Source organism: Xenopus tropicalis, chromosome 1, assembly GCF_000004195.4.
Source record: "Xenopus tropicalis strain Nigerian chromosome 1, UCB_Xtro_10.0, whole genome shotgun sequence".
In the NCBI taxonomy this organism is placed as follows: domain Eukaryota; kingdom Metazoa; phylum Chordata; class Amphibia; order Anura; family Pipidae; genus Xenopus; species Xenopus tropicalis.
This window is the reverse complement of record NC_030677.2, coordinates 162,416,009-162,689,054: the sequence shown is the minus strand read 5'-3', so window position 1 is coordinate 162,689,054 and position 273,046 is coordinate 162,416,009. Positions and strand designations below refer to the sequence as shown.

Genomic DNA, 273,046 nt, shown 5'->3' with positions numbered 1-273,046 from the left:
ATAATTAAAGAGATAATGTGAGGTACTGCAGGTTGTAGGGAAAATGTTCAATTCTTTTTTGCTTACTTTGTATCTGCCTTTGGAGTTGTTGTTTTCTGGCAAAACAATAAATACAAGTTGTAAGCAGCAGTTGTATCTTGCTTTTTGGTAGGGTGTACACACTCAAGATGAGAACCCTTGTCTTACAAGTGAGCAGGATCTAGTTTAGTGAGGTCTTTAATATAGCTAACTGAATGGCAAAGGTTAAAGGAGATGTCAACCTTAATTTTAATTTCACTTATAATGGATAGGCCGCCTTACCCCCACTTAAACCACATAAGTGCCGCTCCCTTAATCTCCTCCTACAGCCTGCACCACCGCATTCTTTTCTGCTGCGTTTTGTGTGTCACCCGGCGGCCATTTTGCTGGTGACGTCATTAAGAGCGCGCGTCTGACCTCTTCAAGGATTTTTTTTTTCAAGCTTCTGCTTTTTTAAACAAAGCTGTACAGACAGCTTTTTTCCTTAAAATGAAACTGTTAGGGCTTTTTTTGCTTAAGTATTTCAGCAAACACTGTTTAAGCTTGCAAGACTCACTTATAAAATACCTGCAGATCAGATTCAGCGGTGAAAAGGTTAAACTATCCTGCCTGCAATCAGAAGAACGTGTTCCAAGAGAGGGAGCAGAGAGCTCTTTTTTACAAAGGCAGAGTTAGTATAGCACATGGGTCGGCAACCCGCGGCTCGTTTTGGCCTTAGGTGCGGCTCCGGTCAGGCTACAAGACTGGTGACTATCATCCTCCGCGGCGAGCAGCCCTGAAAAGCCACTGAAAGACTAGTGACTAGTCTTTCAGTGGCTTTTCAGGCGCTGCTCGCCGCGGAGGATGATGTGTGTGCTGCCGCTTGCCGGCAGCCTATCAGCCTTAAAACTGCTTGGAACTGGGCATGTGCACCACGCCAGGCAGACAAGGAGATTCTGAAGGGAGGGGGGAGAGGGAGTTACCCAGCTCTGCAGTGAGAGAAACTCCAAGGGTGTAAAGGGCAGTTCTTCCTTGCATCTTAAGGGCTCCTTAGTAATTGAAAGAACTCTTGCTAAGGCAGAGCGAGCAAACACATTCATAACACATAATAATGTGTTTCATAACACATTAATAAGTGACATCTGAACCTCTAATGTGAAAAAGAAAATAACAGTACCCCTTTAAAGGCTTTTTATACTGCTGATAACTGGCATATTGAAGAAACATATGGTATTATTCTGTAATATAACTATAAAAAAGGTAAGTGTGAAAAAACGACGTAAAGTGACTTCATAGAGTACAAAGCTATTTCAAGTTGGTAGAACAGGTTCAGCCCTTCTTGACATTGATTTTACACATATATGGATTCTAGGTAATTTACAAGGGGTGGAAGATTGCATATTATATTGCATATTATATTTTTCCCATATATCAGAGTGCTTTTCTTTGGTCTCAGTATCAGTATTAGAGGCGGAAACTCCCTTCATGCAGAAAGTCAGTATAATATTACTGTGTAGCATGAATTAAATGCAGTAAAATTCTCCTTTACTTAAAATTGTGCAGGTATGGGATTTCCTATCTGGAAATCTGTTATGCTGAAAGATTTGAATTATGGGAAGGACATTGCCTATAGTGTCAATTTTAAAGGAGATATATCCTATAAAAATTAAGAATGTACCAGAGAATTATACTCCTCTAGATATAGAAGGAATGTGCTCAAAAAAAAGTTGTATTTCAGACTGATTTATTGAGAAATTCCACCAAAACCCCACTAGTCCCGCCCATCAGTTCCACTTCCTGCTGGCTGAATTCTCTGGATGAGCTGGGGAGCCGGCGGCCCTCCATACACTGCACTTATAAGATAGGAACCAATCAGCAGCTAGGCTGACCTGATAGGGAACTGAAGCCTGTCTTTGCTTGTGTGAGTGCAGGGCTGTGATTGGCTCTCCCCCTCCTACTGTGCTTCTGGCAGGGACCGTTAGGACACGCCCATTCTCCATTTCAAACTTGGACAGAGAAGTGATAGGATCTATAGGGAGCTCCAATAAAGGGGCCATTTTTACAGATAGGATTAATTTTTAGCACAGAGTGAAACCAGCACCGTATATTATTCATAATTGCCTACAAAATTAGGGTTTTCCCTAATCCTTTAATCCCTTTTTCCTATATGTTCCCTTTAAGCCTAAAATGTAAAAATTATTTTATTTTTCTCTGTATTAATAAAACAGAACCTTGTTCTTAATCCTAATTAAGATGCACAAATCCATATTGGTGGCAAAACACTCTTATTGGGTTTATTTAATTTGTAAACAGAATTAAGGTATGGTGATCCAAATTACAGAAAGGTCCCTTAACCAGAAAACCCCAGGTACCAAGCATTCTGGATGGCAGGTCCATTACTTCTATTGACATGTTTTCTGCCATAGCACAAATTACAAATGAAGGAATAATACCCAAATATTGTAGCATACATGCACAAGTATATACAGGGTCGTTCTGGCCCCTAGTGCAATCCTAAGTGGACCTATAGCATTCTACCAATCCACACTTAGGTTTTTCACCTCAGAAGGGGGCGAAGAGGGGCCACATGACTAGTGCAGAAAGTGTTCCTTTCTAGAACTTCTTGCTGCCTCTGGTAGCTTCAGCTGCCTGTGGCCACTCTCTTATCTTGCCTCATGGCAGCAGGGCCCCTGCATATATATATATATATATATATATATATATATAAATATCAGTTTACAAAATTAAAATACTGCCACGCACCTATTAACCTATTAAGTCTTGTTTAGTGTCAATGGTACCAACATTCAACAGCTGTAAGTTAAATATAGTAAATACCTTAACACAGAGGGTATTGACATACTTGCCATATATTACAATTGATTGGATGTGTTAGAAAATATTTATAGTGCAGTCGTGAACACTTTGATTACTTAATTTGAGTTTGTTTTGTTCTATTGCATGAGCATGTACTATGGATAATATACTGTATTCAGTGGTGGACTTACATATGGTCAGTGGTCACTGGATTTAAGTTTTGCCCTGACCTTTGGGTTTTACACTATGAAGATTAGTGTTTCCCTCCAGCTGACATCTTGTCCTCAACCCAAAGCCAAAAATATTCATGTATACATATACATGTTTATATATGCTTTTTGTGATGCAAAAATTGAACTGCTACATGTCAAATTTGCTCTCATCCTGTATAACTGCAGACTTTTAGTAAGGAAACGTAATAAATTCCAATTGCTATTATTGACAAGCATTTATAAAGACATATTATGCAGCCCCATGCAATAACTTTTTTTAAAATATTTTCAATAGCTCTGCTTGATTTTTATATATTTTTTTACACCTAATCATGAAAGAATCGTCACATTCTAAACTGAACCTTATCTGAAATTCTGAATGATTCTCTGAAGATCTAACAGTGCCTCTGGAACCCCAAAAATATTTTGAAAACAATGAACAAATTCTTAAAATCTGAATGTCTTTTTTTCGTTAAATAGACAGCAGCTCTGAATCTATTGGATTACAAAGTAGCCAACTCTTATTTTGTTTATTAATTTTAACAAACTGGATAGCACCCTAATACACCTTTTAAATATGGTAATTAGCACTTTGTACATTGTAATAGATTATTTCTCTGATAAAGATGCATGGTTATATTTGGCATAATGAACTTTACTAATGTGCCATTTCATTTACACTTGTTTTTTCCAGTTTTTTTTTGTTGGCATAATACATTTTACAGTGATTTTAAGTATGCCCTGTTTTTAGACTGGATACTCTGTCTCTTTACCACTCATATCTCCTGCTGAACCACCTTGTGTAGCATCTCATGTTGCAGCATTCAGTGCTGCCAAACCATTATTTTGGTAGTTAGTGTATGAGCCATGCAAAAGGACAACAACACTTACCATGCTGTGCTGGCTTATCATCTGCATTGGGTATTGCTTGGCAGATATGTACTTTGCTTGGGTATTGCTTGGCTGTGATCTACTTCAGGATTATGCAACAAGAGAGCCTTTTTCCCATCAGTGGCTCATCTGCCAGAAATAAACCTTAGTAAAACAGTAGTGTATATTGTAAAATCCAAGTTTTGCCCTGAAATTATTTTGCTGAAATCCACTGTGGCAGATACAAGCCTCTAATAATCACCTCTAAAACGCAAGGTAGTCCCTCATTTAATATTCATCAGTAGGAGATTTTCATGGGTGGCTACTGATGTCTATTGGAAGTGGCTAGACAAAGCTACTAGGAGCAAATAAACACTGTTCTGCTGGTTTCATTGCCCCTTTTGTCTGGTAGGTAGCATTATAGGTACTACCCTATGTTGCATATTGTGTTTGAGTGCTTGACTGTAGCAGACAAGTGGTAATTTGCCTTAAACATAAGGTAAATAAACATATTAACCCAGCTTACTATATGCACCCCATGTCACCACTTTGCCAAGCAACATAAGCACATCTGCCTGTGAGAAATTGGAAATGGTGATCTTGGATACCTATTGATTGTTTCATTGTCAGTCAACGCATTACATCTCTGCAACAATTTCTTCCTGTGTCTGTACATGCCAATATCATGGCATAGTATTGTCTTTGGAACTCCTTTGTCCTAGCTCACCTTCTCCACACCCTGACACAATAAAGCAAATATGACATGTTGTAGAATGTTCCATCAGTACCTTATAACTTGCAATGCAATCACTGGCATCATGTGTCTTTTCTAAGAATAACTGTTTACTTTGTTATGTTTTTACACAGTATGCCAATAAAAATGTATAGGAATAAAACAAAAGTCTGTTTATGGAACTTTAAGCACATCTGGTGCAAGTGCCTGACAGTAAAAAATGCAGTAGATACAGGAAGCAATCAGTTCCCTTTAAAGGGCATCTATTTCTGGAAAACTTTTTCCCCCACCAGAAATGCAGGCAAACATTGGGAGAATCAATACCATTTTCTATAAAAAATGCTCCTAAGTAGTGCTATGGCCGACCATGTTTAGTCACACACATGCACTTAATAAGAGCTTCCCAGCTAGCTCATAATGGCATATGTGTGATGTCACATGTATGCACATAATGAGCATGTGGGGACTCTAAGCATCATTTCCATGCTTGTGTCTCAATCTGGCCACCTGCACCAGGAGTCCCCTCCCAGAACTAGGGGTAGGCAGGTGCCTAAGACACAATGAAGGGGGTCCTAGGCAAATTTCTTTTCTGCCTACCTCTAGTTGGAAGTTCTCCTAACGGAAGCTGCGATGCAATGTACATCACTTCCATTGAGCGCCACAACTGAGAGCTGTTTTGTCTTGTTCTTGTTATAGCATTAAACACAAAATAAGCCCATGGTAAAATAAGTAAAGCTGACCATACATGTTCAGATTTTAGTCTTCTTCCAACAAACATTCTGGTATTGATTGTAGGTTTAAATGCAAATCAAAAACACATATTGTCAGATACACATTGATTTTATCGTTATCCGACTGACATTTTCTAACCTGTCCAATCAACTAAGTGACTGATGGTACGAAAATTATCAGGATGATAATTTAGAGCCCGTATGATTATATCTGATGGCTCGTGGTCAAGGTTCCACAATGGCTGTTAAAGCAAGGCTAAAATAGTAAGATAATAGAGGGGGGCAAAAAAAGAAAATAAACATATATTCACCTTAGTTTTTCCTTTAGAAGAATCCATTGGAAAAAATAAGGTATAGTTGCCCTTTAAAAGTATCCAAATTATTATGCCCACCTAGATCTGCAATGAGCAGGGAAGCAGCCAGCTGAACAAAACTTCAACACATTCCTCTCTTCCAATTCCTGTCTCTGGACTGTGTTTACTTTTTCTGACAGTGCTTGTAGAACCAAGATTTCAGAGGAGCCTTTTATCTGCAACACAAAGTGGAAACCCTTTATGGATACATGCATTTCCTTCTTATAGAGGTCAGCAGCAGAAGTGCACTTTTAGCTATAATTAACACCAGCTAGAATGCAGAAACAATCCTTGTCAAGGCACACATATGATCTTTTTGTTAGAAAAATGAGGAAGGATATTACAAGCATTAAAGGAGAACTAAAGCATAATAAAGAAGTAGGCTAGAAATGCTAAATTAATTCATTGGACTTCTTTACTAGCCCTTGGCTACCGCAGCTCTTTAGCAGTGAAGATGCCTGAATGCTCCATATTTTCTTGTATGCATTGTAATGCAGTGTTTCTCAAACTGTTACTTACTTTCCTGGTGAAGTGCCAAATCTTCATCTTTTTTTCCCTAGGAATTTTTATATTAGAATGCTGAACCAACACAACATTAACACAAATGAATGCTGTAAATATATAAAAGATGGGCTTCTTATAGGCCTCTTGCATGGCTGTGCATTGGAGCCCTGAATAGGAGTTCTGTGTTTTACCAAATAAGTACAAGTTGATCTTGTGGACATTGTGGTGCAATAAACCAAGTCGAAAGAGTTCAGTTCTTTAGAAAAATATTATCCGATGGCTCTCAGATGGAAGATCTAGTATTACTTGGACCAAGACAAACAATCAGAGTTCAAAGATAGAGAGTTCTATAAACAACGCTCTCGCTTGTTCAAGCTGACAAACAGGATGCATACGACTTGCTTGAAAAATCATGAAAATTCCTAGATAAAGGGAATAGTTTTTTTTATCAAGTGTTAAAGTAAATCAGGGATCTAATCTACACAGTTTTGTTAATCTATTTTAGTATATGGGAGCTCATGTTCTCCTTAAAGGAGAAGGAAAGGCTAATAAAGAGTTAATCTCAAGCTGCAGGCATACCTTCAGTTCTCTCAATAGTGCCCTTAAGTCTCCCCATATTTCTCCCATTCAGATGATCAGAAGCCTCAGAGGAAAAAATGCTGAGCTCTGTAAACAAAATTCCCATAATGCCTCGCTCAGATCACACATTCCTAAGGGGGGTGGAGGAAGTCCTTCTTGAGAGAGGGGGGAGCACGAGAGGGGAGAGAGGAGAGAGCTGCGTGTCTCTGGCACAGGAAAACAGAGACAACAAATCTTTTGACAGAGGACTGTGTGTGCTTATGGCTGTATTTACATAGACCTTTCTGATAAAGCTTACTTAGTTTTTACCTTTCCTTCTCCTTTAAAGATCACAGCTCTTTTAAGGGAAAGGCACTCTTGATGCTCTTTTTTGCCAGTACAATTCTCCAAATGAGTAAAAGGAAGTGGCATATGGGGCACTTAGACAACAGACATCAAAATACTCCAAAATGCTCTTCCATAAGTAGGCGCTAGAATGACCTCAAGTATGTTAATAAAAGCATGTGTTGACATGAAAATGCATTGGTAAGCATTAAAATTACATTTACAATGTAGGACGCACTAACAATGCAAATTGTGCAAATAGCCACAGGCCTCTGTGCTTTATTTCGGAAATGTGATGTGTGCTAAAGCCCTAATGAAGCATGTTACATTACATTAACATTTATTTATAAAGCGCCAACATATTCCGCAGCGCTGTACAATAAGTGGGTTTCATACATTGGACATACAGAGTAACATATAAAGCAATCAATAACCAATACAAGAGGTGAAGAGGGCCCTGCCCAAAAGAGCTTACAATCTACAAGAGAGCTTACAATCTACAAGTTAATTACTATTGTAGGATCCTATTCATTGGGTCCCAGAAGAGGTAAAATATTTACTAAAGTTTGAAGACAGGAAGTTTAATGGAATTTCTACCTTAAAATCTGACAACTTCTGAATTTATCATATTGCTACTAAAGTACTCCAAATTATTGTATACTATTAAACTAAATGCTTTTTTTGTGATTGTGTATATATCTTTATTGTGTATACATCAGCATTGTCTTCCTGCTAGTAGATTACATTTTTATTGATTGACCTATAAAGCTTTAAATAGTATTTATCGTTGTATAGTAATTGTTATTAAATGTTTATTGGAAATTTGTATAGAATTACATTTTCTTTCATTATATAAAAAACTGTTTTAGGGTAAGCGGGTAAGTGCTTTTAAGTGCTTTAAGGAACACTGAACATGTAAAGCATTTTTTAAATGGCAGTCTTGTAAACTTGGTAATTTTAAGAATCTACTATTAAAGGATTCAGTCTGTCCCTGCCGTCAGGAATGTTTTGGATGTTCTGCTTCTTTCGCTGAAGGCTCAGGGCAAGTGCAGCACATTTACGTTGGTTAGTGTCATTCTTTTGTCAGTGGATTTTCCAAGCAAGTGCACAAGATTGGAATGCTAACTATGAAGCAAAATGTTTCTGAACAGCTATGTTGTTTTGCAGGGACTTGGAAACAATATCATTTTTCTGGAAGTGCAGCTCCAAATGCATGACGCTAAATGCACGGCGCTAAATGCATGACACTTGATAGGTGTAGGCAATTGATTTATCCATATCAATTGCCTACTTATGGATTTATGCCCTGTACTCATCAGTGCCTTGAAGTATTCCTGCACATAAAGCCACTTTTATGAAAGGGACTTTAAAAAAAAACATGCTCTTTGCCCCTCCTTAAAGTCACACCCGACACTGCTCAGCCCTACTTTAAGTTCTCATCTTTTGATCCTTAAGTATAGAGTTCTGTCAAGATGAACAACACAATCTGCCAATGGAATGCTCCTCAATGATGCCCAGTAAGCTTCCCCTGGTGTGAGTAACATAGTGCTCCCTAGAAGCATATTCTAGCCCAAGTAGTATTGTTTCCACCAAGCAGGGGCGCTGCAACATGCAGCTCCCCCTGGGCCCTTCCGGTGCAGAAAAAGATAAGCGCTGGGTGGGGGGGCATTGAAGGAGCCACCTCAGGGCAGTTGCTAGGTGAGAATTGTCTCTGCCACCAACAAGAGTGTGAGCTCTAGTAGCCCACACCTGAGACACATTTTTACTATGACAGGAGACCTTTAACAAAATAATTGTCCTCCGGCACACATCTGAAGCTGCACACTGATAACAAGAACCATAGATTCATTATTTAGCTCAGATCTGAAAGCAGCTCTGTAAAACTCTGAATACTGAGGAACATTTTAACACCATCCCACACACAGCTAATATGAATCTAATATCCTTAAACTTCTCTAGGGTTGTATGCAACCTGCAAGGAATTAGCAGCACCGAGGGCTTGTTAGTTAATATTTTATTCCAAACGCATTAGATGAGTCATGGTGGTTGGCATGCATGGTAAAGAAAACATGCCTGTCTGTTTTAGTGGTCTGCTCACAAAGTGTATAGTAACCTTTATCTTCATTTAATGGGGTTACTGAATGGACTACACTTCTAGAGTATCTCTGAAAAACAGGTCTGCTGACATGTTGTGAGAACTCAGTACTTCCAGTAATCAACATCAACTTAAAACTGCTGGATCCCATCCCACCTCTTTGTTAGGGCTTGTACTGATGAGCGTTTCTTCCTGCTTTCATCTACATTGCATTCTCCTGCATTCCATCTCAGGGGAGCGCAGGAAGAAACGCATCCTATTCTTCCGAATGGCCTGTACTCGCACAAGGTGCATGTAAGCTCCAAACACAGGTGGGACGCAGCATGTTGCTGCACAGGGGCAATTAACAATGAGTTGTAACTGTTCTAACATTGGGGGAGAATAATGAAGATATAGGGAGACTGGCCATACACATAAAGATCTGCTCATATGGCAAAGTCACCAAAAGAGGAAATCTTTCCCAGATACACCCATACTAAGCTGGACAATATCAGGCGTATCACAACGATGGGAATGCTTTGAGGCAGGGCCTGCATCAATGAGCTGATTCCTCGCCCCAGTAGGATTTTTAAACCTGCCTGATTGATATCTAGGTGATTTTCAGCCCAGAAGGACCATGGGGGCAGCTTTATCAGCCTGTGCATGGCCACCTTTAGACTCTTATAATGGCGTAACAATCCTTCAAAGGGCCCCACCATGAAAAAAAATTTTGGATCTCCTCCCACTGACTGCCCCACCCACGTGTACACACTCGGCAGCTGGGATAAAGAAATGTGGCACCATACAGCAGACCCCACAGCCAGTCCAGGTCGCCCTTTTTTCCTGAGCTCCCCCACCAGTCACATGGTCTGTGGTAAGATATTTACACCACTGGTTTCTTCAAGAGAGACCAACTGCTATATGATCAATATCATTTTGTCCATCTTTCCTGTGTTCCAGGGATGACACAAGACCTGTTTACTGGGCTTCAGGGTTCATATGTAACACTATTTCTTGTCCTTTTAAGCTAAAGTAGTAAATATACTTTCCTAAACAGCAAAAACTGGAAAAAACTGAGTGGTTAAAACCATTGGGGCTCATTTGCTATGCCGCACACAGGACGGTTGCAGCCTATTTTTGCACTTTGGCCAATGTGTGGGGCATTGTGCAAAAGATGGGACCTACAGTCTAGCAGCCATAAATTCCAATTTGCATATGTGGGATTATTTACCAAAGGAAGAATATTAAGTGCATTTCTCCTTATAAGAAGTCAGCCATCACCCTAGTAGTTACATATACTCTACTGATAAGGTCAAACTGCAAAGAGTCTTCCACAGCTTTCGCTATCACTCCAGCATTCAGAAAAATATATTTAAAACATGTGGTCGGCCCTTAAGTTTCCTTATATGTCCATATCTCAGATATACAGATTAATAAGAATTTCTTAAAGCAATCAACTATCTGACCATTTTCTTTTATGCCCCATATAATGATTGGTTCTTTTATTCACAGAACTGAAGGCGGTCATCGGGAGCCAATCCTAGATATCTTCTGGCACCTCCTGCACTATTGAGCTCTTTCCTCTTTATAGTTTTTTTGTTTTTCACAGCAAACTGCTCAAGCTGTCATCTTAATCTGTTTTTTTTCCCACAGTAATGTTTCTCTCAGTCAACTACAATGATGCTCTTAAAACTCTACCCACGATCTGTAAAAAATGCACCATTCTTAGTGCTACCTGCCGTTCCTTACAATTTTCTTTTTTTAACCATAAATAATTAAGTTTTCTGAAAAGTTGCTAAGCAGACACCCAGTATTCCTTTAGCAGCTTCAGCACAATGCAGTCTCTGTCCCCTGTGCACAAGCACATACACTGAAGTAGCCCAATATTTGTCCTAGTTTGGTATAAACTCTTGTTTTATTGAGCCCCCTAAACTCTGGGAGTAACATTTTTCCTTAACATATAGTGAAAGTGCTTATTAGTCAATGCCTCTATGTGCCCCTCTGTACTTCCTGGGCCCACAAACAGTTGGAAGGTTTGTATCCTCTATAGTTACACCTCTGCCCATGTCATACCTGAACATGTTCTTTAGATCTAGGGAACGCCATACCTTCCGCAGGGGTGCATGCATGTCAGAAAGAAATACGTACGTTTCTTTTACATGATATATCCATTCTTTTCCCAAAGTCCCAAAGAATTCTTTATCTTTTTTTACGCAGGTTACAAATTTACTTTCAATCATTTTGATTGTATTTAACCGATAAATATTCACTTTTGGTCTAATACATGCATTTCTATATCCTTTTTTATGCATTATAAGCTTGACAAAGTTCTGACAACCAAAGACTGCAAGTCTAGTGTTAGTCTAGTGTTATGGGTGGCAACATGATTCCCTACCATGGCTGTGGGACAACAGGTACAGCAGAAACCTCCCTGTGCTTTCCAGGGTATCCTCTTAGGCTAAGGGCATATGGTCCACTTCTCTCTGCCTGTGTTTTCAGGCAGGTGAACAGAACTGTATACCTTGTGTACCCTCAGCCTTAGTACTTGAGTTCCCTCCCACCACCTATATATATATCACCACCTATATATATATATATAGTCAGGTTAATGGAATGCTTATAACATTGACTAGTATATGAATATGTTAGGGACATTAGATTGTAAGCTCTCATGGAACAGGAATTGATTTGAATTATATATAATCTCTGTTGAAATAAAGCATATTAATAGGGCAGGATAGAGAAAGTTAGGCTAATATTGCTGCCCAACCTGTGGCCATTCGCCTGCTGTTAAGCTAATGTGACAATGCTTTCTATGCCAGTGGCAGCTAATATTCCTGTGTATGTAGGCACAAACAGGAATATCATTGTCTGGCACTGTGCACATGGGGTGGATTTGGCCAGTAAATGCTGAAATATGCATTTTCTGATTGAAATCAGGCCAGTAGAGATCCATATCCGCATGTTATACTCTGTGTGTGACATTAGCTTTAAACTCCCTTCATTACTTAACAGCTCAAGTCTATCAGGTGGTGCTGAAAGTTGTGCTTAATAGATGGGGCCCTGAAAGTTAGTTTTGCCTTTAGGCCCTGCTACACCTAAAGGTAAACTAGGGTATGGGTTAGAAAGATAGCAAATGCAATAAGTGGTTAGAGCAGGTTACACCGTAATATTTTAGGCGCTTAGCAAGTGAACAGGAGATTGAGAACGCAAGTTCACACTGTACAAAGAGCAGAAATCAGTGGTAATATGCAAGTAAACTCACTTAGGAAGGTTGGTAAATGAGCTCTACAAGAGCTAGCACACACTTAAAATAATATGTAAATGGTTACAAGACCAAAGTGAGTTCTTCCTATAGGGCCATGGCCCACTAGGAGATTAGTCACCCACAATTAAATCTTGGATAAAATGAATCACCGGTGGGAAGGCATCTGTGTCACTTTGTTTTCCATTGTTTCCTGCAGAAGCAAACTTTGCATATTATTAATATTCTTTATTTATATAGAGACAAAATATTCCACAACTACACAGTAATGATGTCCTTTTATTATAGATGCCGGAAGTATAATCATTTGTGACGTCACTGTACCATATCAAAGCTTTCTCTCACACTACTGTAACCTGCAACAGCACACTTGGTAAATTAATGTTTCTCCTTTAAGTACTGTATACCTCTCAAACCTACAATATTATTAAAAGAACTAAGACTCCTTGCTAGGAATTCATACAGTCAAATACAAATCATAGATGGGTACAAAGAATATGTTTCAAACTAAATGGGCACGGTTATGATATCTGTTGTAATATCTGTTAAAATACAGTGTACTATGTGCTGTGTGTATGGCATTGTGACTCCAAATGCCTTTCAGTCTGCTGACTCCATCTCCCAAGGAGTGCTTTTGACTTTGTAGTTTAATGATGCAGATAATTACTTGTATGTGTCAAGTAAACACTTGATTTTTACACTAGAATGCTGCAGGCAAGCTCTTTGGATAAAGGCAAGCACCATCCGCTAGTATTACAAATCATGAACAGAATAACTGAGCATTATTGTTTTTTTATGTATTCTCTCTAATATTATATGTTTTCCAAAAGAATTTTCCATGAAATCTATAAATAAAAATAGTGTTCGTAGTATGGCCAGATTGCTTCCATTGTTAGGCAGGGATATCTATATATAACCTCCTTTCTTCCCCTCGGACAGGCAGAGGTAGCAGATGTTTGTGTGTGTGTGGAAGGACTATCCCATCTTCTGGAGCTGAAACCACTTTTGTCCCCGACATTGCAGAATATTCGCCATTCCAACCCGGTGCGTCACAGCAGATCAAAATGTTTAATAATAGACATGTTGAAAGAAGCGGCGTCCTTGTGACATGAATTTACTGCTAATGAATAAATGCAGCCAATGCCATGGGCTCTTTAAACAACAATGCAGCAGCAGGAACATGTGTTCCTTATAGTTCACAGGTTGATCTAAATGTGGGAAGAGGAAGAATTGATCATCCCTAGTGATGAATGAAAGTCATCTTTTGTGCAATCCTTACAGTTGCAAGTATTACATACAGAACACAGAGTATTTGTTTTATATGTGATATAGGTTGTTTTGTAATGACATTAAATGACATTAATGATATTAACTTTATCCGGAAATATCTATCTATCCATCTATTTATCTGATCATCATGAAATAAATGAAGCAAAGATAAATGTGGTTCAAGAACAAACCAATTGTAAGGCATTATCTGCATTTTTAAATACCACTCTATTTTGGGAACAGAGGGATTGCCTGATTTGTACATCACCAGCCAATCACCAGCCAATCCCACACTGTGTATGTATAATATACTCCTTTTCTTTTTCTTAATACAATGTAATAGGTTCCGTTTTTACCTGTGTGTTATCTTCTCCTGGATACCAATTTGCCTTTCAGAAAGTTTGCTTACTTATAATAACCATTTGCACTAGCTGAGAGACTTCACCTAAACAATAGTATCAGTACTGCTGAACAAATATTGCTTTAGCAGGTTGTTTATCTGAAACTCTTATACATTTTGAACCTAGAAATGCAGTTAGGCGGCTTTGGTAAAGGTTCTCATTATCCAGGTTCATTTATTGTCAGATAGGTGCAATGTTGAAGAACATGGATGGAGTTGCTTACAGCACTATTTATAAAGCACTTATCTCTTTGCTGCTCAGTGCAGCGATGCTTAGTGATATGCACTTTCTGCCACTTGCATCTTTGAATGTGTATCTGAGACAGACTGCAGCACAGGTCTCTGGACATGCTTTGCCCCCACAGGGACTATTCTTGACACGTAACAGGCTGAACCTGTGCATGCCTGTGGGCTGCCCACAGTTATGGCCCATACACAGAGCAAGCAAATTGCCTAGTAGCATGTAATTTGCTGTGAGAGAAACTCTTACGGGGGAATGTAATATACTGTAGGTGGCTAAGGGGAAAAATGTTTGCTATAGGAATAATGATTTGCACTGCAAACAATTTTGCCTTTGCGCAAATGTAAAATACCATTTTAAAACCCTTTGCCTTTCATGCAACAGCAGGACAGAGATTGTGATTTTTTAAGCTAGCACCAGTGCACAGTATATGTAATAAAAACTCCTTCATAAAAAAGTAATTTTCTTGCTAACAATTACACCATGTTCTAGTACGTCTTAAACATACACAATGTGCAATACAATTCACAATGCAAAACCAGTCTAATGAAAAATATTACATTGATATGTGAATTGTTATACTTATTTATTGCACCCGACAGGAGCATCTGCAAAAGATTGCAAGCATGTAGAATTGTGTGCAAAAAAAAACCTTGCACTTTACCCCATGAAAGGAATACTGTTGTGATTGTTATGGTGTTTTTATTTATTTATTATTGTATCTGCAGTGCATTGTGCCTGAGTCTGAGCTTTCAGAAGGAGCCAGCGCTACACATTAGAACTGCTTTCAGGTAACCTATTGTTTCTCCTACTCCCATGAAACTGGAGGAGTCCCAAGCCGGACTTGGATTTTTTACTACTAAGTGCTATTCTGATATCTACTGGGAATTGCTATCTTGTTCTGCTGATCGGCTGCTGGGAGGGGGGTGATATCACTCCAACTTGCAACTCAGCAGTAAAGTGTGACTGAAGTTTATCAGAGCACAAGTCACATGGCTGTGGCACCCTGGGAAATGAAGAATATGGCTAGCCCCGTGTAAAATTTTAAAATGAAATATAACAAAATCTGCTTTAAAAAATGGATTTCAATGCAGGATTCTGTTGGAGAAGCTCTAATAACTGATGTGTTTTGATAAACAAAACATGTTTTCCCATGACTGTATTCCTTTAAGTTAACTAGCCCTAAAATCCTTTAACAGTATAGCATACTTCTTATAACAGTTTATTTAAGAAGGAGTGCAAAGTGCCAAAAACTGGAGCAAAATGACAATTCCCCCATCTTTTCAGGTATATCCAATATGAAAATAATGACATGGGGGGTGGGTGTCATCTTCCACAATTCTTCTTTTTACATTATTTACCTGGCCAAGTAAGAAGAGCAAAGAATGCAAGGTGCAGCCAGAACCATGTACTTACCACCTCTTCAAGACTCTATGGTGCTACTCATTGCTATGTCTTGCAATGGATTTTCGAACTGGTGCTGCTGGTCAAAGAGCACAGTTTGCACTGGTAATTAAGAATAAATAGCTTGTTTCATAAATAGACCTATCAAGGACATCTTAAACAAAATAGTGATCATATTCAAGAACTATTTTATATCAATATTTGTAACTTGTAACTGTGTAAAACATTTTGTGAGAGAGCTTGCTCCTTTTTGCTTATAAACGCAAAAATGATTTGTCATATCATTGAATAAGATAAGAAAAAACTCACAGAGTATGAAATTTCCTTTTAGTGGCATCCATTCCCAGGAAAAAGCTTGAGGGCAAGATAAAAGGATATCCTAGGATTCCCAGTAGTTTGATATTTTCTGATAAGGACAGTAAGAAAAGTATAAACAAATGGTAACATTTGGTATAAAGTTTGTAAGGCCAAAGTACCAGAAGATCTCCTGATGTGCCCTGCCCCTAGAGCGCCCCTTCTATAAACAATTCCAATTAGCCCTTTCTTATGTCTGCACTGTCTGCATCTAATTTTCATGAGAGTGGGTCCTCAATATAAGGTTCTCTGTTTATCAAGGAAGTATCTGAAACATATTCACTTGGGATGTCAGAGCTCATGGCAGTAAACTATTTTACACATTATTTTAATCATTATTATTTTTTCTTAGTGGTATTGATTGTTACTGATCCTAAAAAAATATTAATAAATGATCAATTAGCCCACAGTCTTTATTTTCTGAATTGTCCTCTTACTGGTAATAAGGGGGTCTACGGCTCTTTTCTGATTTAAGGATAACTTTATACAAATATCTCCCTGCTGAAAGAACAGATCTTTCATAATCCATTTTATTTCTTACTCAGCTTTGGCCTGATTTATAATATGACCTTAGCAGGCACTGTATGCCATACCATTATGATAGATGTATGCATTATTTGCTGAAATGGAGCTTCTGTTTCTCTTTCTGGAGTGGATCAACTTGAGCTTCCATTCTTTGTCTAAAAATGGTAAAAGAAAAGTCACAATGTCACAATGTAATTGGTAAATCAGGACATACAAAGTAGCAAATAAGCTACTTAACTCTAGTGTAATTGATATTTGTTAATGCAAATAAAGGAATGAATCATGGAGATATTGCAACATCTAAAGATTTGTGTACACCGGCTACAGCAGTGGCTGTCATACTTTTTAATTTCAAGCTTCATTTGGAAGTCTAACCGTTGTTTAGGGCCCACCTTAAAGGTCTAACTTCAGTTCATGTTATGTGCATGTTATATGCATACATACATACATATACACCATAAATCTCATCCTCACTGACTTTCAAACTGGAATTTTAGGTATATTAAATTATGACTATATCGCCCAATTTTCACCCAAACTGGCCTTCAGGCTGAGCCCCACAGTTTAGGACTACTGGGCTACAGCAATCTGTCCTCTTGGGCGATTTGCGCGAAATTGCGCCGCCGCGTCTGCCATCCCGCCGGCAACTTACATGTTCGCCGGTGGGATGGCAGGGGAAGGCAACTCGGGGAGATTAGTCGCCCACGAACAGGGAGTTTTGCCGTGGGCGACTAATCTCCCCGTGTGCCAGAGCCCTAAGGGTGACACACAGAGCTATTAGTAGCAGCTACTAAAAAAGACAATACTGATCATTTACTGATAATTGTCTCTACGTGTTTTAGCAGAGGCAATTCTCAGTATTGTCTGTGGCAGGGTATTTTCCGGAGTTTAGTAGCCTTCAAAAAGCTACTAGTAGCCCAGTGTGTCTTCAACCTAAAAAACATTCAATAGGTTTGCTACCTTTTTTAAGGAAAAAATTAACTATTGATAATATAGGCATCAAGCATCATATTTACCGACCAGACCTGTTAAATACCATGCAGGTGGCTAAACTAATAAGCAGACAGAACAGATTTCATAGAAAAACTCTGTGGCTTCAATGAAAAACCATTAATGATGGACAAAAAGGGCCATATTCAGCATAGCAGGCAAAAATATTGCACTAGCAGCAGGCAGCTTACTCAGCTGAGGTAGAAAAGCCAAATTCTCTCGAGTAGGAAAGCCAGAGTCCTACCACACATGCCTGTGGTTGTCACAGCTTGACTCCAATGTATAATTTTACTCATCTGGAGTAAGCATTTACTTTACGGCACATTGACACTATGAATGCCTAAACAGACAATAACAATGTTATACACATGGAGAGCTTCCAACAACAAAGCAGGAGATCACACACAACTCAGACCGGTAAGTCGGCTCCTAACAGCAGTTCTTTTGTTTTGTGTTGGTTGAGCCTTACTGCTGTGAAGACATCAAAATATATGTGTTCTTTTCAGGCCTGGACTGGCAATCTGTGGATTCAAGCTAATGCCAGAGGGGCTGCTGTAGGATGCCATAGACAGTTACTATTTAGTAGGCTGGTGGGGGCTGTTTGAGCCTCTGTGTCCCCAAAATGCTAGGGCCTATTTTTAATCCCAGTCCAGTCCTGGTTTTTTTGTTTGTTAGAGTTTATAAGGACAAATTAGTGATGTAAAGGGGACATATTGTGTTTAAAACAAGAATATGCCAGTGCCTTATACTCTTAAATGTAGAAGCTTAAAAAAATGGTGTTACATTCTTCAAAATTTCTCCAAAAACCCTGATAGTGAAATGAAGCCCACCTTTGCTTATATGACTGTAGGGCTGTCATTGGCTATCCCCCTCCTGTGCTTCTGGCAGGGACTAATTTGAAACAGAACAGGGGCTGTGGTAGACTATAGGGATCTTTAGAGAATTCCAATAAAAAGGCCATTTTTATTATAATGATCAATTTAGCCCAAAGTGAAACCAGCACCATATATTATTTATTACTGCCTACAAGATTGTTTTTTTCAGTTATGCTATATGTCTTCTTTAAGGCAACAGAACAACCAATCAGAAGCCATGCCAGAATAACTGTTATTTATAGTAGAGCATTTTAAAAACAGGAAATGTATTACGAGAATTTGTACAGTCTGGGAAACTAGGGAAGCCATTTAGTAATGTTCCCAGGACCAATGATCAGTGTCAGTAAACTATGTGATTATGTGCCAGTTCTGTCCAAAACTGGATCAGAGTAAACAGAAGCAAGGTAGAGAGTTGTTGTAACATTCCTGGGAGTGTAAGAACTAAGACAAATGCATAGTTGTACCAAGTCAGTACATCAACTCTGTATAAAAGGGGAAAAGGCATAGACCTAGCAGCTAAAAATAGTAGTATTCTTTGATCTGACACAGTACAGCTGGATGTTGAGTAGAGGAAGTGCCAAGTGTCTCTGTCAGGTGCAATAAAACCATTATAATGGCTCTGATAAACCTGATAAATGATCTAAACTAGAATTATGTACTGTATGACTTTCACAATGTTACATAGTTAATTCAAACTGAAAAAAAAAAAATAACTGTGAATGAAGGTCAACACTTCAGTGTAACTCCCAGCATCACTGACCCACATTAGAAAAGAACAAAAAAAGGAACATTATGGCTGCTCGCTCTCTGTCGCTCTCATTCTCCCTCTGTCTTTTCTCTGTATATATATATATATATAATGTAGTGAAGGTCTGCACAACTCAGGACTTATGAAAAATAATATACATTATTTGAGAGGCTGATGTTTCGGCCCCAACAAGGGCCTTTTTCAAGATGTAAATACAAACACAAACTGGCCTAATATATGTGCAGTGGCGGGAAAAAAAGGGGGAGTGAAACAAAGTGACATCATAATATCATATTCACCATGTTGTGCAGCATATAAATCAAAACCAGTATCTAAAGATCACACAAATAAACTGTCTACTACAAATTGACAGAGTGTCAATTCTGATATTGTTAAAAAACTCTTTAAAACCAACCTAAAATGATACAGATGTATCGAGCAGAAGTGATACAATAAACAGAATAATCACTTACAGAAGTATCTATTTATCTACAGTAAATATATATATATATATATATAGAGAGAGAGAGAGATGTAAGGTGCACACCATAAACAGTTGCTTTACCTGGGTGCCCAAGCACAACATAAACAATGCAGCAGAACAGCACTCACAGGATTTGCCGAATCAATCTTCCAAAGGTTTATTTTACTCAACTTTTCGGCCCCCACAGGGACCTTCGGCAGAAGTCACACAGTGCAACTCCTGACGAAGGTCTCTTTTGGGGACTGAAATGTTGAGCAAAATAAACCTTTGGAAGATTGATTCAGCAAATCCTGTGAGTGTTGTTTTTATGCATTGTTTACATATATAAACAATGCTTTTCCACCGGCAACAATAGAAGTCGCCATTGCTTTGGCTTTCCAAAGTTGCCTGCAGGAGAAAACTTTGCACGACTTTGGAAAGACAAAGCAATGCATCTGCCTTTCCACTGGCGACTCCTTTTGTTGCTAGTGGAAAGAAATTTCAGAGTGGTTAGTCGCCCATGGTAGCAGTGATCTATCACGGGCGACTATCTTGTTTTGTGGGTCCATAGCCTAAGATTCTCTTAAGGCAGTGCTGTCCAACTGGCGGCCCCCCTCTGTGTGGCCCCCCACCTGTCTGGCTGCTTTGATGGCTTGCTCTTGTGTAAACTCTAAATGGTATCAGTACTGTGATTAACTGCCCCCCCTGCATGGTTCTCACCTCAGATTCAGGCTGTAATCCCTCTGTATTGTTTAAATATGTAATCCCCTGTGTTGTTCACACCTTTTAATCTCTGCATTGTTCACCCCCTGCAGTGTTCACACCTCAGGCTCAGGCTGTAATCACCCACATTGTTCCCCTGTTCACACCTCAGGAGCAGTAGAAACCCCCAAATAATCCCTGCACACTACAAAAAGACCATATACTGAGGTGGTACTTCAATTAAATTTTTTTTTAATATATAGTTATTGTGCAGACCGTAGGAGCAGTGCCAGCATTGTGTCACTGTAGGCTTTCCTGTGTGTGCCATACACACAGGCAGCATAGGGCAAGCAGAGTATGGCACACACAGGCAGGGTAGGGCAGGCAGAGTATGGCACACATAGACCAAGTATGGCACAAACCAGCCAAGAATGGCACACACAGTGAATGTATGGCACACAGGCAGGGTAGGGCAGGCAGAGTATGGCAGGTTTTTGCTGTACTACAACCATTAATATGGGTATGGTGATAACATGGGTGTGGTTTCAAGTGGGTGCGGTTTCAAAAAGGGGAGTGTTCAAAACTGGCTTCCATTATCGGCCCTCCACCACGTAGGTCGGAAAAATTCCGGCCCTCGGTACAACAGAAGTTGGACAGCACTGTCTTAAGGGCATTAAGGCGGAATCTGCCATCAAAACATAACTAAGCAAATCATACCACAGCATTACCAGCTTTAAGGAAAATTTTACAGCACTTCAGATGACTTCCTGTGGGGTGGTTTTCTGTCCTTTTCTGTGTGAAATTAGATCCCATGTTATTTGTCTATAATACCTTCTTATTTATTGGAAAATAATGTATCTTCCTTTTGTAAGCACCTTCTCTCCAACAAAAAATAAAACAACTTTGTCTTCGTTCCTAACATAATTGTTCTATTCCTTGCACCAGTGTATAAGCACTTATTTGCAGTTATTCCAACTCATTAATATCCTTTATATGCTCTGGCAACCAAGACTGCACCGCAGTTAAGGTTGCCACCTTTTGTGAAAAAAAATACCAGCCTTCTTATATTTTTCTATTTCTTCTGTAATAATAACATTGGCATCAAGCATAAAAATACCAGCCAAGTGACAACCATTAATGCGGTAAGGTAAGATCTTACCAGTGAACTATAAAGAGGCAAACTGATGCTTTCATCAGAAAATGCAATTCTAAGCAACTATCCAATATATATTAATTATATATTTTCAATGGATTTAAAGTTATGTGTAAATGTAATTGAACACAGTATCTGTCTGACTGTTTCCATTTTCTGCACTACAAGCTATGACTCCTGAATCAGTGTTGCAAGCCGGCTGGTTACCAGACTCTTCTTTCAGGGGGTCATTTACTTTTCCATGGGGCACAAGTGCACTAATGGGTGCAAGAACAACACTGCTTAGTACTCATCAAACTAGCATTTCCACCCCGGGGAATGCTGCACAGGAAATGTGCTTTGCACTTCATTAAGAATCTGGAATGAGGGCTTAACTTAAACTATTAAAAATGTATCATTAATGTATACTGGAGAGTTGGTTACAATTATATTTTCCTTTATTTATGCCAAAAAAGATGAAGACGGGGAATTGCTGTAGACAACTCTGAAGGCCTACAGCATTACTATAATATGGTTGCTGAATGCTTTTCTAGTGCAGTAAGTTCTTCACATTAACCAGAGCATTTCTAGCCATATATTATATAGCCATGTATTGGTCAAGGCTCTTGCTTGCTCCTTACAGCTATAAGTGATCTATTCTATGCCTTTGGAATAGACATGCAAGTGCAACCTGTGCCCCCATTCACTCCATTCACTGCCCAGTGCAAACCTTTGTATTGCCAGAGTCAGGGCAAAGTTGTGCACCAAATAGCAGCGACTACATTTATTCTGGAATAACAGGAAATTCCAGTAAAAATTGCCTTTCGCTCTAGTTTTTGTGCTCTGTCCATTACAGTAAATAAGGCCTGGTCTGATTTTTTGCATATTAGTACCTCAAATACCAGGGAAACAGTCCCATCTTACAGACAAACACCATCACATTGCATGTTGTATCCTAACTAGAGATGGAAACATGTTTGTGGATAGTTTATTAACACAAGTACAGTAATCTGGGCCACTTTTCAATCAATTGATTTTAGTCACTGAGTTTAGTAAAGTTCAAATGTCCCTGTCTAGATAACATGAACAAACAGACCCAATTTGAGCATAAACCTCATTCTAATCAGCACTTTGTGCACCAACAGGCACCAACATGGAAGGGTGAGGAAAGATATAAGGTTGAGGAATGCTAATATAAAGTGCAGCTGTGCATATGACACTAAAATATTAATTTACAGTATATTTGGGGTATGACTGTGGGCCTCCAGATTTGAAGAGAGTAGAAAAAAAGACTGTGTTGTGGATAAATATGTAGCAATGTGCATGTGGAAAAAGACCACATTCTATATGCCCCAGTACTCAATATAATAATAAAGTAAAGCTGACCATACACTTGAAGATCTGCTATGCAGTCAGTCAGATTGAGAATCGCATCAGTCTGCAAATGTGGTCCTTGATCCAAAAGGAAAATTAAACCTTTCTGATCAACACCAGACAGATTTTGGGCCAGAAATTGGTTGTGTAGGCCCATCGGTGCCAAATTGGCAGCTTAAATCTGCTTTTGTATGGCCACCTTTACCCAAATGTGCTGTTCATTCCTAGAGGGGAATAACGTGCCTAGATCTAACTGACTGGTCATTGCAAATTTATGTTGCCACCTGGCTGCTATTTTACTGGCCTGGCTGATAAAAATGATTATGATGCCAATATTATTAATAGAGTTTAATCCTGCAACTGCTCATCTTTGTCATTATGTTGTCGCTGTGCTGTAATTGTAAGTGGCTTGCTTTTATATCAAGTGCATATGCATGCCCACATTTCAGGCCTTTTTGCTAATTTGCTTGGCTGAACTTTTCTTTTGCCATTTCAAGTCATGAGAGGATTTGTAAAAAAAAAAAGATTATGATTAATGCCAGAAGAGCAGATTGTGCTGCCATTTGCAGGCTCTGCTTCCTGTTGCCAATGGCCACCAGTATCCTGCTAGGGTGGAAGATTGCAACTGAGCTGTTATTTCACAGATTGTGTTAAATCTGATATCCCTGATGGAACCAAATTTAAGCAAGTCCAGTACTAAATATATATATATGTATATATACACACCTATATATTGTATATACAACCTGTAATGAAGTTAACAAAATTAATTCAAAGGTATTTTGTATGTGTATTATTTGTAAATGTATTATTATTCTTATTATTATTATTTTTGTTATTATTAATAGCTTTAAATATGGGCGCATTTATGCAGCTCTGTGCTTTTAAGCTTGCTTATTATTATTTACATCTTTAAATATGGGTACATATATGCAGCTCACTATCTGTCTATAATACCCTATAATGTACTTGTACAGAGTAATCATGTCCCCTTTCAAGTGTCTTTTCTCCAGAGAAAACAACCCCAGCAGTCTAACCTCATAGTTTAAATCTTTCATTCCTTTTACTAGTTGCACATAGTAGTTGCACATCTCTACACTCTCTCTCCAGCTCATTAATATCCTACTTTAAGGACTTGATCTTAAAACTGCACTGCATACTCTGCCTTACCAGAGACCTATAAAGAGGCAAAATTATGTTTTCATCCCTTTTGTTTTTTTATGCAACAGGACACTTTATTTGCTTTAGTAGCACTACATAGAGTTCCAGAGCCTGTTATCGACAAAAAAGATTTACACACATTTAGGGGCCGATTCATTAAAACACGAGTCAGAATCCTGAATGGGAAAAATTCGGATTGGATACGATAATTTCTGAAGATCGCAAATATAACGAAAATGCTTACGAAAAAATTGTCACAATAAAATTAGTCACGATAATATCGTATTAGCGATCCGAAAGTCACAACATTTTTGTACCGAACGATTGTAAACAGCGGCAGAACTTTTCCGAATTTTTCGCTCAAGCATACGAAAAAGTCGCACAAGCAAGAAAAATCAGTGAAAAAATGCTCGGGGCATTCAAATGAACGCTCCGAGCGTTCGTGTCTCCCCCTTAGTGTATAACTCTCATTTATGTTATTTCTTACAAAATGCATAATACTGCACTTATCAACATTGAATTTAGTCAAATCGCTCTGCATAGTGGCAGTACAATTTAGTATCACCAGCAAAGACTGTCACAGCACTTTCAATGCTCCAGGTCAATAATAAACAAGTTAAAAAACAAAAGGACTAAGGACTGACCCCTGTGGTACCCAGTAATTAGAAAATGTTCAATTTACCACAACTCTTTGTAGTCTATCCTTCAGCCAGTTCTCTATCCAAGTACTATAATATGTGTTATTATTATTATTATTATTATTATTATTATTATTATTATTATTATTATTATTATTATTATTATTATTAATAATAATAATAATAATAATAATAATAATAATGTAAAACAGCACTGGGGCCCTTATCAGTCTCTATGCATAATTTACTCACACATTGAGGAGCCCAAAAAATATTTGTTTTGATGAGGAGCATGGGGACTTTAAGTTATGTTACTGCTGATTTTTTTTTTTTTTTTTTTTTTTTACAGCTCAACTCCCCCCAGCAGTCTACTTTACTTTTGGCCCTGCCATCACTAAGGAGAGTCCTACTCATAATGCCCACAGTACTGCACCAAGCCTGCCTCACACTCCATAAATAAATCAAACCAAAGCTGAGGGGTCCTGCGCAATATCTCAAATACAGTTTCCCAATCAATTCAAACACTTTGCTCAGACCAATGGCCCACTGGCCTGTACTTTTTTGTTGGTATTTGTCATTTGGCCTTGTCCGTACATTGTGTATTAAGAGGGAAAGCTGGAATTAGACATTATTATGAATGCATTGAGTTTTATAGCAGCAGCTTGTACATTTTTATAGACATAAGATTTGTTTTATTAGTTCTTGCAAGCAGGAATATTTTTTACTGAATTATAGCAATAAAAGGCTTTCCCCTCAGTTCCCAGGACAAAATGGAGATTGAACAGAACAGGTAGAATAGGGTGGTCTGACTGGCCCCTCTTACTCCTGGTTATTTAATAAGCAGGGTTATATTATATATTATATATATTGCAGGTCACTCATGACTTCTCTTTGTGGGCCCCTTATACAGGATGCATGCCAGGCCCCAACTGCTCCTCTATAGTTACGCTGCTGGGCTTCATAACTATCCTGATGAATACAAATTAAATGTATTCTTTATTATTATTAATAGAGACAGCATGATTCCATGTTTATTAAATAAATACCATTTCATCCCTGTTATCTACATATATATATATATATTTTTTTTAGAACTTACTACACTGTTTGCTTTCTCTCACAGTGTCAGCACTGGAGCTCTATTTGGATGTTTGTATTTAAAGGTCTTGTGGGAGATCTGTTCAGCTGAGGGATTTGTGGGCTTACTAGATACTACTGTCTGTGATTTAGGTTTTGCTGCAGTTGAAAATACTCTATGTTTAACATTTGTGTGCCTGCTAAGAGCAACTCTATACAACATTTGACAATTGCAACAATATATCGACTCCGCCTCTATGGTAAATACAAAGAGCCAAATCTCAGAATGCTGTACACAATTCAGAGACAACCAGTTCCTGAGGATTTGGTCAGACGAATCTGTTATTCTGTGACTGTACAGCCAAGAACGGCAGCAAATACTTGTTCCTGACCAAAGTTGAATATTTCATCATCACAGGTATGCTGTATAGAACAACTGCTCAAATATTCCTAAAGTTTCCTATTCAAAAACCTTTTCTGAAGGCTTTTTGTTTAAAGAAGATTATTTAGATTATTTATCTATTTGTTTCATCTTTTATTTTTAAAATGACCTATTCCATAATACTTTATTCATGCTACATTAACATTAGACAGCCCTTACTATTCATTTTGAGTCTTCTTATGTCTATTGGGGGCATTACAGCTTATAAAGTCATATCACTTCTATAGGAGATCACCCCTGTTATCGACAGTGTGTCCCTCACAATATATTTATTTCTCAAACTATAAATATTAATCACATTTAAAGGGAAACTAAGCCCAAAAGTATAAGGTTGCATAATAAAATAATTTAAATTATAAATAACTTTTTGAATTATATTAATTACAATTTTCTATTGTTTTTAAGGTTATTATTACATGTACCTTCAGTTTAAATAAGTATTTGTCTGTAACTTTCAGCACTCCTGGTTATAACTCTATAAAACATGGCGGAAGTCAAATGCCAAAACTTAATTTCTTTTGATGCCTTGCATGCTGCATCACAGATCTGTTAATCAGCTGGTTTTAGCTATATTGTTTCAGTACTCAACACTACAAGCATGGAACCAAAGGGTTGATCACTATGATCCATAGTCAGTTTTACATTTATGAAGGTTTTTATTTTCCCACTTTTGATGATAAATAGCTAGCCTGCTGGGCAATTCCTTGACTTCCACTATATTCACAAAGAGAAGATTTTACTAAAGTTGACCTTGATTGAAGGATAAAGATGTCTGTTTGAGCAGTATTCTTAACAAGTCATAATTAAATACTCTTAGCACCAACACTGTGTCTATGCCAGTGAAACCGACAGACTTTTGTGGGCGTTCAAGGCAGGAGGTTGAGAAATGGTTTCGGTATATATAGCAAACCCAGGGTGGCACTCTGCTTCAGCTCTGAACTCGGGTGCAAGGTAAATGATTTAAATATCCAAAAAAGACCAGCAACACCGAGTTATATTCCAAAAACAGTCAATTGTGTATTAAAAACGAATGAACAGCCAACGTTATGTTTCGGTCCCCATCGGGACCTTCCTCAAGGCCTTGAGAAAGGTCCCGATGGGGACCGAAACGTAACGTTGGCTGTTCATGCATTTTTAATACACAATTGACTGTTTTTGGAATATAACTCGGTGTTGCTGGTCTTTTTTGATATATATATATATATATATATATAATAGAAAGAGTGCCGCACACATAGGGACTTGATACAAAAGAAAAAGTGGTTTTATTGAAAAAATAAAAATTTTTCAATAAAACCACTTTTTCTTTTGTATCAAGTCCCTATGTGTGCAGCACTCTTTCTATTATATTTTTGTTTTTGACCTGCACCAAGGGCATTTGGACTTGTATAGGGTGTGCTCCTCCCTGTATACTATATATATATATATATCTCGAGCCAAGGGTGGCACACCGCTTCAATCCTTGTCCTGGGTGCACGGTAAAAGAGTTTAAATATTGAAAAAAAGACCAGCAACACTGGATCTATTGCAAACAATTAATTATATATTAAAAAATGCATGCACAGCCAACGTTACGTTTCGGTCCCTATCGGGACCTTTCTCAAAGAAGTCTGTAGAACCTTTGAACAAAGTGGCGGCCATATGTATGCCTTGTATTGCTGCATCTCACCCTTGGCACGTCAGTTAGGAAGATCTGGTTTTGAGGGTTCTGCTCTTGAGAGCCATAGTAGATAAACTTGTCATTCCTGAATGGTTTCCAGTTTATGAACATGAAGGCACAAAAATGCTTTCAAGATGTCTCCATTATGTTACAAAGCCTGGATATGTGGAAAGGTCATTTATACCTGTGCCTAGCCCAGCAGACATTTGGAAAAAAAAAACAGGCAGAATACCTCCTACAAAAATATATAATACAACAAAGCCCTTGTTTAAACAAGCAGTTCTCCATTTTGTCACTGTTAAATTTTTTTTCCTGTAATAATGAAACAGTGCATGCAGATGGAACCTACATTCTAATCTCAAGGGATTGATAACCTTGTGTCCTCTAGAAAGTATATATATAGTACATATATAATTAGCTTCCCGAGAGTTTGTTACTGTCTATGCACACAGTGACTTTGCATAGTTATATAATCATAACCCATCTTAATTGCCATTTCTACAGTGCAAACAATCATCATTTATAAACTGTTTGGACAGAGTGTGGGTAGAGGGACAAACGCCAGCTCTGTAAATGCCAGCCTTTTGTTCTAATGGCAGTTGAGGTTTGCCTATGTAAACATACTATTAATCAGCTGTATATTGGATGATTGCTTGAGAGTAATGTATAGTGTATTTTATTCAGAAGGTCTAAAAACTCTGACAGGTTACACTAATTACTATTTTCCTTAGCCTTAGTTATGAACCTGTTTACACAAAACAAGATTAAAGTCTATTAACACATACTGTATTCCTCTACCTTTATGAGATGTTGTTTCAGTTAAAGCACTTGTTCCACCCTGATTTATTTGTTAGTAATAACTTATATTTTCAATTGAGTTGACAGAATGCAGGATTACGTTGAATGCTTGAGTTTCTCTGCTTTGAGCAGCATCCAGTCTCCTATGGCAACAAGAAGCTTCATGTGATGCTGATGGAAATTCAAGTACCTGACAACAAGATCAACTAGTCCAGTGCTGTCCAACTTCTGTGGTACAGAGGGATGGAATTTTTCTGGCCTACACGACAGAGGGTCGATAATGAAAGCCAGTTTTGACCACTCTCATTTTTAAACCGCACCCACTTTAAACCACGCTTTGAAGACTATCCCACATTAATGGTGGTAGCACAGCAAAACTCAAATGGTTGGTGCTCACTGCAGGGATATCAGCCTTCATTGATATGTAAAAAAAGTTTATTATGTTGTATTAAGATTATGGCAGACACAGGCAGCATAGAACAGACAGGGTATGACACATACTGGCAGCATAGGGCAGGCAGAGTATGGCACACACACAGGCAGCAGTTGATGCTCAGCAGCATGTCAGGGACCGCTGGAGATGTAGGTCAAGTTATAGTATTTTTGTGTGTGTGTTATTAAACATACATAGTCTAATTTTTAAAGCAAGTTATTATGGGCATATGTGTCTGTTTCCTACTGATAAAGTCTAAAATAGTTGAGTTCTGTGGTTGAGCTTTACACTTCCCTTTGCATCTCACTGCTAACTGATACAGGCATTTTATTTATTAGAAATCCCTCTGAGAGATGTATATTTACTGCAACAGAACAGCATGTAGAACTTTATTATCCCTGCTATGCTCCAGTGGTTCTTAAACAAGCAATAACAAGAATGTGTTACAAATTCAACATCAATACAATAATCAATATTAGTGAATACCCACATGACATAGAAAATACTGCACAACAGTGTAAAAATTGCAATATCAAATGCACCGGCATGTGTTTTACACACAATGTAGTGTTTTTTCGCAATAATTCCTGCATTATTTTGTCCAGTTGGCATCATTTTTGGAAGTGAGTATAACTACACGGAAGTGCAAGGAGCGTGTGTTGACACACTGCTTCTATCACAGGAAACCACCGATCTTGCAAGTAGGTTCTTCTTCCCCTTTATTCACTGGATTAAGCTAAATAGAGCCCACTTTGGTAGGGACATCTGTTTTTTGCTGTATCAAATGCACTGGCACTTTGTAATCAAGTCCTGCTTCCCATTTTACTAGCATTCCCCAAGATTCTCTTGCACATAGCTAAATTTGTGCATGCATTGCCTTTGATTTACCTATTATTTATGGAATATGGACTCTTAAAGGGACAGTAACACCAAAAAATGAAAGTATATAAAAGTAACTAAAATATAATGTGCTGCTGCCCTGCACTGGTAAAAGTTGTGTGTTTACTTCAGAAAGTCTACTATAATTTATATAAATAAGCTGCTATGTAGCCATGGAGGCAGCCATTCAAAGGAGAAAAGGCACAGGCACATAGCAGATAACAGATAAAACACTATTGTATTCTACAGAACTTATCTGTTATCTGCTATGTAACTTGTGCCTTTTCTCCTTTTTTCCAGCTTGAATGGCTGCCCCCGTGGTTACACAGCAGCTTATTATATAAATTATAGTAGTGTTACTGTAGCAAACACACCAGTTTTACCAGTGCAGGGCAACAGTGCATTATATTTTTATTACTTTAAAGCTCTTTAATTTTTTGGTGTTACTGTTCCTTTAACATTACCAGTATAACAATTTATGCAGGGGCTCCTGCCTGCCCCCCCCCCCAATCGTTGCGCCCTAGGCCCTGAATTTATGAAACAAACATATAGATGCGCCACATTAAAATGTTTTGAAAGCAAACAGGTTCCCTCCCATGTTTTCTGTTTGTCCCCAACCACACATACACCCCCCCCCTCCCCCACATGGCCACTGAGATTCCTAGCACCTGCATTCATCTGCACACTGCTGCAGTTCTAGCCCAGGGTTAAAATATGCACTCATCCACTTAATATCTGCAATATCATAAATATAACAAGCAGGATCGCCTAGCGTTTTATCATTTGCATATACATTCTTTGTCAACATCATTAAATTACTTTTCTGCAGCCACTTGGCCTCAACAAACATGGTGTCATTAATCAGCTCTTTAGCTGCTGGCTCTGTCTGAACTTGTTTATATCCAAGTGCAGTTATTTCTGGGTGATGACTATTATATCTCTATACAAAGACACTGCTCAGCCACACCAGCATTTTTCATAGCTCATTTTGGACTGGAAAGACCAATTTTATATAAAAAAATAAATAAATAGAAACATTTTATTTTTTTTGCATGATGTGGTTGGGGGATTTAATGCTATTTTAAAAGACAGATCTTACTATAAAAAGAATTTGTCTAAATGAATTGGCACAAAGAGTCTTTTAACATTTTTTAATCTTAGGCTGGGTGTTGCTTGGTGTTTGACCATGGGGCTCCAGGGCTGAGAAGGCAAATGTTACCTGCCTCTCCCTCTCTCCTGCTGCAATAATGGTGCCTTTTCACCTTTTTACCTTGTTCCATTACAATCAGATCATCTCATTCTGTCCGTCAGCATAGAGCAGCCACAGATTTAATCAGGGCAGGAGGGCTTGGGGGAGCAATTGGAATCTGCTGTGCTCCTGGTTTCCAAACCCCAGCCTACAGTTCATTGGTAGCAGTTTCTACACTGTGTGAGGCCCCCATAGCCTAAGGGTAGACCTGGGTGCAAGTAAGATAACATCTCCTGGCCAGTTTTACCCTTGGTGGGACTAATCATTGTAGTGTAATGTTTCTGATCAGCATAGGCAAAGCCAAACAGTGCTTTAACATTCAGAACTTGCAATGTGCGTTCACAGTGCCAGACCATAATAAGTAATAACATATTTATAAGCTTTTTGATAGAATGTTATTCTTGAAAAACAAAATTTTAGATCCAGTAGGTGTGATATTCTGTGCTCTTTTTACAAAAATATAGCTCTCTTTGAATTTACAAGCCAAAAATGGGTGTGTGAGGCCTCGGGGCAGTAGTCTGGTTTGCAAAGTACTTAAGATGTGTAAATGATTTTTACTCTCACCCTCAGGCAGTTTTGTTAAGCTTCTTTGCACTTAGCTGCTGTGATGCATAGAAAGCCTTTAATTTGTGGCTCATATGCTTTTGATACAAATAAACTGGGTAATGCTATGCAGTCTAATGGTCACACAGGGGGGATACTAGGCTAAAATTTATGAGACTGTATTGTATGGAAAGGTGCCTTGTTTTGTGTGTGACAACATCATAAAAGCATCCTAAAAATGTGCTTATCCTAACCTGTTATGTACTGGTATATTATTTAGGGTGAAGACACACAGAGCTACTAGTAGCAGCTACTTGTAGTGGCTACTAAAATAGACAATGCTGATCATTTACTGATAACTGTCCCTACGTGTGTTTTAGCAGAAGCAATTCTCAGTATTGTCTATAGCAGGGTATTTTCTGGAATTTAGTAGCCGTGAAAAAGTAGCTGCTACTAGTAGCTCAGTTTGTCTTCACCCTTTTAAAGCATACTCTGTACTGTATATTGACTAAAATGTTCTGAAACCCTGCTATTGTTATCATCTTAGTTAGCTAAGCAGGGTCGAACTGGGGCCTGCAGGGGCCCGCACCCCCCAAGGTGCCTCCTCCGGCTCATCCCCCGCCGCGCACCTTTAAACCCCCCCTTCCTGCAGGGGCCCCTGTCCCACGTCCTCCCCTGAACGCGTATGTGAAAGGCATCAGGGAAGGACATCGGAGGCCAGAGGAAGGGCCGGAATAGGGTCGGGTTTGTGCCGCTGGAGCCCACCAGGGCCTGGGCCCACTGGGCATTTTCCCAGTATCCCAGTCCGACCCTGTAGCTAAGAAAAGTATCACCTTTACATCACTTATGTTTCATTTTAAAAATGATTTCCTGTAATAATTCACTAAACACAGACCATTGCACCTCCTATTTTAGTTTTTTTTTTAGAGAACCAGACATTTTTTGAAAACTGTCTTTAAAAAGGTCAATTTGCTGGAGTGTCAGGGAACCTTTTTAACCAGGACAGTTTCTATAAAACCACCCTCTTTAATTAGACTGTCAGCTCACAATACAATAAAGGGCCTACGCACTAACATAGGTGATATACTGCAAGTGCAATTGTCAATACCAATACCAACAATCAGCAATTAACTATGTACTGTTTACTACAACTAATTAAATGAAAGCAACAAATGGATAGGTATGGGTATGCTATTGGTTAGTGCACTGGTGCAACTTAGCACTTATGTTTATAAATTTAGCATAATGGAGAAAATATAAAAAATAGAAAATATAATTTTAGCAAATTTCAAATACACAATCATTACATATTTTCTAGTGTTTAATGTTATTTGTAAATGCCTTTGCTATTGAAAGCTGTGTTTGTCGATCTATTTCTCTTTTCTGGTTTTGACTCTTCCAGGTCTGCGAATTAGCTGGATTATGCTACTTTGTTTCAGGAGTCAGTGCCAAGAGTGCTGAGAGTATAAGTGGCCAGACAGATATTGCTATTAGTAGCAGTCTCATTTACTAATGACTTCAGTACAATTGAAATTAGTTATCAATGTACAGTATATTGGAAGGCTGCTTAGATTTCTTTCAATGTACAAAACCAGTTTTGGGTGGAGATCTTCTTTAATAAATAATTACCACTGCCCAACCCATTAGCCTTGCAATTTATAGCTGCCTCTGGTCTCCATTAGTATAGCTCAGTTTTATAACTTAATTTATCAGTGGTTTAGAGTTATTGCCTTGGGCAGATCTACATTTGCATTCCCTGCTGTATTATCTCAGGGGATCTACTGACAGCAGAATGCAGAATCCTTGGAAGTTTTAATTCTCGTAAGATCAGGTCTTTGCAGCCAGACAAGAGTGGCAAAGGAATCAGATGCCTCTGGAAGAAATCTGCAGATCTGTGCTGGAAGCAGCTGAACCTAGTGGTGGTTGGGCATTTAATTCATGCTGCCTGGGTGCATTACAGCCACATAACTCATTGCTATCACTTGTCATGTGCTGATCATACAATGTTGGCCTTGTTTGCATGTTTAACTATATTATAATGATACTGTCATACAAATACATTTTTGAAGCCCATAGGATAGAAGGGAAATATAAAAATCCTTTGCATGTTCACATATTTCCCCTAGACCTCTAATGGACAGCCCTATAATAAAGCAATAATTATGCAGTCTTAACTAGAGCCTCATAGTTTGAATCCACAAATGCTCTGGGACTGCTCCCCAAACAAAAAATATCTTGTTAAAGTCATATGTAAAACCCTGCTTCATCTAAAGAAACCAATTGCATAAAAATATACTTTTTAAGTAATATGTGCGCACAAAAAAAACATTCTATCATTTACTCCCACACTCCTTCCTGTTACAGTTAGAGCTGCATTATTTCCTGTCAGGTGATCTCTGAGGGAGCACACAGCCCATCACTAAAAGGTGGCTCAAGGGAAAAGATGTAAGAGGGCAATATTTACTGATATACTGTATATATTCCAGTTTGGTAAGATTCTTTAATAGGTCACTTAATCTGATTTAAACTATCTGTTGGTTTAAGTACTGTATATACTCGAGTATAAGCCTAGTTTTTCAGCACCCGAAATGTGCTGAAAAAGTCACCCTCGGCTTATACTCAAGTCAGGTGCCATGGGTCCCTCCAGACTAGCACCCTCTCTCCTTTGTGTGCAAATTAGGCCACCCGCAACCAGACCCTCCAGACCCACCCTGGCCTGCACCCAAATTCATCTTTATCTACCATCCTCACCTGTCCCATTCTGCACTAGGCATGGCACTTTATATTCTATATAAACTATATACAGTTTTAAAGGATTGAGCTAAGGGGGTAGTACTCATAAGTTATCATTGTTGATACCATATTGTTTTTGTTGACCCTCTTCTCCACTTACAGAGCTAACTTACTGTTTTTATTTGAAATAAATATTTAAAACATATACCCCACTGATACCTCAATTAATGTAATTGTATTGGTATTTATTTTGATTATTCAAACTTAGCAGTAGCGGCTGCATTTCCCACCCTAGGCTTATAGTTACATAGGGTTGAAAAAAGACCTGTGTCCATCAAGTTCAACCCATCCAAGTAAACCCAGCACACCTAACCCACACCTACCAATCTATACACTCACATACATAAACTATAAATACAACCACTAGTACTAACTGTAGATATTAGTATCACAATAGCCTTGGATATTCTGATTGATCAAGAACTCATCCAGGCCCCTCTTAAAGGCATTAACAGAATCTGCCATTACCACATCACTAGGAAGGGCATTCCATAACCTCACTGCCCTCACCGTGAAAAACCACCTACGCTACTTCAAATGGAAGCTCCGTTCCTCTAATCTAAAGGGGTGACCTCTGGTGCGTTGATTGTTTTTATGGGAAAAAAGAACATCCCCCAACTGCCTATAATCCCCTCTAATGTACTTGTACAGAGTAATCATGTCCCCTCGCAAGCGCCTCTTTTCCAGAGAAAACAACCCCAACCTCGACAGTCTAACCTCATAGCTTAAATCTTCCATCCCCTTAACCAGTTTAGTTGCACGTCTCTGCACTCTCTCCAGCTCATTAATATCCTTCTTAAGGACTGGAGCCCAAAACTGCACTGCATACTCAAGGTGAGGCCTTACCAGGGACCTATAAAGGGGCAAAATTATGTTCTCATCCCTTGAGTCAATGCCCTTTTTTATACAAGACAGCACTTTATTTGCTTTAGTAGCCACAGAATGACACTGCCTGGAATTAGACAACTTGTTATCAACAAAAACCCCTAGATCCTTCTCCATTAAGGATGCCCCCAACACACTACCATTCAGTAGATAGTTTGCGTTTATATTATTTCTACCAAAGTGCATAACTTTGCACTTATCAACATTGAACCTCATTTTCCAGTTTGCTGCCCAGTTATCTAATTTTGTCAAATCGCTCTGCAAAGCGGCAGCATCCTGCATGGAACTTATAGTCTTGCACAATTTACTTGAGTCAATAAGTTTTTCCAGTTTTCTTAGGTAAAATTAGGTACCTTGGCTTATATTGGGATCGGCTTATACTCAAGTATATACGGTATTTAATCTATATGTATAGTTTTCCTTTCATACCAACCTTTACACATTTTACAGCTTCAAATCAAGCAAGCTTCCCAATGATGATGTATTGTCTAGCACTATCACTGAGTATAGAGCAAGAGCCATAATGTTTGTGGTGGTCACAACTTTTCCATTTGCTGTTTATTCTTGGCCACCTTCCAGTGCAGCAAAGCATAGGGCTAAACATGGGTGAGTCTATAGCTCTAGGGTCCACACAGCTTGCAGAACAAATAGCATATTCACCCCCTGTGCAGTGACTTTTTTGATAGCTGCAAAAAGAAACAGCATATCCATATCTCAGACAGAGTTGTCACAGGCAGCATATAAAAGTGAGAGAGAAGCGTAGGTTTTAGTATTCAGAGCAGCGAGCAGGCAAGTTTGTATTCTCTCCTCATGCGGCTGCACTGCCAGTAATAAAGGCTTTTCTGTGAGGGCTGCAGCACAGTTGTACTATTCTCCTTTCAGATTGAAAAATCTGTCTCTTTTTCTCCTGTACCTGCATTTAATCAGGTCATTCTTCACAGGGAATCAATCCTGCAAGTATGATAAACAAAGGATTAGGCCTGGCTAAAAATAATCACATTTCAATCCAAAAAGAATTAGGTTCTTATGAGACTGATGGCAGCTCGGGGAGGCTGATTCAATGTATCTCTCTAAAGCATTTGGCTACATTTCAACTAAACTAGAAATGACTATTAAGGTCACCCAACCAGATCTGGATTATGCACACAGCTCCCTAGACTCCTTCCTTGAGCCTTGTCCTTTTTAGGCGGCCCCAGCAGGCAAGAACACCCAAAGGCTTATTTACTTACGCAACTGCAAGTGTTGCACACAAAAATGGGCACTGTCGAAATGGAAGTTGTGCGCATATTAAGGCTACTATTTATTAAAGGTACTAGCTCCAAAAAATGTATCTTATACTTCCATATAGTTTTGCTGAGCACCAATGCATCTGGCCTGCCCTCTGAGAAAACCTGATGCTAGTTCCCACAGCAGCTTGCATCAATAGCTGCAACAGACTTGCTTCAAAAGAATTGTATGCTAATGCCATTATTAACATCTAGATGCCCTACATCCATCCATATTAAAGAGAAGGAAAGGCTAAGAAATTGAGTTAATCTCAAGCTGCAGGCATACCTTTAGTTGTCTCAATAGTGCCCTTAAGTCTCCCCATATTTCACCTGTTCAGATGATCAGAAGCCAGACCGGAGGAAAAAATGCTGAGCTGTGTAAAGAAAGTTCCCACAATGCCTGACTCCTGCACAGAGACCGAGACCAAGTGAACATGCTCAGTTAGTTAGACTATAAGTCAGCGTCCTGCTGATTGGCTCAGATCCACATTCCTAAGGTGGGGGGAGTGAGTTCTTAGTATTCCTGAGGGAGGGGGGAGCAGGAAAGGGGAGAGAGCAGAGAGCTGCGTGTCTCTGGCACATGAATTACAGACACAACAAATCTGTTGACAGAGAAGTCAGTGCAGCATTTCTGTAAGTGCTTATGGCTGTATTTACATAGACCTTTCTGATAAAGCTTACTTAGTTTTTAACTTTTTTTTCTCCTTCAACATACCAAATTTTTTGTGTCATTATTACTAAATTCCTCTCCTTTAAACAACACAGGGATTGTTTGTACCTATATTGAAATATATTTAATTTCCAATGTCAGGTGATCCACGTGGTGTCCAATAAAAAGGACAACCATTTGGTTGGGTTTGGTGTTGGGAATGCAAGTTTATTATTAAAATTAAAAATGCATAATGAAATATGGAACTGTATCGGGTGGATTTGAGCAGAGGAGGAGCGTGACATTTTTCTTTGGGGGTGCAAGTAATAATAGTTTTTCCATTGGAGAATTTATAATTATATAGAAATATATAGCTGCTGATCTGTGTGGTAGCAAAGCCTTCCTAAATCGTCATTATTTTCCATCATTGAAAGTGAGTGTCAGATGGACCAGGCCCAGCTTGGACACAGTATATTTCAAAATATCGACAACCATCCCCTGTTTTCTGGGGAGGGCTTTTTGCACAAAATAGCCTAATATCCTATATTAATTAACAATATTTATTAATATAATATATTAATATGGATGAGTGCAGAGGATTTCTTTTCCTGCCTGTATGAATTACACTGCCATTCTCTCATTGGACCCACACTTTATTATTAAAAATTGTTTGGCATGAGCACATCTTTCCCACCTCTCCCTTCAATTTCCTAGCAGAAAAGAAGCGTACGCAAAGATAGTATTAGTGTGAAGGAAGGTTGCCTCTGAGGTCAGTTCCAGTATAAATAGGTTTTGGGGTTTTATTTCTTTTGCATATATAATAGAAATGGCCTATCCTGTACCATCTAGGGCAGCAGAACTGGTATTAATTGGAATATACTATCTAACTTAGCAGGGGTATAATAATAAATACAGTTACAGTATTTTGTGTAATTTAAGGCAACAAATACAAGGAAGTCTAAAGTTTTTTTCCCAGTCTTGATCACTTAGGGCAACCATGCCTTATTCCAATATATCTCTTTGCCCTAAGGCTAACATTTTATTTTATAGTGATGGACCACCTGTCACCACCCATGTTGCGTGCTACTGACTGACACTGAATGACATCTACCTGTCACCAGTGCACATTTGAGCATTTTTGGGCTGAAATTCATCTGTCACCACTGGTGACAAATGTTGCCCTTTCAAGTCAATGGCAGCAGCATGGGTGTGACAGGAATTCATCCACCTACAGAAATATTCCAGACAAGACAATTCCTAGTGTGCCATAAGCCTTATCCTTATTACACTGCAGTTAAACCTCAGATAAACTACAGAGTTTGGACATTCCAGGTTTATATAATCTATAACTTCTAGATGGGAAAGGCAGGAATTTTGGGGTCTCTCTTATCTGAATCTGATTCTAGTTTGCAAACAAGGACCAATGAGGACACCAGTGCAAGAAAATGATCAAGGCCATCCTACCCCCTTAGTCCTTTATAAAAATAGTTTATAAATAACTTTCTCCCTATCAGCTCTAGAGGAATGCTAAAGGTTCTGGGACCTAGTACTTTTGCACTATGAATGCAGTGAATACTCTCACCCTTACTGATCCTGCTCAGTCACACACAGGAAATCATTTACAAATAACTTACTTTGTTGTGTCATTAGGGACTATGGGATATTTTTTAAAACTGGATTCCTTAGGCTCCAGTGCAGTTGCACATCTTGCACCCCTGATATTTATGGCCCCCAAACTCCATGCCTCGTATCATCAGCAAATTCATATCCCTAGTGCCTGTCCATTCATATCCCTAACCCCTGTGTGTATTATTGTGTACTGCCCATTTTACATTACCGCTTTCTTAGATCTAATGGGAAATGTATCATTCTTTGTGGCCACTGGTCCACTGAGGTCCCTTCTGTAGTCACATTGACTGCACTCTCATCTGTATTTATTCCTTTGCAGTTTGTGCTTTCCAAGTAAATAAACATAAATCATAAAATATATTTTATTAAAAAATAATCTTTATGAAACACTGTTTACTGTTGTCAGCTTTGTTATAAAAGTCAGATTTAAAGCCTCTTCAGTGCTGCATGGCATAACATTTTAAGGCAAGAAGGGGCTTGGAATTGGGCAGGAGCACTTGGTGCTGAGTTTTGTCATATCTCCAAACTAAGTGGAAGTGCTTCTCTGAGCTTTCCATAAGCACTTATCAGAGGAGAGCTGGTATCTGGGGAGCTTGCTCTACATCACACGCTCACACAGTTTTTAGGAACAGGGATGAGCCTGGAATCACAGCTGTGTATAGTAGGAGACAGCAGTTCATCTCTCTCACACTCTATATAAGGAGGTTTACACTGTAACACGTGGCTCTGTGCATTTTACACTACAAGGTCAGAGAGGTAGAGAATATACTGTCATCTAGGCAAGCATTGAGGGATGGCCTTTCTTCATGTATGTGAGCCAGAATAGTCCTTTACACTACAGGGTTTTGCTGGATCATGCTGGTTTATTATACATAGAGGAATACTTTCAGCTGCCCTTATTTTATTTTTCCATTGTGGAGAACAGGAAGGGACTCTGACCCTGAGAATGTGACAAGCTCAAAGGCCATGTCATGATGTTTTTGGGAACCACTTGATTCACAGAGATATTTGCCCTTTAAGACAGAAATGAATTGTGGTCCCCCAGCTGGTGTGCACCACCCCTTCCATCCATTGGCTAAATATGGACGCTGGTAAATGTAGTTAACAACAGCTAGATGCTGTAAATGTAACTTGTTCCACGTGCTTTCAAAAATTTCCACACCACCCCCAGCTTTGAGATCACCAGTCATGTGCAGCACCTATGGTGGCCCAGTAAATAGCACTATAGAGGGGAAAAAGGTGCAAGGGTAATGGAAGAGCAGATAGAACAAGTAGCGTTCTTCATTCTTTAGCATAATAGATCCATTGGGCTAAGTGCTTGTGCAACAACCTAGGAATATGTCACATTGTTCCAAAATGTAATTCTTTGTTGGCTGTAGATTCCCTCAAACAAATGCATGAAGAGATAACGGCATAAACAGCTATGGAGATGATTTAAGTTGATTGCATGCACTGCTCTATAGAGTCCCAAAATATACTATCTTCCCCCAAGATTTGGTAGAAACCTAAAAAAGAGCTTGCTGTGTGAAGGGCAGTAACTAGTAAGCAGATTACAGAATGTGAGAAGAGAAAATTAATGTATCTTCTACTAGTTGCTAAAAACACAGAACATGGGGAATAATATATGAAATAATGTACTAACTGTATTGTAAAATATAATGATCTTAGAAGTTACTATGGAGTTCCTTCAGTTGACTTTCAGAATACACTACACCTATAGTATATCATCACACAGTCAGAAAGTCAACTGAACCCTACGTGCTGTGTGCACCTTGAAGATACATGGTAGTAGTTATATGAAGACCAGAAAGCAAATGTGCTAATAGAAGAACAACCTAATGAATAACAATGAGAAGTAACAAGAACTAAATGGTACTAGGTATAATCAGCCGGTAACAAGTCTTAAAGCTGGCCAGAGGTCAGTGTCTAAAAAACATATCTAAAAAATCCACTTAGCAGGGCTGGGCTGATTGCAGTTTATTTTAAATGCAATCAGTGCTGTTGAGGGCTTATAGGCTTGGATGAAAAGGTGAGTTTTAAGTGACCATTTGAAAGCATGGAGGCTCTAAGAGTTTCTAATGGGATGGGGCAGAGAGTTCCAGAGGATGGGATGGATGCAGAACATGAAAAGTCCTGGATGTAGGAGTGAGAGGAAGTTATGAGCCAGGGAAGAGAAGGAGGTCATGTGCCAGCTGAAAGTTATGTCTGGGGGTGTATTTGATGATTAGGGTGGTTATATATAATGGTACTGTACTGATGAGTGCTTTGTAAGTGCAGAAATCTTGAACTGAATCCTGTATATGACAGGTGCAGGGGCCGCACTTGTGGACCAGCAGAAGTGTGTTCATTATGGATTGAAGCCTTGTTTGCTTGGCTAATTCAAGCCACCTGTGGCACAGCCAGGATGCACTGGCCTGACAGGTCCTGGCAAAAGTATGTAGCATGATTCTTATCACACATGTGCAGGGCCGCTCCTGCCATGAGGCAATGTGAGAACCTTGGATAAGGTGGCAGTGAGTAGCCAGTGACTGGGCCACCTCTGGTAACTTTAAGAGCTGAATTTCGACTCTTTCAAACAGAAATGTGGCTCCACTTAATTGCACCCACTCTGATGCTGAAGAGGTAAGTGTAAGGCTGCTGTCTCAGGTGGCATCAGAAGCGCTGTTGCACATATGTTTTAGTGAGTTTTATGGCACAAAAAACATCACATGACATCATAACTGATGGCATCACTAAGCACCATTTCTTAAAGTATATTTTACATGTTAAAAAGCAACTGCTTGCCAACTGCACAGAGCTTTATGCTAAAACATTAGCAATTGCAATACGACATTAGAGACAGCAAATCAGTTGCTGGGAATGGTGACTGGGGAGAACGTGAGCAGCCAATGTTAGGAGTTGCCGGCACATGTTGAAATTTAAGTGCTAAAATGAGGAGCCAGAAGAGTAAATCAGGAGATTACCAAACAGATTCAGAAGCAAAACAGGCTATATTTGTCAGTCACAAAGCTGACCGTTCTGCCAGACTTGTGACTCATGTGCCTTTTTAGTCCTGTTCAAATACTGCTGGAACCAAAAATGACACAACAATTTGCATGAGGCAGAAAAGTATTTGTCTATTTTTGCAGATACTGAATGTCATAGAAACAACATAATGAACATTGCTGCAGCCTGTAGGGGCTGCAAGTGGCACAGGTCAGAGAGCCCTAAGGATCAAACTACACAAGCCATAAATCTAGGCCATGGCTTATTAGTGAATTTCCCAGAAATCATTGCTAATAAATATTCATTGATGTTGTCATCTCTACTCCTCTTGGGCTGGGGATTTGCAAAGCTTAGAGCACCATTATTTAGCATGCATCTAGAGATGTGAATCCAAAGATAAACTAAGTTGACTTGAAGAGCTATTAGAGAGTATCAGCACTCACTCTGGTCTTTAGTCACCATCCATCTGGCAGGCAACCAGCCACATCAATTACTCTGCATTATTGCTGCTCTGAAACTCATCCTGAAGCTCTCTCTGGACTTCTAACTTAACCTTCTCCTTTCTGTTCCTGAACCTGCCTTTCCCTATGTTTTCTCACACTTCCTTGACATTTTAATTGTAATTTACCTCTCTTAGTCAATCAGTAGGCCACTCTTAATATATAACACATTCTCCAATTAGAGCTGAAGAGGATTTAAGTGACTGTTCATTCTACTGTGGAACTTGCTGACATGGCAAGTAACCCTATTGGCACATCAGTGATCAGATGGGCATATGTAAGAAGATTTTTAGTCATTCAGGTTGTAATATACGGTATCTAGCTGTGGTAGGTCCTAAGCAACCGTATTTAGTAGTCTTAAAAACCTTTCACCAATTATCCCAGCAGCTTTCTCGTTTTAAGTGATCAGCAGAGTTGGGCTAACACGTTAGGGCACCCCAGGAAGGCCCCATGTCTCACTTCACCTACCCACCGTGCTCAGAAACTACTCTCAGTCTGCTGCTTCTCTACCGCACCCGCCACTCTGCTCAAGATGTCCTTCTATCCGATCCCCCTCTCGCATCTCCTTGACACCTGCCACAGGGTCAAAAAGGTAGTGGAAGCAGAAGAGGTATGTGCCTAGGGTTCTAGCGCCCCCCCATCCTTGCGTCCTAGTCCTAGGTAAGTGCCTACCACCAGTTTAGGCCCTGCCGATCAGATTGGCACAGTTATTATACATCCTGGCATGTGACGTGCTTGCTTATCTAATATTTTTAGCTTAGACAAACAGATATAGCAACAAACAATTATTATGAGATATACTGCCCAAATCCAGCAACAGGAAGTCAATTAAATCCATTCCCATATGTAGCCTCCCCCCCCCCCAAAAAAACTATATTGCCTGTTTGTATTCTCTGTCCTCCTAAAGCAATGCAACAAAAACCAACAATTAACAAACATGGAGGAAAACTGCCGTCTCCTACACTGTTTTAAGAATCAGAACCAGAAAAGGGTAAATAGCAGGGTGTTTTTCCATCTCATTAGGGGCAACCTTCTTGACAGGAGATTATGACAAGTACACTAATACGCAAAGTGCCAACAAACATTTTTGTTTAGGGTATTCTTTAAACCAAGACATCTTTTCCTGTGCCACAGCTGATATAAGGCAACAAATAGTGTTGTGGCATGTTCCTTTATTTGCCTCCAGCTTATAGTGTTTACCCAAAGCCTTTCCTTGTTTATTACAAGTTCATTGGGATGGGAAACACAGAGCCATTTGTAGAGCTCTATTTTGACCCAGGAGAAGAATGAGCAACCTCCCTGGTGATTATACTTCAACCAGCCTAATATGCTTTCTGTGTGTCTGGAAGGAGGCAGGGATGACGTGGGCATGCGGCATCCTAATCACTCAACGGCATGGTTGCCTGTTGTGTTGTTTTTTGTGCAATTACAGATAACTGAGCTTTGTCAGAATCTAATGAGTACCTGTCATTACATGAGATGTATTCGAATTGGCAACAGATCCTTTCTTGGCAAACAGTTTCACTTGCATAGCAGTGTTTTTTATATAATGATCAGCTGTACTTTGTTCCATGCTTCTACTCTTTGTGCACTAGTTAATGATCAGCTATACAATGCATTATAATATGAGACAGTAATGGCAGATGGTCAGAAAATTCAGATGTAAATATAAATCACCCTGGCTTTACATTGAGCTTTATATTGAGGGTCTTTTGAGTTCTCCCTCAGATATGCAGAATTTCTTTTTCATGCAGAATGAGTGCTAAGGAAAGGCTGTATCATGCAGAGAGAAAGGAAACCCCCACTCCTGTTTAGAGGAAGGGAACAATTCTCTTTGTGACTAGGCCAATATGCAGCTATTGCTTCCTGCTGGCACTTCTATTGACAGACAAGTGAGCTGCATGTTAATCTATGACACACAGTGGTCAGATAATTTTGTTATGTTGTTGGTTTACACCAACACTGTGCAAGTAAAAATAAATATAGAGAAACCATGCAGTAGCTAAGCTGGGTATGGTAGATGTCATTGCTAGAAGGCTCTGGACCCATGGTGAGTTGCCTTATAAATACTAAAACTGCAATAAGTAGACCTTCCTGGACCCCCCTGTAGTGCTAGGTCTGTTGAGTGAGTGTGATATTATGCACTCTATCAGTGCTTAGTATTTCTATTTATCTGCTTTTGTTCCTCTTTGTCCCAGATGGATGAGCCTAGCACATAGGTACAATGGTATAACAACTAAGCACATACTGTAGGTACAACTGCATAACTAGAAATAATGGGGACCCACAATAAAATCATTTTAGGCCCCCCCAAAATTTTGAAGTGTATCATAAATATATATATATGTATACTAAGGCTAGTGCCACACAGGGCTGACTCTCGGCCTGCGTATAGGAACAGGCATGGGTGGTCCTTGCCCTCTGCCACCCCCAGGCAGTTTTCACAATGCTGCCCCTCCACTTAACCTTTCCAGCACCTAAGGGGATCCAGAGGGGGGGTGCATCACTAGTGCAGTGTGCGAAATTGCACTGTCTGCATTAAAAGAGCTGAATGTCTAGTTTAATAACCAGAAAATCCGCTCTTACCAGGAGCAGCCTTTTGCCTTAAATGTTGTGGTTTGTTAAAAAAAAAGTTAGCACCATAAGTAGCTTTTTTTTTTGTTGTGAAAAAAGAACCTAAAGTTGAGTGTGCCATTTTCTTTTTTTTGTGTGTGTGTATCATGCTACATGGCACACTGATTGGCACAAGAGAGAGGATTTACCATATCACCATCCAGCAGAAAGCTTTGCATTGTCCCCACACTAGGTAATGTGACAGGGAGTTTTATGTTTTGCTATCAGAGACACAATACTTCACCTTGGCTTCAAAGCAGAGACTTGACATGAAAGTTCAGATCTGTTCTGAACAGGTGGTAATAGCAGGAACCTTGCCAGATTTTCCCTGTCCTCATTTAGACTTCACATCCAGGCACATCGTACATTGGCCGCATATCAAACTTTCATGTCAAGTAACAGCAGACAAATGTTAAATGCATTGTATTTCCCCCTCTTCGGTGCTGGGTTACTTCTGTCTGGTACATATCCCATTAACACATTTCAAGCTTATTATTTATTTTATTTCCTGTACTGTTCCAAATCTGTGAATACTGTTTAGGGTAAATGACACAATTCATTTGGATTTCCCTGTTTAAGTTTCTTAATTATACAAGTGAAGCCCCACAGCTTCTGTCTCAGTATCTAGGGCTGCTGTCCTGGGAGTATAAGAGGCATAGGTGGAAAATAATAGAAGTTTAGCCTCCCCAAAACAAATTGCCATATATTAGCACTAGGGTTGGGATGCACCAAATCCACTATGTTAGGATCTGGCCAAACCCCGAATCCTTTTGGGTGAAATTTAAATTAGGATAAGGAAGGGTTATCCTTATCCTAAATCATGTGAATTCAGCCAAATCTGAACCCTACTAAAAAAAGACCAAATCTTGGTCAAATCCTGAACCAAATCCTGGATTTGGTGCATGCCTAATAAGCATCTAGTTAAATGCTTTCCCATGGAAAGGGAACTGTTGGTATCCTCCCATTTGCTCCCCTGGTAAGGGGCCTGATGGGGCCTTGATTCATTAGTAATTCTTCATACATGAAGTCTTGAGCCCAAAATGATCCAGCTGTGTGTCCCAGTAATGACTTATTATGTCTAAGCACCAGTCCTACATTACAGCTCCCCATCCCCTCTTTGTACCCTCTAGGTCCTGTTAGAATGGCCTACTTTTCTCTCCAGGAAAGTACAGGTATGGGAGCCATTATCCAGAATGCTTGGGACCTAGCGTTTTCCAGATAAGGGGTCATTCTGTAATTTGGATCTCCATACCTTATGTCTACTAAAAAATAATTTAAACATTAAATAAACACTATAGGATTGTTTTTTCCCCCAATATGGATTAATTATATGTTAGTTATAGGCATGCACCAAATCCAGATTCGGTTTGGGATTCACCCTTTTTCAGCAGGATTCAGCCAAGTCTATGGTCCTGGCCGAACTGAATCCAAATCCTTAAAATCATGTGACTTTTTGTCACACAAACACGGAAGTTGAAAAATTTTCACCGCGCTCTGCACTCGGTTCTTTTTAACCCTTTGGTAGCTTGCCTGTGCAAATTAGAATTCAGATTCAGTTAAGTATTCGCCTGAATCTTTCACAAAAGATTTGGGGTTCAGCCGAATCCCATAATAGTGGATTCAGTGCATCCCTACTTATCATTATAGAGAAACAGAAAATCATTTTAAAAAATCTGAATTACTTGATTAAAATGGAGTTTATGGACAATGGCCTTTCTGATTTGGAGCTTTTTCTGGATAATGGGTTTTGGATAACAAATGCATGACGCATACCAATGCATGTGCTAAATTAAAGAGAAGGAAAGGTGGAATCACTGGGGGTTCCAAAATGTTAGGCACCCCCAGTGATTAAAATCACTTACCCCATGCTGGTGCTTCTATTAGCAGAAAATTGCTCCAGCCAGGGGTACGTGCAGGCAAGTGATCCTGTTCCTTTAATCTCCCTTCACTGCAATCCCAGGGCCAGTGCATGCTCAGCAGAGGCAAAAAGTTGACTCTTTTGTTCAATTTCAGCTTTTCGCTCTACTGTGCATGAGCAGCTGGTGTGAAGCAAGAAGAAGGAAGGTGATTGCGGGCCTGCATGTACCCCAGGCCAGTATGTTTTATTGCTAACAGGAGTACCAACTCAGGTATCAGGTAAGTATCAGTCAAGTTTTTTATATGATCTGGTAGCCGGTACAGATACATATATCATTACTGGCACTAGGAAATGCGTAGATGACAGCCCCCAGAAAGTAATGGGTTTGTCGAATCAGAATTCTTAATTAAAAGTCATATACTATTTATCATTTTTCTAATATCTATTTTTTATTTATTGTTATTTTTCTAAAGTTGAATGAAAGTGCCCAGAATTCAACTGAGAACCAAAGCCTGCTGGGTGTTATAGGATTTGTAGTTTTAAAGGTTATCAGGTTCATTGCACTTAATTTTAGGTTTTCAGGTTGAATGCATCAGTTTTTTTTTTAACCAAGATAAGGGCCCCATCATTGCTACATGATTCTGGGCTCCTTCTTTTCTAATTACAGCCCTGACTGTACACAGATTGGTCTACACACATGTACAGACCATGTGTGCATTACAATACAACCACCAAACTCCTAAATTGGAAAAGCAGCTGAGTTCAGCAATGCCCCTGTTGTTTCCAAAAATAATCCTTAAACAAAGGCAGGAGAGGGGCACTGTGCTGGATGTTATCTAGACATATATAGTTTCAATCCCATTCTTCTAGAAGTGTCAGTCTAAAATGTGTCTGACATTGCCAACCCCTCCGCAAAGGGATCCCTTTAAAGGCCAAGGAGAACAGTCTGGCACAAGGAATCAGTAAATAAAAATAACAGTAATGTTTTTCTTGATGAATACAAGATGTACCTTGTGGGTGACACTTACTGAAAGTGGATTGAGTTTCGCAAGTACAGGCAGCGTAATTATTTTCTTAGTGTATTGTTCAAAGACAGGACTCCAAAGAGGGAGCAAAATCAGTACTGGATCCAGAGGGCAGATCCTGTTTTTTTTCTGTATGGTACATCATTCTTGCTGCTTCTGTAACACAGCAGATACAATTACTTACGTCAATGATAGCGTTCCTAATAACCTGCTTTTATTTCAGCTCTACACAGCAGCTGGTGGCTATTCTATCCCACTGTAGATTTTACAGAGAGAAAAAAAAACCATACAAAGACCCGTGTGTTGTGATGCTGGCACAAATGGCTTACATATATATTTTTGGAACTTGCTACACAGAATAAAGGCAATGTTATTTATTGGCACGTGTAATGTGCAAGCAGTGGAACGTATCACATTCTCCGGTTTTCCATGAGTGCTTAGTGGAATGTATAAACAATGCAATTAATTACATTTTTCTCCTCACTGCATTGCAGAACCCTGTGAAATGAAGAGAAGTTAAGCAATATGTGCTAGAGGATATACTCGGAGAGTGAGTTATTCTAATTAAAAAATCGAAATAGTCTAAATAGTGTATTTTTTGGCAGCAGGACAGGAAGTGGAGGTGATGTGGTTTGATAATTTGATATGTATTAAATACACACATATGTTATAATGCATCAGACGAATGACGTGGCATGACAAATGTAAGGCGAAATGGTAAAAGGGATATTGAAGGGACATATTACTCATGTCCCTTCAATATCACAAAGCTCAATATAACAGTTGCTCCAGTTTTTTATCTTTATTATTTTTCCTAAAAGATGACATGTGTTGAAGAAAAACTGTAAATCATAGTTTGGCAATGACAGTAAGGAGCGTGGCACGAAAAAGGGCCTCTATGGCAAGGTTAACAGATGACTTGCAAATTTAGCGACACTTGCTAAGCTAAGGCTTACTAAGCTCAAAACGCTACAGCAATTTATTTATATTTTTTAATGTAGATTTATTGATTTTCATAGGTTTTAACAAAGTCAGCATTAATGTACATCATTACAATAAAATGTACAGTTATGTATAGAATTAAATTGGGTTAAAATCGTTGTATTTTAATAGTGCCAGTGATAGCAGAAAAATGCAGACATACAAAACCTTGATATAAAATGTATAACATACTGTAGAACTGAACAGAAACATTGGGCAGAGACAGGTTAGTGTGATAATTATTATAGTCATAGGGTCAGTTTGTGCATTGGGGTTGCATTGTTTTCAGGATGTTGTCAGATTATTCAGGTCTGGGGGGGGGGAGTAGCAAGGTAATAGTAAATCCAATTATTCCAGACATCATTAAACATAGTTTTATTATGAATTACTGATAGGTATTCCATATTTTTAATTTACTTCACCTTTTTCTGTAGTTTAGCCTCAGAGGGTATTGATTGTTGTTTCTATTTGAAGCATATGAGTCTCCAGGCCCCTGAAGGGATGTGATTGAAGAGTTGTTGGGCCTCGTTCATAAATCTAAGCATTGGTTTTCCCAAAATATAGATTAGGTTAAATTCAATGTAGCAATACATTTTGCAACAGCTTCTGCACTACTTTCCAATATGGGGTAATTTTTAGAATAGGACTGTAGGATGTGGGTCAGTTGCAATTTTGTATGTATTTATTATACAGGGTATGTCCCTTAATTTTTACGTGATTTGGTAACCTTATACCTGAGATGAACACCATATATATATTTGTTTTATAAAGACTGTGCAATGAGTCCTTTAGGCTTTCTAGAATTCCCAGGCTGGTCCTGGGTGTAGTAGTGTAGGTAGAGTTGTCGTTTCCCCTGTCTAGTTTTTAACAGGACAGTTGAGTTTTAGCAGGTACTTTCAGGTTCCTTGGGGACTGTCTGAGTTTCAATGGTTTAAAAAAAAAACAAAAACAAGCAAACATGGACAGCAACAGCAACAAAGCAACAGACTGGAACTGTGTAAGCAAATAAAACTTTGTGCTGTTGTATCATTGTTGATCACTGCAAGTTTGGGAATAGTCTTTTACTCTGTGGGCTCTCTGATTATGCATTATGGGGTCACTAGGAACATTGTATACTTTCTGTGGCACAGTGGTTTCTGTAATGCATTTCTTGGCTACTGTGATATTGGGAAGAAAGGTAACTGTTGGGTTCTGGGGAAGCTAAGTGATATTGGCACTTTCTTCATATGTGGGTGCATATACATATCCTCAGTTTTGCAATATTTCTTGAGTAATTTATAATGCGCTCTCTGCACTAATGATGCACCCCCCTTAAAAAAAAAAAAAAATTAGCGCAGGGGGCAGCATCCACTAGGCCACCAAAACACCCCTAATCCACACAACATCATCTTACCCACCCCTAAAGTCATCATGCCCACCCCCGGCATCACTGCCCCACCCACAATGCCATCAGTTCCGCCCCCTTTGTTTAGGTTTAACCACCAGAAAAGGTCTATGTTGACTATTTCCCACAAGTGGAGAACAGAAATTGTGGACTAATTGCCCCTCTCTATCTGCCAGCGTTCTGTGTGTTATCAATGGGGTGCTGTAATTCAGCAGAGGGGTGCCTTGTTCACCACAGCTGTTCTCCACCTTGAGCCAAAGCTGGACAAAATGTTATTTTAAGATGGTTAAATGTACCGTTCTATGCTTGTACAGACAAACAACAACATAGAGTTTTAGGAAGAAAGTAACATATCTACTTTCTTTATAGTTTAGCCTTGCTCCGCACATTTTCATTAAATATCATGTATGAAGGGGTCTGGGAACCCTAATGTAATTTCTGTAGAAAAGTCCTTAGTAAAACATTGGCAATGCAAGAAACAGAAGCAAACAGAAATTGCTGTAGATAAAAATGCAGATTACATATGGGATACAGTCTGTAGAATAAAACATCTTTAAAAATCTTCAATATTACACTGAGCGGTTTGAAAAAGTAAATATTTCATTTCTAAAAAGGTTATAGTTACTTCTTGAACTTATAGATTTCCTGGTAATTATATGTTTATTTCCTTGCACAAAATAGCAGCACTGTTTTGCTTTATGGCAGGGATTCTACTGTAGATGTGCATTAAGAATCAGAGAACTTGTCTTACAAGAGAAAGTGCAGGTTCACTTACTGTATATCTGGAATTCTTAGTTTCATCTATTATCCTGCTGCCTGGGAATCTTTGTCTAATATAGTCAAAATAGCCGTGCCTTAGGCAGAACAAACAAACCATTTCATTTTTTAAATTGAAGACAGGTCTGGGATCTATTTTGCAGAATGCTTGGGACCTATTTTTTTTAGAAATTGGTCTTTCTGTAATTTGGATCCCCATATCTTATGTAATTATGTCATTCCTTTCTAAAGGGATATTCACCATTCTACATTATATTTTAGTATGTTAAATAACTTTTCACTTGATCTTTATTATTTATTTTTATGGTTTTTGCTTTATTAGCCATCCTATTCTGGCTCTCTCCAGCCTGAAACTGAAAATGCTGTCTGGTTGTTAAGGCCACTGACCTTAACAACAAAAACAGACTGTGGTGGTTCATTCTAATGATTATTTTTAATTGCTTATATTTCTTTCCAGGTTCTCTCATAGAGATCTTCCTGTCTGACTTCCTAACTGCTGTCTGGTTGTGAGGGTAATTTATTTAATTTCCCCAATAAGTTAATTTAGTTATAAATTACAATTTGAAGTCTGAGAATTGCAGAGCAAAAAAAATCACTAAATAGTTTTTAAAAAGCTTAAAAAATGTGAAAGCTTAAAAACTGCATGCATATTGTCTTTGTACATTGCCCCATACATGATACATATTATTGACAAGGAATATGTATAAAATGCTAAAACATTCCTGAATCTGCTGGCAACTTCTTCCCACTCCCTTTAAACTGGAATCACTCTGCCCCATGGCTCACTGTAGTGTAGCACAAAGCCCCAGTGCTTGTGGTGTGCGAAGGGTTCTGTGATTTGCATTGAATAAAACAGGAAGAGGTTGCCATTGATTTCTAAAGTTTCTATTTGCCTTTGTTTAATCTAGGAGGGGTGTTGCTATTAAAGGAACAGTAACGCCAAAAATGAAAGTGTATTAAAGTATTTAAACTATAATGTACTGTTTCCCTGCACAGGTAAAGTTGTGTATTTGCTAAAGTAACGGTACTATAGTTTATATGAATAAGCTGCTGTGTAGCCATGGGGGCAGCCATTCAACCTGCAAAAAAGGAGAAAAGGCACAGGTTACATAGCAGATAACATATAAATTCTGTAGAATATAACGGGGCTTTATCTGTTATCTGCTAAGTGCCTGTGCCTTTTCTCCTGTATAAAAATAATTACGATATTATGTACTGTTGCCCTGCACTGGTACACCTGGTGTGTTTGCCTCAGAAAGACTACTATAGTTTATATAAATAAGCTGCTGTGTAGCCATGGGGGCAGCCATTCAAAGGAGAAAAGGCACAGGCACTTAGCAGATAACAGATAAAGCCCCATTATATTCTACAGAACGTATATGTTATCTGCTATGTAACCTGTGCCTTTTCTCCTTTTTTGCAGGTTGAATGGCTGCCCCCATGGCTACACAGCAGCTTACTTATATAAACTATAGTAGTCTTTCTGAGGCAAACACACCAGGTGTACCAGTGCAGGGCAACAGTACATAATATCGTAATTATTTTTATACACTTTCATTTTTTGGTGTTACTGTTCCTTTAAGGTGCCCTGTTTCACTGCATGTTAGCCCAAACATTTAAATGTAAAGGTGTTTTACACATAATGTAGATTATGGTCATGTGGTTAATACCTGCATAAAGCCTTCCCTATGAGATTTGGCTAGGGATTTTGGAAACCCCTCTTTTTTTACAAAGCTATTGCACTATACTAGTCAATACCATTGTAGAACTCTGCAGGCCCAAAACTAAGGGTAGGCAAAAGAGGCACTTGCTTAGGGTGCCAAAGTGAGGGGGCACTATGAAAGTACCACTTGTTCGCTACCCATAGTCCTAACCTTGTTATGTGAAGTGCAGGTTGTGCAAATGTTCATGCCGGCATTTTTAGGCACCACCCACCACGCTGATCACTCCCCCCCTGTGCTTGTCACTGTCCCCTGCGCTTGTCACTCACACCTCTTCACGTGTGACTGTGCACGCACAAGCATGGCTGGGGGCAGAGGGATGTATTAAGCACTGGACCTCTGCAGTCATTACAATAGCTAACATGCCATGAAACTGTTGTAAAAGGATCAAAACTTAAGTGTCCTTATTTTGTGTTTCAGTAAGCTCAGTGCACCACTCAGACCTCCCCTGAGTTTCACATAGAGGTTGAGGTATTTTAAACAACTTCATAACATTACAAGAGCATAGTTTAGTGGAGGGGCCATTTGGAAAGACCTACCCTTCTTCATGAAAGGATACACTGAAAATATGCACAATGGGAGGACAAAAGTACATTTGCAAAGGGATAAGTGTAAATATCCTTGAAAATATTGTTAAGGTGGCCATACACGCACCAATGTTATCGTACAAAACCTAGTTTTGTACGATATTCAGTGCGTGTGCGGCCGATCGATGAGACAACAATATCGCAGGAGTGTCTAGTGCTGTTGAAGGTGCCCGAGCAAAATCTACGTTTAGGGCTGAATAGTCCGGTAGAGGTAGAATTCCTATTGTTTCTACCTCCATATCTGACAATTCAGCTCTGAACAACCGATGGTCGCAGGAAAGATTGTTATTGTAAGTTGTTCTAAAACAGCACCTTGTGATTTACATTTACTTCTTATACATATTGTGATTGTTTCTAATGGAGATTCTATTTGGCTTTGTAAATATGTGAAATGTAAACATTCTTATACTCTCATTGGTAACAGGTTGGTTCCTGCCTTGCCAACAGCCAAGCTGGGTAAACACAGACATACACATGACTATAGGTGCTTGCAGTTCAGTTTATTCATATACAAATGTGTTATAACACATTTATTTGTAACTATTTATATGAATCCTGAATTCTCTCTCAATAATAGTTTGTACATATTCATGTTTTGTAGCATTTGACAAACAGGGTCGGACTGGGCTGGCGGGACACTGGGAAAAAACTTGGTAGGACTCCAAAAGCATGTAATATTGATATATATTTGTACTTTTGTGCCAATGCATTTATAAAATGTTATCTGTGAAACCAGCAAGAGTTCTTTTTGGCAAGCAGGAAAAAAAATCAGTGCTTTATGACTTCCCAGAACAAAGGCATGGTTACATCACAAACGCACATTGTTGTTAGTTAATTGGCCTGAACTTCCATTTGCATGTACTCACCTATTCAGCGCCAGCAGGTCTCTATTACTTCTAATAGCAGTCCTGACTTTACCACCTTTAATAGATGGGGTTATCATTTGATTAGCTACATGATACATTCAGTTCAACAAGGACTAAAAAAAAAACCACAGTGACAATGAGTTTTTACTCTCCCATAAGGATAAACAAATTTAGCACCATAATTAGCCAGATCGCATTGGTGTTTCAGGTTATTCATGGGGACAGATTTCACCTCAAGGTATTTATATCAGATGTATATTATTGCATAGAGTTCTTGGCATTAGATGAAAAAAGTAGCAGAATAAACCTTTATTCCTTTTGTGTTTCTTATAGGCTACATTTGTATTTTTAAAGACTGCATTTGAAACAATAAAAAATAATCACATAAATAATTCAAAATTCCAAAACAAGTGATGGGGAGGCCCATTTATCAACATTCTTATGGTTTTAAAACACTCTAAAACCACAACTAAACTCATTACCACTAAAAACACCAAAGCCAAGTGATTTATTAAAACAGCTTTTTAAAAAAAAGTACAAATGAAAAAAACATCAAATTTCAAAATCCAAAAACCTCTAGTCCTATGACGCAAAAGAAGATCTTCCAATTGGAAACAGCACAGCTGCCTATTGACTTCCACAGCTTTTAGATGGCATATTTTTTCTTTTAGAATTTTTAGCAGTTTTTACACATTATAAATAGCTAAAAATCACATTTTCCACAAAACGTTTTAGTGCAAAAAAACATGAATCGTAAAAAAAAAAAAAATACATACGTTAGTAAATGCCTCCCATACAGTAAATACCTGAAGGGCTTCTTTAATTGTAGGTTTGGGAAGTAACTGGTGTCCAAAAATAAGGACTGTAAGGGCAAAACATTGCCTCCATGGCGCCAGTGTGACATGTCTGGCATAGTGACTCCATTTTGAAAGTGTCCTGTGGCTATACTTCCCAAGAAACCACAGCAGCAGACTTTGCAACAGAAATCAATATGGAAACAAAATGCACAGAAAGCAGCAATAACAAGAGCAGTCTGGGAGCACACTGACACTGTTTGGGATTGATATCTCTCTGCAAGTGTCAGCAATCAACACCCAATGAGGATTTATCAAATGTATGTATTTCTTCTCCAGTCATTTGCTTTTATATAAGCGGGAGATGCCATTTTGTTAGCAGTTAGTCTTAAAATTTGGCAGTGGAAAAAGTACCCCTAGCGCTCACTAACATGTACTGCTACCTTATTTCATTCTTAAAAATAAAATGTCAGGAAATGGATATATTATTATATTATATTGCCAAGGTGGGAAAGTTGGGGCTTATTTAAGAATATGTGCCTGTCTGAATGGAAGTCAAGTTTGCAACATGGAATCATCTTATTGACTAAACATGTATTTCTTTCTCTTACATTCCTGATTCCAAGATGGCAATCGGACAGGTCAGATTGCCATCTTGGAGTCAGGAAGGAATTTTTCCCTCTCTGTAGCAAATTAGAGAGACTTCAGATGGGTTGTTTTGCCTTCCTCTGGATCAACTAGTAGTTAGGCAGGTTATATATATAGGCATTATGGTTGAACTTGATGGACGTGTGTCTTTTTTCAATCTAACTTACTATGTAAGAGTTGCACCTCTTATAAATATTCTTCTTTATGTATCATTTTGCCCAAGTGGTGGGTCAACATCTAAATTAGTATTAGGTGAAAGGATGCTAAAAATGTCAATAGCACAAGATTTGTATGTATGTATGAATGTATGTATATCTTTATTTATAAAGCGCTACTTATTTACGCAGTGCTGTACAGTAGAATACATTAATACAAACAGGGGGTTAATAAGATAATAGATAACTACAAAGTTTTATAATAAAGACAAATAAATACAAGATACAGTTGCAATAAGAGTCAAAAACACAAGAAGATGGAGGTCCCTGCCCCGTAGAGCTTACAATCTATATGGGAGGGTAACTTACAGACAAATAGGCAAATATAAGTGCTGTAGGTCACAGTGGGTGACATTACAATATAAGTGCTAGTTCCCTGGTCAGGTGCTGGGTAAGTGCTCCAAAAGGCAGTCTTTAAGTTTAGTTTTAAAAAGACTGGGGGAGGATTCTCTCTAGAGGAAATCAGGGAGGGCATTCCAAATGTATGGGGCAGCAAGGCAGAAAGGTTTAAGGTGGGAAACAGCAGTAGTGGTGGAGGGCGCAACCAAACGATTGCTCTGCGAGGAACGAAGGAGTCGGCCAGGAATGTACGGAGACACAAGGGAAGAGATGTAGTGAGGAGCAGAGGAATGGAGGGCTTTTAAGGTTAAGAGAAGGAGTTTGTAAGATATTCTTTGTTTAATAGGAAGCCACGATAAGGACTTTAGCAGGGGAAGGGCTTTAACTCTCCTGGATGAGAGGAGGAGAATTCTGGCAGCAGTGTTTACTATAGACTGTAGGGCGGAAAGATGGGAGTTAGGGCAGCCTAGTTGTTGCAGTAGAAAGAAAGGGACGGATTTTGGCAATATTGCATAAGAAAAAGTGACAGGTTTTGACAGTGGTGTTAATATGTTCAAAGAAGGAGAGACAGGAGTCAAAGATCACCCCCAAACAACGCACCGAATTGACAGGGTTGATGAGGGTGCCTTCAATCGAGATGGAAGGGGGGGGGGGATAGGACCAGGCTTAAGCGGAAAGATCATTAGTTCAGTTTTTGTAAGGTTCAGTTTAAGGTGGTGTTGGTTCAGCCAGGAGGCAGTTAGAGATTTGAGTCTCAGTTTCAACTGTTAACGAGGGGGTCGAAAAGTAAATTTGGATATCATCAGCATACAGATGATATTTAAAGCCAAATGAACGGATAAGATCTCCCAAAGACAGCGTGTAAAGGGAGAACAACAATGGCCCAAGTACAGAGCCTTGGGGTACCCCCACATTAAGAGGAACTGGAGATGAGGTTTTGTTAGCAAAGGAGACAGTGAATGAACGGTTAGAGAGGTAGGAAGAGATCCAGAATGCAGCCTGACTGCGGAGACCAATCGAATGCAGAATTTGCATCAGGAGGGAGTGGTCAACCGTATCAAACGCAGCCGAAAGATCTAGGAGGATTAGTATAGAGAAGTGACCCTTGGCTTTGGCAACCTGAAGATCATTCGTAACTCTGCACAGCGCCGTCTCAGTAGAGTGTGCAGGCCGAAAGCCAGATTGCAGCGGGTCCATTAAATTATGTGCATTAAGAAAGTTAGTAATACGGGAGAAGACAATACGCTCTAAGATTTTGGAGGCAAGCGGTAGAAGCGAAACAGGGCGGTAGTTAGAGAGACAGGACGGGTCCAGCGTGGCCTTTTTAAGGATAGGCTTGACACAGGCCTGTTTGAAGGAAGAGGGGAAACTTCCAGAAGTCAGAGACGAGTTGAAGATGTGAGTAAGAGCAGCACAGTGTTTAAGCAGAGAAGAAGGCATGGGGTCAAGAGAGCAAGTGGTGAGGGGAGCCAACAATAGAAGCCGGGAGACTTCAGAGACAGTTACAGGACCAAAAGAGCTAAGACATGCAGAAGCGGGCTGAGGAAGGAGACGCTGGTTAGTATTAATAGAGGGGGGAATTTGATTGTGGATGGACTCCACTTTGTTCATGAAGAAATCAGCAAAGTCCTGGGGAGAGTGCATAAAGTGAGGTAATGGAGTCTGTGAGGGACACAGAAGGGTACTGAATAAAGAAAACAGGTGTCGCGGGTTGGGTTGATTTTCCCAGGAAATATCTATATCAGTTTCCTGCATTACCATGACAACTACAATGAGAAGGAAATAAAGGGAAACATTATGAGACTTATGCAAGGTAAAGTAAACTCTATAAGTGGGATTTAAACACCAATTACTTTTCAGTAAATTCTCAGTGAGTGCATATTTGTGCTTATTCACAGCACGGCAAGTTGCTGATTGCTCTGAGAAGCAACTGTGATTGTTTAGCCTTAGTGGAACAGCACCCTCCTGGCAAAAAAGTCTTAGAAATACTTTTTATATATATAATATATGTACAGTATATATTTCCTGTAGAAATAGTTTCAGCCCTGAGGCAATAGGGGTACATAATAAGTACAGGGCACTGTGTGGGGGTCAGTGCAGGGCTTATTGAAGCACCACTTTTTGCCCCATGAGTGAAAAGCTCCATTCCACTGCCAGTTCTGAACTAAACAAATGCCTAAAACCAAACAACTTAGAGACAGCGAACAACCTGAACCTTTCAAACCCCTTCCTGAACCTCCCACAGCTCTTAACATTCATTTGCTGTGATTATGCCCTGATTGGCTGTATAAGCATCGCACTTTGTATTCGCTGCCAAATTTGGAATGAGTTTATTTCAGTTAATCACAGTTTTTATGTGCCCTTCAAACATCACTGGCTAAACTGGCATGCAGTGTCATAGCAGCACAGCTCCTTCCCATTCCCTGGCCCTGCCCCCGGCACATATGAACTGTTCTTTTTAGGAAATACTGGAATTATCTCTGAAAAGCTGACCTTTGTATTACACAGATTATAAAGCATTGTAAGAAATACCGGACACAGTGGTTTTGTCTCCACAACATTTCTCAATTAAACGTGAGATAAGTACACCATGATCACACACCACATTTACTATTATTATTATTATTATTATTATTATTAATAATAACATATCCTTATAAAGCACAAACATATTTTGCAGCACTGTACAATAAATGGGTTTATACACTGAACATAAAGAATTACATACAAAGCAACCAATAACTGATACAAGAGGTTCTGCCCAATAGAGCTTACAATTAGTAAGGATCAGTGCATGAATACAACAGGGGCAATAACTGAACCCGTGTGCCCACACCAGTGTGATTCCCATTGACTATAATGTGTAGCAATGCAAAAAACTTTGTTTTGTTTTCTTTTTATGGAAAACATTATTTCCTGCAAAGCCGTGCATTCCCCTGCCAGGGACTCTCATGGATCAATGAAACTGTTAAACCTCTGCATGGAATTTGTGTGATGTAACACAGAAAGGTAATGAGTACAGCCTTTACACAGTCACTTGCTGGTTATAACTGTGAAATTAAACCAAAGAGCAGGAGTCAGACTAAGGGGCAAGTTTACCAAATATGGAATCAGGGAATCTAGAGCCATTGCCAGCAGTTCCAAACATTTCCTGACTTATAATCTTTTTCCTGACATATTTAGCAAAGCCTCACTGAGCTCTAACTCCCCAACGAATCAGGGAGCCCAAGGAAACTAACACATGTAGCACTAAAATGAACAAGATACAAGTTATTGGAGTCAGGGGCATAACTACAGAGGCAACAGACCCTGCAGTTGCAGGGGGCCTAAGAGTGTAGAGAGGGCCCAGTAAGACCCTAATTAATGAGTTATGGCACTAATTGGATATTTGTTTAAAAAAGGAATTCTGGGAATGAAATCCAAACTCCTAAAAAAAATCCCATTTACATGGGTTTATCCTATAGGCTAAAGCTCATTCACTGGGTTTTAAAGCAGAAGCCAGGATAATAGGTGATCAGATTCCCAACTACAGACCAGTTTTTGCCTTTCTTGAGGCTCATCAGTGTAGTGCAGGGTTTTCTGATCAGCTTAGGTAAAGTCACCGTGTGGTTTCAACCCTGCACTACACTGATGAGCCTCAAGAAAGGCAAAACTGGTCTGTAGTTGGGAATCTGATCAGCTATTATCCTGGCAGGTTACAGTGCCAGAATTGGGTCAGGAGTTGTGTAAGTGCTCCAACAGCAGGGGCAGGCCAAGCTGACCGGGTGCCCTAGGCAAACCTCGCCCCTGCACTTTACCCCTCCCCTCGCGTGTGCTTTGGCGCACATGCGCACTTCGGAGGTGGGGACAAGAGCCAATAACAAAGGAGTGTGGACTAGGGGTAGGCCTACCCCTAGTTCCGGCCCTGTCCAAGAGGGAGAGTCATTGAGTTTATTTCTGAGGAGGGGAGACTTACATATTACTTCAAATAAAATGTCACATAATTCCAACAACTGATTGAATTGGGAATGTATATATGCATAAATAGCAAGACAACAAGGTATAAGTAAGTTTTATGTTGAGACATGTACCTCTAGTAAACTTGCTGCCCCGTGTAGATTTTGACAGTTGTTCCCAAACTGTGGGCCAGGCGGCTCAGAGGGGCTCAGAGCATTTGCATGGGCTGCTCAAATGGAAGGCTTATTTGGATGATATTTGGGAATAATGTTTATTTGCTCTCCACTATATGCCTGAAACCCCAGCTTGACGGTCAGGTAGGGTGACAGTTAGGATCATTTTTTTTTACTGTCCTAGATATTCTTGGAACAGTGTGTTTGTACACTGTTTTCCTATATCTGTAACCTTGTTCCAAGCAAATGGGGGCCCTGAACCAAGAGAGGTAAATTTACCTGTGGACTTGGTAGCTCTTTGAGATCTGGTTCCCTTTGAGATCTGCCCCCTTGTGTCACTTTTTCGTATCCAGCTGGTAATGCAGGTAACAAAGTAGTAGACACAAGTGGGTAACTCAGGTTGCTAATTTAGATACTAGTTGGGTACTAGCCAGGTGTAGTAACAGTGTTGTAATATACTATCACATAGGCCATGAGGCCCAGCCATGGCTATGATTGTATTGATACATAACATAATATACAGTTTCCCTTCAGATTCGCTGTACTTATGAATGCATTGTTCATGAATCACCTTCTGACAGTTTAGAATGAAACTGCATGCAAGTTTGCATTTGTTCCAATGGATACAATGAAACACACTGTTAACTATCTCAAAGCCATGCTTCTGCATTGTGCCACTACTACTGGGTTTTAGCAGCTGCCATACTTACTGAATACAGATATCTATACGCTGCCCATTCTGAGAGTGTTTCCATGAAGAGTAATAAAATGTAGTCTCAGTTATTAAAAGAAATAACACTGGCTGCAAAAATAATTAAACTGGCTGAGAAAATGAAAAACAATACAAATAGAATATAAAGCTAATTTTCTGTCAAACAGTTGGTTTTAATAATAATAATAATAATAATAATAATAATAATAATAAAAGTCATTTGACTTTGTCTATGTAGGTTTCTAAAAAAAAACACCAGTTTGATTTCAGGGAGAGATTTGGTGTTTCAATCCTATTTTCTGCATTTGTGCCCTTTTTTGTCCTGATAGTTGGAAGACGAGAGCCTCTATCGGCGTCACTGGCGAGAAATCTGCAAGACATTTAACTCTATGGCTGAGTTCCCTGCAGACACATTTAGATCACAAAGGTAGAAATGCTTTGCCAGACCCAGTTATTCCAAGTATGAATTGGTCAGGGATTGAAGATTAAGTTTCAAGCAAATAGTTTTAGTAGATGCATGGAGGGCAAGCTCTTTGGGTTACTTCTATAATATGTGGGTTACTTCTATATACATGTGTATGCATTGTTTCTATTTTATGTGAATATGTGTGGTTGATTAGTTTATCTACGGCTGCAAGGTAAGTGGCGTGCATTCTATGTTTCCTTCCAATTCTTTGTCAAATGCCAGATCTCTAGATGTTTTGCTGTTCATTGTTAGCTCAAAAGGAAAAATGTGGGTGATGTTTGAAGCAAATGCCTGATTTAGATTAGATTAGGTTATAGTCTGTTCAGAAACTCTACAATCCAAACAAAGCAGGTAACACTTAAAGAAGATGACTGGATTCCTTGACAATTCATAAAAATGTATTTAAAGGAGAAGGAAAGTCATTTTGGCATTTTACTGCCAGTAGATTCACCACATTAGTGCCACCTAGAACAATATATTTACTCTGCAGAAAGCTTATCATACCTGAGTAAAGAGCCCTAGAAGCTCCCTCTGATAGCAGCTGCCATTTTTAACTTGGTCTTGGTAGCTTCCTCCTACAGTTATAGCATTATACCCATTCCTAAGGGAGGGGAAGAGGGAGAGAGGAGAGAACTGAGCAAACTCAAGCCCCAAACCTGAAGGAGCCCTAAAAGAGAAAAGTCAGATACAGAACATGTTTATAAAAAAGGAGACAAGAAATCCTGTGTTTCTTTTGATAGTGGACTGTGCAGCGTTTCTGTGAGTGCTTATGGCTGTATTTACATAGACCTTTCTGATAAAGCTTACTTAGTTTTTACCTTTCCTTCTCCTTTAAAGGTGCACCATCATGATTTATTACCTTGCCCTGCTACAGGTTAAAAAGGTAAAAGTGTAAAACAGTCTGCTATGAGTTATTTGCACCCACATTACCATTTAAATGGTGTGGCCCTAGCTGTTGTAGCTTGAGAAAGTTGTACATCAGGCCAAAATCTAAAAGGAATTAAGGTGACTGAACCATAAGGTAATAGTCAGTATTTAAGTCAGAATATGGCACCGTCGGAACATGTACAAAAGCGTGATGAGCCATTACTGTGCTGTTAGTCAGTATTAAATAAATGAGGGATCTACTGGGGCAATCGTTGAAGCCACAGATCTTTGCTGATGAATGGCTGTGGTGGATGTAAGTTGGCACAGAAGCTGAAGACATACGAGTAGCTCTTTTTCAAGCCTAATACTTTGTTAGGCTTTAGTTCTCCTTTAGTTCTCAGTTCTTGGGAATACTTTGTATCATGCCTCACTGAAAACCAGGAACACCAGGTGTGGCCCTTAATGGGTATCATAAATATACTTCCCAGACATAGAATGAATGAAATACTTTTCCTGCAATAAACACGAGCCATAATATTATATTTAGGCTTAAGTAGGTAAACTGTAATTGAGACTTCTAAAACTTTTGCAAGTCAAAATCCCATGTTTTTTGGAAGGCTCATTTACTGTACTTTTGGGAAAATGCAAGTACTAGTGGGGCACATAATAGCGCCCATTAGAGTGCCATTTATTTAGTATTTGTGCCTACCAATGGTGTGGTTGAAAACATGCTCTGCACCTTGTGCCAATTACACCTATGCTGCTACATACAGCAGAAAGCACAAGGTTGCTCTGTACCCCAGGTGGTAAGTACAGGGCTCCTAATGCACCCACAGGCTCTCCATAAAGCCAATATCCATATAACGCCATGATAATGGCAAAATAATTCTACTTTTTCAAATAGCTTTTAGTAGATATTATTATCTTAGGTATGGTGTTCCACATTATAGAAAGGCCAGGTTCTCCTTTAGGAGGGCAGTCCTCGGAAGTCTAAATATAAAAAAAACTGCCACCAGACCCTTTTGTCTAAATCCTGTGGTTGATCTAACAGGGAGGGCTGTGCTAATTAGCAAGGGAACATGGAAGTCCAGATGCTTGTGCAGAAGTGATGTGCAAATTGATAAAATATCGACCTGCACCTGACCCTAACCCGATGCAATCCACCCCTATTTATAGACCCCCCGCGGCGTGACCCACCTCATTTCTGACATCACAAAGGGGGTGGGGCAGGTGCACACCTATAAACAGGGGCTGCCTGAGGTGGAAGTGGAGCACAGTAAGGCTGGACCTGCAAATGCTGTGCCAATGTCGCCCCCACACACTCCAACCCCATGGGTTTCGGGGTGGTCCGCACATCACCATTTTGCAGCACCAAACTGAAATAAAGCTCTGAGAAAGACCCAATGTCAGGAAATCCTCAGGCCCCAAACACCACAGTAATAAATGCCAAACCTTTAATCAGGTTAAAATTTATTGATTGAAAAACAACATCTTGTTTAATGTTCTTAGCAGAAAAAGAATTATCTGTATTTGAACTGTCTTCTCTTGGCTTAATATAAATGATCATAGGGCTAAAACCATTACATGTTCTGTCACAGAACGGCTACATTAAATTACAGACATACATACATATGTAAAACAAGACTACATGAAAGGAGGCGGTGCTTTTATAATATGAGTAAGTCTTCCCCACCTCCTTGAATAACTTGGCCAATCGATGCCTGTTGTTGCTTCTGAAAACAAGACTTCTTACATTCCATCAATTTTTCAAAGTCGCGCCACATCTTCACTTGTTTCATATTTGGCCCATGGCTTTCTCGCACTAATTTCTGCTTTTCCCTAAGCGCCTGTTAGAAGAGAACAGTACAAGAATGTGTTATGTTGGGGTATAACACATCACATAAATTCATTTTTAAAAAATGACCTGTTTTTCTAAAATACTGTTTGATCCTAAACATTCTCGTTGTAGCTTTATACTTTGTAATAAACTTCTACTACGTATTTATTGATCCAACACTGCTCTCATGAGCTTCTAATCTTTTCCTGCAGGGGTCTCATCGGCTACTTATCTTCAGCGACACTGCTCTTAGTAAATATTCACACATTGCCATTCCCACAGATTAAGGTCCACCTAACAAGAAGGGGTGCTGCTGCAATAAGGCAGTTGAAAATTTTGCCTCAGATTATAGCACCGAGAAGTTATCCTCTCGTGGTAACTTCAAGACTTGTGCAGGCTTTTTAAGTGCAGAAAGTGCAACTGCACACACACTGAAACTGAAACTAAAAGATATGTGCAGGGGGTGGTACAAAGGCCAGAATCTCCGTGGCTTACTAGGCTCTTAAAGGAGAAGGAAAGGCTAAGTCACTTGGGGTTGCCAAAATGTTAGGCACCCCCAAGTGACTTAGATCGCTTACCTTGTACCCCGGGCTGGTGCCCCTGTACGGAGAGAACAGCACCAGCCCGGGGTAGCAGCGAGCGCTTCCTACTTCCTATTCGCTTGCGCGCACATGCGCAAGTAGAGTGAAAAGCCGAACTTAAACAAGAAAGTCGGCTTTTCACTCTACTGCGCATGCGCCAGCCCACGGATTTCGCCGGCAGAAGAAAAAGGAAGCACTCACTACAAGTACCCTGGGCTGGTGCTTTTTTCTCCTAACAGGGGCACCAGCCCAGGGTAAAAGGTAAGCGATTCAAGTCACTTGGGGGTGCCTAACATTTTGGCACCCCCAAGTGACTTAGCCTTTCCTTCTCCTTTAAATGTTCCTAATATTCAGCTACATGTCTCCTACAAGTTCTTAATCTTCCACCTTGTATTTGCCATAGGTTACCTACAGGGCTCTCACAAGACTCAAGTCCTTACCTGCGTGCAACTCATAAGGGGTATTTACTACGACTGGGGGAAGAAGTGCAAGAGCACAAGGGGCACAAGTGTTCTATTCAAGCAGCACTTCTTCCTCTGCTCTGACTGAGGTCTGCACCTTGCACTGGATAAATAAATCTGATTATGTGGTGCAGACTGCAGTGTCAGGCGTTGAAGTCCTCCCCTGTCAAGGACCCCCATTATGGCCCCATTAAGTGAATGATAAACACCGTCTGACTTCATCTGATCCAACTTTACATTACAGCCCATGGCGATCAGGTTTTGTAGGTTCCTATATGTTGCATTGTGTTGCATGGTATTGCGTACTGTTGTATGACAAGATAAGACCTGACCTACAAAATCTGATCAAAATCCCCCATGGAGTTTAGCCCTAGATGTTCCCTGCCCAAGTTCTAACCTGCATGAACTTAGTTCTATTATTTTCCTTATTGGACCATTAGTGATAGCAGTAATTGAATCATCAGACCATTGAGAGAGGCCATACAGGGTCAGTGAAATGATATACATTTTCTTTAGATATGCCTTTTGTACCTCTAATTAAAAACAATTGGAAAGTGAGAGGTCATACAATATTTATTTTTTAATGATTCCCAAATTGCCAATATTTAGCAAGAAATGACAAATTATAACCTGATGACTAAGAAGTATTTACATAAACCTTAGACTTTTATATATTTCCACAAATATAGCATTGAATTTTCTACCTGTTGTTGTCATTGCCATTCTGATACCAGGATAAGTTACAGGCATGTCACACCACGAATCCTATATAACCGTATGTGCTAGTGATTGCTCAGTAACACGTGCTTTCATTAGGCACCAAGGCCATATACATTATCACATGATCAATGTGCACTTAGCTCCATGGTTGGGACAGCAATTATAGACACGGTTATACTAAACTATCCTCTGTGTATTTTATATCTACTGATTAGTAGCTTTTATTCACAGGACTCTCTATCCCAGTCTACAGGCACTAATCTACAGTCAGCTAATGTTTTAGTATTTTATGGAACATGCAGGGAGAATCCTATTTAAATAACACTACGAGAGGTTGCCCTTCCAAGAAGATGAAAACTGGGATTGATGTGTGAAAGACAGGTGTGATTTATAATTGGGTGCTTAAAAAAGATGGTATGTATGAATAACATTTCCATGGAGAGTAACTTTCCATTATTCAGATGAAACCCAGCAGAGGAAGCTCATGTTACACCTGACGAATCACAGTAGGGCTCTCAGCTGAGCACACTGAGCGCCTCCCTACCCAGCACAATGCTGGATTCTCACAGTCTGCATGGGAGAACAGTGGGGAGGGGGCGGATAATGGAACAATCATATGGTTTTACAACTTGGGAAAAGAAAGTTGGTTTATTCAACAGAGGGCATGGGAAAAGACATTATCTAACTAGCACAGCAAGTTCTGCTCTGCTCTTGCCGCTCTGGGTTATGATAAAGGCCTACTTACTATAAATAGAAAGAGAAAATATCTCCCACATATTATGTAAAGTATTTAGCTTTTCCTCAATCCTGTTTGGGAAATGCACCCATAAAAAGAAATGAATCATAATTATCCTTCAGAAACATACTTTTTATATACATATATATTAAATAAAACATTATTGCAATGGTTTGTCCTCATTTCTCATAGTTGGCTAGTCTTACAGCAAAGGTTTGCCAGTGCTGCATGAAACAGCCGGAGCTGCTCAATAGCAACGTGTGTATATAAGGGTGTTCATAGGAGTCTCTCCTAATGCCAGGAAAATGCTCCCTGAAACCTGCAGGAATAGCTTGCCCAGTGCAGTGTCAGGCCACATATATGAATGTTTACATAGTAAATAAAATATCCACTGTCCATGTGACCTGCATTGCATTGCATTGCTCTGGGGCTGCACATACAGTAGCTGTCAGTAAGCAAAGATATTCATGTCATCTGAGAGGCACAAGTTCAACTCCTATATGTAAATGAATTAGTGAGAAAATACAACTTGATGTAAACGTACAAAAAAATGTCATGGGTATTATCTGTTATCCAAAATGCTCTGGTTTTCCAGATAAGGGGTCTTTCTGTAATTTAGATCTTCATACCTTACGTCTGCTTGAAAATAATTTAAACATTAAATAAGCCCAATAGGATTGTTTTGTCTCAAATAATTTCATTAAAGGAGACATTTCATATAACCTTCATATTCAGTTATATGATTCATCTTTCTTCAATCTATGTAATCTTGCAGAAAAAAAACGATTTGAATGCATTTTACCTGCTAAAATCGTTTTTATATCAGAGCTGCAGAGAGATCTTCACTCCTCTGAAGCTAAACTGAAATGAGAGATGGGAGTGTCTCTTCATTCTCCCACAGGAAATGGTCACAGCACTGACTGACAGGCTGAACTCTGCTGTAGCAGGGAAACCCCTCCCACCTCCCTGCCTGTGTATCTGTTACCAGTCTGCACATAGCTGTCCTGTGCTGCTGCCTGATCTTTACAAGTTGCAGGGAGTTGTTGCAGGAGAAAATGCAAAAAAACCCCAGCTTAGGTATCAAAGTACAAGTTGCAGGGAGTTGTTGCAGGGGAAAATACCAAAAAACGGCCAGTTTAGGTGTCAAAGTACAAGTTGCAGGGAGTTGTTGCAGGGGAAAATACCAAAAAACAGCCAGTTTAGGTATCAAAGTACAAGTTGCAGGGAGTTGTTGCAGGAGAAAATACCAAAAAACGGCCAGTTTAGGTGTCAAAGTACAAGTTGCAGGGAGTTGTTGCAGGGGAAAATACCAAAAAACGTCCAGTTTAGGTGTCAAAGTACAAGTTGCAGGGAGTTGTTGCAGGGGAAAATACCAAAAAACGGCCAGTTTAGGTGTCAAAGTACAAGTTGCAGGGAGTTGTTGCAGGAGAAAATACCAAAAAACGGCCAGTTTAGGTGTCAAAGTACAAGTTGCAGGGAGTTGTTGCAGGAGAAAATACAAAAAAAAAGGCCAGTTTAGGTATCAAAGTACAAGTTGCAGGGAGTTGTTGCAGGAGAAAATACCAAAAAACGGCCAGTTTAGGTGTCAAAGTACAAGTTGCAGGGAGTTGTTGCAGGGGAAAATACCAAAAAACGGCCAGTTTAGGTGTCAAAGTACAAGTTGCAGGGAGTTGTTGCAGGAGAAAATACCAAAAAACGGCCAGTTTAGGTGTCAAAGTACAAGTTGCAGGGAGTTGTTGCAGGGGAAAATACCAAAAAACGGCCAGTTTAGGTGTCAAAGTACAAGTTGCAGGGAGTTGTTGCAGGAGAAAATACCAAAAAACGGCCAGTTTAGGTGTCAAAGTACAAGTTGCAGGGAGTTGTTGCAGGGGAAAATACCAAAAAACGGCCAGTTTAGGTATCAAAGTACAAGTTGCAGGGAGTTGTTGCAGGAGAAAATACCAAAAAACGGCCAGTTTAGGTGTCAAAGTACAAGTTGCAGGGAGTTGTTGCAGGGGAAAATACCAAAAAACGGCCAGTTTAGGTATCAAAGTACAAGTTGCAGGGAGTTGTTGCAGGAGAAAATACCAAAAAAACGGCCAGTTTAGGTGTCAAAGTACAAGTTGCAGGGAGTTGTTGCAGGAGAAAATACAAAAAAACGGCCAGTTTAGGTGTCAAAGTACAAGTTGCAGGGAGTTGTTGCAGGGGAAAATACCAAAAAACGGCCAGTTTAGGTATCAAAGTACAAGTTGCTGGGAGTTGTTGCAGGAGAAAATACCAAAAAACGGCCAGTTTAGGTGTCAAAGTACAAGTTGCAGGGAGTTGTTGCAGGAGAAAATACCAAAAAACGGCCAGTTTAGGTGTCAAAGTACAAGTTGCAGGGAGTTGTTGCAGGGGAAAATACCAAAAAACGGCCAGTTTAGGTGTCAAAGTACAAGTTGCAGGGAGTTGTTGCAGGGGAAAATACAAAAAAAACGGCCAGTTTAGGTGTCAAAGTACAAGTTGCAGGGAGTTGTTGCAGGGGAAAATACCAAAAAACGGCCAGTTTAGGTGTCAAAGTACAAGTTGCAGGGAGTTGTTGCAGGGGAAAATACCAAAAAACGGCCAGTTTAGGTATCAAAGTACAAGTTGCAGGGAGTTGTTGCAGGGGAAAATACCAAAAAACGGCCAGTTTAGGTGTCAAAGTACAAGTTGCAGGGAGTTGTTGCAGGGGAAAATACAAAAAAACGGCCAGTTTAGGTGTCAAAGTACAAGTTGCAGGGAGTTGTTGCAGGGGAAAATACAAAAAAACGGCCAGTTTAGGTGTCAAAGTACAAGTTGCAGGGAGTTGTTGCAGGGGAAAATACCAAAAAACGGCCAGTTTAGGTATCAAAGTAGAAGTTGCAGGGAGTTGTTGCAGGGGAAAATACCAAAAAACAGCCAGTTTAGGTGTCAAAGTACAAGTTGCAGGGAGTTGTTGCAGGGGAAAATACAAAAAAAAAAACCCAGTTTAGGTGTCAAAGTACAAGTTGCAGGGAGTTGTTGCAGGGGAAAATACCAAAAAACGGCCAGTTTAGGTATCAAAGTACAAGTTGCAGGGAGTTGTTGCAGGAGAAAATACCAAAAAACGGCCAGTTTAGGTGTCAAAGTACAAGTTGCAGGGAGTTGTTGCAGGGGAAAATACCAAAAAACGGCCAGTTTAGGTGTCAAAGTACAAGTTGCAGGGAGTTGTTGCAGGGGAAAATACCAAAAAACGGCCAGTTTAGGTATCAAAGTACAAGTTGCAGGGAGTTGTTGCAGGAGAAAATACCAAAAAACGGCCAGTTTAGGTGTCAAAGTACAAGTTGCAGGGAGTTGTTGCAGGAGAAAATACCAAAAAACGGCCAGTTTAGGTGTCAAAGTACAAGTTGCAGGGAGTTGTTGCAGGGGAAAATACCAAAAAAAAACCCAGTTTAGGTATCAAAGTACAAGTTGCAGGGAGTTGTTGCAGGGGAAAATACCAAAAAACGGCCAGTTTAGGTGTCAAAGTACAAGTTGCAGGGAGTTGTTGCAGGGGAAAATACAAAAAAACGGCCAGTTTAGGTGTCAAAGTACAAGTTGCAGGGAGTTGTTGCAGGGGAAAATACAAAAAAACGGCCAGTTTAGGTGTCAAAGTACAAGTTGCAGGGAGTTGTTGCAGGGGAAAATACCAAAAAACGGCCAGTTTAGGTATCAAAGTAGAAGTTGCAGGGAGTTGTTGCAGGGGAAAATACCAAAAAACAGCCAGTTTAGGTGTCAAAGTACAAGTTGCAGGGAGTTGTTGCAGGGGAAAATACAAAAAAAAAAACCCAGTTTAGGTGTCAAAGTACAAGTTGCAGGGAGTTGTTGCAGGGGAAAATACCAAAAAACGGCCAGTTTAGGTATCAAAGTACAAGTTGCAGGGAGTTGTTGCAGGAGAAAATACCAAAAAACGGCCAGTTTAGGTGTCAAAGTACAAGTTGCAGGGAGTTGTTGCAGGGGAAAATACCAAAAAACGGCCAGTTTAGGTGTCAAAGTACAAGTTGCAGGGAGTTGTTGCAGGGGAAAATACCAAAAAACGGCCAGTTTAGGTATCAAAGTACAAGTTGCAGGGAGTTGTTGCAGGAGAAAATACCAAAAAACGGCCAGTTTAGGTGTCAAAGTACAAGTTGCAGGGAGTTGTTGCAGGAGAAAATACCAAAAAACGGCCAGTTTAGGTGTCAAAGTACAAGTTGCAGGGAGTTGTTGCAGGGGAAAATACCAAAAAAAAACCCAGTTTAGGTATCAAAGTACAAGTTGCAGGGAGTTGTTGCAGGGGAAAATACCAAAAAACGGCCAGTTTAGGTGTCAAAGTACAAGTTGCAGGGAGTTGTTGCAGGGGAAAATACCAAAAAACGGCCAGTTTAGGTATCAAAGTACAAGTTGCAGGGAGTTGTTGCAGGAGAAAATACCAAAAAACGGCCAGTTTAGGTGTCAAAGTACAAGTTGCAGGGAGTTGTTGCAGGAGAAAATACCAAAAAACGGCCAGTTTAGGTATCAAAGTACAAGTTGCAGGGAGTTGTTGCAGGAGAAAATACCAAAAAACGGCCAGTTTAGGTGTCAAAGTACAAGTTGCAGGGAGTTGTTGCAGGAGAAAATACCAAAAAACGGCCAGTTTAGGTATCAAAGTACAAGTTGCAGGGAGTTGTTGCAGGAGAAAATACCAAAAAACGGCCAGTTTAGGTGTCAAAGTACAAGTTGCAGGGAGTTGCATGTAAAAAAAAAACCTCATAGCTATTGCAGAACGTAATACTGATGGGCAGGGACACTGTAGGATTGGGTGCAGGGAGTTGTAACTATATATAATTGGAACCTAACATGGATGCAGGGAGTTACAAGCAAATAACACACATCATTTATCATTAGGTACAGTCTAATGAATAAACAGATCTGACTCCTTCATTGTAAATAACGTTTTTTTTGATTTGGTAAATAATTTTTTTTTTAAGAAAGAGAATCAAGGTGCCTTACATTCCAGCATGTCACAGAAGCAGCGAATCTTCCTTCAACTGAGCTGCTAGTCAGGAGAGCAGGGCCAGCCGGGAGCAGCACTGAGAAGGACCCCAGCGTGACTGACGTGGGCGGGGAAATGACGTCATCAAAGGCGCCGCCCACGTCTCACGCCCACTCCTCTCTCATTGGCTGCAGCGTCTGTATAGGAAAGAAGCCAGGGCCGGCGGCCCAAACTACAGACAGACTATTTTCCAGCCGAAAGCCCTGTGAAAGGGAGGGGCTTTAGCATATGTGCAGGGATTACACAGCCTTCTTCAACAGTAGGTATAAAATACACTTTATTTTATTCAATTTTAGAGTGTTAGCTGCAATTTAAGATAAACTGAAAAATTATGGTATATGTCTCCTTTAAAAAAAATCATTTTTACAAATTTGAATTATTTGCTTATAATGTAGTCTATAGGGGATGACCTTCCTGTAATTTGGAACTTTCTTGAATGGATTTCCTCATACCAGATTTCATACTTGTATTGCCATCTAATGTTATGGTCTACAGCCTTTAACTCTTTTACTGCCAAGCACGTATCTCATACGTGCTGGCAGTAAAAGGGCTTAAACGCCAACGACGTGTCCCATACGTCGTTGGCATTTAAGCACATGCCGCCGCTGCAGAGAGCTTCTAACAATGACAGCCCCCCTGGGCAATGTGCCAGGGGGGCTGTCATGAGGGTCCTGCGATCGATCGGGTCGCAGGACTCTCCAGGAAGCTCTGTGTGCAAAAGCTGAGCTGGCAGGCGAGAAATCCTTATGCGCTATTTTCATTTTGGGTTCAGTACATACCGCAGACTTTGGTATATCTATGCATATTGGGCATCAAACTGTTCAGTAGGCCTTAGGTGTTCCTTTTTGGGGTGACTTGCCTTTGTACGCAAGAAATTGTGTGAGATAAATGCGGCAAATTGCAACATTTTTAGGCGATTTTCTGAAATGTCATAAAAACCAATAACTTTAGGAAAGCTCTGCAGATTGGTACTTTGGTGTAGAAAGGACTCTTTACCCTTGTTGGATTTGTCAGAATGTGTACTTTCCAAAAATATATCGTTTTGTGGGGGTCACTGTATAGTTAGGGAAAGTTTTGGCACATAATACACTGACAGGGGGCTCTGTGTGCAAAAGCTGAGCTGGCAGGCGAGAAATCCTTATGCGCTATTTTCATTTTGGGTTCAGTAAATACCGCAGACTTAGGTATATCTATGCATATTGGGCATCAAACTGTTCAGTAGGCCTCTGGTGTTCCTATTTGGGGTGATTTGCCTTTGTACGCAAGAAATTGTGTGAGATAAATGCGGCAAATTGCAACATTTTTTTAAGCGATTTTCTGAAATGTCATAAAAACCAATAACTTTAGGAAAGCTCTGCAGATTGGTACTTTGGTGTAGAAAGGACTCTTTACCCTTGTTGGTTTTGTCAGAATGTGTACTTTCCAAAAATATATGGTTTTGTGGGGGTCACTGTATAGTTAGGGAAAGTTTTGGCACATAATACACTGACAGGGGGCTCTGTGTGCAAAAGCTGAGTTGGCAGGCGAGAAATCTTTATGCGCTATTTTCATTTAGGGTTCAGTACATACCGCAGACTTTGGTATATCTATGCATATTGGGCATCAAACTGTTCAGTAGACCATAGGTGTTCCTATTTGGGGTGATTTGCCTTTGTACGCAAGAAATTGTGTGAGATAAATGCGGCAAATTGCAACATTTTTAGGCGATTTTCTGAAATGTCATAAAAACCAATAACTTTAGGAAAGCTCTGCAGATTGGTACTTTGGTGTAGAAAGGACTCTTTACTTAGGTAAACCTATACATATTGGGCATCAAACTGTTCAGTGGACCCCTGGCGTTCAAATTTAGGGTGTTTTATCTTGGTACCTAATGCTATGTGGGAGATAAGATGCTGCAAATTGGAAGCTTTGAGGGGATTTTTGGAAATGTCATCAAAATTGCTAACTTTAGAAAAGCTGTGTGGCTTGGTACTTTGGAGTAGAAAGACATGGGTACCCATTTTAGATTCGGGGGAATGTGTACTTTCCAAAAATATATGACTTTCAGGGGTGAGCGTACTTTTTTGTAGCTTTATCCCACATATAATGATGTAAATGTGTTGATTTTGCAGGAGCTGAAATGACAGAAATTACAGTATATATGGGGGTATGTTCCCATTGGGGCCCCTACATGCCACATACTTAGGTAAACCTATACATATTGGGCATCAAACTGTTCAGTGGACCCCTGGCGTTCAAATTTAGGGTGTTTTATCTTGGTACCTAATGCTATGTGGGAGATAAGATGCTGCAAAGTGGAAGCTTTGAGGGGATTTTTGGAAATGTCATCAAAATTGCTAACTTTAGAAAAGCTGTGTGGCTTGGTACTTTGGAGTAGAAAGACATGGGTACCCATTTTAGATTCGGGGGAATGTGTACTTTCCAAAAATATATGACTTTCAGGGGTGAGCGTACTTTTTTGTAGCTTTATCCCACATATAATGATGTAAATGTGTTGATTTTGCAGGAGCTGAAATGACAGAAATGACAGTATATATGGGGGTATGTTCACATTGGGGCCCCTACATGCCACATACTTAGGTAAACCTATACATATTGGGCATCAAACTGTTCAGTGGACCCCTGGTGTTCAAATTTAGGGTGTTTTATCTTGGTACCTAATGCTATGTGGGAGATAAGATGCTGCAAAGTGGAAGCTTTGAGGGGATTTTTGGAAATGTCATCAAAATTGCTAACTTTAGAAAAGCTGTGTGGCTTGGTACTTTGGAGTAGAAAGACATGGGTACCTATTTTAGATTCGGGGGAATGTTTACTTTCCAAAAATATATGACTTTCTGGGGTGAGCGTACTTTTTTGTAGCATTATCCCACATATAATGATGTAAATGTGTTGATTTTGCAGGAGCTGAAATGACAGAAATGACAGTATATATGGGGGTATGTTCACATTGGGGCCCCTACATGCCACATACTTAGGTAAACCTATACATATTGGGCATCAAACTGTTCAGTGGACCCCTGGCGTTCAAATTTAGGGTGTTTTATCTTGGTACCTAATGCTATGTGGGAGATAAGATGCTGCAAAGTGGAAGCTTTGAGGGGATTTTTGGAAATGTCATCAAAATTGCTAACTTTAGAAAAGCTGTGTGGCTTGGTACTTTGGAGTAGAAAGACATGGGTACCCATTTTAGATTCGGGGGAATGTTTACTTTCCAAAAATATATGACTTTCTGGGGTGAGCGTACTTTTTTGTAGCTTTATCCCACATATAATGATGTAAATGTGTTGATTTTGCAGGAGCTGAAATGACAGAAATGACAGTATATATGGGGGTATGTTCACATTGGGGCCCCTACATGCCACATACTTAGGTAAACCTATACATATTGGGCATCAAACTGTTCAGTGGACCCCTGGCGTTCAAATTTAGGGTGTTTTATCTTGGTACCTAATGCTATGTGGGAGATAAGATGCTGCAAAGTGGAAGCTTTGAGGGGATTTTTGGAAATGTCATCAAAATTGCTAACTTTAGAAAAGCTGTGTGGCTTGGTACTTTGGAGTAGAAAGACATGGGTACCCATTTTAGATTCGGGGGAATGTTTACTTTCCAAAAATATATGACTTTCTGGGGTGAGCGTACTTTTTTGTAGCATTATCCCACATATAATGATGTAAATGTGTTGATTTTGCAGGAGCTGAAATGACAGAAATGACAGTATATATGGGGGTATGTTCACATTGGGGCCCCTACATGCCACATACTTAGGTAAACCTATACATATTGGGCATCAAACTGTTCAGTGGACCCCTGGCGTTCAAATTTAGGGTGTTTTATCTTGGTACCTAATGCTATGTGGGAGATAAGATGCTGCAAAGTGGAAGCTTTGAGGGGATTTTTGGAAATGTCATCAAAATTGCTAACTTTAGAAAAGCTGTGTGGCTTGGTACTTTGGAGTAGAAAGACATGGGTACCCATTTTAGATTCGGGGGAATGTTTACTTTCCAAAAATATATGACTTTCTGGGGTGAGCGTACTTTTTTGTAGCTTTATCCCACATATAATGATGTAAATGTGTTGATTTTGCAGGAGCTGAAATGACAGAAATGACAGTATATATGGGGGTATGTTCACATTGGGGCCCCTACATGCCACATACTTAGGTAAACCTATACATATTGGGCATCAAACTGTTCAGTGGACCCCAGGAATTCATATTTAGGGTGTTTTATTTGGTTACTTTATGACCTGTAGGAGATAAGATACTATAGACTGGAAGCTTTGAAGCGATTTTTTTAAAAAATCACAAATTTTGATAAAAACCAATAACTTTAGGAAAGCATTGCAACTTGATAGTTTGGAGTAGACAGACAGTCTGTTAGTGGAATTTTTGACCTTGAAATCCAAAGTATGCAGCTTTCTGGAGCAGTGCTTTGGAAATTTGGTAGTGTACTGCTGGGAGTTTTTGACCTATACAAGTGAGAAATCTCCATAAAACTATATATATTTGGTATTGGCACGTTCAGGAGACATGGGACTTTCCAAATCAGTTGTATATTCGTGCATAAAATAATTTTTGTTTCTAGTATGTGTGATTATATTATGGAAAATTTGATTTTTTTTTGCATTTTTAGACATTTAGAAACCTATATCTTGTTACAGAATTGGAATTACACAAAAATTCTACCATATTTTGAAAGCTTAGGTTGTTCTGAAAAAAACGATATATTGTTTTCCTGGGTAAACTAAAAGTCCCCCCGAGGAAAGGCCCCTAAAGTGAAACAGTGCAAAATGTTCAAAAACTGTCTGGCAATACAAGTTCCGCTTTTACCAAAATGGCTGGCAGTAAAAGGGTTAAAAGCCATTACATGTATTGTTCTCTGGCATAAGCACATGTTCTAACCCAGGAAATGTTCCTGTTTCTCCAGCTGCTGATAAGGTACAACTCCCATCACCCTACTATAATAAATATGGCATGGATAAAAGTTTGCAAAAGCAGTAGCTTAAAGGAACATTTTACCTCAGCAAAACATATTGTTTTCAAATAATATACCACAAATAATGAGTTGGCTTTAATTGATTTCTATTTTTAATAATGTACATATTTGAAAAAGAATTTCATTTTTCATTCTCTTCCCTGTTTCTCTGTAGCAGTTCAACTACGCTGATTACTAACTCTTACAGTTACAATGTGATATATTAGATATTAGCATTTCCCAGCAGAAGCAGTTTCCACCCCTACAGAACATTATTCAGGATGGGCTGGCCTGATATCTGTTGAACCCACGGGGTTGGGTGGCTTTGGGCTACAGACAACACATTTTGCTCATAAGGCAGGATTTGATCCTTACCGCTCCCATTGATTTCTACATGACCTAGACAGTTTTAAGATAGAGTAGTTTTGTATTAATGTTTTTTGTGGTTTATACGTTTAATGAATCATGAAAAATGTGTTTTTTCAATGACCAAAATTTGAATTTTAGTGCAAAAACAAACAAAAATTTGAAAAAATTGTGAAAAAAAAAATAAAAATCTGATTCTTAGTAAATATCCCCCTTAGTGTAACCCCTGTCAGTGAATTTAGATATTTCACTTATAGTTTTTTTTCTCTCCTTGGGTTTCCTATTTGAACCAGCTTGTCCTCACTTTCTGGTCAGTCAGCTGACTCCCACTCTTGCCACTTTATCAAAGGTCATGACTAAGTAATTGCAACACCTGTTCTGGTTTTTCAGCCTGAGTCCCTGATATTCTACACATCTGCCCTGTTTCAGTCAATGATCAAAAATCAATGGTCCACACAATACTGTATTCAATAGTACACACTGGTTACCCATGAATGAAGTATGTTTAGTCCACATTCAGGGAACTCACATATCCAGCATCCTTTACAAAGGATATGAAAACGGTAGCTTACTGTTCTCACCAGATTACCTGGCAAACAAATGTATAATTTTTCTCCCCTAAATCCTCTTTTAGCAAATCATTTCCATTATTCAAGAAAAAACATTAATTTTGTCTACAAATTTTCCAGTGATGATATAGCTAAGGCTATGCACAAGAACTTTCTTACCTTTCCAAGATTTTCTTGCTCTAAGATATTTCTTGAATACTGTTCCCTATAAGATACAGAAAAGGAATGCTGTAGTAAAGTTACTCAGAGTTGTGCAATACATTATTTCCCTAAAAGGGGTTGTTCACAGTGTCAAACTGGGGTGCCAAGGGCCCACCAGAAAACCTTAGACCTTTAGCCCACTCTTCCCTTCTCTGTTTGCTCACTTTCTTTAATCACTCTTTTTACATACTAATATCTATTACCTTTCCCCCATTTCTTCTGTTTCTTCTCATATAGAATTGAGTAATGGCCATGGTATAGGCATACAAAGCAGATGGTTGGGTGAGCAAGAGGGCCCCTTCACTCCTGGGCCCACTGGGAATTTTCCTTGTATCCTGGTGGGCCAGTCCGACACTGGTTCTTCATCTTTGTGCAACATTCACAAATCTAACAGTTCACATTAATAGAACAATTTTTGCCCTATAGTTAAAAAAATGTGCTGCTAAAGAGATATGCACCTCAGAATCATCCCTCTGCTGATTCTTTATTTCTACACAGACCCTGTGCTGGGGGGGGTCAGTGACCCCTATAAACCATGCAGCTGCTTTTTTAATTCCTTACATGATGTCACATATAGTATTGGCAGCAAACTTAACTCCTATTGGCTGTGTCTCCTGTCAGTCTGACACTGCTTCCTGTGCCTGTGACAGAGTGCTGCAAATCTAACATAACATTAATATCTGTGATATGCCAAGTCTGTTTGCCTATGTCATTATCCAATGACCTTTTAATTTATGCAACTGGTAAGTACACAAGCAACCAATAAATTGGTACAGTAGGAAAAAAGTAAGGGCAAAGCCTGAATGTAATGATGTAAGCATATAGGAAGTGTCTCAGGTTCAAAACAGGCCACTTATCAGAGAGGCAGGAGAAGGACTGATTTAACAGGTATAAAAAGTAGCCTTTTCAGTGGCCTTTTTCTTTTTAAGGAAAATTGATTTTCTGACACACTGACAGCATTGTTGGTGGTTTAATAAGATTTAGACATTGAAGGTGAACAAACCCTTTAATATGGTAAACAATAGGCGAAACACCCATTTGTTAGCATACATAACACTACAAGCTAATATGACAAATTTATACCAGGCTTCCTATTAGTGTGTGATTTTGTAGATATTAAAGCTAATCATTGGGACTACGTGACCATGAAAACATCTGCAGTTCTGCAGAATGGTGGAATGAGGGAAGGATCATGGCTCCCATCCTCTGTTTTATTCTATGGCCGAACAAGGAACCTTAAAGAGGTATGCCACCGATTTTCCTTTTACCTTTTCACACTTTTTTTGTAATTATATATTTGGAAAGTTGTGTAGAATTACATTTTCCTTCATTATAGAAAAAGATTTGATGAAAATCCCCTTTAAGCACTAGTAAGAGTGACAACACCTCACTGATGAGAAAACAAAAAGTCAGAACACTGGACCCCACAGCAAAATAAATTAAGGCACCTCACCATAAACTTTGGGAACAAGATAGTTTAATTAAGATATACATTAAAGTGCTGGTCAGCCAGTCCCCACTGGGTCCCTTATACCTCCTGCACCCCCATATGCGCAGGATTCTGCTTCCTCTATAGTTACAACCCTGAGAGTGAGACTGAGAGTAATTTTAGTGGAAGGTTTAGTGCCAGAGAGTATGATACTGCTGTTTCAGTAGCTCAAACAATTAACCCTGTATGGAAGTTTGGAGCAGCACAGAGGTGTTACTTGACAAATGCATATACACAGCTCGCTGATTACTTGCCTTTAGATACCAGAATCGAAAATTAGATAAGAGAGCACAAAGCTAGGACAGGCTAGGACAATGCGCTATGGTGTTATTTAGATTTCTTTTACTACTATTTATAATTCTGACCTCGGAAAGAATGCTTCATAGATTCTAAAATGTACTAAATTTAGATAACAAAATACACAGTTCACATTTTGTCAGTACCAACATGAGAGATGCCTTTTTATCATGGAAAATGTGAAGTCACTGAAGAGATTATATCAACTTTGAAACAAAATGTTCTCATGTCACTTATTTTTTGCCAAACAATAGATATATGAAACAGATTGTTTTTATTTATAAAAGTTAACTTTTGGTGTTATAGAATGTCCTATTCTTAAAAATGTTACCATTGTGTATTTATAAGTTTTAGATTTTTTCCCCTCCCCCCCTCCCCTTCTGTCTTTTCTAGTTTTCAAATGGAGATCACTGTCCCTGGCAGCCAAAAAATCTATTGCTCTGTAAGGCTACAATTCTATTGTTACTTTTAATAACTTATCTTTCTTTTCATCCTCCAGTCTCTTATTCAAGCCACTGACTGGTTGCTAGGTTTAATTAGACCCTAGCAATCAGATAGCTGTAGAAATTCCAAACTAAATAAAAAAAACTAAACATGATAAATGAAAAATGAATGCAAATAACCCTAGGGTGCCAGTGCCCACATTATTATCCTTTATTCATGTAGCGCCAACATATTTCGCAATGCTTTCCAGAGACTATACATCATTTACATGACCAGAGGTAAATAGTTAAGATAACCACATGGGGTTTTACCTTGACGTGGTATGGCGGCTTGACAATTTTATGATAATAACTGTTTTTGAAAATACAAGCACTTGCATAGATTCTCAAATACTTATGAAACAGGGGGCCGGGAAGGTGCATTGATCAACCCCCTCCCTTTTGTATGCTTGTAGCTAATTTGGCCAGATCAGTCGTGCTTCCATTGTACTTGTCTATTTTACTTAGCTTGAGGTTATTTGGCAGGAAGAACGGCCAAACTTGTATTTGTTTGTAGCTCTTCCACTTCCAACCCTATTAATGGTGGTCTTATGCCTCTGGGCAGTCTCTCTCCTTAAATGCCACAAGCATTAAGTCTGTGAAACCAATGCTTTGGTCTTGGCAGTCTCTCTACTTAGCAAATATTGGTGGAGGATAAGCCTAGACTGGAATCTAACCCTGGGTACCTGATAGCTTTTCTGCGATCCTGTGGGTCAGGAGAAACATAAGCTTTCATTTCATCTGCTGCTCGTTGTATCTGTACTTCAACACTCTAAGGAGGAAAGGGAAAGAATATGAGAGCATATAATAAATAAAAGGTCTCAAGTTAAGACAAAGAGAGCCACACAAGCCTTACCTTCTTCATCAAGTTGATGAGATGATACTGACTCTCTAATTGGCTGCACTCTTCCCTAAGTCCTCGAACTTCCTTTATTATGGAGGGGAAAAAAACTTGAAATTTGTATCAAATATATGATGTTTCACTATTGTAGAAAGGTAAACATGTTAAATTTAAAAATACCCAAGTCTACTTTAATGTTTACTGTGAGTATCAAAATAGTAATTAATCAGTTTTTCCATTTCTCAAATTCAATCTTCAAAAGCTATTTACAAAGTGAAAATGCACTTTGCTAGCACCCCTGGGTGAATATTGACCAGTTTAAATGTAAGTGAATACTGCAGGGATGAAAGAATAACTACTGTTCTACTTCCCAAGATTAAAAGTCGCCCTTCTGATTTATCTGACTTTATAACGTATGTTCTGTTATAAAAGCATTCTCGTAAAATCGAAAACAAAAAACTACCACAGTGCACCTAAATAATAACAACTCAGTCAATGCCAGCATCAATATATTCAGCATCTAAACTGATAAACCAAATTCTTCTCAAGACACTGTAGATGATTGATGAAAATGGATTACATCTGAAATTCTCATCCCTACAGACTAAACAGAGCTACTCTAATTCATGTTCCTCATCTTTTTCTATTCTTATCTACTTCATATACAAACAGATCCCCCTTAACCCTATGGCTACTAAAACCCTTGTGTATATATATTCATCCTATCTATCTTGGCCATACCATCCCTCTATTGGCTGACCTTTATTTTTCCTAAGCATGAACAAACTCCTTTTACATCCTAATGCATTCCATGTCTGTTAAGCAGAAAACAGTTTGAACATGTTGATTAATTCCCCCCAGTATTGTAATCTATTGCACCCATTATCTATCTTTCCATTCACTGGGTTGACTGTAAGCAACTTGGCAAAAGGACATCTTGCTCCCTCTCTCTTGATTCCTAGCATTAAATTAATGTTTTTGCAATGTGTTAGCTCTTGCTTATATGAATTAACACAGAGCATTGTCTTTTGCTTTACAGTTCACATAAAGAAAATAAATGAAGGATAATGTCTACCAGTAAAGTATATTTTCCTATTCATCACAAAATAAGAGGCTGTACTATCACTTCAGAATTTTTGAAAATGATAAGGCTAACTTGAATGCTAAGAATTTGCCCCAGTGAAAAATGATTCATTTTGCCTAGTTTATACCTGCTCTGATTTTGATCGGTTACTCTCTAGGCCGGCAGCACAGCTGTCATATTGAGCTTTCTTGTCATCGTGTTCTTGAGTCAGTTCCTAATGAAAAACAAGCAGAGGTTTGTTTCAAACAGAAGGCTGGTTAAAAGAAATACAAATTTTTGCATTCTGCAGCTTTACTCCTTTAACCTAGACTGAAAATTTTGCTCTGAGAGGAGGTTTTGACCTGTGTACAGGCAGTGATTTTTACAAAATATTAATCCCCATTTGATTAAAGCATTTAACTGATTTTGTAATAAACAAGCCTATAGCATATTTGTATAACATATTTTTGCTCAAAATAGACTGCTCCAACTCCAAGTATATGATTCTAAAAGAGGAAGATTCAAAAGTACTCAACCAATGAGACTCGACCTATCAGATCCTTAGCCATACGTCACTGAACATAAATGATTCATTTATTCATGGTTTTCATGCTTTGTTTTGTTTTTGCTTGATTTTGACTACAAATGGTATTTTTAACACGGGTCAAACTTTTCTCGCAATAATAATTTTTTTTTAAAATAGTTCAAGATTTTTTAGTGCTTTTTCCCCACCTGTGAGATTGTTTTCAAATCAAATACCCTATTTGTCCTATTTGCGTAAGCATTTTTTAATATAGTTTTATTTACAAGAATTTTTTTTACAGCAGAATTGTTGAAAGTATAAAATATGGCCCCAGTAGAGCCAAGTAAAAAAAAAAATCTGGACTTCTGAACTGTTTTCACATGAGAAAAAACTGTCACCTATAATAGTAAAAGTCCAAAAATAAAAAAGAAGGTTTTACTACATCTTGTCTACTTTCACTCAAGGCCACAGCCATCAAATTCAATTTAATAAAAAAAAAACTGAAAATAAAATGGCTGCAATCACATTTCTGCGGCTACTACACTGCGGCTGTGCAAAAGCATCTCCCCTACATCAGAATCGTGTAGAGCAGGGCTGTCCAACTGGCGTCCCTCCTCTGTGTGGCCCCCCACCTGTCTGGCTGCTTTGATGGCTTACCTTTGAGTAAGCTTTAAATGGTATCAGTACTGAGATTAACTGGCTCCCTGCATGGTTCTCACCTCAGATTCAGGCTGTAATCCACCTGTATTGTTTAAAAATGTAATCCCCTGTACTATTCACACCTTTTAGTTTCTGCATTGTTTACCCCCTGCAGTGTTCACACCTCAGACTCAGGCTGTAATCAACCACATTGTTCACCTGTTCACACCTCAGACATTGTAGGTACTGCCTGGTCTATGCTGCCTGTCTGCCAGCGAGCACGTTACATGTCACATCTTCAGATGAATAGAGTCGGCAGGACGGCCAGCGAAAGCGTTACATGTCACATCTTCAGATGAATAGAGTCGGCAGGACTAGCAGGCTGCAGGGTACTTTTACCCCCCCCGTGGACGGACGTATGTCTGTGTCGCACGCGCATGCACTCACCTCCAGCCACGGGGGCGGGGGGGTTGGGTGCGAGCGCCTTATATCTTCAGATCAAGATCGGCAGGACGGACATAAGTGGAGGGAGGTATACTCGAGTATAAGCCGAGGGTTACTTTTTGAGCACATTTTTAGTGCTGAAAAAATCGGCTTGTACTCGAGTATATACGGTATGCTGTTCAGTTCTGGTCTCCAGTGCTAAAACGGGACATGATTGAGTTATTGAGGGTCCAGAGAAGGGCAACTAAGTTGGTAAAGGGTATGGAAAGTCTCAGTTATGAAGAAAGACTGGCCAAGTTGGGTCTGTTTACACTGGAGAAAAGGCGCTTAAGCGGTGACATGATAACTATGTATAAATATATAAGGGGATCATATAAAAACTAGAAGTTAGACAGGTTATATATAGGCATTATGGTTGAACGTGATGGACGTACGTCAACCTAACTTACTATGTAATTATAAAATTAGAATTGTTTGCTTATAATGCAGTCTATGGGAGATGGTCTTTCCGTAATTCGGAACTTTCTGGATAATGGATCCCATACCTGTATACATTCTGAGAACAAACATGTAACTATATACTTATTAGAGGGTATTTACAGTCTTTTCACAGACCTGGCATCTCTGACGTAATGGTCTCAACTCTTTAATAACTGGAGCCAGTCCTGACTTTTTCTCTGCTATCCTGGAATTCAATTTCTTTACCTGTCAGAAAACAAATAAATAGGAAACTTAAAGCAGTTATTACTGAAACAAGGTCTCCTCGATCTATGCTTGTCTTGCTGTAGTCAGATCATTTTTACTGTGTCTTCGTCTGCTGACTATATAGCTGAAGGGTTCTCAGTTGTAAATTGTAATTTTTGTATTATACCATTGTATATGTCCAATTTTATATTAACTGCAGAAAGTCTAATCATTTACCTATTGCTTTATATTCGCCTAGCATCTATAAAAGATTTACTGAGGCTGCTTGCAGTTTTGGTTTTCAGACCATCAGCTCAAGTCACATGCCACGTTACCATTATATTACTATATTTTCTTTACAATGACCAAGTGAGGTGTATAGTCCAGCAGGGGGCTAGTTGCAGCCTGAAATGCTTGGAAATGGAATAATAATAATAATGAAGGGGTTGTTGAGCTTTAAATTAACTTTGTAGACAGAGATATTCTGAGACAATTTGCAAATGATTTTCATTTTTTACTATTTGCAGTAATTTAATTATTTAGATTTTTGTTCAGCAGCTCTCCAGTTTGGAACTTCAGCAGGCTTTTTGGTTGCTAGGGTCCAATTTAAACTAGCAACCAGGCAATCATTTGAAAGAGAGACAAGAATATCAATAAAGGAGGGCCTAAATAAAAAAAGTAAGTAATAAAGAGTAACAACAACAATAAAATTGTAGCCTCACAGAGGAAAAGAGTTTTAGCTGCTGGGATCAGTGACCCCTATTTGAAAGCTGGAAAGAATGAGAAGAGGAAGGCAAATAATTCAAAAACTAATAAATGAAAACCAATTGGAAAGTCTCTAAGAATAGGCCATTCTATAACATACTAAAAGTTAACCTGAAAGTGAACCACCCCTTTAACACAACTGGTAAATACAGAGATGCCACGTTTCTAAAAACATGTTAGTTTCCTGTAATGTTATCTCTTTGTGTGTATGAAGCATAACATTCGATTCTATGGTGCAGTTATTAGCCATAAAACACATGTGTAAGTAGGAAATATAACACATATATTCATGTATTGCAAAATCACCATATCAGAAATGTCATCCAGAGTCCTTCCTTTCATTTCATCCACTTCACTCTTCAACGCTGACACCCTCTCCAATTCCTCCTGCGTGTCACTGTACCCAAGAATACCTTTTTTCTGTTCAATTGCTTGCTGCAAGAAACAAAATACATTCAGAAATCCAGTTTTTGTTAAGTAAATTACATTGAATTTGATTTTTTTCCACCTAAAAGAGAAATGAAACAAATCCCTAATTTCCAAAGAGATGAAATGGATGGAAGGACAGATCATAGTATTCAATCTAACAGTGTAGTTTGGTGTTAAAGGTTTGCTAGATTTGGGTAGTAAAACTAATTTAAAATGGTAAACACAAAAGCTGTAAGTTATTAAACTGTAGAATTTCTGCTTATTTTGTTTGGCTTTACCAAGCAATAACTTCTGACTAATAGTGATGGCCAGGTGTGGATTTGCGAGATTTTTTTTTGCCATCTAAGAATGACCCGCACAACATTTTTGCCATTTCACAAATTTTTCACCATTTTGCGAATCTTTTGAAATATTTGCGAATTATTCAGCGACGAGGGACAAATCCGCTCATCACTTCTGACTGTCTTGCAAACTTCATTTGGAGCAACATCATTAAGAATTGTCACCTTAAAGGAACAGTAACATCAAAAAATTAAAGTGTTTTAAAGTAATTAAAATATAATGTGCTGTTGCTCTGCAAAAAAATTGTGTTTTTGCTACAGAAAAGCTACTGTATATATAAGCTGCTGTTTAGCCATGGGGGCAGCCATTTAAGCTGGAAAAAAGGAGAAAAGGCACAGGTTACATAGCAGATAACTAGTAGATAAGCCCCATATAATGGGGGTTTATCTGTTATTTGCTAAGTAACCTGTGCCTTTTCCCCTTTGAATGGCTGCCCCCATGGCTACACCAGCTTACTTATATAAACTATAGTAGTCTTTCTAAGGCAAACACACCAGTTGTAGCAATACAGGGCAACAGTACATTATATTGTAATTACTTTTATACACTTTCATTTTTTGGTGTTACTGTTCCTTTAATAATAAACCATCTTTTTCTATACAAAAATAAAAAAACTGCAGTCTCAAGAAAATAGCCACAGCCCTTTTCAAAGTTTCTAATCTCAAGAAATATTAAAGGATGTTCCATTTATGGGATTTCTAAACCTAGCACAGTTACTATTCATATTTGCCTGCAGCTCAGACTGGTTGGCAGCTACTGCTGCTCTGTCTTATAGCCAAGAGTTACATTGCAGGTATTCAAATATATATTGCACTGCAGAATTAAAAGTGGGAGTTCCTCTGGGAGTCTGATATGGGATCAGTTATCTGAAAACCTGTTATCCAGACAGTTCTGAATTAAGAGAAGGCCATCTCCCATTTCCTTTTTCTCTGTAATAATGAAATAGTACCTTCTACTTGATTCCAACTAAGATATTAATCCTTACTGGAGGCAGAACACTTCTACTGGGGTTATTTAATGTTTAAATTCTTTTTTAATAGACTTACAGTATGGAGATCCAAATTACAGAAAGACCCCTTATCCAGGAAACCCCAGGTCCTGAGCATTCTGGATAATTGGTCCTATACCTGTAGTTGGAACCCTGTGCATGCTTTTCTAAAGTCACCCAACTGAAGTGCTTTGTTAACCTCACTTTATTTTATTTTTATATTTTGAGGATCAGGATATAGAAAAATAATTTGGTAACAGCTGTAAACTATGCACCAAATAACCGAAAAATAACCTAAATACATAGTGTAGAGGGGCATAAAATTGCAGGTTGTTTTACAGCACTTAATATGATTGGGAATTTCATGTAGTACAGTGCGGTATTCTAAGAGGTGTTTGGCTTCTTTTCAACTTTTGAGTGCCGTACTTTGTCTTATCCGCTCCAAAAGCTACTGCACAACCAATTTCTATGTAAAACACTTTGGCTTTTTATCACACTGCAAAGAGCCCATTTCACTATTAATCCCATCTCTCTAAAATAACACAATTTCATGGCTACAATAAAGCCAAGTGGTGCCTTGCTGCCATAGAAAGAAGTAACATGAAAACTCCATCTGTATTTTCCTCACTGACTTAATGTAATGAACATAATATGTAATCCCAAAGACTAACTACCATTACTAGTAAGTGAAAGTTCTTCAGCATTTTAATTATATATATGTATATATATATATATATATATATATAATAAAGCCTGACATTTCATTTTTCCTTTTTTATGGATCTGCTTTCATGTACAGAAATTCAGTAGCTTCCCCAGAGAGACACATCTGCACTCCATTCCTTGAGAGTAAACAGATGATTATTTAAGGCACAGAGTTTGTCATTACCAGCTGTTGCTGTATATTCTCATGTCGTTGTTTCAAGATCTCCTCTGTCCTCTGCAAGACGCCATTCTCAGCACTAAGTTCTGCCAGCTCCTGTCGTTTTTTCTTATAGACTGAGCTTTTGAATCTCAATTTGCTGACATAATGTTTAAACTGAAAGAACAGGAAAAAAACAGCTTTAAGTGGGACATGCTAATTTCTACTCAGTGCAAACCAAGCCGACATTTATTATGGTTGTTTTGAAACGGTACTTACATTCGGTAACAATATTCTATGCCAACATAAACAAGACAGATCATTTTCTGTACCTAGCATGACCAAGAATTTCATATATTCTTAATATTCTTAATATAGTAGCCAACTGCATACCCATATTTAGACAGGTCTAGATGTAAGCTATGTAGGCCTTTACATACTTATTTTTGGAAGTCTTTTTTAGGATGAGCAAATATTCCAGTAACTCATACAACAAAATGCACTGGAACAAAACAGGTCAGAATGTCTTTATACGGTTGTATTGTGCAGCTTGGTGACCCAATAGCACTGCTAATCGGTAACCCATTGGATGTTGTAGTGCTCCCTAAGTTCCTAAAGTAAGCATTTGAGGTCCATCCAGGAAAAGGTACAAGCAGGTTCCTGTAAACATGTATTTACTGATGGGTGCATTTATGTGCCACGTGCCGAAATACAAAAAGTAGATTAGCAAATTAAGTAAATGTGTTGCACCTCCTAAAATATGAGTTGTTCCCTGGGTATATTTCTGCCGGTAGAAAACTCCCTGTCACCAATCCTGCTGTGTTGAATCTTTGTCACAGAATTATATTACATATAAGGGATCCCTTATCTAGAACCCCATTAGCCAGAAAGTTTTAATTTATGTGAAAGTTATGTCCCATAGTGCCCATTTGAAACAAAAACTTCTAATTTTTAAAAATGATTTCCTTTTCTCTGTAATAATAACACAGTACCTTATACTTGATAGTAACAAAGCTGCATGAATCCATATTTGGGGCCATTACCATCCTATTGGGTTTATTTAATGTTAAAATGATTTTGAGCAGACTAAGTATGTTGATCAAAATTATGGAAAGACCCCTGATCTGGAAAACCAACAGGTCCCACACATTCTGAATAATAGATCCACTACCTGTTTAAGTTACATATGTCATATAAAGAATACTACAGTTCCCAGGCTTTCTCTGCTATATGTTGGTAAGCAATTTCTTGTGTGTGATGCAAGTGATTGCTTATTGGTTCTGGTTCCATTCAGACCCCTGTTTCCCGTTTCTGTGTTTGTTCTTCTCACTCTCTCATGTTCCTGCACTGAGGTGAATAATAGTTTCCTATGTGTATTTCTTATAAATTAAACTTATCAGCATAAAAGGATTGTGTAAAACTACACCCTTCTATGCCAGAATCTGATACCAAGAAACTTTGGTAAGTCATCTTACCCTTGAACCTTAGAAAGTTATAGTTTGGATGGAAACCTAAATTGGTATTTTCAGTACAAAATGCACGTCACTGCTGTCTGACTGAACTGCCATTCGCATCAGTGGCTGCCTAGGGAGCATATGCTTCCATTAGCCAAAGATGTACATTTCTGGATGAAACATCACAGCAGTAATATAAACAGCTGTCAGGATTTATGCTCTAAGCAATAATTTCATGGCTTAAGAGTAATGACACAGGATATCTTTGTAGAATTTACATGAAAATATTTTGTTACATGATATTTGTCTAAAAGTCTTAAATACTGCAAGCATGGAAAAGTTCAATTTATATTAAATAAAACAGGAAAAACTATTCATATCCTCAGTGGTTCTGCCACACACACTAAAATAACAATGAAATGTTACAAATGTTTTGCTGATTAAACTGAGGGGAAAAAAGTGTTTCCTTATGTCCCAATGATCACAAGTTGCATACACGTTGCAGTTTCTTACTGCATTTGTATGAAAATGGCATCACAACATAGGGCACCTGTAATGACATTAGAATGTGATTCACTGAATGCAAATCAATTAACTATGTTGCCACAACCTGCAAAGTGAACCTGGAAGCAACACATTGTCAAGGCATGTTCTGATTCCCTTGTGTTTGTACATCCTATACTTTGCAGTTTATGTGCAATTGCAGGTAATTTATCAGAGAAGGCTGAACTGGGGTTGGTAAAGGACCTTGTAAAAGTGCAAGCACCTTGTTAATAGCACGTAAAGGTGCTGATTCTTGTGTCTGTTTGCGTGTGGTTTCGTATACGAGCCCTAATGTATGGTTACAATATGGATATATGTATGTAAATAAAGTCCTGCAGAGTAAATAGAAATATAAAAAATAAAAAGGAACAATAAAATTGTAGTTTTACAAAGGAATAGTTTCTAATAAATGAAAAAGTTACTAAGAATAGGCCATTCCATAACATACTAAAAGTTAACCTGAAGGTGAACTATCCCTTTATTCAAATAAATATTCCCTTTCACCTTGTAATAAACGGTAACTTGTACTTGATCCTAGCTGTTGCTTGAACTGCATGAATCCATATAGGTGGCAAAACAATCCTGTCTGGTGTTTTTCAATGTTTAAATATTATTAAGTAATAATTATAATAATACTATTGCCTAGGTCATACTACAAGTTAATTTCTACTTGAAATACCCCCACAGTAACAGTTGTTTACAATGAATAGTTCCAGGTCCCTTTTTTCAGTAAGGATATATGATAACAATAAAAAGCTAATATAAAGAAAGAAAACGTTAAAATCAGGGTAATTGCGCGTGATCAATAACTGCCACTTTCTCCCTGCCACCTACTACTAGTGGCATAAATTGTGCAAGTAGCAGAAATAAAAACGTCATGTGTCGTAGCTCTAAAATTGAGAAAGGATATTTAATGTTGGTGAGGTTTGTAGACATGTAACACAAAATTCCACAGTGTCCTAGTATGGAGTAACTGGTATGCACCAGCATGATAATAATGACATTTTGCAGCATGAAAATATCGGAAGTAACTTAGACTCTTGTGATGCAGATCTTGCAACACACACATTGCTTTGTAAACAGTCCATTAAGACTCTTTATACAATTTGTGGCATGTGGGTGCTGTGGTTCAGAAAAGTTTTTACTTTTTTCAGTCACAATGAATTAGTAACATAAAGCTTGCACTCTGGTGCAGTTGCACCCCCCTGCCGTCTCCCCTAGTATTTACTTCACTGCATTTAATGTTTGTAGCTCTACTGTAGCAGAACAGCTCAGACACTTCCAAACCCCACCTGGATCCTTCCAAACTGGCACATATTTTACTGGGGGGGGGGGGGGTTCTACTACTGACAAAAGACCCCAGAGTGTGTTGCTAGAGTTAAAGTTCCATCACATTTGGAATGCCCTTTCAAAAGCTAGTAGTCATATTAATACCAAAATATATTTTACAACCCCACACCTAACCAGAAATGAAGGAGGAATGTCAATGACATGACTCTGAAAAAATGCACAAAACTTATTTAGAAGACTCTGGGCTTATTTCATTTTCACTGCTAAGTGCCACCACCACCAAACAAAACAAAAATCAGTATTTGACCCCTGTGCAATTAAATTGTGGGTTCACATGGTGGGTTCTGTGAAACATTTCTGTGTGTGACCTTTTTGAGGGGCTGATCATGATCATCTGTACAAGTATCCTTCAAAAACACTGTACTTGGTACAGGTATGGCATCCATTAACGGGAAACCAGTTATCCAGAAAGTTCAGAATTACAGGAAGGTCATCTCCCATAGACTCTATTTAAATCAAATAACTAAAACATTTTAAAACTTATTTCCTTTTTCTCTGTAATAATAAAACAGTACATTGTACTTGATCTCAACTAAGATATTTTGAATCCTTATTGGTAGCAAAATAATTCTTTTGGGTTTAATTCATGTTTAAATTATTTTTTAGTATATTTAAAATATGGAGATCCAAACTACAGAAAGATCCCTTATCTGGAAAACCCAAGGTCCCAAGCATTCTGTATAATAGATCATAGGATCTATTATCCAGAACTGGTACTGGTACCTGTACTGGTATTTATTTTAAATTCTGCTTGTAAATGCAGCCTTCATTCTAGGCATGTAGAGGGTTGTTAGGTTTCCATAGGCTGATGATATTGATAACATGGATCCTTCAACCTAAAAGGAGCTTCTGCTTGTCCCACGCCTGCAATGAAATCTAAATACTGCAGTGTGCAGGAGGTTTGGGAAGGTAAAGGTGTCATATATGACATTGGAATATAACCACTTTCACATATCTATTTATCTGTCTGCAAATGTTACAGATGTCCTTTTGCAAAAGCAACTTAGTTGAAGTTAGCCTTTAGTTAGAAAAACACATTTCTCTAGTGGGTAAATATATGTCAAAGGAAATAAATCACTTGCAACCAAATTTATGATCAAATGTAAGAAAACATGAGTTATTAAATCATTATTTTCTGCTACTTGTGACTATAACTAACAGCAAACATTGCATAAGTAATTTAAAACCTTGAACTAACTGGAATAACTCTATGTACTATTAAAAGTGCCCTGGGCAGCGTGCCTAAAATTAAATCTAACCTCTTCATCTAACATCCTCTACCATGCTGAAGCCAACTGGTTTTTTTTGTTTTTGTTTTTTTTTAAAGCTTGTTATACTCCAGAACTATTTTGGAAGTCAACTGCCATAAACATTTTTGAGGAAAGGACAAATGTTAAAAATGTCTGAATGTGCTCTATGCAGGCTAGCCTTTCCTTGGCAGCAGTATGAACTTGACACTGAAAGATAAATGTCAGAATAATGGCTGATCATCAGCATCTAATTTAATAAAATGGGTTGAAGGACTACAGCAGCACTGTTAGCTAATGGTATAAATGCAAGTGGGTACGAGCCAATGTTCATGCCTGCATTCATCCACAGAGACTGAATGTCCTGTGTGCTTGTGTTAATACTCTCAAATAAAATGTGTTAATGCTATGCAATTTAATAAACTTCCCACAAGTTATGTGATTAATGGGTGGGGTCAAAACGAGGGGTAGGCAGAATAGGCATTTGCCTAGGACTCAACAGTGTGGGGGGCCCTAGTCACATACCTCCCCCTTGGGCCCTGTGCACTATCCCCAAGCTGCTCGCTCCCCACCACCCACTTGTCACTCCCCACTGCATTTTTTGTTATTGGTAGCTTTCATACTACTCAGCAGCTTATTAAAGTATATTTACCAGGTAAGCCCCTTCCAAAAATACATATAGTTTTAATACATTTTCATATTTGCATGTTTGTTCTTTTGCCCAAGATTTGTGATTTGTTTGCGCTAAAACTCAATTTTTCGTTGTAAAAAAATTACATTTTTGCTATTTATTATGCGGCAAAACCGTAAAAACCAGAAATGTACAAATAAGCCATCTAAAATCTGTTGAGGTCATGTAGAAGTCAATGTGAGTTGTCCTAGGCAGATTGTTTCAATCTGTATTTATGTTGATAAATCTGCCTCCACAATGTTCATGGATTTTTTAATTGTCATTATTTATTCACAGTATACAGTACCAGCAAATTACACACAAGCAGAGGTATTTAAAAGAAAACTATACCCCCAAACAATGTAATTCTCTATAAAATATATTGCATAAACAAGCTCATATGTAAAAACCTTTTCATATAAATATACATTTTTAATACAGATAGTATGTGCTATTGGGTACTCCTAAATAGAAAATTGCCACTTAAGGGCCACCTCCTAGAATCATAGGATTCACAGAGCACACAAACAAGCCAAGGCACACATACATGCTAGGTCCCATCAGCCAATTAATGGACAGAGTTCTGCCTTTTACTCCCACACTACTTCCTGTTACAGTTACAGCTGCATTATTTCCTGTCAGGTGATCTCTGAGGGAGCACACAGACCAGCACAAAATAATGGATCAAGGGAAAGGATGTAAATGGGCAATATTTACTGATTGATATATATATTTCAGTTTGGCAAGATTCTTTAATAGGTCACTTAACATTATTTAAACCAGTGTTTTTCAACCTTTTTTGGGCAAAGGCACACTTGTTTCATGAAAAAAATCACGAGGCACACCACCATTAGAAAATGTTAAAAAATTTAACTCTGTGCCCAGCAGCAGTGCCCCCCTAGTACATTGGTGCCCAGCAGCAGTGCCCCCCTAGTACATTGGTGCCAAGAGCAGTGCCCCCCTAGTACATTGGTGCCCAGCAGCAGTGCCCCCCTAGTACATTGGTGCCAAGAGTAGTGCCCCCCTAGTACATTGGTGCCCTGCCTACGGCACACCAGGAACAGTGGTTGAAAAACGCTGATTTAAACTATTTCATTCTGTATAGTTTTCCTTTAATAAATGAGGATTACATAGCATTAAGCATTTTGTATATTAAAGATCCAGTAACACCAAAGAGAGAAAACATGTTGCAAACATTTATAGATTATTTATGTCTATTATTTATGTCTGTTTTTTCATGGAAGCAACAGTAAAAGTCAAGTTAAACTACAATCATTGTTGTTAATAAAGTTTCAATATAAAAAAATGGCACAGCAGATAGGATCCCTAAGGTGGCCATACCTTGTTTATGCAATATATTTTTACCTACCTTGTTTGACCTACATTGTTTGGGGGTATAGTTTTCCTTTAGGGCAGTGGCACACGTGGAGATTAGTCGCTACAATTTCCCGAAGTCACCTGATGTTTCCTTGAGAAGCAACTTCATGCGACTTCAGGAAATCGTAGCGTCGCGTATGCCAATCCCACTGGCGATTTACATTCTTGCTGGTGGGATGTCATTGCGGGGAGATTAGTCGCCCACAGTAACAAAGATTTGTCGAGGGGGGAGTAATTTCCCCGTGTGCCACTGCCATTTTTGATCAATAGATTGAGGTATCATATGAATGGCTTACTGCACAAAGGTCAGGTTTGCGGAAGTTTATCAGTGGTGCCTACCCTAGTTAGCAATATCTGTAACAACGGATCAGGCTAAGTAACTGGGCCAGTTTCCATTTCTTTTAATCTACTTTTTGTGCCTTCAGAAATACTGGTATCCGCTTATTTAACCCCACTCTTGATGTCAGCCACGTTTCTAAGGCAAGGAAAAATCCCCATGTGTCCTTGGGAATATAAATTTAGAGAGATGGGACTGTTCCTTTTCTACTGTCATTATATGCTGCACTTACTAGGAGATAAATCTATTGTTCTTGGAGACTGTGCACTTACTGACAGAGATCGGTAGTGTATTCCTGGAAACAATTTAGAGAATCTGTGAACAGCCACACTTTGAAATGAGAGCTGCAACACATTGCATGGGTTCAAGCCATTATATTTCAGGTCAGTTGCTATACTTTTCTCATCCAATACATTTCATCACTGTGAAAGACTATCCTACCTAAAAAATCTCAACTGTTATTGATTGCGGTGGCAAAGGTAAGCATTTATATTAAATTGCCTATCATTTCTTTTTTGAATTATGACATAAAAATGTTCCTGTTTAAAACATAAATTATTGTTTATTGTACATTTGTGCTAAAAATAAATCAACACATCACAGTATGATTTATATATATGATCTCTATGAAGTTTGCGCTGTGTTGCAATTTGGAAAGTGTGAAGAGGAGCAAAGAAATAATGTGACAGGATACAGGGGCTTGGGATTACAGAAATATGCTTTAGAAAGATGCCTACAATTTCACTAGCATTCCCTTACACCGTACGTTCTCACGCACACAACTGTACATATCTATAGACTTTTAAGGAAGTGCATATAGGACTGTGTCAGGGACCTGTATATTAAGATGCCTTTTAGTTTTGAGCCCTTTCCTAATTTTATACCCTTCCTCCTACAGCCTGCTTTCCTGCCTGGTTGCTTCTAGCACATAACTGTTCCAAATAAACCCATTATGTAGGGCCAGAGAAATGCCATATTAAACAGAAGCAATCTAAAATGAGGCCATAGTCAAATCATAAAAAGCAGCATGTAAGTCATGAGTCAGGGTAAATGGTTAAACCATGAGTTTGCACATAAACACATACAGAAAAGCCATGAAGCCATATTATAAAATGGCAACATATTATCAGCAGTGATGACCTCCATACAAATGTAATGCCCCAGAACAATGCAGGAAAGCAAAAGATATGAAGGCAAAAGGTGTGAGTGTTGCAACATGCCCTCACTGACTGCACCCAATAAAGAATGACATTTGACCCTTTCAGGAATAGGGGCCACATTCTGACTACTTGAACAGTGTGTTTGTGTTTAGCTGTCAAGTCTGCTTTGTGTTAGCATGACAATACTGTATATTAACATCAGTACTGCAATTTTTGGACCTTTAACTGTTTAAACCACAGCAAATAAGTGTCCCCCACAAATCTCACCCTAACTTTAAAAGGCTAACTAATTTCAATATGGATTCAATCAACATAGGTATAAACCCTACATTTGAACCTGATATTTAAATATATATATTATATATATATGTATATAATGTTTCCATGATAATGAAATTAATTCCAGATCCATACAAATTACACTTAAATAAGTTCCTTTTTACCTCATCTCCTCTTAGTACTTCAGATCCATCAATATCTCGAGCCTGACTGGATTTTTGTGCTATTTCTCTCTCTAAGTTGGCAATCTCTTCTTTTGCCTCCTGTAATTCCTCAGCTTTGGTTTCTTTCTTTCGTGCTATAATAGCAGCCTATGAAAACAAAAACACAACATATATACTGACAATTAAAAAATGATTTTAGAGAAGTGCTGCATAATATAAAAAACATTGCTGATATTCAAATAAGCATTTAAGTCTGTACATACCTGCTATGCAAATACCTCCCAACATTTGGAAAATGCAAATAGGGACAAAAACTAATGCTGCAGCAACATTTTTTTGACTGCGCCCATTGCGATCACAGTCCCACAAAATTTGGCAGGTTATTTAAAGTTGGTAGTTGAAGGAACTCCAAGCACACCGGACAGCGGAGTTTTCTAAAAAAACGGTCTTTATTATTCCATTTGAAATCAAGGTGCCTTTTTTCGTTTATTTAAAGCTAAACACATTTCTGGGGATTTTGAGGACTTGTTTTATGTGTTATTATGGTTTTGCTAAAAAAGCTGAAATTGCCCTTAAAGCTGCAAGCCTCAGTTCACCCAAGAGACCTGTGTAGCTTATTAGTTACAATTGTATCTCAGTGCAGGGGGGCTTGTTAACTTTCTGCCAAAAGCCCAAGTATGAAGTAAGTATCCTAGTTAATCAAGGATGCTCACTTTTGTGCTAAACTAGTGTTTTGCCTTCACACATGTGGTAAACTATTCATTTAGACTACTGCTTCTGATATAAAACATACAGAAATAGTCAGTCTCTTTACAAATAAACCACATTTTAATGCAGCATTAAACACTACAGTACTCTATAGCAACATCCTCTAATACTGTTATTATTTTGCCATTTTAACCTTCAATATACAATTGTTTCTATGCCATCATTATAAACAGTCTCTGTATATTATATATATATTTTTCCCCCCTAAAACTTTTAGTGCCTGATTGTTATTTAATGGACAAATAATATCCCAACTGCCAACCTGAGCACAAAATTTCTAGCTCCCCTAGAAGCTATTGACGGGACAGAAACTCATCTAAAAAATCAGTTGTCCTTAAGTTTACAAAAAGAGAATACAAAAATAGAAAATCCAGGAGGCCTGTACTGGCAATCTGTGGATCCAGGCAAATGCCACTGGGGCTGCTGTAAGATGCCATAGACAGTTACTATTTATTGGGCTATTGGTGGGCTGTTTGGGCCTCTGTGTACTGGAAATGCCACAGCCTATTCTGAATCCCAGTTTAGACACCCTCAATTGAAATCCAGCCCTGCATAAACCTTTTAAAATGACAGTCTGTTCATTTAGTTTGCTGAGCCTAGAGGTGTATTACCTTGTATTCAATACAGTAAATAAAATAAATGCTTCACAAGTTGGTAAATGTTAAAGGAACAGTAACACCAAAAAATGAAAGTGTATAAAAGTAACTAAAATATAATGTGCTGCTGCCCTGCACTGGTAAAAGTTGTGTGTTTACTTCAGAACGTCTACTATAATTTATATAAATAAGCTGCTATGTAGCCATGGAGGCAGCCATTCAAAGAAGAAAAGGCACAGGCACATAGCAGATAACAGATAAAACACTATTGTATTCTACAGAGCTTATCTGTTATCTGCTATGTAACCTGTGCCTTTTCTCCTTTTTTCCAGCTTGAATGGCTGCCCCCGTGGCTACACAGCAGCTTATTATATAAATTATAGTAGTGTTACTGTAGCAAACACACCAGTTTTACCAGTGCAGGGCAACAGTGCATTATATTTTTATTACTTTAAAGCTCTTTCATTTTTTGGTGTTACTGTTCCTTTAATAAAAATCTTTTCATTACCTGTTGCCGAAAAAGAGACAGTTTGTCATCCATTGGATCATTTCTCATTCGATTTTCAATCAGCTGATTAATCTGCAAATTTACTTCATGGATCTTAAAAATGAAAAGAAATCATACAATATTTCTTTTTATCATTCGGTACATGCTCAGAAAGTTCTTTTCAGTACAAGCTAGACTTTCAGATATTTTGTATTTAAAAATGCAAGGCCTACTACCTAGGAAAAATTATTGCTTTACAGGGAAACAATATATTTGTATGTATAATATGTTATTGCACTTTAAATATAGTCAGAACATTGTCCAGGGGGAACACCCAGCACACTGCTAGGAAAAAACAGCTCTAGTACAGTGTAGGTTTCTGCCACAGGAAAAAAGCAGGAATATTGCACTTAAAGGGTAAAATGTGTTACCAAGACATTTTAATTAGAACTGTAGTTACATTCAAAACCAAGTAATTCAAATACAGGTATGGGACCTGTTATACAGAATGCTCGGGACCTGGGGTTTTCCGGATAAGGGATCTTTCCGTTATTTGGATCTTCACAACTTAAGTCTGCTAAAAATCATTTAAATATTGAATAAACCCAATAGGCTTGTTTTGTCCCCAGTAGGGATTAATTATATTTTAACTGGGATCAAGTACAAGGTACTGTTTTATTATTACAGAGAAAAGGGAAATCAATTTTAAAAATTAGGATTATTTGCTTATAATGGAGTCTATGGTAGATGACCTTTCCGTAATTTGTAACTTTCTGAATAACGGATCCCAAACCTGTAGTATGTTTTGTTGCCCTGTACTTGTAAAAATTGTGTGTTTGCTTCAGAAGCACTAGTTTATATAAAAAACTGCTGTGTAGCCCCAAAGGGAGCCATTCAAGTTGAAATAGGGCTAAATGGCAAAACAGCAGATAAGTTCTGTAGAATACAATGGGTTTATTTCTACACAGGAATTTGAATTCATTGAATTCTACTGAGCGTATATGCGTATACTGATATCAATTACAGTAGCACTTCTGAAGAAAACACACCAGCTTTACCAGTGCAGGACAACTGTATGCTTTAAAAGACTTTAATTGTTTGGTGTTATTGTACTTTTAAACCACATAGGGAAGGGGTAAGATTGAGAGGTGTAGAAAAGGAAAATTTTAAAAAGTAAATCAGTGCTTACTATGGGGACAAAAATAGTTAGAGAAACAGAAAAGGTCTGGAGAAAAAAAAGGAGAAATGATCAGATAGGGAATACAGAAGGGCAGAGAAGATAAAGAAAAACAAGATGTGAGAAGAAAAGACAAATGTGTGAGACAAAAAACAAGAAGGTGAGAAGAAAAGTCATTTGAAAGGTGGAAAGGGAATTTCCAGGGATAACATGATTAAAATAAAAGGTAAATTGCAAGAGAAGTAAGAAAACAGATAAGAAGAAGAGTAAGCGTAAGGGGGTGAGGGAGAGAAATTTATTTGCACAACTAAATGTACAATGCAGTTATGGCTCCACTTTTCATTGCCAATAGGCAGACAAACCAGTCAAGAATCTATGTATCGTTGTATATATTTGTACATCCCCTCTTTACATCTGGAACAACCTAATAAAGAAATATCTGCTTGTCCAAGGTGTCTCCTAAAACAAACTACTACCTCTCAGTACATAACAGGAAAATTACATATACCTTTTCTTCAAGCTCAGTTAGATCAGCTTGACTCATTGCTGGCTCTGAGACAACTTTCTGCTGGAAATGCAAAGTCTGCCGTTTGCTCTCTAGTTCTTTCGGAAGCTTTTCAGAAACCATATATGAATGAAATTTCATTTCCTCTTCCAGTCTTTTCATAAGACCTTGACAGAATATAAAACCCAAATATTATTTTTATCAAACAATCTATAAAAACAATTAAGAAGGCAACATTTATAAAGGAGACATATAGCATAAGTGAACCTCCCCTGAATCATGTAGGCAATAATTAAAAATAAATGGTGCATATTTTACTCTGGGCTAAAAATAATTATTATTTTATATTAATAATTATTAATAATGGGCCATTATTAAAATGGCCCATTTATTGGTGCGCCCTATGGATTTGATATGGTCTCTGTGTTTACAGTGAGGGGGGGGGGGCTTGTTCTAACGTTCCCTGTCAGAAACACAGTAGTAAGGTGATAGCAAATCACAGCCCTGCATTCACACAAGCAAAGAAAGGCTTTGGTTTGCTATTAGGTAAGCTGATTGGTTCCTATCCTACAGTGCATTGTGCTGAATGCCACGAGCTTCCCTGCACAGCCTGGGCAGGCAGCAGGAAGTAGAACAGTGGATACTGACCAAATGTATACACATTAGTTTAAAAAAAAAAATGTGCTTTTACCAACCTTCAGGTTTTGCATCTGCAGCAGCATTGCGCATATTCTTCAGCTGAAGTTGTGCTCTTTGCAGCCTCTGTTCTGCATGAAACAGCTTCAAAACAAAGCCAAATGTATGGAAAGCAGAATAGCATTCACAATTATAGAAAAACATTAAAAAAATTATCTCATGATGTATCCCATGAGAACTGCACTGAAATTTATGTGGTAATTAGAAACTTAGGGAAGCTTATTATTAGGCTACATTATTATTATTTTTATCCTGTTAAAAATCTAAAATGTAAAATTATGGTTTGTATACAGTATGGTCTGTACACAATATGTACACAAAAGTTTCTGTCCATATGTTCAAATACTTACCTTACGTTTGTAATCTTTATTACCAAATCTGTTAAAGCATGCAAGTTAAAGCAACCAGTCTAAAACTATATAAGTGGGTCAGGGTGGTATATACCTGATTCTTCTGTTCTTGTTTCTGCTGTGCCAAGGATTCTTCCCTTTCCTTTTCAACACGCAGCTGTCTTGCTATTTCAAGCATCCGCTGATGATTCTGCACTGTCTCTACCTACACAAATCATGAAGTTGGATTATTAAATAAATGTGGTAGTAGTATCATGTTTTACACAGGCACTTAGCACCTCTTTTTCGCGTATATTACTTCAAGGAGATGACAGTAGGGACACAAGGACACAAGACGTTTAAAAGCTTTGGACTGCAGCCTAAGGAGATTCCCTTTCCTGCAGTTGGATATTTAGTATCATTCTTGAATAATAACATGCTGGTTCTTAATCCTTGTTTGCATTCCTGCAGCCAAGGCGCTTGACACTGAAAAGATACAGTGACAGCTTTCTCCTTACCCTTTTTTTAAGACGTTCCACTCTCTTAATGAGCTGATCTTTCTCTTCTTCCATTGCACTGATATCCTAAAACAAAGATATTAATGATAGATTTTTCTTAATTTTTAACTATGAAGCTTTTTAGGATGTGTGTCTACTTTGTATTTACACATAATGTATTTAAACATTTATACATTTATGTATGTTTCCCTTATTTCAGCGACAGCACATGTGTATAACAGCAATACCAGACAGTGCATGTGTATAACAGCAATACCTAGTCAGAAATCTTTTCCTGGAGAAACTCCAGCCTTATTTTTTGTTTTCAGTGTGATGACTGACATGGACTTCCTTACTCTTTCAAACTGCACTGAGAACATATAAACTAACCCCACCTACTATACAAAGGACTGAAAACAAAATCTATTAACTATGTCAGTACAGAAACTTCAATGGCCAGCCTTAAAGGAGAACTAAAGTTCAACAAACTTTTTGTCTAAACAAGTTACACCTTGAGTTTTGGGCATCTGTATCAGGTCAAGGTGACTACAGCCATTTAGCAGCGACGATCTGTAAATTTGAAGATGCCACCCACAGATCATTATTGCATATGACAGTATGCAATAACTGCTGTCAGTCAGGAGATCCCACTATTTAGCTGCCAGGCCAACGACTAGATAATAGTAAAGGCCTAGTAGAAAATTTTGGAAGTTGACTGCATAAACATGCAAGTGTGGTCCTCACAGTATTTTTATTTAGGCTGCATGTTAAAAACTCACTTGGGCAGACCAGATAGAGTTTAAAAATAGGCCCAATGTCAGAAACAAAAAACCTAGTTTATATTCTGCTTGGCTAGAGGCTTGGAATAAGGCATCAGTGTATCATTATAAAACCTGTATATCAAGAAAAATCTTAAATAAATGTATGTTTCAGCTTTTAATTACAGAAATGTCTGGAATAACATTACCCGTCTGATCTCTGCAGTGGAAAATCCAGAAGATTTAAGTTGTTCACACTCTTTATGGATCATTTTAAAGTTCTCCATTAATTCTTCATACTAAAAAAAGAATGTAGATGGAAAGGTTATAAGGAAAGAACAAAGATATTAATAATAATAAATTTAAACTATTAGAAATTCTGGTACCTTAAAGAGAACTATGGGATATTATTTTTATTTTGACTGAACCAGTGCCCTGACATGTCATTTAACCTCTTTTGACTTTATACAATATAAGACACTGCATTGTAGAGGGACAGCCAGATACAGACAATAAAGAATCTCTGCAATAAGTAAAGCTCACAGTGATTTACTGACTGTGGTGTGGGTATGTTGGCCCAGTTATCCAGACCTGCATATATATATATATACTATGGATAACAGTTCTTGGATAAGGCATGTTTGAATGTTTAATCTGCCACAAGCCCTCTTTACTTTCTGCTATTCTAATCATTCAAGTTGTCTGGCAGAATAACAGGAACAGTAGAAAGGCGGCAATAACTTGTATGCAGAATCTGCCTTAGTATAGCTGTCTTAATGCTCAGCTAACCATTTATAATTATATGGAGTATATCCTTTTAGCAAAACTCTTTAAAGTAGAACAGGGATTTCCTCATTTTAGGCATTGATCTAAAAGCATTTTGGTACAGTTGATCCAACCTGTAGGGCAGGGATCCCCAACCTTTTATACCCGTGAGCCACATTCAAATTGAAACAGTGTTGGGGAGCAACACAAGCATGGAAAAAGCTCCTGGGGAAGCAAATAAGAGCTATAATTGGCTATTTGGTAGTCCCTATGTAGACAGGCAGCCCATAGAAAGCTCTGGTTGGCTTTACACTGGGGTTTTATGCGACCAACACTTGACTCCAAGCCAGAAATGAAAAAATGAGCCCCTACTTTAAGGCCACTGGGAGCAACATCTAAGGGGTTGGTGAGCAACATGTTGCTCCTGAGCCACTGGTTGGGGATCACTGCTGTAGGGGGACAAGGGGGCAAGGGTCAAAGTGCACCAATGTAGTGGAAGTACCAAGACAAAGACTAACAGAGATCCAAACTATGTAAAAGGAATTCTGGAAAGGAAGCCCAGGATCACTTCTAAAATTTCTATTTACATGGAATAGCCTAGAGCAGTGATCCCCATGTTGCTCCCCACCCCCTTTGATGTAGCTCCCACCGGCCTTAAAGTAGGTGCCCATTTTTACATTTCTGGCATGGAGGCAAGTTTTGGAAGCACAGAGACACAGTTTTACTCCAAGCAGAGCCTCCTGCAGGCTAGCAGTCCCCATGGGGCTACCCAATAGCCAATCACAGCCCTTATTTGGCAGCTTGTGTAGCTCACCAACACTTTTTACATCTGAGTGTGGCTCACGAGTAAAAAAGGTTGGGGATCCCTGCCCTAGAGTCTGAGCCTCACCCACTGAATGCAGGTTAGTTTCACCCTTATTGGGGCTTATCAGTGCAATGCAGGCAATGCTGCTGTTTGGATGCTCTCTTACATGCCAGCTCTCACCTTGCAATGATCATTTGTCAGTTATCCGACCCAGCCTTGTGCTTCTGTACTGGAGGATCTAGCCCAAAAGTCAAAGTCATAAGCTTAAGAGCTTGCTGAAATTCCCAGTATTTTTTTGGGGGGGGGGGGGGGGGGAAACCAAAATTGATCATTCTGTGCAAGATTTTGGAAGCCTCCCATAGGAATCAATGGCACTCTGCAGCTCCAACCTGGCCCAAGGAAAGTCACAATACCGAAGCTTTAATGAATTAAGAAACTTTAGTACTCGGCGCGACAATACGATTTCATCGCACAAATTTTGTTGCAAAAACAAAGTACGAAAAAGTTGCCCAAATGTATGAAAAAGTCGCAGAAAATACGCACAGTACGACCAAATACAATTTTTTTGTATTTCGTACATGTTGTACTTTGACAAATGTGCCCCTAAGTGTACTAAAAAATAATTTAAATATTGAATAAACCCAAGAGGATTGTTTTGCCTGCAATAAGGGTTAATTATATCTTTGTTGGGATCAAGTACATGGTACTTTTTTTTATTATTACAGAGAAATACGGAATATTATTTAAAATTTTAAAGTATTTCTTTAAAATAGAGGCTATGGGAGATGGCCTTCCCGTAATTCTGAACTTTCTGGATACAATTTGTTAGTGCGAAGACTTTCGTACAACTACAGAGCAGATCCTGTACCATTAGCTCCTATTTCATAATCTATAGAAATAATTTATTAAGCAAGTTCGGTTTTCAATATTGCCTTAATGCAGCCATAACTAATGGTTACAAATTTAGTGGTAAGCACAACTTTTTCTTGTTTGATATATATAGATATATATATAAAAATTATCTACTCAAGCAGGCACTCACGTAGATAAAGTCAAGGGATGCCTGGGTGCAGTATTGAAAATCAGGAAAACATGCTCAGGAATAAATACCGCACTCGCAGGACTTATTTCCAATAAGTCCTGTGAATGCGGCATTTATTCCTGAGCATATATACAGTATATATATATTTGATATAACCTTGAATGAAAAAGGAAAACATTCTGCTCTGTACAGTCTGTTACATTTGGAGTGTGTGACTGATGAAATTTGTTATAAACACAAGTAAGTACAAGACCAGGTAGCGAGTGTAGGCGTAAATAGGTGGGCGAGCAAAAGAATTTCTTACAAATTTCAGTCTGGTTTGATTTTGCTGCTGTAAAAATCTGTCCTTGGTGTTCCTATAGCAATGAGACACAGAATAAATACTTCTTGTTCCATTGGGCTATCAAAGCACACACACTCTGCATGCCGGTACAGCAGATGTATAGTATAAACACAGGCATTCTATAATACATACCTAAAACAGGGAAGTATCTAGAACATTACAGCACATGATGTACAGTTCCTCAACAATGATTTGTTCAGAAACCAATGCCAGAATAAAATCTTTCCATAATATTAGATTTACTCAAAATTAAGATGAACGGTATGCTAATAAACCAGATAGGATGTTGGCCAATCTGCTAAAAGCTCATAACAAACGCAACAGTATATACAAAATTAGACAGCCAGACGGCAGCATCTCTACTAACCCTAATATAATAGCCTCAACATTCATGACATACTATCAACGACTCTACAAAACAACTAACAGAATACAGACATCAGATATTAATTCATTTCTTAAAAAATATGCCCCTGCTCCACTAACACCAGAAATGAAACAATTGATAGAAGGAGATATCACATATGAAGAGATACAGCAGACAATAAAAAAATTAAAATTAAACAAAGCCCCCGGCCCAGACGGCTTTTCATCCCTCTACTATAAAAAAATTCAAGAACAATTAACCCAGCACCTGCATAGACTCTACCAACATATTATTACAGGTCACCCCCTACCACCAGAGATGAATGAAGCTAGAATAACGGTAATCCCAAAGCCAAACAAGGATCCCCTTACCCCCAAAAACTACAGACCAATCTCACTCCTCAATACAGACATAAAAATGTTAGCAACCATTTTAGCCCTCCGCCTAAACAAAGTCCTAACAACTATAATACATAAGGATCAAATAGGATTTATCCCATCCAGACAGGCACCTGACAACATACGGAAAATTTTAAACTTAATCATACAAGCAAACAAAACAAATACCCCTCTTTGCTTACTCGCTCTAGATATCGAAAAAGCGTTTGACACGCTAGACTGGCAATACTTATTCACCCTTCTAGAAACTATAGGCCTAGGTTCCATCTTTATTAAAACATTGCAAACGTACTATTGTACCCCCAGAGCCCAGCTCAACCTCCCAACCACCAGCCCACTGGGGTATATAGAAATTCATAGAGGAACCAGGCAGGGGTGCCCCTTATCCCCAGCCCTTTTTGCATTAGCAATGGAACCACTGGCCAGAGCAATTCGGGAGAATGGAGATATTCAAGGCCTAAAGGTGAAAGACAAAGAATATAAAGTATCTCTATTCGCCGATGACCTCTTGCTGCATGTAACGAAACCCCTAACCTCATTACCCAACCTGGTAAAAATATTAGCAGACTTCGCGAAAGTCTCTGGATTGACAGTCAACCCAGATAAATCTGAAATGCTGCCCTGTAATATATCTAAACATATGGTGAAACTTATAGAAGCCAACTTTGGGTTCAAAATACAAACTGATTCCATGCAATATCTGGGAGTCAAACTTACTCCAAACTTAACAACATTATACAAAGCAAACTTCCCCCCCCTGATAAAACTCCTAACGCAGGACTTACTAGCTTGGGACAAACATAACATCTCCTGGATTGGGAGAATACACTGTGCCAAAATGGTCGTACTACCTAAGCTGCTTTATTTATTCAGAACGTTGCCAATAAGAATAGCCACCCAGGATATACACAACCTCCAAAGCAGAATAAATAACTTCATCTGGAACAACAAACACCCAAGGATATCAAAGCAGACAATGTATCTACACAAAACAAATGGTGGCCTATCATCCCCCAACTTACTGAAATATTATTGGGCAGCCAGAATGGCACAGATTACACCTGCCCACGCAAGCCATAACAAACCCCTATGGGTAGAAATCGAAGATGACCTCATTTACCCTTACTCCCTACAACAGGTACTATGGCTCCGGAAGATACCCTACAATTGTCTGCAACACATTTCGCCGCTCACAAAGGAAATGCTACAACTATGGCAGACCCTGCGACACAGACATCACCTCATCTCCAAGCCATCCCCATTAACGCCACTGATAAATAACCAAGACTTCCCGCCTGGATTATCAAAACGAACATTCGTATGGTGGACCAACTCAGGAGTAACCAACCTACACTCCCTTACTGCGCACAACAAACCATTAACAACGCCACAAATACTGGACAAATTCCAACCTCCCCCACAGGAAAAATACAGAGCCTCACAGTTAGCACACTTTATACAACAACAGGCTAAACTGGGAGACCTTAATATTATAAGTTCCACAGGACTGGAAACAATTTGCCGACAAGCCCCACTACAACCAGGAACCCTCAGCCTGATATATAAACTGATCAACCAACCACCACTAAACAATAAAAAACTCAACAATATGCTAAAATGGGAAAGGGACCTCAACACCACCCTCACAACAAAGCAATGGGCCCAGTGTAGCGAAACGGCTAACAAAGGAAGCACTTGTGTAACAGTGAGGGAAACCTCCATCAAAATCCTCCATAGAACGTACCTAGTCCCGTACAGATTGAACAAACTCTACCCAACCTGTAACCCGCAATGCTACAGAGGATGCCCGGAATTAGGAACCATGCTACATATATGGTGGAACTGCGACATTGTCTCGAAATTCTGGGACTCAGTAATCCATATGTTGTCAAGAATATTCCACACACAGTTCCCCAAAGACCCACTAACCCTGCTACTGGGAAAAAAGCCACCGCGATTCACAAATTCAGGACACAGGCTGAGCCAACACATACTAATGGCTGCCAGACTGATCATTGCTAGCAACTGGAAGAAAGCAAGACTCCCGTTAAACTCCCTGAAAACAAAAATAATCTGCATAGCCACCAATGAAAAACTTTCATATATGTTACAGAATGACATGGAAGCCTATGACAAAATTTGGATGCCCTGGCTACTGCATGAAAATGACCCTCAGCTGTTTATGGCTCTCAGAGCCTAACCATAGAGTCATATTGCTAACCATAGTATAGCAAGAGATACCCCATATTACGCCAAATCAGGCGGTCCCAGCCGCTATAATATTGTCCGTTACTGTAAATAGTTATGATTTTATACTCTTATACTTACTCCTCCTTTTCATTTCTCTCCCTCCCCATCTTTTTTATTATTCTCCCTTTTCTTTCTCTCATTCACTCTCCGTCCCATTCCATATGCTCATTGCTTTACAATACTGTAGTAATGCAGAAAATTGTAATGAATAACCTGCCAATAATGTAACGCAACATGGATAATAAAACTAAAAAAAAAAAATTAAGATGAACAAGGTACCAGGGCCAGATGGAATACATCTTTAGCTACTTAAAGGGGTTGTTCACCTTTAAATTAACTTTTAGTATGATGTAGACATTGATAATCTAAGACAGTTTGCAATTGGTCTTCATTTTTTTATTGTTATGGTTTTTTCAGTTATTTAGCTTTTTGTTCAGAAGCTCTCTAGTTCAATATTTCAACAGCTATCTAATTGCTAGGGTCTCATTTACCCTAGCAATCAGGCAGTGGCATGACCAAAGTATGGGAAGATGAATAAGAGAGGGCCTATGTAGAAAGGTAAGCAATAAAAAAAAAAAAAGTAACAATACAATTGTAGCCTTACAGAGCAATACTTTTTGGCTTCCAAGTGACCCCCATTTAAAAGCTAGAAAGAGACAGAGGAGAAAAGCAAATAATTCAAAAACTACAAAAAATAAATAATGCAAACTAATTGCAAAGTTGATAGGAATAGGGCATGCTATAACATACTAAGGGGCTGATTTACTAACCCACGAATCCGACCCGAATTGGAAAAGTTCCGACTTGAAAACGAACATTTTGCGACTTGTTCGTATGTTTTTACGAATTTTTCGTTACCAATACGATTTTTGCGTAAAAACGCGAGTTTTTCGTATCCATTACGAAAGTTGCGTAAAAAGTTGCGCATTTTGCGTAGCGTTAAAACTTACGCGAAAAGTTGCGCATTTTTCGCGTAAGTTTTAACGCTACGCAAAATGCGCAACTTTTTACGCAACTTTCGTAATGGATAGGAAAACTCGCGTTTTTACGCAAAAATCGTATTGGTAACGAAAAATTCGTAAAGAATCCGAAAAAATCGCAAAACATACGAAAAAATCGCAAAGTACCGATCATTACGAAAAAAACGCAATCGGACTCCATTCGACCCGTTCGTGGGTAAGTAAATCAGCCCCTAAAAGTTGCCTTAAATGTGTGCCACCCCTTTAAGAGAGCTTAGTTCAGTTTAGTTAACTGTAGAGGTCAAGTTATTTGAGTGTTTGTTAAGGGATCACATTAAAAGTTATGTTCTAATCTAGAGAATTAAATTATGAGCAGTAATCAGCAAGGCTTTATTAAGGATAGGTCATGTCAGACAAATCTGATTGCTTTTCATGATGAAGTTAGTAAGAAGTTGGACAGGGAGTTTACAGTATATTTGATCTATCTGGATCACATATTTCCATTTTGCCAAAGCATTTTTATACAATACCCCACAAACGACTGAAGATAAGGCCTGTTGGTCTTAATAAAGATGTTTGTACATGGCTAAGAAACTGGCTACAGAATCATGTACAGAGGTGGTTGTTAATGGTACATTCTCTACTGTGACATGCAGACTGCCTGTACACATAATTTTGGGGGAATTAGCAATGGTAGGCAGGCATGCAGAGGATCTGGAGCATAAGAGACAGGGACACAACACGTGACATGATGTTTCTTTCTCAAAAACATAGCTTTATTTGGGGTAAACTCCTCCCAACAAAAACATAAAAGTCAGTTCATAAACAGTGCATCAAACATGGTTATGATTTGTTCCTGCTTCAGGGTTCTCACCTTCCAGGGTAACTCTCACACACTGGAACCTTTTTCCCGGGGCTTCTCACCATCCCCAATGGCTTTCACACATCCACGGTGACTCTCACACTCGTGAACACTCTGGGCTACTCACTCAGCCCTGCTGTCTCTCCCCTCCTGGGATACCAGCTCACCAGCTTCTGGCACACTTAGGCTTCTCACCAAGCCTTAACGTTCCGGCACTTAAACAAGTGGTCGCGGCTCCCTCTGCTCCTTGCAGTGGCAGGCAGCACCCCCAGCCCCTCTGGGAGTTCCTCACACAGTTAGGCAACCTTCCTGCCCTGTGCCCTGCTCTGAGACCTTTCTCTGTGACTCCTGGCAATTCTCTGGGTGACTCCTCACTTGGTTACCGCTCCCTCTGCTCCTTGCAGTGGCAGGTGGCACCCTAATCTCCTCTGGGAGTTGCTAACACAGGCAGGCAGCCTTCCTGCCCAGTGCCCTGCTCTGAGAGTGAACCCCTCTGAGACCCCTACCTCAATCACCTAACTCTGTGTAATCCACAGCCCTTTAATTTGCTGTTCACCTGCAGCTACTTACAGCTGGCCAAATCAACATACTAAACTGGAGTATGGAATGGAGGACCTATCCAATTAACCCTCCATTTACTCCTGGACTCACCTATCCGGCTTTTCCTAATTCATTTGCATGAAAACAGCATTAGCTGCTGCAAAACCAGGCATTTTCCCTGGTGCTACATGTATCTCACCTTTAACAATGGTGGAAAATACACCAAACAATGATCTTTTCCATTGCACCTCTCACACTACATTGAGTAGGGTTCTTAAGGGTGTCCTGCAGGGCTCTGTATTGGGCGCACTTTTATTTAACTTGTATTGTATGTAATGTATCAGTGTTTCAGATGACACAAAACTCTGCAGCCCAATTAAGTCCATCCAGGATGTGGCATCCTTGCAGCTGGATCTTGACAAACTGGCAATATGGGCAGCTAAGTAGCAGATGAAATTCAGCATTGATAAATGTAACATCATGCACATGGGATGTAAAAATATTCAGCCATTTATGCCCTTAAAGGAAAAATCAAACACTAAATTTTTTTAAGTAAAAAAGCTATTCTACCCTGCACCAATAACTGCCCTATCCTGCAAACCACTTAGTATTTTAAATGCTTTAATAGAAAAAACCTGCTAAAACTTGGCTTCCTGTCAATTGAACTACGGTGATTCGGCGAAGGAAGGAGCAGCATCCACTATGTGACGATCGATTGATCGAGCCTAGCCTGACTCCTTCCTATACAGGAAGTCGCGCTGATGCTCATCACATTGGTTAGAAGCAGTAATTTCTGTGCGTCCCTTAATGGTGCAGTAATGCGGCGCGGCCGTCCCCGGGGGGGGGGGGTGCGCGCGCAACGAGCGCATTGCATCTGCGAATCCATATACCGTATATACACGAGTATAAGCCGAGGGTTACTTTTTCAGCACATTTTTTGTGCTGAAAAACTCAGCTTATACTTGAGTATATACTTGGGGTAGACGGTACTTAAAGAAAATTGTGGTTTGTGAGCTTTTGGCAACACATCATGGACTTTGCAGTGGGATTTTTTCAAGTATGTGTTGGCCCTAGAGTGATGCAGCCTCCAGTTTTTAGGGAAACAGTAGTTTTCTGAAAGTAATGGTTACGGGCGTAAAATCGTGCGCTAATATAGCAAGCGGCAAAATATATCACGCGAATCAGAAATAACGCAAGAAAACCGCTCATTGCGAGTTAAATAACGCAATGAACATCACGTCCTAATTATGACAAATATCCTTTTAGTGAATCGAGCATTAAGTCGCAAAAAATAATGCACGCTATAAATAGCGCTCGTTTTATCGACCTTTAGTGAATCGGCCCCTATGTTCCTATGTTATGTAGGTTGAAGGAAAAGGAAAATCTTTGTATCAGTTTAACTTTATCGATATGAGCTTTGTGCAAGCAATACACACTGCTGAAAGTGTCGGCACTATACGTAATATAGTATAGTAATAAAGAAGTACATTCATAAACAACAATTAATATTGGAAACAATTTAAGAGCTGTAAATATTTACTCATTTTTAGAGCTTTTTTCAGCACAAGGTGAGTGCATTTCACCATGTGGTACTGCATAAACATTTTACCAGCTAGGCTTATAACTGATGCATCCTCATGTTATATGGCAGTCAGTTGTAGAACTGTTATTAAGGGGTAGATTTATCAAAATGTGAGATTACAGCTCAACATAGAACTCACCCACGTTCTGTTCATTCCCATAGGATTTTTAGTTCACTGTTTCATAAATATGCTTCTATAAATCCCATAAGAATTAACAGAACGTAACTTTATCTGTGGTAAAAAAAAGCATTACAGCACCCTGCTATAGAGTAGTATGCGGTGCATGTTCCCAATAGGTTCCGACTCTCCTTTCCAAAATATATTTTAAAAATGGACAGCACACACGTTTAAAGTGCAAAAATATATTATGTGAAAAGTTGCTTTTATGTGTACAGTGTGTACAAGACTATAATGTTACTTTTTCATATAATATACTTTTTCATATAATATATTTTTGCACTTTAAATGTATGTGCTGTCCATTTTTTAAATATATTATATATATAAATACATTTTTTTCATGTCTTGAAAAAGGTCTCCTAGTGGGACTGAAACAATGACAATAAACCTTTGACTTTTTTTTATTATCACTAGCAATGAAGTGAGCTGACTCTATGGTCAAGCCCTGCAATTAATGCTGCCCTTCATTTGGTTTAGTTGCCTCTATTTATTTTCTTCCAATTTAAAAAAAAAAATCTCTTTCCTCCACATTTACTATGATGAATCTTAAAGGGCACCTATCACCCCTATATTGTTTACCCCACCAGAGGTGCAGGTTAATAGAACCCCCACTCCAGATAGGGGAAACTGCCACTGCCAGCGCTGGGCTACCCGCACCAGGAGGGAGCCCCTGGTGCGGGTAGCCATGTTGGGGTATATGCATGTGTATAATGAGCGGGTAATTTACATCCAGGCGCATGTGCATAGTAAGCAACCTCCTAGTGCAGGTAGCCCATCGCTGGCAGGGGAGTTTTGTTTTTTTTTAAAGAAAAACTACTGTTTTCCCCGACCGGAGTGCACCTCTGATGGAGGAAACAATATATGGGTGATAGGTGGCCTTTAAAGGGGAACCACTGTCAAAACAAGAATTAAAGGTTTGGTTCCCAGTGCTAAACTAAGAAAATTAAATATGATCCTGTCACAAAAATCATTTTGTTTTAGCAATTTTCTGGCCATAAAGTTCAAATTGTTCTCAGTTTGTAACAATGAATTGTTTAGCCAAAGGTGACACATACTTTAGGAGCACTGCCCAACTATATGCCAAATGTGTGCACCTAGATGTTCTCACTCTCGCTGGTGCTCATTACACTAAAGCAGGGGTAATTTTTTTTACCCAAGAGCCACATTCAAGAGTGAAAAAAAGAGTTGGGAAGCAACACTGGGGGCACCAAATAAAGCTGTAATTGGCTATTTGATATCTTAGATATGGACTGGCAGTGTATATAGGAGGCTCGGTTTGGCAGTTACACCTAGTTGTTATGCAAACAAAACTTGCCTCCAAGCTAGTAATTCAAAAATAAGCACCTGCTTTGAAGCCACTGAGAGCAACATCCTAGGGGTCAGTGAGCAACATGTTGCTTGTGGGATCAATGCACTAGAGAAATATGGCACAACTAAAAACCAGGGCACACAGAGAAATTGTGCTTACAAATGGAGGAAGAAGGGTATGAACTCATAACTGTGTAACTGTGAAAGGAGGGTGCATGGAAGGAACTGCTAAATATATATTAGTAAAAATATCACACTCAGTGGTCTGTGCATCATAACAAAAGGATTTTTAATTCAAAAAATTTTAATTAGAAATCCAAAGTTTTAGTCACATAAATTTACATTGCTCGCGACTTGTGACTGCTGATTTGTTCACAATGTTAACTAGCACCCAGGCAAGTGACCTAGGTGTGCTACCCACTTTTTTATATAAAGCACAAGAGCCATGAATAGCAGTGATAACTGGTGCTTAGTGATGTAATGTCTGTCATGACTTACTGAAACCTGTTGTAAAATAAGTGGTGCCATTTATATGGTCATGGAACTCCTAGGTGACTTATAATATCCTTACATTTTACAATATGAAGGTTGCTCACTGGGTAGCACTACTGTCTTGTAGCACTGGTCCTGAGCTTGATTTCAGTGTGGACAGATAGTCTCTGTAAAATACTGTGGAAATTAAATCAAACCACTGAAAATCCCCCAAAAAATCTGTAAATGTCCGTATACATGGGAAACCTCCAGACAAACAAAAAAACAAGTTTGCCTATTTAAATACATTGCTACAGTGACAATTAATGTCATGTTTCAAATAAATTAACATCCCTGCACATGCAAAGATGGGCAAAAAAAAAACAGTTCTCAAAAAGAAGTGTCAGATCCAGAGCTATGGGGGATATAACTAGCCTGGTAGCTGGACTTGAATGCTTGCCCATTACTTATCTACATCCTCTATAAACGAATAGGGCCAAAGTGAAAATACGCTATGTTTAGAAATGACATCAGGCCATGCTCTAAGCTTTTAGTTATGATAATGACAATCTGTCAATATCTGTCAAAATGACAGATTGACAGGAGAAGTTAAAGAAAAGTCAGTAAGCAGTACTATAAGTACTATATACAAAAATTGCAATCACACATCATTATCACAAGGGAAACTATACGATAAGGGGTACGTTTATAGAAGTAAGTAAATGCTGACAAATCTCTTTAATTATACATACATTAAATATTCAACTACTCCTTAACAATAATCCTACAATATTCCATGTCTCCATGTGTCAAGAAGATCATACCTGCTTATTAGTCTCAGATACTATATCATCCTGAAGAAACTCTTCTGGAACTTCCAGCCTGACCAAGAATCGTGACAAGTAAGCCCTCTTCTTCAGGTCATTTGTTCGCTGGAGTAGCCAGTACAGCACTGGGTGAATTATGGGTTTGCTTCCAACAACTAATCCTTGCCGAAAAACACTCCTTGAAAAAGAAACAAAGACAAAAAAATTGAACACATAAAAATAACTATAGTTAAAGACTGTTTATGAAAATAATGGCAATACTTTATACACATTATGTTTGCAGTACATAACATATATCCTGCCAACTAATCTATTCTGTTTTTATAATTAAGGTTTCCATTCCACAGACAGTCATAAATAATGTCTGACACTATAACCAATTAAGTTCTTCCACTGCCATAAAAGATCAGTGCATTTTTTCCAAACATTTAAATTTGAAGCAATGCTAGTAAAACAGATCTCTCTCCAAAATAAGGAATATTTTATCTATGGGAGATGCTTAGTTCAAATGGCACTCAAGATATATATTAATGTAAAACAGGTTTATCGATTGTACTCTATAGTCCCATGTTTCAAGAGATTTGGGCAGTAGCAATGTTTTCATAAGGTTGAGGCAGAACAAATAATGGGATCTGTAGCATCTACTAAAATACCTAGTGTGAAGATATGGGCTATAATATTAAAGGTTCACCTTCAGGTTAACTTTTAGTAATTTATAGAATGGCTTATTCTTAGCAACTTTACAACTGGCTTTTATTTTTTATAGTTTTTGAATGATATGTCTTCCTTTTCTGACACTGCCCAGCTTTCTACTGACCACAGTAGCCAAAAAAATATTGCTCTGTAAAGCTACAGTTTTATTGTTATTGTTAATTTGTATTACTTATCTTTCTAATTAGGCTTCTCTATTTATATTCCTGTCTCTCTTTCAAGCAACTGCCTGGTTGCTAGGTTAAAGTGGGCACTTTAAAGTTACAAAATGCTTGCACCAGCAAGGTGGCAGCCCGAAAAATGGGGACTGTAACCAAGAACAATTACGAAGCAAGATGTTATAGCTACCACTCAACCCCCTGAAGATGAGGTAAGTCGGCCACTTTGCCAGCCAGCATTTAGGTCATATTAATGAGCAGGAGTGTAATTGGCACTTACATATCTCCTATGTTTCCTGGAGGTTTATACTTTAGGATTCCAAGAACACTCAACATCCGTTTAGCAGTCTGATCTGGCATTTCCTCTCTTATGTCAACGGAGTGCTATAACAGAAGAATGCATTTAACAACACAGTTAAAACTTCTCAGTTCTTTTCACTGCCAGACCTGTCACCCTAAGAAATAATTCCAAATATTTTTTTGTGCTATTTATAATTCTCTCTTGCTCATGTACCAATTAAATACATCTTTTAATTTTTTATATATATATATATATATATATATATATATATATATATATATATTTGAAACTCTGCCAGTACACAATGAAGATTATTTATCATATTTATATCATTTTTATGTTTTTTTTTCATCCAAGCCCCACTTGTGCATTTATTTATTAGAAGACTCAAATGCTAAAAACTTGAGCATGTGAAAACATGAAAGAACAACTCATACACAGTAAAATTACATTCCCCATAACATACCAATCTGACAAATTTCAAATTAAGGTGGCCATACATGTTAAGATTTTAGTCTTCTTCCTACAAATGTTCAGATATGGGTTGTATGTTTAAATGCAATGATCTAGAACTAACATTCACACTGAAAATGTAGGATAAAGCCCTTAAAATACAAATTGGAATGATGTTCTGAACATGAAATAGTTGGCAGACACCAATCGTATGAAAGTGACTTTGATTGTAGGTCCCCCAAAGATATGGACCGATACACAACAGATGCGCAGATTTTTTCCAATATCTAACCAAAATTTTTTAACCTGGCCGATTAACTAAACGACCTATTATAGCCATACCCTAGTATACCCATGGCATGAAAATTAGTAGGATGATAATTCGGAGCCCACACACGGTCCAAAACCATACATATAACTAGATTATTTAATACTCTTAATGTTGTAAATGTAATTAAAACCATGCATTTTAATGGATGTTACAAGAAAAAAAAGGGAAGGACAAAAAAAACGAAAGGACACACAGGATTAATTAACAAAAAAAAAAAAAATGTATTTTACCTTTGGATCAATTTCTGCAAGAACATCATTCAAAACCTGTAATAACTGCATAGGTTCCAGAGAATCAAATGTTATTAAGTTGTAGTTTTTCTTAAAAGGTTCCTTGTTTAGCTTTTCAACAATGAATTTTAGTTGATCACTCATCTTCAATGTAATGTCAGACCTAAGAGAAAATTATTCATGCAATGAATCAGTTGTAAATGAACCACAAAAATCTAAGCAGAGTTGGACTGGCCCACCCTGAGAAATCCTGAATTTTTTTTACAAAAGGTGGCAATTCTAGGTGGGCCCTTGGGGTCGGGATCTCTGGTGGGCCGTGGACCTCAGTTCAACACTGAATCCAAAAAATGAAATGACACTATACAACACAGGCCTGAGATGTAAACTGTGGGTGTGGGTATTAATGAGCCAGTTCAGGATTTTTATAAAGCTGAATTCCTCTTCACTGGGCATAATACATTAAACAAAATCTCAAAATTGTCTGGCTCAGTAAATGATTATCCCACTCATGACAATGGGTTATGTCACATCTCTATGTAGCTGTTCTATAAGCAACAAGAGTAATAAGGAGAGGTAACTTTAGCGTTGCTGGGACACTGCATTGCTGACTTTATGCAGCAGTATTTTATTTGCAGCATTATGGGTGTCTAATGTTGAACATCTTTACCATATGACACATGTATATTGACCAAGCCTGGCATTCTGGAAATCGTAAAATACGTTCAGCCATTTTGATAACTGGCACTTGGCATTTTGGTGAACCCCGTGAAATCTGTAAGGAATGATCATATAACAATATAAAACGGTTACCCGGCAAAACAGTGTTACCTGACAACAGCAAAAGGTAATCTGGAACAAACTCGCGTGAGACAGTTGCCAAGACAACACTTCCGTTAGCTTCTGACGCCACTTCCTGGGATTAGCCTATCAATTAGACACATACCCTCTGCTTTCATTGCTGGTTGACGCCGGCTTTGAATTCTTGTGTTGTAGTGCCACCCGGAGGTAGACGTGTAGCATAGCAGCTAGGGACGGAAAATCCAGAGGATATTTAGTTAAATCTGTATTAAAATTACTTCACGTAATCACTCAGTACAGTTTCTTGAACAGACCAGAGTATTAAAAGGAGGGGCTTGTGTGGGGGGTCGGTGCTATTTACAATTTATCTTATAAGTATCTGCCAGATGCTTTTACATTCCTTATCTGATCCCCTATATTCCTCTATGAGGGGGGCTGCCATATTTATGCGTCAGAAGTCCCTTAGCATTACAGCTACTGTATAACTGACAGCAGGGCCGGAACTAGGGGTAGGCAGAAGAGGCAGCTGCCTAGGGCGCAAACACTGGGGGGCGCCAGGCAGGAACCTCTCCTGCCTACCCCTAGCTCCTTTTTCATTGCCCCCACCGCTTGTCAATACGCGGTGGGGGCAATGAACTATCGCGTAGCCACCGCCCCCCCCTTCCCCCGGAACTGCGCATGCGCGCTGAAACGCGAGGGTGCAGAGGCGAGGTGGCCGACCCGGTTGCCTAGGGCGCCCGGTCGGCTTGGCCCGCCCCTGAGTGACAGGTTGGGAAGGGACAGTCAGGTTGGCAAAACAGTCAGATTTAGGTACTTCAAGTAACAATTACTAACAAAACCAGTCCTATCAGCAATAAATGATCAACATGACCTATAGGGAACTTTTTATGTGGATTAATATTTTGAAGAGTGTTTTTTTAGTGTCAGTATCACTGTAAATTAAAAAAATGAGTTATTGTAAAATTATATAGTATGGAAAAAACAGTGTAAAATAAATGTTAAATTTATAAATCTGTGTATTTTCTTGGTATCCCATTCAAGTCATTTTGGGGGCATAGTTAACATATAGTGTAAAATTAATTATGCCAGAAGAAGTGTGTAAAATAAAAGTAGTATAACATAAGTGGCACTAGTATAAAACAGGATAGGTTTGTGACATCACATCAGGGCTTTGACATGTCAGGTGGTGATTGGCCAACGGCCACATTATTCAAGGAGAGTCCTGCAGGGCCAGATTAGTGAATAGGGCTCCACAAGGCCACGCCCTTTTGCTCTGCCCCCCCCCCCCCCCCCCCGCGCGTGCCTGCGCACCACTTAACTGCCATACAGAGCAGTGGGGAGAGGATGTACGGTCCCCATTGCTCTGTATGAGCAAACTTACAGCGCGGCTCTTTGTGGCCTCAAAAATCCGGGCCTGGAGCCCTGACTGGATTTCCTAATTAGTTTGGGCAGTTTTGACCCAGACAGGTGGCAACCTTAAGTTTGAGACCACTAAGTAGACTCTAGCACATTTTGTGGTATGTATTATCTTATAAATATATGTATTATTTTTTGTAATTTTGCAATTAAAATTGACTGCTGTTAAAACTTTTGTATACTATATAAAGGACTATATTTTTTAATACTACCACTGTGCTTGTGTTTCTTGTGTGCAAACCCTCATCCAATTTAAAATTACTGTTTTTGGTGCCCTGTATGGGGGTACTGCTTTTGGGTTTCTTGCACCAAACATCTATATTATTGTTTTTTTGTATGCAAAGTGAGTGCCCTGCATTTATGTATATATACTCCATGTCAGACCCATACACAGGCAGATTTAAGCTGCTGATTCAGCCGCTTCAGAGTCAGAAGCTTATCTGTAACTCCAATAAGTTTCCTACAGAAAACAGGGTAGAGATATTACACATGAAATTGACACTTTATTTAGTCTTTCGTGTACAAAGGAGGTACACTTAGCACTTAATTTATCCAACAAGGTGTTTTGGGGTTATGGCACCATATATTATTTTTTTAAATCAGAGACAGACAGCCTAGAAGGGGAAGCCAGAAAGAAACAAGTGAAATGAGTGTATGACAGCAGGGGATTTGTGATTACTGTGGAGGGCCAGAGGGAATTTGTGAGTACAAATGGGCAGGGGTGTAACTGGAGGGACAGGCTATTGAGGCACCAGGTCAAGAAGCATTGCCTTGGGAAGTAGTACTACTTGGCCTGACTGGCCAAATAATTCCACATTATTCATAAGAATAAACCACATTTTTCAGGGTTCTGTCCTCTCATCTGGAAGCAGGTGAGTGATTATCCCAGCCTACCCAGCCTACAACTGCCAACAATTAGATATCAGCATTTATTAGGGTATGACCAAATGCAACAAAGCACATAACACGTTTCTAAGGGCAGTGAGCTTCAAGCTACCATCAGCTTACCTCAAAATCATAGGTCTGACTGTCTGACTAATAAGATAGCACAGCACCTTGTGACAAAAGAGACAAAATACACAGCTACTGTGGTGTACTGAAGGGGACCGGGGGCCTACCCCCCAGCAGTAATCGCAGCTGACCGACAATGTAAAATAAACTCATGAGTCACCCGAGGTCCCCCTCTGCAGAAGAGCAGACCCAGGCCCACCTGCAGCTGCGGGGTCCACATCCTCTGTAGTTATGCCACTGCATAGCTAGAGATTTTCAAGTATGCTGAGGCTAGTGAAATGGTCCCTTTGCTTTCTAACCTGATTGGGTGTTTTTTGGCAATGCTGGGTACAGTCCCATCTTTCCATCTGACCAATGATATTGCAGTGTTACATAGTACTGGGAACTACTCAGCAGTGCTTTTCTTAATCTATTTTGAAAGTCTAAAGGTGGCCATACACGTAGCAACTTCGATCTTTCGTAAAAAAAAGAAAGATCGTCCCCACCCTCCTCTGACGTTCAGGGCTGAATTGTCAGATATGGAGGAAGAAACAATAGAAATTCTACCTCCTTCTGCCAATTCAGCCCTGAACGTAGATTTTGCTTGGGCGCCATCAAAATCTTTTAACCCACCCGATGAGTCGTCCGATATCCACAGCCTTTTGCAATATCGGTCGCCTCGTCACGCCGCCATACATGCACCAAATATCATGTGAAACGAGGTTTCGTACAATATCATCGGTGCTTGTATGGCTAGCTTTACATTTTGTTTCCCAGGCAATTCTGGGTACTTCAGTAAGTAATAATAATAACAATTACTGATTAGCATGCTGGTTAGGATGGGTAACCACAGTCCCATTTAACGCAATTAAATATTCTCCAACTTTTAAGGAGGGCATACATGGGCAGATAAAGCTGCCAACCAAGTCCCTCCAGAATTGGCAGCACCTTATTGGCCTGTGTGTAGAGCCCTCCTATCCACCTGCACCAAAGTAGACTCTGATTGCAGTGTGCCTTGGGCAACTTGACTGAAGGGCCTGCTTCCTCTGTTGTTGCATATAAATCCCTGCTCCCCTCTGGCTCTCAGGTAGGTTAGGGGGAAGGTCAGCCTTTACCTAGGCCCCCATTATATGATAATTGCAAGACTTTGCATTCTCTCTCATTTTTATGTGTATTTCGGCTACATGTGCCTGCACCCGAGCGTATTTCATTCATTCGGGATCAGGCACAAGGTAGGCGAAAACTACAGTAACGGGGCATATTTTTGGCAAGCGATTTTCCGTTTGCCGAAAATATAAGCCCTATGCCATGTCTGATATCAGCCTAAAGGTGGCCATACACGCTAAGATCCGCTTGCTTGGAAAGGTTGCCAAGTGAGCGGATCTTCTCCCGATATCCCCACCTACGGGTGGGCGATATTGGGCTAATTTGGTTGTTTGGCCCTGGGGCCAAACAATTGAATTAGAATGACACGTATAGGCATCTGTTGGTTCGTGATCAGGCAGGTTTAAAAATTAGTTGGATCGGGGACCGCATTGGTTAGTTTATGCAGTCCCCGATCTGACTAATTTTTGAACCAGCCTGATCGCGATATGGCCAATTTCAGGCCAGATGTTGGTCAGGCAGGCCCGTTGTTAGTGCCCATAAATGGGCCGCTAAGCTGCCGAATTGGTTTAAGGAACCGATATCGGCAGCTAGAATTGGCCCGTGTATGGGGACCTTAAGGTAATCACCACATTTTATAGTGTATGCTTAGCTTCTGTTATAGAACATCCAGCTGTCACCTCAGCAGAGACTGTACAATTCAGCCTTGTTAGCCATCCCAGACGCAATCAGGAATGCTTTGCAAGTTTATACAGGGGGTGTATGTAATATAAATTTTAATGAGTCCATAGTTTGCAAACATAGTAAAAACCTGGATTGGAAAAAAGTATAATAAAAAATATTTATTTGTATTTACCAGGATAAAGTTTCCTGTACTATTTGTGTTTTCTAATAAACAAGAGCCAAATAAAAATGATTAGTAAAAAAAGAAAGAAAAATCATTCTACCCGGCACAGATTTGCCTTTAGACAATGCAGCCACACCCGTCACTTTTTGCAGCACAGCAATGATTCCTTCTCCTGGGCAGGTGATTTGGAGGCAACAATAGAAAGAGGAAATATACAAATTCTGATATATATATATATATATATATATATATATATATATATATACAGGTATCGGACCCCTTATCCGGAAACCCATTATCCAGAAAGCTCCGAATTACGGAAAGCCCGTCTCCCATAGACTCCATTTTAATCAAATAATTCAGAACTGATTTCCTTTTTCTCTGTAGAAACAAAACAGAACCTTGTAATTGATTCCAAGTAAGATATAATTACCCCTTATTAGATGCAAAAAATCCTATTGGGTTTAATTAATGTTTTATTGATTTTTTAGTAGACTTAAGGTATTGAGATCCAAATTACGGAGAGACCCCTTATCTGGAATACCCTTGGTCCCGAGCATTCTGGATAAAGGGTCCTATACCTGTATATATATATATATATATATATATATTTTTTTTTTTTTTTTTTTTTTTTTAAAGGCTGTTAAGAAGAGGCAACTAGAAGAAGTGAATGAATGGGAAAAGAATAAAAAGGAATGTTATAGGGTGGGCTGCTTAAATGAGGTTTTCTGGTGGGCAGCTCTTCAGGTTGTTGCCATCACAATAATAAAACAAGTGAAAAGCTGCAGATATGACATTCTTACGATACTGACACAGTAAACAAAGAAAAAATTGAGTCAGAATTCCCTGCTAGATGGATTTTCTCATTTGCATCTGAAAAACTGTTGTCCCACCAGTATGATCTGCTATAAAAGAGTGGCATCAGAAGTTCTGGGCTGAATTCCTCCCCCTTCACAATTCTGTTTTTATTATATATACTGAGTTAGTTTCACTTGAGAAGTACAGATTGTGCATTAGAAGGAGGGAAGCTTTGTTGCACTCTCCTCTTTATCCTGTGCCCACAGCTCCACAGAAATGGCACCAACCTTTGCAGACTGCTTTGATTACTCTACAAAAAAAGAGGTTCGCATACAAAGTGTTCCCCTTGGGGTCCTGAAATGCTGCATTACCTTTGGTGTGATTGTGTTTGTGTGGTGAGTACAGATATGTTTCTTTTTAAAACAGAACTGCTTTGTATTATAGCACAAAAGTCATTTATAGGTGACTAAAGCCTTATGGGGAAAAACAGAAGGTTTCCCACCCACAGCGACATTGTGACCTCCATCTTACTATGGTATTGCTGTGTGTTGCATTTGCACAACTCAAAAGCACTGACAATGTGCAGTAGTATAACATATGTAGCACCATGTATATGGGGGTACAGACAGAGCCAAGAGCCCCCCCATTCAAGTAGATACACCACCTATCTTCTACCATGTGGCCGTGCCATTCAGATGGGAAAGCACTCTCAGTTCCCAGCAGGAATTTGGTGTAGGTCAGGGGCCCACTTATTTTTTTCCCCGTGTCCCTCTGGGCCACTCCAGCCAAGTCCAGGAACCGGCACACTGAAGGTTAAGGACACACGTGACCTCCCAGTACGCATAACACCTCAAATGGGTGAATTGAATGGGTGATTATGACTCCATTTAATCATGGAAAAAGTTGAATGCATATGTAAGTTACATTGTTCTATTCATGTTCAATGAAACTCATCATCTTTTATTTGTCAAAGCTTTGCAATCGAATTTTAATAAATCTGTTGCTTAAAGCGTGCTATTACAGGAGCTAGATTCGCCTTTCTACAAGCCCTCATTCAGGGGTCTGAATACCTGACATGCTCTTGAGCAACATCCACCCCATCCTAACTCCAACTTGAGATCATCTCCCGGTCACACTCATGGTGGGTGCCTTGGGCACCTTTTACCCAGCACTGGGAGATCAGCACAACTCAAGTAGGTCAATTATCCACAAAACACATATTATACTAAATTAATAATATCATACAAACAAATATGCAGAATGTCTGCACATACAAATATTTTACAAAGCCACATAAGAGACTTGGGATTTTATTTAGACTGCCCTGTGCTAGTAGATCTTTAGCGTGTGTAATATGGTCAGAAAGGTTTGTAGGCATTGCTGTTGTCAGCAACACTGAATAAATAACAACATTGCTGACTATTCCCCTGGCAAGGACATGACCATGGCAGTTTTATATATAATATATATATATATATATATATATATATATATATATATATATATATATATAATTATATATCGAATCAAACCCAGGGTGGCACTCTGCTGCAGTTTTTGCCTCGGGTGCAAGGTAAATTATTCAAATATCCAAAAAAGACCAACAACACTGAGTTTATTTTAAAAAAATCAATTGTATATTAAAAACGGATGAACAGCCAACGTTACGTTTTGGTTATTGATTTTTTTTGAAGTCCCTGTGTGTGGCATTTTGTCCGTTTATTACAAAATTTTAGCCAGAACCTGAGGCAGTTGATTGTTTGTAGGGTGTGCTCCTCCTGTTCTCTTATTGTTCAAGCTGGGTGCCTGTGAATGGGAGATATTCAGAAATGCCCACACAATACTGTGTAAAAACAAAGCTCAATAGACCACTTTCACTCTTACAATAAAATAAGGGGGAAACATTTTACAGTTTAGTTAGTTTTCCATAACAGAAGTGTTCCAACCTTTTACAGAACTTATAATGAACAGAATAAAAATATTATAGAAATGCTGACTATGCACTCTTTACACAGAATCATGGTTAATACTATTGCAAAAAATAATTTTGGAATGTATTGTTTACAATGTTTGTCATTTAAAAATAAAGAAATGAAGGTATTGAAATATTATACATATATTATAATATATACTTTGCCATTTGTATGCCAGAAGTTTCTGTTGGGAAAATCATCAGCGCTGCTACTCTAGTGCTTGAGTGTCAGTGTTATAGATTTCATGTGGCACATAAGGTGTTAAACACTGAGCATGTGAGTGACACTAACACTTTTAACAAAATCCAAAATGGGGAGCTTCTGTGATAACTTTGAAGGCCTCGATCATTACTGTTACAGATATGCTGAACTTATAAACTAGTATATTCAGTGTTTAAAATACTGCATTTCTAGCTATATTCGTTTTTAGAGTTTAGGTCTCCTTTAACCTCAGACTGACCCTTTAAAAAATGGGGAATTTGTGGGTTGATGGTTCAGACTGTTACTGCAGAGGCCCACAGTTCCACCCACAGAATCATGTGAGGCTGCTCAGAAACCTGGGCAAGTCTCCACACCACAAGCTCCAATCGGTTTTGCTGACACATCAAATCCTTGTCTATATGTACAGCATAACCCAGCCCCTGACATCATCAAAATCTCATAGTCCTGCCCCCAAACATTATTGCCCCACCTGCCTGATGTTATTGCCCTGTCCCACGTGATATCACTAGTTTGTTTCAAACAATTAGAAAGGTGGCAATCCTATTTCCATATACGAAGCCTAATTGCCCTAATGTTGGATTAGTAGCTACATAACTTTGAGGCCAGCTAGAATGTAAATCGCAGATGGGATGTCATACACATCGCCAAAATCACCGAAGTTTACTCTCAATGCAACTTTAGTGATTTTGGCAAATCGCGGCGTATGCCATCCCACCAGAGATTTACATTCTAGCCGGTGGGATGGCATTTCGGGGAGATTAGTCCCCCGCGACAAGGGAGATTTGTTGCACGGCAACTAATCTCCCCGTCTGTCATGGCCCTAAATGATAGGTTAACAATAATTTTTGGTTTATCAATCATTTTCTTTGTTTTCCTTTTTTCACAGTTTCAGTCTCATCACACAGAAGAGCTACCAGAAAAAGGATTCTGTAATCAGTTCAGTTCACACAAAAGTGAAAGGCTTTGCAAATGCTTATTCCAGGATCTGGGACACGGCAGAATATACAGTCCCATCCCCTGTAAGTCAAAATATGCTACACAGTTCAAACACAGTTTCTCATTAGGATGCTTTATAAACCAGTGAGATATCCTGTTCAGATTAGAAGAAATTACAGAAATAAAACAGGGACTTCAGCAACATCGGCTATATAGGTATTGATCCTAAAATCCTGGAGTCCATTATCCAGAAAATGCCAGACTACAGTGTGCACTAGATTGTCCATTTCAATTTGACTGTGGTGCTGGCCTGCTAGGGGACCCACACTGTGCAAGGGTGATTCAAACCTTCAGCCCAGTTAGGGTATAATCAGTGACGTAACTACAGTGTTGGGCCCCCAACAAAAACATCTTTGGAGGAGCCCAGTGCGCATAGCAGCCCCTACATTTATAAAAATTAGAGAAAGCAAACATCCAGGCCCCCCTGGCCTCACCCCCACCCCCTACTGTAGCAGGATCTGCTTCCTCTAAATTGGTTATAATTTTAGCATACATGCTTTTCGTATTGTTTCTGCAATTTCAAAAGGCATGCCAGCCCAAAAAATAACATTTGCCTAGTAAAAGAAAACATAACTTGAAGCAGCTTTGCAATATACATTCATTAAAAAATTCTAATGGTTTTTAAGTTACTTGTATATATAACTGCTACTAAAAACAGTGTCAGTTCTTTTCTATTCTCTCCTTTGGTGACTTTTAAAACAATGTAACACAAGGCAGCAAGGCGATATAAATGGTTAATAAATTTATGTTGGAAAGTTGCTTAAAAATTATATATTCTTTCATAAGGTAGAAACATTTTTTTAGGTTCCTCTAAATAGGAGCCGAAAAAACACCTACCTTGCAGTGCCGGGCCTTGGTTGCTGGGCGCCTTAGGAAACCCTGTTGGCCACCTCACCCACTGCACAATCCACTGCCTCCCTCCCATCACACTCCCCCCCCCCAATGTCAGTGCGAATGCATGCGTTCATTCCCTTGATCGTGCATTAATGCTGCCAGTGAGGGCGATGCACTGACTAGTGATGAGCGAATCTGTCCCATTTCGCTTCGCAATAGAATCTGCGAAACGGCAAGAAAATTTGTGAAACAGCAAAAAAATTTGCAAAACACATTTGTTGCGCGATTTTTTCTTTTGTCGTCCGCATCTATTTTTTGTTGCCTGTGTTTATTTTTTTTGTCGTCTGCCCTTTTTGTTGTGACCACGGGTGATTTTGCCGCGACTGTGCCATTTTTTTTATGTGACCCGCACAGTGGCATAACTAGGGGACCAGGGGCCCTGGAACAAAAACTGCATGCCTGCTGCTCCCGATAGTCACGCCACTGACCTTGGGTGTGAAAATGTACAACTGAAAGCAGAGAAGGAAGAAATTGCAAATTAAGATAAGAAGAAGTAGATAGCAGGATAAACCAGTGGAAATGTGTTAAAGGGACAGTACACCCTCCTTTTAACATTGGTTTAATGAATAGGGTTTGTGTTGAACATACTATTTGCCTATTGCTTTAATTAGAAAATATTTTTGCTTTTTGTTAATTCTTGCTCTAAACAGGGCAACCTTTTAAAATGAAACTAAAACCACATTCTATTCATGGTCACAATGATCAAATAACATCACACAGGGTTATCACAGCATTTAGGCAATGAATGTAGAAATCTTACCCTTAGCCTTACCTTCAGCTTAGGGAGCCATAATGGAGAAAATCACAAGGAAAGTAGTTGTTGGCAGGCACTCCGATAACCCAAAAAAAGTGTAAAAAAGCAGCCATGTTATAAGTAAAAAATATATTTATTTAATCCATATAAAAAAAACAAAAGAAAAGCCTTACGTGTTTCGTACCAATGGGGTACTTAATCATAGGCTCAATGATTAAGTACCCTATTGGTACGAAACGCATAAGGCTTTTCTTTTGTTTTTTTTTATTTGGATTAAATAAATATATTTTTTTACTTATAGCATGGCTGCTTTTTGACACTTTTTTGGGTTATCGGAGTGCCTGCCAACAACTACTTTCCTTGTGATTTTCACAATGATCAAAATCAAACAAACCAGCAGAGAAGTCTCTGTCTAAGATAACAGTCTGTAGCTGGGGGAAGGGGGTGGTTATTTATACAGAGGCTTCTCAGTAGGCCGCTGGTTTGTTTGTTCACTGGGACCAGGAAGTAAAGATCGACTTTAGTTTCATTTTCAAATTTTGTCCTGTTTAGTGCAAAAAAACATAAATATTTTCTAATAAAAACAATAGGCAAAAGAGTATTTTCACTGTGGGGTCCCTACAGGACACATACTTTGTATATCTATGCACATTGGCCATAAAACTTAGATCCCTGGAGCTCATATTTAGGATGGTTTATTTTTGTATCGAAACTGTGTGAGATAAATTCAGTAAATTGCAATAATTATAGGCAATTTTCAGAAATGTCATAAAAACAGCTGCCTTTAGCATATCTTTGCAGTTTGGTAGTTTGGAGCAGAAAGACATCTTTACCCATTTTGCATTTGTCAGAATGTGTACTTTCTAAAAATATGACTTTTGCTTAAAAGTAAACAAAACTATAAAACGCTGGTAGGAGGGGCTTATTGTAACAGTGGGTGGGACATATTTTTGGCATGCTGCACTATGCATGGCACACATACCCTCCACTTTTTTCACCCCAGTTCAAGCATTATTCCTGCCCTCAGAACATTCTCACCTAGCTGGCTAGCTCCAATTGACATACTGTATATACTCGAGTATAAGCCGAGTTTTTCAGCACCAAAAATGTGCTTAAAAAGTCACCCTCGGCTTATACTCAAGTCGGGTAAAATACACACAGTTTTTGAGAAAAGTGTGACCTGCAGAAGCCCCTTGCATCGATTGCGGTTACCATTCCCGCTCCCACCAGCTTCACCAGCACCACCAGGCCCACCAGGCTACCTAATAGTGCACTCTTCTGCACACCTGGGTGGAAGTGACGTCCCCCATTCTTGCCCGCTTCTCTTCTGGGACCCCCTGCCAGTGATTCCCGCCAACCCCACCAGCCCCACTAATATTGCCTTCTTTTGTGCCCCTGGGCGGACGTGATGCCCCTGCAGTTTCAAGGTACAAGTATTTTTGGCTACCATATCGCCTGTGGGAAACTGCAGCCAACAAAGCACTCTGTCTGCCATCAACCTAATCATGTTATCCATTACCTGCAGATAAAAAGTAAACAAACAGAGGACATATGGCTAGCATGAAATTGAAAATGAATCAGTGACCTTTGTGAGTGTGGGCAAGTCTGAAGCAAAGACAATTAGACAGCTGAATTATTACTTACAAATTCATCATTTTTGGTAATTTCTTGTTGGCATGTTTTTTCTTTTCTTTTCTTTCCTTTTTTTGTTTTTGTTTTTTTTTCCTTCAGCTGCTGTACTGTGAACTTTAGGTTCTCCGTTTTGCTGTTTTTCCAGTTTTCTTAGGTAAAATTAGGTACCTCGGCTTATATTCAGATCGGCTTATACTCGAGTATATACGGTATTCTATTATAGACTTTAGCAAGCAAAACTGCATGATTCCCTGCATAATGCTAAGAATGAATATAAAAAGGAGGGGTGCAAAACCATGTAAAACAGAAGTGTGGTGAGGTTTAGTGAGACCGTGTACACAATTTCACTCAATATTTATATACATCAGTTTCACCACCTTAGGAGTCTCAAATAAAGTCAAGTTTATTGCCATTTATATTATTAGTTATGATATCTTGTGCAGCATTAAAAAGAGTACCATATAAGTATTAATATAGTGGTATGAAAACTTGGCAGATGTGCAACAATGATAAAAAGTAACAACATTTGAATGCTTTTGTAACAGTAATAGTAAACAATTTAATCTGTAGAGTGTTGTTTGCAACAGTATAGTCCACATCTGATGCAGGGTTTGTCTCTAAGGGGCACATTTACAAAAGCACAAACGCTTGATCGGTCATGCGAATGCTCCGAGTGTATTTTCGCCGATTTTTTCGGGCGTCCGCACGACTTTTTCGTATGCCGCACGTCTTTTTCGGACGTTTGCACGAAATAATCGGAAAGGTTTTACCGCTGTACAATTGTTCGGTACGAAAATTTCGCAACTTTCGGATCGCCAATACGATATTATCGTGACTAATACGATTTTTTCGTAAGCATTTTCGTGATATTTGCGATCTTACTAAATTTTCGTTTCTAATACGATTTTTTCCCATTCGTGATTCGGATTCGTGGATTAGTAAATGTGCCCCTTAGAGTTATGTATCATGGCTCAACTAGTTGTCAGGTATTGGTTGGCATGCAAAAACATGGACTCATCTGTAATTAGAATTATGGAGTTATATTTTGTAAAAGTTGGTTGCGCGGTTTTCTGCGGCGTGGATTAGTTGGCCCGTGTGTCTTCGCCCTTATATTTGTTTCAAACCACTAAAAAACTAATTTCTACGAATGGCAATCATTTATTAAAAGATCTGGACTGAAAAAGCACAAATGTATAAAGTCTTGGAAAAGTCACAAACACTGCAACTTTTGCATGATGATGGTGACTTTTTCATATTGTCACATATAAACCAGTTGTAAATGGGACATCTGCTATTGACTTCTTCAGGTTTTGATGGTGTATTTTCAGATTCGTAATTGTTGCAGTTTTGTTGCATAATACATTTTGTTGTTTTTTTCTGCAACTTTTTCTGGTTGAGTTCTTTGTTGCTAAAAAACAAAAAAAGTTGGCTGAAAAAGTTGCTGTTTAGTAAATGCCCCCTTTAGTCTTTTAGCATTGAAGCCTTTTGGGTCTAAAATTGTGTCTAAGATTGTTGCATAGGTGTGTTTGGCTTTTTTATTGTTTGTACTCCAGGTTGCAGAGAACAAAGGTTGTTGTGTGGGTGGGTTGGGCTTTTTTATTGTTTGTACACCAGGTTGTAGAGAACACTTCTAATATGAGAAAATTAAAACCTGTTCAGCAAAAAACGTTAAGCTTCTGATCAATGATCTTGATAACTGTCTGTAGTCTTTGTTCACATGAAACAAATTTTTTTGTAAAACGTGTTTAGCATGTTCCCTAAAAAAGTAGTTTCCTGAAAGTATAGAATTTTCCATCATAACTTTTTAGGAACAGTCAATGCATTTTTTTCTTTTAATGTAAGATATGAATATATTTCACAGACTGGGCAGACTTTGGCAATAAGCTAAAGTGGCACATCTAGCTGACCATGTATCAGTGTAGGGAAAGGGTGTGCCCATGTGTGCCAGAAAGTGTCATGAGGTCTAGTCCACCTGCATGTAATGTGTGCATGTAGAAATGCTACGGCAGTTGATTGAGGATGGTGCAGAAAGGGTTACACTACATTTCCTCTGGGGAACATTACACTCACAATTCACTTTAGGGTTGATTCACTAAGGATGATGCCACACGTGGCGTTTTTACGCTGCGTTTTTTCTCGGCCTAAAAACGCAGCATAAGCCACACATGGCGTTTTTCAGCCTAGTACTGGTGACGTAAGCAAATCCCATTGCCATGGTGCTAATAGTGTGAAATAGCAAAAAACGCCGCGTATTTCCGCTAGGTCTGGCAGCTGCCTTTGCGTATACGTAGGAATAGCTTGCTTTGCAAGTACTGGCGTATTTTGGCCTACGCTTGAAAAATCCGAGCTAAGGCGTTTTCTAGCGTATTTCCGCATTGTGTGGTTTGCTTCGCGTCTTTTCAAGCTATTTCTATGGATGATGATATCAGGCGTTTTTCAGCCGCCGAGAGAATTAGAAAATACGCAGCGTAAAAACGCCACGTGTGGCATCAGCCTTAAGGTTGATAAGTTTTATTGCATGCTTTTTTGCGTTAAAATTGATGAGAAAAAACGCGCGATTCGCTAAGTATTAACGCATGCATTAAGTCGCATATCTCATGCACTAAATTCCGCACTACCACATGCGTTAATTTTAATTTGCGTTAATTTGTGCGCCTAAATAATACTAACGCATGACGCGCTAAATATCACATTTGTCTGTGCGAAAATTAACAGCTACTTGAGGCAGGCGGTAATTATAGAAAAGTACAGTTAATGAGCTTTTGGCAACACAGTATGGACTTTGCAGTGTGATTTATTCAAGTCTGTGTTGGCCCTAGAATGATGCAGCCTCCAGTTCGCGGGGAAATGGTCATTGTCATAAAAGTAGTTTTCCGAAAGTAATGCCGTGTATGGCTAATATGGTGTGTTTTTTTCACATGGCGACTATTTGTGCGCGATGCGTTGATTAGCGCAAATACCGTCAAATATTACATGAAAATGTAATGTCTTCGGGCCTTAAATAACGCAAGCAGCATCGCGTCTAAATGAACGCAAATATCCTTTTAGTGAATCGTGCGTTAAGATGCGAAAAATTCGATGCAATAAAATTTTTAACACATGCTATAAATAGCGCACATTTTAACGCACTTTAGTGAATCAACCCTTTTGTGTCTTACAGCCAGCAGTGCTGAATGGATAGAAAAGCAACTTGGTTGTGTGCAGAGTAAAAGCATCAAAGAAACATAATGGGCTCAACCCCACAACATACCCTGCTGGATGTGTTTTGACAGAATCCCTTTAACTTGTGCAAGTTAGCAGCCAGCTTTTTAATAAGTTCTGTTATCATTTTTGCACACTCGCACCCATTTAAAGGGGTGCATACAAAAAGCTGACTTTTTGTATGTTATAGAATGGCCAATTCAAAGCAACTTTTCAACTGGTCCTCATTATTTATTTTTTATGGTTTTTAAATTATTTACCTTCTTCTGCTGACTCTTTGCAGCTCAAATGGGGGCCACTGAACCCGGCAGCCAAAAAACTATTGCTCTGTGAGGCTACAGTTCGTTGTTATTGTTACTTTTTATAACTTTTTTTGTTTAGGCCCTTTTCTGTTCATATACCAGTCTCTAATTCAAACCACTCTCTGGTTGCTAAGGTCATTTGAATCCTAGCAACCAGATAACTGCTAAAATTCCAAACTAAAGAGCTGCTGAACAAAAAGTAAAACAGCTAAAAAACTACACATTATAAAAAAAAATGTAGGCCAATTGCAAACTGTCTCAGCATATTACTCTCTACATCATAGTTAATCGAAAGGTGAACAACACCTTTAAGGCACAAAGTACTATTAAATTGCTATAAATTAGTTTTATTATTTTCTTTTTTAGGGAGGTGACTCATTTTTTGTTGTAACAAACATAGTTAAAACAGAAAATCAAAGGCAAGATAACTGCTCAGAGGTAAGTTGCCATTCAGTGCATTTATACAGTATGTGCATGACGTTACACTATAGCAGATCTGCATATGTAGTTCAGATATTGGAAATAAAAAGGCAAATGGTAAAATAAATCAGCAGTATGTGTGACAAAATCCCTTATCATTTCAGCCTCCCTCATTCTTCATAGGCATTCAATCTGTAAGATGTTTTTGGCTCACAATATGGACAGGATTGCTCAGCCATAATCCTCTGCAATAATGAACCCTGTATTCCAAAGCCGAAAGCAGACTACAGACTGGGAGAAGGGCAGAACTAAACACAACATTAAAAACACATAAAACCTCACTCTCTTCTGCTGTTGTAATTATAGTCACACACTGTCTGTGCGCAATAATAGGAAGAATAATGGGTGTACATACAAGTGGGAAACTAATGGGAAACTTTATATCCAGATACAGAAGTACCCATGGTCAACAATGCTCAGGCAGACCATAGCAGCTATAATGTGTGTGTAATATATATATATATATATATATATATATATATATATATATATATATATATATATATATATATATATATACATACATACACACACACACACACATTATAGCTGCTATGGTCTGTATACAGTATATATATGTGTAGTATATATTATGGAGGCAAGGTGCAAAAGACAAATACAGTACAGGTATGGGGTCTCTTATCCGGAAACCCATTATCCAGAAAGTTCAGAATTACGGAAAGGCCATCTCCCATAGACTCCATTATAAGCAAATACTTCTAATTTTTAAAAATTATTTCCTTTTTCTCTGTAATAATAAAACAGTACCTTGTACTTGATCCCAGCTAAGACAAAATGAATCTTTATTGGGGGCCAAACAAGCTTATTGGGTTTATTCAATATTTAAATGATTTATTACAGACTTACGTTATGGAGATCCAAATTACAGAAAGATCCCTTATCTGGAAAACTCAAGGTCCCGAGCATTTGGATAACAGGTCCCATACCTGTACTATGCTTTTTTGCCCACAATGCACCTGCCCCCTTGTGGAATGATGCAAAACAATTTACATCTGTGTCTGTATACAGTGCTGCCGGCAAACACACACTAGGAGGTAGGATATACCCTACATTAGCAACACATTCAGGCGTGAATCGCCATGTTTGTTTTAAAACCACAATGCAGATTTTACTGTATATGTGGTTTCTACAGACATATTTTATATAGCAGGCAAAAGATTTCATTTGCAGTATTCTCCTAGTGGTACATAGATGCGTATGTGAACACCTGTAATTATGTATACAGTGGTAAAACGTGTGGGGATTATATTCTTTATCTTGCACTACTCTTTTAAAGGCTATGGCAGATGTGGAGATTAGTCACCCACAATAAATCTCCTCTACAGTGGGCAGCTAATTTCCTGAAAATGTTTGAAAATAAACACACCATATATCATCTATATGAAGTAGCTCGAAGTTGCCTTGCAAGGAAACCTAAGGCTACTTTGCAAAACCAAAATGATGTGTATGTATTCCCACTGGCAATTTACATTATTTCTGGTGCAAAAGCATTTTATGAAGATATCATGGGTGAATAATCTCCACTTCTGCTACCACCCTAAATGTTTTTTTTATATTATTGTGGATGTGTGGAACTGTGTTATGATACTGTAGCTCTGCCTTTCATTTCATTAAATTGCCTTTGTGGGGTAAAATTAAAATATTCATATACTGTAGATAGATTTAGTATAACTATCTCAGCTGCTGTTTCAGAGACCTAAACTTTATTTTCTTTTGCTACTTAGCTTCCATCGCAAAAAACAATTTGCTCTCGTGATGATGTTTGTAAAAAAGGCCTTGCAGACCCACAAAGTAATGGTAGGTGTTTTAATTAAATATCTAGGGTTCCATTTCTTATACGTATATCCTCCCAGTCACACAATGAGGTATATGTCGAGCACACTCCAGAGTGTACAGCACTGTGGGAAGATGCATTTGTAAAGTGCTTTAAATCATTGCCAGTTAGCCATAATAAGACAATCAGTGCTGACAGGAGTGCAATAGCAGGCATGTTTTAGGGCTCGTACACACAGGCATTTCGCCCTGCAGAGGAGTTCTCCTGCTTTTCACCACAGGGGAGCTCAGGGCAAAACACAATTTATTCTTTCTTAGGTGTCCTTGCTGAAACAAGTGCATGTAATGCGCCTGTGTCAGTATGGACACATAAGAAGGAATGAATTGCATTTTTCCTGTGCTCACCTGTGTGTACAAGTTTTAACATTTTACTCAGAACTCACCTGGGTTGAGTCTGTTAATAAATTCAACAGCAGCTAAAGCATTCGAGTCCCAACAGACTTGCATCAGAGGATGGAAAAGATCACTTATTCACAGCTGGTCACAAGGTTTGTGCTTTTCTGGTGTAGATGGTACAAAGAGTAAAGAGTAAAAGTAACAAAGTTCAATGGAACAGCTAAATTATTTTATTTCATCCAGTGGGGCCGGGATGAGTTCTTGAACAAGCATAGTATCCAAGGCTATTGTGATACTAATATCTACAGTTAGTATTATTGTTTGTATATATAGTTTATGAATGTGAGTGTATAGATAGGTAATTAGTAAATTTATACTTACCGAAATTTACTTTTTGCTTCCTGTCATGTAGGACAAGTGGAAACAAATAGTTAAACTTTTCAGAACCCCCACCCATAAATAGAATCAACCAATAGGAAGCCACAGTGTTATTAAAAAGTAGACCATACAGGAATCATGCTGATAATTTAATTGGGAGGGAAAAAAATATTGCTGCCGAAGGAACTAAGGGAAAAGTAAATTTCAGGAAGTATAAATTTACTAATTCCCTTACGTCCCAAGTAATAAGGGTGGGTTCTATGGCTATGCCGCCCTCTGGATGACTTTACTCCCAAAAGACGCTTCCTGAGCAGCCAAGATGTCCACCCCGTAGTGATGAATGTATCAGGATTACTCCATGTTGCTGCTCTACATATGTGGTCCTTAGAGACATCTGCCACCTCAGCCCAGGACATAAATGGGTTCCTGGTAGAATGAGCTCTGACCTTGTATGTATGTATGTATGTATGTATGACTTTATTTATAAAGCGCTACAAGGGTACGCAGCGCTGTACAATCTTACAAAATTACACACAGGGAGGACAAATGTTATAATAAATACATAAAATAAATATATAATTGCACAGGAAATACGTGGTATGAGACACAGTAGGAAGGAGGTCCCTGCCCCGTAGAGCTTACAATCTAAGTGGTTGGGTAACATACAGGCACAAATTGGAAGGTAAGAGTGCACCAGGTATGGGCATTTGCCCTTAAGTGCAGGACTAGGTAAAATAATGTTTTAGTGCTCCAGAAGGTAACAGCTGAGCTTTTTCTTAAAGAGAGTTAGTGACTGTTCCCTACGGAGGGATTCAGGGATAGAGTTCCAGAGGTAAGGAGCAGCAAGATAGAAAGGTTTAAGACAAGAGAGCGCAGTGGGTGTGGATGGAGTAAAAAGACGGAGGCTCTGAGAGGAGCAGAGGAGACAATCAGGAACATGCAGGGAGACCAGTGAAGTAATGTAGTGAGGAGTAAGATTCTCTTTAATATAAGCCATATGGATGGTCTCTTTAATCCAGCAAGCTAAGGAGGGTTTAAAAGCTTTACAACCTCTGTTCTTCCCCATGAAGTTAATAAAGAGATTTTCCTGTTTCCTGAAAATTATACGGTCTAGGTACACCACTTTATCCACATTCTACTTTCTACTCTACAGGGATTCAAACTGGGCGATGTATAAACTTTAACAGTACTTTAAAGACTTGTGAGGTGTCAGCCTGGTGCCCTGTGGAATCACAGACCACTCCAGTGTAAGTTGTTAAATTTAGACTTTGCCTACATTAGGTTTATCTATAATAAATTATACCCTTATGAGCAAACACTGAAGTGTTCTTCTATACTATAACTAAAGAGACAGCGGAGGCGCCCTGAGGAGAATAATTTTCTACATGAAATTTTTTTCACATTTTTACCATACATACGTGTTATTTTTACTATTATTGTAATAATAATAATAATAATAATAATAATAATAAGGGTTACAATAAACAGGGATATTAATGAAATTATAGGATCCGCAACCATTGTAACTGAATACTCAAAGAATAGCAAGGATCTCAGCCATAGCCTAGGACAGGATTCTTAGAAGGACACAGGAAAGAAAAACAGCCACAGATTTGAGTTACAACATGTAATAGTAAATAGATAATATTTTGACACTTCTCTCCACACTACACATTACAGATTTCACACACAAATAAAAATAATACATTTTAACAATAAGTACCTTAAATCATATCTAGGGTGCAATCAGTAGCATGGCCTACAAAGTAACATATTACTGAAGGCAGATAATAAAAATAAAATCAATACAATTGTAGCCTCACGGAGCAATTGTTTATGGGCTGCCGGGATCAGTGACCCCCATTTGAAAGCTTGAAAGAGTCAGGAGAAGAAGATGATAAATAATTTACAAAAAAAATAAAAAATAAAGATCAATTGAAAAGTTGCTAAGATTTGGTATTTTGGATTTAATTTGGTATTCTATTACATACAAAAAGTTAATCTGAATTACCTTTTAGGATGAATGGGCACTTTTGTGAGCTTCACCACTGCTCTGATATACAATCTAAGTTTTCTGGCCATTCACCTTTTGCCTATAACATAAATCCTGAAAGACAAAGAAAAATAATTTTATAGACGTATAATTCAACATGTACTGAGAAATGTAATAACCACTGATAGGTACAACTAATTCAAAAGGGTATAGAGACCTTTTAAATCCTGATTTCTTTTAATCAATTAACATGTGAAAGAGGAAATCATGTGAAAGCATGCCTTGTACACTCTGTATTTATGCTCTACTGATTTCAGGTTTGAGGAGTGTATAAATAATTGTAACAATAGAAATTATTATACTAGTATTAATTTTATAAAGCATTTTATACAGTTAATTAATAAAAGTATATATATATATATATATATATATATATATACACACATACACATTTTAGAAAAAAAAATGCCATAGCCTGCCACTGTCACATTGGCCAACATCCTACCCACTATGACATTTCTTTTTTCCCTTTCCATGTTCTGTTGCCATGACTGATTACCAGATTACAGCTCTATACAAGTTTATGTGCACACTGAGCTAGATCTTTAAATTTAATGAAACAAAATATACTACATTGGCTATTGAAATCTTTGATAACAAATAGCTTAAAAGGAGAAGGAAACCCATTTTGGCATTTTACTGCCAATAGTTTCACCACATTAGTGCCACCTAGAACACTATTTATTCTGCAGAAAGTACTACCATACCCGAGTAAACAGCTCAAGAAGCTTTCTCCACTTGCCTAAGACAGCAGCTGCCATTTTAAGTAGCTTTCTGCTGCAGCACTAACCATTATCGCTCAGATTACACATTCCCAAGGGAGGGAGAGGGAGTACTTAGCATACTTGTGGGAGGGGGGAGCAGGAGAAGGGAGAGAGGAGAGAACTGCACAGACTCAGATAGAAGACTCAGTGCAGCATTTCTGTGAGTGCTTATGGCTGTATTTACATAGACCTATCTGATAAAGCTTACTTTGTTGTTACCTTTCCTTCTCCTTTGAATGGAAAAGAGAACATTTCAATACGCATTAGATTAGTGGGTCTTCCATAGCCAATACCCCTCTGTCACTACCAACTCATATTTCAGTCATATTTCAGGATAGATATTAATAAGAGGTTTAACAGCCTTATCTTAAAAAGTTCTACTATGTTCATATCTTCCAATAGGGACAGATATTATCAACCAGTTTGTTAGTTGAAAATGATGTTGAACTATTGCATCAAGCAGGTGGCAGGCCAGGGTCATACCTTTTGGTATAAAACTCACACCAACCAGTCCCCTATGCCGATGCCACCAGGCTGACCATTCCACCATTAGTGATGAGGGCATGCTGCCCAATTATGTTTCTTACATTGTATGTTCCTTCTGGGTGTAATGTATTATTTCTGTTCTGTCAAATTCCCACTTGTATATATGTATGTATATTTCTGTATGATGCAACTTATAACTAGTTTGCTGCTCTCTTTGATACCCCTTATCTAAATCTTGCTAAACCCTGAAATTTAGCCAGGGGGAAAATTAGGGTGACATGCATCATTTCACTTGTTCCCAATCCCATTATGTGGTAAGCTCTTCTTTTATTTAGTTTGTTCTAATATTATAGTAACACAGCACACTATATAAATAAATGATGATCATGACTATCGTTTATACTGTGTAATTACACATTTTCATTAATATTTGCAGTCCTGCTGTTTTGGAAAGTGCTGAAAACTTCACTGTCCTAATAAAGAACAATATACACTTTGCAGCCTTCAATTTCACAAAGTAAGTAATGACCTGTGCTTATGGTTATATACTGATATAATAGGTAGAACAGCTTATCATGTTGCCAATGACTGTGTGCTAAACCTCTGTATTCTTTTTGGATAGTAAACATTATATATGACGGTCTTTTTTTCAGGAAAAATATTCTACCAAAATATAATGTGTCGTGCATTTATGACCGAGTCAAAGCCCCACTCTGTCCCATATTTCGTTTAGGAGACATTTTAAGGGAAGCTGGAGAGAACTTTTCCCAAGTAGCAGTGCTGGTTTGTATTACATATAATGCATGTAGAACTGTATTTCTTTTTAAAAGTGTTGTAGTGATACTGGAGGTTGGCAGTCTGTCTGGTAGAACCAAAGGGGTCAATTATGAAAAGCGGGACATGGGGCAAAGTGTGAATAAACAGGTGAAAGTTCCATGTTTTCTAAGCGTTGCATTGTTACCACCCACAGACAGTGTATTTATGAGGTAGTCAGCAAGGTGCAGAGCAGGCCCGGACTGGCAATCTGGTTTCTGGCAAATGCCAGAGGGGCTGCTGTAAGATGCCATAGGCAGTCACTATTCATTGGGCTGGTGGGGGGCTGTTTGGGGCTCTGTGTACTTGAAATGCCAGGGCCTGTTTAGAATCCTAGTTCAGACCTGGTGCAGAGCACAGGTAAGCCCTCGTTCCAAGTGCTTTCTGAATATACCTTATATAATTTAGTTTTGTCATTATTTAATTCAAAAAGACTTTAGGCATTTTATGATTGTAATGTATGTATATTTTATCTATATAAGAACTACAACTAAATTTACTATGTATTAATTTAACTATGTAGCATATAGCTTTTACTTGTCTAGTGCCATTAGAATAATGAACATTTCACAGGCTGCTCTAGGTTTTTAAATCAAGAAATAATATATGTATTTTCTAAATACAGTGCAGCGTTGGGGTTCTGTGGTTCTTACAACAGACTTTAACTACAAGTTCCTGCACCTAGTAAATGAGGACCATAGTGATTTTCTTTATTTGATTCAAAAAGACTTTAGTCTTTTAATGTTTTTTTTTTTTTTTTTTTTTTTTAAATCTCTCTTGTACAGTTAGCTTATATAAATCTTCCTGTTTGTCAAGAAGGGGAACAAATTGAATACCACTTCTTATCTACCTGACTATTGTAAGAAATATTAGCTGCAATTGCCCAAGTTCAGCTTAACTGAATTTCAACCTATACTTTTTCAATTGTTTATCTAAGGACTGAACTCCACAATCACTTTTGTCAGATTGACAAAACGCACCCAACAGTTAAGTCGGTTAGTTAGTCACTTAGGTCAAAGTAAAATGGTACTTTTTACTTTTCACAGCTCTGCCCACTTTTGGGCATCCAACAATCATTATATTTTCATTCAGGCTGACCCCATGACTGTGTGATTCAAGTTTGGGGAGTGTAGCCTCAGAGCTGTAAGTGTGGCAGCAGTTTCAATTTCCCCATTTAAGTCAATGGGTGAAATTTGATTGGCTGTTGTTGACCCCTCCCACTTTGTGGTCATCCAACAAATGTTGCCGTTTCATTCGGGGTGACCCCATTATTAAGTTAAAGCTGTAAGCGTGGCAGCAGTTTGAAAATCTTCCCTGTCAAAGTCAATGGGAAAATTGGGGTGTTAGAGTGGTGCCACAAAAAGACGGGGGGCGGGATCGCATAGAAAAGTACAAGCAACCTGCTCCGCTATAGAGCGAAGAAGTGTGGGGAGTTTGGGTGTTGTACCCCTAAACCAGTAGGAGGAGTAGCGTTTAGAAAATGGGGGGCGCTAAGAAGAAGCGGTAGAATAAGCCAAAGTCAAAGAACAGTATGTTGGGGTTTTCAACCCAACACCAATAGTGCATATACTGCATGTCTGTTATGGATGTACTTCAGCTGTGTTTGTTAGCCGGGATTTGTCTTGTTTGTCATTCAGTCTGGGCATCTCTTCTCTTCTCGTTTCTTCTTTTAGGGTGGAGTTATAGGAATTGAAATCAACTGGGACTGTGATCTTGACTCCTTGAGATACAAATGTGAACCTCATTATAGTTTCCGGCGATTGAATAATAAAGTTGTTGATGAACGCTTGTACCCTGGATTAAACTTTAGGTAAGGGGAAATTCCAGGTGGCACAGGGTGATTCAGGTATAGAGGACATGCATAACAAGCCAATGGCCTCTACCCAGTTTACTAAGGTCAGAGTTATGTTTAAGAATCATTACAATACACTGTCCTTATATATAAATATAACATTACTTTTTAAACCCTTGAGGGTAGTACAGTCACAGACATCCAATCACAATGGTTCCATTGAACTTATTCAGTTAGGCGTTGGCTGAAACCGACAGGTGTAAGAAGGTACCATGATTCTCATTGATGCAAGTGTTAATTCTGAACCGTTGTGAAACAGCCAGGGTAAGGATGTCAAAGCGGCATTGTATGTTGATGAAAAGCGGTGTCTCGGAGGAGTTCGCCCTCCTATGTTGGGTCATTCCCTTACAGAGAGGTTGTTTTGTTTCCCTAATGTATAAGTCAGAGCACTCTTCACTACACTGGACAGCACAGACCACATTACTTTTCATGTGCTTTGGTGTAGGGTCTTTAGGGTGCACCAGCTTTTGTCTCAGAGTGTTGCTGGGTTTGAAAAACACAGGCCCAGTCTGGGTACCCACAAGTTTTCAGAGCTCCTTTTAGATGTTTATATTCCTTCAATTTAGAATCTGCATTTGATGCCACAGTTTCAGCCCGATGATGTAGAGTCCTAATGACACACAGTTAATGTTCCAAAAGGTGGTGGGAACCAAACAGCAAGTACTTGCTGTTTGAGTGGTGAAACGTTTTTAAGAAAAACTATAAATGGTGGCATTAATAAGCAATATTTATAAGATAAATTGTATAGGCTATTAGTGGATTTTGTGTGCGTTATAAAAAAAAATAAAAAATATTTATATATATCACAGTCAGTGCTCGAAACGTTGGATTTCTTTGCTTAAATAAACTTATAATTTTTTTGCTAAGTCCTGGTGTGTGCAGCTCACTGTCTTGCTATATATATATATATATATATATATATATACTGTATGCATCTTCAGTAATAATTGATAAGGGTGTAGGGACCCCAAATAATTGGGCCCCTCCAGCATTAGTTCCCCTTTAGACAGGCACTATGAGGGTGGCCTTATGAGATTTGGACACCTAGGTGTTAATGTGTGAAAAGGGAGTTTCCCTGCAAGTTAACAGCAACCACTAGATGTCGCTGTGCTAAAAGTATAAAAGTGAAGGACTCCCATGTTCAGCAGGTCTTTCTGCCTGGGACCCCCTCTGTAATGAGGTCCTCAACAGGCTAGTGTTCTAGTACAGGAGGTACTGTAACAGGTCACTCTAGGAGTGACAGGCAGGCTAGAGAGAACGGGCAGCGATAGCCCCAACAGTAGAGAGAGGGGTTAAGACCCCCCAGCACATCAAGGACCTGTAGTGTGTAGTAAGAGGAGCCAAGTCAGCACCTGGGAGTGTTCCCAGTGAAGGGGCCGTACGCGTGGACCGGGGTGAGTTCCTAGGTGGAAGCATTTGGCGGGAGTACCGGGGGTAGCCCAAAGAGAGAGTGTGTGACTTAAGCCGTCTGTGTGACATCCTCTGAAGTGTTCTGCCTGCATCAATAAACAAGTTCATCTGGTTCACCATTTTAACCAGTGTCTTGGCTGTTCATATACTGAGGATCCTCAACTGCCTGGTAAGCAGCTACCCCAAGGGAGGGGCAAGGTACCGGGAGTTGCTGGGAGTCCGGGTCCAAGGAGGACCTCATAGAGTTTTCCCAGGGAGGAGACATATAGTTCTACCTATACCTACCATGGGTGGAGGCACGCCATTCATTCATATCATACCTGTCCCCCATAATAAGCGGCGGCTCAGGGCTCCTGTAGCGCCACATGCAGGTGATTGTGTGTTATAAGTACCACAGTAGCCAAATTAGGGTTACAAGGGTTAGCTTGTAAATGTACATGCAGGGGCAGTATTAGATAAATTATTACTAGATAAGACTTGAGTCACAGCAACTAAGAAGGCCCTTCCATGGCCCATAACTCCTTCATCTCTAAATATGTCAGCTGGAAAACTAAAATCTACTGAAACATTGTTACATCCCCCCTTAGAATGCTGCTCAGGTAGGTTAGAATGCCAGAAGGCACCATTGGTGAAGGTTTTTGAGATATTTTACGCAACTAAAAGGAGATTTGTAGATTTCAGATACTTATAATAAAGTATGGTTAAACAAATAAATGTCCTTCATTTTTCCACAGATTTGCAAGACACTACAAAACTTCAGATGGAAAAGACACAAGGACACTAATAAAGGCATACGGGATTCGATTTGACATTCAAGTCTATGGCACAGTAATAATCTAAATATCTTTAGAAAACATGTTTCTCTAACAGTCAATCACTTTGCAGTAAATTAAGTGACCAACTGGTAAAACTCATCACATAACATACATCCACTAACCTGCAAATTATTCTGGCTACAATGGTTATAGTTACCTATGATTTTCAATTCAGCATTCAGGCATGTGTGTGAGGTAATTTCCGTAGGCACGGCCCAGCACGTGACGTCACTTGTGGGTATAGGCCAAAATTTTCTGCGGCGTGCACCTCACTATCCCCCATCCACTGATGCCTTTAAATTGACATATGTGGGATTTGAATGGATTAAAGATTGCATTGCAGTGTGTAAGCATTCTGCTCTTACTCTGTTTCAGCACAGAGGCCTGCAGTTAACCCCTTGACCATAGCACTTCCTGCATTAGGCAGCACTCAATATCTGAGGGACAGTTGGGGGGAGGCAGCTAGATGTCTCTCATTCCTGCCCTTTACTTTAGCATCATTCAGAAGCACAAGTTAGGGAGAAGCCGGTTTCAGAGGTTGCAGTTCCTGCAGGCTTTGCATGTAGTAAGGACAAGGTTCACCTTTGCCTCCTGACACTCTGCACTACTGCAAGTACAGCATGCAAGTGCAATTTTGGATTAAAGTTGCCATGTTTTTGTTTTTGTTTTTAATTTTTAACATTTTTATTGAGTTTTGTGACAATCCAACATTTATGACAAGATATTATCTGAATAAGGTTTACAGGAATATAAAGGCATGTCATACAGTATTGCAAATTATTAACATTATGTATTGTTTGTGATATAGCCTTATACAATTCAAAAATAAGAGGCATCAGAGAATGTCTGTCTGTTGTCCGGGTAATTTGGTGCTGGATTGTGTCATTTTACCTGGGGAGGGTGGGGGGAAAGGGGGGGAACCAGGCATAGAAATCGTCTGGAGGTCAAAGTCAGTTAGTAGGTTTCGGGTCTTAATTTAATATTGAGGCTGTTTAATAAAACTTCAGTCATCTCAGTTTCGATTTTGTTTCTCTCTTAATATTGGCCTGTGTTAAAGTCATGGTTCGGCAGGGTATTCACCCTTGTATTTGTTGAGCAGTATTTGCGGTATTATCAGTTGATCTTAATCTTTTCTTAGATACTCTCGCCAAAGACGCCAAGTGGCCCAGTGGTTTTGTTTAGTTTTATAGGAATCAGTGTGCAAGTCCTCAAAGTTGTGGATGTCCTCCATTTCCTGGATCCATTCTGAAATGGTAGGTATTGTTGGAGATTTCCATTTCCTAGGAATTATTATTTTAGCCGCATTAAGTGCATATTGGGTAAGTGATTTTTTGTATGTTGAAACCGGTTGGATATTGTAATGTAGTAGCACTGTTGCTGGGTTATTCGGTATATCTAACTGTAATTTATCATTGCAAATCTGTAATATTTCCGTCCAGTATTTCTTTATCTCCGGACAGTCCCATAGTATATGTATGAGGGTGCCTGGTGATTCTCCGCATCGCCAGCAATTAGCTGAGGTTCCAGGGAAAATTTTGCTGAGTTTGGCAGGAGTGTGGTACCAACCGGTGAGGATTTTATAATTGTTTTCTAGTATTCTGCAACTCCTTTGTCCTGTGAAAGATTTGAGTATTATTCCTTCCATATCTTGTTCTGTGAGTTGTAAATTTAATGCTTTTTCCCATTTTAAGAAATGTAGTGGTTTCGGGGAGGAAGCTGTTATTTGTGATATTAGATCCTGATATATGGTGGAGATATTGCTTGAGGGGGGAATTTTTTGTCGGCATATCTTTTCAAAAGTGGTGTATAGTTGATCTCCAGAGTTGCCTTTAAGGATGGGTGAGATAAAGCTTGTTAATTGGTGGTACTTGAAGCGTTCTGAATTCGGTAGGGTAAATGTAGTTTGTATTTGTTCCCATCGAGGTAGTGAGGCTTTGGGGCACAGATGAAAGATTTGTAGTGTTGTGTCTTGTTGCCATGCCGCGAAGTAGCCTTTTTATAGACCAGGAGGGAAGGCCGGGTTGTGTGTTAGAGGAGTCATTAATGAATGTTCTGATTTTAGTTTATATTTATGTTGAAGTGAGTCCCATGTGTCCAGTGCATAGTCAAGCAGAGGATGTCCATTCTTTAGGCCCTGGCGATGTTTGGGTGGTAGCCATGGCAACAGTTTGAGAGGTTGTTCCGCGAAGGAGTTGCCATGTTTTTTTACCTACAATGCAGCAGTTTTTCCCATATTTCCAGCTCCACTGTGGCCAATGTATCAAAACATGCCTAATTGTGTATGCACATTTGACACAATTGTGGTGAAATCTGTATAGCCCTTTTTGTAAAAAAAATTTTTTGCTGAGCTTCAACATCCATACCAATGTTAAAAAAGATGGTTGAACATAATTTTACATTTCAACTATTTAAAACTCTCCAATAATATCAAAAGTAGAATCCCCCTTCTGGTATTTAAAATATAATATATATCATAGCATATATATATATATATAGTAAGCAAGATCAGACATACAGACAGTCCGTTAGGTGAATAAAGTCCATTTTATTAAGTACCGTGACTGACTCTGGTATCAAGCAGGAGCACAAGAAAAACAAAAGTAAACAAAACCCTTGCCACACTTGGGCTCTAACTAATACATAGGGTGCTTCCCTCTCTATTACCGGTCCCCTACTGGGATTACTGGCTAAAACAAAACACAACTCCCCAGAGTCACAGTACCTTTTGAGAGTCCTTCTGTTTGGGAGAAAATGCTCCAAGCTGCTTCAGGCACAGACCCTCACACAGCAAGTTCAGACCTCAGTCTCAGCTCCAGCCCCTTCACTCTCTGACTGCAGGCATATCTAGCCTGCTAATTATTCCCCAGGTGAGACTCCCTTGGGGAATTAACCCACTTAGCACCGCTATACATGAGGGAGTAGGAGATGAACCTAGGGGAAATAGATCTCCCTTCCACCTGTTTACCTGTTACCAGTTCACAATATATATATATATACTGCTTACTGACATTTGCACAAAGCAACCCAGATGCCCAGTTCATAGACATAAAGGTCGGGCCTAACAAACAGTTATATCAGACAATCAATCGTCTGTGCTATACCAATAGTTTTGATCACTCAAAAGAGAAAATATATTTGTCTGGTAATCCTTCAGGAAAATACCACATGTTGGGGGTCATTGAAAAACTCAGATGGAAATGCATCTAGGTATAATTGGTTTTTTTTCCAGTCATCAAGTTTTAGATCTGCTGTAATTTGTCTATTTATTTAAATCTATATTTGGCAAAGTAGGCTTTGCCTTTAACACACCTGCACATTCCGTTAAAGGGGACCTGTCACCCTAAGAAATAATTACAAATTTTGTTTATCAAGCAAAATAAACTTTACTTACACTATATAAATTATTTTAAACTTATTTCCTTCAGCACTGGAATTCACAATTGCAGAAAACAGGCAGGCTCCATTTTGTGGACACTGTTATTAAGGAAAGCTGTGTATCCTGCCAAAACTTGTTTCTGTGCCAGTATGGGGGGACCTGATACCCATATCCATGCACTGGTTACACAATTAGATGGTGAGGGGGAATGTGAGGAGTGCAGTGATATCTAAGAAGTTCTGAATTGAAAGTGAAAGTAACTGTCTGCCCCACCCCTATGCCTAAGGCATAGAGGCGGGTCAGGCAATATATGATTGACAGCTGGGACATTTAAATGCTTATATAATGGGTTTGGATGTGTTAATAAAAAAATGACTTTGGGTTACATGTTTAATTTGAAAAGGGCTTTTATTATACAGCTTTTTATGTCTGAGTGACAGGTCCACTTTAAGGCTGATGCCACACGTGGCGTTTTTCCGCTGCGTTTTTTCTCAGCCTAAAAACGCTGTACAAGCCACACAGCCCGTGACTATGGCGTTTTTCAGCCTAGTACTGGTGACGTAAGCAAATCCCGTTTCCATGGTGCTAATAGTGCGAAATAGCAAAAAACCCTGCGTATTTCCGCTAGGTCTGGCAGCTGCCTTTGCGTATACATAGGAATAGCTTGCTGTGCAAATACTGGCGTATTTCGGCCTACGCTTGAAAAATCCGCTCTAAGGCGTTTTCTAGCGTATTTCCACATTGTGTGGTTTGCTTCGAGTCTTTTCAAGCTATTTCTATGGATGATGATATCAGGCGTTTTTCAGCCGCCGAGAGAATTAGAAAATACGCAGCGGAAAAAAGCCACGTGTGGCATCGGTCTAATGTACTCTCTGACAAACTTCCCCAGGTAAACTCCTGCATTTAATTTATATACTAGTGCTAACCCCACCCCCTCTGGGGAAATCAGAGATGGGTGGGTAAGGGGTATAATTGTGGCACCAGGTCAAGTTTGGTCAGGTTCAATCCATGCATCACAAATTGACTGCCTCCAACACAAATACAGGGGTTGTTACAGATTCTGTAGAACTGAGTGAAGATGCTGTGAGCATTGCTTACCATAATAATAATTATGTGACAAAGAATTGCGGTTAGACTCAGGGTTTTAAGGCAGAAGGGAAAGAATAGAATGTTTCTTTAATGAAAAAAGGTGATTTTTTTTGGCCTAGATTGCAAGAATAAAGCTGCAGTTTTAATGATTTTTGTTTGTTTGTTTCCCAGGGTGGTAAATTTAGTCTGTTTGAACTAGCGATATTTATTGGATCCTGCCTATCTTACTTTGGATGTGTAAGTTGGTATTTCATTTGTAACAATTCCACTTTGGGTTTTTATTTGTGTGAAGCAATGCAAGTGACATGCTTTTATTCGTATTTACAGGCATCACTTGCAATTGATTTCATTATTGGCCTTTACAAACCCTGTTGCTGTAATGCAAAGTCTGTTCTGAAATACTATAATGACAGAAAGTATGAAATGGTCCCTGGACCCGCTGTTCCACAGGTAAAATACTGCCATTTTTTGTTTTTCTTTTGACCAATTACATTTGTTTCAAATAAATCTGCAGGGTGCAAATTAATCATAGTTGTTAAAAGATTATTATTCCTTACAAAGCATTGTGCTTTTACTGCACCATCCCCTTAACCAAGGGGCCACTAGAAAAAACATTAGTTGTAACACTATCTTCCTGGCTACTTTATGGCCTGTAAGTATCCTGTAAGATTTGCTTGGTGCTCGGAATGGAGGATCGGCACCCTCTCACAATTCCAATGTAGTAAGTTGAACCAGCTCATCAGAGCTAGTGCAAGTGGGGTTTATCACTAGTTTATCACTTATACTGCAACATTTTGGGGGCATGCCCCTTTCATCAGTCTTACAAACCAGTGTAACTAATTAAAGACAACAGGCTAGCAAAGACATTAATTAACATCATCAATTAACATTACAACAATTCAAATACAATGTGAAACACTGAAAGGAAATAAAACTCAAGTTAAGTTAAGCCTCCAGAAAAATGTACAAAACCATTTCAAATGTTATTATTCTCCAAAGCAATATGGAGCAAGTCCTTGAGATATGCAACAAAACATCCAAATATTTTGCAGATTGAAGTGCCTTAATTCTTTAACCGCCAGGCATGTACGCCATACGTTCTGCCAGAAAAAAGGTTCTATCTGCCATGCACATACCCTGTATGTACATATGCCACCTCTGCAGAGAGTCAGGAGCGATGACCATGGTCAGACTGCAGACTGGAAGGGGGGAACGACAGCAGGGGCCCCGCACCCCCCCCTAAGGGACCCCCGTTGTGGTCCCCACACACTTGACTTGATTTGTATGTAAGAAATTGTGTGAAATAAATGTGTCAGATTGCAACATTTTTAGGTGATTTTCAGAAATCTCTTAAAAACGGCTAACTCTACACATTGGTACTTTGGTGTAGAAAGGAGTCTGGAATATTTGGTGGATTTTCACAATGTGTAGGAAGATCATGTCCAGGAAAAAAGAGACATAGCCCCTGATTTGTTGCTGCTGTGATGTCAGAAATGCCCCAATATGATTTGCCGACAGGTGTCTTGGTTTGCCGGAGGGGTGACTGGAATACAGTGATCACCAGTGTAGGAGCACAGAGACATAGTATCCCCTGCACACAGCCCTTAGTATATATCAACTGTTACTAAAAATGTGCAGTCAGGACCATGGTGTATTGCGTTTCCCAAAAGGGTCAGTGCCTGTGCATGGGTCCCTGTCTGTGCATCAAATAAATCTATTTTTAAACTGGCCATATACGTTTGGTTTTAGTCTTCTTTCGGTTAACATTTGGAAAACTAGCATTTACATTAAAATTGTAGGATAAAGTGCTAAAAATAATAATTATACAAAAGCGACATTGCAGAAATGCATTGTAGGTCCCCGAGGATATTGTCAGATATACAATACATGTACAGACTTTACCTTTATCCTAGCAAAATTTTCTAAGCTGTCCCATCCACTAAACGACCAGTCGTCATGGTACGAAAAGTATCGGGGCGATAATTTGGAGCCCACACATGGTCCAAAAATTGTATGAAATTACTTTTTGCATGATTATATCGGTGCGTGTATGGCCAGCTTTAGTGGAGCGCAAAGCACTTGGTCTCTCTGTAACCAATAGCAACCTCTCAGAAAAAGAGTGCCACAGGCACTAACCCTTAAGAAAATATTGCTACTTGCTCTTAATACAAAGTACTGGTCTGATTGCCATCTTGGAGTTAGGAAGAAGTCTTTTCCCCTCTGAGGCAAATTGGAGAGGTTTCGGAAGGGGTTTTGTGCCTTCCTCTGGATCAACTAGAAGTTAGGCAGGTTTTATACAGATATAAAAGGGTGAACGTGATGGATGTGTGCCTTTCTATTTCTTACAAAATATTGCACCTTTAACTCCGTGGGTAGTACTGTAAGCCCTATTCCTACTTGTACTGAGGCCCTTAAGCAAATTTATACTTGTACGTATAATGTTACTTGTGTATGATGGGTTAAGTGTGTGTATGTATATAGCATACCTCCCAACATTTGAAAGATGAAAAGAGGGACAAATTGTTTGGCCACGCTCACTTTGTGGCCATGCCCCAATTGCCACACCCCATTTTTAAAATTCATTTTTAAAAGTTAAAATAGTGCCCCCAATAGACAGCACCCCCATAGACAGTGCCCCCCATACACAGTGCCCCATTTGCCCCATAGACAGTACCCCCCATAGACAGTGCCCCCAATTGACCCCATAGACCATGCCCTCAATTGCCCCACAGACAGTAGCCCCCATACACAGTGCCCCCATAGAAAGTACCCTCCATACACAATGCCCCCATAGAAAGTGCCCCCATACACAGTACCCCCCATACACAGTAGCCCTCCTTACACAGTGCCCTCCCTATACAGTGTCCCCCGCACTGTAAAAACCGTGGGACAGTCCCGGTTTTTACAGAGCGTCCCGCTGTCCCGGATTGTTCAATGAATGTCCCGCACTACGGAAATGCAGAACATTCATTAAACTATCCAGGCCAGCGGGATGCGCTGGCTGCAGCCGAGCCGCTCCGACTCCGTCTCTTCTTGCGGCTCCTGCTTCTTATTCTGCTCCTCGTACGGCGGCGACAGGTCCTTTTATAAGGTTGTGCCTGTGCGTACCTGTGACGTCACACGTACGCACGGGGCGCAACTTAATAAAAGGTCCTATCGCCGCCGTACGAGGAGCCGAATAAGGAGCAGGAGCCACAAGAAGTCTATGGGGGGCACTTTGTATGGGGGTAATTTTCTATTGGAGGTACTCTCTATGGGGGCAATTGGGGGGCTACTGTGTATGGGGGGCTCTGTGTATGGGGGGGACAGTGTAAGGAGGGCTACTGTGTATGGGGGGCACTGTGTATGGGGGGTACTGTGTATGGGGGCACTGTATGGGGGGGCACTGTGTAAGGAGGGCTACTGTGTATGGGGGGCACTGTGTATGGGGGGCACTGTGTATGGGGGTACTGTGTATGGGGGACACTGTATGGGGGGGCACTGTGTAAGGAGGGCTACTGTCTCTACCAGCTTTGCACATCTAGAGACTGAAATCCTTGCCCATTCTTCTTTGCAAAACAGCTCCAGCTCAGTCAGATTAGATGGACAGCGTTTGTGAACAGCAGTTTTCAGATCTTGCCACAGATTCTCGATTGGATTTAGATCTGGACTTTGACTGGGCCATTCTAACACATAGATATGTTTTGTTTTAAAAGATTCCATTGTTGCCCGGGCTTTATGTTTAGGGTCGTTGTCCTGCTGGAAGGTGAACCTCCGCCCCAGTCTCAAGTCTTTTGCAGACTCCAAGAGGTTTTCTTCCAAGATTGCCCTGTATTTGGCTCCATCCATCTTCCCATCAACTCTGACCAGCTTCCCTGTCCCTGCTGAAGAGAAGCACCCCCAGAGCATGATGCTGCCATCACCATATTTGACAGTGGGGATGGTGTGTTCAGAGTGATGTGCAGTGTTAGTTTTTCGCCACACATAGCGTTTTGCATTTTGGCCAAAAAGTTCCATTTTGGTCTCATCTGACCAGAGCACCTTCTTCCACATGTTTGCTGTGTCCCCCGCATGGCTTGTGGCAAACTGCAAACGGGACTTCTTATGGTTTTCTGTTAACAATGGCTTTCTTCTTGCCACTCTTCCATAAAGGCCAACTTTGTGCAGTGAACGACTAATAGTTTTCCTATGGACAGATTCCCCCACCTGAGCTGTAGATCTCTGCAGCTCGTCCAGAGTCACCATGGGCCTCTTGGCTGCATTTCTGATCAGCGCTCTCCTTGTTCGGCCTGTGAGTTTAGGTGGACGGCCTTGTCTTGGTAGGTTTACAGTTGTGCCATACTCCTTCCATTTCTGAATAATCGCTTGAACAGTGCTTCGTGGGATATTCAAGGCTTTGGAAATCTTTTTGTAGCCTAAGCCTGCTTTAAATTTCTCAATAACTTTATCCCTGACCTGTCTGGTGTGTTCTTTGGACTTCATGATGTTGTTGCCCCCAATATTCTCTTAGACAACTTCTGAGGCCGTCACAGAGCAGCTGTATTTGTACTGACATTAGATTACACACAGGTGCACTCTATTTAGTCATTAGCACTCATCAGGCAATGTCTATGGGCAATTGACTGCACTCAGACCAAAGGGGGCTGAATAATTACGCACACCCCACTGCAGTTATTTATTTGTAAAAAATGTTTGGAATCATGTATGATTTTCGTTCCACTTCTCACATGTACACCACTTTGTATTGGTCTTTCACGTGGAATTCCAATAAAATTGATTCATGTTTGTGGCTGTAATGTGACAAAATGTGGAAAAGTTCAAGGGGGCCGAATACTTTTGCAAGCCACTGTATACCTGGGTAAGGACTGTCCCTATTTATAATCATCGAGGAATGTATTTAGAATCATCCTTTTCAAATGTGCTGACAATATAATTGAACTGTGTTACTTTTGCTTTTCAAAGTCACAACTAAAATTTGTGTCATTTGCGGATGAAGAAGATATTTTGATGGTGGACAACAATTTAAAGGACAGCCTGCAGTTTGCCTCAGGCCGATACATTCAGGTAAGTTCAGTATCTTTAAGCAAATAGAATTCCACAACTGAGAAAGTGAGAGAAAAAGCACATATTTCTTGTAATATTCTCAGCACACCAACTTCTGTTTACCAAACAACTGTCTAAGGCCAAATAAGTGGAAATGGTTTCTACTACAGAAAGTATTGGCTCCTGCTATACACACTGCATTGAAATCAAGTATAACCCATTATGTAAGGGATTGTGGGTGAAGTCATGCTATAATACTTCCTGTCTTAAATACACTTGATACACAGGAAGGTGCCTTACAACAGGGCAGAGCTTTGCTGTTCATATACTGTTCCGCCAAAAGATTTATGGATAAGTTCAAGAAATGTGAATGTGTTGGAAAAGTGTCTCCAAAAGTTTATTGCACTGAACAAGTTCCTGACACACACGAGTCCAGGGTGTTCTCTAGACAAATGTGTCTCTCTTTACACTGACAAATAGCACTTAAGGAAGTTATAAGTATGCCTGCTACAAGGAAAGATGTTCTAACAGGATAGTGCTTTAACTTTTAGTTTGCTAAAACTTAATATTTCCTTTTTTTTATTTTTAAAATTCGAACAAACTCATTTCCACGAATGTCTGATATTTGCTTAAAAGTCTGAACTGAAAAAGTCAGTGTTGAAAAAAGTCACAGAAAAGTAGCAAAACTGAATTATTTGAAGAAGTATCCTACAGGGAAGGGACACCTGCCAGTGACTTCTACATGATCTCGGCAAGTTTTAGCTGGTGAATTGTCAGATTTAGATTTTTAGCCATTTTGTTGCATAGTAAATCTCATAAAATGTGCAACTTTTTCTTCAGCGACTGTTAGAGCTAAAAAATCTAAGCATTAGTAAATGCCCCCCCCAGGGTGCAATAAAGTGAATCACTGGTGGAAAAACATTAAACACAATTTGTTTTTTTAAAGTTGCCCAAAGTTTCTTTGTGAGGAAAATGAAACACCGCGTGTGTTTTGCAACCATTTACTTTCTCAAATACAGTTATTTTAATTTCTGGAAGTTCAGATAGTGTTTATGCACCTTTCTTATATAAGCCCAACTGAAGAGGGGGTATATTTTCAATTTCTGAGTTACTTGATGAAAGTAAACTAGATCATCTATCTATTATGTATTTAAAGAGTAATGTAGCCCATTTTATAACAATAGTTTAAGTAATAGGACTCATGCTGAACATACTTTTTGCTGATTATTTTAATTAGGAAATATGTTTTTGTTCTTTCTCGCTAAACAGGAAAAAATTTGAATTTAAAGTCGTATTCTACTTCCTGATCCCTGTGGGCACAATCAAACCAAATCAGCAGTCCACTAAGTAGCCAAACAGGCTGCAGCTGGGGGAAGTAGAGGTTCATTTATACAGAAGGCTTCTCAGTGAGCTGCCGGTATTTGATTGAGCTTGTAAGGATCAGGAACTAGAATGTGACTTTAGGCTAATGCCACACGTAGCGGATGGTGCATATTTTCTGCAAGCCAAAAAAAGCTTGCAAAAAATACACTCCGTACACTCCTACCTGTGCCTGTACCCGAATGAATTGAATACGTTCAGATGCAGGCACAGGTACGGGGAGTTTTAAGCATATGGTGTGTATTCTCGGCAAGTGTTTTTCGGCTTACTGAAAATATGCACCATACGCTTCGTGTGGCATGAGCCTAAGTTTAAATTTCTAATTCTGCCCTGTTTTCATTTAATATGAATATTATTCATTTGTGAGTTAATGAAAGGTCATGTGTATAGCTAGATTTGTTCTATGATACTCTCCTTTCATATTTTATGAAGCAGGTTGCACATAAGTTACAAAAATAGGTTTTAGAAATATTACAAAAATGATTAAAATTCTTCTTTTTTTAATGTTATTTTTCCCCTCAGAGAGAAAGGTTTGCATACACAGAAGCCAACTGTAAGGATTCTCACAAGCAAAATGAAAGTGAAATGAGGCTGATTAAAGGGAGCTCTACCACGTTACCTCCAGCCTGGTGCAAGTGTAACAAGTGCATTGATGTAACACAGCCTGAGGAGCAGTTGTGCTGCAGACTCGGAGAAGGCCAATGTATTACAGACACTAAAATCTTTAACTATTTGGTTTTAAACAAAGAAGCCCTGGAGTACGCTTTCCAGTATGACAATCCTTTATCGAAAACACCAGAGAGCGAAGATCTAAAATGTTACGCTAAGCAAAAATATATTGAGTGGCGTTTTAGATGCAGAAGGTACATGTTAGATTTTGCAGTGATCCCTAGCTGTTGTAAAAATGCAATAGAAACTTGCAATCTGCAAACACAACACCCATCTGGAGCCCTGTACCTACCTCCAACTCACGGCATGTGTTAGATACAGGCTGTCCTTGCACCAGTGACTACTACAGTCTGTGCCTTAATTGCACACGCAGTACAAAGATGGCAGCCATAAGCTTTGCAGTTAGTTCCTCGGGCTGGTGCTTTTTTTTCACATTTTCAACTTACTTTGTATTAGTTTTTACAATACATGTAAACCATAATAATTACACAGCTTATTTTATCAATATCTCCAGAGAGAAAAGTAAAATATCATAACCTAACAAATACAAATTTCAAACGGTAGCTCCCAAACCAAAAAAAGAAACAAAAAACAAAACCTCAGACACATCACACCTAACTAAAGAGTATCAAGACCAGAAATGTTCTTCCATATTTTTAAGCTTCCTGTATGAATCTTCTATCTGAAATATTTCTTGGAATTGCCATTTCATATTCTATATTACTGCTAATTTCTCTCATCAGCTGGGAAATGTTTGGAACCTCCTGTTTTTTCCAATTTCTAGCAATTAAAAGTCTGACTGTATTTGATAAATGAAAAATGACTATTTCCAGAGCTTTGTTGGGAATTTTGTCATAAATGTTTAATAACACCACTTCCGGAGATAAAACCAAATCTTGTGAGATGAAATTCGATATCAGAGAAAATACTGAAGTTCAGAAGGATTGGATGGTAGAACAGGACCACCATATGTGTAACATATCTCCTATTTCTTTGTTACATCTCCAATAAGTAAAATCTTGCGGGCAACTAATCTCCCCGATATGCTATCCCACCGGCTAGAATGTAAATCGCCGGTGGGATGGCATACACGGCGCCGAAATCACCGAAGTTTCCTCCCAAGGCAATTTTACATACTCACCGGTCGGATTGCATTTCGGGGAGATTAGTCGTCCGCGACAAGGGAGATTTGTTGCGTGGCGACTAATCTACCCATGTCTCACAGCCCTTAAGTTGATCCATATTATATAAATCTTTTGAATTGGGAGAACTTTCTTTATTTCAGACTTTGAGATCTGAAAGATCAGAATGGGTTCCAAAATAGAAACTGGTGCCAATGGAGAAGGAAAAGTAGAGTATAATGGATCAATTACGCTTTCTCTCCAAATTTGGTCTGCCATTTTCAACGTAGGAGGCAAATTTATGTAATTAGTCTTAACACCTTCACCATCTGACCATAGTAGTTTATCCAATGAAAATGGTTTCAGAAGATTAGTCTCAATTTCTACCCATTTCTTTTGTGACTGTATGGATAGTAAGTCTAAAGTTTGATTTAAAATATTGGCTTTGAAGTATTTCTTAAGATCTGGAGGTCCAAGGCCTGCTTCATCTTTATTTCTTTGAAGAATATATTTGGATACTCTAGTTGCTTTCTTATTCCAGATAAATTGGTAAAACGGATTAGTAATCTTACAAAGAAAACTGGAGGGGATTGAAATAGGTATAGTATGAAACAAATATAGTAGTTTAGGTAACAACATAATTTTAATGGCAGAAATTCTTCCCATCCAAGAAATAAATAAGGGCTTCCATGTAATTATTTATGCGTTATTTCATAGCACGCCATATTAGCACGTGCTATTACGCATGTAACTGTTATTTTCTGAAAACTACCATTCTGAAAATTCCCTGAAAACTCGAGCATGTATCACATTCTTGATTCTCTTCTTCTCTTCCCATCTTGTCTTCACAAACACTCACGAACCACAATGTTTTTTTAGTAACACCCACTCCCAGTAGGTGTTAATATTAGCACAAGTTATCGCAATATTTTATGCTTTTAACGCTTAAAACATGTCTGTGAATTATGCGTTAGTATAATTTCTATTAGATAATTATCGCAATGCGATGATTTTAACGCTTTGCCATAATTGAGATGTTTGCACATGCGATATGAGTATTAAGGCATGCGAACTTACTTTGATGAATCGTTACATAATTACCAACACTTTTTAACGCATAAAACTATACGTTAAGTGTTAACGACCTTTTGTGAATCGCCCCATAATCTTTCCGCCAGTCAAACTTAAACTGATGTTTTAATGGAGATTGTTCTTTTCATCATAGCTTGTGATTTATTCTCATTTATTTTATAGTAAGAAATGTCTCCAAATTCTTGTAATATTTGTTTAAATTTGGATAATCTCTCTTTAGGATTAGATAGTACTATAATAATGTCATCAGCGTATAAACCTATATCATGATCTTTAGAAGTGATTTGAATACCAGAAAATGTATGGGAAAGTAATCCCTCATTGGTTATTCTAGCTGTAGGATTGTGATACAGTACAGACATAGCGTGTATAGTATCACAACCTATATTTAAATAAAACCTTTTTTATTAATTCATGGTGTATTCTATCAAATGCTTTTTTCTGCATCCAATGATATTATTAATACTGGAGTTTTATACTTGTGAATTGTATGTATTTAATCTATAAATCTTCTGGTTTTATCAAGAGATTGCCTGCCTTTAATAAAACCCACTTGGTCACTATTCAAGACCTCAGAATATCTTGGAACCTATTTGAAAACATTTTTGAATAAAATTTTAAATCACAGTTTAGTAAAGAAATTGGTTTATAATTTGGTATCTGTGTTGGGTCTTTCCTTTCTTTTGGTATAGTCGTTATTGTAGCCTGTAGCATTTCTTCAGGAAAATGGTCTCCTGATAGTATAGTATTAAAAAATTCTGTTAATTTTGGGACTAGTAATTTTGCAAATACCTTGTAATATAACACTGGTAAACCATCTGGTCCAGGGGTTTTTTTTTAAAGGAGAAGTTTTTATGGCATCTTCAACTTCTCGTTGAGAAATGGGTGAATTCAAGATATTTATTTGATCTGCAGTTAAATGAAGTAGATTCATTTTTTACATGAATTATTGTATTATCCTGTTTTAAATTATAGAGCTGTAGGTAATATTGAGCAAATGCTTTTGCAATATAATGTTACCATTACCAATGTTATCCCTCTTATTTTAGATTTAACTTGTCTAGCTTTTAAATATTTTGCCATTAAATCTGTCGATTTATTTCCTTTGTAGTAATAAGTAGTTTTAAGTTTCTTCATATGAAATTCAAGATTAGATAAGTCCAATTTATGGAGGTAGATAAGTCCAATTAGATAAGTCCAATTTATTGTCCTTAAAGGACAATGAAAGGTTAATATAAATTAAAAAAGTAAGTCTAAAGGCATTCTTTTTAAGTACTTACTGCATATCTAAATTCCCAGATCCCTGCTTGCTTCTCTGAGATATGGTGCTGGCAGCCTACAGCAGTGTGAAGACTACAGTGACATCACTGAAATCTCTCTGTCCTTCCTGTAGGTGCCAGCGGCAGCCTTCCTATTCTCTGAGCATGTGTGTAACTTGATCCTGTCTCCTGTTCTGAGCTACACATGCCCACCAGCCAATCAGAAACGGATCTGGCAGAGGGGAGGGGGGGAGGGAATGAAACACATGTGCAGTATGAAGCAAGGAGGGAAAGGAAGGGAGAATACCTTTTTAGAGATGGCTGCCTGTTCTAGTAAATGTGAAGTAAGTGTGACTGAGTAAATATATGATTAGGTGAGCCAAAAGTGTGGCGTTTTTACTAAACAATAGGAGGACTATTGGGCAGTATGCTTTTTAAATTTTGACTTGCATTCTCCTTTAAGCACTGAATTTCTATGCATCTTGTTTAAGTAGGATTCATTTTATTTTGAGATTCTAATTGAGCCAGATTGTTTTCCAATGTTAATCTTTCCATTTTATTTTTTTTCTTATAATAGGATGCTTTTTGAATGAAAATCCCTCTTATTGTTTCTTTGTGGGCACACCATTGAGTATTCATAGAAGTATCATTAGATGAATTAAATTTAAAGAATTCTTGTAGACATTTAGAATAAAACTCTGTCTTTTCAATTACTCAATTAAGCCTCATTTAGTCTCCATGTACTTGTTGGAATATTTTTTGTCGGTTCATTATTATTTTTTAGAATGTTCTGCTTTTTTATATATGGAATGACCCCAAGATAAAGGAATTCTTTCAGAAAATGCCTTTATTTAGCCTTCCTATTAACGGCACATGATACATAAGTCTGACTGAATCATACAATTCTAGGGGTAGGCAGGTGAGTACTAAAGTGGGAGTGCAGACAAGGGGGGATTTAAGAAATTAAATCGGAGACAGACAGCCTAGAAGGGGAAGCCAGAAAGAAACAAGTGAAATGAGTGTATGACAGCAGGGGATTTGTGATTACTGTGGAGGGCCGTAGGGGATGTGTGAGTACAAATGGGCAGGGGTGTAACTGGAGGGACAGGTTATTGAGGCAGCAGGTCAAGTAGCATTGCCTTGGGAAGTAGTACTACTTGGCCTGACTCTGCATAACAGAAACTTAATGGTTGTGGCCAAATAATTCCACATTATATATAAGGATTAACCACATTTTTTAAGGTTCTGTCCTCTCATCTGGAAGCAGGTCAGTGATTACCCCAGCCTACAAATGCCCAACAATTAGATATCAGCATTCATTTGGGTATGACCAAAAGACCAACTAGGAGTTTCTAAGGGCAGTGAGCTTCAAGCTGCCATCAGTTTACCTCAAAATCATAGGTCTGACTTTCTGACCATTAAGATAGCACAGCACCTTGTTACAAAAGAGACAAAATACACAGCTACTGTGGTGTACTGAAGGGGACCGGGGGCCTACCCCCCAGCAGTAATCGCAGCTGACCGGCAATGTAAAAAAAAACTTGTGAGTGTTTATTAATGACCTGGAGGTGGGCATAGACAGTACTGTTTCTATTTTTGCTGATGACACTAAATTGTGCAAAACTATAAGTTCCATGCAGGATGCTGCTGCTTTGCAGAGCGATTTGACAAAATTAGATAACTGGGCAGCAAACTGGAAAATGAGGTTCAATGTTGATAAGTGCAAAGTTATGCACTTTGGTAGAAATAATATAAATGCAAACTATCTACTGAATGGTAGTGTGTTGGGGGTATCCTTAATGGAGAAGGATCTAGGGGTTTTTGTTGATAACAAGTTGTCTAATGCCAGGCAGTGTCATTCTGTGGCTACTAAAGCAAATAAAGTGCTGTCTTGTATAAAAAAGGGCATTGACTCAAGGGATGAGAACATAATTTTGCCCCTTTATAGGTCCCTGGTAAGGCCTCACCTTGAGTATGCAGTGCAGTTTTGGGCTCCAGTCCTTAAGAAGGATATTAATGAGCTGGAGAGAGTGCAGAGACGTGCAACTAAACTGGTAAAGGGGATGGAAGATTTAAGCTATGAGGTGAGACTGTCGAGGTTGGGGTTGTTTTCTCTGGAAAAGAGGCGCTTGCGAGGGGACATGATTACTCTGTACAAGTACATTAGAGGGGATTATAGGCAGTTGGGGGATGTTCTTTTTTCCCATAAAAACAATCAACGCACCAGAGGTCACCCCTTTAGATTAGAGGAAAGGAGTTTCCATTTGAAGCAGCGTAGGTGGTTTTTCACGGTGAGGGCAGTGAGGTTATGGAATGCCCTTCCTAGTGATGTGGTAATGGCAGATTCTGTTAATGCCTTTAAGAGGGGCCTGGATGAGTTCTTGATCAATCAGAATATCCAAGGCTATTGTGATACTAATATCTACAGTTAGTACTAGTGGTTGTATTTATAGTTTATGTATGTGAGTGTATAGATTGGTAGGTGTGGGTTAGGTGTGCTGGGTTTACTTGGATGGGTTGAACTTGATGGACACAGGTCTTTTTTCAACCCTATGTAACTATGTAACTATGTAACTATGTAACCCGAGGGCCCCCTCTGCAGAAGAGCAGACCCAGACCCCCCTGCAGCTGCCGGGCCTGCTTCCTCTGTAGTTATGCCACTGCACAGCTAGAGATTTTCAAGTATGCTGAGGCTAGTGAAATGGTCCTTTTGCTTTCAAACCTGAAATGGCAATGCTGGGAACAGCCCCACCTTTCCATCTGACCAATTATATTGCAGAGTTACATAGTAGTGGGAACTACTCAGCAGTGCTTTTCTTAATATATTAAGTCTAACATTTTGTTTCCCGGCAATGTACCTCAGTTAGTAGTAATAATAATAATTACTGATTAGCATGCTTGTTAGGATGGGTAACCATAGTCCCATTTAATGCAATAAAATATTCTCCAACTTTTAAGGAGGGCATACATGGGCAGATAAAGCTGCCAACCAGAATTGGCAGCACCTTATTGGCCTGTGTGTAGGGCCCTCCTATCCACCTGCACCACTGATATCTACCTATTGCATGGTTGCATTGGATACTGGTGCATAGATGGAGCCAGTGGAATAACAATAAAATAAGTAGACTCTGATTACAGGGGGCCTTGGGCAACTTGACTGAAGGGCCTGCTTCCTCTGTTGTTGCATATAAATCCCTGCTCCCCTCTTGCTCTCAGGTAGGGGAGGGAGAAAGTCAGCCTGTTTGCTACTCTTTGCTCCTGATGGCTTTCCCTAGGCCCCCATTATATGATAATTGGCTTAGGACTATGCAGTCAGATTATCCCAATTGACCCAGCATGTTGGTGGCCAAGTAAAGGTGGCCATACACGCTAAGATCCTCTTGCTTGGCAAGGTCGCCAAGTGAGCAGATCTTCTCCTGATTTCCCCACCTACGGGTGGGTGATATTGGGCTAATTTGGTCGTTTGGCCCTGGGGCCAAACAATTGAATTAGAATGACGCGTATAGGCGTCCGTCGGTTCAGAGACCGCATCAACAAGCTGATGCGGTCCCCGATCCGACTAATTTACAAATTTTTAAACCTGCCCTTCGTTAGTGCCCATACACGGGCCAATAAGCTGCGATATCAGTCTAAGGGACCGATATCGGCAGCTAGAATCGGCCCGTGTATGGCAACCTTAAGGTAATCACCACATTTTATAGTGTACAGTATGCTCAGCTTCTTTGATAGAACATCCAGCTGTCACCTCAGCAGAGACTGTACAATTCAGCCTTGTTAGCCATCCCAGACTGTCACACAAAATTATTGGCTTTGAAGATACCTGGTCTATCTGCTGATTGCTTACTGAAACAATAAAGGCTGAAAAAATGTTGTGCTGGTTTCTTACAACCTATCCATCTGTAGCTATTTTATCAGAGAATGCAGCAAAGTTGCAAAGGAAGTTTTGTTGCAGTGTAGGAGAGAGTTCCATAGCTGCATGTCCCATATCAAATAGTTAGCAGTTGCCTTGATGGTTATAAAAAAGATACTATGGTTGTGCTGCTTTTATATTGTCTTTGCAAGTTTATACAGGTGGTGTATGTAATATAAATTTTAATGAGTCCATAGTTTGCAAACATAGCAACAACCTGGATTGGAAAAAAGTATAGTAAAAATATTTATTTGTATTTAACATTTACAAGGATAAAGTTTCCTGTACTATGTCTGTTTTCTAAATAAACAAAGAGCTAAATAATTATGATTAGTAAAAAAGAAAGAAAAATCATTCTACCCGGCACAGATTTGCCTTTTGTCAACGCAGCATTTGGCTGGACTGACAGCCACACCCGCCACTTCCTGCAGCACAGCAATGTTTCCTTCTCCCAGGCAGGTGATGTGGAGGCAACAATAGAAAGAAGAAATATACAAATTCTGATATATAATTTTTTGTTCTTAAAAAGGCTGTTAAGAAGAGGCAACTAGAAGAAGTGAATGAATGGGAAAAAGAACAAAAAGGAATGTTTGTAGGGTGGGCTGCTAAAATGAGGTTTTCTGGTGGGCAGCTCTTCAGGTTGTTGCCATCACAATAATAAAGCAAGTGAAAAGATGCAGATATTCTTACTATACTGACACAATGAACAAAGGAGAATTGAGTCAGAATTCCCTGCTACATGGATTTTCTCATTTGCATCTGAAAAACAGCTGTCCCACCAGTATGATCTGCTAGAGAAGAGTCATTGGAAATTCTGGGCTGAATTCCTCCCCTGCACAATTCTGTTTTTATTATATATACTGAGTTAGTTTCACTTGAGAAGTACAGCTGGTGCATTAGAGGGAAGGAAGCTTTGTTGCACTCTCCACTTTATCCTGTGCCCACAGCTCCTCAGAAATGGCACCAACCTTTGCAGACTGCTTTGATTACTCTACAAAAAAAGAGATTCGCATACAAAGTGTTCCCCTTGGGGTCCTGAAATTCTTAATTACCTTCGGTGTGATTCTGTTTGTATGGTGAGTACAGACATGTTTCTTTTTAAACAGAACTGCCTTGTATTTTAGCACAAAAGTCATTTATAGGTGACTAATGCCTTATGGGGAAAAACAGGTTCCCGGTGTGTTGCATTTGCACAACTGAAAGGCACAGACAATGTACAGTAGTCTAACATATGTAGCACCATGTACATGGGGGTATATTATTCCTGCTGCTCTTCAAGCAGAGCACTGCTACATGCAACCCTCTGTCACTATCTGTGTTGCAGGAACCCTGGGGACTGCTTGAAAGTTTGCACTTTTTAGTGAGCAGGAGAACCCTGCCAGGATCGGTCTTCACTCATACCCCTTTTGGGCCCCCAGAATGTTCTGCTGTGGACCAACAGGGAGAACCTTAACATGGCAGAGTTTGATCCAAAAGCACGGAACAGGCAAGGGTTAAACAGAATCATAGTCACAGCAGGCAAGAAGTCAGAGCAGGCAGCTTACAATCAGGAAACGGGCAGTCAATAACCAGGGGATCAAAACCAGAAATAATGTTTAGGCAGGAACAGTAACAGACAAAGCCAAGAGGCACAACTGCAAGTGGTTCAATTATCCACAGAACACATATTATACTAAAACGATAATATCATACAAACAAATACACAGAATGCCTGCACAGGCATGGGACCATACAAATATTTTACAAAGCCACATATGAGACTTGGGACCTTATTTAGACTGCCCTGTGCTAGTAGATCTTTAGTGTGTGTAATATGGTCAGAAAAACTTCTGCTAAACACTGTATAAATAACAACATTGCTCATTATTGCCCCCCCCCCCCCCCGGCAAGGACATGACCATGGTAGATATATATATACTGTATATATATATAAATATATAGTTATACATAACAGTATTTCTGTTTCAGATCATTGGAACAAGTCCAATGCTGGAATTAAAAGACAATCCAGCTCTTATTGTTCAAGCTGGATGCCTGTGAATGGGAGATATTCAGAAATGCCCACGCACTACTGATACAGAGGGTAGAGCTGTGTAAAAACAAAGCTCAATAGACCACTTTTACTCTCACAATAAAATAAGGGGAAAAATGTTACAGTTTAGTTAGTTTTCCATAAAAACAGAAATGTTCCAACCTTTTAAAGAACTTATTATAATGAACAAAATTAGATATTAGAGAAATGCTGACTATGCACTCATTCAACAGTACCATGGTTAATACTATTGCAAAAAATCCTTTCGGAAAGTATTGTTTACAATGTTTGTCATTTAAAAATAAAGATTATAAAAAATTGGAGAAATGAAGGTATTGAAATATTATACAAAAGATTTTGATTGTAAACATAGTAATACACACATTGAAGCCATATAGAATGCATTAAGGCAGTGCTGTCCAACTGGTGGCCCGCGACCCCCCTCTGTGTGGTCCCCCACCTGTCTGACTGCTTTGATGGCTTACCTTTATGTAAGCTTTAAATGGTATCAGTACTGAGATTAACTGCCCCCCCTGCATGGTTCTCACCTCAGATTCAGGCTGTAATACCCCTGTATTGTTTAAACATGTATCCCCTGTGTTGTTCACACCTTTTAATTCCTGCATTGTTCACCACCTACAGTGTTCACCCCTCAGGCTGTAATCACCCACATTGTTCACCTGTTCACACCTCATGTACATGTACTGCTTGGCCTATGCTGCCTTTGTTTATGGCACACAGAGACAGGATAGGGTAAGCAGAGTATAGCACATAGGCAGCATAGGGCAGGGAGGGTATGGCACACACAGGCAGGGTAGGGTAGACAGAGTATGGCACACACAGGCAGGGTAGGGCAGGCAGAGTATGGCACACACAGGCAGCATAGAACAGGCAGAGTATGGCACACACAGGCAGCATAGGGCAGGCAGATTATGGCACACACAGGCAGCATAGGACAGGCAGAGTATGGCACACACAGGCAGCATAGGGCAGGCAGAGTATGGCACACACAGGCAGCACAGGACAGGCAGAGTATGGCACACACAGGCAGCATAGGACAGGCAGAGTATGGCACACAGGCAGCATAGGACAGGCAGAGTATGGCACACACAGGCAGCATAGGACAGGCGGACTATGGCACACACAGGCAGCATAGGGCAGGCAGATTATGGCACACACAGGCAGCATAGGGCAGGCAGAGTGCTGCCTATGTGTGCCATACTCTGCCCGCCCTGTGCTGCCTGTGGGAGGTGAATGTGGGAGTTTGGTCCCCAAGGTGTGTAATTATGTGCTGGGGGTTGCTGTGCTATCCACAGGGGAGGTATAGGCATATGGATTTAAGGCATATGTCTTAATATGACATAATATAATTCGTCACATATTGACGATGGTTGATATCCCCGCAGTGAGGACCAAGCATTTGGGTTTTTGCTGCACTACCACCATTGTGATAAAATGGGTGTGGTTTGAAGTGGGTGTGGCCAAAAAGGGGAGTGGTCAAAACTGGCTTCCATTAGCGGCCCTCCACCATGTATGTTAGAGAAATTCCGGCCCTTGGCACCGCAGAAGTTGGACAGCACTGCATTAAGGTATAAATACATATGTGGAAATTTCAGCTGTTTCACTTATATATACTTATATTATATACTTATATATCATTAAGGCAACCAATCAAAGTAGAACAGCAATTTTTGTGTGAATATATTTTGTGGGGCCAGATAAAATACATTTCAGGGTCATAAAACCAAGGATCCACATATTCCCACAAAAATCACTGTTAAAATATGAATAGCTGAATTTTAAAAACATTCCAATATATACTTTACCATTTGTATGCCAGCAGTTTCTGTTGGTAAAATCATCAGTGCTGCTACTCTAGTCCTTCAGTGTGATTGTCATAGATTTCATGTTATGTGGCACATACGGTGTTAAACACTGAGCATGTGAGTGACACTAACACTTCTAACAAAATCCAAAATGGGGAGCTTCTGTGATAACTTTGAAGGCCTGGATCATTACTCTTACAGATATGCTGAACTGTTAAGATAGTGTATTCAGTGTTTATAATACCGCATTTCTAGCTATATTCGTTTTTAGAGTTTAGTTCTCCTTTAACCTCAGACTGACCCTTTACAAAATGGGGAATGTGTGGGTTGATGGTTCAGTCTGTTAAATCCTTGTCTATATATGTACAGCATAACCCAGCCCCTGACATCACCAAAATCTCATAGTCCTGCCCCCAACATCATTGCCCCACCTGCCTGACGTTATTGCCCTGTCCCACGTGATATCACTAGTTTGTTTCAAACAATTAGAAAGGTGGCAATCCTATTTCCATACACAAAGCCTAATTGCCCTTATGTTGGATTAGTATTTACATAACTTTGAGGCCTGTTAAATGATAGTTTAACAATAATTTTTGGGTTATCAATCATTTTCTTTGTTTTGTTTTTTTCACAGTTTCAGTCTCATCACACAGAAGAGCTACCAGAAAAAGGTTTCTGTAATCAGTTCAGTTCACACAAAAGTGAAAGGCATTGCAGATGCTTATTCCAGGATCTGGGACACGGCAGAATATACAGTCCCATCCCCTGTAAGTCAGAATATGCTACACAGTTCAAACACAGTTTCTCATTAGGATGCTTTATAAACCAGTGAGATCTTGTTCAGATTAGAATAAATTACAGAAATAAAACAGGGACTTCAATAACATCAGCTATATAGGTATTGAACCTAATATCCAGAAGCCCATTATCCAGAAAATGCCAGACTATATGAATGGGACGTGTGCACTGGATTGTCCATTTCAATTTTACTGTGGTGCTGGCTTGCTAGGGGACCCACACTGTGCAAGGGTGATGAAAACCTTCAGCCCAGTTATGGTATAATCAGTGACGTAACAACAGTGTTGGGCCCCCAACAAAAACATCTTTGGAGGAGCCCAGTGCGCATAGCAGTCCCTACATGGCCCTCCTGAACCTACACCTGCCTGCCTTGTGTCCCCTGCTCCCTGGCCATTTGTACTGGGGTAGTTAAGAGAGCGGCTGCGGGGAAAGGGACTTATAAAAATTAGAGAGAAAGTAAACATCCAGGGCCCCCCTGGCCTCACCCCCACCCCCTACTGTAGCAGGATCTGCTTCCTCTAAAATGGTTATAATTTTAGCATACATGCTTTTCGTATTGTTTCTGCAATTTCAAAAGGCACGCCAGCCCAAAAAATAACATTTGCCTAATAAAAGAAAACATTATTCCAAGCAGCTTTGCAATATACATACATTAAAAAAATTCTAATGGTTTTTAAGTTACTTGTATACATACTGTAACTGATATTAAAAACTGTGTCAGTCCTTTTCTATTCTCTCCTTTGGTGACTTTTGAAACAATGTAAAGGAGGCCATACACGTGAAGATCCGCGCGCTTGGTGGTCCCTTGGAATCGGTCCAAGGGACCGATATCAGCAGCTACAATCGGCCAATGTATGGCCACCTTAACACAAGGCAGCAGACTGACAGACCTGGCTTGCTGGAGGACACTGGCTTTTGCAACATTGTTTAAAAAGTCATAAACAGGAGTTAAGCAAATGCTGCTTTCAACAGCAATTACATTTACAAATAGCTTTTAAAGCGCTGTAAATGTTTAATAAATTTATGTTGGAAAGTTGCTTAGAATAATATATATTCTTTCATAAGGTAGAAACATTTTTTTAGGTTCCTTTAAATAGGAGCTGAAAAAACAAATCTACCTTTCAGTGCCGGGCCTTGGTGGCCGGGCGCCTTAGGAAACCCTGTTGGCCACCTCACCCACTGCACAACCCACTGCCTTCCTCCCATCGCACCCCCCCTCAATGTCAGTGCGAATGCACACGTTCGTTCGTTTGATCGCGCATTAACGCTGTCAGTGAGTGGGGAGGGCGATGCACTGATGCAACATGACAAGTAATGAGAAGCAGTGGGGGGACAAGGCATGGAGTAGGGGAGTAGGGAGGTACATGTGCCTCGTCTGCCTATCCCTAGTTCTAGCGCTGCTACCTTGGGCAGTGGCATAACGAGGGGACTAGGGGCCCTGGAACAAGAACTGCATGCCTGCCGCTCCCCCGATAGTTACGCCACTGACCTTGGGGCATTACGAGGAGGCAAGCAAACAAGCATTATGTTTTTATATTTAAATTCTTGGAAGCAGTAGCATAAATATACATTATTTTTGAGACCCATCTGCCAAAAGATGATCAGCAAGACCTTCGAACAGCCTCGTACTTCTGGTCCCCCTGCATATATTGCATGTGCTGCCTTTATCATTATATATCATAATTTCCATGCAAGGATTAAACACTGAAATACTTATACTGACACACTGCATGTAAGATGCTCTTAGGGGCCCATCAGGTCCTGACCAGTGCTGGAATTGGGAGGGATGCTATTTCTGTGTGGCTGTACCAGGACCTAAAAAGAAAAAAAGACAAGCTGTATCAGCAGCTGTAGAAAAAAATCTGCATTGTATCTGAAGTTGTAGAAGGTTACAAAATGACAGCACTGCATGTTAGGCAAGAATTGCAGACAGAATTTAATGAAAAAAGAAAAAGGAGGAATTGAAAATGTACAATTGAAAGCAGAGAAGGAAGAAATTGCAAATTAAGATAAGAAGAAGTAGATAGCAGGATAAACCAGTGGAAATGTGTTAAAGGGACAGTATATCTTCCTTTTAACATTGGTTTAATGAATAGGGTTTGTGTTGAACATATTATTTGCCTATTGCTTTAATTTCGAAAATATTTTTGCTTTTTGTTAATTCCTGCTCTAAACAAGGCAACATTTTAAAATGAAACTAAAGCCACATTCTATTCATGATCACAATGATCAAAATCAAACAAACCAGCAGAGAAGTCTCTGAATAATACATACTGAATAATACATTGCTCTTTGCTTCTCAGTGGGTTGCCTGTTTGTTTGTTCACTGGGGCCAGCAAGTAAAGATCGACTTTCATTTCATTTTCAAATTTTGCCCTGTTTAGTGCAAAAAACATACATATTTTCTAATTATAACAATAGGCAAAGAGTATGTTCAGCAAAAAAACTAGAAAATTCGGATGCACTATTTTAATTGTGGGATCCCTGCAGGGCACATACTTTGTATATCTATGCACATTGGCCATAAAACTTAGATCCCTGGAGTTCATATTTAGGATGGTTTATTTTTGTATTGAAACTGTGTGAGATAAATTCAGAAAATAACAATAATTATAGGCAATTTTCAGAAATTTCATAAAAACAGCTGCCTTTAGCATATCTTTGCAGTTTGGTAGTTTGGAGCAGAAAGACATCTTTACCCATTTTGCATTTGTCAGAATGTGTACTTTCCAAAAATATTACTTTTACATAAAAGTGAACAAAACTATAAAACGCTGGTAGGAGGGGCTTATTGTAACACTGGGTGGGACATATTTTTGGCATGCTGCACTATGCATGGCACACATACCCTCCAATTTTTTGCACCCCAGTTCAAGCATTATTCCTGCCCTCAGAACATTCTCACCTAAATCCTGTTGCCTTCCTTTAGTAATTTACCTATAACATAGTCACTATGTATAGTTTCATTCTCTTGTAGATATTCCAAAAAGTATTAAAAAATTAAAGAAATTAATTTCATAAATGGCTAGCTCCAATTGACATATTCTATAATAGGCTTTAGCAAGCAAAACTGTTTAATTCCCTGTATAATGCTAAGAATGAAAGTAAAAAGGAGGGGTGAGAAACCATGTAAAATAGAAGTGTCCCGAGGTTTAGTAAGACAATGTACACAATTTCACACAATATTTTTAGACATCAGTTTCACAACCTGACCCAATCTAGACTCTGGTTAATTTACTGAGAGTCTCAAATCAAGTCAAGTATATTGCCATTTATATTATTAGTTATGATATCTTGTACAGCATAAAAAATAGTAACATAGCAGTATTAACATATCGGCAGCTACAATCGGCCCATGTATGGCCACCTTAACAGAAAACAAATTAATCTGTAGAGTGTTGTTTTCAACAGTATAGTCCACATCTGATGCAGGGTTTGTCACTAAGAGTTATGTATCATGGCTCAGCTAGTTGTTATTGTATTGGTTAGCATGTAAAAACATGGACTCATCTGTAATTAGAATTATGGAGTTATATTTCCTTGTATTTATTGTTATTGTGTTTTGTTTAATGTGTTCTGGTAGTTGGATTCAGCCTATGTTGATAATTCAGCTAGGAGCCTCACTGCCCTGGGCAAGAAACTATTTCTTAGGAAAAGATTTCCTAACTTTCAGATTTAGGGCGAAGACACATGGGTTGATAAGTCGCCGCAACTTTTTTAAAAGTTGGTTGTGTGGTTTTCTGCTGCTGGATTAGTTGCCGCATGTGTCTTCGCCCTTATATTTGTTTCAAACCACTAAAAAAGTAATTTGTCCCTGGTTGCTAAGATAATTTGAATCCTAGCAACCAGACAACTGCTAAAATTCCAAACTAAAGAGCTGCTGAACAAAAAGTAAAACAAATAAAAAACTACACATTATAAAAAAACGAAGACCTATTGCAAACTGTCTCAGCATATTACTCTCTACATCATACTAAAAGTTAATTCAAAGGTGAACAACACCTTTAAGGCACAAAGTACTGAAACTTTGTCACAAAAACAAGTGGTTGTCACAGGCACATCATTTCCTCTTGACACCTGTCTGGCACTTTCAAACAAAATTCCTAATGAATCAAAATCTAATTATTTTAATTATTTTCTTTTTTTAGGGAGGTGACTCATTTTTTGTTGTAACAAACATAGTTAAAACAGAAGATCAAAGGCAAAGTAACTGCCCAGAGGTAAGTTGCCATTCAGTGCATTTATACAGTATGTTCATGACGTTATGCTATAGCAGATCTGCATATGTAGTTCAGATACTGGAAATAAGGCAAATGGTAAAATAAATCAGCAGTATTTGTGACAAAATCCCTTATCACTTCAGCCTCCCTCATTCTTTATAGGCATTCAATCTGTAAGATGTTTTTGGCTCACAATATGGACAGGATTGCTCAGCCATAATCCTCTGCAATAATGAACCCTGTATTCCAAAGACTACAGACTGGGAGAAGGGCAGAACTAAAGTGAGACAAAGACATGGACATGGACAGAGAAACGAATGCAGGATTGTGGCACACTAAAGCCCAGGATAGTTATTCAAAGAGTAAGCACATATGAAGATTTATTAAAACACAACATTAAATACACACAAGACCACCCTCTTTTCTGCTGTTGTAATTATAGTCACACACTGTCTGTGTGCAATAATAGGAAGAATAATGGGTGTACATACAAGTGGGAAAGTAATGGGAAAACCCATTATATTCAGATACAGAAGTACCCATGGTTAACAATGCTAAGGCAGAACATAGCAGCTATAATGTATATACAGTGGCTTGCAAAAGTATTCGGCTCCCTTGAACTTTTCCACATTTTGTCACATTAGAGCCACAAACATGAATCAATTTTATTGGAATTCCACAAAATGGTGTACACGTGAGAAGTGGAACAAAAATCATACAGGATTCCAAACATTTTTTACAAATAAATAACTTCAAAGTGGGGTGTGCGTAATTATTCAGCCCCCTGAGTCAATACTTTGTAGAACCACCTTTTGCTGCAATTACAGCTGCCAGTCTTTTAGGGTATGTCTCTACCAGCTTTGCACATCTAGACTGAAATCCTTGCCCATTCTTCTTTGCAAAACAGCTCCAGCTCAGTCAGATTAGATGGACAGTGTTTGTGAACAGCAGTTTTCAGATCTTGCCACAGATTCTCCATTGGATTTAGATCTGGACTTTGACTGGGCCATTCTAACACATGGATATGTTTTGTTTTAAAAGATTCCATTGTTGCCCTGGCTTTATGTTTAGGGTTGTTGTCCTGCTGGAAGGTGAACCTCCGCCCCAGTCTCAAGTCTTTTGCAGACTCCAAGAGGTTTTCTTCCAAGATTGCCCTGTATTTGGCTCCATCCATCTTCCCATCAACTCTGAGCAGCTTCCCTGTCCCTGCTGAAGAGAAGCACCCCCAGAGCATGATGCTGCCACCACCATATTTGACAGTGGGGATGGTGTGTTCAGAGTGATGTGCAGTGTTAGTTTTCCGCCACACATAGCGTTTTGCATTTTGGCCAAAAAGTTCCATTTTGGTCTCATCTGACCACAGCACCTTCTTCCACATGTTTGCTGTGTCCCCCACATGGCTTGTGGCAAACTGCAAACGGGACATCTTATGGTTTTCTGTTAACAATGGCTTTCTTCTTCCCACTCTTCCATAAAGGCCAACTTTGTGCAGTGCACGACTAATAGTTGTCCTATGGACAGATTCCCCCACCTGAGCTGTAAATCTCTGCAGCTCGTCCAGAGTCACCATGGGCCTCTTGGCTGCATTTCTGATCAGTACTCTCCTTGTTCGGCCTGTGAGTTTAGGTGGACGGCCTTGTCTTGGTAGGTTTACAGTTGTGCCATACTCCTTCCATTTCTGAATGATCGCTTGAACAGTGCTCCGTGGGATGTTCAAGGCTTTGGAAATCTTTTTGTAGCCTAAGCCTGCTTTAAATCTCTCAATAACTTTATCCCTGACCTGTCTGGTGTGTTCTTTGGACTTCATGGTGTTGTTGCTCCCAATATTCTCTTAGACAACCTCTGAGGCCGTCACAGAGCAGATGTATTTGTACTGACATTAGATTACACACAGGTGCGCTCTATTTAGTCATTAGCACTCATCAGGCAATGTCTATGGGCAACTGACTGCACTCAGACCAAAGGGGGCTGAATAATTACGCACACCCCACTTTGAAGTTATTTATTTGTAAAAAATGTTTGGAATCATGTATGATTTTCGTTCCACTTCTCACGTGTACACCACTTTGTATTGGTCTTTCACGTGGAATTCCAATGAAATTGATTCATGTTTGTGGCTGTAATGTGACAAAATGTGGAAAAGTTCAAGGGGGCCGAATACTTTTGCAAGCCACTGTATATATATATACACATATATATATGTAGTATATATTATGGAGGCAAGGTGCAAAAGGCCTATGCTTTTTGCCCACAATGCACCTGCCCCCTTGTGGAATGAAGCAAAACAATTTACATCTGTGTCTGTATACAGTGCTGCCGGCAAACACACACTAGGAGGTAGGATATACCCTACAATAGCACTCAGCAGTGCAACACATTCAGGTGTGAATCTCCATGTTTGTTTTAAAACCACAATGCAGATTTTACTGTATATGTGGTTTCTATGGACATATTTTATATACCAGGCGAAAGATTCCATCTGCAATATTCTCCTAATGGTACATAGATGCGTATGTGAACATCTGTAATTATGTATACAGTGGTAAAACATGTGTGGATTCTATTCTTTATCTTGCCCTACTCTAAGGGGCACATTTACAAAAGCATGAACGCTCGATCGGTCATGCGAACGCTCCGAGTGTATTTTCGCCGATTTTTTCGGGCGTCCGCACGACTTTTTCATAAGGCGCACGACTTTTCCGTACGCCGCACGACTTTTTCAGACGTTTGCACGAAATAATCGGAAAGGTTTTACCGCTGTTTACAATTGTTCGGTACGAAAATTTCGTGACTTTCGGATCGCCAATACGATATTATCATGACTAATACGATTTTTTCGTTAGGATTTTCGTGATATTTGCGATCTTACGAAATTTTCGTTCCCAATACGATTTTTTCCCATTCGTGATTCGGATTCGTGGATTAGTAAATGTGCCCCTAAGGCTATGGCAGATGTGGAGATTAGTCACCCACAATCCTGAAAATGTTTTCCCACCAGCAATAATGTAATTGGCGGTGGGAAAATAAACACACCATATCAACTATATGAAGTAGCCCGAAGTTGCCTTGCAAGGAAACCTAAGGCTACTTTGCAAAACCAAAATGATATGTATTTATTTCCACTGGTGATTATTATACAGTTTTATATTACTGTTGATGTGTGGAACTGTGTGTTTATTTATGATAATGTAGCTCTGCTTTTCACTTCATTAAATTGCCTTTATGGGGTAAATTAAAATATTCATATGGATAGATTTAGTATATCTCCTAAACTTTATTTTCTTTTGCTATTTAGCTTCCAAGGCAAAAAACAATTTGCTCTCGTGATGATGTTTGTAAAAAAGGCCTTGCAGACCCACAGAGTAATGGTAGGTGTTTTAACCTTCTTCAATTAAATATCTAGGGTTCCATTTCTTATACGTATATCCTCCCAGTCACACAATGAGGTATATGTCGCGCACACTCCAGAGTGTACAGCACTGTGGGCAGATGCATTTGTAAAGTGCTTTAAATCATTACCAGTTAGACATAATAAGACAATCAGTGCTGACAGGAGTGCAATAGCAGGTATGTTTTAGGGCTCGTACACACAGGCATTTCGCCCTGCAGAGGAGTTCTCCTGCTTTTCAACACAGGGGAGCTCAGGGCAAAACACAATTCATTCTTTCTTATGTGTCCTTGCTGAAACGAGTGCATGTAATGCGTCTGTGTCAGTATGGACACATAAGAAGGAATGAATTGCATTTTTTCCTGTGCTCACCTGTGTGTACAAGTTTTAACATTTTACTGCTGTCAGGACTCACCTGGGTGGAGTCTGTTAATAAATTTTAATAAAAGTTTCACATATGTTCAGCAGCAGCTAAAGCATTTGATTTTTTTTAAATTTTTATTATTTTTTCTTTTCTAAATGGCATTTTTAATTCAAAGTAACTCCCAACAAATTAGTAAGTCCCAACAGACTTGCATCAGTGGATGGAAAAGATCATTTATTCAGAGCTGTTCACAAGGTTTGTGCCTTTCTGGTGTAGGTACAAACAGTAAAGAGTAAAAGTAACTGGAAGTTCAATGGAACAGCTAAAGTATTTTATTTCATTGAATTTGTGTATAAGTTCATAAGTTTTTTTTTGTTGCATATTCTTTTTTTGAATGTATATTTTTTATTTGCATGCCCTTATAAAACATTACTTGCATATGAAGTGCCCTACAGTTTTACATTACAGTATTTAATATACAGCATTACAAAGATTAAGTGCCATGTGCTGCCCTGTAAATCTTACAATGTGGGTGGGTCACTTGCAGGTACAAATAGGATGGTAACAAGCACTGCTTTATACAATAATTGGTGCAGGATAGTTTACTGTTTCAAGAGGTATGATCTGAATTTAATTTTAAAAATGTGGAGGGAAGACCCTTATGTTGTTATTTAGGAAAGGCAGCTAGCAGCAAGCTAAAATGGTTTATGATCATAGTTGGCAGTGGCTGTAGGTAGTATGAAAAGACAGTGGCTCTGAATCCAGAATTGTCCTACCCGGGGCAATCCCACCAACAACTGATAAAATATCCAGTAAGAGATGAGGTTAAAGCACAGAAAATGTGTGGTGTCAGTTTAATCTATTTGCTTTCTTGATGCTAGTTGTAACAGACTAGCATATTAGAAAAAAAACATAGAACATATTCTACTACAGTATTTTATAGTCAAATATATATTTTATGACATGAAAATGTATTTCTATTATGAACATTTACAGTGTGCCCTGCTCATTAATGGTTACAGTGTTTGTAGCTGTGCAGAAAAAATGTCAGGAGAGAGTACCTGGGGAATCATGCAGAAAAGATCTCCTCCTGGAATGATGTTAAGTGACATATATAAGATACATATATACATACTGGTGAATGACGGGACTGAAACAAGCATAGCTTAGTTATTGCTAAAAAAAAATGTTAAAATAATGCCAGATGGGGTTTTGGAATGTGTTTTGTAACCCAAACAATTTCCAGCTCAAGAGGTCTGTTATTAAATGGCCCCTAATTAATTTAAATGGACGTCACAGCCATGAAGCAGGCAATTGTCACTCAAAAATGCAAACAACCTTTTCTCTCATTTTAAACCCTTGGTTTTGGTTTGGCTGAGCAGAGGGCATACCTCCCAGATGTTCAACTTCATGCACCCCAGAAGGCCTGAAGGTTACTGTAAAAAAGGTCAATTGGGGAGCTGGGTGTGGTCAGGGTCACTGTTCCCTCTGAGACATGCCCTCATTCTTGGACATGCAAATTATGAGGCCAATGCTGCGCCAACATTGTGCTGTGCAAAATGTTATGTGTTCAAGAGCTAAAAATGTAGCACTTATTCCAAGCCATTGGTCATTTTAAAACTGCACACGAAAGATAATTTTTTTGTGCACCATTTAAAAAGTGTGCATGAAACATATTTTTCGTGCATACATCTAAAAGGGAAATTAAAAGTAACATTAGTCAAGGTAGATTGGGCATCCCAAATTTCCAGGCATTCATTTGGAAGGTATGATAGGGTTTATAGACAGAACTTATGATTGTGCCTTTATAAATTTGTGTTTAACAATTTGTATTACAAGGAGCTGTACTTTATAGTAATGTTTTGCTACACCACTTTATCCATGTTCTACTTTCTACTCTACAGGGATCCAAACTGGGCGATGTATAAACTTTAACAGTACTTTAAAGACTTGTGAGGTGTCAGCCTGGTGCCCTGTGGAATCACAGACCACTCCAGTGTAAGTTGTTAAATTTAGACTTTGTCTACATGTTAGGTTTATCTATAATAAATTATACCTTGATGAGCAAACACTGAAGTGTTCTTCTATACTATAGAGAGACAGCATGTCATTTCCCACTTAAATTGGTATCGCAGGTGTCTTAAGCTCTTAGTACTGCTGTATGAGTAACCCTGTAATCACTGGCATCGGGACCTGGGGGTGCAGAGGGCCAGGTGGGCTGTGGCCCTGCCCAAAGTTTTACTCCTCTGCAGGAGGGCAGACAGAATAAGTTTAAGTTGTACCATACTGAAACTTAACTCCCACCCTAGCAAAATATAATAATATTTTCATATTCCTTTAGTTAAAACTTTTCACATTATATAAAGTAACTACTCAACTGACTTCCTATTAGAAAATATGGCTTCCAGTTTTTAATTGTGTTTTATTTGTGTACTACAAATTAATAGCTTTATTGAAACCAATTATGTTCAATATATTTCAATATTTATCTTTTTTCTATGAGAACTTTTATTATACTTCCTGCTTGGAAACAATGCAGAAAATGTTGAAGTTCTGACATTTCTAGTATTGAAAAGAAATTCTTTAAAACTCTGAAACTTTTGAAAATGAGCACTAGTATCCTGGGCTATATTTCAGTCACTGGACCTCAGCCTGATGCCTCAGTCCTCAGGTGGCACACGAACAGAACAACCTGCTGTACTAAACACTAAAGCAGAGGCTTTAGATACCCCCAGCCCTCCTACCCCTTAGTTCTGGAGGCAGCCTGAGGAGAATAATTTTCTACATGATTTTTTTACCATATTCAGGGGCTCATGCCTAGGGGGTAGCCCTGCTAGTAACCAAAAACTTTTTAAAGGTCAGTAGGTTTCAGGAAAAATAATTTATTCTGCAGAGAGAACTTGTCACTTCAAATATCCCTCATACACACTTTTAAAGTACTGTATTGTAAACTGAACTGCATGGCAAACTGCCAGGAAGTGCCAGTTTGAATAATAGATAAGTAATAAAAATGACAATAACAATACAATTGAAGCCTCACAGAGCAATTGTTTATGGGCTTCCACGGTCAGTGACCCCCACTTGAAAGAATCAGGAGACGAAGGTAAATAATTTAAAAACTATAAAAAAAAGTAGCTAAGAATTTGTTATTCTATTATATACATGTTCAGAATACATGGCACTTAAATTACACTAAAGGGGCAACTTTTGTGAGCTTCACCACTGCTCTGATATACAATATAAGTTTTCTGGCCATTCACCTTTTGCCTATAACATAAATCCTGAAAGACAAAGAAAGAGATAATTTTCCAAAGGTATAATTCAACATGTACTGAGAAATATAATAACCACTGGTAGGTACAACTAATTCAGAAGGGTATAGTGACCTTTTAAATCCTGATAAATAATAGTTTCTTTTAAACAGTTAACATGTGAAAGAGGAAATCACGTGAAAACATGCCTTGTACACTCTGTATTTATGCTCTACTTATTTCAGGTTTGAGGAGTGTATAAATAATTTTGACAATAGAAATTATTATACTAGTACCTGTATTATTTATTTAAAATATTATAAAGCATTGTATACATGTAAATGCCATAGCATGCCATAGTCACACTGGCCAACATCCTACCCACTATGACATTTCTTTTTTCCCTTTCCATGTTCTGTTGCCATGACTGGTTACCAGATTACAGCTTTATACAAGTTTATGTGCACACTGAGCTAGATCTTTAAATTTAATGAAACAAAATATACTACATTGGCTATTGAAATCTTTTGATAACAAATAGCTTAAAGGAGAAGGAAAGTAATTTTGGCATAATACTGCCAATAGATTTGCCCCATTAGTCCCACCTAGAACGCTATATTTATTCTGCAGTTTGCTGCTCTCTTTGATACCCCCTATCTAAATCTTGCTAAACCTTGAAGTTTAGCCAGGGGGAAAATTAAGGTGACATGTATCATTTCATTGTTCCCAATCCCATTATGTGGTAAGCTTTTTTTTCATTTAGTTTGTTCTAATATTATAGTAACACACCGCACTATGATGATCATGACTATTGTTTATACTGATTAATTTCACATTTTCAATAATATTTGCAGTCCTGCTGTTTTGGAAAGTGCTGAAAACTTCACTGTCCTAATAAAGAACAATATACACTTTGCAGCTTTCAATTTCACAAAGTAAGTAATGACCTGTGCTTATGGTTATATACTGATATAATAGGTAGAACAGCTTATCATGTTGCTAATGACTGTGTGCTAAACCTCTTTATTCTTTTTGGATAGTAAACATTATATATGACGGTCTTTTTTTCAGGAAAAATATTCTACCAAAATATAATGTGTCGTGCATTTATGACCGAGTCAAAGCCCCACTCTGTCCCATATTTCGTTTAGGAGACATTTTAAGGGAAGCTGGAGAGAACTTTTCCCAAGTAGCAGTGCTGGTTTGTATTACATATAATGCATGTAGAACTGTATTTCTTTTTTAAAAAGTAGTGATTTGTAGTGATACTGGAGGTTGGCAGTCTGTCTGGTAGCACCAAAGGGGTCAATTATGAACAGCTTGTTTTCCCGAATGTTGCATTGTTACCACCCACAGACAGTGTATTTACATTCCTCCGAACATTTGAAAAGTATAAGGAGGGATAAGAATATCTGCTGCGCGTAGCACGGCAAAAATTGTTCAGGCCACACCCACTTTGTGCAGCCGAAGGAAGCGGGACATTAGAAGACAAATCAGGGACAGCGGGACAGGGTGAAAAAAGCAGGACAGTTGGGATTTATTAGGTAGTCAGCAAGGTGCAGAGCAGGCCCGGACTGGCAATCTGTGGTTTCTGGCAAATGCCAGAGGGGCTGCTGTAAGATGCCATAGACAGTCACTATTCATTGGGCTGGTGGGGGGCTGTTTGGGGCTCTGTGTACTTGAAATGCCAGGGCCTGTTTTGAATCCTAGTTCAGACCTGGTGCAGAGCACAGGTAAGCCCTAGTTCCAAGTGCTTTCTGAATATATAATTTAGTTTTGTCATTATTTCATTCAAAAAGACTTTAGGCATTTTATGATTGTAATGTATGTATATTTTATCTATAAAAGAAAATGAACTACAACTAATTTACTATGTATAAATTTAACTATGCAGCATATAGCTTTTACTTGTCTAGTGCTGTTAGAATAATGAAAACATTTGACAGGCAGGTTTTTAAATCAAGAAATAATATATGTATTTTCTAAATACAGTGCAGCGTTGGGGTTCTGTGGTTCTTCCAACAGACTTTAACTACAAGTTCCTGCACCTAGTAAATGAGGCCCATAGTGATTTTCTTTATTTAATTTAAAAATACTTTAGCCTTTTAATGTTATTTTTTTTTATAAATCTCTCTGGTTAATTTGTACAGTTAGCTTATATAAATCTGCCTGTTATTCAAGGAGGGGAACAAATTGAATACCACTTCTTATCTACCTGACTATTGTAAGAAATATTATCTGCAATTGCCCAAGTTCAGCTTAACTGAATTTCAACCTATACTTTTTCTATTGTTTATCTAAGGACTAAACTCCACAATCACTTTTGTCAGATCGACAAAATGCACCCATCAGTTAAGTCGGTTAGTTAGTCACTTAGGTCACAATAAAATGGGACTGATACAAAAAAACCCTACATGTAACTTTTGCCATTTGACACAACGCGACTGTCGAAAGGGAAAGCTGCATGTGGTGTCTGAAAAAAATCTGATGGTGTCGGAAATACTTTTTTTCTTGTTCAAATATATTGACTGTCGGATGTAGACGCATGAACAAAAGAAAACATCCAACTTTATCTGATCTGACATTACATTACAGCCTGCGGAGATCAGACTTTGTAGGATCCTACAAAATCTCATGCTATTGTGTGGTGTTGTATGGTGGATCAGACTAAATCTGACCCACAAAATCTGATCAAAAGCGCATTCAGCTTTAATACTTATGTTAAGTATTTGCTGGAATATATTAGATAAGATCTTGGGGTGCAGTGATACAACTACAGAAATAAAAACAAAATACTGGTTGATAAAATTGCCAGAGTTTATGAAATATAACTACCATATGTCATTTTTCCATTGGGTCTGTGATTACTACACACAAACACATTCAATAAACAGTGCATATATGTCTGGATGTACTTCAGCTGTGATTGTTAGCCAGGGTCTGTCTTGTCTGTCATTCAGTCTGGGCATCTCTCCTTCCTGGATCTTCTTTTAGGGTGGAGTTATAGGAATTGAAATCAACTGGGACTGTGATCTTGACTCCTTGAGATACAAATGTGAACCTCATTATAGTTTCCGGCGATTGGATGATAAAGTTGTTGATGAACGCTTGTACCCTGGATTAAACTTTAGGTAAGGGGAAATTCCAGGTGGCACAGGGTATAGAGGACATGCATAACAAGCCAGTGGCCTCTACCCAGTTTACTTGATTATATCGATTCATCGATTCATTCAATACACTGCCCTTGTATATAAATATAACACTGCCATTTTTATTCATTTTAATTACCATTATTAAGTATTGCAACATATGTCTGCATTATCAAGGAAATAATGTACCCCTATTATAAATATAAATATATTAGAAGACACCAAGGCTTTTCATGACCATGTATACAGGTTGTGGCAATGGAATTATGACTGCTAATACCCTTATATTTTACAAAGTTAGGAAAAAATTTTTCCAGTACACAAGTTTCACTGAGTCATGTGAGTCACATAACTTAGCACTGATTATGAATGGTGGCATTAATAAGCAATATTTATAAGGATAAATTGTGTAGGATATTAGTGAATTGTGTGTGTTATATAAATATATATATATAGATGTATCTTCAGCAATAACTGGTAAAGGTTAGCTTGTAAATTTACATGCAGAGGCAGTATTAGATAAATTTATTTACTAGATAAATAAATTTATCTACTAGAAAAGATTCGAGTCACAACAAATAAAAAGCTAAGAAAGCCCTTCCATAGTCCATAACTCCTTCATCTCTAAATATTTCAGCTGGAAAACTAAAATCTACTGAAACATTTTGTTACATCCCCCTTTGAATGCTCATGTAGATTAGAATGCCAAGTAATAACCAGAAGGCACCATTGGTGAAGGTTTTTGAGATATTTTACGCAACTAAAGGAGATTTGTAGATTTCAGATACTTATCATAAAGTATGGTTAAACAAATAAATGTCCTTCATTTTTCCCCAGATTTGCAAGATACTACAAAACTTCAGATGGAAAAGAGACGAGGACATTAATAAAGGCATATGGGATTAGATTTGACATTCAAGTCTATGGCATGGTAATAATCTAAATATCTTTAGGAAACGTCACTTGTGGGTATAGGCCAAAGTTTTCTGTGGCGTGCACCACACTAGCCCCCATCCACCAATGCCTTTAAGTTGACAGATGTGGGATTTGAACTGATTAAAGATTGCATTGCAGTGTGTGAAATTTAAACAGCACAATCATCCTATTTTTCCTCTTTACACACTGGATTCTGCTCTTACTCCGTTTCAGAGCACAGAGGCTAACCCCTTGACCATAGCACTTCCCGCATTAGGCAGCACTCAATACCTGAGGGACAGTTGGGGGGAGGCAGCTAGATGTCTCTCATTCCTGCCCTTTACTTTAGCATCATTCAGAAGCACAAGTTAGGGAGAGGCAGGCGTTAGAGGTTGCAGTACCCGCAGGCTTTGCATGTAGTAAGGACAAGGTTCACCTTTGCCTCCAGATGCTCTGCACTACTTCCAGTCAGCAAGCTTTAGACCTGCTATAATTTTTCTGTTTAGGTTTATGACCAAACAATTGCATAGCTAAAAAGTTGGTCCAGGTCTGGCTTTACTTCTTTGGCAAGGGGAAGGCTTTGCCTTTAACAAACCTGCACATTCCGTTAATGTACTCTCCGACACTGTACACTCCTGCTACTGCATTTAATTTATATACTAGTGCTAACCCCACCCCCTCTGGTGAAGTCAGAGAGAGGGGTCAGGGGCATAATTGTGGCACGTTGGGCCAGGTCAAGCTTGGTCAGGTTTAATCCATGCATCTCCAACACAAATACAGGGGTTGTTACAGATTATGTAGAACTGAGTAAAGATGCTGTGAGCATTGCTTACCATAATAATAATTATGTGACAAAGAATTGCGGTTAGAATTATTGTTTGCACAGAATGTTTCTTTAATGAAAAAGGTGATTTTAATGATTTTTGTTTGCTTGTTTGTTTTCCAGGGTGGTAAATTTAATTTGTTTGAACTAGCGATTTTTATTGGATCCTGCCTATCTTACTTTGGATGTGTAAGTTGGTATTTCATTTGTAACAATTCCACTTTGGATTTCTATTTGTGTGAAGCAATGCAAGTGACATGCTTTTATTTGTATTGACAGGCGTCACTTGCAATTGATTTCATTATTGGGCTTTACAAACCCTGTTGCTGTAATGCAAAGTCTGTTCTGAAATACTATGATGACAGAAAGTATGAAAAGGTCCCTGGACCCACTGTTGCACAGGTAAAATACTGCCATTTTTTGGTTTTCTTTTTACTCAAACCAATTACATTTGTTTCAGATAAATCAGCAGGGTGCAAATTAATCATAGTTGTTAAAAGATTATTATTCCTTACAAAGCATTGTGCTTTTACTGCACCATCCCCTCAACCAAGGGGCCACTAGAAAAAACATTAGTTGTAACAGTATCTTCCTGGCTAATTTATGGGGAGATTTTAGAAAGACGACCAGCACATCCACGCCTCCTATAACATTTGCTTGGTGCTCGGTATGGAGGATCAGCACCCTCCCACAATTCCAATGTAGAATGTTCACCGGCTCAACAGAGCTAGTGCAAGTGGGGAGACCCCTGCTAGTTTATCACTTATACTGCAACATTTTGGGGGCATGCCCCTTTCATCAGTCTTACAAACCAGTGTAAATAATTAATGACAACAGATTAGCACAGATATTAATTTGGTAATATCATAATTAGGTAACTACAACAATTCATATAAAATGTAAAATATTAAAAGGAAATAAAATTAGGTTAAGCCAACCTCCAGAAAAATGTGTGAAACAATTTCAAATGCCATTATTCTCCAAACCAATATGGAGCAAGTCCTTGAGATATGCAACAAAACATCCAAATATGTTGCAGATTGAAGTGCTTTAATCCTTTAACTGCCAAGCATGTACGCCATACGTTCTGCCAGAAAAAAGGCTCTATCTGCCATGCACATACCCTGTATGTATATGCTGCCTCTGCAGAGAGTCAGGAGCGATGACCAGGGTCAGACTGGGGGGTGCAGGGCCCACTGCACCCCCAGCACCCCCACAAGGAACCCCCACCGTGGTCCCCACACAAACACCCAGCCCCCGCTACCCACACAACCCCCTCCCCTGAGTGCACATACTTAGGTGGAGAGGGGGACCTGCGGCAGGGATTGGTTCTGGGCCGGTGGGGCCCACCGGGTTTTTTCTCGATGTCCTGCTAGCCCAGTCGAACCCTGGCGATGACAGCCCCCTGGGCAACGAACCTGAGGGCTGTCATATCAGTTCTTTAATGCATTCATTGCAGGACCAACCTCCAAGCAGCAGATGTGATCACAACGCATCTGTTGCTTCTTCTGCTTCTTACTCCACCCACAGGGAGCACACATTCTAGCACAGCTTTTTTTTTTTCATTTGCACTTTTGCACATTTACAGACACTTATATACACAGATGTACATTTTCACACATCTTTTAGATGTGTATGCAAATGTATACACAAACACATAAACTTTCATTTTACCTTTTTGTCTTTTCCCCTAAAAACTGTTTATTTTGAGCAGGTATTTTGACCACTAATTACGCTGTTGTATGACTTATTTTGTTATTTATTGATTAACACAATTTTTATGGTTGTATTGCATTTTTATCCTTGCATTATTGTTCCTGATCTGTTTTTTAGCATAGCTTTGCAGTTTGGTATTTTGGTGTAGAAAGACATATTTTGAATTCATCAGAATGTGTACTTTCCAAAAATATATGGTTTTCTGGGGGTCTCTGTACAGTTAGGGGGGGCCTTACGACACATAATAAGCTGTCGGGGGCTCTGTATGCAAAAGCTGAGTTGGCAGATGAGAAAATTCATTTTTATTTTTGATCCCTCCATATCACATACAATGGTATATCAATGCATATTGGGCATCAAACTGTTCAGTAGACCTCTGGTGTTCATACTTGAGGTGACTTGCCTTTGTAAGAAATTGTGTGAAATAAATGTGTCAGATTGCAACATTTTTAGGCGATTTTCAGAAATGTGATAAAAACAGCTAACTTTACACATTTGTACTTGTTGTACCCATGTTGGATTCATCAGAACGTGTACTTTGCAAAAACATATGGTTTTCAGGGGTTGCTGTAGTTAGGGTGGGTCTTATTTGCAGAAGCTGAGTTAGCTGCTGAGGAAATCCATATGCACTAATTTTGATCTGTGGTTCGTACATACTACATACTTTGGTAAATCTGTGCATATTGGGCATCAAACTGTTCAGTAGAGCTCTGGCGTTCATATTTAGGGTGATGTGCCATTGCATATAAGAAATTCTGTAAGATAAATGCAGCACATTGCAACATTTTTTAGGAGATTTTCAGAAAAGTCATAAAATGCTGCTCCTCTATCAAAAGAAACACATGATTCTTCTTTTTTGTAAACATGTTCTTAGGGTATCTGCCTTCCATAGGACTCAACGGCACTTGACAGATCAAACCTGGCAAAAATATAGTCCCGATGAGAGTGTAACCAAAGTGTTAACAAATTCCAAAATGTTCGTATTCTTTGCACAAAATACAATTTTTTCATGGAAATTTACTGAAAACCACGAAAAACTTTTTACCAAAATTTTCATATACATTCTGAAATGTTCTATAATTTAGAAAAAATAAAAATATATGTCTAAATTATTTAGTAAATGGCCCCCCTGATCAACTGATACTAAAAAAGTGCAGTTAGGACCGTGGCACATTGTTTGCCCCCTGTGCATGGGACTCTGTCTGTGCGTCTAAAAAATCTTTTAAATAAAGGCTCCAATTACATTGTGTCAGATCACTGTCTGTTAAGCTGGCCATACACGCTTGGTTTTAGTCTTCTGATTGACATTTGGAAAACTAGCATTCAGATTAAAATTGTAGAAAAAAGTGCTAAAAATAACAATAGTACAAAAGTGACGTCCCAGAAATGCATTGTAGGTCCCCCAAGGATATTGTCAGATACACAATACATGCACAGATATTACCTTTATCCGACCAAAATGCTCTAACTTGTCCCATCCACTAAATTACCGATCGACATGGTACGAAAATTATCGGGGCGAAAATTTGGAGCCCACACACAATCCAAAAATTGTACAAATTTACTTCTCGTATGATTATATCGGTGTGTGTATGGCCATCTTTAGTGGAGCGCAAAGCACTTGGTCTCTCAGTAACCAATAGTAACCTCTCAGAAAAAGAGTGCCACAGGGTACTGACTCTTAAGAAAATATTGCTACTTGCTCTTAGTACAAGGTACTTGTCCGATTGCCATCTTGGAGTCAGGAAGAATTTTTTTCTGAGGCAAATCAGAAAGTTTTCGGAAGGGGTTTTGTGCCTTCCTCTGGATCAAGCCCTATTCCTACTTGTAATGAGGACCTTAAGCAAATTTATACTTGTACATATAATGTTACTTGTGTATGATGGGTTAAGTGTGTGTATGGATAGATAGATAGACAGATAGATAGATACACAAACATTATTGTGCTGAAATAGGAAAGGGTTTTTTCCCCAAAATGCTGGCAAAGTAGGAAGGATGGAATTATTAACTGTATGCTTTAGTGTAAAGGCTTGTTTTCAATGGGACCGAAACCATACAAAAACAGCCTCAGATCAATAATTCATCACAAATGTTACAATTAGGGGCATATTTATTATAGTATTTCTGTTTTTGTAAAATGTACCTTCATTTATAGGAGAGCAAAAAAAAATTAACTAACACACATACAAAGGGTAAAGTCCACTTTAGTGTCAGTGAAAACACAGATATGGGCCCCTTGCCAAAAAACACTTACCTACACATATCAGGGCATTTGCTTTTGGATTGAAAGTGAGAGGCAGCCCATGTTTGGCCTCAAATACCCCCAGGCCCACGTGAGTTCATCGAATTCCTATGAACACTAATATATATACCTGAGTAAGGACTGTCCCCATTTATAATCATCGAGGAATGTATTTATAATCATCCTTTTCAAAAGTGCTGACAATATAATTGAACTGTGTTACTTTTGCTTTTCAAAGTCACAACTAAAATTTGTGTCATTTGTGGACAAAGAAGATATTTTGATGGTGGACATCAATTCAAGGGGCAGCCTGCAGTTTGCCTCAGGCCAACACATTCAGGTAAGTTCAGTATCTTTAAGCAAATAGAACTCCACAACTGAGAAAGTGATTGCTTTGTGTTCATGAGAGAAAAAGCACATATTTGTTGTAATATTCTCAGCACACCAACTTCTGGTTACCAAACAACTGTCTAAGGCCAAATAAGTGGAAATGGTTTCTACTACAAAAAGTATTGGCTCCTGCTATACACACTGCATTGCAGAACCAGAAATCAGAGTATAACCCATTATGTAAGGGATTGTGGGTGAAGTCATGCAATAATACCACAGGAAGGTGCTAAGCCTTATGACAGAGCAAAGCTCTGTAGCTTTGTAGACCATATACTGTTCCGCCAAAGGATTTATAGATAAGTTCAAGGAATCTGAATGTGTTGGAAAAGTGCCTCTGAAAGTTCATTGCACTGAACAGGTTCCTGACACATAGAAATCCAAATGTGTCTCTCCTTACACTGACAAATAGCACTCAGAGAAGTTATGAGTATGCCTGCTACAAGGAAAGATGTTCTAACAGGATAGTGCTTTAACTTTTAGTTTGCCTTTTGTGATTCACAAGATTAGGCCTCTCAAACACAATAACAATAATGAAACGGCAGCCAGTTACACTTAGGGGCACATTTACTAAAACTTAACATTTAAATTTTTTATTTTTAAAATTGAAAAACTCATTTCCACGAATGTCTGTGTTGAAAAAAAGTCACAGAAAAGTAGCAAAACTGAATTATTTGACTTGTCACGCCGAAATCTCTACTTTTTTGAATTGTCACGCAAAAAAACAGTGTCAACCATCCAAAACCTCTAATGTTTCAAAGCAAAAGTATCCTACAGGGAAGGGATACCTACCAGTGACTTCTACATGATATCGGCAAGTTTCAGATGGTGAATTGTCAGATTTGGATTTTTAGCCATTTTGTAGCATAGTAAATCTCAAAAATTTGCATTTTTTCAGCAACTGTTAGAGCTAAAAATCTGAGCATTAGTAAAAGTAAATCACTGGTGTAAAAACATACAATGCAATTTGTTTTTCCAAAGTTGCCCAAAGTTTCCTTATGAGGAAAATGAAGCGCCTCGTGTTATTTGCAACCACTCACTTTCTCAAATACATTTATTTTAATTTCTGGAAGTTCAGATAGTGTTTATGCACCTTTCTTATATAAGCCCATCTGAATGAGGGGGTATATATTCATTTTCTGAGTTACTTGATGAAAGTAAACTAGATTATCTATTATGTTTAATTTTATTATAATAAAGTAGGCAGAATGTCATATTTAAGGAGTAATGTAGCCCATTTTATAACATTAGTTTAATTAATAGGACTCATGCTGAACATACTTTTTGCTTATTGTTTTACTTAGGAAATATGTTTTTGTTCTTTCTCGCCAAACAGGTCAAAATGTGAAATTAAAGTTGTATTCTACTTCCTGATCCCTGTGGGCACAATCAAACCAAATCAGCAGTCCACTAAGTAGCCAAACAGGCTGCAGCTGGGGGAAGGAGAGGTTCATTTATACAGAAGGCTACTCAGTGAGCTGCTGGTTTTTGATTGAGCTTGTAAGGATCAGGAACTAGAATGTGACTTTAGGCTAATGCCACACGTAGCGTATGGTGCATATTTTTGGCAAGCCGAAAAACGCTTGCCAAAAATATGCTCCGTACACTCCTACCTGTGTCTGTACCCGAATGAATTGAATATGTTTGGATGCAGGCACATGTAGGGGGAGTTGCTTGGGTGCAGGCACATGTAGCCGATATCCACCTAAAGACGCAAGACTTTGCATTTTCTCATGTTTTTATGTGGATATCAGCTACATGTGCCTGCACCCGAGCGTATTTAATTCATTAGGGTGCAGGCACAGGTAGGGGGGAGTTTTAAGCGTATGGCGTGTATTCTCGGCAAGTGTTTTTTCGGCTTGCCGAAAATATGCAACATGTGCTTCGTGTGGCATAAGTTTAAATTTTCAATTCAGCCCTGTTTCCATTTAATATGAATATTATTCAGTTGTGAGTTAATGAAAGGTCATATGTACATCTTTATTTGTTCTATGATATTCTCCTTTCATATTTATGAAGCAGGTTGCAAACCCTCCTTTCATGAAGTTTTAGAAATATTACAAAAATGATTGAAATTCTTATTTTTTCAATGTTACTTTGCCCCTCAGAGAGAAAGGTTTGAATACACAGAAGCCAAATGTAAGGATTCTCACAAGAAAAATCAAACTGAAATGAGGCTGATTAAAGGGAGCTCTACCACGTTACCTCCAGCCTGGTGCAAGTGTAACAAGTGCATTGATGTAACACAGCCTGAGGAGCAGTTGTGCTGCAGACTCGGACAAGGCCAATGTATTACAGACACTGAAATGTTTAAATACTTGGTTTTAAACAAAGAAGCCCTGGAGTACGCTTTCCAGTATGACAATCCTTTATCGAAAACACCAGAGAGCGAAGATCTAAAATGTTACGCTAAGCAAAAATATATTGAGTGGCGTTTTGGATGCAGAAGGTACATGTTAGATTTTGCAGTGATCCCTAGCTGTTGTAAAAATGCAATAGAAACTTGCAATCTGCAAACACAACACCCATCTGGAGCCCTGTACCTACCTCCAACTCACGGCATGTGTTAGATACAGGGTGCCCTTGCACCAGTGACTAATACAGTTTATTGCATGTGCAGTACAATAATATCAGAAAATATTAATATACTGCACATTTGCAAGTCTAGATCTACACAAGGTATCCCTGGGAAATACAGGAAAGATGGCAGCCTTAAGCTTTGCAGTTAGTTCCTCAGGCTGGTGCTTTTTTTTACACTAGGAGGAGCACTGGCCAAGAGAAGAATTCACTGGGCAGTGCCTGACATATTGTCAAAACGTGAATTAGCCTTTTCTTGTCTTTTATTTGTAACAGTTGATTTGTTACAAACTTTATTAAAGCTTACATGTTCAGTAGAGATAAAGCTAGTAAGAAATGTATCAACTAATGTAGTTCATTATAAAAGTTATTGTATTTTCCTGGTTACTATAAGCAGCATTTACACCAATAAGTTTTCCCTGCCCCCATTAGTGTGGAGGCTGCCACAGTAACCAGGGAAGGTAGTTTTCCAAAGGTGGCCATACATGGGGGTGATAAAAGCTGACGTTTCAGCTCTTCCAGGCCAAGTGCCAAATGGTAATTAATAAGCATGGGGGAAGGGGCTGAGGGGGGGCGGCGGCATCAGAGAAGCCTCCTCAGGGGGCAGAAACGCCCCTGCCTCCAATGGGCCTGCCCAACTCATATGTGGCCAAAATTTGGGCAGATGTTTTCTGGGCAGGTTTAAAATCATGTTGGGGGCGAGGACCGCATTGGCTCATTGTGGTCCTTGTCCAGGCAGCCTGCATTTAATGTCATGATTCGGCCATTTGGCTTGAGGGTCAAGTAATCAGATCAGCCTGATATCACCTACCTCAAGGTGAGCATATCAAGGAAAGAACCATTCATTTGACAACCGTGTCAATAGAGGGGCCTTTAAATGTTGACCAGCTTAAGACAATTGCAATAAAGTATATTTTTTTTTGTATTTTTTGTTCTATGAGAACTGCTTTCTGGTTTCTAGGGATTAAATAATTCTAATAGCCTATATAACAGGAGATGGCCTGTAAAAAATATAAGCAATTAAAAAAATTGATTAAAAAAAATTGATTGCCACTGTTAATGTTTCTTACAACTAGATTGCTAGCACTTGCAGCCTTGCAGGGCTGGGGTCCAGAGTCCAATCCTGGCCTGGGCACTATCTGCAAGGAGACTGTATGCTCTCCCTGTGTCTGCGTGGGTTTCCTCCCACACTCCAAAAACATACAGGCAGGTTAATTGGCTCCTGTTAAAAATTGCCACCTCTGTGCATGAATGTGATAGGGACCCTAGATTGTAAGCTCCACTGGGGCAGGAACTGAGATCTATAATCTCTGTAAAGTGCTATGAAAAATGTGCAGCCCTATATAAATACAGGAAATAAATAAAAAAAAAATGACCAATTGCACAACTGAAAAAAGGAAGAATACAAATGCTAATATTATAGGACAAGTCCGGCTATAACTTGCTAAAAATGTATGTAAGGTGAACTTCCCCTTTAAGGATGTCAGAAATTTTACTTGCTCACCTGCTACTAGGAAATAGAAGGAGGGTGGATAAGAACTACAAACTCATTAAAAAAAAACAGAAAATAGAAAGTGATTTAATTGTGGTGAAATCAGTGTTAGCTGATTCAGTTTTAGCTGTTTAAGCAGCTGAACTACAGCTCTTTTACTGACTTCCTTGCCTAGCTTTAAGCTTTGCCCCCTTTTGCTTTCTGAGTCCTCCATTTCTCTTCAATTATGATGACCTCAAAAAGGTGCCTACTGCCCTTGCCTGATTGATTTCCATTGGAACAGAGGCAGTGAGCATGTTTATCATAGTCGGAGAGAGAAGGACTTCCAGGAAAGCAAAAGGGGCGGGGCTTGATGCTGGACATGGAAGTAAGTAGCAGTTCAGCTGCTTGTAATACAGAAATAAAATAAATATGCATGCATGGCAGCTGTTTAGAATAATTTTAGGGGATTTTAAAATAAAAGGCTTACTTATACTTTAAAAAGATTGTGAGGGAGGTTGTGAGTGACGACTCTATACTCGACCAAAGAGATAACTAATACACAATTTTGTATGTAAAATTATTTATACATGCTATACCATGAGACAAATTGGATTACACTGGATTCCCTTTTTGCATACTTTATGTAGGCTCTTATGTAGGGGTTAATTTGTAGATGGGGTCTAGGGTATTTTTTGCTTTAAAATGTAACTGGTTGTTTCATATGGCTTTACAAACTACGGCCCGCAGGCTGGATCCGGCCCCCCAAGGTAATTTACCGGCCCCCGCTGTGTCCTCTGGCAGCGGGGAGCAGGAGAGCTGGGAGTGGGAGGACGTAGGAGTAGGGAGTGGGAGGATGTAGGAGCAGGCTGTAGTTTGACTCCACGGGCAGGGAGCGTTTAACAGGCAGCAAGTGTGGGCCATAGTTTTGACTTTAATGGGGAAATTGAAACTGCTGCCAATCAGCTTTGAGGCTACACTCCCCAAACTTGAATCACATAGTCATGGGGTCAGCCTGAATGAAAAGAGAGACGCCAAAGGGAGAACGCGAACGGAGAGATTTGCAGCGGTGGAGAGAGACGCCAAAGGGAGAACGCGAACGGAGAGATTTGCAAGCGGTGGAGAGAGACGCCAAAGGGAGAACGCAAACGGAGAGATTTGCAAACCAGGATCAAAGCGAGTACTGCAGATCGCATAAAGAGACTGATAAGCAAGCAAAGATCTGACGCTGTTTACAAAAGGACTCCCGATGGGCGCAATTTTTATGGTGTTTGTGAGTTTAAACTTTTAATATGTTTTAAAGTTTTAGGATTTTACACATGTCCGTTGTATATTTGTCCAGCAGCAGGAGAAAGTGGAAAAAGAGAAGCTGGGAGTTATAGTTCAACCACGAGGGAATTTGTTACAAGCTCCAAGACCACAGTGTTGGTCTGTAAGTATATGCACAATTGGCTAAGGATAAAAAGAAGTCACAGAAGAGTGTGAAATACGGAAATTCACTTATTTAAATAGACACGAACTTTAAACATTTTGCGGTGGATTGTATTTATGTGGTTTCACAGAAAAGTGAAGTAAATTTAGTAGCGGTGTTCACTAGATTTGTTTTAGATATAAACACGTTTTAGAGAGGTGATTATTAATATCATATTACTGTATTACGCTATTTTTTTTTTTTTATTTATTTATTTTATTTTACCCCATAAGACCTCATTTGGGAAGTCTGGACAGAGGAGGGCGCTCCAGAGTTAAGTTTTTTTTTTCCTTTTTCCTGATTTTACTAATTGACATTCAATGGGGAAATTCAACCTGCTGCCATTCTCACAGGACTAACACCAGGGTCCCCAAACATTTCACAGTTGGTCACTAAGGGACTGCAATTTTAGTTTTGAAAAGTGGGCAGAGCCACCAACAGCCAATCAGATTTCACCTCTTGAATTTTATTAGTTTGATGCCAGAGTTTCCAAAATTTGCACAGTCAGTCACTGGCTGACCATGTATTCATTCAGGGTTAGAAAAAGTGGGGAAATCAAAATTTGAAGCAGGCAGGCACTCCGGATATTTTTCAAGGAAAGTAGAGAAAAGCAGCCAAAAAAGTAGATACTTTATATTAAAAAAGTATAAATTTATTTAATCCATATGTAAAAACATGAAGCCTTATGCGTTTCATACCAAAGGGTACTTAATCATAGGCTGAATACATTCTGTACAATACACACTATTTAAAGACAAATTAGCCAATAAGGGGAATTCTGTAATTAACCAATCACAAACAAAGGGTCATATGGCTAGGGATGGTGGCTAAAAAGTCAATTATTTACATATGGATGTATATATATCTGTATACTAAATAGGCTAGATCCTTTTATACATAGCAAGTTACATCGTAGTCAAAGTTTAAGCTGTATGGTTGTCTAGTTTTTAGAAAGAAAATCCATTTTGTTTCTTTTTTTACTAGAACCATGGAAATATTGCCTCCTCTGGGATTAGGGATTACTCTGTCTATTCCTGTAACTTTAAGAAATGATAGAGACCTGCATTTCTTAAAGTTACAGGAATAGACAGAGTAATCCCCATGCTGAAAGGTCTGGGGCATGAGCACCCGGACCCACCTATACCATGGGTAAGAGTTATTTATATACATAACAAATAGTGATCATCTCTCTCTATATTGTGGTTAGAAAAACTGGGCAGAGCCACCAACAGCCAATCAGATTTCACCTATTGAATTTTATTAGTTTGATGCCAGAGTTCCCAAAATTCCCAACAGCCAATCCATTTCCACCAATTAAATTTCATTGTTTCATATTTAAACTGATACCATTATTAAAGTATTAATTCCAGGGTTGTTAAACTTTCCAAAGTTAGTCATTGGGTATTTGCTGTTAGAAGTTAGAAAAGGTGGGCGGAGCCACCAACAGCCAATCACATTTCACCTATTTACTTTTAAGGGTAAACTGTAAAATGCTGTCAGTCCCACAAACGTTGCAGAGTTGGTCACTGGCGGGAGTGCAGTTCAAAAATAGGAAAAGTGGGTTGGGCCAATCAGATTTCATCCATTGAATTTCACATGGTTTAAATTTAAAATGCTGTAATTCTTGCACTATTTATGCCAGGGTGCCCAAACTTTGCATTTTGTCACTGGGTGACTTCCATTCAAGGTTAGAAAAAGGGGGCACACCCACCAACCACAATTCACCAGTTGACTTTGATTGGTTTCAATTTAAACTGCTGCTGTTCTTAAACGATTAATCCTAGGGTGTCTAAACTTTGCAGGGTTACTCACTGGGTAACTGCAGTTCTAGGTTGGAAAAAGTAGGCGAAGCCACCAACCGCCAATCAGATGTCACTCGTTGACTTTCAGTGGGGAAATTTAAATTGCTGTCTTTCAGACACTATTAAAACCAGGGTCCCCAAACTTTGCACAGTGGTTTTACTATATAACTGTGAGCCAAGGTTAGAAAAAAAATGGGCAGAGCCAACAACAGATCAGATTTCATTCAGTGACATCACGTTTTTCAACCCAACATGAAGTTTGTTCTCAAACTTCCCTTTCTAGTTTATTATAATACTCAAGTTTCAGTGAGTCATATGACAGAAATTACATCACTAAGCACTGATTATAACTGATGACATCACAAAGCACTGTTTATAAGGATATAATTTAGAGAATGATAGAAAAGGATTTCAAATTGTTTCTTAGGGTGATGGGTCCCCTTTTAATGTATTTGAGATGCCACTCAGTGTTTTTCAGATCACCAAATTGAAAACTTTACTTGTGGCAATCCTTCTAATGACACAGGCCACGGTGGAAACCCTGAAATCACAGCCCCCTTCCACCAGCCAGTTCCTTCCTGTATCAAAAGGCACACCTGCGCATAGTTCATCGTAGCAGTCTGGGTAGGTGCGACTTGCAATGTGGTGTGTTTAGGAGCAAGTTCCTCTAATGAATGGTATCAATAATTGTACCATATTTGTGGGACCACAGATGTTAATGGCATCTCTGATTATTAGCCACTTTGGTAAGTCATTCCCTGAATAAGTTCTTCTTCCTGAATTTGTGGGCAAATGGCACCACATTTGGCACACTACGCTATTACAGGATTAGCTTGCAATTCCCTAAATGCAAGTTTGCAGGTGTTTAATCCAGATCTCCCTTGTCTCTGGATCCCTTGGTGCTTTGCACTTAAGGTAGCCATACACGGGACAATTGTAGCTGCCGATATCGGTCTCTTGGACCGATTCGGCAGCTTATCAGCCCGTGTAGGGGCAACAACGACTGGCCTGCCCGACCAATATCTGCCCTGAAATCGGCCAGATATTGATTGGGCAGGTTAAAAACTGCAGCCGGATTGGGGACCGCATCGACTCGTTGATGTGGTCCCCGAACCGACTGCGCCCATTGCAGTCGTTATAATTCGATCATTTGGCCCCAGGGCCAAACGAACGAATTAGCCTAAATTCCCCTGATATTGCCCACCCGTAGGTGGGGACATCGGGAGAAGATTCGCTCGCTTGGCGACCTCGCCAGGCAAGCGGATCTTTATGTGTATGGCCACCTTCAGTCACAGTCAGTCAGGATAAAAGGTTAAAGGTGCAGTTTACCTTCAAGTAAACTTTTAGTTATGTCCAATTTTTTAGCAACTTTTCAACTGGTCTTTATTTTTTATAGTTTTTGAATATTCTACTGCCTTCTGTTTCTTTTCTTTTCAGCTCTCAAACAGGGGACATTAACCCCAGCAGCAAAAATAAAAATAAAGAAAACTTTTGCTTTGTGAGGCTACTGTTACTTTTCTTTCTTATGTGTCTCTCTCACCCCTCTACTTTATACATATTCCAGTCTCTTATATAAGTTACTGCCTGGTTGCTAGGGTAAATTGTACCCTAGTAATCCAGTAGCTGCTGACATTCCAAACTTGAGAGCTGCTGAACAAAAAACAAATAATAAAGACCAATTACAAATTGTCCAAAAGTTTAATTAAAGGCGAACAACCCCTTTAATATTATCATGCGCTCCAGTGCGCTACTCACCTTTTCATTGTGCTTGCTAGTGCGAGTGTGGGTGAGCCCACAAGCCTCCCATTCCCAGGGATAACAATAGGAAGTAAGAGCAGTGAGTGCGGCTCCTCCCTGCCCGGCTGCCTTATGCCTGACGCGCAGCGATCATATGACCATTCCAGCAGGAGAGCGGCGCTGCGCCATGGCTAGGGATGGCTGCTGTGGGCAAGTCTATAGCTGCATATTCGACTATGACACCCCGCGAATAGCGCTCATCAAGAGCAGGAAGATTGGATTCCTCAACCGCTTCATCCAGCTGGGAATCCTCGCCTATGTCATAGGGTAATGTAGCGCCTCAGCAACAAGTTCTACGGTACTGATCCAGTGAGTAGGTGTCTCGCCAAATCTCAAGGAACGCTCCTTTCTACTAACTGGGCGGCAGGTGAACGCGCAGGAGTTCAAAAGACTCCCCATAAAACTTCCCGGTCTCTATGCAGCCGTGTGACGAGTAGGGGCTTCCCCCTGTACCTGCCGGGGAATGATTAGTAACGTTCCGCTGTGTGACGGTGCCTGTAGCGCTGAGCCGGTCCCTCCGACACTCCCCCGCTTGCCATATGGTTTATTCGAGCCGAGGAACTCGCCTCAGGACTCAGGAGTCAGTAGGGGGCAAAGTCCTGTTATTACATCGTCATGTTGTAGCGTTTGGGTCAGTGTGAAAGGTTTATAGAGTTGTTTGGCGAGACAGCTGGGCGGAAGGATGCGCATAACTAATACCCGGTCTATAAACTCTTTAGGCTCATTTGGGTCCGCAAGCGCAGATGTGGTCCCCTCAGTTTCTAGTCAGTTGCTTGTAATTAAAACCGCTTTTATTAAAGGTATTTGAGTCAAAATGCGCTCCTTGCATTTAGGTACAGTGCTGCTCAGTCTTCCATTTCAAATTGAGCGCTCCTGTTTGAGTAGAGAGGTACCCTGGCGCTAAAGCAACATCTGGACGAAGTGACAGCTCCAGGGTTCCCTTAGTGCCCGAGTCTTGTGGCGGAAGGATATGACACATTCAACACTTGCACACTGAACTCCGGTAATGACACCAGGTAGACATTGAAAATATTTGGCGCAGTTGTTTCCATTTTGGCGAACAGGATGGAATTGCAGTAGGCACAGAGCAATTGCGCCAAGAGTATTGCCCATATGCCTCTGCAATGACAGCAGAATTTTGAGAAAAAAGTACATTCTGTCTTGTGCGCACTCCCTCAACAAGACCTTGGGAGATTTGACATAAGATCATTATACAGAAAGTTTTCCTAATAAAACACTGTAATAGGAGAACTGAAAAGCAAGTGCATTGAAAGTGCATAAAACAAGATACAAACAAATGAAAGGCAACCGCTTAACCTTCGCCATCTTTTTTTTTTTTGCAGGTGGGTTTTTATTTGGGAGAAAGGCTACCAGGAGTTTGACACAGTGGTCAGTTCTGTGACTTCGAAAGTAAAGGGAGTGGCTGTGACCAACACGTCTGAACTGGGCGTCAAGATCTGGGATGTGGCAGATTACATTATACCAGCTCAGGTGGGTTCTGTGCCCCCTTTTACTCGTCTAGAACTTGTATCAGAGGCCAATGCAATTAATAAAAATCCACCAGACTGGAAGGGATATTGAAATAACTGACTGACCATAAAAGATTTCAGTTTATGTAGATAATTAATGGAGACGGAAAGAAAAAAATTAATGGGGGTCACCAATTGTTGGGTACACATCAGCGATTCCAGTCACTTATCCGTTACCCCAGGCTTGGGCTTGTCTTCTTCAAAAATACACCAGCCCAGGTACTATTTATTGAGCATCTCCTTTTGGTTTGCAGGTGTCCCTTGTCAGGCTTGGGCGAACATGCTTAGTTTTTTTGTGCTGCACATTTGCCCTCCAACTGTTGGCTCAGGGGACATCTGGGAGAACCAAAAAAGATGGCAGCACTCAGCAAACAGTACCCTGGGCTGGTGTTGTTTTTTTCCCATAAGAGGAATGCCAACACAGGGTAGAAGTTACAACTAACATAACCACTAGAATCACTTGGCAACCCCAATGATTTTACCTTTCCTTCTCCTTGAATGTTGTATGATTGAGCTCCCTCATTGTAACATTTATTCCTGCTGAAAACAATGCAGAAACAACACTAAGCCTCCCAAAGAGGAGTTTTTGCATTCAAAGCTACAGTTTAAATTGTGAAGAGGAGGAGCAATGCACTGTTGCTAACAATAACCATATGAACAAAAGCTGGCTGTATATGTACAAGGAGGAATAGCTTGTTCCAGGGGAAATGTTAGGCTGACCCACTTGTAAATGAATCTGGCCAATGGGCCTTTGTGCATAAATTATGTACGATTGGCCATACACAGGCAGTGGCTCTTCTGCTGTACTACCATGTCCGCCCCAGGCTATGCTCCTGTGCACAGATCATGAAAAGGGGGTGCTGGATCCACTTGTGTAGGTAGTGCAGGCGCACTCTACTCCTAAAAGAGACACATTTTCAATATCAAAAAAAGGAAACTTACCAGGGGTAGCTTTTTGCTGCCCCTGGTAAAGTCCAACCTGAAGCAAGTTTCTCAGCTTGCCTCATGGCAGAAACTGCCCTGTATACAGAAATGAATGCTATGTGCTACTTGTTTGGGGCAATCAAAAGAACAATCTTATCTGAAGGAAATGACAAAAGGTGCAGTTCCTCTAGCTTTCTCGTCTTACTGATGCATTATAATGCCTGCTGAGAAGGAGCATTGGCTGATGTAATTCTAAAGCTGGCCATACACGCACCGAGTGGCAGGCCATCAAGAGTTAGACCCATACATGGGCAGATAAGCTAAAGGGGCCAAATTAGCTGCTACAATCTGCCCATGTACAGCCAGCTTTAGGCTAGGGCCAAATGGGGCTCTTCTTTGGCGTGGTTAAACTTTCACAAGGAAGTTTCTTAACAGTGCATCCCTATGGATCCCTCTCTCTAGTCACTCTGGGAGTGTCAAGGTTGATGGGTAATCATGATGAGCCTTTCTTGCCCACAAATTGTCACCTGCCTTCTGCAACAGCCTCGTCTGTGTGGTATAAGATAATCTTGGGTTCAGGGCTACTAGTGGTGTGACCTGTGTCAAAACTTTCTTTTGTTTAACTATGGATGCACCAAATCCAGGATTCAGTTCGTTATTCGGCCTTTTTTGGGCAGGATTCGGATTCGGCCGAATCCATTGTCCTGGCTGAACTGAATCCGAATTTTAAAAATCATGTGACTTTTTTGTCACATCAACACAGAAGTGGAAAATTTAACACTTCCAAATCCTTATTAGCATATGTTAATTAGGATTCGGATTCGTTCAGTATTCGGCCGAATTTCTGAGGTTGGATTTGGGGGTTTGGCCGAACCCAAAAAAACTGGATTCGGTGCATCCCTATGTTTCACTCTGCTTCATATAGGAAAAAAATAGAAAAGTAAAATAATTCACATTATCCCAAACCAGATTTAATTTGGGTCTCTGAGGAAAGGTTAAAAACCATTGCATTATACAAAGTGCTATATAGTTCAGTTTGCGACATTCTGCTGTTATAAAAAGAAAAATATGTTTCCTGCCTTCTGAATTGCCTTTCTACTGGCTTCACATTGAAACTGCTCTCTTTCTCAGCCATGACTGCTCTCACATACTACGGAGATGGCTATAGGTAAGAAATATGCATGCCAGCAGCATGGCTGTTCTCTTCCAGCACATGCCCTCCCTTGTTATTGCCTCTCTCAGTCTCAGTGAAGTAAGTGTAAAAATAACATAATTTTTGTGTTTTCACAGTTTTTTGCATTTCTAGCATAAAAGAGAAAGAGAGAAGGCTTAGCCCTGTTATTTATTTATTTACCTAGTCAAAATGCTTCATTTTATAGTGTATCTGGCATATGCTAGGCGTAGGTATTATAAAACAGATCATGGCACCACTAAAGTTAATGTTTAAATAATGTTACAGGCACTCTCTCACCATCAGGGCTAAATATTTTGCAGCACAGTACTAGAAACCTTACACATTTCAGGGCAGATCTTTATGGCCATTTTGAAAGGACAATTGAAATACTGTACTTTTTACAGTATTGATGTGCTGGTCGAGAAAAAGTCCTACTCCCCTCTATTTATAGACCCGGTCACTCCAACCTGCAATGATGTCACAAAGGGGCTAGGGCATGTTGAGCGCGCACCTATAGATTCACAAGCCGGAAGAGGAAGCCGGCAGTGTTAGGTCGAATGCGTGGAGAGCGAGTGAAAGAGTTCAACCCGAAGTGATGTGCCGAGGTTGGCCTGAACCCACTTGTAAACCCGCAGGTGTTGGTCTGGCTCGCACATCACTGGGACGGTAGAGGAAGCCAGTAAATTAATTCCAACATATGCCTCAAACTTATTTATCAGTTTTTGAGTTTGTGAATTTGAGAGTTCTTTTCTAATTGAATAACCGCACATTTTAAACAAACTCAAATGCTTGCTTATTTATTAATATGGTAAACTCGTTTGAATAAAAAAAATTGAATTCCTTGAATTTTCGAGTTTACAAATTCAAATACAATGGAAAAACTCAAATGAAAATATAGCTTCACTTGTCAGCTCCAATTGACTTCTACATGAACTCGTAAGCTTTTAGCTGCTGACTTTTTACATTCATGGTTTCAGTTTTTTTGCACTTAATAAATAACAGTCATTTGAGTTTTGAACCATAACCACACTTTTTGTTCCCCTGCTATACTGGGTGCAAGAACAATGTAAAAACATCTACTAAATGATTATGATGTCTGCCTTGTCTTGGTCACTGACCTATCTGCATGTGTTTGTGTTTTATTTTATAACATTCATTAAGTAAACATAAAAAAAAATATTACTTTTGATTTTGCATAGGAAGAAAATGCCTTCTTTGTGATGACCAATTTAATCCTTACCCAGAATCAAACCCAAGGTTATTGCCCTGAGGTAAGATTAGCTTCCAAATAAGTTGGGTGTATCCATAAAATGCTGCCATTATTGTTTAGCTGCAATATAGCAGTGAAGGACAGTTACTGTTTGGATGGTGTTGGTCTTTTATAAATGTAAATGCGCCTGTCCCTTATATTATTTGTTATCACTCAGTTAATCCATAGTTAAGAAGCACTAGGCCATACAGTGCTCTGCTTTCATTTTCTCACTTGTACTAGATTGCATAAAACAAATTGCTCATAGGTTGCTTTTTGCAAGTAGATTTGTGCAATTTAGCACCAATGTTCCCACACTGCATTTAAGTAATGCTTAATTAAGAATGACCATACATAGCATGTATACACTATGTTTATTAATTATGTTTATCCACATATGCAAACTGAGTTGTATAGAAAATTATTCAGGTGCAGTAAGTTTGTGTGCTATAAAGCTTACAATCTTTGATGCTTGAGGTGATTTGCCCACACCCATAAGAAGTTGACATGGGAGTTGTTGTCTAGTATTTACTCTAGTAACAATGTACTCTGCAATATGAGTATTTTTGTCCGACCCTGCTGTGGCCTGTTTTGTGGGTACACAATGTGAGGGTGTTTTTTTGCTTTCTAGATGGTGGGTTAATAATACGCAGGTGTAGCATGAAACACTTATTCTTTCAGGTGTAAATTCTGTGTTTTTCATCCTGTTAATCCGCCATGTATAATGGAAACCAATAGGGATGCACCGAATCCAGATTTTTAGGTTTGGCTGAACTCCCGAATCCACCCTAAGGGCAGTGACTCATGGGGAGATTAGTTGCGCCGCAACAAATCTCCGTTGTCACGGGCGACTAATCTCCCCGCAATGCCATCCCACCGGCTAGAATGTAAATTGCCAGTGGGATCGCATACGCGTTGCTGTGTTCTCCCGCAGTCGCCTGAAGTTGTCTTCAGAGGAAACTTCGGGTGACTGCGGGAGATCGCAGCGACGCGTATGCGATCCCACTGGCAATTTACATTCTAGCCGGTGGGATGGCATTGTGGGGAGATTAGTCGCCCGTGACAACAGAGATTTTTTGCGGCGCTACATCTCCCCGTGTGTCCCAAAATAAGCATATGCTTATTAGGATTTGGAAGGGTTACATCTTCCACTTCCATGTTAGCATGATAAAAAGTCATGTGATTTTTCGGATTCGGTTCGGCCAGATCTGAATCCTGGCCGAATACCAAACCGAATCCTGGATTCAGTGCATCCCTAGAAACCAATATCATTTGCATGAGAGACCAGTCCGAAGAACTAGCCACAGCACAATTGGCCAATACAGGCCAAAAATGCTTTTGTAGCAGAGCTTTTAGTCAGTCAATATCCTGCTACCTACATTAGCATATTTAACTCTAAATCAATGCTTGTGTTTCCCTTACAGTTACCTGAAAACAGTGTCTGTTCCGAGAAACAACCGTGTACCCCCGGTTATGTAGGCAAACAAAGCAATGGTATGAGTGCCATATGTTACTCCAAATAAAAACATCATATTCCTTTATATAAAAAAATATATTCTAGCCATAATATCTCTGTGAACTTTTTTTTTTCTTTTCCATCCTGTCCATGAGAGCCCCTATTTACTAGCAGATAACCACTGCTTTGATTTGTGTTTTTTATGGAACCAGGTGAATGAAATGTAGACTGATTAGAATATACTGTTGAATATATTGCTTTTTCTGCCTGATGCAGGTGTGCAGACTGGAAAATGTGTGCCCTACAATAGCACAGTAAATACCTGTGAAATATTTGCATGGTGCCCAGTGGAAAATGATACTCATGTGCCAGAGTAAGTGGTGTGTTACTGTGTATTTTTTACTACAATAAAAAACTGTTTTCATAAAACAGGATGATTCAACCCCTACGTTCTAAATGTTTGATATGCCTGCACCCAGAGCCATTGGTTCATTTCACGTCTGTTTGGTGCACCAAATAAATGTTTCATGTGTGATGCTGTCTAATACTTTTATTTCTAATATGCACCCCCTAGCATATGAAATCACAATTATTTTTACCCAGACAAATGCTTCTGTTTGAAAAAAAAAATTGAACCAGTCCAGGAGTCTTTCTTACCTAGCGCTGGTTCTCATTTTTTTTTTAATATTTCTCAAGGTGGGTTCTCTGTGGCTTTCTAGAACTGCACTTGTGCAATATAGTAAAATTGGGAAATCTTAGTATTGTGAACATGCGCAAGTCTGTTGAAGCTGCAAGAAAGCCCTGGGAAGTATTCGTAAGATGTTGATGCGGCATTAAGAACTAGGACCATTATTTCCAAAATTAATTATTCAATTTTCTGGGTACCTAACATATTGGTAGCCTTCCAGTGCATTATCGTTTCCTTGGCTGTAAGACAAACTGATAAACCACTGGGTGGCCCAAGTGAATAGCATTTGTTATAAGAACAGCTAAATCACCTATAACGTGGCAGTCGAGGCCAAACTTCAACTGTTTCAGAAGTAATGGAAGTATAGAGTGGGGCGCAGAGACACGTCTCTGTCTCTCATGTATAAATGTTTAGCTACTTTATAGGACGCATGTCATAAAAATTTGTATCCATACTGCCCACTGGACATTTAGTTGGCAGCTGTGGTGGCATGATGTCATCACCAAGCCCCCTGCCACCTGAAAAATAAATACTTAATTAACTTAAGTACTTAAACAACGTAATTAACCACAGATCACATGTGAAGAGCTTTTATACTGTCAGTTTATTTGACATTAAAATATATCTAATTCTCCTCTTACAGTCCAGCATTTCTGAATGGGGCTGAAAACTTCACAGTTCTAATAAAAAACAATATATGGTATCCTAAGTTCCAGGCCTTTAAGTAAGTGTCTTCCTGCTATTGCTATAAAATATAGATTTTATCTCTGTTTCAATATAGTTACAGTATTGTTTTAAGCAATTATCAGATTAACTATGCTTGTAACTATAATTATATTTTTATAAATTCTGGTTCTTACGCCAGTGACATTTATTTGTACAGGTATGGGACCTGTTATCCAGAATGCTCGGGACCTGGGGTTTTCTGGATAAGGGATTTTTCCGTAATTTGGATCTCCATTACTTAAATATGCAAAAAAAACATTTAAATATTGAATAAACCCAATAGGATTGTTTTGCCTCCAATAAGGATTAATGATATCTTAGTTGGGATCTAGTACAAGGTACTGTTTTATTAATACCTCTGTATTAATAAAAAGCAAAAAAGCAAATAATTTTTGAAAATAAGAATTATTTGCTTATAATGGAGTCTATGGGAGATGGCCTTTCCGTAATACGGAACTTTCTGGATAAGGGATCCCATACCTGTATTTGTATTGTACAAATATGTATTTGCTGCATACCACTGATTAAGCCCTGTATTTTCAGTGTTTCTTTCTCACTAATAAACAACATAAAGAATAATCTTTTATTGGACTGTGTGTTCTTTTTTTTTTTTATTTTTATTTTCCAGGCGCAACATATTGTCCAATATCAGCAGTAGTTACCTCAAATCATGCCAGTATGATAAAGTAAATCACCCATTCTGCCCAATTTTCCGACTTGGCAGCATAGTAAAAGAGGCAGGAGAGACTTTCAGTGACATGGCTGTTCAGGTGATTGTTAGGGTGAAGGGTGTGCTTAAGATGCTAATTGTTGTGCTATGATTGCTGTTATTGTGTAATTAGTGTATTTGTGTGTACAAATAATGTAGAAATCATGAAAAAAATATAACATATTAATCTGGGTCTCTTCATGAACATAAGAGCATATTATCAAAATATTTGGCCACACCCCTTGTGTTAGGCACACAAGTTATCAACTAGTAGGCAAGTTGTTTTTTTCCTGGGAAAATGGGTTTAACTTGACAGTTGTTGAGATGTTACTATGATACAAACTCACAAACTGTACAGAAAACTGACCCTGCAACTGCTGAGGGAGGGCAGGAACTATAGAGCCTAGGGGGGACGTTGACTGGTGAGCAGCTGCAATATATGTTAATAGAAAATATCTTGTTCCCAAAGTAATTTTGCTGTAGGACCCTGTAACCAGACATTTCCACTGCTGAAAAGTTCATGTAGGAGGTCACTGACACCCAATTAACTTACATTAATTAACTAAACTATTTATTGCAGAGTAACATTAACTGTTTGTATTGGGAGCTTATATTTTTCTGTAAATAGCTTCCTGTATTAAATATATATATTAAATATAAATAGTTCAGTTCATTATTGTGCTATAAGTCAGTTCATTGGGGGTGAGTGAAGTTTGCCCTATGTTTAAACCCTACTGCTATTACAGGTGCTTCTCAATATAAAAATGCTGTAAGTCATTAAAGTCAATGTCTTTTAAAGGAGACATAGTGGATAAATGAAAAAAACCCTAATTTTGTCGGCAATTATAAATAATATACGGTGCTGGTTTCACATTGGGCTAAAATTGAATACAGTCTGTAAAATTGGTTCCTTTATTGGATACTATCAGGTCTCTGTCACTGTTTCAAATGAAGGGTGGGCGTGTCCTAAGAGTCCAGCAAGAGGGGGATAGCCAATCACAGCCTTGCACTCACACAAGCAAAGACCGTTCCCTATCAGGTCAGCCTAGCTCCTGATTTGTTCCTATCCTACAGTGCCTGTACTGAGAGCCGCAGGCTCCCCTGCACATCCAGAGAATTCAGCCGGCAGGAATTGGAACAGATGGGCGGGACTAGTGGGTTTTAGTGGAGTTTTTCAATAAATCAGTTCGAAACACAACTTTTTTAACCACAATCCTTCTATATTTAGAGGAATATAATTCACATGTACATTTTTAATTTTTATATATGTCTCCTTTAAAGCTGGCATACCTTGCTAGACCCTGCCCCCAGAAATTTGGCCAACTGTGGGAACCCTGGTTGGCGGTTTGTCCAAAGCCAGAGCCCTCTGTGTAGGCAGCTGTTAATCGTGTATCAGCCAAGAGTATCCCATGCTCCTCCTATTTTGATGTTGCTCCCAGTGGCCTCAAAGTAGGTCTTCATTCCTGAATTTCTAACTTGGAGGCATAAAGACCATGCGTACTACCAAACAGAGCCTCCTGTAGTCTGCTAATCCACATAGGGGCTACAAAATAACCAATTACGGTCACTTCCAGGAACTTTTTTCATGCTTGTGTTGCTCCCCAGCTTTTTTTTTATATTTAAATGTTACTCACTGGTTAAAAAGGTTGGGAACCCCTGCTCTAGGGCAAACCTTTATGTTTGTCTTAAAGGGCATAAAGAGCATACATTTTTACAATGCACTAAACCATATAAAAAACTGTAAAATAGAAGGAAATGCTTTTATTTTAATACAGTTGGGTTCAAATATGTCCATAACAGCTTGAAAACTGTGCTCTATCTAGACCTTATGCCAGCTTCCGGTTTAGACTCTTCAGTATATTGCTCAGAGCCACCAGCCCTCATAGACTTCTATGACACCCTCACCTACTTAAAGTGAAGTGAATATTCATAGAGTGGGCGGGGCTTAGTGAGCTCACAGGCAGTCTGTTTCTGCTCTACTTGCTCCTCCCCCCCCCCCCCCCAGCAGCACAAGCAGAGAGACACAGAAGGAGGAAGGGGTTTTCCCTGCTGCTGCTGAGTAAAGCCTGTCAGTCAGTGCTGTGACCAGTTCCTGTGGAAGACTGAAGGACACTCCCATGTCTCATTTTGCTCTGGCTTCAGACTGGAGAGCTTGTGTATGCAGCTCTCATATAATGACAGTTTTAGGAGGTAAAATGCTTTCAAAACATCTTTCTTTCTGCATCATTTCACATTTTGAGGGAGGATGAGTAATAAAACTGAATATGAACTTTATATAAAATGTCTCCTTCAAACCAATTGGGAAGTTTTGTCTGTTATTTTCTCACCAGGGAGGAGTCATGGGGATACAGATCAACTGGGACTGTGACCTGGACTGGAAATTGACATACTGTGTCCCGAAATACTCATTTCGCCGTTTGGACAACAGAGAAATTGATCACAATGTGTCACCCGGATACAATTTCAGGTTGGAAATGGTTAAAAAAAAGCTTAAGAAGCAGTGTTGGTTATTCCATCAGCAGTATGCTGGTATGTGCACTCTCATGTTCAGTAATGGTGGTTACAGTACAACTGGACATGTTTCTCTCACGCTGTTCTGTGCCTCCATGTTGCTAAATCAGCATGGGTGGGAGGGGTTGCAGCTGTTGGTGGGACACCACAACCAAATCAATAAGATGGCAGACTGTACATAACAAACATAACATAACATTTATAATGCATTCTATTTCCATCCCACAATGCAGGTTTGCTAAATATTTTAAAGATAGTAATGGTGTTGAATCCAGAAGTCTGATGAAAGTGTATGGAATCCGCTTTGACATCCTGGTTTTTGGAACAGTAAGTTCAGTGTTTTTGCCTGCACAACTATGGGAGGAAATATTGACTATGTTCACAGATCCTGAAGGGGTGCAAATGGGGGCGGCCTTGGGGTGCCCAGATAACACATCCGGCACTGGACATGGGCATTCCAAAGTGCTGTCGGTATTTATTCTAATCCTGCATTTCCCACTGTCGTGCTTTCTCTATATACTTCTGCAGATAAATGCATTCATATGGAATGAACTTAAATATGACCATGTTTTATTTTCTAGGCAGGGAAATTTGACATCATTCCCACAATGATTAACATTGGCTCTGGTGCTGCCTTGTTTGGAGTGGTACGTTATTCTGTGTGTATGTCGTGCAGGATCTGTGACGTCTGTCCATTGCAATAGTGTTGGTTATTGTTATATGGTATGAGTATTACCAGGCAGGCCCGGATTTCTGGCGAGGTCACAAAGGCCCGGGCCTAGGGCGGCACAAATTTAGGGGCGGCATGCAACAAAATGTGAAACTTAGGCTCCCTTACGGAGCAATGGGGACATCTCCCCACTGCTTTGAGTGTTTGGGGGGGGGGGTTCAGCGTTCACGCATGCGCACATGGGTGGGTGGGATATGGTGGTTCCGCGTTCGCGCATGCGCACACGGGGGGGGGGGGGGGGGGGGCGCTTAGGGGCGACCAACGGGGGTGACTTACGGGCTGTTAACAGGCCACATTCTGTCTGTGCCTAAAGTGATACTAACACTAAAAAACGACTCTTCAAAATTTAATGTACATTAAACGTTACCTAAACGCCATGTGGATAGTCTTTCACCGATAGGGCTGTTTTTGTAAGTAATTGTTACTTGAAGTTTCTTGTCACTGTCACTGTGACTGTCCCTTCCCAACCTGTAAGTTATAGCTTCTAAAGCTAACAGACCCCTGCTGCACAAATATGGCAGCCCCTTTATAGAGGAACATGAGGGATCTGATAGGTAATGTAAAAGCAAAGGGCAAATACTTTTACAGGACATATAAAGCCTACATTTTCCTACAATGTAAATAAGTTTGACACATCTTCCATACCCAAATAGTATGATTTGTACTGCATATATCCCTTATATAGGAGCTTTCACCATATGGCCATTTTCAAATATGGACATTTACATTTACATCAGTAAACTGCACATGTGCTCTGTAAAGTTCATGCAATTAAGAATGGAGGCTTACACAGGCAAAACATAATTTGATAAAAAGTCCTGCTTGGATTGTGCCCTGCGACAGTTAAACTGAGCTCAAGACGGGAGGATAGGAGAAAAACGTATTTCTCCAGCAGAGTATACAGCTAGAGCAGAGTTTCAATGGGAACCAGTAATGGCATCTCTTCATTGGCTGCTAGACTGGAGGGTGTATTTAGTAACCTGAGCTGGGAACCGAGCATGCTCAGTTAGCCAATAGCCAAAGTCAATTCCTAAGAGGGGGGCTAAGTGGGTTAGAGGAGGAGGAGGTGGAATCCCAAGTTATTAAGGGAATGTTTCAGCCTTACTATTAACCTTTGAACAACCAGAGTGGCAGGTATTAAAAGAAAGTAGTTCAAAGAAGCTGTTCACTGATTACATTTTTGTATGGAGGGTGGGGATAACATGTGCTAGCAAAATTATAAATAGCATGCACATACAATAGTATGATAGATGTAAAAAACAAAGTTTAATTTATGCTGTTCATATCTCCTAAGAAAGCAAAACAAAAGCAACCATTTTACTTTTCTTATAACAATCACATTTGTTTAGTGTACTTCTGATTTATAAAACAAGCTCCAGAGGTATTGTTTGCTATGGCTACTATTGCCCTTCTGCCATTAAAGAGCAACTAAACCTAAACTAAGGAGTGGGTTCTATATATGGAAGTAGTCTTAAATATATTTGTATATATATAAAGGTTTTGGCTATATAGTTTAATGGGGGCTTCTCCACTGAAATAGGTTTTATTATTTATTTTATAGATGTTTACCTAACATTTTCTCAGAGGCACAAGCAGTTGCTGCAAGTGTCTGTTTGTGACCCACTGTGTGATTGGGTTCTCTGCTGTAGGTATAAAACATGTTCGGCTGAATGTTAATCATTACACATAAACAAAACTATAAGAAAAAATGGTCTACTTGTAAAATGTGAAGTTAAATCTGACTTCTAAAGCATAGAGTAGAATGTATTTCTATTATACAAATTCTGGCCGTCTGTATGGTTTCCCATGGGAAAATGAGTCTGGCTGCAATTCTATCTGCACAAGGTCTTAGGCAGTGTCTTTTTTGTAATGTGTATGAATAATATGGGCATGCCGTCAAACTTATTTGCTAAGGTGCAAAATAAATGGAGACCAAACCCAAAATCTAAATAGGTTATGTATTCTCTGTAGTGAAACGGTGCAGCATCCTATTAACATAGGTACACAGTGTACAGTGTACTACACAGTGGTAGTGCATGGCCTGGAAACTACTGTGGCCCAGAAAGGACAGCATGCATGGGTTGCCAGAACACTAAAGTGAGCCGAGGATTGTTATATGGTAACACTTTGGTGGCCTATAAGTATTTTGTTATGGGGATTATGCTCTGTGAGCCCTGTGTTACAAAGACATATTGTATATTGTAGCCATGGGTGTTAATGGTCATTTGAATAGAATATATCATCTAGTTATTTGTTCTCTTCTTGCATTAATACATGTATTTTTAATTTATAGGCAACTGTGCTGTGTGATATGATTGTCTTCCATTTTTTCAAGAAAAGGCATTACTACAGAGAGAAGAAATACAAATATGTGGAAGACTATGATGAATTGGTAAGAAATGTTTCCTTTTGAATTCTTTCATAGTGCAGCCACTTGGGAGAGGGGGGCAGGCAGGAATCCTGTTAAGGGCCCGGTGCCAGTGGGTAGCCTAAACAGATACAACCGTCCAGATATGTGGGCCCCAAAAGGGGCATAACCTGTTGGGAGTCGGTAGGTCATAGTTGGATTGTTTTAGAGGTAACCAAGCAGCATATTTGGGATATAATTTAACACTTACTAGATGTATTTACTATATGAGATTTCAGTGGTAAGAATACTGCCAATAGATTGCAAGTTTGTTTCTTACTAAAAGGCACTGAACTTTTAAGTCCTTCTACTAAAACATTATCATGCAGAAGCATGATCACATCATTGTGTACGATTGGCTACAGAACCAGTTGGTTGGGTTAGCATTGCTGATTCACAATTTCTCATTACAGGGAGGTAGTGAATGTGGATCAAACCCTTGACCAATGAAGCAACTGGATGGACCCTTTTAGTTAGTTATAGTCGCATAACAAATAATATTATGTTGTTTGGACTGCTGGCCTGGAAATCTGTCCACCAAGGACAATAAAATTATTGGCATTGTACAACAATGTGAACTGAGGATTGTGGTCTTCAAGGGCATTAGGTAGGTATTTCTCCATTGTGTGTACCTGTTTGGTGCCACTGGAGGGAACAGGAAACTTGGACCCTCACAAGATACTTGGATCCCTATGGTGTTTGGAGGGTAAAAAAAAAAACACTGAAAATTATAATTCTGTTTTAAAATAGTTTGGATATTGTTGCTGCACAATAGTATTCTACATAGCAGGGGGCCTTCACAGGGATACATAGAGCTATACTATAGTCAGGTACTCATTGGATGGGGACAGGAAGTTACTCCCTTGTCTATTGTGAACCTCCACCCCCTTTTGCATTCTGAGCAGTCCTTCCCTCTCCGACTATGACGAGGAGCCTACTGTGCATGCCTGATTGATTTGTACTGGATCAGATGCAGTAAGCATGTCCATTAGGCACGTCTTTGAAGTCTTCATAGTTGGAGAAAGGAGTGCTCAGAAAGCAAAAGTGGGCAGAGCTTCATACTAGGCAAGGGAGTAAGTAAAAGAGCTTTCTTAACCTTTAAAGATATTTACCTCAAAATATTTCTCTATTTGTTTGCCATGTTGTAGAACTCTTTAGTATGCGCCACATACAGAAACCGCATTTGGTCCATACCCTTAAAAAAACTATATTCAATACTCTGTACCCCAGGGGAAAATTCCTTGTTTATATTCAGCGCAGGTAACACATTATTGGTTCAGTTTTTCGTAGCCTTTATGTAGAGGGACAGTTCAAGGGTTTTACCATTGGGGCCTATTTTGCAGCATTTAGTGTTGGTCTCTGTTACTGTATAGATCTTAGTTTTCATTAGTTATAATTTGTGCATTTTGAATTATTTGCATTGCTGGAGCTCTTCAGCTTGGGATGTAAACTCAGGTTACTAGCACTTAATTACCCTAGCAGCCAGGCAGCAGTATGGCAGGTAAATGGGAGAGGGCCTGAACAGAAAGGTAACAATAAAACTGAAGCCTCAAACAACTATCTTTCAGTTGCAGAGTGGAGAGAGGCAGAATATATCATTTAAAAAAAACCCACAAAAACATAGATAAAAGAATAGGTCCATCTCTAATGTACTTATTTAATTTAAAGGTGAAATGCGTATTTGACTCATGTCTTGCCATGCATTGAAAAGCAAAGAAAGTTGAATGTTGACAATTTATAGAAACCCAGGTACAATATGTGTTAATTGACCTAGGATACCTTTCTTGTGCCTTAAATTAATTTTTGTCAAATATTTACAATTTTCTATTATTAGTACAAAAAAAGGTTAATTTTTATATGGTATTGGGGTATGGGTGCATTCAGTGTCCTGTTGTCTGAAATGAATAATAAAGGGAATAAATAAGGCATTAATATGAGATATTAGACATATTGCCAGTCGCTGGCTAAAAGAGAAGTTTACAAAAAGGGAGAGCAGTGTGTCCCCTCCCTACTACAAATCCCGGAGGCTTAAAATCCTGTGGTAACATAAGACTTGGTTGGTGAGACAGACCCTGTGCTATATGCAGGATTACTGGGTTAGGTTAGATAATTGTATGGCAGCTGTATAGTCTCCCAGAAAGTTTTACACTTTACATTTGATATTGTGATTACTGAAAAAAGAAGTGTAAGGGTTCAAGTCTGTGCCAAGGTGTTTGGAATGGGTTCTGAGAATCTGTCATGCAAACAAAAAATCTTCTTATATGTATTAACTACGAGTGTGTTGTGCAAACATGCTGGTAATACATAAGAATGTTTAATATTTGTCTATCAACATTTCCACTTCTGTTATTACACTTGAATCAATAAAATAAGCCTAGGAGACTACAAGGATGTGTGTTTTGTATGGCTGATCTAGGGGCAGGACTTTAAATGTATCCAGCTTTGTCCTGGTGATATTTGGGGCCAAGCGCAGGTGTAGAATTTAAGAAAAAACCAAGCTTGAAGTTAAAGAAAGACTCACTCATAAGAAGACCCTAATGCTGCTCAGCGAATGCCCCTGACTAACATTTAACAGTTGGCAGTGTTTTTTTTACGGTTTGTGATTCCACATCTTTCAGCCCAGTACTTTTACCTGTGGGGCCATCATCGGTATGTATAAAACCCTACTATGTGTGCTGCAAGAAGAACCTGGCTCCATTGGTGTTAAACATACCTTGTTCGTCTTGCTCCTGCGCCAGTACCATTCTGTATCCCAATGCCAAGAACCCAAAATAGTGGATCTGTCACAGGGTAAGATACATGTGTAGTCACACCTAAATGCAGCATTTTCTGCCCATTTATTCTGGGACTTTTTTTTTCTACTTTAATCACATAAGGCATGAGATTTAAATTTGGGTCTGAGTTGAGAAAACACAGTCATGTTACTTTAAAGCTGATGAAAGTGACAGTATTCAATATGCCAATTGGTCTTTGAATTCAGTTGGGTATTCAGCGTAAATAGGCTTGTGCTATAATTCCTTATTTGCCTGTTTTAATAACAAAAATCTATGGTTCGTTATTTCTTGTGCAAAACAAAGCAAACAGGGAAAATTAATCTTCTCTAATTTGGTCCCTGCATGCTAAATAATCCCCCTGCATAATGAACTCCTGCAAACAAATCAGACACCACAAAGGGTGGAGGGAGGGGGTTGTATATTAGTAATCCAATAATAATCTACCTCACAAGGATCAAACCTGGACTACCTGTGGTCTCCTTATTTAAAAATAACAATATGTAATTTGAACCCTTCCATTCTTCTAGATGCACCATATTTTGCCAGACCCTTTACTCTAATCATGGAATTGCTACCTTCTGTCTATTCTGGAGAGAAATCAAGTCGGTATCTAAGCTTATGGGTTGTTACAAGTGATCAAGCAGAACATTAGGTTCAGCTGATGCTACAGGGCTGATTATTAAATTTATTATTAGTATCTAAAAACCCAAATGAATTACTAAATCAGCCTTGTATTGTGACATTTATACTCTATTGATGCAGTATATTGTGAGTCGGTCCCTAAGCTCAGTAAGTTATTAGTATCTAAAAACCCAAATGAATTACTAAATCAGCCTTGTATTGTGACATTTATACTCTATTGATGCAGTATATTGTGAGTCGGTCCCTAAGCTCAGTAACTGACAGCAGCACAGAGCATGTGCAGTGAATGAGCAGAAAAGAAGATGGGGGGCTACTGGGGGCATCTTTGGGGGTACAGATCTTCCCTGATAAAGGGCTGTGGTTGGCTTGGGCTGGTACAGAAGCACAAAACATAATGTACAACATTTCTAGCCTACTTCTCTAGTTAGGCTTTAGTTCTCCTTTAAATATGTCAGTCACTGCGCTAGGCCTGAATAGTTGTCAGACCAACAACTGCCTGTCGCTTCCTAGCTAACAACAGTTTCACATACCAACAGGAGATTAAGTTTCATAATCAGTTTATTTCAATGATAAAGATAAATACACAGTATTTAAACATTATGCAGCTTGGTAAAATAAAGCATTAAAATGAAATAAAGGCAGCAGTAATATAAAAACACTAGAGCCTAAATCTACGGTATACGGCAGTTATTTTTAAAGCAACACCGCAAATCTCACTGAGCACATAAGCTTGAAATGAGTTGGTGTGAAAAAATTTATTTTTATTTATAATTCAGAAAACATTTGTGCATTGCATACAAAAAGCTGAAATATAGGTTTATATATAAAACATGTACATAAAGAGATACAAGGTTAGCAGCTATTAGGGGCTTTGCACCCAAAATACACATCTCCAGAAATCTGTATACTAACTGGTCATGCAATAATTAACAAATGTTTATTAAACCATACAAATTATATGTGTTGCTTTTTGCCTGTACGGACACCAACCAATCCGAACTGAAGTTAAAAATCTATTTCTGTGTAAATCTCTTTTTTTTTTGCAAATGGAACTTCTCAGGAATGAAAGAATTCCAGCAAAACGAATCATATTTTTGATTGGCACTCTCCTAAAACTTGTGGTTTTCACATACAAAATATAAGCTGAAAATGTATAAATAGCAGGAGAGGTGTTAAATGTGCAGATTTTGAGCTCTGACAATGTCTTTTTCAGGCTCAGTTTCAAGTGAAAAAAAAGGAATAAAGAGGTAATTCACAACAGAAAGCACATCTATTTAAAATACAACATTTGATTGTAGCATTCCCTAAAATGTAAAAGCAATCATGCACTCTACTTAAATATTATGTATTATCTGAAAGACCAACTAACTGTACCTGCTGTAATAAATATAGAAGATGTGTTATTGTTTTCAAGAAAGGTGGCCTGGCAGTAGCACTTCTGTCTCTGAGGTAGAGGCTAGACAGACATTTTCTCACCACGTGTATCCAGCACATGAGTGTTAAAAAGCTTGCCAGGGCCCCTTATGGTTGTAGCATAAAGCCCCATTGGGAAGTGTCTGATGTGACACCGACACACTAATGATGCAGGGAAGGTTTCACCAAGCTGATCTCTGAGAAAGCCATGAGGCACCAATATAGACTGGCAAAAAATAGTGATAGGCCTAAAGCAGGGGTCCCCAACCTTTCTTACTTGTGAGCCACAATCAAATGTAAAAAGACTTGGAGAGCAACACGAGCAGCATAAAAGTTAATGGAGGAGCCAAATAAGAGCTAAGACTGGCTATTAGGCAGCCTCTATGCACACTATCAGCTTACAGGGGGCTTTATTTGGAAGTAAATCTTGTTTTTAGTCAACCAAATCTTGCCCCCAAGTCAGGAATTCAAAAATAACTCCCTGGTTTGGGGGCACTGAGAGCAACATCCAAGGGGTTGGTGAGCAACATGTTGCCCCTGAGCCACTGGTTGGGGATCACTGGCCTAAAGGGTTACTGGGCCTCTGCTCATCAAGCACTGCGCTAGGTCATCAGAGCAAGCTACTTCAAATAAGAACCAGGTTACCCACAATATTATAAGCTCCTTATAGTTTGGTTTCCCTAGTTCTTTATTGGCATAAAGAAGATTGTGATTGCTTGGCTCACGTGCTGGGTCAAACCAACTCTTTGCCAACTGGATCTTGTCCCTTTAAGTGAATGGACACCCTGAAATTCCCTGGTGCATTATTGTGTTAACTACAATAAGATTGTAATTGCATTCGTCTGTAGTGTATACAACAACCTAACAGCATAGTGACTGTCCGCCATCTTACAGCTGCCCCTTTGGCATTTGCCGTAATCTACAGATTGCTGCACTGGGCCTGAAAGAAAGAACTGTAACTACAGGCTTGGGTACAAAAGTGATGGCACTTACACAGTAGTCTTTACAGTATATATGTCTCTGTAAATACACAAAACTTACTGCTCAGTGTGTGTGTTTTCTCTTGACTTTGTATGTATCCCATCAACACAATGCCTTATATATATCACTTTATACACACATGGCAACAATGTTTTAATTAAATACCAAGGGGGAATACAATACATGAATAACTACCAAAGATGCTGGACTCAGCATCACAGTCCCTTGTAGGCAGTTTCTAATGGCAGCATTTTAATGAGGCTTACGTTTTGTAAAGTAACTAGAGCTGGGCGGTATGACCAAAAATTTATATCACGGTATTTTTCAAAATTATATCGGTGTCACGGTATTTGACGGTATTTTTTTTTTCCATGCATGATTAGGTGTTAACCCCATTTCCTAATAAATTAGAGAATAATTACTGCAGTATTGAAAATCAGAGTCAGGCAAGCGAAGGATCGGCAACAGAAAGTCGTAAGGTAAATCAGGCAGACTTAGTTTCCCAGGCAAGGCCGCAGACAACATAGCACAGGAGGAGGCGTTTGATAGCTTTAAAAAAACCCCACGCATGCGCAGACGTGCACGCTTTAACATGTACATGCGCTTTGACGCAAGGAGGCGCACGGGTGAGTACCCTGACACCCCGGTATTGCGGTATCTGAAAAATGAATATAGTTTTAAAAAAAACCACCGGTATTCGGTATTAAACGGTATATCGCCCAGCCCTAAAACTAACCCCAGGCTCTCTGGGGTTTATGGCTGTTAGGATAAAGAAGAGATTGCCAAAGGTGCTGACTGGATACCTAGACTAGTATTTAGTAGAATAAAGTCTAAAGCAACTGAGGTTTTCTTGAAAAGTTTGAGTTCACGAAAACTCAAAGTCCAGCTGCTTTACTTAATTCTACTAGATACTGTATATCATTGAGTTGGATGAATGAGAATCTTCATAGTCATTGTATGACTGAATAATATATACACTTTCTACAATAGAAAATATTAATTAGAATGAGGAACGTAACAGATTCTAAACCAATTTTTGGGCCGCAAAGATAATATTGAAAATGAATCTGTGTCCCCTAATACACATCCCAACATCATTTAATATAATTCAAGTGTTTGTAAGAAAATACCCTCCATACTGTAACCATGTATTTACTCTGCATGTGAGTACAAGGGTTGTAGTTAAAGAAAGTCAATACATGTCTATGTTCAGGCTCCACAAGCACTGCACATATAACATTACAAAAACAATTGCTTCAGTGAATAGCAAACAGCGATTCTATTTCTTGTTGCTGTGCTGCTTATGTCCTGTGCAGGCATATTTAGACTTCCCATTCTGATTTGTAAGTAAACAGGCCAGATCTTATTGCCTAAATGCCTAAGTCTTCTCACAGCTAACTGTAAGTGTTGCAGATCCAAGGCACTGACATTTCATGAAAAATGTGTCACTTGGTCAAAGTTCCACTCGCTTTGGAGTAGAAAAGTAATATGTAATTTACGGAATAAAACACATAAGTGCAGTAACCTATAGCATCCAATCAACCGGTCAAATTTACTGTTCAGCTGTTTAAAAGTAAACATCTCATTGGTTGCTATGGGTTACTGCACCTGGGAATACACACTTTTTTTTGTAAACTCTAAAGCCCCAGCTGGGAATATAAGCATTTTAGTGCCATCCGAGCAGTAACATCATTCTGCTGAAATGAACTGAGACACACAGATCTGCTCCATTTCTATAAATTATTATCTCTATATTATGCTCATATCACAAAAATAAAGCCCTAACACCCTCCTAATGTTGATACTACACTAATATACTGTACTAATATGTCCATTTACTTTATATCAGTTGGCACAGATGTCAGTATTTGCTCAGCCCAATAACATTCCAATTCACTGTCATGTTGAACTTGGACCCCACCTTGCCTTATGTCTTTGTGCTACAGCTAGAATGTTTAAAGCCTTTTGTAAAATTTCTGATATTTCTTATTATCCCTCTTAATATCTCCTTAATTAAGCAGGAGCCACCTTTACTTGCTCATGGTAACGCAGCTGCAATATGAAGCAGAATAAAGCAGGGGTTTCAGCAATGAAAAAAGCCAATCTTTCAACATACCGGAACAATCTTGTAGATAATGGGCTGATCATAATCTGGCCCTTACTTGCATCAAAGATGTTTCCTGCAAGCACTTTATTGCCAGTGAGTAATAAGTAGCATGCTGCAGATTAGCTCAGCACAGGCTTTTCCGTAAAATGATTCACCCCCCCCCCCCCCCCCCCCCTCATTAGTGCAGCTGTGAGTGAGTGAGTGTGGTATTTGGCATTAAGACATTTGCTACAAGCCACTTCATTTGTTTTGTTTTTTTGCAACATACAAAATAAGCACCTTCTCTGGATCAGTCTCCAGGAGACTCTGGAAGAGCAAGCCCATGGCAAAGTTACCAATACGTTAAAAACGACTCGACGATAGATTTTACTTCCCAAGGCAGGACATTACAGTCTTCAGCGCATGCGATAACATAAGATCTTCATTCGGAACTGATCGGTAGCAGCATGCACGGCTTACACAGGGTGTGTTTCCCACACAGAGGTCTCTCCCAGCAGCAGGTGTTTTGTAGGGTGAACTCTGAACCACAACACCTTCAGTGCCGCAGGGCTCAGGATAAAACTTCATCCTCCCCTACCTCCTGTAAATCGCTCTCTCGCAAACTCTCCTCGCTTCCTTGTATCCTGTGGAGAGAACAAACTGTCAGGGCAGCCAAGTCTCTGTGTCACTGAGCCATTATGTTGCATGAACAGAAAATGTGCCTGAGACTGATTAGGCAGGATTAGCATGAATGGCTGTAGTATGCTGTGCCCCTGCACGCTAAACTGGGAACTATTTATCTTCCAAAAATGTTCTTCTTTTTCCTGCTCAGTTCTACACTGCCTTCTTCCCATATCTCATCTACCCTCCTGGTCTTGCTCTCTTCTAAACCATCAGCCACTGCCATTTCTGTTTGCTTTTATCTACCCCCTTAACCTCACCAATACCAGCACAGATACAGAGAAGCAGAACTGAAACAGCAAATTCATTTCAAACAGGTTTATCCGATAATGAATACATTGCCTCAAACAGCTCATTCTGGACTTCTACTTTTAAACATATGGCTTTAACTCTGGCTGAAGACTACTGCTATGTGCTCACATATCTAGGCAGGGCTGGACTGGGATTCAAAATAGGCCCTGACATTTCAAGTACAAGAGGCCCAAAAAGTCCACTTCCAGCCCAATAAATAGTGAGTGTCTATGGCATTTTACAGCAGGATTTGCCAGACTCCACAGATTGCCAATCCAGGCCTGTATCTAGGTCAGGTTGAGTTATACACGCAAAGATAGTCTGAAGGGTTTCTTATCATCCACAACAGAAATATGCAGCATGGATTCATTATGTTATGAAGTGCAATAATTAGCCATGGTTATAAAACCATGTTTTAGGAATTCAAAAGTCTGCACTCTGTATCCCTTGTATACTACTCCACACATGGAATGCTGGCTCCACCCCTCCGCTGTAGTCCTTGACTTACTATTCACTCTGTACTGTGATGTACATTATAAATTAGCACATTTAATCCCATGTAATATATATTTTTGTTTAGGTATTATATATAAATATATATATATATTTTTTTTAATTGTATGTGCATAGGTTTTAGGCTGCACTGACTTGGTGTCCTTCGGAACTAGCCGAGGTCTATATATGTCTTTTCTTGTCTTCAAGATACCATTGATAAAGCCATTCTGCTGGGGTTGTGTGTGGAGCCTGCATTGGCTTGAAATATTTGCAGTGACATAAAGAAATCATGCTGAGTAGTACATGGAACCAGTTTTTTGCTTTTATTTGCTAAAGCTTGGCACTGTAAAAGATCTTGTATGGTGTGAGCATACCAGGTCAGTGTTGTTTAGATCTGCTTCCTTCCTTGCTGTTATAGTATGGCTTCTTGGCTATTCCGAGTGGCATTTTACACTTCTCCTATCCCCTACATAAGTACCAGTTCAATAAAACACACCATATACACTACACAGTACAGGTAGGGGACCTGTTATCCAGAATGCTTACAACCTGGGGGTTTTCGGATAAAGGGTCTTTTCGTAATTCGGATCTCCTACCTTAAGTCTACTAAAAAAAATATTTAAACAGTAATTAAACCCAGTAGGATTGTTTTAGCTCCAATAAGGATTATTATATCTCAGTTGGGATCAATTACAAGGTACTGTTTTATTATTACAGAGAAAAAGAAAATTATTTTAAAAAATGTGAATTATTTGATTAAAATGGAATATGTGGGAAATTTCTGGATAAGGGGTCCGATACCTGTATATAGAGTAACTGGTTAGTAATTACAAAAATCATTGTAAGAAAATATTTATTTATTCAAATAATTTCCCTTATTTGTGTGAGTTATAGCCTTGCTAACTGAAGCCAGTGCAATAGGAGGCTTTTCAGTGTAACACTAAGCAGTGCTACACAACACTTCCCCTATGTCCAATCATATTAGTTGGTGAACACAGAAATGTAGCAGTGTGCCCCCCAGCAGGATATAGCCATTCCAGCAGCAGAGAAATTAGTTACTTTAATTGCATGCTGCCACCACCCTCACAAATTGAGTAAAATGGCGTTCAAACAGCACGCAAGGCAGTGTTAGATTAGAGGGTGGAGAATAGAGGAAAGGCAGTGGCAGCTTTCTCAAACTTGGCCTTTGTTACCTTTTGCTGCTGAAAATGCAGCTACATTTCACTTCTCCTGATCAGTCTTTTTCTACAATTAAGAGGAAATGAGATGAGAGAACAGACAAACAATATCAAATGTGATATGAAATGTTCCTACAGAAACTCGTGCAAAGTAACATCAACATACTCTTCCCATTCTGCATTCTGAAAAGCAGTTTCATTTATCTGAGGTGTTAGTGCACCGGGCCGCTCAGGAGCAGCGCTCTTCAAAAAAGAGTTAGATGCTAAAATGCACCAAATATTTGCTTTTCTGCCCTTAATTGTCCTGCTATGCCCTACCATGTATATAAGTGGGGCACATCTTTCCTTTAAAAGCCACACCATTTGTATTGCATATCCCCCTCTTTTCACCAGCACCATCACATTTTCCTAAAACAAATTGCAGCTTTCACTTTGCGACCATTTTCCCTCTCACATCTTCAGTGACATTTACAAATGCAAACAGCATATATGCACTGTAAAATTCATGCAATGAAGAATGCAGGCTTACACAGGCAGAACTTACTCTGATAAAAAAAAAAAATCCTGCTTGGATTGAGCACTGTAATGGTTAGGCTGAGCTCATGACAGGAGGTTTAAAGAAAAAACATGTTGGTCCAGCAGAGGGCACAGCCGGAACAGAGTTTCTATGGAAACCAGCAATGCCATCTTCACTGGTGGCTAGACAGGAGGGTGTGTTTAGTAACCTGAGTTGAGAGCAACTGAGCATGCTCAGTAGCCAACAGCCAAAGTCAATTCCTAAGAATGGGGGCTGAATGTGTTAGAGAAATATTCTGATCTGATGGAAAAATCAAACCTGCCAGATTGAGATCTAACCAATTTCAGGCAGACACGCTGCCAAATCGGTCTAAAGGGCTGATGTCAGCAGCTGAAATCAGCTTGTGTATGGTCACCTTTAGTGATTAAGGGAATGTTGCAGCCTTACTATTAACCTTTGAACAGCCGGAGTGACAGGTATTTAAAGATTTCAAAGAGTCTGTTCTCTGATTACATTTTTTGAGGGGGGTTTACATGTCCTTTAGTAAATGTCCAAAAGTTTATGTAAAATAATATAAGTGAAGTATTAATAACAGTAACATACAATTACTTTCTGGGTAGCATGATGCCTGAATGACCCCAGCAATTAGGAAACAAAGGTATATATAACTGAAGCAAGCTACAAACCGACTTAAATCACTTCCATCATCCACACATTTATGTTGATTTCCCATAAGATTATTAAACTTTAGGTGTTTGTGAACACCACCAGTAGGAAGGCAGCCATCTCCACATAACCTTTCAGTGCACCTAAGTGGGGTGGGGGAAAAGGGACTTACATTAGCAGATTTCCTGGAGAGGACATGGATCTTTCTTCTTTCCTGCTCCCCTCAAATGGATTCCCAAAAGAACGTTTCCGTAGCATTGATTTTACCAAGATCTGGGAAGACATAACAGAAAATAGTATCAGAATAAGGTACATAACTAGTTTTAAAACATTTTGTGTGCTGCTCAGCTGACTGCACCTCTAAAAAAGGTTAATCAACTTGGGGCACATTTATCAAAGTACGATTGTTTTCGAAGTACGACAGTTTTCATACTGTGAGTATTTTTTGCTACTTTTTCTTTAGTTTGTGCAACTTTTTCGTACTTTGTGACTATTTGCACGACAAAATCGTATTTGTCGCACCAAGTACAAAAGCTTCGGATTCATTCAAGCTTCAGTATCGTGACTTTCCTTGGGCCAGGTTGGAGCTGCAGAGTGCAATTGAGTCTTATGGGAGGCTTCAAAAAACATGCACAGAAGGATCAAAGTCAGAAAGGTTTTACCAACGTTGATTATGATTGTTCGGATGCGACTATCAGATCGCCAATACAATATTATCGTGACTATAACGATCTTTTTGTGACATTTTCGATCATTAGAAATTATCGTATCTAATCTGAATTTTACCCATTTCAAGATTGAAACTCGTACTTTGATGAATCTGCCCCCTTGTGTATCATCGGCCTAATGCTAAAAACTATGTAGCAACAAGATTAATACAGCACCCATATTTATTAAAGTGTGATGCACCTAATTTGGCTTAAAACAGCTGGTGTTATTTATGAAAGGTAAGCGCTATTATCAGTGTTAATTCTTCTTACTTTTGGCTGACCCTCCTTTTCCATTAAAAATGCACTGGCCTGCAATATATTTTAGAAGGGGCCCGCCACAGTCTCAGGCATCCCTCTTAGATTCAGCACATACTCACTAATGGTTTCTGGTAATGTTAAATACTCTCACAACTGACCACATTTCACCCACTATACAATGTTGTGACATTATTTCACACAACACTATTTTCTAGGTAGTGATAGTAATTAATTTATTGGCAGCCATTTGCATGTATTTGATAATTCTGGTTCTAGACTTTCAAAAACCTTGCAAAACAACTTCGATACAGTTAATAGGTCAAAAGGAAATACAGCATAGGAGTGGGTTGCTGGTACAGTCACTTTACATTCCCTGTATGAGCAGGGATATGCTGTTTAAAAGACAGTAAAGGTATGGGACCCGAATGCTCAGGACCTGGGGTTTACTAAATAAGGGATCTTTCTATAATTTGGATCTCCTAAGTCTACTAAAAAATCATTATTTCCCCCCCCCCCCCCCAAAACGGATTCATTACAAGGAACTGTTTTATTATTATAGAGAAAAAGGAAATCATTTTTAAAAATGTCCATACTTTTTTGGATCTCCATACCTTTAGGCTGCTAAATAATCCTGCTCTTTAGATTATTATTTTCTAGCGGGAAATACTACCCTCTTGCTAAAGAGAGGTTTGTGATTGTTGAGAGGTGTTATATATATATCTATATTAACTTCCCATATATATATATATATAATACCCTGCTGTTTAGCCATGGGGGCAGCCATTCAAGCTGGGAAAAGGAGAAAAGGTACATGTTACATATCAGATAGCAAATAACCTCTGTAGAGTACAATGTCATTTTATCTGCTATCTGCTATGTAACCTGTGCCTTTTCTCCTTTTTCCTGCTTGAATGGCTGCCCCCGTGGCTACACAGCAGGGTATTTTATAAACTATAATAGACTTTCTAACGCAAACACTATATTTGAATTACTTTGATACATTTTCTTTTTTTGGTGTTACTGTTCCTTTAAATACTAAGTTGCCATACCGTATGTTATAGATAGCGAACAGTGATAAGGGCCATGTTTGTGCCTTTATTTTAGCAATCAGCTCTCCACAGCCTGGAAGTATCTGTCTGATTAGAATTATGTGTGGACAATATGTTATGGAGCCAACTTCTGTTATTTCAGCATATTTCTACATTCATTTTGTGGCTTATTTGGTACTATTTATTAATTTAACAGCATGTCTTTATTAAAGGAACATGACAAATGTACCAAGCTAGTGTATTAAGCTGGCTTACTTGCCATTTTATAGAGAAAGAGTGAGAGATAGAGTGTATCATGTTTCGTAATACATGGGTCTGCCACAACACTGGCTCACCTAATAAACTTTATGTATTTCAAATTAACACCAGTGAAGCAGACCTACATATTATATATATATATATATATCTACACACACACACATACATATGGTCTCCACTCTCCTTTGGGTTTGCTTTTTAGAAGGCATGATCAGATTAGTAGTAATGATAACAGTTGTGCATTAGCCAGTGGCTCAGTGGCAAATGAAAGAGTTGCTAATTTAAAACTCACCACAGTGGCCAAGCTTGGGATGTGCTTGATTGAATTCTCCACCTCTTCCTCTGTCACTTCCACCAGTGTGCAGTTCTCATCCTCTGTTGGCAGGGGCTCCAGTCCTTGCTTGGTGACCCACGGGTGAAGCTTCAAAGAACAGAATACATTTAAGCATGTACCACTGTTACCACAGTCAGTTCCATTGATCAGCCATAAGGGAAAACTATACATTCAAAATGAATATTAAACCAACAGATCATACTGTATAATAACGGTTCATATAATAAGTGACCTATTAAGAATCTTACCAAATTGACATATATCAGCAAATATTGCTCTTTTACAACTTTTCATTGGACCACCACTTTGCGATGGGCTTTGTGCTCCCTCAGAGATCACCTGACAGGAAATAATGCAGCTTTAACGGGAACAAGTGTGGGAGTAAAAGGCAGAACTTTGTCAATTAATTGGCTGACATGACCTAACATGTATGTGTGCCTTGGCTTGTTTGTGTGCACCATGAATGGTATGATACCAGGGGGCGGCCCTTAGTACTTAAAGGAGACCCAACCCCCCCAAAAGCCCCCATCCATTGCCATCTAATCAACAGCTCTGTGTAACCGAACTGATCCGAAGGGAACACAAAGATTCACATGATGATGCCTGAAATAGACTCTGCGGGGAGGGAGCTCACTCGATGACCGTGGATGGGCGCTTTTGTCGGGGGCTTTAGTTCTTCTTTAAAATGGCCTTTTAACATATTTAGAATTACCCAACGGCACATACTATTATTTACTAAGGATATTTTTATGAAAATGGTTTATTTAGACAAAGCAGTGTTTTAAATATGGGCTGTTTTGTGCAGGGGTATAGTTTGCCTTAAATACAATGTTCTTCCCACAGAAAATGTTTTCATGTCATATTGCTGCAATATATGCAAATATTAACAGCTGAGCACCCAAGAGGAACTATACACTGAATAACTCATTATTCTACAGATAGAATTCTACAGAAAAACGGTTTGTACTTTGTAGCATTGGAGATCCTGTAGATAAAGCATCTACCCCATTACTTAGCAAAGGAAACTTCAATCTGATAATGAAACGGCCAATAACAGATTTTAGTAATAAGTTTTTGTAAAATACATAATGTTAAACAGCAGGTTAAAGGGGAAGTTCACAATTAAATTAACTTTTAGTATGGTACAGCTTAGTGCCTTCTTTACAACTTTAACTGATCTTAATTTTTTTTAGTTACAGTTTCCATTTATGCATCTTTCCAGTATGCAAGACTACACTATTGTTATTTGCTTATCTTTCATTTTCCATTCTGATGTCCAACATATTGTAACCAGGACACTAACAACCACAAAGCCATAGAAATTTCTGGAGAGCAGAGCTTCCCACCCTAAGCTCCCCCCAGTTTGCAAAAGTGACATCACGTGCAGTGTGCTCGTGACATCACTTCCCGTTGCATGCGACATCGCTTCCGTGTGAGTGAAATCACTTCTGTCTATTCTTGCTTTCTGTGCTTTCTCTATACATAAGGGCTGTGAAGGTGCATTATTATAATTAAATGCATTTGCTAATCTGTGAAATGGTTTGCACCTTTTCATTAATAACCTGATTAGCAAATTAGATCAAAGTGGTGAAACCCCCTCTGTTTACAAATTACTTTCTCCAGCCCAAATATGCCTTGGTTCTTAGGAAGAATGCAGCACTCTGTAAGCTTTAGGGCAATGAGACACGAGGAGATTTGTAACCAGTGTTAAAAATTGCTACTGGCTACACATCTCCAGAAAATGCCCTGTCATATACTACCACTGGGATTGCCATGAGTAAAACATATTACTCGGGGCAATCTGTCTTAATTGCTGGAAATTGAGAACTGAGGCAGTGTATCGCACGATTAAGCCAGATCACGTAATAGTCTATTGCAAGGCATTTTCGGGGAGATTTGTAGCCAATGGTAGCAATTTTTTAACACTGGCTACAAATCTCCCCAAGTGTTCTTGGCCTCAAAAGAGAGTTGACATGCCCCGTCTAAACGAATGACCCCATCCATGAATAATGCATCCTGCAGGCAGCACTGCTTTGAATAAATCTCTGTAATGCTTTCTTTTAAATGTGTCTCCTATTAAAAAATATGAGTTGGGACAATAATATCAGAAAATCCTGCACTGGGCTCCTCTCAGTCTGAATTTGTAAATAACATAAGGTAAGTCTTTAAAGTTAGCTTTATTTTTTATTTGATAAATAACCTACTTATGCATTCACATATATTAATATAAAGACAAGCAAACAAAGGCAGTTCAGAGAAAAATAATCTTTTTGTAGATAAAGAAGCATATATTTCAAGGGAAAATATACCCCTTTTTGACAAGTTCATTCAGTAGGGCTTATATAGAAATGAGGTTAACACTTTATATGGTCTTCCAGGTCTTGATACAAAATTGTATTCTCTGCTCTGAGTAGGCCTAATAAAACAGAATAACTACAAGGAACCACACATAAACAAAATATAGTGTAATATATTAAAAGATACCCAAACCTAGCCCTTCTCCTCCTTTCACCATTACTATTGATGGCCTGACCATCAACCCTGTTAATTCTGCACGCTGCCTTGGGCTTATCTTTAACCAGTCACTCTCCTCTAACCATATTAATAACACTGCCAAAACCTGCCGTTTTTTTCCTCCGCAATATTGCCAAGATATGCCCCTTTTTTTATAAGTAACAGCTAAAACACTAATCCATGCCCTTATCCTTTCCCGCTTAGATTACTGCAATCTCCTACTAACCGGCCTCCCAGACTCCCATCTCTCTCCCCTGCAATCAATCTTAAACTCTGCTGCCAGGATCCTCCTGCTCTCTCCTGAGAGGGAACCTGCTCAGCCTCACTTAAGCTCTCTAACATAGCTGCCTGTTAAGCAAAGGATAGCTTACAAAATCCTTCTGCTGACATTCAAAGCCCTTCACTCCTCTGCTTCTTGCTACATTTCTTCACTGGTCTCCCTGCATGTTCCTGGTTGTCTCCTTCGTTCCTCTCAGAGCCTCCGTCTTTTTACACCATCCACACCCACTGCACTCTCTCGTCTTAAACCTTTCTATCTTGCTGCTCCTTACCTCTGGAACTCTATCCCTGAATCCCTTCATAGGGAACACTCACCCACTCTCTTTAAGAAAAAGCTCAGCTGTTACCTTCTGGAGCAATAAAACATTATTTTGCCTAGTTTTGCGCTTAAGGGCAAATGCCCATACCTGATGCACTCTTACCTTCCAATGTGTTCCTGTATGTTACCCAACCACTTAGATTGTAAACTCTACGGGGCAGGGACCTCCTTTCTACTGTGTCTCATACCACATGGCACTTATTCCCTGTGCATTTCTATATATTTATTGTATTTATTTGTTATAACACTTGTTCTCCCTATGTGTAATTGTGTATTTTGTAAGATTGTACAGCACTGCGTACCCTTGTGGCGCTTTATAAATAAAGTTATATATACATACATACATACATACCCTTCTGTGCCAGAGTGCCCTGGGTGCAAACTGACTTCCACCATTGACACTGTGAGTCTAGCTACTCACCAGAATAGGGTTTACTATTTTGTCTAGGGGCAGCATTGCTGTGTTTGTTTCCCAGCATTCCTTAGGTTCACAGTGTAACTTCTCTCACCCTGTTTCACTGTTAAATGATGGATTCTGGGACTTGAAGTCCCTCTGCTTACCATAGTGGGTGATGCACAGATTTTTTGGACATCAGAAAAAATTCAAGTGCCAGAATCCATCCTTTAACATGGAGCAAGGTGATAGAGGGGGGAGGCTATCATGGATTCCTTTTAGTCTGTGGAATCAAGTACGTCTGTATGAAAAAAAACATTTATATTTTTTTTGCCAATTCTGCACAGGCACAACTAACAAAAAAGAGGTGTATATTTTCCCTTTAATGCACAGGTACATACGATTATATTACCTTTAATTCAGGCACAGAAATCCTAGATTCTGGATTTTTGTCAAGCATGTGTAACAATAGGTCTTTTAGATCTTCTGAGATGTCATGCCTGCCAATAAAAAAGACAAGATGGGATTCAATTCTAGTATAAAAACCCACTAACTGGTAACTGTGGGTCCCATTTATGGGGCTACATAAAAGCTGCCAAACTTTTTATTATTAAAAAAAATACCTCAACTAACAAAGCTTTTGTAATGATGGCTGGCGTGAGTTCCTTAACTCACACTGGATTTCTTTTATAATTGCTGACCCAAAAGGCAAAAGCAATCATAAATATGCCCCCTTTTCTCTGGTTTAACCAAAAGTAGGGTTTAATTCAAAATCTCAGGATGCAAATAAGCAAAAAAGACTTACTGGTCAGGAAACTCCAGTGGCTGATTCTTTATTTTGCTGTGTAGAGCTAGAATCCTTTCATCCATAAATGGGCACTAAAGAATATACAAAAATTGGACCAGCGTCACTTACAAGGAAAGTAAAGTTATCTATCTATAGTTATCAAATCTATAAAAATATGTATTTATAGAAACAATTACTGCTCTGGCTTTTTTTTGTATAATAGAGGAGAAGGTTGAATAGATGGGTATCTTATATCAGAGTTGAGTTTATTAGTTACTGTGTAGTACAACCCATTAACAATGTGGTAACCTTTTAACTCCAAACACTTTTATGGAATGCTGGCTTTTAAAGTTGCCACCTGAGGCTTTAACCTCAATAACAGGACCCGCATGGCTCACCTACACTCGTTATACCTGACACTAGACACCCACATCTAAGTGGCTGGCATTCTTGGCAAGGCATACTTAACACTAAGGGGCACATTTACTAAAATTCCTTTTTTTCTGGTCTTGATGTCATATAAACTTGACATGGTATAAATTTGATTTAAACTCGATCATTGCTGTATTTATAAAATGTCACGATAATGCTTAAATCTTTCGAATGAAAATTTCGAGATTACATTCGAAAATCCATAATGTTTTGAATTGAAAGCATTGTTAAAACTCAAAAAATGTGCTTTAACCCGGGTGAAACTGAAAATGAGGGGATTAGATTTTCCTTGAATTGGTGAAACTGAAAAAATTGAGGGGATTAAGTTCCCCTTGGAAAGGGTGAAAATGAAAACAATGAGGGGATACAATGAGGGGAACTTAGCCCCTTGGAAAGGGTGAAACTGAAAACAATGAGGGGATTAAGTTCCCCTTGGAAAGGGTGAAACTGAAAACAATGAGGGGGTGTAAAATTCAACCTGAATAATAAAATGTTCTGCGTACTCTTCATACTAATGTACATACTGTATGTTTAAAGTGGAACCATAATATTTAGTATGTATGTATGGATTTGACATGGCGGAGGGTAAATTACCTGACCAAATACAAAACAATTCAGAGTCACACCCATTGCCCAAACATCCAGTGCCTAAAAAAGGGAAAAAAAAGATAGTGTTAATGAACCTGCAATGTGGAACTGTACATCTGTCACACACTGAGCTGATATAAGAGAATCCGGTACCCATGGTAACATCCCTACTTGCTGCCTACATGTGAACTCTCTGCGCATATTTAACACTTAGGTAGCAGTTGGTTAAGCTGTGGGTACGTACCTCACACAGGAAAAATACATTTGTTTTGTTTTTAAAGGCTACTTCCTTCTAAATCATAATCACCGCAAAGTGAGCAATGATCCAAAGATATGGTAGCCACTTTTCTTTGGGATCGGTGGAAAAAATATATATATTAGGCAATGTTGACTGGCACATAGGACACTGGGAAAAATGTGGGCACAGTTCAGGGGGCATTCTTCTACTTTATGATAGAGAGCGAGAGAAAGAAGCAGGTAAACAAGGTTATAATGTCTAGAGAAGTTGATTAAGAAAGAACAGAAATTAGGTCCTTAGCACCCTAGTCTGTCCCTGACTCTAGGAAAGTATCTGTTCCAAGAGCAGCCTTGCTTACGTATTTTCCATAAGCCTCTTACATATGGAATGACAAAAGGTGAATGGTTTGTGTACAGTTCTACAGAGGGGTGAAGCAAGCCAACAGTATCAGTCTCTGGAAGTTGCACTTTTTCTTATTAACATTAACAGTCTGCTAAAATATAGTTTTGCTCTTCCTTATTCTCTTCCATATTAGCATCAAAACTATGTTTAGAAGAATGCCATTAGTCTCAGATTTATGTCAAACAGTGGCAGAGAAATTCCTAACATCATAGGACAGAAATTTTAATGCAATCATTGTTAAAGGAATTAAAGAACATGTAAACCCTACATTTTCCTACCATGTATATAAGTTGGGTACATCTCCCCCACCCAAATAACAGCATTTGCATATATCCCCTCCGTTCCCCAGCACCATCACATTTTCCTAGAACAAAAATAGCAGCTTTCACCCAGCGCCCATTTTCCATACTTGGTCTTGGGAACAGGATAATACCTGTGTCACATGTCTGCTTTCCATATGCTGTCTCTGGAATGTTGTATTGATTCTATCTGGTCTTTGTGCATTGCCTTTGCTTTATTATACAGTTACAGTATTTCTATCTACTAGTATGGTTTTAAAAGGTGAAGAAAGAAGGAGCTAAGCCCATTCTGTCAGTGAAAACTGTGGACTGGAGATCCAGAATTGTGTCCCCATGTTTTTTAAGTCGACTCCCCAAGATCATCTTTAATAATATCAAATTTCGTCCTATATTATATTAGAAAAAGGTGCATGACTGATTCTAAAAAAGATTTTGGGTCTCACAGAAACACTGCTGAAGGAAAAGATGTCTGAGGGTAGAGGATAGAGTAAAGAGACAATTCTCCTGTAAAAAGAGTTATGTGCAGAGTGATCCCCAACAACTGTCAGAGAGAACTAGATATAATAGTTACTTGTTCTCCATTGTGATAAATAAAAGCAAGCCCAGTTTCTACTGAACTTGTTGTGCCTAAAGCACTGAAGCTTTTGGCACCCAGCGCAGCGCCCTTTTGCAAACTGCGCACCAGATACACCATAAAATGTCCCCAGCTTGTAGACTTGTGCATAGGTTTGTGTGGGGTGGCATCTACATCTTCAGACTCTGATGCATTTATCTGAAACAGTATGTCAAAGCACTTACAGATCAATATACATATTTCATGCCTTCACTGCAGAAAGAGGGCAGCGTATGAACAGCATTTTGTAAGCCATGGTGCTTTAATCCCATCTATATCTGTAAAGTTGGTGTTAACAGCAAGACGTATCCTAGCAATGAAGCGTCAGTGGAGGTGTACCACAGGGTATCAAAAACAGCAAGCAAATAACCCAGTAAGCTCACATTTTAGACAGCTTAACTAGTAATTTAATAAAATTGCTTAAGAACAGACTGACATGTCATATTAGGGGAAACAAAAATCAAGCAGAGATTATTACCTTTCCTGAGAATATTTTGCGGGTTTCAGAGAGGGTTTCTGGAGCCATGAATGCAGGTGTTCCCACTGTGTTGGACAGAAAGGCATCGTTCCCTTCAAATGTATTACTGACACCAAAGTCAGCGATCTTAATGTGCCCATCCTCTCCCAGCAGGAGGTTAGATGGCTTGACGTCACGGTGTATAATCTTCTGATAATGCACTGTTGGGTTAACACATTTTTCTATTAACAGTAACTATCTTCTATTCAACAGTTAAGCTTATCTTTTGTTAATAACATTTAAACATTATTTACAGAATAAAAAGCATACTGCTCTTTTAAGAAGAATGTATGATGTATGATCCTACCAATGTTAAACTACAGCTCCTATCACTCCATAGACAGCTAAAAAATTAACATTATAGTTTAGTAGCATCTGACGAGCCATTATTAGCCTGTGCCTGCTCGGTACATTTTCATCTGATACATGATAGGACTCATTTATGGAGTGCAAAGGAGCCCTGGACTGGCAATCTGTTGATTTTGGCAAATACCAGAAAAGCTGCAGTAATGGGGTATAGAAAGTCACTACTTAATGGGCCATGGGGGGCTGTTTGCACCTCTGTGTACTTAAAATGCTCACAATGCAGAGTTATCTTTCAGAATTGCAGTGTAATTGAGTATGCTGTAAAGTAATGTACAGTTGTATGGGGGTCATGGCCATTCTGCAGTATGGGCTAAAGCTTTAAAATTTGATTGGTGCTCTATATCCTGCTATATGTTGACAAATGGAGTGTGAGCAGAAACATGAACAAATGAAAGTTTGCACGAGTATTGCCTCTTTGTAACTTAAAGTAAAAAGCACTAAAACTTGCACAGTCTTTGCCAATGCGGATGCAAATTTGTATTTTCATAGTGTCAGTGCGAGGGCGCATTGTGTGATTTCCATTGTTGCGATGGCGCTAGCGCGCAGTTCATTAAGCACAAGTCAGATGCATGTTAAGGTACAACCCTACGAGTAGTTCTTAATTTCACAACCCCTTGTGCTTTTGACTTTGCTAGTTATGGAGCAAACCAGTAACTACCCGGTAATATACTAAATACGTCGCAATAACATTGTTAAAGCCAAGACGCTCTCCTTAGGTCAGGCCCTAGGCTAATGTGTTACAATCATGCTTCTAGCTAAGTAGCTTGTAATATCACATCTATATTTTAAACAGGAACCTAAAAAGTTTATCAGAATTTCATCTGTGTATCCAGTAGGTGATAATTATATCAGGCTCAGACAGGGCATAACTTCCCTATGAGAAATAGGGAAGCTTCAATGAATTATTGATATAAGGCTAGCCCACCAGTGGGTGCTGTAGAATGTATAAGTATTTTACCCTTAGTGCACCAAATCAATAAAGCTTCCTTCTCTGATTTAGCTACTTTAACTTGCTCTCAAGATTCTTGTAAACTTAGGTGTTTTATCTTGGAACCAGCCAAACAGCTACAGACCATACTTTGGATGCCACTGCATTATATATAGTGATCCCCTCTAACCTTGCTTGAATTGTGCAGAATTGGATTCAATTTTGTCCATGCACATATTTTTATAGCACAGTAACTAACATACATTTTACATCTGTATACAACACAGATTAACATTGTTTTACAGGAAATCCCTTCATATTTTATTACTATTGCATAGTAGCGTTAGCCTTGTGGGACCTAGGTTTGATTCCAGTAAGGGCACAATGCAGCAAGGAGTTCTCCACCCTTATGTCGGTCTCCTCTCTGTACTCTGGTGTCCCCCCACAGGCTAGTAAGTTTGTAAACTCAACTGGTGCAGGGAGCTGTGACATATGTTGGCACTATATAAATAAAGAATAATTATAAACAATATATTATCTATACAGTGGCAGTTATTCTGTCACTGTCTGGGCTCCTCTCACATCACCTATAATTGTAACTTGTGCAAAGAACTTTTGGAAGAAACAACTATGGCTTCAATTGGGTTGAGCAGGGAAAATAACTTTACTGACTGAATTTGACAGATTTGTTTTTCTCTGTTTTGAAAGTGAAATAACAAGCCCCATGATGGCTGATTTGTCTGTGATTTGCCATCTCTTTATGAAAAATGTAATTTAAAAATGTACTTTTAGCTTTGGTTTACTATTTCTAAATCTGAAAAGACTTTTTCATACAATGTGGAAGACATTTTGCACAGAAAAGACCATATATATATATATGAAGCCATACAGTTACTGTAGAACATATTTTTACTAATTTTTAATTGTATTAAAGTACTAAGACTTTTCTAGATTTATGTCTCTAACTGAATGGACCCCTTGGGTATTTTTATAAGATAAAGACTCACAATATTCTATTCCTTTAATCAGATCCTGGAAGTAGAAGCGAGCTTGGTCTTCAGTTAATGGTTTGGTTGTTGGAACGTCCATCACTGGTCTGAAACAAACACAATACTGTGATTAATAGAGATGCAATGGTCCTGTTTGTGCATGTTTTCACAAGAGGAGGTCTTGTCCAACATACATTGCACCCTTTGAATGAGTTTAATTACATTTGTCTTACTCATAGGTAAATCCCAATAGGAAGTATTCTGAATGTTCAAATAGGCTGTAACTACAGTGCACTGTTGCGCATTTGTGTGAACAAATACTTCTATTCTCCACATTTCTTGCTGGAAAACAGGACCCAACTGTATTCAATATCTGTATGTCAGTATATAAATACAGGTATGGGATCATTTTCCATGATTTGGACCACCATGCCATAAGTTTTGCCTCCAATAAGGAATAATTATATCTTAGTTAGGATGAAGTACAAGGTACTGTTTTATTAATACAGAAAAAAGGAAATCATTGTTAAAAAAATCATTGGATTATAATGGAGTCTATGGAAAATGGGCTTCCCATAATTCAGAGCTTTCTGGATAATGGATAATCCATATCACTAAAAACATTACTAATAAAGTTTTATATTTATAGGTATGGAAAAAACAAATTTGAGTATTTTTAGAGATTTTTTTGTTCAAGTCACATTTTTTTCGGCCCAGGTGATGTATTTAGCCACAAACAGGTGAGAACAGATTTATTCATACAGAAACCACTTAATCTGCCAAAGTACAGATGGAGCACAACAGGCTACTACCGGCTCTGCAGGCACACATTAGCCTCTGCTTGGGTGCACTGTCCTTGACACACTCACACATGGCATCCATATGGACACAGAATTAGGGCCGTATATGGAGCCACTATGCATTAATAAGCAAATAGGTACTGATCTCACCATTCCCATTCAACATGAATACGCAATGAGGGTTCCCTATGCACATGCAACACTTATTCATTTCATTTTCACCCAGTGTTTGTACAGGGTTACCATGAGAGAATGTAGTATATAGATATTTAAGAGTATAATGAAGAACCACACTAAACCTTTACACCTAAAGAGAACATACTTAAATATTAAATTTTTGCAGCATGTAATGGAACACAATAGGAACACAGGCACTATTAAAGCTTAGATGTCTGTGAGAAAAAGGGGTAGATATATTACAAGAAACAGAAGAAAGTAAGCTAAGTAAGGTAGAATGGGCAAGGTTTTATTCTTACAGAGAAAATATACAGTATATAGAAGTATATAAATATCAGTTGTGATTGTTATCTATTTCTTTTTTCCCTTAAATGCAAAGTAAAGTAATGAGGCATCACTTACCATACCATAGTTCCGGCCCTGCTTTACTACCTTTAAGAAATACAGGTATGGCTTCTGTTATATGGAAACCCGTTAACCACAAAGCTACAAATTCACAAAAGGCCATCTCCCATAGATTCAATTTTATTCAAATTAAATAATCAAAAATGTTAAAAAGATTTTCTCTGTAATAATAAAACAGTACCTTGTACTTGATCCCAATTAAGCGATAATAAATCCTTTTTGGAGGCAAAACAATCCTACTGGATTTATTTAATGTTTAAATTTTTTTTTAATATCCAGAAAACCCCAGCTCCCAAGCATTCTGGATAACAGGTCTCATACCTGTACACCAGGGGTCTCAAACTCGCGGCCCTCGGTACAATATTTTGTGGCCCGCACCAACGCCTTCTCAAAAGCAATGAATGGATCGCGATTTTTATTGCGATTCAAGGGATAATGCAAGGCACGGCGGGCGGGAGCTGCTGATTGCGGAAATGACGTTATGCCATCATAACAGTTATTATGGGAAGACGTTCTGTGTGCACAATTAGCTCCTTAGCAGCTAATTGTGCACACAGAACGTCTTCCCATAATAACTGTTATGATGGCATAACGTCATTTCCGCAATCAGCAGCTCCCGCCCGCCGTGCCTTGCATTATCCCTTGATAGCCAATTTTTTGTGAAATCCCTTATGCGGCCCAGTCTCATCCTGCGGCCCCCAGGTAAATTGAGTTAGAGCCCCCTGCTGTACACGTATTTTGCAAACTTCAAAAATGTTAACACAGCCACAGTCAGCATATATATTTATTCAGCCAGAAACCCTGTGCCAATACACTGCATTAGGAACAAGGGCCCAGGTACACTCCTGTGGTGCCGCAATTTGCTCAGTGCTTTCAGAAACAGGAACAGGAAGGTAAATGCTTTTATCCACCAAATCTGATTGCTGTAAAAATGTCTCTCCATTTATTCCTAGTCACAAAGAATTATCTTGGCAGCTCGCTATATGTAAATGTGGGAGAAATAGCCAACCGTTCTGTAATTGTTCTTTTTGTTACTGCAACTTACCCACGCCTCACCAGCTCAAACACTGTAAAAAAAAAAAAGAACAGAAATCTCAGTAAATACGCTTTTGTGAACATTTTACAGCTTAAAAGCAGATCTATGCTGTTACCCCTGAAAGCTCATAGTTTAGAAATCAGTGGGTTACATTTTATAGAATATACTTTCATTCCCATAGTATGAAATGTATCACTGTGATGGTTGAGATAGATAAGATGAGATAAGGGGCCAAACTGTTCCCATAAGTTACTTTGGTGTTTTTTATTTAAAGTGGTGGTTCATCTTTAAGTTAACTTTTAGTATGTTACAGAATCACTAATCAACTTTTCAATTGGTCTACATTATTTATTTTTAATAGTTTTTAAATTGTTTGCCTTCTTCTTCAGACTCTTTCCAGCTCTCAAATGGGGGTCACTGAGTCCAGCAGCCAAAATACTATTGCTTTGTGAAGCTACAATTTTATTGTTAATTTTAGAACTTATTTTTCTCCTATTCATATTCCAGGCTCTCATTCAAATGACTCCCTGCTCATTTGGACCCTAGCAACCCAAAAGCTGCTAAAACTCCAAACTGGAGAGCTACTAAACAATAAGTTAAACAATTAAAAAATACTAAATTTAATAAAAAATGAAGACCAATTGCAAACTGTCTCTAACTAAAAGGTGAACAATACCTTTAAAAAAAGATACAATATATGGTAGTTAAAATGGTTAGATACAAGACTGCTGAATGGAAGGCACAAATCGCTTGCCTTTCCCACTGGGGATCCTTTCTTTTGCATTAAAAATATGCTTCATCTGCTGTTCAGAAGTGATCGCAAGTACCAAGTGACAGCCAACAGGGAGACTGCATGGAGAGTAAAAAGAAATGATCAACATACCCATGTACAGATGGTCCTCGCTAGGGTCATCCAGCACCTAATGACGCAGAAGGAAACAGGTGAGCTCTACAGTTGCAGTACTAAATCAAATGCTTAAGCTGTGGCCCTCATGGTGTTTCACAATCATCTGAATGAAGGGTTGAACGTTTCATGAACCTTGCTAAGCCACAAACCAGTATTGTCATGTCTCCTGATCTTTCCACAGTATTCTCAGACTCAGGGATAAACTTATGTCTGACAAATACATAAATAAAATGTAAGGAACGATTACCAGAAGGTTTCTTCTCTAAAAATTATAAAAAAAAGATTTATCAGAATTTGAGTTTGTGTAGTTTTAGAGTTTTTTGTTTTTTTTTACCATAACTAAATTCACAAATGATAAAATCACAATTGTTTCCTTATTTATTAAAAACTGCAACAAAAAATGTGTTAAAAACAATAAAAACCTTGTATTATGAATTTTACATCCCTGAAATAGCATAAATAGCTCCCAAAGAATACGAAAAACTCTAATACCTCGGAGTATAAGGACCACAAAAACACTGCCTAGGACAGCTCTCACTGACTTCTACATGACTTACATACACGTTTTTTTTGTGGTTTTGATGCATGTTAAATGGTATAAATGTTGCAATTCCACCCCCCCCCCCAAAAAAAAAACGTGTTTTAGAGCAAAAAAATATGAATTGCAGAAACAAAACACCCATTACTTAAAGGAGAAGTAAAGTCATTTTGGGATTTTACTGCCAATAGATTTGCCACATTAGTGCCACCTAGAATGCTTAATTTTTCTCTGATCTGAAGCTTTCTCTGATCACAGCTGCCATTTTAGCTTGGTCTTCATAGCTTCCTGCTTGCAGTCTAGCCATTATAGCTCAGATTACACATTCCTAAGGGTGGGGGGGAGTGAGTTTTATGAATTCTTATGGGAGGGGGAAGCAGGAGAGGGGAGAGAACTGCAGACTCTGGCCCCAGGAATTAAGGTTTTTTTTTCTGAGAGAGGAAGTCAGATACCCTAAGAACATGTTTACAAAAAAGAAGACAAGAAATCCTGTGTTTCTTTTGATAGAGGACTTAGTGCAGCTTTTTTGTGAGAACTTATGGCTGTATTTACATAGATCTTTCTAATAAAGCTTACTTAGTTTTTATCTTCTCTTCTCCTATAATGGCCCCCTTAGATTTATTTGTTAAACACAAAGCATATCATGGCAAGCTTTATAAAGGAACAAAGAATGGAGATCTGGCTAGTGTCTCGGCAGTATGTGGAACCACATGGAAAAATTGCTTAGCATTATTTAAAAGCTGCCTTGGCATTGGCCATACATGGGCTCAGCTAGAAGCCTCTCTCCTCTCTCAAAACCATTCAGGATAATCTAATAGCGGCCAAACAGATCTTATTTGGTATTTCCATGCTCAGGTTTTTTCCAAACTGCCAAGAGTGCAGCCTATTTATTAAGGGGTCACTGTGAAACATTTATTTATATTACATTATAAAATAAGCACTGTCTGACATGTCTGGCATATAGGGAATGGAAATGCCACTGTACAAAAAGCAAAATGCTTAGGGATTAAGGGATTGATAAACACTGAAGCCTAACAAGCATCTCTCTGGAGACAATGAGATGGTATGTTCACATTAAGTGGATCATGTTGTGTTATAAGCAGAGCTACACACACAGGTGCTACAAATCACAGCAACACACATTATAACAGATTTTCTAACCAAACGTGTATTAAAATGGGACAACCACATATTTTTACATGGGTAGATTAGTTTGCAATAGTGAAGCCCAATAATTTACCTTTCCATTGCTCTGTCATAACCTAATATATCAAGAAGCTTACACAACAGCTTAATATATCAAGAACTCACACAACAGATGCCTGGATGAACCACAAAGTTCTGAAGGTTCAACATGGAATAGCAAACTGCACAAGGAATTAAAACCCCAACTGTTGTTGGGGTGTATCTCCCCATAGCATGGGACATTGGCAGGACTGTTGAGTCTATATATGCTTTCTAGCCTTCATTTTTAATACATGTAATTTGGCCAAGGCAGATTCAGAAAAGAGGGATATATATAGGGGAGTTACTATAAGGTAAAATACCCTTTGACTTCTGGAGGGCCCAAAAGATGTAGGGGGGCAAGGGTGTCACTGACTTAAAGCTAATATTAAGGGGAACTCCGGCTTCCTATCAAAAAGAACCCCACACAACACAGACACTACTAATATACCTATCACTGTAATCTGTTTCTTCAAAAAGTATGAATAAATGCCATTTTTATATGCTGAAATCCAGCTGCAAACACTTCTCTTTCTGCATCATTTGAAATTGTAACAACTTCTCCACAGCTTACAGACAGTATGCAGGAACTACATAACCCTAACTGCATTTTATAATATAATATATAATAATATATATAATATACAAAGTATTTAGATATTTGATTACAAATAATAATGTAATAATCATAACAGGACCTTGGAGACACTTACAAGCCAAAACATGAGTTATACATATACTGTAGCTATAAAAGCAATAAATCCACAGAATACTTTTGCTGCAAAGATGGAATATAATGAATTTTCTCTTTGCAATATAAGAGGGAGTTGGCTTAAGCTTTCTGTGACCTCGAAATTAATGCAGGGTTGGGAACATAGGGCTTTCGTTTTATTTAAAGACTTCAACAATTCAGACTGAGCATACATATCCTCCAGCTCGCACATTACCATGGAAACGTATAGGCTATCTGCCGTAAGCAGCCCCAGAGAATATGTATTAATAAGGTAAGGCTCCCTTTCATGGATAATGTTATCCACAGTTTGGAAGGAGAGATGTAACCCAAAAGGTCACCAGGCTTGCTCTTGGGAGTGGCAGGTTATCAGCTGTATAACTGATTGTTACTGGATGTATACTGACATCATTACACACAAAGCAGCCCATTTTTGGATAGTCAGTTCCTCTTATGAATGCAAACACCCTGTTTCAGTGTACATGTCACTATACTGTATCACTAATAATGTGGGACAATCTTGTGCAACATATTAAATACTGAGTAAGGAATGTTATTGTTTGTACCCTGTAAGTTTACAGCTGGCTTCTGGAGAACTCTGCATCATTATATAGATATGTATTATCTAAAGCTTCCACTTTGATCCTCAGTTATAAAAATTCATATGTGTAATGTGCTGCCTCTGTTAAGATCTTTATATTACTTGACTTGCCATTACCTCAATCAGCTTGACTACATTTGGATGATCCAACTTCCTCAGAATAGCTATTTCCTGGTAGACTCTCTCAATGGGCCCCATGGCCTGAACACCACCTTCTGTAGCTGTTTTGGCACCTCTGGGAGGGGGTCGGCCTGTGCAGAAAGGATTTTGGTCAATACTAAGATAAAGAATGACAGTTTGAGATCTTCCTATTTACTAGTTAAACAGTTACATAAGCCTTCTCATCTAATTAAATTTGAGTCACAGGGGGCAAGCTGCAAATAAATTTGCAAAATATGGGGTCAGCACCTTTGTATCCCCTGGAATTCCCCATAGAGAACAGGTGATTTAGCTATGAAGAACCAGGGTGCTGTTTTTACCCCTTATAGCAAAGATTGCAAGGTACCTTGGTGGTTTCATTTAACTGCTCATCGAGAAAAGACAAAAATGTGACCTTCAAGCCAATGAACTGAGAACCCTGTGTTTGCTTTCCTGTTATGAACCATCCCATAAGTTTAAAAGTACTCACGTGGAAATCCTGCTTGTCTCATAAGCTTCTTCTTTGAAAGAACCTTCATTGCCTGTTAAGTAATGAAATAAACAGGGAGAAGAGTTACACACAAACATATACAGTATATATATATATAGAGAGAGAGCGAGAGCACATTGAGTAAACATATTCTGTTATTCTGTTAGGTGGAGAAGTAATGCAGCTAAGACAGTTTCAACAGATTTTAATATGAATAAAAACACATTATTATAATATAATAGATAGTAAATGATTAATTTAAGATGATTGTTTTGTTGCAATGCATTTTAATAATGATTTATGAATACATCTCATATTTTTATCTTCTCTAAAAAGCTTGGATGAGGCATTTGCTGAGCATAAACGTAAGATCTGAGAGCTACAAGAAATATTTCTGTGCAGCTGTTTCATTTTATCACATGCTAAGCAGACAAAAAAGAAAAAAACAGAAGAGAACAAGATGTACTGAAGTCATTTATCTGCTGTTCTTTTCGGGTTTATGATCAAAAGAACATATCCCTTACTTACATAGTACGTGTTATCATCTTCATTATAGGCCAGTTTTACCACCCCATAAGAGCCCTAAGGAAGTAGACAGAGATTAGTCACCCACCAATAGGAATTTTTAACCTGCTGTGTTTTCGAAAATGTGTTCTATAAAGACCCATAATCACCATTCCAATGGACTGATTAGTGTACTGAAAGTAATGACTGTATCCATGTCTCATTTTAGTAATTGTACAATGGCACTTTATATCATATATATCTTTATATACTGTATATGAAACATTGGCAGATTAGTACAAACACTAACATAAAATTAAACCAAAATATTACTAAATAGAACATTTAGGGATCCCCATTAAATCAATAACAGGTTAATTTTAAAACTAGTGCAACGAATGCTGAATTATATGCACAGAAGTAGGACTATATGCAATGTAGCTGCAGGGATGTGGAAAATGATGCAATAGTTGCTGTATGCAATATTAATGTAGAGTTTAGGGGTATTTCTACCAATGTTTCCTCTAATTTTGTACGTACTTGTCGCTGAGATTAACGAAAAAATCGCAGAAAATATGCAGTTTTAAAAGTTAGAAAAAATACAATTTTTTTTCTGTAATCGTAACCAATCGTACATTGAAAATGAGCCCCATAGTATAGGAACATTAGTGACAATGAAAAGTACAGAGATACTGCAAGTGTATGTAGAACAAATGAAAAAGCAGTGTAATATATACTGCTAAGATAGTGGGGACATAATATTAACTGCATGGGTACTGGGGTAACTGGATTATGGCAATGTATATCCCTAATTCCCTAAAAAAGTTAATATCACAAATCATTTTATCTATTTATTTTTCTTTTGCAGATCTTTAGACAATTAATACTGCTTTTTGTTCTGCTATAATTCTGTTTACAGGTACACAAATCATAGGCAAATACAATAAAATTGTACCAGATAATTGTGACCTACCCCATAAATAACACAGTTTATTAAACAAATCTACCATGACAATAACACCTACCATAACACCTTAAAAGAAAAAAAAAAAAACCTTTATAAAAACATGAAGACTCACCTTCCCAATTTCATCTTTTAACTGATACTGGTTCAGTTGGACACAGTCCTAAAAATGAAATACAATTAAGCAGTCGAAAAAAAAAGCAAATATCTATGGAATGGCAGAAACGCAGTTCTTTTTTTATTGTGACAACATTAAATATATATTTTTTAAAGCACCCCTCACACTGACTTGCACTAAAATAAGGCATATCAATAAGATATTACCCTCTTGCCTAACCAATGCCCGTAGGTTTATAGGATGCAGTCCTATATGCAGATTTATTAGCTGACATCTTGAAAAACACAGGGCATAGTTTATAGTCTCTGCCCTTACAAGCCTATACACTTTATAAGGTTTTAAAAAGTAAACAAATCCCTGTGCTTTTTTTTCAAGTCTGATATAGTCCCTGCTTTTGTTTCTCATCAAGACAGCCACTGGCCCTGTAGGTTTGTTTCCAGTAGCTCATTTCAAGTGAATAGCTTGAATAGATGCAAAATACAAAGGCTGCTATTTAAAAAGCCGTTTTTTAACAAACAAAAATAATAAAATAAAATTAAAACATATGGTAACATAAAACAAACAAGACTTTGAAAGTAGCATGCCTGGGGGGTAATAGACTGCGGGGGGGGGGGGGGAGGAGAAGGCATTTGGCCCTGAGGTTGGCCCTAGCAAGTGTCTAAGCAGTTAAGAATACTAAATGGGTTTATATTGCAAATGTTTTTAATTTGGTTTAAATAACACACACAAGGATTATTATTTTTGATTATGCCTCCCCTTTAAGATAAAGCTTAGTGTAAAGATCTGCAAAGATCAGCTTCTCCTGGATAGCGGCAATAAAAATATATAATGACTTCACAAGGGAACTTCCTTTTGTCAACCTTAGCAAGTTAATGGCAACAGGGATCAAGGAACAAGTTGTCCAAGCTGGCTATAAAAAGAGTTTGAAAATAAATGGACACTAGCTTCTTTGGATCTTTTAGTGTTAGGCTTTATTATATCCCTGTGGTTGAAAAGTTAGGGTGTATTACATAGAATCCCATGGCTGGAATGTAAGGGTATATTATATAGAATCCCTGTGGTTGAAAAGTTAGGGTATATTATATAGAATCCCTGTGGTTGGAAAGTTAGGGTATATTATATAGAATCCCTGTGGTTGGAGAGTTAGGGTATATTATATAGAATCCCTGTGGTTGGAAAGTTAGGGTATATTATATAGAATCCCTGTGGTTGGAAAGTTAGGGTATATTATATAGAATCCCTGTGGTTGGAGAGTTAGGGTATATTATATAGAATCCCTGTGGTTGGAAAGTTAGGGTATATTATATAGAATCCCTGTGGTTGGAAAGTTAGGGTATATTATATAGAATCCCTGTGGTTGGAAAGTTAGGGTATATTATATAGAATCCCTGTGGTTGGAAAGTTAGGGTATATTATATAGAATCCCTGTGGTTGGAAAGTTAGGGTATACTAGATTAATATATTATAAATTATATTAATATATATATTATATTATTGGACTAAGCAGAGAAAGCAAGGCTGAATAATAACTGATAGTAAGGGAGATTCCAGGAATGCTGCCCAGACTTACACAATGTACCTAGTTTAGCAGTTAGAGGCAGCTAGCAAGATGATTACTGGGTAAGCTGCCCAAACTAGAACACCATATATTGGGTGGCTGTGTGCACACTGCAGAGAGGGGAAACACACAGTCATTACGAAACTGCATGAAATGCATGAATGTTAGCAGTCAGGCCCAGTTTGGACTTTGCCAGATCACATATCAGTCTTATCCTATCAATACACTACCGAGAGGGACCCAAAGAAAATTGATATCCTACTGCTATTGAGCACTACAAATTATTTTCCCCTCTCCTTTTGTTAAAGCCCCCAGCAAATTGCACCATTCTCTCCCCACTTTTACTGATGAACAGTCGGAAGAAGCCACAGATTCTGTATACCAATTCCTTATTTCCATGAGAGACAAATACTATACTTTTATTTTGGTTAAAGGAAAAGTAACACAAAAATTTTTAAGTAAAAAATCTATTCTACCCTGCCCCAATAATTGCCCTAGCCTGCACACCATTTAGTATTTTGAATACTTTATTAGAAAATACCTGTTAAAACTTGGCTTCCAGTCATTTGAAAAAAGCCTTCATTCTGTATAGGAAGGAGTCAGGTTAGGATCGATCAATCGATCGCCGCATAGTGGATGCTTCCCCTGCATCGCCGTATCGCCTTTTTTTTAGTGTTACTTTTCCTTTAAGAAAAATCACCCTGCTCACGTTGTTAACACCCTCAAGCCAATTTCCTTCATATTTTGTGGTCCTGCCCCAAATAATTATGGAAGGGAGATACAAAATGCTTAAACAATACCTTGCAATTCCCTATTTTATGTCTCCCAAGTTCTGTATACTGGGAATTACAGATGAAATTTCTCATTAAGATTGTAATTGTACAATATGCTGATTTGTTTTTTTGGTTCTATGCTAAACTGATGTATGAATGTTACCTACTTTGTGATATGACTTGTAATGGGATCAGCAACCTGATGCATATAATCTATGTTAGGATGTTATTAAAAATGAAAAGTATACTCTCAAAAAAAAATGTTAGCAGGGTCAGCAGTCATACACTGAAAATACTGTACAAAATAATAAAAATAAAATGCTTCATTCTTACCTGACAACCTGTGATGGAAACACGGTGAGACTCTACAGTTGGCCTGCGTGGCAGACGAGGAGAGGACTGTGGTGATGTGACTGGAGAGTATGGCAGCGAAGGATAAATATATCGTCCATTCATTCCTAGGCTATTACTAGAAGCTGGGGTAGACTGAGATCGTTCTTGAAGGGAGAGTTTTCTATTGGTCATGTTGAGTTTGCCTTTGCAATCTTTACGGCCTACTGGAAGCACTTTACGGTCATCAAGCTTGCATTCACTTTCATTTATTCTGTGCAAGTCAGTTTCCACTTCACTGTTCTCCTTGAATTCAACATCTTGATGCCTGGACTGCCCATTCTGCTCAGACTCTATGTCAGTGATACCTGAATCATATTCTGTTACCACTATAACTGATTCCATGCCTAGGTCAATGCTCAGGGTTGAAAAGTTACAGACTATGTGAGGTTGAATTGTAGTCTCATGATCATCTTGTAGGATGGACCTCTCAGAAGAAGCCCTCTTGGACACGCATGATGACATGGTGTATGATGCAGCTGCATGCAATAACTTAATCTGCTTCCATTGGAACCTATAAAAATAAACATGGCTCAGATGGCTTTTTAAGGTTTCTCAAAAGCATTAATTACAGCACACAAATATCATTTTTGGTCAATATTAAAAGTAAATTGAACTGGCTGGAGATTACAGCTAGTAATTGTCCCAGCATTGGCCTAATAGTTCTATTTTTTCCAAACCACACATAACAAAAAGCTTCAAATATGACATGGTGTATAATGCAAAACCATTGCTAATATAACAATATAACCGTTGTATATGACAATAAAAAAGTTAAAAGAAAATGATCCGTGGTTAAACCTGGTATCCCCTTTTGAGCTAAAATGTATAAATACGTTATTATAATGATAATGGTGATAAAATGCTTCATTCTTATAAACTTTCATAACACAATGGCTTTTTTGTAACATGACTCAGTAATCATTGGTCAGAGAAGTCATTGTTTGCTATATCTTATTCTACTTTTGGGGAACTTCACTTTAGTTTATTTTATTTAGTCTTTACATTGGCACAGATAAGGTACAGGTATCGGACCCCTTATTCGGAAACCCGTTATCCAGAAAGCTTCGAATTACGGAATGCCCGTCTCCCATAGACTCCATTTTAATCAAATAATTCAGAATTTTAAAACTGATTTCCTTTTTCTATGTAGAAATAAAACAGAACCTTGTAATTGATCCCAACTAAGATATAATTAATCCTTATTGGATGCAAAACAATCCTATTGGGTTTAATTAATGTTTTATTGATTTTTTAGTAGACTTAAGGTATTGAGATCCAAATTACGGAAAGACCCCTTATCCGGAATACCCTTGGTCCCGAGCATTCTGGATAATGGGTCCTATACCTGTACTAAGAATTGATTACTTTGGGTAAACTGTGTGCATTATATAAAGTACAGCTTTTGCAACTGTGTGCAATGTATTTTAATATCAAAGATGTTATATATTGTCTTCTTACCATTTTTCTCTTCAGTATCCTTAACCTATCCCTAATGCTTAATTAAAAAATTAAAAATGAACCCCTGTAATGCTTAGTATTTGCATGTCATTTGTATGTTTAATGTATTCAATTCTCTGCTGTACATCACTGTGATACAGTATGTTGGCACAATATAAATATGTGTTAGTAATAATAATAATGATATTAGGCTAATTTTAAAGTATCAAATACCTAAGCTTACAATACAATAAGGGCTAAGATACACCGGTGATTAGTCACTTTTTGAAAAGTCACGGTGACTAATCTGGCCACCGCAAACGATGTGCAATTTGTGGCAGCGACTCGCATATTAATATATGGCAGTAAATCAGTGTGATCAGTCGCCGCCATCAAGTTTTTTTAAAAGTCACAATGACTAATCGCTCTGTGTGTCTTCGCTTCTTAATGTCTTTGCAGTGGTTGGGTGATTTATTTTTTCAAGCAAAAATCCAGTTAGGTTTTGTTTTTGTTCTTATAAATTGCCTGAACAAAAATTTATTAAACTAATTCTGAGGCAAAAGTGACAAGCTGACTTCATTTAAAAGCTAGTAGGTGTTAATTGGTACCATAGAAACAGGAATGTGTTATGAGTAGTGTGCCTCACAACCAGTGAATATGAAAGAAAGAAAAGCATATGTTTAAAATGCACTGCTCACATGTTAAGATGAAAATAAACATACAAATGTGAATTTGTCTTCAGGGACACAAGTGTGTGTAGATTAGTAAAGAATAAGGTATCTCGGCTGTGTTTGCAATAAGCTGTAACCTATAAACTCTGTTACATCGCTACCCTGTGCTTAGGTCACTAATAATGGCAACACTTATCCCTTACTGCAGCCTTACACAATTGGTACTGCCATCCCCATCCTGCCTGTATATACATCTTATAAGGTATGTAAGTTTTAAAAGAAGATTATTATAAAAATATACTAAAAATGTTTTTTTATATAAAATACATAATAGTTTTAATGGGCTTGAATCCAAGCTTGCCAATGTGATAACTTGCCAACTGGACAGTAAAAGCTAGACAATCCTTGCTTATGTCGAAGAGGGCAAAATTCTCTACCCTTGTCTTTATGTCTACCTTCTGGAATTTCTGCATCTCTGCATCAACCAATGGAATGGGAGCTGTCTATCTAAGGAACAGTTTTGGAATAAATTGCCAACATGGGAGCCTTTTTCTTCTATGAAGAACAGTTGTAGCACAGCGAAAAGTAGCTTTTCTTCATTACATTTCGCACCGTTTGCTTTTCACTAATGAAAATAAATTAATGGTGAAATAGAACTAAGCAAACATTCTGTACTGTTCCTGAAATAAGCAAGTTACTCTGCTCTTCACTATCTGTCTCTAAAGTCAGAAGTCAAAGGCAGAAGCAATAACTGTTTAAAAACAAACATCTTATTGGTTGCTATGGGTTACTGTTCCTGGACAAACTTTGTGCATTTTATTACAGATGAGTGATGAGTGATAGTTCCCGCCTTGCCAATGTGCCATACGAACTAACTGTCCATCATAAGATAATATTAAATTGTTGTTTACGTGATAATTATCCCTAGATTCAAATATCAGCTATACTATTGTGCTTTAAAGCAAAACCTGTATTTAACAGCACCAGGATACATGCAGTCAAATTCAGAGCGCATTTTTAACAGGTATCAAAAATATCAATCATTTTTTTGACCAATATTGATCTTCCTAGCACTTTCTGAATACAGATAGCGTAGCACACAGAAAGCAATTCACTAGCACAGGTTATTGCAGTCCCCAAGGTGCTGAGCTGGTGTTTGATGAGCAGCAGATCAATGTTTGCATGTGCTATTCTGCTGATGGGGAAGCAGAACAGATGGTTCTCCCTTGCAACAAGGTGCCTGACTGCATGTACAAACACGTAAAGGAAAGAGGTAATTTCCTATAAGCTGTATATTACTACTGCCCAAACGGTATTTAAAGAATCTCGGGTTTTGGTGAATGGACAACTTGCCCATGGACTTCCAGTTTCCAGTGCTTTACTGGGATGAGAAAAAAATAGAAATCACTAAGTACTAAGTAATTTAATGTTAGCCATCTCAATCCAGTATATGTTTTTATAGTGTTTCAAATAATATAGGTTATCTGTGGAGCAGATATATCTATCTTCTTCTCTTCTGGGTGCATCTATATATTTCTCTTCTGAGCGCACTTCTTCATACTTACTCAAATGCATTTTCTTTATGACCTTCCTCTTACATAGGTGCTGTTCCTTTAAATCTCTTATTGATGTATAGTCTCCTCCCCCCTTTTTTCCTATTATCCTGTTTTCATTGGTGTTCAGCCTTTTAAATACTGATTTTGTTGTATGCACATTTAAGCCTATGATTATGTGTCAGATGGACACAAAACGCGTCAGGCTTTTTTTGAGATGAGTGTATAGTATATAGTTTGTTCTTTTTAACTATTGGAATGGCCTGTTTTTGGATTGCCAGAGTACAGGAGAACTTTTTTTCTTGGACCATCCTGTTTACCTTTGTAAGCTCTTTACAGTTTAGGGTGACGGTTCGCTAAATATATATGAGAGTTCTTGTATCTGTGGAGCAGTACCATTAAAGAACACTATGACCAATAAAAATAAATGATGTGGTATTATTAATTTTCACTTGAGCTATTTTAGTGATATCCTCTTATGTACATGCAGAGCTGCCTTCTCTCCCCCGGTCTCCAGTCACCCAGTAATATTCTTAGGATTTGCAAAGTTTGCATCAAATTTTGTGTGCACATGCACATTAAGCAGTCACTGCCAGCATCCAAAACTTTGCACATGCACAGGTAGCAATTTGTTTTATCTGGGCATTTGCACATGTGTGTGATCTCACTTCCGCACACATGCCTATGTGAGTAATGTTACTTCTGGGTACCAGGAAAAATTTTTGGCAGCGCATGTCCTCTCAGATTTGCTTCACTAGAGGTTGACAGCTCTGTACATGGTGCAGCAGGTATTTATTTCCAAGGGTTTAATAAATAAGCTCTCCAAATGTATGCACAACATGTAAATAACCAAAAATCTGGGCATGTTTATGGCTGTTAATCCAGCTGTATCCTAATCAAAAGTGCAGCTCACCCGTAGTTATTTCAGACTTGAACCACGTGTTAATACCCCTGGTCTGACATTTAGAGAAGGAATGCCAATTAATGATTTATAAACTTAAGTAGGGCTCACCCCGTATACTCCGTGACCTGGGGGTAATCCTGGAGTCCCACACCAATGAAGGAGCACACTGCAAATCCCTGATCAGCAAAAGCAGGCAGCTGGTCCTGGTACCAATGCCCCGAACCTGTTGCCAGGGGAGAAGTCACCATTTTTATTTATAAAATGCTTGCACACATGACAATGATTAAATACCTTTATTCAATGTCAAAAAATTTCCTTGTGCATTAAACGTGTTGGGCAGTTTTAATGTTTTTATACGAAATAAAGGTTTTTAATTATCATACGATGTGCAAGCCTTTTACAAAAGTAGTGAGATTCCAGCTGTACCAAAACAACTAAGGGGGTGTGAAATAAAATTACAACTGCCATGTGTAATATTAGGGATGTAGTTGACTTGGCCATGTACACTGCTGGGTTAGCTAACCGACATGCAATTATTTTGAATTCTCTAACTCCCCCAGAGTTTAAAAAGTCTTATTGCTGGACTATTTATAATCGCGTCAAAAAGGTGTACAAGATCTGTATAAAATGCAATAATAATAAGTTCCCTTTATTCCTTGGACAGACTGATTTTAAGGATCCCCTTCCGTTAGCAGCTTAATCCGTGACTCTGTTCTCGCATCATGTTCTTGAGGAGCGTGAATGCTACAAAGCCACTTCACACCAATAACAACTACTTGGTACTTGCTCCAGAAAGCTGTGATTCCAGTCTATAAATACTTTCATTAATGCGTCACAATAGGCTCTCATGCAAGCGCAGAGAAGCTCCCAATAAGATATAACACATTTTAGTTACCTACAAAGCCTTAAACTATTCCTGTTCAATAGAAATTTTCCCAATGGTGGCCATACATCCCAACTGTCCTGCTTTACGGGGGGACAGTTCCTTTTTTTTTATTTCCTGTCAGGTGATCTCTGAAGGAGCACACAGCCAATCACTAAATGTTGGATCAAGGGAAAGGATAAAAAAGGGCAATATTTACTGATATATATATATATATATATACAAACCGGATTCCAAAAAAGTTGGGACACTAAACAAATTGTGAATAAAAACTTAACGCAATGATGTGGAGGTGCCAACTTCTAATATTTTATACAGAATAGAACATAAATCACAGAACAAAAATTTAAACTGAGAAAATGTACCATTTTAAGGGAAAAATATGTTGATTCAGAATTTCATGGTGTCAACAAATCCCAAAAAAGTTGGGACAAGTAGCAATAAGAGGCTGGAAAAAGTAAATTTGAGCATAACGAAGAGCTGGAAGACCAAATAACACTAATTAGGTCAATTGGCAACATGATTGGGTATAAAAAGAGCTTCTCAGAGTTGCAGTGTCTCTCAGAAGCCAAGATGGGTAGAGGATCAACAATTCCCACAATGTTGCGCAGAAAGATAGTGGAGCAATATCAGAAAGGTGTTACCCAGCGAAAAATTGCAAAGATTTTGCATCTATCATCATCAACTGTGCATAACATCATCCGAAGATTCAGAGAATCTGGAACAATCTCTGTGCGTAAGGGTCAAGGCCGTAAAACCATACTGGATGCCCGTGATCTCCGGGCCCTTAAACGACACTGCACCACAAACAGGAATGCTACTGTAAAGGAAATCACAGAATGGGCTCAGGAATACTTCCAGAAACCATTGTCAGTGAACACAATCCACCGTGCCATCCGCCGTTGCCAGCTGAAACTCTACAGTGCAAAGAAGAAGCCATTTCTAAGCAAGATCCACAAGCTCAGGCGTTTTCACTGGGCCAGGGATCATTTAAAATGGAGTGTGGCAAAATGGAAGACTGTTCTGTGGTCAGACGAGTCACGATTCGAAGTTCTTTTTGGAAATCTGGGACGCCATGTCATCCGGACCAAAGAGAACAAGGACAACACAAGTTGTTATCAATGCTCAGTTCAGAAGCCTGCATCTCTGATGGTATGGGGTTGCATGAGTGCGTGTGGCATGGGCAGCTTGCATGTCTGGAAAGGCAGCATCAATGCAGAAAAATATATTCAGGTTCTAGAACAACATATGCTCCCATCCAGACATCATCTCTTTCAGGGAAGACCCTGCATTTTTCAACAAGATAATGCCAGACCACATTCTGCATCAATCACAACATCATGGCTGCGTAGGAGAAGGATCCGGGTACTGAAATGGCCAGTCTGCAGTCCAGATCTTTCACCTATAAAGAACATTTGGCGCATCATAAAGAGGAAGGTGCGACAAAGAAGGCCCAAGACGATTGAACAGTTAGAGGCCTGTATTAGACAAGAATGGGAGAGCATTCCTATTCCTAAACTTGAGAAACTGGTCTCCTAGGTCCCCAGACGTCTGTTGAGTGTTGTAAGAAGAAGGGGAGATGCCACACAGTGGTCAAAATGGCCTTGTCCCAACTTTTTTGGGATTTGTTGACACCATGAAATTCTGAATCAACATATTTTTCCCTTAAAATGGTACATTTTCTCAATTTAAACTTTTGTTCAGTGATTTATGTTCTATTCTGAATAAAATATTAGAAGTTGGCACCTCCACATCATTGCGTTCAGTTTTTATTCACAATTTGTTTAGTGTCCCAACTTTTTTGGAATCCGGTTTGTATATTCATTCTGAGGGTATAGTTTTCCTTTAAAATCTAATTATTGTATCATGTTGTGAAATGTGCAGGCTGTGCAGGGTCTTTTTTATTAGGACACATACAATTCTCCCTGAATATGTAAGGCACATGCTATACACAAAGCTCCACAGTTGTTATGGGAGGATGGGAGCAGCAAACATAAGTCTTCAGTGAGCAAACACTATAACAGCGCTGGCAAGTGTAATATGTCCAGATAAGGTACTGAATGGAATGGCAGCACTGCAACTGCATGTGTTATCACATAGTAAAGGTAGCCATACACAGGCAGATTTCAGCTGCTGATTCAAGTCCTTAAAGTGATACTGACATGAAAAAACTACTTTTTAAAATATGAATCTATATAAAAAGTTAGCTATAGGTCATGTTGATCATTTCTCACTGATAGAGCTGCCTTTGTAAGGAATTGTTACTTAAAATCCCAAAACCTGACTGTTTTGCCAGCCTGACTGTCCCTTCTCAGCCTGTCCGTTATACCTTCTAATTCCAACAGACTAGTGCTGCACAAATATGGCCGCCCCCTCATAGAGGAACATGGGGGGATCAGATAGGTAATGTAACAGCATTGGGCAAATACTTTTGTGGCAAAATTATAAATAGCATGCAAAGCCAATGTTATGATAGATGTAAAAAAGGTTTCATTTCTGGTGTCAGTATCTCTTTAAGGCTGATTTGCTATTTGTCTAGAATGCCCTCTATTTCAATTGGAAACAGTTTTTTTTCCAGAAAAAACAACCCCAACCATAACAGTCTTACATCATAATTTAAATCCTTCATCCCCTTTACCAGTTTAGTAGCACATCTCTGCACTCTCTCCAGCTCATTAATATCCTTTGTAAGGACTGAAGCCCAAAACTGCACTGCATACTCAAGGTGAGGCCTTACCAGGGACCTATAAAGAGGCAAAATTATGTTTTCATCCCTTAAGTCAATGCCCTTTTTATACAAGATCCTTCTCAGTTAAGGATAATCTCAACACACTACTATTTAGTGTATAACTGGCATGAATGTTAATTCTGCCTAAGTGCATAACCCTGCAATTATCAACATTGAACCTTATATTCCAGTTAATTGCCCATATTTTCAAGTAAGTCAAATTGCTTTGCAAAGTGGCAGCATCCTGCATGGAACTTATAGTTTTGCACAATTTAGTATCTGCAAAATTAGAAACAGTACTCCACTAACACTGGTCTAATTAGAAAATGTTCCATTTGCCACCATTCTTTGTAACCTATCCTTTAGCCAGTTCTCTATCCAAGTACACATATTGTGCTTCAGGCCAATATTCTTTAATCTGAGCTACAACGGCTAGAGCTGTAGAAGGAAGCTTTGAACACCAAGCTAAAATGGCAGCTACAATCTTAAACAAACAGAAAAAGCTTCTAGGGCTCTTTACTCAGGTAGCTTATATAAAGCTTTCCGCAGAAAAAATATAGTGTTCTAGGTGGCACTATTGTGGCAAATCTATTGGCAGTAAAATGCCAAAATTACTTTCCTTCCCCATTAAATTAGTTTGGCAAGATGCTGGCAGAAACTCAAAGTAATTTTAAATTTGATGTATTCAAGTATCTTTTCCCCATATACCTTATTACCATGTTCCTTATTAACATGTTGAAAGAGCACTGCTAGAAGCCAGAAGTCATGAGTTTCTCTTGTAACGATGCATGATATCATTAGATATCATTAGAAATGCAGTGTTCTATGTAAGTTCAACATAGAGTCTCATATACAAAAAGCTCACATGGATGAAAAAGGCTCACAAAACACAGGCAGAGATATACAAAACTCTGAACATTGCCTTGTAAAGAGAGGTAACATTAAATAATAACTCTCCAAGAGACAAAATGCCTCCAGTAATGGAACATTGCAAACACACTAGTCTCTCCAGGATTTCTATACACTGCAGCTAGAAGAGATATAATAAGTCAGGCAAAAGATATATAATGTCTAGGGTAAAGAGTCTCTTTTGGGAGATGAAGAATGTTAAAGAATAAACACTGCTCCCATGGGAAAAAAAGAAGTTACAAGGCAAGAGAGAGCTGAGAGCAAAGGCAATGGATTTATTCCAACACAGAGGGTTCAGCTGGCTCTTCCTCAGAAGGGTCTGGCTTTTAACTCCTTATGCTGTGAACAAGTTGATCAATCTCCATACCAACCTTACGTAGATTGTGGGGCATGTGAGTAAAGCTGGCCATAAACGTGGCGATGGTCGCACGAAACATCGTCAGATCCGCCACACACCATTCAGGGCTGAATCGGCAGGTAAGGAGGTAGAAACAATAGGATTTCTACCTCCTTCTGCCGATTCAGCGTTGAAGGGAGATTTTGGTCAGGCGCCTTCTATGGCGCCCGATCAAAATTTTCAAATTGTTCTGATCGGCGAGTCGGCCGATATCAGCAGCTTCCTGCGATATCGGTTGACTCGCCGACATACCATACTCGCACCGAATATCGCACGAAATATTATCGGTGCGTGTATGGCCACCTTTAGTCTCTGTCCAACATCTAGGGGTGAACAGGGATGGCTGCAACAAAATGTCCAGCTCCAGCCAATGCATACATCCTGCCCCAACACAAATCACTGACTGTCATACATTTGCAATGGGAGAAAGTTCATGAGCCATAGAACATGTCGTTACAGGAACTAAATAAAAAAGTACTTCATCAACTAAAGCCTTAAACATAAAGCTTGGCACTGTGTATATTCTGCTAAGTGTTCTGGGGCATTAAACATGAAGCTGACATGACACTGACACGGCACTGATTCTGCCTCGGCAATGACATTACATTTATACTCCTATAGGTTTGGGGGCCTTTAAACATGCAGTAAACTTGGTACTGCATTTATATTGCTATTTACGTTCTTTGTAAAATGGACATTGATACCGTGGAACCAACCTTGAAAATATTGCTTGGATGTGCTTTATGTCTCTTTTATGCTGCACAAATCACATTGAATTTTTTAGATAACAGTAAAAAATATATGACTGTGACCTTGAGTGGGTGTGATAGTGGGAGAGGTCCATACTTGGCTTGATACATGCAAAATACAGGTATAGGACCTATTACAGAATTCTCAGGACCTGGGGCTTTCTGAATAAGGAATCTTTCTGTAATTTGGATCTCCATACCTAAAGTCTACCGAAAATTATTTTTAAATATTGTAATTATTTGATTAAAATGGAGTGTATGGCAGATGGCCTTTTTGTATTAACTTTAAATAATGGATTTCTTGATAATGGATTCCATACCTGTACTCTAATTCATTTAAACAGCAATAACCTCACAGATACATATTCTATGGATTTAAACATTATCAAGAGTTATAAACTATTAAGAATATTTGTGTCAATACAAGGAAAACTCTGAATTACGGAAAGGCCATCTCCCATAGACTCCATTATAAGCAAATAATTCCCCCAGGTCCCGAGCATTCTGGATAACAGGTCCTATATCTGTATTAGTTCCATCCTAGATACTAGGTCTAGGAGAAATGATGACATTTATAGCAGCGCTGACCTGTTCTTTTCAATTTTCTCTAACAATTCAGTCTCCTTTGTACCCATTTCTCTTCTACACTTTATTAATGTGTGGCATATCAGAACATGGCACAGATTTTAATTAGAAGACATGCACAAACATAATTTCATGGCTCTTTAGAAAAGGCTCACAATTATGAGAAAATAATAAGCTTTGCATAAAGGGAAACAAGACACTAGATTTCACGTGAAAACCATTTCACCTCCAGCTCTAACAGTTTGCAAGGTGTGAGATTTTTTCAGTCAGCAACTGGGCATAAAATGTCATTTTATTGTATCAGCACTTTAGGAATGCTGTTTGCTGTTCATTTCTAGTCCAGGATTCAAACACACACTCACTTATTACAAAGAAAAAAGCATATATAAGCCATGCAAGTAGGTTTCAAGCATAACAAATACTGTGGATCATAAAATATTAACTCAATGTGATAAAAAAAAAACACTGTGATAAAAGATGTGACAAATGCGCTGTGATAAGAAGAGAACGCTGCAACTAAATATTTCAGGGCCAGTTACATATAATAAAAATAAGAGCAAATTTTTGAAAAAAATAAGAGTTCACAAACACATAATATCACCATAACAATGAGCACAACGCATAAAGACTAAATAGATTCAGGCTAAGGGAACAAGGGGAGCTTTTTAGCTGTAAGCATTGCCCCTAATGCCTCTCACTGACTTGAATGGGAAATGCTTTTTGGGCTGAAATGCACCAGTACTGGTGTTATCAGGTTATTCCTATTCGCGATGAGGGATGATTATAGGTGTTGTGGGGCTAAAAGCACCAGTACAGTTGCTGCCAGCTGCATCCCATTCAAGACAATAAGCTTGGTATGACCTCTCCTACCATGAGGAAAGTGAGTACCTTGCTTCAGGCGGCAGTGAGCGGCCAGTAGCAAAAAGCTGCCCCTAGTAGTGCCTGTCAATACAGAGAAAGTGATTACCAGTTTGTGTTTATCTGCAGGCCAAGAATCACCCCTGTGTAGTTGTTGCCAAAGGAATCTATCGTTTTTGGTTTCAGAAGAATCCTCCACAAAAGTTTTGGCCAAATATGAAACCAAATCAGATCTATCTTTGGTTTGTTACATTATCTCTTTTAAAATGGACAGTCATATATATAATGCGGTAGAGGGCCGATAATGAAAGCCAGTTTGACCACTCCCCCTTGTTAAACCACACCCACTTAAAACCACACCCATGTTATCACAAGAGCTTTTAAGACTGTGGTAGCACAGCAAAACCCAAAATGGTTGGTGCTCACTGTAGGGATATCACCCTTCATTCATATGTGAAAGAATTATATTATGTCATATTAAGACTCAACCTCCTCTTCCCCTGTGGATAGCACAGCAACCCCCAGCATATACTTACACATCTTAGGGCTCTGGCACACGAGGAGATTTGTCGCCTGCGTTTTTCCCCCTGGCACTTTGGCGACAAGTCGCTACGACAATACCCACGAAGAGATTTCATGCGAGTTGAGCTCCAGGCGATCTGCTACCCATGGTACCACTCAACAGTCAACCCCCCCTCATGTTTACTCAAGTCGCTCAGAAAAGGGTCTGTGTGCGATTTGAAACAGCAAGCGATTTGAAGTAGCCTCGTATGTTTTGACGCTGGCGATTTCCATTGATTTAGCATTGGCGTCTTGTCGCTCGTCTTGTCGCCAAATCGCTCTTTTAAAAATCGCCGGCAACAAATCTCCTCGTGTGCCAGAGCCCTGAGGGACCATATAATGACTATTTTAAAATCTAACAAACTCCCAGAACAAACCATCAAAGCAGCCAGACAGGTGGAGGGCCACACAGAGGGGGGTCGCCAGTTGGACAGCCATGGATTAGATTCTTTAAGCAGAGATGTAAAATAGAAAGAATATGTACTACCGTGGTCATATTATCCCAAATACATATACTAGATTTAATTAGCAATCAATTCAGATGCATGTTGTAGAGGGTGCACTGAATTTTACACTACATAGTAGGCGGCCAACTTCCAGCATCCAGTAATATTGAGATTACCAGTGCACAGAAAACCCACCAAGCACAATGGGCTTCTGCTTGTCTCTGCACTGGTAATCTAATTATCACTCCCTAGTGCCAGAGGTAACAAAAACCATACATATTTCCTAATTAAAACAATACGCCAAAAGTACAAGCCAAGTTCATAGAACAAACATTGAAATATGGGGTATAGTGTCCCTATAAACATTAAATAAACCCAATAGGATTGTTTTGCCACTAATATGGATTCATGCAGCTTAGTTTCCATCAAGTACGAGGTACTGATTTATTAGTGCAGAAAAAAGGAAATAATATATTTTTAACTGAATTGTTTGCTTAAAATGGACTCTATGGTAGATTTTCTTCCTGTAATTCTGAACTTTCTGGATACTGGGTTTCCAGATAAGGTATTTCATATAAGTACTGGGGTGTGGGACAAAACCTATGCAAGCAATTGGAGAAAATACAGATTAAGCAAACAGTGCCCTATTAAGAATTGAAACAACAAAGACAGCAATGCTGAACCTCTGAACCATGCTGCCCAGAATCAAAGTATTATATTCAGAGTATACCGTATATACTCAAGTATAAGCCGATCCGAATATAAGCCGAGGTACCTAATTTTACCTAAGAAAACTGGAAAAACGTATTGACTCGAGTATAAGCCTAGGGTGGGAAATGCAGCAGCTACTGTTAAGTTTTAATAATCAAAATAAATACCAATAAAATTACATTAATTGAGGCATCAGTGGGGTATATGTTATTCAATATTTATTTCAAAGAAAAACAGTAAACTAGCTCTGTAAGCGGAGAAGAGGGTCAACAAAAACAATATGAGTACTACCCCACGCTCATTGCACATTGGCAAAATGGCAGCAGACCTGGTCCCGGAGGAGATGTAAGGGGAAATAAGTATTGCTAGCGGGAGCCTAGGCCAGGGCACTGGAGGGTCTGGTTGCGGGTGGCCTAATTTGCACACAAAGGAGAGAGGGTGCTAGTGCATGGCACCCGACTCGAGTATAAGCTGAGGGTGACTTTTTTCAGCACATTTTGGGTGCTGAAAAACTAGGCTTATACTCGAATATATACAGTATATGTACACTGCTCAAAAAAATAAAGGGAACACAAAAATTAGACATCCTAGATCTGAATGAATGAAATATTCTTATTAAATACTTCGTTCGTTACATAGTTGAATGTGCCAACAACAAAATCACACAAAAATTATCAATGGAATCAAATTTATCAACCCATGGAGGTCTGGATTTGGAGTCACACTCAAAATTAAGTGGAAGAAAACACTACAGGCTGATCCAACTTTGATGTAAAGTCCTTAAAACAAGTCAAAATAAGGCTCAGTAGCGCGTGTGGCCTCCACGTGCCTGTATGACCTCCCTACAACGCCTGGGCATGCTCCTGATGAGGTGGTGGATGGTCTCCTGAAGGATCTCCTCCCAGACCTGGACTAAAGCATCCACCAAGTCCTGGACAGTCTGTGGTGCAACGTGGCCTTGGTGGATAGAGCAAGACATGATGTCCCAGATGTGCTCAATCGGATTCAGGTCTGGGGAACGGGCGGGCCAGTACATAGCATCAATGCCTTCCTTGCAGGAACTGCTGACACGCTCCAGCCACATGAGGTCTAGCATTGTCTTGCATTAGGAGGAACCCAGGGCCAACTGCACCAGCATATGGTCTCACAAGGGGTCTCAGGATCTCATCTCAGTACCTAATGGCAGTCAGGCTACCTCTGGCGAGCACATGGAGGGCTGGGCAGCCCCCCAAAGAAATGCCACTCCACACCATTACTGACCCACTGCCAAACCGGTTAATGCTGGAGGATGTTGCAGGCAGCAGAACATTCTCCACGCCGTCTGTCACATGTGCTCAGTGTGAACCTGCTTCATCTGTGAAGACACAGGGCGCCAGTGGTGAATTTGCCAATCTTGGTGTTCTCTAACAAATGCAAAACATCCTGCACGGTGTCGGGCTGTAAGCACAACCCCCACCTGTGGATGTCGGGCCCTCATACCACCCTCATGGAGTCTGTTTCTGACCGTTTGAGCAGACACATGCACATTTGTGGCCCGCTTTAGGTCATTTTGCGGGGCTCTGGCAGTGCTCCTCCTGTTCATCCTTGCACAAAGGCGGAGGTATCGGTCCTGCTGCTGGGTTGTTGCCTTCCTACGGCCTCCTCCACGTCTCCTGATGTACTGGCCTGTCTCCTAGTAGCCCCTCTATGCTCTGGACACTATGCTGACAGACACAGCAAACCTTCTTGCCACAGCTCGCACTGATGTGCCATCCTGGATGAGCTGCACTACCTGAGCCATTTGTGTGGGTTGTAGACTCCGTCTCATGCTACCACTAGAGTGAAAGCACCCGCCAGCATTTAAAAGTGACCAAAACATCAGCCAGAAACCATAGGAACTGAGAAGTGGTCTGTGGTCACCACCTACAGAACCACTCCTTTATTGGGGATGTCTTGCTAATTGCCTATAAGTTCCACCTCTTGTCTATTCCATTTGCACAACAGCATGTGAAATTAATTGTCAATCAGTGTTGCTATCTAAGCAGACAGTTTGATTTCACATAAGTGTGATTAACTTGGAGTTACATTGTGTTGTTTAAAGGAGAAGGAAAGGCTAATAAAGAGTAATTCTCAAAATGCAGGCATACCTTCAGTTGTCTCAATAGTGCCCTTAAGTCTCCCCATATTTCTCCCGTTCAGAAGATCAGAAGCAAAACAGGAAAAAAAAACGCTGAGCAGGGTAGAAAGATTCCCATAATGCATCGCTCTTTTCCAGGACTTGGAGACTTACTATTAAAGGCGGCGCATGCGCACAAGCAGGCGCGCTCCCCCTAGCGTCTGGTTATGAGACGCTATTTGCCATTAGAAGCAGCAGCTGGTGCAGAGGCGGAGAGGCAAGCGAGGAGCGGGGACGAGAGGACACAGGCGCAGGGAGGGGGAGAGGTGAGAAGGGGTGAGGAACGTGTCGGCTGGCGGTACTGGGACGGAGAGGCGAGCGGGGACCAGAGGATACAGGCGCAGGGAGGGGGTGAGGTGAGCAGGGGTGAGGAACGTGTCGGCTGACAGGTGCTGGGGCGGAGAGGCGAGCGGGACAAGAGGACACAGGTGCAGGGAGGGGAGCGGTGAGGACTGACAGGTGTCGGCTGACAGGTGCTGGGGCGGAGAGGCAAGCGGGGAGAGGAGCAGGGATGAAAGGACGCAGGGAGGGGAGGGGTGAGGAACGGTGACAGCTGACAGGTGCTGGAGGGGGAGAGGCAAGCTGGGAAGTTAGTGGAGCGCCATGTTTAAAACATGGCGGCGCAGACAAGGAGAAATAGTGTGTACATCGGGAGGACCGTACTGGGCAAAGGAGCATTTTTAGAAGAAATGATTTCAGCGTTCAGGTAGGGGCAGGGGCCCTCTATTACATACTAAAAAATGAGTGTGCAGTTTTGGCAGATAACAAATGGCAGTTAACCACTGGCTGATGATGGTCAGAAATTTAGTTTAAGTCAGGTGGAAGACCATAAGATAATTGCATAATTGATAATGCCACACGTAGCAATTTTAGGTGGATATCGGCTACATGTGCCTGCACCCGAGCGTATTCAATTCATTTGGGTGCAGGCACAGGCAGCGGGATCTTTAAGCATATGGAGTATATTCTCAGCGAGAGTTTTTTGGCTTGCCGAAAATATGCACCATACACTACGTGTGGCATTAGCCTAATGCTTCAGAATGTCATTAGAAGTGGGAAAAACACAGCATTATCTGACTGTATGTTTACACCCACATTTAGTGTGATAGAAAAATTGCATTAGAAATCTCTGATCTAAAGCAAACTGTCATTGATTCCCTGGGCAACATGTATTTATCAGTTAATATGATTAGGGCAGTATGATAGAGTTTGTTAGGCAGTCACACACTTCTCTTTGGAACAGAGTAAGGAGTCTGCCCCCAACGCTAATGAACTGATTAAATCCAGCATATGGCAATGTGCCTGCATGAGCAGGATATTATAAGGTAGAGATGCAGGAGCAGCCCACACAGTGTAAACAGCCTCCTACATTCATCCTTTCAATTGGACAGGGATTATGTAGGCAAGGCATCGGCAGGTACATTATGTGACCTTCAGTTCCTTCAGATCCTACTAGCAGCTATTATGGAACAATGTATCTGTAATGCTTGCAGTTAATATATTTCTATAGTGATTTTTGTGGAAATCAGGTCAAAAATATCATTTTAATTTCTCATGAAGTGAGGAGGATGGAAGATGTTTGCAGAACATACTCGAACAGATAACACAATGCTGGATTAAAGCTCTGTAATACATTAACTAATGCAATGCCTACACCCTGCAAAATGGGATGCAACACCAGACATGTATAAACAGCAGCATCTCTAAGTATATTGTGCAATGGCACATTTTGGCAAAATACAAAACACCTTCTTATATTATTTTGTATCTTATTTTCTACTTAAAATTTTCTTTTGTTATATTTTTGTTAGATTTCATAAACATACATCCCCTGTATTTAAGATGTTCTTGTTTTAATTTACCTTGTCTCAGCTAAAGCTGCCTATACATAGGAATACAATGGCTGCCTGATCCAGCCACTCCTGACCAAGATGGCATCCTATAGTGCAGGGCTGTCTAAAAGGAGATATATATATATATATATATATATATATATTGTGGGGCCAAACAGATCCAGACTGGAACTTAAAAAAAGCCCTGGCATTCCAAGTACACAGAGTAGTTACTCTGTCTATGGCATCTTAAAGCAGCCCCTCTGGCATTTGCCAGAGCCCAGTAACTTTTAGTTACAACCCTAAGGGCTCTGACACACGGGGAGATTAGACACCCCGCCGCGTCTGCCATCCCACCGGCGACTTACATGTCCGCCGGTGGGATGGCAGGGGAAGGCAACTCGGGGAGATTAGTCGCCCGCGAACATGGAGTTTTGCCGCGGGCGACTAATCTCCCTGTGTGCCAGAGCCCTAATAGCAGCCACTTGCCTAGTAGGGCATTGGATTGCTGCTGTTGCGCCACAGGACTAATGGGGCAGAGGTTTAAAGTTCATTATTCCACATAAATGAGAAAGCCAAACAGTTTGCAGAAGTAAGAATAGATTTTAAAAAATCACAAATAATGGTGGAGAAAAGGGGATGTGAAAATGGGAACATAAGGACAAAAATAAAGGGCAGAGAGGATACTGACTAACAATGTGTAAATAAGACAGGGAGAGGAGAAGCATGGGTTAATAGCTATCTTAAGAGAAAAGAGAAGTTACAAATGAGAGAAGAAAAATAAAACAAGTAGAGAAAAGGCAGGAAAGGGAAGAACGAAAAGCAGAACAAAACAATGCAAAACGTCTTATAGGGAAATGTAATAAAAGTCGGCAATAGAAAAACTATTGCAAAAATGTATACCTCTGTGTGAACAAATTTGCCTCTGCGCAAATTTAATATGGGCTTTGCGAACGTGAAAAACTGTTAAGCGACCACTTCCAATAGTGGAAGAAATTTTATTGTTTGCGACAGTGCGCAGTGTATGTAATTCTTAATGAAAAAGTTACGTTTGCTCCAAAAGATTACGCCACCTTCAAGCATGACTTAAAAAGTTTGCAATGAGCAATTAAAATTCACAGTGCAATAACAGTCTAATGAATAATATTACATTGTGAAATGCAAATTTTTATTCTTATTTGGGCACATTTTTTTCCATTTACAACTTTAGTTACATTACCACTTTAAAATATTTCCCCCAAACATGATTTTCCTTTTTAAGGAGCTAACCAAGGTTCAAGTTTCTATCAGCTAAACGTATACACTGCATAAAGAATCTATGGTACAATAAAGAATATATTATTTTTCACTGGTGTGTCCACATTTTATCCAGTCTGCAAGACCTATGCTGGCCATACAAACAAATATATTATGCTCAAGGGATAAAGTGTAATTATGATCAAATTTCCAATGGAGAAGGAAAGGTAAAAACTAAGTAAGCTTTATCAGAAAGGTCTATGCAAATAAAGCCATAAGCACTCACAGAAACGCTGTGAGTCCTCTATCAAAAGAAACACAGGATTTCTTGTCTCCTTTTTTGTAAACATGCTCTTAGGGTATCTGGCTAATCCTTCATTCCTGGGGCCCTTCTCCTGCTCCCCCTCCCTTAGGAATGTGTAATCTGAACTACCAACAGCTAGAGCTACAGCAGGAAGCTATGAAGACCAAGCTAAAATGGCATCTGCTATCTTAAAGTGATACTGACACAAAAAAATGACTTTTCAAAATAATAATGTGCATCAAAAGTTAGCTATAGGTCATGCTGACCATTTTTTGTTTAAACTTTTGCTTTTGCCAGTACCTTGAAGATTGATCCCGACTGTTTTACAGCCCGACTGCCACTTCTTTCCCTGTCTGTTATCTATCTCTTCACTGACATCACATGACATAAGCGGGAACTACTTTTTTTTTTCCCCTTACTTCTAGGCAGTCCGTGCATTACCTAAACACGTGACCTGTTCCTCCTCACATCTGAACTGTGAGTTTGCTGTCTATTAATCATGCTGTTTATTATCTGCTCGTGCCTGTACGACCTGTGTTGTCTCCCCGCTCCCACATACTTTAATGCCGAACACAGCCCAGAACAATGTCCTGCACGCTGCTCTGAGAAACCACAGCCTCTAACTCTTTGCTGTAAGAGGTCAATTTTGCGACCTGCTGTAGATATTTGACAGAAAAAAGTCTTGCTTTAAACACCAACCGACTTTTGCAGCACAAACATGGCGCCGCCCTCAGGCAGTTAAATAGGGGATAGTACAGGAAATATAAGTGTAATAGCCAAGTAGTTTTACACTGAAATGAGAAAGCTAATACAATAATATAGCAATGAGAGGTTTAAAAAGCATTATGATTTTTGGTGTCAGTATCCCTTTAAAAAAACAGAGGAAGCTTCTAGGGCTCTTTACTCAGGTATGATAAAGCTTTCTGCAGAATAAATATAGTGTTCTAGGTGGCAGAAATGTGGCAAATCTATTGGCAGTAAAATGCCAAAATGACACTCCTTCTCCTTTAAACATTTTATATGGGTTTTATAGTTAACTATATAACTGTTATTGGAAGGAAGTCTGTTCTTTGAATTTCTGATGCCTGAAACCATATAGTAGGAGCCAGCTGATTAAGAGGTAGTTCACTTTTCCTTGTAGATTTTAAGCTCTTTTGGGCAGGGCACTCTTCACCTCTTGTATTGGTTATTGATTGCTTTATATGTTACTCTGTATGTCCAGTGTATGAACCCCACTTATTGAACAGTGCTGCAGAATATGTTGGCACTTTATAAATAAATGTTAATAATAATAATATTAAAGGAGAACTAAATCCTAAAAACCTAGAAATGCTGTATTTCATTTATTGAACTTTCTGCACCTGACTAAAGTTTTAGACAATCTATAATAGTAAGGATTCAGGCCTTCAAAGTTGTGTGTGTGTGAGAGTCACCATCTTGGATTATGTTAGGAGTGCCTGTGCCACTCAGCTGTGGAGAAGCTAAACTTAGAGGACATGGCAAATCATCAAACAGAAAATAAGGTTCACATATCATAGCAGCTGATCCTACACTACTGCTTTTTAAACTCTGATGCAAATTGCAGTGGTTTCTGAGCTGCCGTGTAATTAGAATCTAAATGAATTACTTGCCTGCCTTGTATTATGTCTTTTATATTCTGCATATGCTATATATTGTCGGTCCCTAAACTCAGGTGACTGACAGCAGCACAGAGCATGTTCTGAGAATCAGCAAAAAGAAGATATATAAATTTACAGATCTTCACTGCACACAGGGATGATGTAGCTTTGGGCTGGCAAAGAATCTTAATGGGCAGCATTTCTAGCCTATTCTTTAGGCTTTAGTTCTTCTTTAAGTTAATATTTAGTATGTTATAGAATACCCAATTTTTAGCAACTTTTAAATTGGTCTTTGTTAGCATTAAAAGCTATTGCTCTGTGAGGTTGCAATTTTATTGTTACTTTTTGGGCTTTAGGCTTATGCCACACGTGGCGGCTTCTCAGTCTGTGGATAAATGCAGTCGAAGAATCTGCCCGTACGCTTAAATCAGCACTCTTCTCTGTCTGCACACAAAGCTATTGTGGCAGCCCCAGTACAGGTCTGTGAAGCGTTTCTGAGCCTGTTCAGTTTGCCTGCACTCTGGCCTGCCTGCACTACGGATGAAAGCAGGCTGAGAATCTGCCATGTGTGGCATTAGCCTTGACCTGTTACGGGATATAATAAAGCTTTATATTATAGGTGCACACATCCCAGATATAAATTGCTATTGCTAAATGTGTGTATGCTCACAGTAATCTAAAAAAAAAAAAAAGTTAGAAATCATTTATGCAAGGAGACAGCATTTCAAGATCTGCGGTATAATAACATTTCTATGGGAATAAAGGCTCCAAAATTGCTTGAAGCAACAGATGATTTATTTCTGCTCTCTCCATCCATGTTTGACATAAGCATAAGTAATGAATTGCTGACTGATTTACTACTGTAATCCCTGAATTAATCCAACAAATGTTGTGCTAAGGGTCAGTCAGTGTGGTATTTCTCATTAGGTGTGGTTAAATAGAGATAAACACACAGATAATCTTCCACTAATACATAACTGGATTTTCCCCAGAGAGCAGAAAGTACACACAGAGATGGAATGAATGGCACAGCCCAGGTAGAATCACCTCAACCTTCAGTCCAGCAAAATGCATCTATAAAAATTACTTTAAAGTTATGATGTCATATGCCAGAATAAAATATGTGCCTTTGAAGCATTTCTTCATTTTTTTTTTAACTTACAATTTGTTTTCAGCTTCCTGTAAAAGCTTAACTTCCTGTTAGTGGCCACGGCAACAATGGGCTTCTGTGCTGTGATTGATATTGCAGTATATCGGTGTAGCCATGGCAGCAGCTAGACATCCTTCTGTTTAATAACTTTACACCAAATGACAAATATTGGAATAAAATATATGGTTAAAAAAAATTTTGCCTTTCCTGAATTGTCCCCTTTAAATCTATTTTTATTCAAATTAAATACAGTTCATGGATTTGATGCAATATCTCATAGTCTATTTTTGTAACCATTACATCATCTTAACTATTCTTGTTTAATTTCCCCTTCCATACCTAGCCTTCTAAGCTCAATAGCTCTGAAGCCTCTGGCCCCAGGGCAGATGTGGGGCACTTTGTCAGCCATGGTTTTTGGCCAAAAACAACTAGTTTCTGCAACACTGCTCATTTTTAATCATGACATTAAAGTTACTTTAATAACAGCATTCGCAGAATAATAAGGCCAGTGGCACATGGACTGCTTTCTCCACTGGCGTATATAACTTATACATTAGCTTTTTTGTGCAAAAATCCACTTTTCTCTTTAAACTGTTTTGCTTCCAGACCTTGCCTTTTAAGCCCCCACCTTCCCCTGTACAGGAACCCTGTATCCTAATCTCAGATATCTGCATTTAGTTTTCATTTTTTAATGATTTTTGCAATAATTATATTTTTTACAGAAGCTCTCATACTTACAATCTAACCTGCTATTGGGTCATTATGGTTCACTTACCCTAGCAACCAGGCAACAGCTCTTAGATTTAAATACAAATGGGTCTGAACAGAAAGATAAGCAATACAAAATAATAATAACAATAAACTTGAAGCATCGCAGACAATCTGTTTTTGGTTGCCATAGTCAGTAACACTCTGGAAAGAGGCGCAATAGGAAATTAAAAGGACACTTCCCCCTAAGAAAAAAAAAAGCAATAAAAAGAGAAAAAAGAGTAGATAGTTTTGTTTTGCTCCTGTGGTGTCTGGGAAATCAGGAAGAACAAAAGCTGTGCTTGTATATTGTGTGGCAACACTCTCTGCATAAACTAAGGACAAAGAGTATAATGACTGGGACCATTTTATTAGGTCCAAAGGGTATATTGTCCCATCATAATAACAGATATATCAGCAGAACAATGGGAATGTAGCAAAATAGCACTCAACAGTAAGAAATTCAAGTCTGGCTTGGGACTCCTCCAGTTACATGGGAGTAGGAGAAACAATAGGTTACCTGAAAGCAGTTCTTATGTGTAGCGCTGGCTCCTTCTGAAAGCTCAAACTCAGGCACAATGCACTGAGATTGCTGCCTACACACCAATATTACTACTAAAAAATACATTTGTTGGTTCAAGAATAACATTTTAAATGGTAGAGTGAATTATTTGCTATGTAAACAGTGTAATTTAGAAATAAATCCATACCATAAAAATCATGACAGTAACCCTTTAACACTTTCAATGCTCAACCAGCTTAGTGATTACAAGCAGACATTCAACAGCAATACTTGGGCTAATCCCATACAGTTATGGTATAAGGTTAAAGGTTTAAACAGTATGGCCAGATTCATATTGTTATGCTTGCTCAGACCTACCCTGACTGACAAATTGACCAGTAACCATGGTATGTAGATATTGCTTGGGATTGTTGGGCCAACACACATGTAACAAAAATAATATGAAACTTTTTCAGTTTTATCTGTAAATGTATAATTAAAATTAAATCAGCCTAATTGTACTAACGGCTCCCTTCATTGCACTGTAAAAATAAATAGTGAAGACAAAAAAAGGCACACTCCCCTCCCCCGTGGTTTGCAGTTTCCCAGTAAAATATCTGCTTTTGCACATAGCACTGACCATGTCTAGTAAAAATTCCCACAGTTTTTTAGTTCAGAGGGTCCTTCTATTTCTTTCATTCTGGATCTATTCCCAAATCCCATGATCCTTTTATAATTTCCTGTGAGCTGAATAATCTTGCACCCCCCACCCAAACACACACACAAGCCTGACATGGATTTTGGCAGTGCCGAAAGAAGCCCTGTCTGCAGACAGATGCACATTAACCCTTAGGGCTTCTCCATAATAGAGACTGTGCCCAAATGCTTGAAACAGAAAGGTTAACTACAATCCCCAGGCTTCTCAGTTGATAATGTACAATACAGTATGGGGCTCCTTGCACCAGCGACAGTGACACCGAGTGATACTGTTTCAGCTATAAGAAGTAAGATTTGGCAGCATTCTTTAGTTACAGCTAATTGCTCTGACACAATCACTAGCACCCTAGCCCATGACTGACACCCAACGCCAGCACACCAGCCGCTCTCAGCAAGCACACAACATGCAGATCTGTAATGCAAATACACACTGCTCTGCTGCTGGCATCAGATCCCCCTAGCAATACACAGTGGTTTGACTGGATCTGTAATAGAAAATAAAGTCCAAAGGCTCCAGAAAGGGAATGATTCTCATCAAAAAATAAACATGGATCCTCGTGTATTTAAGGAAATAAAAAGAACTTTTAAGAACATCTCATGTCATCATAACATAAATAAAAAATAACCCCTAATTACCAGGATAGTAACCCTGCCACTGTCGAGCCGTCTGCCTTCAGACTCTGAAAGCTGTAGTTTAAAAGCAGCTGGACTAGTGCAGGTTACAGATCAGTGGCTCCCACTGCCCCCATGCACTGCCCCCATGCACAGCTCCCTGGCACTGCCCCCATGCACTGCCCCCATGCACAGCTCCCTGGCACTCCCGCTCCCCCTCCCAACCTGCACTGCACACACGGAGCTCCCAGCACATACGGGGATGGTGTGTCTTACCTGCCGCCTGGGTAACTGGCACTAGGGTCAAGGGCAGCACCAGCCTGTGCCAACACTAGCGAGCAGCTCTAGCAGTTGATGAGAGTCGTTTAGCGATTGGACGTTTGGGACTTCCCCATTATTATCAGCCACCCCTTCCCTCCGCACATGCAGCTTGGCTCTGAATGGCCCAGATGTGAAAGGATGTAAGGCAGTCTGCGATTGGCTAAGAATCTGTGTTTTGATGGGTAAGTGGAGGATGAGGATTAACCATCCAGCAGTTGTAGCAGGAAAACATGTACCGCTCAGTCTTTTTATATATATATATGACACTTAAAATAGGACGAGCTCAGCCCCTACTGGCTGGCAGCTAGTAGGGGAGGGCTGGGAAGGGAACTGAACAATAGAGCTCAGGACAGGGGGGGAGAATTGGGAGGGGAACGCAAAGGGAATTGCATTATTACTAACCTTGTTTTTGTTTTGTTCCTGAGCAGGAAAAAGAGAGGCCATGCATCTGCACAAGAGGGGAAAATGTCTGCATCAGATATATGAAATAATATGCCCTCTGCATTTCAGGCACATGGTAAAGAAACATGTGGCACATCAGCTGGGAAGGGTAAGAGGAAAGCTCCCCAGCTCTGCCATACAGAAGCATTCACTGCACCTGGTAATGTAAAACATAAACCAAATGGAGATGGAAATGTCAGCAGAAAGAAGCCAGTGTGCACAGTTATAGAATAGAGGTAGCCACAGACATCCTCTGGGAACTGGGCGCTGCTCAACCTTCAGTAGTCGCCTCAAGCACAGTAAGGGCAAGGGCCCAAGGACCACCATGTGTTATTTTATTTCCATGTATCACAGAACTGTATCACAGACAGCATCATTAGCACCTGATTAGGCCCAGCATGTGGGTGGCCAGATTAGGCAGGGCTGTTAGCAGGTATGCACCCTGCCTTGAGATAAAGTAAGAACCTTGCCTCAGGCGTCAGTAACCCACAGGTTGCCAGAAGCAGCAAACTGCCTCAGGGTGGCCTGAAGAGCAGAATTGCCCCTGGCTATATGACCACCTTTATCGTCTCTCCTGGCTCTTTTTAATGTTGCATGCAGAATAATTAAAATGGGCTGGTCATTAAATATCAGTGATCAAAATGAAACATCACAGGATCAGAATATACAGGTACATTTAGGAAGACCTTAAAGGTGAACTATCACAAACATGAAATATAAGCTTCATCTCAGGGAAATGAAAAACTTTCCAGTTATACTGCACAAACCCCCTCTCTGCAATCTGTCTCTCTTCAAGCAGAAGTCAGAATCACATTTTAATTGGCAGTTGGGTCTGATACATCTGTTGGAGAGCTCCCTTTTGTAGATTGTAAGCTCTTTTGGGCAGGGCCCTCTTCACCTCTTGTATCGGTTATTGATTGCTTTATATGTTACTCTGTATGTCCAATGTATGTAACCCACTTATTGTACAGCGCTGCGGAATATGTTGGCGCTTTATAAATAAATGTTAATGTAATGTAATGTAATGTAAGATGAAGTTGAGCTAACACTGTATGGGACAAATCTTCTATGTAAAGAAAGGATTTGTGTTGGAGTCAGTTATTTTGAAAGAGTGAGTTTTTATAAATCTACTAGGCACTTTTTTTATGTTTTAGACCAGTGATGTCCAACTTCTGTTGTACT

At 39.1% G+C, this 273,046-nt stretch overlaps 5 protein-coding genes and 1 long non-coding RNA gene across 8 annotated transcripts; 3 read left to right on the top strand and 3 right to left on the bottom strand.

The window, feature by feature from the left end:
- Window positions 1–63,940: 63,940 nt before the first annotated feature.
- ift81 (intraflagellar transport 81) lies at window positions 63,941–118,017 on the bottom strand. 2 transcript variants are annotated; one of them, XM_004910512.4, is made up of 19 exons: window positions 117,893–118,017; window positions 117,065–117,227; window positions 116,030–116,133; window positions 114,878–115,058; window positions 102,391–102,480; window positions 101,445–101,510; window positions 101,042–101,152; window positions 100,597–100,681; window positions 99,905–100,068; window positions 98,241–98,333; window positions 96,369–96,515; window positions 87,815–87,964; window positions 85,473–85,601; window positions 84,333–84,422; window positions 82,260–82,346; window positions 81,064–81,135; window positions 80,894–80,979; window positions 77,898–77,943; window positions 63,941–64,334 (listed from the first exon to the last, which is right to left on the bottom strand). In XM_004910512.4, exons 2-19 carry the CDS (start codon window positions 117,206–117,208, stop codon window positions 64,155–64,157), a joined length of 2,025 nt encoding a protein of 674 aa, XP_004910569.1. In that variant the 5' UTR covers window positions 117,209–117,227; window positions 117,893–118,017; the 3' UTR covers window positions 63,941–64,154. The 2 variants fall into 2 exon arrangements, with proteins under 2 accessions (XP_004910569.1, XP_031748533.1); XM_031892673.1 differs by lacking the exon at window positions 117,893–118,017 and adding an exon at window positions 117,732–117,816.
- A 5,259-nt stretch (window positions 118,018–123,276) lies between these two features.
- On the top strand, window positions 123,277–156,448 carry p2rx7 (purinergic receptor P2X, ligand gated ion channel, 7). The gene is made up of 13 exons (XM_018090538.2): window positions 123,277–123,412; window positions 126,099–126,231; window positions 133,358–133,429; window positions 135,217–135,289; window positions 137,193–137,286; window positions 139,779–139,859; window positions 139,996–140,125; window positions 141,829–141,965; window positions 144,152–144,245; window positions 148,869–148,934; window positions 149,025–149,145; window positions 153,625–153,740; window positions 155,622–156,448. The coding sequence occupies exons 1-13, from the start codon at window positions 123,294–123,296 to the stop codon at window positions 156,081–156,083; spliced, it is 1,698 nt and encodes a 565-aa protein (XP_017946027.1). The 5' UTR covers window positions 123,277–123,293; the 3' UTR covers window positions 156,084–156,448.
- Window positions 130,391–197,417, bottom strand: LOC108645387. Its single transcript, XR_001923777.2, has 5 exons — window positions 197,338–197,417; window positions 169,530–169,621; window positions 138,051–138,146; window positions 135,709–135,825; window positions 130,391–130,896 (listed from the first exon to the last, which is right to left on the bottom strand). It is a non-coding gene; the product is annotated as an uncharacterized LOC108645387 (long non-coding RNA).
- LOC100490828 (P2X purinoceptor 7) lies at window positions 163,611–192,145 on the top strand. Its single transcript, XM_031892669.1, has 13 exons — window positions 163,611–164,226; window positions 167,643–167,775; window positions 171,955–172,026; window positions 175,322–175,394; window positions 177,683–177,776; window positions 179,884–179,964; window positions 180,101–180,230; window positions 182,024–182,160; window positions 183,016–183,109; window positions 184,040–184,105; window positions 184,196–184,318; window positions 188,113–188,214; window positions 190,370–192,145. The coding sequence occupies exons 1-13, from the start codon at window positions 164,108–164,110 to the stop codon at window positions 190,829–190,831; spliced, it is 1,686 nt and encodes a 561-aa protein (XP_031748529.1). The 5' UTR covers window positions 163,611–164,107; the 3' UTR covers window positions 190,832–192,145.
- Window positions 197,418–197,448: 31 nt separating the features above from the next.
- p2rx4 (purinergic receptor P2X, ligand gated ion channel, 4) lies at window positions 197,449–213,870 on the top strand. The gene is made up of 12 exons (XM_002937692.5): window positions 197,449–197,646; window positions 198,723–198,870; window positions 202,206–202,277; window positions 203,680–203,749; window positions 203,988–204,084; window positions 205,043–205,123; window positions 205,754–205,895; window positions 208,165–208,301; window positions 208,579–208,672; window positions 208,927–208,992; window positions 211,369–211,467; window positions 211,896–213,870. Exons 1-12 carry the CDS (start codon window positions 197,474–197,476, stop codon window positions 211,923–211,925), a joined length of 1,209 nt encoding a protein of 402 aa, XP_002937738.3. The 5' UTR covers window positions 197,449–197,473; the 3' UTR covers window positions 211,926–213,870.
- Window positions 213,871–215,438: 1,568 nt separating this feature from the next.
- On the bottom strand, window positions 215,439–271,524 carry camkk2 (calcium/calmodulin-dependent protein kinase kinase 2, beta). 2 transcript variants are annotated; one of them, XM_004910513.4, is made up of 17 exons: window positions 271,379–271,524; window positions 246,777–247,347; window positions 244,110–244,157; window positions 243,055–243,108; window positions 242,527–242,578; window positions 242,016–242,149; window positions 238,782–238,818; window positions 237,908–237,929; window positions 235,499–235,587; window positions 233,159–233,358; window positions 231,135–231,188; window positions 230,127–230,200; window positions 229,734–229,821; window positions 225,774–225,902; window positions 223,379–223,479; window positions 222,039–222,090; window positions 215,439–220,022 (listed from the first exon to the last, which is right to left on the bottom strand). In XM_004910513.4, exons 2-16 carry the CDS (start codon window positions 247,296–247,298, stop codon window positions 222,060–222,062), a joined length of 1,635 nt encoding a protein of 544 aa, XP_004910570.1. In that variant the 5' UTR covers window positions 247,299–247,347; window positions 271,379–271,524; the 3' UTR covers window positions 215,439–220,022; window positions 222,039–222,059. The 2 variants fall into 2 exon arrangements, with proteins under 2 accessions (XP_004910570.1, XP_002937747.1); XM_002937701.5 differs by lacking the exon at window positions 222,039–222,090 and having other exon boundaries at window positions 219,639–220,022; window positions 271,379–271,523.
- Between the last annotated feature and the right edge of the window lie 1,522 nt (window positions 271,525–273,046).

Bases quoted from the DNA above. Each gene is read 5' to 3' on its own strand.
- ift81 (XM_004910512.4), bottom strand. From the start codon at position 117,208: ATGAGTGATCAACTAAAATTCATTGTTGAAAAGCTAAACAAGGAACCT. The intron at 116,134-117,064 runs GTAAAATACATT...CTTCTGTTATAG, and splicing joins TTGCAGAAATTGATCCAAAG to CACTCCGTTGACATAAGAGA. The intron at 115,059-116,029 runs GTAAGTGCCAAT...TTCTTTTTCAAG, and splicing joins CCAGGAAACATAGGAGATAT to GAGTGTTTTTCGGCAAGGAT.
- p2rx7 (XM_018090538.2), top strand. From the start codon at position 123,294: ATGGCACCAACCTTTGCAGACTGCTTTGATTACTCTACAAAAAAAGAG. The intron at 139,860-139,995 runs GTAAGTAATGAC...TCTTTTTTTCAG, and splicing joins GCAGCCTTCAATTTCACAAA to GAAAAATATTCTACCAAAAT. The intron at 148,935-149,024 runs GTAAGTTGGTAT...TCGTATTTACAG, and splicing joins GCCTATCTTACTTTGGATGT to GCATCACTTGCAATTGATTT.
- LOC100490828 (XM_031892669.1), top strand. From the start codon at position 164,108: ATGGCACCAACCTTTGCAGACTGCTTTGATTACTCTACAAAAAAAGAG. The intron at 164,227-167,642 runs GTGAGTACAGAC...TTTTTTTCACAG, and splicing joins GGTGTGATTCTGTTTGTATG to TTTCAGTCTCATCACACAGA. The intron at 183,110-184,039 runs GTAATAATCTAA...TTTGTTTTCCAG, and splicing joins ACATTCAAGTCTATGGCATG to GGTGGTAAATTTAATTTGTT.
- p2rx4 (XM_002937692.5), top strand. From the start codon at position 197,474: ATGACCATTCCAGCAGGAGAGCGGCGCTGCGCCATGGCTAGGGATGGC. The intron at 203,750-203,987 runs GTATGAGTGCCA...TGCCTGATGCAG, and splicing joins TGTAGGCAAACAAAGCAATG to GTGTGCAGACTGGAAAATGT. The intron at 208,302-208,578 runs GTTGGAAATGGT...CCCACAATGCAG, and splicing joins TCACCCGGATACAATTTCAG to GTTTGCTAAATATTTTAAAG.
- camkk2 (XM_002937701.5), bottom strand. From the start codon at position 247,298: ATGTCATCATGCGTGTCCAAGAGGGCTTCTTCTGAGAGGTCCATCCTA. The intron at 233,359-235,498 runs GTGAGTCTTTAT...TTAACCCAACAG, and splicing joins GATTAAAGGAATAGAATATT to TGCATTATCAGAAGATTATA. The intron at 223,480-225,773 runs GTGAGTTTTAAA...ATGTCTTCCCAG, and splicing joins TCCCAAGCTTGGCCACTGTG to ATCTTGGTAAAATCAATGCT.